Here is a 288,358-nt window from a genome sequence, read left to right as displayed (position 1 = left end):
TCCGATTTCGGATCAGCATTTGCAATATGAGTGACTGTTGTAATTAGAGTAAACCCTGGTTTATCGCGGTCAATAGGTTCCAGACCCAACCGTGATAAGTGAATTTCCACAAAGTAGGATTCCTTATGTATACATAGTCGTAATTAAAGCAAAGAAAACCTGTTTATGACCTTAAAGTTACGGTTTTAAAATTGCTAGAGTGCTCTAGACATGAAATAACTCCGTTACAGTCACCGGTACACTCGTATTACCCAATATTGTAGACATAATAACAGATAATAAGCAATTTAAGACATAAATAAGATTTGTGCTTGTGTGTGTTGATGTAAATGTGTTCCAGTGCTAAGGGAGCTGAGGGAGGAGGTGGACAGGAAGTGACGTCATGTTTGTTTTTTTTTTCATGAATAATAGGCCGCATAGAGTGAAGAAATTTGAAGTGCGAAGTGGCGTGGGATTACTGTACAGTGGTAGCTCTGTTAATGTCCGCCCCTGTTTTTCGGTTAAAGGGATAGTTCGGACTTTTTGACATGAAGTTGTATGACATCCCCATCAGCAGTGTAGTACATCAACCACGACTTTCCCCCCACTTGGTCCCCTAAGTCCAGCTCTGGTCGGATTTCGGTGATGAAGAACGTAGTTCCCGGTAGTCGCTGGGGTAAGGAGTTGGGTTCTCAAAACAATATACTTTCAAAGAGTATATACATTTATACATTTGCATAATAAATCGCTCTGTGTTGTATTTGTCTCCTGGCCTATCCCTGCCGACTGTCGCCTGTCCATTCTTGTGTGAGACGAAGACGCTCGCCTCTCGTTTACGTGTCTGTGATCCACTCTCTTTCGAAGTTGGTTGGACCGCAGAGTGTGGTTCTGTGTGAACAGGGACAGTTTTTCTAAACGTTGTGTGAACATTTCAAAAACAAAACAAAAACTCGTGTCAACAGACCCTCAAATCTTAACCTTAATGACGTGTGACACGCAAGTGTTAACCGCTGTAAAGCAACGAAATACGTTCAAAGAAAAAGCAAAACGGACGTTGCTTAGATATTGTATGTATAGTACTTTATTTATCCCACAGCAGGGAAATTCACTTGTTACAGCAGCAAGCAAGATACGCAAGTAAAGAATGCATAGTGACATAGTGACTACAACATGGTTCAGGTGGTGCAGGTGTTGTAGAGCCTGACAGCGGTCGGTATGAAGGACCTGCGGAACCTCTCCTTCTTACACCGTGGGTGTAACAGTCTGCTGCTGAAGGAGCTGCTAAGGGAACCCACATTGTCATGTAGTAGTAGTAGTCATCATTTGCGTATATGTGTGACTTTAGAGGTGTACTCGTCCCAAAAATCTTGATTGACTTCTGAATTGTGTGTTTGATTTTAGAGGATTTACCATACTTTGAATTGACATTGTGCTTACGCTTGATTACTATTAAAATGGAGGAATTTTCACCACTTATTGAACATGCACACTTTCACATTGTGCATCGATACAATCATTCGTGCATCACACTGATATCATTTTACCATTTTACTAAATCAAATGTGGTACGGTGAATGGAATCTTATTGTCATGTGTAAACACAAACGATCAGGAGAACCAGACCCCAGGCTAATACAGAGAGGGAATTTTCTTAATGGCGGCGCTTGTATATACTGTAGAGCCGTTAAAGACCAACTAGTTTCCCATGGTGTTTCCGGCTGAAATGCTGCCATTTGAGAAGGCAGTAAAAATGAGAAACGTTATTGTCATGCTAATGCATCATCGATGACTGACTGCCTAAGTGCGTGTGCGTGTGTGTGTGTGTGTGTGTGTGTGTGTGTGTGTGTGTTGTAACTGATAAGCGGATCAGTCAGGTTTGAATAGCACGTCAGAGCCACACCATGCCCTCAATTCTGTCTGCAATAACATCATTTCTCTCTGATGGCAGCCCCAATTTGTGCATTCCCTCACTTCACGTCTTCTTTCAGTACTAAGAGGCAAAGCTTCTTCCTTATAGAACCATCTAGAAGACGCAGACACTATTTTTAAAAGCAGACTTTAAACCTTCTCTCTTTGAGAAAGCTTAAAAAAGGTAGGGCTGACTTCGGATTGTCCTGGAACAACCTTTTAGTGCGGTGGAAGCATCCATTCAGGAATAGAATAGAATACATTTTTCCCAAAGAGAACAACGAAAATGTTATAATATGATACAGTACATAAAGTGCCGCATCAACGCCACAACAGAAGATCCACTTATCCATTTGTCTACATTTGTCTTTTTCACAGAACTCAGAAAATGCATTAGCTGCAAGTATCCTAAGTGGGCAGCATCCAGCAGCTATCTACCTCTGCATGCACTTTAAAATGTTATTGTGCTACTACTAGCTAGCTGTATTACATGTGCCGTACTGTTGTTTCCATCCATTCATCTTCAGGCGGCGTACACCCCAGACAGGTTGCCAGTCAGTCGCAGGGCACATATAGACAAACAACCATTCACTCTCACATTCATACCTATGGACAATTTAGAGTCGCCAATTAACCCAACATGCATGTTTTTGGAATGTGGGAGGAAACTGGAGTACCCGGAGAAAACCCACGCATGCACGGGGAGAACAAGCAGACTCCACACAGAAATGCCCAAGTGAGATTCAAACCCAGATCTTCCCGATCTCCTGATTGTGTGGCCAACATGCTAACCACTAGGCCATCGTGCGGCCCCTGTTGTTTACAATGAAATCATTATTGGTATTAATACTAGCTGAGCAGTTTGCGCCTTACTGCTATTACAACATTGGTTCTATTGATGCTGTGTTGTGCAATATACTTGTTAACAAAAGAGAGCTATGGTTTTCCTCTTCACTTTCTCATGCTATCCAAGTCATTTTTAAGTAAAAAAAACAAACCTGAATACTGCCTATTAGTTAAAAAAAAAAGCATATTTAAGCAAATTGTACTTATTCTTGGCCTACATTAAACATTTTCAAGTAGAAAATTGTCTAAAAGAACTAACTAAATCAACTAAAATACAAATGTACAAGGCAGAAGAAGCATTCTAATTGTGAATGTAGTACAGTATTCTACCCTGGCCACTAGGTGTCGTGTTCAGTGAGACAAGGGCCAGAAGTGATCGCCAGGTTGAAAGAATCTCACAACAGGCACAATAATAATAACATAATAATAATAACAACAACCTAAAACTCAACTCTGAACCTCCGACGTCACTTCCTGTCCTCCACATATCTTTCCGACCGCCATTAAGGCCCACTACGGGAAGACATTTAGTGTGACACACATGAACAGGAGTTTTCTTCACATATTACATGGCTTATCTACTCTTATGTCTACTATATTGGGTAATACGAGTGTAAAGCCATTATACTGATGAGACAATATCCAGTAGTACGCTGTCCAGAAAAAAACAAGGAAGTTTGGGTCTGTTATCTTATTTATGTTTAATATGTATTATTATATTTACTATATTGGGTAATACAAATATAAAGGTGATTATATGGGTGTTGTTTCATGTCTAGAGGGCTCTAATAATGTTAAGTAACATATTTAGACGATCGTAAACTATGCTATAACTACAAAAAATGTTTTTTTATTAATATTAAATCCTACTTTGTGGAAATTCACTTATCGCGTTTGAGTCTGGAATCAATTCACCGCGATAAACGAGGAACGGCTGTACATGCTTTTCATCGAATAGTAAGTTCCGATACTATTGAAATACTAATGGTACATTATTATCCTATGGTGAAATCACTCAGTTCAAGGCAGCTTCCCACCACATACCAAGTCTCCTCATGGTGATTGGTTGGCTCTTTCGAACAGGTTTGAGGTCTTAAACCAGCTCCAGGACAACTGTACTTTGAGATAACTGATATTGTGAGTTGGCGCTGTACAAATAAAACTCGACCAAATTGATTGCGTTGCAGTGGGTCGCTCTGTTAGAGCATTCGGCGGAGAATTCAATATGCTGTCTTCCTCAAGCTCCCATCGATGCAAGTGGCAGCCTGGAAGCAACGTGAGACGAAGAGCATTGACGAGTGTGGGTCATTGGCTAGCTGATACAGGGATTGATGGGTGTGTGTGCGCGTGTGCTTGAAGATTATACCGGAAAAGTTAAGATGACCTAATATCGTCAAAGATGTTACAAGATAAAATTACATTGCCAAAATAAGGCTTACAGATTAATTGGATATTGATTTGTTTTAATGCACCACTTGATGTCCTCTTCTGAATCTTTAGCCTGTCAATAACTTGTCCAACTTGTAATTACATATTGATTGATACTTGTTAGTGTAACTTTAAGGCAGTCAAATCCCTGCAACTCTAATATAATCATTGGCGTTACACGTGTAGGAAACCATGTATCTGTTGCATTATCCATTCACGTTAGCATACTTTGGGAACGCGTAAGAGCTGGGAGATATGGGGCGTTTATGCACAAAAACAATGCATGAAATACAGGTGGTGGGGGTGAGTGAGATTTCACGTGCGGCTAAACACGCGCATCCAGCATTCCTGAGCACTTCTCCAACACCTTCCCAGACAAATTAGACACAGCCCAGTGCCGCCGAATGGCTTTCACTCCTGGGAAATTACCACCAGACAGTGGGCTCGCCGTCTTTGTTTTATGTTCTGAAAGATGCGAGAATGGGAAAACAAAAGAAACATTTGTGAGACTTTTGTTTGTCGAAACGGTGAGTCATGTCCTTGCGGGGGTTTGTCAACGAGCGAGATCCGAGAGACTCCGGCAACGGAGTGCCGTCGTCTGTGGGATGATTACATCCTGAAGATGATGGATGTGTGCCGGCTAACGTGGGAGACAGGAGCATGTCCAGGAGGCTTGATGGCTGATGGCTGTCCGCTTGGGAGCCATAACCACAGCCTCATTAAACACACCAGCTCAAGTCCATATCCTGCTGCATGAACTGTATACAACGGATAGTCCTGCTCTATTAGGCAACTCTAGCTACACTTCTTTACTGTACTGTAGGGGTGGTCTGCTTTGAGCATCTTTAAATAAAGGTCTTAGCAGGAAGCAGGAAGAATTAATTTCCCACTTGGGAAATTTCACAGTGATGTAATAGTATGCGGCATAGGCAAATACAGATGATGGACAAGGGCGGGTGTTTTACAGTAAATCATTCCTGGTGTGAGATTAAAAAGATCTTATTTGCATATGATTAGGGAGGCGAGCAGGCGGCATCAAAACCTGTAATCCAGAAGTGCTGACATGTTGTGGAGCAGCTGGCGAGAATAGAAATGCAGCAAATAATGATAGAGTGGATTTTGAAACCTTTTACTCAAAAATTGTGTATGATCTAAGGGGACCTTCAACTCTATAGGTTTCATTGTACAGTTGTGTAGTTTGGCTAAAATCCAGATTTGAAATGTGTGGTGTCAGAATTGGGATGGCAGGTTGTGAGGTTGTGTAGCAAATCCAGTTGGAAGGACCTCAGGGACAGGTTACCACTGTTTACCATGACTACTACACTACGATAAACTGCTACAATGACTATTAACAATTTTTCCACCCAGGTTAAAATCTGGAATAAGGCTACTCCTCAGAATTTTTTGACAGCTGGTGTCAGAAGTGGGATTGTGTTGTACAACCTTTTAGAACAAACTAAGCCCATTTTGTACCGAGAGGCAGTTTGTTCACATTTAGAGTACTTCTGAGTACTATACTTCAAAAAGCAAATAATGGAAATAGTGCCCCACAAGATAGTTTAACATGCCTTTTACATTTAGTGCATAACTGTGATTCAGTAGCAATGTGTGTTCAGCTGTATGACTGCGTACATTAGTTTGATTATACAATATGCAATCATACAATAAGCAATTCCACTCTACTGTTACGTTTCAAAAATGTAATGTAATCAAGGAAACATGCCTGGGAAAGTACATTTCACCAAGAAACCTGACTTTTAGTTAAGATTTATATGAAAGGGAACGTTGGCACCAAGCTTCGTGGCGCCCATCCAATTGCAAGACATTTCACATTACACTGCAAATGTCAATAACAGGACTACTTTGTCCTTCGGGAACTGAGAGCATCTGCACTGAGCCCCTCAATCCCTGAGCAGCCTCTTTTCATGACAATTCAGCATGATTTTGAACACTGGAATGATAATCTGTATATTATATTATTTTCTTGATCTGCTATTATACGTTTGTGTTATTATACAGTACTGTATGTTGTGGTCAAGGGACAGGACATTTTGTGTGTCTCTCTCTTGGGGGAGTTATAATAAATATACCCTTTTAATAAAGTGATATTTTCATACATCTAGTATATACCGACCCAGTGACTACCTCTCTGCTGATTAAATCAAAGAATGCACATAAAAATTCCTGTAGAAAGGCTCTGGAACGGTCTTTCTGTGGGAAACGACCACCTTGGCCATAACCACGCATGGTTTATTAGATGTATTTTTATGTGCTTTGAAAGCTGAGATGGCTCCAGGCACCAGTCTAACCCCTTCTTGTTATTTTTTTGTACTTGTACTATTGTCTCATAGCAGCTGTAATTCAAGGCCTGGTTATATGCTGTCTCAAAACCAATCTCTATGACGTTACCTCAGTGGGGATACCTGTGAGAACTAAGACTGTACTCCCTGACCCTGCATGTTCACTTTTTTAATCATTGTGAAAAATGATTTTCTTCACCCAAAGCTATAGTCTTTCTAAATGCAAGGCACATTACAGATGGGCTTGTGACTAAGCATCCTACTTCTGACGCCATTCGTCACAGAACCTTTGAGGAAGAGTACCCTTAACCCAGATTTGAACTTGGATTGGGTTGAATACCTGTACATTGACCGTGGTAGCTTACAACGATAACCTGCTCTCCTTCATCCAGAACAAGGCTCGTGTCCCACACAGGTGCCTCATTCCAATCCTTGTAGTGCTTCACCCAAATCTAGAGTCAATCGCACAAGGGTCCCTCATCACCCACAACGGGTCTCCTTCCTAGTAGGCACACTTCTAACACTATTTGTTACAGAACTCTTAGGGGTTTTACCTTCAACCTGCATTTGAATTAGGATCTATGATATTGAAAAAACCTTCTGCTTGACCACCCGCCTCCTTGAGTGGTCATGATAGCGTCCACAAAAACAGTGACACCATGTATTTAACCCACAGGGGTCACTCCATTGTCCTTCCAATTTGACCACACTATGGATGGTGATCCTCCTTCTGACACCATTTTCAAAGAACTACCAGAGGCTACCATGATTGCGTGATGACTATGCCGGGTCATGTCCCTTAACTTGAATAGAGTCCACTCCGGATAAGGACATATCATCCATGAGCACAAACATAATGTTCTTTTATATTTACCATTCAATCCATTGTTTCCATGACATGAAACAGACTATTCTTGTGGCGGTTTATCATACCCTCTGATGGATTCAAGACATGTCCCATCTGAGTGAGGGTAATTAACAACTGGTGATAAACCCCTCCACTCACAATATCCTTAATTAAACTGAATCATATAAAAGGGATAAATTGTGACTTGTATCGAGCCGCCTCTGCCTCAACAGTTAATACAGGCACGGTCATCTCCTATAAAGCCTTCATTAAAACAAATGGATCAAGACGGTGCCTGTCACTGGTGTGGGTCTACTGTCCGCCTGCAGGTTGAAGTGTGTGAATGCCTTTGCATCTATTCATGCTAATTGGAGTCTTCTGTCAGTCCACGCTCACCTTTCCTTCCCGGGTCTCATCCAAATCTCTGAAGAAGAACCACAGAGGTCAGGACTTCTGCAGACAGGCTGCTTGGTTTCTGATCTACAGACTTCATTAGCATGCATGTGGGCTGATAAGTATCCTTCGCCGTGGTAAACTAGACTGATGAGTACAAGCTCACATTCTGAAACTACATCATAGAAAGAGGTACATAAGTGTTTTAAGTATTAGTTATAGTTACAGTGGAACCTAAGGTTGTACAGTTCAGAATTCAACCCAAAAACCCTTCTCAAGTCGCACACAACTTCGGATTCCAAACAGCTGCCATGCTCGATGTCACCTGAGACCTCTTTGTACCTTGCACCCAAGGAAAAACTCGGGTTTTTGCTTTTTCTTTGCCGTTTTGGGACAGATGAACAATATTTTCCACATTTGACTATTAACAGAAGTAACTTCTTTTTTCACTTCTATGACAACTAAGAATGGCAACGTTATGAAGATGAAAGTGACCCAGACGCCTTCGCCGAGCGTTGTTTTTACTACGTTTACTGTTGACAAGGTTTACCTTGTTGGAATGTTATTTAAAAATTGGGACTGTTTCATCCTGGAACAGGTTATTTTAATGTTATTTATTTCTTATTGGAAAAAGCAAACACCATTTGCACTCACACGGAAATTACTGTAATATGCAGCAATGTTACTTGGTAATGGTTTAATTTTATTTGAACATGCATACAAGTTACATTGGAATTACAATTCGCAGGTCCACATGTCCAAAAGGGGTAGCAAGAAGTCCAAAAGGGGTAGCAAGAAGCAAAGCTTATTAAATCCTACCCCGTATCTTCTTTTCACATCAATTGCAATACATTTATTCACTTCCTGGATTCCAAATGCAATCTTGATAATCCAAAGGAAAATGATAGGATCATGTAACAATATGCTAATATAATTGTCAAAGTTTTTGTCAGTTAAAACTTTAGCTGTACACTGTTTAAATGCGTTATGGCAAAAATTAGACCTCTGGAATGGTGAAAAAGTATTAAAAATGTGTGGATGTGAATGTATTTATCAGTTCCATGTTACCTTTTACCTTTTAATGAGGAAAAAAAGCTAATTATTGATTTTATATTACTCAACATTTTGCTTTGTTTTGTTTTGTTTGCATTGTAGGCAAATAAAAGTACTACCTTTGTTGTTAATTACCTCTTAGCTCCAATAGTAACACAATTTCTCCTGTATGTTTTTCCTTAAGCGTCCATTCATAACAGTGTGGTGTAAAGAAAGGGGGCAGGGAAAGCCATTAAGTCTTCTAATGGAGAAATGATGCCAGGGAGGCTTTTTGAGCCACTTAGCTGTAGCACGCGGATCAATAGCAAAGAGCTGGGATTATTCACCCCCGTCCACATCTCATTTTTAGGGGTTACGTCTTGTTCGTCGCTCACAGACAGATGCATGTTTTTCCAGCTAAGTGCAGCAGGTCAAGCGAGCCTTTTGATTAACCTGATTGCGGCAGAGTGCGTGTCTATTAGGGTATTGATTTGTGAGTCGTTCTGCTTGAGATCATCCGCCAAGCAGATTGACACGCAGGAGTCAACAGGGGATTTATGGACGAACCATTCATAAAGAGAAGTGGACTTTGTCAAGACTTTTTTTGGACTAGGATTCTTTGAAATAATGCAGCAAGAACAGGAATGTGTACAGAGTTTTAAGAGCAGCGAAAGATAACGTTTAATACAAACGCTGTAATGTATGTGACTGGACACATTAAAACAGTTGTCAAAAACGAGCGTGGGCTGAAGGAAAGGGTCCGAATACGCCTGTCACGATAATCGATGAATCGAACAATAAAAAAAAAAAGAGGTCGATAACTATGACGCCCTCGATAAATTGACACGTGCATGTTTGTGTGTGTTTCATCTGCCCGTCTGTCTGTGCCACACAGGCTGGATGACAGGAGGGTTTACTCTGCATCTGTCTGTGCGCATTGGTTTTATAGTTAAATAAACACTGTTGCTGGCTAGATTGCAAAACCATACATACAGGCTACTTCTGTGTCAAGCTAATGTCTCACACAGGTACGCCGTACACTATACTGGAGTACCATCTAGTGATTCAAATCTGACGTACACCTCTCATTACAATGAATAAATGGTCTTAAAAAAGTTATCGATGAAATCGATTATCGACGATAATTTGTAGCACAATTTGTTACCGTGACAGACCAAGGTCCAAAGTTTTCTCTTTGCAGTTTCTGTTGTGGTGAGAAAATGATCAAACCTCGGTGAGAGCCAACTGGAAAATAAACAAATCGGGTTTGACTCAAAATGCTGTACGCAATTGAAGCCGGTAACGTACCAATTACGTATTTGGTTTAGCGCGTAGCAGCATTTGCTGCCATTTTCTATTTCACTGTGTGGAAAAGATGTTATTAGCGCTGTTTCACAGTTGTTCAAACCTTCTTCCTGTTTACATTCTTGCAACCATTGAGAGAAGAGGACGATCTCAAGTGGTTTGTTGTAACGCATTTGTTGCAACACATTTTTGGTTCACTTCACCATGTAAGTTAAACTGACCAAGTTTGAACATCCGGAACAAAGAAAACAGACTACAGGCGAGAAGTTAAAAAGGTTTGCTTCAGTTAGCTACGTATTTTAGTGGTCCCGAAGGAAACTTTAGTGGTTTTGTGTAAGACCGACAAAGTTGTGAGTTGTGATAGTACGAAACAAAAAGTATTACCAAGGTAAAACGTCACAAAGAAGAATAAAATCAGATTCTTTGATCATTTTATAGAAAAAAAAAAGTATTTTTCTAGATTGTCACTGTCCAGTGAAAAGCATGTATCTCCAAATTTAATTGAACCACTAAACTAGCAGTGACAGATGTAGTACTACTAATGAAAATATATGTGAAACATCAAAGATTGTATGGAAGACGGAAAGCACATATTTTCCTGTAGTGTTGCTGGCCAATGAAAAGCATGTACAGTGGAACCTCGGTTAGCGCCCGCCCGGGTTAGCGTGTTTTTCGGCTAACATCGAAAGTTTACGCCACAATTTTGCCTTGGTTTGCGTGCATTCTCCAGTTGCCGTACAATATAGCACGCGTCTTTGTCGTCTTACTGCACTGCGTGAGTCCACCTGTGTCCTTAATGTATTTTTTATCACAAAACATCCTTCCTTGTTAGCATCCTATTAGCTAGCTAGCAAAATGGCAGCCAGAACCCGTCTATGATATTATCAGCGGTTGACTCACAAAAATGTTAGCACAAACCACATTTTTATAGTTTTACTATTATAGTAACATTTACCTTCATTGAAGACGTGACTGTTCCCAAAGACGCTGGCAGTGAGATCAACCACCAACTTCCTGTTTTGACATGAGCTATTTCTTGAACTGAACAGTGTTTCTCACCTTCTTCTCATATCAAAATGGCATTTGCAACTTTCTTTGGCTCTATTTTGGCTTACTGAGATGAGAAACACTATCGAATTCAAGAAATAACTCATGTCAAAACGGGAATATGCTGGCGGTTGATCCCGCTGCCACATTGTGTCTTTGGGAACAGTTTGTCGTAACTTTGGTTGTGTGACTCCATATGGCATGCTTTTTCCTAAGATGATTACTTTCATGAAATATAAAATTTGTTCCTAGGTCAACCAGACGTCCAAGACAAATTTCCCACTCTTTCGGGTTATGTTTTTACAGCAGTTTTTCGGAGTGGACTTTTCTGTCCTCTAGGGACCTCAACGGGTAGTAAATGAAAGGCACCACAGAGGGCTAAATGTTCATTTACGCCTTTCATTCATCATTTATATGTATTTATTTGCATTTCAAATAGTTTTCTGCTTGTAAAACTATAATTGTAAAACAATAAAAACATGTTTTGTGTTAACATTTTTGACTTTCTAGAACGGATTCATTGGATTTACATTATTTCTAATGGGCAGTGGCGGAGCTACGTGGTGGCCATCATTGGTCACTCTCCGGCCAACCCCAGCTGGGGGACAATTTTGAGAAAGGCGGCTCTGTGGCGCAGAATATTAGTTCCGCCTAATCGCCATTTCCGGCACTCGGACGCATTTCACTGCAGCACACAACTTTCTGCGGGAGGCGAGCAGAGCAGAAGAGAGCTGCCCATTGTGTGGAGGAGCTGTCATTAAAAACACGTCTCGCATGAACTGAAAGCGGCAGGTAAGTTTTCCATGATTACTTTGGTCGGTTCCAGTCAAGTTTTCTCACTTTGTTGACTTTGACGCAAGTTCTGAAGCGTTTCAGACACAGACATTTAGTAGTCTCTCGGTGGTAGCAAAATAGCGCAGAGCCTCCGCCCTCGCTTACATTACATCATGTGCGTGTGTTCCATCATTTTTAAAACGACTCCTCCTGTACAGTTACAAAATTCAACATCTATTTTTCATTGATTGACCAGCAGCAGCAACATGAATCTGTTAATCGTGGAAGCTCCCTGTAGCTGCATGAGTGGGTATGTAAACACTCATCCAGTCATGTGGTTCATGTATTTTGGTGTTCTCTACCTGTCTGGCAAAATGAAAAGAAAAATCACTGCCTACTTCAGCAAGTGTATCAACTGACTGCCATCTCTATGTGAGTAGTGGTCTCACCTTGGCCACCCCAATGAAAAATTCCTGCTAATGGGAAAAATGTGTTCGGTTAGCGTCTGTTTTGGTTAGAGTCAGACCTTCTACAACAAATGAATGACGCTAACTAAGACTCCACTGTGTCTCCATGTTTTTTGTTTTGAATTTTTAAAAAAACACGATTTTTCTTCTGGTTTCTAATACATGCTTTTCATTTGACAGGGACAATACTTTTGTTTACGTGACATTGTTTTCTTTGAAGATCTGGCGATGAACACCGCAAGTTCAACGCTACACATACTCTTCCACGAATACAGTAGCTCTTTTGAGGGTGTCAATAAGAACTGGGCATTGTTATCTAATTCGTGATCTAGATCTTGTGTTGGACACCTCATCAGGTTGGAGGCATTCTTCAAGCTCCGCTGACATCACTGTGACCTCTCTGCAGAGGACCAGGCAGGGTGCAGCTGCACTGCAAAACTCCCATTTTATTTATTTATTTCAACATTTATCAAAACCTTTCAGGCGGCGACGACTGATGCCGTCTTTTTGCTTCCTGAACCTCCTGCCACCGTCCTGCCTGAGCCCCCCCGTTGAGCCTCGCTCATGTGGCCCCCCCCCAACAGACTACCTTTCCCACCCACCACTGATGAGACCGGAATACAAATCAAGCGCTTCCGAAAAGCCCATCCGCCCCTCCTGCCTCCAAGGACAGCCAAAGACGTTCTCCTGATAAGAAGAGCCATCTCGCCTGACACGTGGTGGCGCCGCGCACGCTGCCATCGTCGTTTGCCGCGGGCTGTGAGACTGAGGCTTGCTTTTGACGGGCTGTCAACAACGACCAAAATCGTCCCTGTCGGAGGCTTCTCATCTGCGACTAGACAACGTTGGTGCTTCAACGCATCCGCACAGCTTGTTGTGGAGTAACAATGAAACGCCGCATCAATAAAAGACCAATTGTGAGCTCATGCAGCAGTGGCAATTTAACATCAGGGGCAAGTGAGGCAGTGCCCCACCGGATCTAGCAGATGGCCCTTGGGTGAAGAAGCTTTTTACCTTGTGTCCAGTATCATAATCCCGATCCTAATTTCCTTAGTGTGTACGATGTGCGTCCCTGCCACTTAATCAATATACGGCACCGTACAGTAGTGTGGAAAACATTGATGTTTCTATCTCTATTTACAGATGGGGGCTGACACATGAACCCCATGACCAGAGATTGTGTTCCTGCGTCTGCCTGCACGCCTTATCGGGTGACGTGTGGATTTCACCACCATCCTCTGACATTATTTGGCTCCAGAAGGACAAAGCTGAGAGAGGTGATTAAAACTGCGAATGGAATGTCACACCTAATAGATACAGAGCATGGCAGTGGGGGAGGAAATGGGAAAAGAGAGGCGGTGGACCGGCGGGGAGACAAAATGCAAAGGGAACTGCTTTATTTTAGTGACATGAAGGGCTCGCAGAGAAATAGAGTCTGGCTGGCCTCACCTTCTACAATCTCAGGTGTAATTACCCACACAGAAAATGACGGGTAAGTGGAGGAGACGTCAGCCTTTTGAGGCCCATTCCTTCCCTCACACCAATTCCTCTGGATGACACCAACAGGAAACATTTGCAACAATAAAATGCACACTAACTGCCATTGCGGCTTCGTAGGATGCTGTTAAGCTGCGGCACAAGTGCGTCGTTATTTTACGGAGAGATCACAATGTTGTAAAGTTGGCCCCATTGTGGGACGAGCAGAGGCTGTAAATGTGCAAACAATTAGACAAATAGAGATTAAAGAGACGGGAAATTGACAGCAAATTTACGGTAATACTGTACGGAAAACTGCATTTTGTTTGGAATTTTGCCCATCATCCACAATCCTTATGTGAAACACGGACACATATTTCCTTCCCTTTTCTGTGCGTTCTAACGAGAGGAAACGAGTTAGTATGAGCCAGCTAACACTGCACGTCATGGGAGGTACTTATTTCGACTATGAATCCCTCTTAAAAATCCTCCAACAATGTGTTATTGTTTTGTATACATACTGGGATCATGCATTAACAAGTACATTGATGGGAGCATGTAATACTTACAGCATCTTGTCGTGTTTTGATGATTTAAAACATTACAAAACTTCTTTCCTCGGCGCATTGATTTGACATAGCCCATAGGTTTAGATAAATAGCGTTTTTCATGTTCGCTGCTACAGGAACAATATCGCCGTAGCTTGGCTGATATGCAGGTCAGTTATGTAAATGCAACACTGTTGGCGTGTTTTTTGAGGGTTTTTTTGTTCGGGCTTTAGAGTCAAAATAGGTACCTCCCATGACGTGCATTGTTAGCTGGTTCATGCTAACTTATTTTCTCATGTTAGAACTCACAAAAAAGGGAAAGAAATATGTGTTGATGTTGCACATAAACAAAAAAAAGTGCAGTTTTCCTTCAACTGTGTTAATAAAAGGTAATATTCCAATTAATTTATTTTTTCCATTTTTGCAATTGTTGTTTTTTTATTTTCCAACTATTTCAAATTTCTTCCTGTAAATTTTCTTCTCATAATTATGACTTTATTTCCATATTTTAATTCCATTCTCGTAACATCACTTTTTATGCAACTTAATTTTCTAATTTCTGTTGTTGTTTCTTTTAATGTTACAATTTCAAAAAATAACATCCTTTTTCTATAACATTTTAAGTCAATAAAATGATGCAATTTTTCCCTCATAATATTCCAATATTAATTCCTGTAAAATTGTGAATTTTTACTTTATTCTTGTAAAACTACTGCTGATTTTTACCATTTTTTCTGTTTTTAAATTTTATTTTATTTTTTTTTTATCTATCGTCTTAAATTCTATTTTGAGAACGTAATGTGGCCCAATAAAAAAAAAAAAATAGCCTCGGGCTGCAAATGGCTCCCGTGCCGCACTTTGGACACGCCTGTGCTAGAACATCATTAAAAAGTCAAACACAACTTTTATGTACTTCGACTAGCAAACCAACCAAGCAACAATCTGACTAACATAAAGAACCTGAACGTCACCTTTCACAATTGTTTGAGGTAATGAAGTGAAACTAGAACAAAGCCCGTCATGATAGCTGACTGCCCAGAGAGAGCGTTTTCAAACTGGACTCACCCTTGGGCAAGGTGATGGAGCTAGCAGCTGGTGGAAAGTGCTAACACCGTCAGAATGGCAAACATCATCATTTCCTCTCAAAGAGACACATGGGGCGGGGGCTAAATCTAGCCTAAATATTCCCCCTGCAACTTTAAGAGGGTGAGAGTGATGTGAACATATGTACTATGTACACAGTTTGTGTGTTATTATCCTGTACATGCACGTTTGCAGCTTCTGTATGCAAACGTGCTTCATATTTCCATGCTAAAACCACGTACTGGAACCAGTGTTCCAAATGTCAATCAGCATAAACATACAACAGGCTAAAAGTGCTGTAGTATCAATGATTTACAATAACAAGTGCATGGTTTCCATAGTGCTGGTCTGCTGCCATTTCCACTGAGTGAACACATACACTGTAGAAAGGCCTGACATCATCACTCTCTTGTTAATATCATTTCACTTATGGCATCCATCAGTGTCGCACACATCTAGCTACCGCACACACACACGCACACACACAGTACATATTCAAACTCACAGTGCGTCAGTGTCAGCAGAAAGCACTTTTACGATCAATTTGGATCCACAGAGGAGTGGGTCGACGTTCCTCGCGGCAAAGTAAATCCCGGAGTGAATGTTGGTCATATTGTGCAGCAAGGATATCAGTTTGTCAATCGTGAAAAGGGAATTCAGAGTGAAAAATTTGTAAACAATGTTGAAAAATGCAATGAAATTGAGTCTTTTTCTCAGCAAAATGTTTGTGTTATACGGTCAGCAAACAAAGAACAAGGACATCCTCAGTGGACGTGATAACCTTTTAAAAATAGAGCCGTTGTCCGATAAAGACCATGTATTTCCAAATTTGGTGAGTTTGTGTTTTTATCCATAAAACAACCAAAACATCAATTTTTCTCATTGTTCAATGCAACATCCCCAACCAAATTTGGTTGTTTTTTTATGTTTTTATCCAAAAAAAACCCCAACCAAAACATGTTTCTTGTCACTGTACAATAAAACCATGTATCTCAAAACTTGGCTATTATTCCATTTTAAACATATTTTGTAGAAATTGGTTATTTTTTGAAATGTTAGACCAGCAATTAAACAACAGTCATGTCCCTGGTGGAGGCACTAACACGTTTGCCGACAAAAAGAGAGCCGCCTTTAAAAATACAGTAGTTGTTGGATAAAAAGCATCTATCTCCAAGTTGGGTGAGTTTTTCACATTTATCCCGAAAAAGAACAAAATACATTTTCCCTGCTGCTGTCCAATACAACAAAAAAATCACATTTTTGTTTTTATCCCAAAAATAATATAAATATTTTCCTCTGACTGTCTAATAAAACCATGAATCTCCAGATTTGGTCTTTTTTCCATTTTTATCCCAAAAGCATTTACTTGATATTTCGTTATTTAGTTCATAGATTTTTTTTTTAGAGACCTGCATGGTCCCTAATATTGGAAACGAGTTGACACATGACTTGAATGCGTCGCCACATTTCTGAGAAAGGACTTTAAACAAGATTTGAACAGGATTTGCCGGTTGGACGTAGATTTCCAGAAAAGCCATTTGTATTCCTTTGAGGTTGTGTGATTTTATTGGCAATCTCATAAATGTGATTCTTTGAAACTGTCGGCTGCTCTGACACTGTGTGTGTGTGTGTGTGTGTGTGTGTGTGTGTGTGTGTGTGTGTGTGCACGTGGGTGTGTCTGTGCTGCATCAGATTTTTAATCTGCCTTGAAAGCCCATCAAAAAGCACGAAGCGGTTGACAGCATAAAGAAACATGGAGGACATTGTTGCCTTTTCCTTCTTTCTGAGCTCCTTGTAATGACTTCTTTTATGTTTTATAAAGTTTAACGAGGACGATTCTCTGGAACCTCTTAATTAAAGATTTATCTAATCCACTGAGATGAGGACAAATGTGAGCGTTGGGAAATCAGTCATGACCGCAGCCGAGGATGGATGTGAGCTTGGCTATTTGTTGTTTTTGTGTGTGTTTTTTTAAATATTTTTATTACAATATTATACAATATTATACAATATACAATAATATACAATATTGCATTTTAGAGATACTCCACAAATGATGATACCACAAAAAAGTCTTATTGTTTATAAGGGTTGGAAATGTACAAGAATCATTTGTCAATAATATCCATAACATTTTTTGGCTTCCGATCCAATTTTGTTTGTAGTCTTGCCGAGATAAAATTGGAAAAAAATGGGCGTACAAAATACTTTTAGGGTAGGACTAATCATTTAACATTTGAACAAACTCTCTTCAATGCAGTAGTAATTTATTCCCTAGTATACCCTCGGTCCCTCGTATAAACAACCAGCGGCTAGAGCAGCACTTCCCGTGCGAGCTCCCCGTACCATGACACATCAGTCCGGGCACAGTGAGGGAGAACTACCGCTGTAGCCAACGTCCAACGTGAAACTAACTTCACCACGGTACACCGCGGACATGTCTGCATGGCGGTGTTGCGTTTTGTTCTTCTTACGGGTGTCACGAGTCGAGTGGCAACCAGCTTTGAGGAGCATTACCGCACCTCCCATGTTCAGTGTGGCCCAGAGTTATGACCATAACGTAATCCAAAAATCAGCACTGTAAAATCTCCTTTCTTGAAATTTTACAAACACCTTGGCTTGGCTTTTTCAATTGGTGTCAAAATTTTATATTTTAGTCGTAAATTGGCTCATAGCTTCGCGGTAGATCACAATTGAAGTGGTGGTAGAGCGGTTCGCTTGTTGATTTCACAGGTGACAAATGCTTAAGCCTTGGTGGAGGTCTCTACTCTCTCTGTGACGTCTGCAGTGGGCCACCAAAGAGCTCCAGCTTGGGGAAACTATTACCACAAAGTGCCAATAAGTAGTCTAGTGGATCACCGCCATGTTGGCCACAAGCACCCTACTTGGAGGCCCCCACTAGTCGTTTCCCTCATTTATTAGATTCTCCTGTGTCAGATCCTCGATGGCACCTTTGCTCAGCTGTTTCACAACTGTTCCTGTCCAAACATGCCAGTAAAACCACTGTGCACCTGCTCCAAACTGCTGCTGCTGTGGCCTCAATGTGTTTGCTCACGCCACTCAAGAGGATGAATGTGGCGCTACAGTCTCCTGGCCTTATTTCCTGCAGCCTAATTACCTCCACCAAGGAAGTTAGGGGGTTGTTTGTGTGCATTTTGGACTATAGTCAAATATTTGCATCAACTAATCAGCAGACCTGTAGTCCTTCCTCGTCCAGTATGAACAATAGCGCATTAAGGAGCGGGGGAGGACACAGACGTTAGCAACACTAGCACAGCTACGTCAGCTACAATTCTAATGTTACACTCACATTTTAACAGCAACGGCATGCTAGGTTAGCCTATTTGCAGAAGAAAAACAAAATGATCAAACCTACAGCCCCCACGTCTGGATACTTGGCAGGCTTTAGTTTAAGATGTGTAGCAAAGCCTGTTTTTTTTTTTCCTTCATGGTGTCACGAAAGCTTAAAAAGCGACCACTTCAGAGCTTCTTCTTTCAAAAGTGAAGCAAACAACTGGTGTAGATGATATTTTTCTCATGGTTGGTGCTCCGAAACAGGCTCTAGAGCCACGCAGCACGGTTAGAACAGCATTAAAAAGTCGCTTTTGCATAGTGGGGGGCTTTAATTGAGAACCGCTGATCTGCATAATGTGTCAACATGAAGCTTGCGCTTGCTTTTAATGCTCTTAATAAATAGTCATATTGCATCAGTCTAAAAGGTGGTCCAGTAGTCCACCTCCCCTTGCTTTAATATTATCTCAATTAACTTTCTTTCACTTCACCTGTCGTCGCCTGTTTTTGTGTCACTTTTCTCGCCAGCGTGCCGCCAAGCAGTGCAAAGGCCTCGCTAATGTGAACTGACACGTGAAACATAGCTAATTGGACTGTCTGCCAATTCCCACATCAAGTAAACAAGAGAAAAATGATTGCGGAATACGCAAAAGTAGGAATGAATTGATTTGTTTTTTGGTGAGCAGAATAGCTTTTGGAATTTATGACAAATGGATTGCATCAATTCAGATTTCCCAGACATGGAAGATAAACTCCAAGTGGTACATTTGTTGGATTTTGTGACACTGCCTCAACTTTAAAATGCTATACAACTGTTTTAATAGTCAAATCTGACAACAAAATGTATATGGAACGGATCTTTTTTTTATTTTAGTACTTACTTTAGCAAGTGTCATCACTAATTTGAATGTTTTTGCAATGAACAGACTCTGAAGCAAAGATAAGGGCGATCAGCTGACTTGTTCCTCTTTTTGGTGGGACTTTGGATTTTGGTTCTGCCTGTGGACCAACTATCCTTGGTATTCCCGATCACATTCCAAGTTTTTTAATTGATGGACTTTTCAGGTTCCGGCTATTTGGAGAGAGGTGGTCTGCAAGGTTTTATTTATTGGTTAAGTTGTCCTTCTCAGACAACAGCACCAACATATTTGAAACGGAGCAAAGCGATCAGGGAGACACGTACAGAACTATGCAGGAACTCCAACCATCCCTTCAGCCTATAAGTGTTTACCCTTTAACCTTAACTTTCATGATGAATTCCAAGAGACTGACGGCTTGTAATCAGGACGACAAAGGTGCTCCCGATCTCTTCTTAGCGCGGTCATTTTTCTACGCGCTGTCGTATAATCCCTCTATCTCTGCAGCCGGAACCCGGCATGTGGATTAATATTACTCTCCAAGGGCCGCCGCTCAAGCCTCTCACAAAAATGAGGTCTGGCAAAGTCGGCGCCCCTAATTGTATAAGCATTGCCTCTCTTTGTCCGCTCCCAGGCACATGAGTGGGAGCGTTGCTTGCAAAGAGCTGCCCTTTCTGGCCTTAGTGCTGCTAGCGACCACCCCCCCCCAAAACCCCTCAGCGGGAAATCAAATACACTTAATGGAGAGAGGAAGCATTAGGAGCGTAATGGAAACGGGAACAAGATGCAGTTAAGTGTCACCGACCAATCACCGCCTCCCTTTCCTATCGTTTGCAGTGGCAGAAACCTTTTAGCATAGGTCCGGTGTCAGCGGGCTTCCACATGAATGGAATGATGTTCTACCCTTGGGGTGGACGGAACCTCTGCAATATTTCAACCGACAGAAAATTCTATACATGATCCACGCTGTCCAGGAGACTCGAACCTGAATAGCTCCAGAGCCCAGGATCGCCGTCCACCACATTCCAGCTGTAGTTTGTGTTACACCTCAGAGGGTAGCCTCATTGTGAAAGACATGGATGGATGTGATGGATGTCATGTCCACGATGGCCTTGTGGACACTTTCTGCAGAATCAGAGAACTGAGAGGTTCGAGCCCTTTCACCAGCTTAAGTTGTCGTCCAACGTCAGCGTCATATTGACAACGTGGACGGTGGCTCGGGAATTAGCGTGGTTAAGTTTGATCCTCAGTCTCTTGAAATGGACGACGAAGCACGACGTATAATCTTTGCCTTAGCACTTTCTGCACACAAGTACTGTTAGCATGTTAACGGTGTACATATCACATTGGAATTTAGCACCGGCTCATTAAGGCACGAGAAGTTCCCATTAAAGGGATAGTTCAGATTTTTTGACAAGAAGTTGTAGAAATCCGAACTATCCCTTTAACATAACTCATCGGTGCTGGTTGGAAGCGTGCTAGTTGTTAGCATTGTTAGCATGTCCTTTTAATCCCCAACAAGTCAGGCTTGACGTGAGCAACAGATGTTACGTTGTTGTTTACCTCAACAAGAGGCAGCCAATCACAGGGCCTCAATATGGCTGGTAAAAGGCAACAATGTGTACCTTGTAATCGTGTACTCAAAACATGATTCAAACTTTTCAAACGTTTGTCTAATCCTTCGTTTGATTGCAGGCTCTTGAGCACCGAGAGCCTCATTAATTTAATGCTCAGGTTTTCCCTGCTGGAGTTTGCTAACTGAAAAAAAAAATGACTTCCCAAATCTTTTTGTGTACCGTGTCCTCCTTCTGTCACTGTGGCCTCTCTATTTGTGTCTCACGCACACTCACCTACACACACACACACACACACACACACACACACACTGTGGGAAGGAGATCCACCCTAATTATTCTGCACTCCCCCTCAAGTTGTGTTAATGGCCGAACTTAAGTAGGCTATCTATATGCAAAGTCTCCTCTGATGAGTTTATTCATTATTTATTCTTAATATATTACTGTAGCACCATGAAGGAGAATAAAAAGGAAGAGTGTTGATTCTCCACAATATGGTGTTGCGGGAACGTGACACACAAGACGTTTGACAGTTTGAACAAAGGGGTCGCAAATGATGAGGCGGCGTTTAGACGTTACTTTGTGCTCCCGATTGAAGCTGAGGTTGAAATGCTGCATTGTCAAAGAGAAGTAGCAATGAAACCATATCGTAGTGCAGGATGGAAAAATGGATGTATTTTAAAATGTGTATGGAAGCCTTTTTATGTAGTTTTTACAAAGCTGCCCTCCTGTGAAGTCGTGGGAGTTAAGAAGGCAGGAAAGACACAAACGTCAGCAACACTGGCACAGCTATGTGAGCTACAGTGCTAACATTGTAGTCATATTTAACAAGCTAGGTTAGCCTATCCGCAAGAAAACAAAACAATCACACTTACAGCTCCTACGTCTTTAGCAGACAAACGGATAGGAATTCAGGCTGTATTTTTAGATGTGTAGCGAAGCCTTCCTCCGTGAAGTGGTGGGCGTATATACTGTACATGGGGCAGGCTCGTATAGCTAGGGGGCGGATCAGAGTCATTATGTCCGTGAGGAAGGCGGTTTTCCTCCATGAAGTTAACAAGCGGCTGTCTGAGCGCCAAAAGCGGAGCCAACAAGTGAGGGAGATGATTTAAAGTGAGGCGAATGACATTTTTCCAGGAGAGTGGGTAAAATGCTAACATTCCAACAACTGGCATGTTGACATATGATAGCAGCTAAGTACAGAACGCAAGGCAAGCCCATAACAGTTATACATCATGTATTGTAGGAAGTTACCACTTCATGGATAATGAGCTAAAATGCTAACAGTTACAATGCTAACTAACACACAGCAAAATTGCAGCTTGAGTCAATTGTTAATGTCCCCATTGTCGGAGCAGAGGACAGCTAACATATACCGGTAGATGAATAACAACCAAAGCATTAAAGTAGAGCCATAAGGAAAATGTATCATGGGTTTTGGTTAGGTACCGTATGAAAGGAAAATGGACAAGTATGTGTTATAATGTAAACATGTTCGTTAACAGTTGGTGTCGTGTACAAGTAGAGATATTTTGGACTGTACCAACATTATCTGTGTGGTGTGGGGCTTGTCATTTTAACGTGGCTGATGTGCTTATCCTCTGCATCATCTCCAGTCGCCAGTTGCTCGGTTAATTACACAAACGACTGAGAGCGGGTCATTAAATACAGGATATATTCAATTTAGTCAGAGATTAGACGCCATCCATCAAACACCGCGTCTGCTCGTTGTTCAGCAGGGTGGAACGTGAGGCTCATCAATCAAAACCCAGGCAGAGTCCTGCTGGGCGCCAACTGAAAACATTGACTGTTGTCTCATTAATATCGGCAGCAAGATTCTGATATGCATGAAACTTTTTGCCCAAGGTGAACATAACAACGTTATGCTAACTGCACTTAACCGCTCATAGGACGCCTGCCTCCTATAGGTTGTGGCAGTGGTGCGCAGTCAGGGCCAGCAAAGCCTCCTCTGCTTGGCCTAAACGCTATCAGACGCACTGACCTACATTTACAACATCAGTTACAGTATTTGTTCCATGAAATTTTATTAATTTACTCCCAGCAGTTTATATCTTCATTTTGTAGCATTTTTGGCTGCACTGCTTCCAGAAGTTCATGTGTATGTTAGATATGTTTGTCCAATCATATTTCAGCTTCTGTGTGTCACCATATCAATGTAATGCCCAGGGCCTTCAGAATCAGGAGCGCTGGCCCCTGACACATACACATTATTAGAAATGTGGCTGTTTTGTTTTTGTACCAATTAGACTTCAGATTTGCATCGAGCTGGCCCGCAGTGACATTAGCATTTTTCCATCCTCTGATTGGTTGATCAGAGTAAAACGGTTCGACAAGTCAAGTTAGATTCAAGAGTTTTATTGTCATGTGCACAGTAAAACTGGTGGTTCTGCTATGCAATGAAATTCTTGTTCTGTTCATTCTCCCAAAAGAAAGAAAAACACAAGAAAATGAATAAGAACAGAAGAAACATTAATACCAATAAATTAAGCAACAACAACAGAAGAGACATTAGCTTTTCCAAAATGGGGACTTGGAAGAGCCTTCAAAGCACCTTTCATGTTGCTGTAGACTTGGTACAGGATGCTATTTGCCCTCGTGGGAAAGCCTACATGCTGGTAACATTCGGGGAGAACAGTCCTGAGGCAGGCGGCAAATGTCCCCGACGGGACGGCCGAGTCCGGTATATCCTCCGTCCAGCCAGGCCTCCGCGAGCACACGGCACTCTCCGATCTCACGTAGAGCTGCGATCCTCGCTCGCAGCTCGTCCGTCCTGTCTTCGGGATGTTACGCCCACAATGGCTGACTGAGGAAGAGAAATTGACATCTCTGGTGAGTAGATGCATTTTATTTAATAAGGTTTTATATTTTTGTCATATTGTTAGACAAATATTGATCAAGGTGCTGTTGGCATCGTGGTTACGTTGCTATGTTGTTTTAAAACCTGCCACGGACAATTTTTGGTGTAATTTTTTTAAGATAATGGCCCTCAAAGTCGCCCGAAGTCAGCTGGGATAGGCTCCAGCATGCCCCCGCGACCCTAATGAGGATGAAGCGGTATAGAAAATGGATGGATGGATGGCCCTCAAAGTTTCTGCCAAACAACATCTGGCTGGTTAAGTCCTCACTGAAGGCTCGGGTACCAAATGCACCGCCCACCGCTGGGCTGTGGTCGAAATGCTTTGTTAGCCATGCTAGCATACATGTAATACCGATATCCTCAAAGTGCGAGACTTTTACAATTGGTAGCTACCCATTTTGATTGATGGCGGCCATGTTTTTACATCATCCATCCATCCTCTATGCCGTTTATCCTCACTTGGTCCCAGCTGACTTCGGGCAAGAGGCGGGGTTCACCCTGAACTGGTCGCCAGCCAATCGCAGGGCACATATAGACGAAGAACCATTCACACTCACATTCATACCTACGGACAATTTAGAGTCGCGGAGTACCCGGAGAAAACCCACGCACACACCGGGAGAATATGCAAACTCCACACAGAGATGCCCAACGGACATTCGATGCCCAATCTCCTGACTGTGTGGCCAACATGCTAACCACTAGGCCACCGTGCGGCCCGTTGTACACACGTGCTTGTCAGTCCCCTAAAGGTGTGTGGTATATTTTGTGATGATTCAGCTAAACACTTGTAAAGTTACAGTGGGAGTTTTGCAGGTCAGTCCGAAGTATGGTGTGAAACTTGGCGGCTTTATAACAGTGCCACCATGTGGTGTATTTGTCAGGAAAATAATAGCACACGCAGCACTGGGGCGGTGCATCTTCTAGCAAATTTTCACCATTTTGTGTGCAGCGGTTCAGGAGTAGAAGAGATAGCTTGCACGTGTACAGTAGCTGCACCTTTTCGGTCCTTGAAAGGATACAGTCAGTTACCTTGCAGTCCAGTATTAGGTCCTGTGGGGGTCATTAGTGTTCATTGCATCTTGCGGGACAGATATTAGAACACTATTCATGACAGATATTGTCACAGATGGCTGAACAAAGCGACGCTGGCAAAAACACGGCGTCCTTGAGCGAGATAATTACATCCGGGATGCTTTTATGTCATCCCAGATGTGGCAACTGAAGACAGCATCCAGGCTGTCAAAGAATCTCGGAAATCAATTAGCTTCCTCGGCACGCCGCTGAGGTTCCGCCATTGAGGATTCCTCATTGTCAGGCGGGTCCCTTTAAGAGACTGATAAGACTGCACAGCCTCACCAGAGAGATAAGCATCTTATCGGCCTGTCGTCTGCCTCTTGACCTCTCGTATAACACAGTGTTAGACAAGCGCAGACTTCTACATTTTAAATAAAAATCCCGTTTTAAGGCCAAGTAGGGGTCAATGCTGAGATGTTGCAGAACCACGTCTGGGATCGGTTGCTTCATCGGGTTATCGCCGCTTGTTTTCTTGGCGACATTCGGGTGTCTTCCCTACTAGATTGACATGGATGGGTGCTGTGGCGGGCGGGGTTCATCGTCAATCTCCCACTGCTTTCACTTCTCAAGGTGGCTCCTCTTTCAGTCGATAGACCACAGCTACCGCTCGGACGGGAGCAATTCCATTAAGGAGGCGAGCCACAAAAAGAGAGGAGGTTTATCAGAGTCGAGTAGAGGCGAAGGTCGGGGTGCCGCCATCTATCCTGAAACGTGCTAACAGTGTCAGCACTTTCTCTCCGTGTAGCATTCATGCCCTAATTGGAACTAATATACTAACTAATATACTTACTTATTCATGTCTGGTATTGTTGAAGGGATTGTGACAAGGCAGATCGCCTCGCCTCCGCTCTGTCATTTTCCAGAAGGTTATCATGAGTGCAGTGGTAGCAATGATTTGGACAATCTACAATAGCTACACATCATTTTTATATCCAAATACTGTATCGGTTTTGGATTTTCTTCTGTTTATTTTTGTATATTAAAATTTGATTATTTTGCGTTTTTTTCCCTCTTTTTTTTTTTTTTTTTACACCCGAAAGCAAGTAATTGAGATCTATCAGTCCGGAAAAGGTGATAAAGCCATTTCTAGAGTTTTAGGACTCCAGTGAACCACAGTGAGAGCCGTTACCCACAAATGGCGAAAACATGGAACAGTGGTGAACCTTACCCAGAGTGGCCAACCAACCAAAATGACCCCAAGAGCGCAGCAATGACTCATCCAAGAGGCCACAAAAGAGCCCACAACATCATTCAAAGTACTGCAGGCAGAGTTCCAAGACGAAAACCACTGGGGAACAAAAAGAATGAGCTTTTTGGAAGGTGTGTGTCCGATTACATCTGGCGTAAAAGTAACGCCGCATTTCAGAAAAAGAACATCATACCAACAGTAAAATATGGTGGTGGTAGTGTGATGGTCTGGCGCTGTTTTGCTGCTTCAGGACCTGGAAGACTTGCTGTGATAAATGGAACCATGAATTCTGCTGTCTACCAAAAAATCCTGAAGGAGAATGTCCGGCCATCTGTTCCATGACCTCAAGCTGAAACCAACTTGGGTTCTGAAGCAGAACAATGATCCAAAACACACCAGCAAGTCCACCTCTGAATGGCTGAAGAACAACAAAATGAAGACTTTGGAGTGGCCTAGTCAAAGTCCTGACCTGAATCCTATTGAGATGCTGTGGCATGACCTTCAAAAGTCAGTTCATACTCCAAAACCGTTCAATGTGGCTGAATTACAACAATTCTGCAAAGATGAGTGGGCCAAAATTCCTCCACAGCGCTATAAGAGACTCATTACTAGTTGTCACAAACGCTTGATTGCAGTTGTTGCTGCTAAGGGGGGCCCAACCACTTATTAGGTTTTTATCACTTTTCCACACAGGTTTGGATTTTTTTTCTCCCTTAATGAAAAGTTGCATTTAAAAAAACTGCATTTTGTGTTTGATTGTGCTGTCATTAACAAATATTTAAGTCTGTTTGATGATCTGAAACATTTAAGTGTGACAAAAGTGTAAAAAAATAAGAAATCAGGAAGAGGGCCAACACTCATACAGGCTCGTACTGGTGGATGGTGGGTCTGTACTCATTTTGTGCTTTTAATTTGATGTTGTTCCTGTCATAGTTTTACACAATACCTACTGAATTAGATCGCCATAATGTACGTATGTTTTGCTGATGTGTTGAAAATCTTTCCCGGTGACTAGCTAGTGCGCTGCGAATGCTATTTACATCCATTGTCGTCTTCAGCCATGGTCACGTTTACACAAGCCCCCAAATAGCTGTCCTTGGCTATGCCTGCTGGTAACTAGCAGCTCATAACCCACATTTTGGTTCACAGTTCAAGGCAAAAAAATCATCCGAGAGACGGCTTGCAAAAAAACACTCGTCAGTGGGGACACTCGTATGCCAAGGTACCGCTGTATAAATGACAATAAAAGAAATACCGGCGCTACTCCACCTTCTCACTTCTCTCTGGCAGTCCACGCATTTTTTAATGGACAAAACAGAACTATTTATTATGAAAATGTGTTTTCGTTATCTATTAATTTAATTTTGTGTTGAACTCCCATTGTGATTTAACTGAAAGCAAGTGAGAAGCTATTTAATTATTTCTTTTCCATTTAGGTAGAGGTCACGCTTCTTGTAAACACTGCTATTAATGGTGATTCATTGTGCTTTGCTTCATGGCAATAAAAAAAAAATCTCATTCTGTTAATGCAAGCTTCCCGGTCGTGAAGTCTTCTGTCTTTTCCGCGTTATGAATCCAATTTATCAGCAGTGAGACTAACCTCATGTGTTCATCCGTCACCAGCGTCCTTGCATCTCACCTCCATTGCTGCTACTTGATATCAGGCAGCAGATTGACGAGCAGAAGATCTTCTTAGCCAAGATCCAGGAGGTCCATCATCTTTTCGGTCCTCCCGCCTCTTCTGCCTGCAACATCGTCACCTGATGGAGACATCTGGGGGACACACAGCTCCGACTACAGAAGATGCACGGTGTGCTTCTTGGTGAGAGCATTGGTTAAATATTGATTAGGTTGCAAAGAATGACACAATGTCAATCGGAAAGGTTAAGCATATGGCTAAAGAGTACATTTGTAGCATAAACGGGAAAATACCATATCTTGCATGTATGAAAAAAAACAAAACAGAATTAAATTGTATCTATTTTTAAAAAGATATACAGTAATGCATCTTTTTACGCTTGAATAATTAAGAATGTCAAAAACGACCTTACTCACGTGTTCCGCTTTTTTGATTCATCATCAGTTATGCGTGATTTTTTGTTTTTGCTTTAACAGCAGTGAACTTATTTTTACACTTGCATGACAGTTAGGAACACTACAATAAGAATCTATGAATACCGATTTGTATTTCAGCGATTTTCCAAAACAAAATCTTCTTAAAAATTGTGTATGGAAAAAAAAAAAAAAAGTCTTTACATGGTGTTTAAAATGATGAGTTTTTAAATTCAGAACAGTATTTTAATATCATCAGTGATGGATCCTGTTGAGGGTTAGTGAAGACGTGGCGCGTGGATGAATTGATGAGGATGAATTGGTCTCCACACACATTGCACAAACCTCTTATTTGTAATTATCATTGGCTCATTATTTTCTATGACGATCCCATCGAAGGCTTAATGAGAAAAAAGACAAATGCCTCTCTTTGGATCGATGCTGGGAAAATAAGTGTGCAGTGAGGAGCGGCGTGAGGGAATTGCGCACAGATGGATGATCCATTTCACTGGGATCCATTCCTCTCCTTATTGATCCTCCAGTGTGGGTCCAAGCAGCGTCCGGAGAGACGGCGTGATGAGGTGTATCCATAACGACCTGCCGCCCTGAGCTCCTCCACGTAAACAGATGTTGCAACAATGGCTAAGTGAGGCTAGCCTGCGTGCATCTCAACTGAGCATTTCCATTCCCATTGTGCAGCTGCCTTTATTGCCGAAGAGCAGGAAATATCCGGGGTTGTTCGCAATCTGTCACATTTTTGCCAAAAGAGGTTTTGTCTCTTCAATACAAAGCTCCTCTTGCAACAACCCCCCTTCTGAACACTTGTATTGTGCTTCAGTATAGTGGGGGAACTTTCTGCAACAGTGCCCACACATTATTGAGCAAGCATCTGGAATAAGTCATAGCCCCGCTAATGGAAATCCATTTAGCTTGGGAGCAATGGAAGCGTCTGCGCAGGGGAGCAGAACGCCACACCGGCTTTCTGTAAGCACTGCAAGGGGGGGCAGACCACGTTGAAAGTGAAAACCCCCCGAATGACTTCACAAAAAAAAGGTAAATGCTTTGATCTGACCATCCATTTGCTAGATCCAGCCATCTGTTTTCGATGCCGCTTGCCATTTGCTCGATCACTTATCTTATTCAGAGTTGCTGGTCACCTAAAATCCACAAAAGCGAGGTCAAGGGACTCTAGAAAGTGAACTTGGATATATTTTGGAGTGGTCAGTGTACAGCTTGTATACAACTACAGATTTACTATCCATGGAAAATAACTCAACACACAAACAATATTGTCTACATCAGGGGTCACCAATCCGTCAATCGCGATCAACCAGTCAATCGTCGGCACTTTGCCAGTGCATCGTGAAAATAGTCCCAAAGAGTGACAAACAGGCACGCACTTTGACCACAGTACACCCCCGTATGCCTCTCCGATCAAGAGGCACGCACCCCACCAGCCCTGAGCTCAATCCCCAAAGCATGCCCGGAGGTGCCGGCTCGCGCCACATCAGCACGCCTCACTCCGCAAGCAACAAGAATTGCGTGACGTGCGCTGCGGCTACGCGGATCGTTACGACTGACAGCTGTATCGCATCAATCAACTCCAGCTCCCCCTCTCCTCTCCTCTCCGCCATCATCGCTCGCCCGAAACAGTAAGCCATCAAGCCATATTGAACTGTGGTCACAGAGCTGCCGCCACATGCCCAACCCTGACGACAAGCCACAGTAGGAGAGGTGCCCAAAGTGCGGCCCAGGGGCCATCTGCAGCCTGTGACTCATTTTTCATTGGCCCGACGCACACTGCAGAAACAAAATTAAACAAAAAAAACTGCAAAAATGGTAAAAAATACAGTAAAAGGCGCAATGAGAACAAGCTGAAATGTTGACATCAGCAACCAATAACACAAAGCTTTGTCTTAATATCACACACAACAGATCTTGCCTAGGTTCATGGTCCAGACCAGAGGTCTTGGGCTCAAACAGGTTGGTCAAGCAGCAAGGTGGCAGCAGTGTCATCAAGAACTGTACGAGTGTTGAGGCACTGAGGAAAACTGTGGTTCACTGAGCAAGCTATTTAGACAATAACGGCTTTGTTGAGCCTTTTTAATGCATAGTAAATCCACACTGATGACTCTAACGTACATCCAAGTTTCATTTCTATAACATTGTCCCTTGAGAAGATATAACTGCTGAAATATGAGTGGTGGAGTCACATTTGTGAGATGCTGCATGTGAACCAGTACACCACCAAATGCAAATGCAATGCAGTCCAGACTGGATTGAGATTCTTCTCCGTTTATCGATGCATACGTGGACTGTAGGTGTAGCCGCTACTCCCTTTGCATTACAGTCAAGATCTGTCCTTTGTCAGGCACCTACTCATTTTAATGTCCCTGTCTGGTTGAGAGTAGGGAGGCGCCCCAATCCAAGGGAGATGTGAACTGTTGCTGACCACTAGAACTGTGAAGTCAAAGCTTCTGATGAAGGGGGAAGGTTGGTTATAAGGGGTTGGAGACCTTTGCTATTGGTAGCCAGAGGCTTTGCCCGGACATTGGGTCATTCAGAGTCACTGTGGGAGTTCTGATCCTTCTTCAGCCACGTGGCTTTCAACGCCAGCCATCATTAGAGCAGCTCTGTTGCCTGTGTTTCTAAATTGAACAAGGCTCACACAGGCCACCATAAAACGTGTTGCTTGCCTTTAGTACCACAAACCACCTGCTGATGAAGGGTATCCTGGATGCCATCTGTACGAGCTGGCGACAACAGAACACAATGAAATCAGTCAGTGGTAGTAAGACATGTTTTGCTCTTACTGCTGGAGACCAAAATTTCATGAAAGCATTACCTGATGTCCACGCACACTCATGGATCACATGGATAAAGCATTTTTAGATCATCCATGAACAACAGGTGACACTATAACATCGCCATTTTAGACAATCCGAAGCATTTGCACAACAAAACAGCATCGAATGTTGCATAAAAGGGGAGTCAAGACTGTAAATTTACAATTTGATATAAGATGAAACAAACAATCTTCAAACTCTCTAAAACCCAACAACAGAGCAAACATTAGAGCCTATTAAAAAATAATTGAGTGTTGTTGTGGTCATAACCAATTGTAGGCTCGTCCAGGTGGTTTAAAATGAAAAACACTGATGCTACTGTACATAAAAGTCATGGACAAACATGACATTATCAAATCACATCACTTGTTATCTTACTGAAGGATGGCAAAAGTACCACATATCAAAATCTAATGGACCACTAAGTTGCAGTCTAACAACGACTGACTACAGTCTTTGCTTCAGGCTGTCAATAGAGACTTCATTGTGGACCAAGACACTTTAATCAGAAAAATAGACTGTCTCTTTCCGCAGGAGCCCCTAGAGGCTTTCTGTGTGCTCGACAACAAATGATACACTGAAGTTGGCCCTTAGTGGCCCTTGAAGACTACAAAAGTAAAAAAACACCGCAACAAGACACGTTTTTTGTTTTCCCGTTTATCCACCATCCACCACCAACCTGCTAAGCCAAATTACGTCAGTATTCTCCACTAGGACAGCAAGTGAACTACACACAAGCTTGACAGTGCTTTACTGCCATCTAGTGTTGACTGGACGTAACCGCCAGCAGGAAAGAGAACGCAAATGACATGGGTTGCAAATAATCACTGTTGAAAAAAACAGTGGGTTATCTATGAAAACACATGGTAGGCCAATCGTGTATGGGCCATCCGTGGTGAGCTCACGTAAAAACAATGACCAGAGGTACTGAAGAAGATCAAGCATGTTTCCGTCCAACATTAATCAATATCTTGTTGCAGATGGAGAAACATGTTTTTCATTGGATGGCACTGATGAACACAACTGTTGAGATATTTCATAAAATTCTTTATTCATAAACTTGATGCAAGTTTACAAATTACTTTACACGGTCAAATTCACCCTTGCAATGGAAAATAAAACAAAAATCAGAACTGTAACCAAAGCATGCTAACCAGTGCATAACTTAAGAACCCGGATATTGCGGTTTACTGGAGCAGAATTCGGTAAGTCGTGATGTTTGTTGGAAACATCAGCCTTGGGGGAGCAGTGCACATCAGACTTGGAGGTTAACAATCCTGGGTTAGCTCAGGGGGTACAGATGCTGGGTCAGAACTGTCTAAATGCATCTAACCTGGTGGGTTCAATAAGCAATGCATTGAAGATAAATTGATATGTTAACACAACAAGGTCTCTTTGCCTTCACTAACTGTAGCATCTGAGACCCCCTTGGATATATTATCATGCACAGCCATTATCGAAGAGATGGCGGTCTTTTCAAGCTTGCATGTGATGCAGATATTGACGATCCTTAGCTCGTCCGCAGTATGTATTCCTGAGTTTGTGTCTCCACAGGATGCCGGCGTGAGCGTAGATGGCATCTGTGCCATTTTGAGAGGACATGAAGACCAGCGTACAGACATGACACTTCTGACAAGAACACACCACAGCTTTTGTGGTTGAGGTTTATCTATTTTATGTACGAGTGATGAAGCTACCTACGCTGTTTTTTGATGTTGTACTAAAAATGACCGTATTTCCTCAAATAGTGGATAATTTACTCCATTGCCAGGCGTTTGAAGGAAGGTTGAAGCTCTATTGATGTGGCGACCAAGAGATTTTACTTCAATCATAAACATTTGTGCAGTTTTCCATCAATTTGTGTGTCCTTTTAGTCTTGGTTCGTATAATTTATGTAGTCAAGTTATAGGCGGAACTAATCCTCAACATGGTTCCGACCTGCCTGAACAGTGCAGTGAGTGTTGCATGGCCATAAGACCAAACAAATGTGTATTTTGTTGTTCTTTCATTAAGTGATTTGTTTTTGTGCCCTAGTTTGTCTAAGTATAAACAATTCAGGATGTGGCGTACCGAATTAAAGTGTGCGCAAATGTGGCTTTACTAAATGGCAAAAATGAAAAGTCTTTGCTGAAGGTGATGATCCACGCAGCAACAAATTTGAGATCCGTCCTCTATTAGAGTGAAGGCCACTATGTGAGGAAATACGGTATGCCGGTGTCACCAGAGAACATCCAACGATGGAGTACGGTATTGGAATGAGTTTTTGGAATACAAACCACTTAAGATCACAAATGAGGGAGCTCTGTGGTGTCTAGAATGGGGAAGTAGCATACTGGAGCAAAGTCGAGACTATTGCTGTGATTTGGTGAAAACCTGGCAGAGGAAAGCTAAATGTACAAAATCAAGGATACGTCAAGGTCACGATTCCTCACCTCCAGACTATCATGAAGGAAGAACTGACTTGTGTGAATGGATGACTCACCTAACCTGTTAGTTCAATGCATAGCCTGACTTGAGGTTCGTCCGGTTTCAGGAATGACAAAGAGATTCGCCAAAATGCCAGTCACGGCTCGGACTTAAGAGGTGCCATCAAACAAAGAAAATGGGAATGTCATTGTCACCAATAACACCGTTACAAATTACTATTAAAAGAAAAAAAAAAAATGCAGTAGTCATTAGGCTTACATACGAATATGCCATACTTTAGTTTTCATAATGCAGCTTCTTTTTCTTGTTCTAAGAGGGAAGCTGCTGTTGATAGTTGCGGCCACACAAGTACCAGTCTGTGCCCGGACGAGGCTACATTATAGACAATTTAATCCTCTTGCAGAAATACAAATGTACATGTATACACGTGTGGTGTTAAAAACAACGAGATTACAGTGTGATCTGATACCCTCTGGTTCGGCAGGTTCCACCTGCCCTTTTGCAGGGTTTTTTTGTGCCGGGTCCGCTTCGCAAAAGGTCTCTATCTTCCTTCCATCTCGAAGCTTCGGGCTTTCACATGAAGTCCAAATGCAAGCTAGCGTCACAAACATCCCCTTGGCCCATTTCCCAATTATGGTGTGGTCCAACAGTACGCTTAGACCGGGGTCTGGAGCCAAAAAGGCAAGCATGTGGCATCATTGGGTTAAAAATTAGCCACCAACCTCAGCAACATCCAGATCCAAACAGGAGCGTCAGAGCTATCCACTATTTTTCTTTGATGTATGGGATGCAAGCATTGCTATGGTGGCTCAGACGTACGGAGATAAATATGCGACGACAAGATGAACGTCCACAGGCAGAAGGGAAAGGTTGTGTATGTGCTTGTTTCTGGTTGGTCGGTTGGTTTGTCACTGGAAAAGGAATTTGGCTTCACAAATGTTCAAAATGGTTTGCATGGTTACAAAAAATAAAAATGTTGGTTGCAGGGAAAGAAAATGCCAAAAAACAGCCAAAAGTAAGGTTTAGCCATCCTCCTTTGGGGGTGTGTACCATCCTGGAGGCAAAAGCAACAATTGCAAATTAGATGTGCAGGTTTAGGTCTGATATGACGTCATTTGTCCCTCTAGTGGCGTGTAGGAGGAGTGTTTTTCTACTTACTACAGTTGTTCAGAGTATCATTGAGCTGAATTTATGGCTGAATTTGACATTATAAAGTTAACTTGAATGATCCCTTTGGACCTTAAGGACAGTGGTCAATTGAAGTTGAACGACCCCTGATATTCTTACTAATGATACTAGAGCATAGAGCATATCTATCCATCCACCCATCCATCCATCTTCTATGCCGCTTGTCCTCACTCAGGTCGCAGGGTTATGCTGGATGAATGTTAATAATGCACTGAAATGTTATCGTCAAATATTCTAATACTTTAACAAATGCAGCAAGGAGCTACAGGTTTTGAGCTCCAGCTTTATGAAGATGGCACCTAGTCTTGTTCAGTACCAATCTCTCTGGTGCAGTAACTTCCAACCGGCTGTGCTGTGATTTAGTGGGGGTGGCAACAGCAATGCGCTTTTACACACTCTCTGTTTGAATGTCTACAACCATCATATTATTTCAGCAGTCCACCACAAAGAGTTGACAGGGAAACTGTAAATTAAAAAAATGAAATAAATTAGGAAAACTCACCATTCTTTTCATGGATCTGGACAAGGGATTTGTAGGATTGCTGTGCTCTGGCTAGATTGTACTGGTTCTGCAAGAGAGATAAAGCCCGGTCAACCTTAAGGACTAAAAACAATAGCATGCATGACATAATTTCACACAAAGTGTAAGATGTAGCACAATTTCATCACATCACCCCCATCGGTTCACCGTCACATCTAAAATTCTATTCAAAATACTTCTGTATACCACATTCAAGGCCATCCACAAGCTCGCACCCCCCACCTCTTTCATCTCCTCACCATTGCCACCGCCTCTCACTTCCTCAGATGCCCCTCCTCCATCTACCTCACTGTCCCACCTGCTCGCGTCAGCACCATGGGTTGCAGAGCTTTCAGCCACTCTGCCCCCCAAACTTTGGGACTCTCTCACACCGGACATCCGCAACATACACTCTCTTCCTCTTTTCAAATCCACTTATTCAGGACATCTTACTCCCTATAATTTACCATGACATTTTTATTTTATCTTATTTATTTTTCGATTTGCTCTTATCAAGATTCAAGATTCAAGAGAGTTTTATTGTCATGTGCATGGTAAAACAGCAGTAATACCATGCAATGAAAATCTTATTCTGTTCATTCTCCCATATCTGTGTCTATGTACAGTGTCCTAACCCTATCCCTTCCTTGAAAGGCGTTTTACAAATGATATGCACTATTGTTATTACAATTAAGCTATATCTATATTGAATGACTGTTAATATTGGATCGGGTGTCCCGATCCAATATTGATATCGGGTTTATATCAGCAAAAAATTGGTTTATAATCGGCCTGCATCTAAAATCTCCGATATTGGCACTCCAATTCAAGCAGTCGATTCCAGACTACGCCCCAGCATGTTATCTGTTAGAGCCCGCACGATCACAACAGCGTGTGCTAATGTGTTAAACACAAAGTAGGAGTGACGTTGGCCATGTTCGTTAGAGTCCGAAAAAGACGTTGCATCTGAATGCAACGCTTGTCATGCACAAGTTTCCCGTGGTGGCACAGCACCGGGTACGTTTAATATGACCAAACTCATCGTACATTTGAAGGATTTTCGCAACCCCACGGCTTCCTAAAACATCCACCGCTGATGAAACATTTGCAAAGCGTGAGAAACCACAGGATGACAAGGAAGCCATTACCTGTAACAGAAAAGATGACCAGCCCATCGGTGGTGAGTAAAGTGGGGTTTAAACACTTAAATGAGCATCTGGAACCTCGCTATATTATGCCTAGCTGCCACTACATTGTGGATCCCCCGGGTGCATAAAGAAGTAAATGGGTCTGTTTTTCTAATACATACCGTTGCTGATTATTATAATGATCATAAAATAATGTTGGTACTTTATGGTCAAGTTATGGGTACGCTACTGATCTCTTGGTAAGAAACGCATGCATGCTACACTTGCTGTACTGTTGTTTATAAAAGGTACTCATCAGCCGTGTTAATGCTGGCTGAGCAGCTTGCTTATTGTTATTACAATATTGGTTCTGTTGTGTTGTAATAAAATAGCATGTGGTGAAAGTGTGCTACATTTTCCCTCCCACTTTCTCATGCACTCCAAATCATTATAGAAGTTATTTTTTAAGCATTTACAGCAGTTTTTTTTTAAAGTACTCCAAATAAACACAATAGCGAGAATATACCACCTGTGGCAAAGCCTTACTAAAGCCAAAAACTAACCACTACAATAAGGCTGGCAATATCGTCACATGACTTACTCCAAGGGTCTCTAACTCTACCGGGGGTCGCTGGAGGTAGCGGCTGGGTGAGGCTAGGCCACAGCAGGTATGCTGCCTGGAATCACGTTTCAAACAAGTGACTAACTTATCAACAAACATCGAGATCATTACTCAACATAACAGTCTGACTGTGCCGGAAAAGAAATAACACGAACAACCATCACACAGCAGCTTTACACGTAAGAGGAATGGAGGACAATAAACAACAAGTATAGATAGAAAGATAAGATGGATAGATCTGAACATGTAACTTTAGCAACTTTTTAGAAAAACAAGGGAGTGATGCGGACTCCCAGCATGGTTTGGCAACACTTGTTTTGTAAAAAAAGTTGCTCAAGTTACACGCTTAGTTAACGCAGTCATGGAAAAAATTATTAGACCGCCCTTGTTTGTTCAGTTTGTTGATCCATTTTAATGCCTGGTACAACTAAAAGGTACAAATATAATGATGATAACAAACATAGCTCATAAGAGCTGAATTTAAGAGCTGATATCTAGCAACTTCCATGGTTTTCTTGATAATAACCAAAATCACCTAAGTTCTTACATAAATAGCTATGGCATTGTACTACCAAAAAATTGAACCCCTTATGAGCCACTTTTGTTGTCATTGTTATATTTGTCCAAACAAAAAGGTACCTTCAGTTGTATCAGGCATTAAAATGAACAAGAAACTGAAGAGACAAGGGTGGTCTAATCATGGTTTTCATGATTGTACACTAGTTGTTTATTGTTCGCCATAGTAGTAGTAGTAGTTGCCCTGTGTTTACTTACCTGTTACATGTTCTCACATTCTGGTGTATGCATTGTGATAGTAGTTAGTGTTCTGTGTAGTCCCCCCCCCCCTTCATTTCATCAAAATTTTGTCCCTTGGGCCACTCTGCAAGTTTGAGGCCCTTGATCTAGCCGATACATTTCCTGATTTTCTTACTTTATTGGCTCCAAATTGCACTCTGGCTTTTCCTTTGACTAAAGTGGCGTTGATCTGCATGATGACAGACTCGATGGAATAGGCACTGCTCCAACCCTAAGGACAAAGTGGCCATCATTATGATTTGCAGGTGAACACACATCCAAATTAGCGCCACCGTGACTTTTACTGTAGAATAATCTACCTGTTTGGTGAGAAGTTCCATGCACAGGGCACCTCCTCCAAGAACGTAGCTGAAGCAACAGGAAGAGTTATGGAAACTATGAAAGCTACCATTCCTGTTTTTAAAATTAATCATGTGGCATTATTGGATGGAATGAACTTACCCCCCAGACAGCACAGGCGACACCACCCGCACAAACGGAGGATCAAAAGGAAAATTATCCTAGGAAGGAAAGAAGGAATATACAAAATTTTTGTATGCACTGCAGTGTTTGTCAAAGAAGCGTCCGTTTACTCACTTTATAGGAGAAGTTGAGTAAAATGTAATCCATTCCCTCTTTCTCCTTTAAGACTTGCAGATCGCTATGTAAGGGGCTATCTGGATCCACACTGTGGTTTAACGGAACACGGACCTCATTAGTCGGCGTGCTTTCCAAACGACAGTAAAATACCAAAAGCGGCATTTTTACTTACGTTCGTAGTTTGACGTGCCATTCGTAAAGGCTGTCGTTGACTAGCTCCACTGAATAGATGCCTGAAAATGTTCAACATCGATTTACGTTTGCAAAAGTAGTAGCAGTTCAGTGAAAACTTTACAGAAAGCAAAAATGACAGCACAATCTAATGACACTCAATATAAAAGTTGTCAAACAACGCTGCCTTTACAGAGACAAAAATGCTGTTCTCATCGCTACTAAAAGGAGGTATCATTTGTGTGAATGATGACTCAAGAGACACTATCACACAGCCTGTTAAAGCCAGCATTTTTCCAGCCCTGTCCACGTGTCTGTAATGTACCGTAATAGTGTAATATAAATACTATATACTGTATACACACAGCACAGAATGGGAGAACCAAGTCAACCTAGCAATTCATTTTCCACCTTTGGAGGAAGTATCAATATCCTGGACTGTGTGTGAGGGTATTCCAGTGACTGGACATGGGTGTGAACTGAACACATGACACTGACACGTCTCCCACCCTGTTGTGTTGAAAGCAATTGTTGCTGCCTGCTTAGAGTCTTTTCATTCTTGTATGACAAGTTAAGAATGGGAAAATGTTATTTTCACATTGCGTGCACAGGCAGTAAATGTTTTACAATGGTGACAGTTTGACTCTCTAACTGATTTTTTTGTTGTTACCTCCGCCAAGGAGGTTATGTTTTTGCCGGTGTTTATCTGTGTTCAAAATGTTCAGGAAATTTCGCAAACGGGATATGTAAGAACTGATTACACTTTGGGGCTGATCCAGATAACCGCCTGGATCCAGGAATTCCTTTTTAAAGGATTCTTTAACGTTGCGAGGTAGAACCATAAAAATGGTCAGAGCACTTAGGGGAAAAAAAATACAGGACAAGTTTCCAACAGGTTGTACAAAAATGAAAGACTGATCCAGATAATGGAATAATTCCCGATACTATGATCCAAAATATGAAAAAAATAGGGGTCTTTGGAATTTTGGTCATAGGAAGACAACAAGTGAAGCTTGGAGACATTCAACAACCACCATTATATGGAACCAAGACACTGTGGAATCTGGAGTGTGCCAACGGATTTGTTGTATCAAAAGCCATGGAGCTAGATCCAGAAGAAAACCACCATTACGGAAAATGTGATGTTTGTGAATAACTACTAATAACTAATAACTGATCTTGATGTCATTATGAATCAAACTGCTAACGGTATGTTTTCATGGTCAGGGAATCGAAATATTCAGATCAAATAAATGTAGATGCTTGGCAGAGGTCTGCACTCCCCAAGTGCATCTGTAGTTCCCATTATTTCATATGGGAAAAACTGTTGTGAAATGAGAACAGATTGACCTTGAAAGTTTCCACCGTATTACAACCAGCTCAGTATGATGCAGTGCAGTTCACCGTCACGGCAAACCACAAGCACAACAATAAACAATGTTAACCTCCTACCTCAATCAAAACTGAGCATGCTTATCTTTGAAAAGGCAGACCATTATGATGATGCTCTTGTGTTAGATCTCATTAGGACTGCGGGTGCAAAGCGCCGCACCTGTCTTGTAACTCTGAGACCTGTAGATCTCCCTGAGCTCCTTCATCAGGCGGTCTGAGGCCTGCACGGAGCCAGACACAGCTCCCTGAAAGTCGAACAAAAATCACACAATGAGAAAAGCACTATACAGTACATCACGGGGCTTGGAAACAAGGACTTCCACTTACATTCAAGTGGTCCTGTCTCTGGTTCTTCCGGATCTTCTCTAGGATGGCCAGATTCTCCTTCTCAATGCCGTCATCCTCAGATTTTTTGCCCTCCACCGGCTCCTCCTCTTTCATTTCATAGTGGTCCAGGTCCTCTATGTCCTGCTGGGACAGAATTGAGATGATGAAATGCAATGATTAGAAGTGCTGCGTTCAAATGTTACTCTGGTGATGTCATACCTCCCCCATTTCTTCCTCCTCCTCTTCTTCTGATGTGACTTCCTCTGTTCCATGCTATACACACACACACACACACACACACAACATTAACACAAGGAACGGTTGTGGACGACCAAATGTACGTGAATAAACAGCAACAGATGTGTGTCGCCATCCTTTTACCTTTCGCTCTTGTCCCACAGGACCGGCGGGTAGCGGCTGGTCCAGCATCTCCACATCAGGATGCTGAGGAAGGTTGTAGAGCCGGCAGAGGTCACAAATGAGCTTCTTCAACTGCTGCAACAGCTGTATGGAGAAGAACAAAAACAACCATCATGACAAATACATACAAACATACACACAAACCTCTATTATTTATGGTGGTTACTGGAAGCGTCAGAGCTGTAACACCAGAGCCTGAATTGTGTGCGCCTGTGCCTCTTGCACAGAACAAATAATAATAATAATCAAAGGAGACTGGCAAATGCTTTCAACACAACAGGGTGGGAGACGTGAGTGTCAGGTGTTTTAACGCCACAGCCCCGTCCAAACATTGTGGAACTACCTATGCACACAGGCGGTGGAAAAGGAGAAAAGAAGGCATCGGATTGATATCAGCAGATACACAACACTGCAGTATTGGTGTGAACAAGTTGCATCAAGCCATCCCTACTTTCAAAACAAAAGGGGCGACAAGTGAGCGCCAGGAGGTTTAACCCCACAAGCGAGTCCTAAAGTGACACAAACACTCTTTTGCACACTCTGGTGTTTCTTTCTAAAGGTGAAAATGGCTTCGTGCACCTCTTGCTGCTGTTTCGGTATTGATGACAGCGAAGAGCGACACAAAAACGGCGGCAAAATGACGCATTTTATATGCAAGCAGTGTACAACAAAAACGCATTTTCCCACGGCAATATTTACCAAGGTGCTGCCTTTCCTCACATCTTCCAAACGTTCCAAGACTTGCGCCAAGCTGGGGTCATCAGAGTCCACGAACCAAATAGGCGGCGTAGATGGATAGGACTCCTGTACGCAGCACCAAAAAAACAAGTTTGTCTTAATATGTTGCGTGTTACGATCCTGCGTCGTTAGCTACCAGATAGCATAGCTTGTTAACACAAACTTACGGGTTATTAAACGAACGAACATGGTGTAAAAAAAGACTGTAGCTTCTCTGATGGTCAACAAATCAAACTACGCATGTAGTATTACAACACATTAGCATGGAGTATGCTACTCGGCTAGCAACTTGTCCCGCTAACTTTAGCTTGCTTTGCTAACCCCAACCCCACAAACATGTAAAACTCCGCTCCTTACCGTAATGTTACAGTGGATAATTAACAGCTTCTCCCCTGTTACATTGAACTGACAGCTCAGTTCGTCGGGTTTCCAATCAATAATCCGGAAGCGTTCGTGGTTTGGGTCAAAAATGGACTCCAAAAACTTCAGTTCGGCCTTCAGCCCCGACACCGACATCCTCCACGCATCTCCGGCCGGGCCGCTTGGGGAAAGGAGGGAAGAAGCCGGGACTTAGCTTTTTAGCTTGCTAGCAACCCAAAAAATTGAGGCGTGTTTTGTGGATTTAAAATATGACACGTTGTTATTAAGCCTCCTTGGGTGAATCCAAGTAAGTCATGCTAAGCATCAGCAGCGTCCGGGTGAAGATAAGCACAATTGCATGTTTACCGATGGAGTGGCTAATGCTAGCTAGCACGTTAGCATGCTAGTCCGTTGTTGTCTTTCCGTCCTATTGTTGTTAGCCACCAATGATCACAACATTCTTAAAAAGGCTGCAGCGCTCATCTTGTCCATTCTGTCCCACCGCACAGAACCCAGCTTGCCATTTAACTAAGGGACGAACATTTCACATAATGTGTATATTATCCGTTGAAGGGCCAATGTTTTTCATCCCGCTGATGTCTCTACTGTAGTTGGCCTCTCTAGAGGGGTTTAAAGATGGCGTCCCGCAAGCTCGTCGTTCCCGCAGCATCCCACAATGCAATGCGACACTCCCACCATCATCTACTCCTGTATGGGTTGCTACTGTAAAGTTGTTGTTTTTTTACTAATCTCTTATTCCGTAATATATCTAGCAAGAATAAGTCCAGAAAACACACCTTTGAGGCGTAAATGACCTAAATATGTAGTGACATTTTAGCCCAGTGATGTTTCAGTGATGCTACATACATGTCATTATCTTTGCTTATTAGTATTTCAGATAATAATAATGCAGCAATTACCCATGATCTTGCTATCGTGATTATGAGCTTTATACCTGTAGTAGCACAATGCAGCCAATAGGGGCCACTATTTCCTCATGTTTTACAAACAAGACTACAGTACTGCGATTGAATTCATCTAGTAATGATGAAAACTGGGTTTATGATTAAAATACAGAAGGGATAGGCCCCGTTTGGGGGTGTTTTGTAAATATAACGAATAATACAATTTAAGAAATATATTAGTAATAGTAGTGTATCATAAATATTGTGTGTTGTTTATAGTTATTTATATAATAACCTCTGATTTAACATTTTTTTGGAGGGCATAATATATTTTACAAATATTAAAATGTAACAGATACATAATATTATACACATTTATGTTATTTACATAATAGTTAATAATAGATATTTACGTAATAAACTCGTCACTCTCGTATGATTAAACGGTTTGGTGTGTTTTGAGAGGAAAAAACTAATAATAAAATGTAAGTATATAAATAATAGTACTCCATGAGTGAAATCGACTGATACCGATCACATAAATTAAGTGTACGTTTTTAACTTTACTATTGGCTATATGATATGAAAAAAGGAACCATAAAATCATTTAGACAAAAACATATTTGACTTACTTTTTCAAGAGAACATATATCACTGGTGAAACCTCCAGAGGATGAGATGCCTTCTCTCAGGAGACTTTGGATGCGAGAGCACACAGCTTGAAACCCGGTGTCCTCCACCGCCAACGAAGGCCTGTCATCCAGTCCGACAAATCCAACCACTTTTTGGGCTATCTGCCCTAGACCTCCGGCTGCCACGCACATACGGGCGAGTGTCCAGTGCTAGCCACATTAGCCGCCACCTGACCGATGAGCACATCGCGACTGTACCAAATGCCGCACCAAACGAAAGCTTTTTAAGCTGTCAAGATATTTTTCGTGGCATGTTTTACACGGTGCAAAATTAATGTCCCCCGGCATTGAAAGGCATGTATCGGCATATGCCGATCACGTGCTTTTTCACGGAAATTTTTCACGGACGGTTTTGATCGGTGGCCGATCGATCAGCGCACTCCCACTATATACTGTATATATTGTATATGTATGTTTAAGTGATTTCCACCCTGCTAAAACCTAACTTAACTGTGGTTTATCACACCTGAGTTCAAGTGGAAAATGTTTTAAAACCATTTCTAAAGCTTTGGGAGTCCAACGAACCACAGTGAGAGCCATTATCCACAAATGCGAAAACATGGAACAGTGGTGAACCTTCCCAAGAGTGTCAAGCCAACCAAAATGACCGCAAGAGCGCAGCAACGACTGATCCAAGAGGTCACAAAACACCCCACCACAACATCAAAACTGCACGCCTCATTTGCCTCTGTTAAGGTTAAGTGTAAAACCACTGCTGAGCAAAAAGAACATTAAGGCACATCTCAATTTTGCATGAAAACATCTTGATTATCCCCAAGGCCTTTGGGAAAATACTCTGTGGTCTGACGAGACAAAAGTTTAGCTTTTTGGAAGGTGTGTGTCCCATTACATCTACCGTAAAAGTAACGTCACATTTCAGAAAAAGAACATCATACCAACGGTAAAATATGGTGGTGGTAGTGTGATGGTCTGGGGCTGTTTTGCTGTTTCAGGATCTGGAATACTTGCTGTGATAAATGGAACCATGAATCCTGCTGTCTACCAAAAAATCCTGAAGGCCATCTGTTGGTCACCTCAAGCTGAAACCAACCTGGGTTCTGAAGCAGGACAATGATCCAAAACACACCAGAAAAAAAACAAAATGAAGACTTTGGAGTGGCCTAGTCAAAGTCCAGACCTGAACCCTATTGAGATGCTGTGGCATGGCTTTAAAAAGGTGCTTGATGCTGGAAAACCCTCCAATGTGGCTGAATGACAATTCTGCAAAGATGAGTGGGCCAAAATTCCTCTACAGCGCTGTAAGAGACTCATTATAAGTGATCACAAACGCTTGATGGCAGTTGTTGCTGCTAAGTGTGGCCCAACCAGTTATTAGCTTTAGGGGGCAATCACTACTTCACACAGGGCCATGCAGGTTTGGATTTTTTTCCCTGTTTATAATAAAAAGTTTCATTTATTATTCACATACTGTATACAGTGGTCCTGTTATAAAGTACTCTATTGCTCTTGCCGTTGTATGCTGTCATGCACATTTGAGAAATAAAAAGTCGTGCACAATGTCAATCCTGTGCACAACAACTGAGAGGTTCCTTCATCTAACAGGCTCGGCTAAAAAAGGTCAAGGTTCCAGTCTGGCACACACAGTCATTCATTTTGATGAAGTGGGGTGTTGGAAAGTGTGTGTGGTAATAAGTGTGAAGGCTGCCTATAGGAATGTGTTGTTTGTGCTATAATGATGATATATACTGTATGTCAGGCACAGACAATTATTTATTACCACTGGATAACAAAGATGTGGCCCAATTCCCTGTTAGTTTAACCATTAAAGGAGATTGTGATTTACAAATATACATGATTATCTGTGTCAATTGTGCACAGCAAGGTAACGCTACTGCATATGGAATCCGATTTCCGCATTGTCAACAGTATGCATTTCGACAAGTCAACGACCATTTAAAAAATCCCTTTTCAAACTACTGCAAAATCCTGTCATGTATACGCTGCACTAATAAAGAAAGCAGATTGCTGTTGTCCTCGCTGATTTATCCTGCTCTTCCAGCGCCTTCTACATCAGCGACAGACAAAAAAAATTAATTAAAATGCTGCCTTGCCACCTCATTCTCTCTCACACGGTGCGAGCAAATCACTCCCCGCCATTCATAACCTTTATTATTTTGCTGTGAACTACAGCAGAGCGGAGAGCCAACGTGGGCAATCATTGTAAAACGTACACGGCTATTTGCTAGTACTGCATGTTGTACTGTGTGCCAATCTTGGAACTACAACGAGGCCTACGCCAAAGCCACATTCCTGTATATGCACCTTTATCCAGATCCTCAGCAAAATGTTATGGGTCCTTTCTTGGCCTACTCGCCACCTCTTCACAGAGTTTTGTGGAAATCGAGTATGCACAGACCTCTACAGGTTAGATAACGGCACCCTGACTGCTATTAGGTATCGGGATGAAATCCTTGGACCCATTGTCAGAACCTACGCTGGTGCAGTGGGACCTGGGTTCCTCCTGGTCCACGACAATGCCCGACCTCATGTGGCTAGTGTATGCAGGTAGTTCCTGGAGGATGAAGGAATTGATACCACTGACTGGCCCCCACGTTCACCTGACCTAAACCCAATAGAACACCTCTGGGACATTATGTTTAGGTCCATCCGGCGCCGCCAGGTTGCTCCTCAGACTGTTCAGGAGCTCATGGATGCCCTGGTCCAGATCTGGGAGGAGATCCCCCAGGACACCATCCATAGTCTCATTAGGAGCATGCCCCGACGTTGTCAGGCATGTGTACAAGCACGTGGGGGCCTCACAAACTACTGAGAATCATTTTGAGTTGCTACAATGACATTTTAGCAAAATGGACCAGTGTGCTGCATCATTTTTGGGGTGTCTTTGATTTCCCGCCTCTATAGGGTGATCATTTTTATTTCTATCAAATTATGTGGCAGTTTAGATCTGATGTGTTTTCCAAGTGTTTCTCTAATTTTTTTGAGCAGTATATTTAACAACAGTCAATGAAACCAATATCTGCACCCTCATCCAGATCCACACTAAAGTGTTATGGGCGTGTCCATATAGCGTGCTGACACCTCTACAGATTCTCACAGAAGTCGGTTGTGTAGTTTTGCATAATTAAAAAATGAAAATACTGTAACTAAATTAAAGTTAACTTCAGTAATAAATTGCTTATTAATAATGATATAATATTAACAGCAAAATATGTTTTAGTTTTGAGCAATTACTGTTGTGATTTACTTTTTTTTTTAACTGTATAACCTGTGTGCTGACGCACAGTGGTGACTTTCCTCCCCCCACCTTCGCTGTTTGGTTTTGACATTTGATGACGTCTGAGCAGCATGAGGGGGCGAGTATTCTGCCTGTAGGGGGCGCCTATCTGCCACACATATGCGCTGACTTGACGAGGATGTGAGCACTTAGTATTAGTAAATAGGCTTTCCGCCCCGCGCCGCACCCTAAAGAATGCGGGGACACAAGAGACGGCCACCGCTTTAAGCATAGCATGCTACTGAGCTACATAGTTAGCCTCCAATTTATTTAGTCTAAACTTAAGAAAGAGTTTCAAGCGGAGTGGGGAAGGACAAAGAAAGAAGCCAAATACTTAACCACTTCCACACAGAATGGGAGGAGAACTTTTTTTCCACTATGTCACGTCAGACATGCCATGGCTGACTCCATGCAGTGTTAAGGTAATGTAAGGTAAGGTAAGGTAAGGTAAGGTGATGTCTCATCAGTGTAACATTACTGCCACCTACTGACCAGAATTCTACACGTGAATTGTCTTTCAATATTTGTTGACTAACAATGGACCACAACCAACCACGAAACAATGATCATTTATTAATTCATTCGTTTTTGAAAAAACACGATAGAGTGAGGGAGTGATCATCATCGTGCACACACTGGCTTGCGACACGATCCCAGAATGTTGAAACATTTTCAATTTTTCATCCCTGTCGCCCAGACGAAGACCAATCAGTGGGAGTTTCATTGACGAACCAATGAGCGGACAGGATGCTAATCAGTACGCTCTCGCAGGTGATCATGGAGGAAAAATGATACTTGCCGTATCAGACGTCCCAGAACGAATGAATGAATGTATGAATGAAAAATACTCTGTCAATTGATTCAAAATAATACATTTATATACATTCTATAATAATAGCAAGGTATGACTAATCTCAACATGACAGTTTAGTTGTTTTTAATGCATATTCATCGAATTTTCACAAAATAATTATGTTTAAAAAAAAAAAAAGGGCATTGGCCCATCCTATGTGTCTTAGTCAGTTTAAGTGCTCCTCCAACAAGCCCACCGAGGGCCATTAGGGGAGAAGGCTGAGTAAATGTCACCTTGAATTGCAGCGGCATCACCACCGAGTGTCTCTGTGGTCTATTTACATTGTCACGCACAGAGATAATGGCTCCAACAGCACTGAATATCTGCAGAACGGTTGGTTATTGATGGTTAACGGGCTATTATGCAGCACCTTTCTTAATGTGACTGAAATTTTCGCATTTTACTCACCAACACCAGTACAGTTTGAGAAACCCTGGTAATTATTTGTATTTGTATCATTCGTACGAACTGTAAGCAAGTAGGTTTACTCGCCATATTGTGTGGACGATTTCATCCTGGTGCAAATTTACTTCTGGTAGAAATATTTCTAGAAATAATTGGTAATCATTTCTAGCATGATGGAACATATAAAAAAGTCTAAAGAACCCACAGCGTAAAAGCTATTTCTTTTGCTTAGCTTTTCTTCCCGGTTCTTGGGACTACTATCGGAGGTTTTCCAATTTGATTAAAATATAAGAGCAATATGTTTGTTTACAGAGCTGGACTCTATCGTCAACAAGGAAGATCTATCTAGAGCCCAAAATGATGGGCATAGGGAGCATATGAAGCACTTGTTGTGCCCCTCAAGAAAGAGAAAGTGAAAGTTAAGCTTGTGTGTGAGAGAGAGAAGGTGCCTGTTGTGTGTTTGCCCCTTCTCCCAGTATTTTTCCATAAGTCATATCTATGTGTTGCACAGCTCTGATTGTGCTATGTGAGTGTCTGTGTGTCAAGAAGGCCTTCTATGATAAGTTATTAGACTGAGATAATAGAATGAATCTAAAGGTGTAATAATAATAATATCTAACAGAACATTACTAGTGCGCCAACAAATGGGTTGAAATAAGGGTTTGGATTGAAATAAGATATGAAAATAAATGTTTTTTATGTTTTTTATTAAAAAATGGACACTTAATCTATGTCATCGGTAGCGGTATGGGTATCGGACGATGTCACAGCATCACAGCAAAAACTTGTTTTTTAAGTGTGAGTAGGGGGTACATGACTTCCAGTCACATGTCTGAAGGGGGACGCGACTGTGAAAAGTTTGGGATCCACTGTACTGGACAGATGAGGGACGTCAAGTAACAAAAATTTAGCATTTTCATCGCAGCCTTTGGGCGAAGCATGGCGGCGAAGCTTGGTTGGCGTAAAACTAAGAACTCAGCTCAGGTGGGTAGCGCATATGGCTACAGTCCCAGATTTATATGCCAATTTATGCAATTAGCAAAACAGTGTTCCCTCGTTTATCGCGTGGATAGGTTCCTAAAATAGCCCGCAATAAGTGAAATCTGCGAAGTAGCCGACTTCATTTAAAAAAAAAATGATTATATATGTTTTAAGGCTGTAAAACCACTCACCATACACTTTGTACACTTTTCTCAGACAGACATTAACATTTTCTCTTGTTTAAACAAGCAAAAAAGTTTGAACTTTAATGATCAACGTTAATGATCAAGAAATTATGAAGTCACTCACGCATATTTCACTCCTGTGACCGTGCCTTTTGGTCCTGGCGCCGTTCTGCTGTACTGTAGCGTTTTTGTATCCTTGTTAAAACATATTGCTGCAGACGAGCCGAAGATTCGTTCACAAGCTAGCAAGCTAGCGATGACACAGGAGACATGGCAGGACAGCACGAAGGACGGTGAAGACACGAAGGAGATTGATTGACAATGGTCTACAGCCAATCAGGACGCTTAAAACAATGGGCGGTGCAGCCAGACGAGAGAGGAAAGAGATAGACACTCAACTTCCCACAATGCAGTTCTTCTTAAAGGGCCAGGCTCGGCCTGTAACAGCTTCGTACGCTGTAATAAAAAAAAAAAAGAAGCACTAAAAAAATTCTGCGAAACTGCGAATCGGCAAAAACTGTCGGGTGGTGACAGGAAATGTCTAAAAATGAGGCATCAACATCAACCGACGTCTCGTTTAAGTGATTACTTTTAGATAGCAAAACACGTTGAGAGACAAAACGTGAACGTGTACGTGTAATAACGCCGTTCCGGATGCTGTGATTTCCTTCATACTCTTTGTACCTGCACTGAGTGCTCCTTCAGGTGAACCTATTGATTTTCACGTGCGAGTGTAGCTTTCATTTCTTTCTTACAGGATAACACACGGATCCGAATGACAAAATTCAGGCACAGTCATTCTGGTGTTTTATGATGCCTTCGTAAAAATCAGCACAGTGTGATGCATAAGCAGACATCAAGCATGAAAAGCACAATAAAACCATAGCAGATGGGTTCGTAGAGAGAAAGTAGCAGCCAAAAAATAGACAGAGAGCAACATTCTCCGTGTAAAATCATGTATTTTTCATAAGTCTGCGGGTAATAGATAAATGGACCGAGCTACAGCCAAGCTAATTGGATAAAGGTTATCTGTGCAGCCTCAGTGTTCGAGGGATCTGTTGTTCCTCATGCGACTTAACCAAGTCAACTGCCTGCCTAATCACATTCAAACCAAAGTCTATTTACTTTGCGGGGCACTGCTGTTCTGGCTGGAGGCAAAAAATGGCGCAGGTTGAAGAAGAATCCTGTAAATGAGCGCACCAGTCCCTAATGCAAAAACTGTTTACAACAGGGCCCCGGGGGGGGATGGGGAAGAGCCCTGACAGACTGACAATGGGGAAAGAAGCCTCAGCTTAAACTAATTAGCCGAGAGGACAAATGTCATGTAAATCGAAGCTTGGTCTTCTAAGACTGTGCAAGGGACTTGTGAATGGAGAGTATTTCAAGTACAGTGATTGGCGTGCTGACAGTGAGAATGACAAATAACAAAAACTCAGTAGTTGAAAATGGGTCTGAAAGTGGAAGTTTTGGGGGGGTGGAATCATTGGATTGACACAAAAATGACACAATGAAAGTACTCACTTAAACCGTTGGCTGTGGCGTCACGTCGGTAGACAAAACACAGCCGTGGACGCGCAGCAAAGCAAAGAAAGAGAAATATTCATTCAATAGTAACGCTGTGATGAGTATGATGTAACACACATTAAAAAACACGTATGTTGTTTGACTGGCAGTGATTGACACTGACCTGCAGAGACGGCAAGATACAAGACGAGTGAGCTGCTAAGCTAGCCTTGAAATTTGGCATGAAAACGCATATTATTCCACGATTCGTAGGATATATCTAATAGAAAAAAATGGGTCTTCAACGTCCTCTGGGTTTTGACTTTCTGTTTATTTTCGTCCGCGTCAGTGCTTGTGTTTTCCCCGGTCTAGGTCAAAGAAAGATAGTCGGGACAGCTGATGGTAGAAGCATCGCCCGGTAGTACACATTCAGCCCCAAACGTCCCATTATCCGAGGCGCGGTGTCAAAACAACTGTCCTCAACATGAGTCGAAATATTGTGTTTTCTTTGTTTAGGAGTTGTCGTTTGTCAGTTATCGTCACAATGCTGTGATGCGTGTTACAGCTAAATTGAGTCGACTTGGAAACTTTCTTGTCCTCTGGAGTGTGGAAAGAGAAAAGTTGTGGACATATGGTCCGCTGTGCTGAGAATCAGTGTGTGGGAGATTAACATTTTCCACCAGTGACTGCGATCACAGCAGAGAGGCCGAGAAGAAGAAGGTCTCAAAGGGGAGCGACTCACCATCTGGATCGTCAGGAGCTGTGACACATCCAATTTAGCTCTACCTGTGGACCGCTCGCTAACCTCTCTGAGGTCTCCTTAGGGTCGACATCCTGCAAGATGAGATGAAGTCTGCAGACGCTCTGTTGCAGACTTATGTCTCTAAAAAACAGCACGATAGAAATCCAGCTTATTTTGGGGAACAGCAAAAAGGGGAGAATCGTTGGGCTAACATTTCTGTCTGAGTCAGAAGTCCAAACTAAGTTATCGGACGCCAGTGTTCGAACCATCCGCCATGATAACAACCTGTTTCAGACTTGTTAGCAAGGCCTCACTGACTTCACACCAAACAAATGCTGTAAGTTAGCAAGATACTCCACTGGTTCATGAGCAGTGATGTCCTGCTGCATTCCCACGACAGAGTTTTAAAAAATCTGGGATTTTGGGAATAAAGTCGTAAATTTATGAGAAAAAAAGTTGTCTTTGCCCAAGGCCAAAGGTCAGATATGTCCCCCCTTTTCATAGCTGTCTCAAGCAATGTCTGTTACGACGAGTATTAAAATAATCTGAGATTTGGACAATAAAGTCGTACATTTCCGAGAATAAAGTTGTATATTTACAAGAAAAAACTTGTACATGTATGTTACAGGCATGGCATTTCATATTTTATTCTCGTAAACTTGCAACTTTTTTTCTCTTAAATTTCGGACTTTATTCTCGTAAATTTACAATTATTTTCCTCATAAATTTCTGACTTTATTCTCGTAAATTTTGGCCTTTATACTCGTAAATTTACAACTTTTTTTCTCAAAATTTTCAGACTTTATTCCCATAAATCTACAATTATTTTCTCATAAATTTCGGACTTTGTTAGTAAACTTACCACTTTTTTTTCTCAGAATTTTCGAACATTATTTTCTTGTAAATTTACGACTTTATTCTCGTAAACGTACAACTTTTTTTCTCGAAAATTTACAATATTTTTTGTCATAAATTGACAACTCTATTCTGGAAATTTCAGATTTTTTTTTTTTAATGGGGCACTAATTCTCCGTCGTACATTTCAGACTACTGGGAAGTAGGAATTATCCAACTTGGAACCTTTTTATGAGGTCTGGACTCAAAATTCAAGAAAAAACCCCCAACTAAATAAATGTAGAAATTTCCAACATGTCCATGGTCATTTGTAAAATGGTACAATTAAACAAATGGTGCCATTTTGTTTCGTTAATTGTATTTCTATAGCACCAATTCCACATGGAGGATGCTCCCCAACTGAACCTCGCATGAGCACAAACAACAACTCAGAAAAAAACTATAAACTTCCTCAATTTTCAACTTTGACACCGTGCTGGGCCGACAAGGGCAAGGAAGAACTCCCGCTAAGGAAAAAAACTCAAACACAAACGAGACTCAGTGCCCGCCTGAGAAGGAATGGCCACAACTTCACAAAGTTGAATTGAGTTAATTAAACCGTAGTTTTCGTTTTGCCTTGGCGAAGGCAAGGAAACACTCCGTCTAAGAAAGATACCTGGAACTGAACCAAGACTCAATGGAAATGTCCTCAATCGGTCTCCATGCCCAAAAATCAATGGCCACACCTCAAAAAGTTGCACTGACATCGGTTACGAGTTTATTTGTTTGTTTTCGTAATCCTAGACCTCCAAACGCACCCACAAAAGCGTGATCAAGTGATAAACCTCCTGCTCAACCTATCAGTGCGGTAGACCAGACAGACATCGGATCATCAATCTGCAGTAAGGCACATACGACACCACTAACAAACACGGTTTAGGATATTTGCTTTCAGCTAATTGATGGATGGTGATCCATTTCCATGTGGCAAAACGCAACATCTTGTTCCATCTTTTTTCCTTTACTTCACCCCCCACCTTGACACCGCTTGATTATTTCAGCCTGGTGTCATTAACAGAGGATCCAGACAGACATGCAGCAATCAGTCACTCTGAACCGCTATGACTGCGGTGGTCTCTCGGGAGCCCCTAAGCACCCGAGAAGCTTCAGCCTCCTGTCCATCCCTCTCCTTGGAGATTTTTAACTTGATGACCACACAGACCTCGAATTGAATCAGGGATACATCATAAGCAGTGACGTCATTAAGGCAGGAAGCACAACTAAAAGGATGAGCAAACCACAGTCAGTGAAATGAGCTGTTGATGATGTAATTATGCTAAGACCGTGGCCGGTGACGTGCAGTCAGGGGAGGCAGGTAAGGCAGAGCCTCACCAGTCATGATGAAAAATTTAAAAAAGGAATAATAATAACATAAACCAAATATTTTGTCCATTGAACTGTATTCGCAATGTATTTTCTGTATGATTCCAATCATTTTTAACATTTCCTTAAAGTAAAAGTTGCTGCATTTCCTGATCAAACACAGGGCAGAAACCTAAGATGAGGCCACCGTGAGAGTCGGTTCTTGGCACGTTGAGTGGGACCATGCGCCTGCCAGTTTGTTTGTCAGCATTTGTCTCCAACAATATAACGTTGCAGTACACCATGACTTTCTCCAGCCTGTGTAATGTGTGTAATGTAAGTGTGGCATCATTACTCTTGCTTATAAAATACACAGAAATGTCACACGGGAGGCACTTGCAGTACCAACGCATCCTGAAGGGGTTAGGCTTGAGCTGGAAGGTGTCAATTGTCAATTGCCGTCTTTGCACAGAGGAAAAGCCAGAGTTTTTTTTTTTTTTGCTTCACTGAAATACACCAACGGGCCGCACGGTGGCCTAGTGGTTAGCATGTTGGCCACACAGTCATCTGAGTTCTCCGTTAGGCATCTCTGTGTGGAGTTTGTCTCACAGAAGCGGCCGACAATTTGGAGTCATTGTGGGGTTATGATAAGACTATACATTCAATGATAGCCAATGTTAGAAGCTAAACCTTGCCAAATTGCTATCATCAGCTGACAGCAAACATAAACTAGTGCGTGGGCGTGTGTTTCATCGGCGTACAAAGCAGGAAGAGGCGGGGTGTAATGCTCATAGTACGTTCGAATGTTGCAGCTGGAGCTGTTGCATACGGCCCCTTCGACTGTCAAGTGTAAAAATCAGTTTGTAAACATCTCGGGTGACCTCACGCACGGCGGTGGTCAGTTCGGCAAAAAACACGAAAGAAAAAGCAAAACCTCCACCCAGAATGACTCCGGAATGCATGTCGACAGTTGTTTTGCGCTACATTTGAGACATTTGTCTTGAAAATGTTGGCAAAATTGGGAATGTTAGCGGTTCCACTGTATTTTAGTACAAATACCACATATTGCTCAAGGTTTATGAGAAAGAACTCCTCTTTATTTTCAATGAAAACGACGATATGTACTGTATGTGTGAATCGTATATTTCTGCATAGTCTACAGGAAGCACATAAGGATTAACAGATGAGTTCAATCAGGCTGAGAGAGCATTGGAAACACATTAAGGGCTCAGGGAGGTTACAGAGCATTGATTCAAAAGTCAGGCTGTGTCAGTAAGTAGCCCCGAAAAGGCATTAAACAGCCTCCTGGGTCAAAGATAGTTTGTTCATTGTTGGTTCAATCTAACACGTAGACCGTATGATGGCTTGTGAGGCTTTTGATGCGATATTGCATTTTAACAGGCAAGAAACAGATGGAAGGACAAAGTATGAAATCAGCCATCAGGAGAAGGCTGACCCCTTAAATCAAACCATGGGAAATCAGGGAGGAACCAGACCCATCGATCCCCTGCAGGATTTGTGCTTCTGCCTCTCTTGTCGTGGTTTAGCACCCCCTCTACTCCCCTCCTTTCCTCATCAACAGCATCACAAGAGTTCCTCAAGGAGGTCGCAAGAAGTGCGTCTCATCCTGCCTGCTTGGCGTCACGTCGGAGCATCCATCTTCTTCTATGACACTTTCGATGCCTGTCCTTCCTGTCTACTGCGCAAGTGACACACTCAGGCTATTAATTGGCTAGTCTGCCTTCTCCGGGGACTTTTCATTAGTGACACAACAGATATGGACAAGTGAGATAAGTCGTGGCACCGGCTGAGCCGTCCGCATTCGCCGCCTGTGTCAAATAGGACAGCTCGCAATTAGTTTGCATGTGCGAGAGGTTCCTTGGGATTATCATGCAAGACGCTCTCCTAGCGTCCAGTTAAGCAGACAATGGATATGAAGTGGAACATCCAAATCAGAGCGTGCCGAAAGTTGGAAATTCAACAATTTGAAAGTGACAAAAATCAAATTAAAAAATTTAATTAAAAAAAAAAAAATTAACACAAGTGTTTGGCTTTCTTGTTGCCATTTCTTGGTGAGAGACGGATATGTGATTATAACCATAGAACAGGAAATGCTATGGCATTACGTAGTAATGATACAAAGTGGGTTGTGTTTAGCTTTAATGTGAAGAGACTAACCTCCATTACATTCCAGTGCAGGTAGAAACTGCCTGTAAAAGCTGGAATTTTTCCACTTTTTTACCGTGTTGCTGTTCTGTAAAAACAGCACCAGTACGGAATAGGCAGGAGGAAATTCCCTTTTAAGCTGCCTGTGAAAGCTGGCATTTGTCGGCCTTTTTAGTTAATGTTGCTCTTACGTATTGACGGCACCGACGCAAAACGGCCAACACTAAAACCCCAATTAGCTGCCTGTAAAAGGCCGCTTTTCCACCTTTTTCTGTGTAAACAGCACCAACACAGAATGGTGGGATGACGTCAACGCAGCATTTTTCTACCTGTGTGTAAGGGTAATCCAGAATGGATCTTAGCTGGGTTCTGTATAAAAGGCTCGGACAAATAAACGAACATGATAAGTGTTGTCACACAAATCATGAGATGTTCAAAATTTTAGCAGGAGCCAATCAGACAAGCTGGAGATCGACAGCGTCGATCGATAACTTTGCATGAGGCCCAGCTTGTGAGTAGCGGGAGCGCATGCAGCACTTCAGGTAATGAACTGTCTGTGTGATATATGTCCCTCACCGGAGGGGAGACGGTGATTGGTGGTCGTGGTGCAACATGGTAGTGCGACGGCAGCAATTCTGTGATTAGCCATTTCACCTCCGTCACACACATCACGGGTCTGTCGGCATAGCAACATGTCAACTTGTGGACCATTGACATGACAAAAAGCAAAAAAAAAGAAGTTGATGTTCTTGAAAATGACACCAATATTGTTTCCATGATGCTTTTCTCGCAGACACTGCCATAGCATAGATCCAACATTTCTCCACCTTCTGCCAATACAAAGTACAGTAAAGTGGAGCTGATTTCGCACCTGTTTGATCTTTCACACAGCGACATGGCATGCCGCAACCAGAAAGACGCATCAGAGTCGGCATCGGGTGTGTGCCAGAAAATCCTTGTAAGACAGCAACAATTACTTTCAACACAACAGAGTGGGAGAAATGGGTCTCGGTGGTTAAACTGTCCCGGCATTACGGCATTACCCTTTTCTGTTACAGCTCTGATGCTATTTCTGGAGGCCGAAAATTCCCTGGCTGTCCCTCTAGTCTATGCTGGAACCGTTTGTACAGGACAACGACAGGGGGGAAAAATGGTGAAAATATGCCAGCTTTTGAAGGCAGTGTGAAAGGGGCTTTCGTCTAAGTGGGTGACTCACTTTCAAACACTCGAATGGCAGGTAAGATTGTAAAGAGATTACTTAAAGCTAGGGTTGTCAATCGATTAAAACACCTAATCGCGATTAATCACATTTTTAGTCGACAGTTAACTCATAATTAATCACAGATGCAAATCAATTTTTATCTATAATAAGTAGGGATGTAAATCTCTTTATGGTAAACAATTTGCAACAATAACTACATCAAATTTGATGTAAAGAGATATCAATTTTGGAAATATGGGCTGTTATTGTATTCAAAAAATAATATACGGTAAGAAAGTTAGAAAGCCCACAGTTTTTGCATGTTTAATGCGAACGGTGTTCTGTCCCACTATGTTTGATGATCCTTGAACGCACCTGCACACATAGACTACTATACTGTATTTTTACCCTTTTTCTTTCCCCTCATATTTGGTCCCAAATGCTGATACTATGTGGGAATGCATAAAGGTAAGATTTGATGACTTTATCGAGCGCCAATGTGCATTCTTGTATGGCACACTGTCTGAAAAACAAGCTCCAGGCTCGTACTGGTTGGTGGATTTTGGCTCTGTACTCATTTCGTGCTTTTAATTTGATGCTGTTCCTGTCATAGTTTTACATAATACATAACAAATAAGATAAATTAGTTTCACTGATGTGTTGACAATCTTTCCCGGTGACTAGCTAGTGCGCTGCTAATGCTAATCACATCCATTCTTGTCTGCAGTTACGGTCACATTGACACAAGCCCCCAAATAGCTGTCCTCGGCTATGCCTGCCAAGAAAACGGCAGCTCGTAACCCAAATTTTAGCTCAAAGTTCAAAGCAAGAAATCAGCCGAGAGACAGCTGGCATCTAAAAAAACACTGGTTGGTTGGGACACTCGTATGCCAAGATACCACTGTATAAATTACCATAAAAAATACCGGCAGTGCTCCAGTAACTTGCCCATGGAGTCTGTGACAACTCAAATCACAGCGACAGTGCATACAAATAACTTTGGTCTTGTTGCGAGAGCCTTCTGCCGGGGCTTTGAAGCTGAATTTACCAATTAAAATACCCTTTTCTTTGTCCATTTCTGCGAAATATTTGCTCCTGCTTGTAGCGCCATGGTCACCGCTGCGTTTCCGCTGCGTAGGGCTTCCGTTAACGCATTAGCCCTACTTAAAACATTGCCTGTACACAAAATAAAGCTTTTCCAATGGTGACGATTTAATTGGAAGAGATTATTTTCATTTCCATTATTCCTTGTGAGGAAAGTTGTCACCAAAGCTTCGGTACGTTGGAAATACTACATAAACTGCAAGGTAACTAGCAGAGGAAGCTCATATGTAGTGCTTCATGTGGTCTAACGTATCATTTGAATATGCATAGATTTGATTTGTTGCATGAAATAAGGCTTACAATCATGACGGAGGTAAATCATCCAATTAATGACTGAGGTAGGGAGTCAGCCTGAATTCAACATATAAATCTGTCCCATTTGGTACCTCAGTAAATGGTTTACAGGCCGGATACTGCAATACGTAGCTAATAAAAACAAATTCAATTCAATTTCAGATCCTTTGGGGTCATAAAATAGGGTCAAAACCTAATCAGTCCTTATTGATCATGCCTGAATGAGCCACAAAAGACGTCATGCCTGGGCATCACATTGTCCCCTTTAACTGGCTATTATAATAGGGCTTAAGTGGGTGCAAATCCATCCTTAACTCTCCCATTCACCTCTAAAAAGAAAGATGTGTCCTCTTGTGAGAGCTCACAAAAGTGAGAGCCAGCAAAGGTGGAAAGTGAGAACTGGAAGAGTGCTTGGGTTTATGTCGGAATGTGAGGGAGATATTTCAAGTGGATCATTCTTTATGGGGGTCACCAAGTTCATACACGAGTAAAAGTAAACAATTTAACAAGTGCATGTCTTTTTCTGGCCTGGTTTTAGCAAGTGTGCTGCATGCTGATTCCCTAAACGGATCGTAATGGTGTTGGTGTTAAATAAAATAAAACGATATACATTACTTAAAATTATTTTACAAATAAAATAAGTAATTATATGAGGAGCAGACATGTTTAATTATTTTAATACGCCACTAAGAAACCAGTTTGTGATGTCATTTTTTCTTTTTACTGAACACATCATAAGGTACACCTGCAATACACCAACATCAAACTACAGTACACTATGTTTATTAATGTGCTTGCAGTTTATAGTGGTGTCCAACCACTTTCTACTATTTTGGCTGCCTTATTTAGCTACGTTGGAGAGTAAAAATATTAAGAACATGACAATAAAAATACAATTGAAAGAATAATCAAACATAAATACATTATACCTGTTCAACAATGTTAATCAAAACTAGGAATTACTATCTTTGTTCTGCTTTGGTTTTGGACGTTTAGAGGCACAGTTAGTGTACTGTATTTCTATGAAAACATCAACGACTTCTGCACAGTACAGTGTGCCTACAAATATTTTAACTGTCCAAAAAAAGTTGCTATAAAACTGTAACATTCCGAGTCCAACTATTTATTGGATTTCAACGTGGATGGATGCATGCAGAAGGTGCTTGCTAAGCCAAAGGCTTGACTGTGCAACACTGAGAAATGACTCATGGTGTACATGACATGAGAGCTCCAGCCTAAATAGGAACGGGGCTGGTCTTGTAGCTCACTAGCCGCCTGAGACGCCTCATGCGCGGACATGTCGTCTGAGGAGCGTGCCCCTGCTGGCCGGATGCACGGATGAATGACACCCACTAAAGTACACGTCTCGGCCACTCTTTTATGTTTGTTTTTGCACAGTTATATCACAATGGAGCCACTAGTGTCACTTTTTGGGCCAATGGCATCTCTTGGTGATATCAGCACCATGCTGGCTCCGCACCGGGACGCGTCGTCTCCGGCTTGCCCGGGCAGAGGAGTTCTGCTTTGAGGGTGCACCAGCTCACTAGTCCCGCTGAGCACATCCGTGGTGACGAAAAAATGACGCCTACTCTCTGCATCGTCGCTTGTATGTTGACTTTAATCCACGGTAAGTCACCTCAATTTCACTTTATTCTAAGGTTGACTTATTTATATGCATACATCGGTTATTTGCATAATAAAGCTATCGTGACCAGAAGAATGTATTTAATTCTTTATTAAAAGTGCTCGGATTGTAAGTGTGACATTCTCTAAATCTGAATGTCCTTTGAAACCCCTGTATTTTATTTTGTGAAAAAGAGTTTTACAACAACAAATAGAGCCTTGTGTTTGTCCCAAGGCAATGATATCCAAAGTGCGGCCCGTGGGCCATTGGTAGCACACTACACTTTCCCTTTTATTGGGCCGCAGAGTATTCTAAAAATAAAAGAAAACGCTGCCGAAATAAGAACATTACAGAAGAGGATTAGGATCAACTATGACACAATTTTGAACCATTTTTTTCCTAGCAAAAACACTCTACCGTAACTTTGATATGAAATAGATTCATCATTATCGCCAATTAATGAACGTTCCCTGTTGTTTGGGTTTACCACGGGTGCTTTTTTTATTCACCATGGGTGTTTCCCACTGACAAAGTACTGCCTATCCGATCTGTTGACTTATACTGCAGTCACGATGGCAGATATGTATCCCATTCACATCTTATTCTAAATGAAGGGCTACATACTTTATGACATTTTTTACGGAATTCATTTTTTTCCATGAAACGTTAACCGAGCGACCTTATCAAGGCTGCAGCGTCATATCAACATGCCCGACCTCACTTTCAATGAACGTTCTTGCACATTAGGCCAAGAAACACCCACAGCAGGTCAAATTGCAAGTTCAAGCGGCGGGGGCTTGTTGACTGCGGCTCCATGTGGGCTTTAACAACACGCCATCTGTTTACCAATGCTGCCGTCCTGGGTGGCAAAAAGGACCAGTCTGACCCATTAGACAGACTCCTTCCTCAAGCACCAATAAACTGCAGGAGTGTTTGCCCCTGCTAATGATTTACAGCGCGATTCTGAAGTACAAGAAAACCATTACAAAGTTTGCAAGTCTTAACGCTATTGTGGTCATTGGTGCATCGAGCTATAATTTGTATCCGAAAGGTCAAACCTGATGGCTTTTTAGAAGTTCTACTGTTCACAGAAGCAGTTATACAAGAACAGGACCATCAATTAAGAGTGTTTGTCAATGAAAAATGGGCTACTTTTTGGAAAGAACCTTTTGGCCTTCAGCGTAATCAAAGCATTAAATCTTTCACACAACCTCTAAAAGCTGCTTGTCCACCTTATTTCTGCATGGGTGTTCCATATAAATGGCACCAAGACAGAATGAGAGTTCAAAATCACAGAAATGAGGCACCCTTTGGGGCTCACGGTGCCCAACCAGTTGTGTTGAAAGCAATTGTTGCTATGGTAAAGGCTAGTGCTTCTCTTTAGCCTTTCTTCTTGATTCTTTGGACCCCACTGCTATCAGAGAAGTAATCAATGATGACACAATATAAAAGCTTTTCAAATTGTATTAAAAAATAAGATATATACATTTGGTTAAAGCGCCGTATTCCGGTTTCCTCCCACATTCCAAAAATATGCATGTTGGGTTAACTGGAGACTTTAAATTGCCCACACGTAGGTATGAATGTGAGTGCGAATGGTTCACTAGTCCAGGGTGTACCCTGCCTCTCGCCCAGAGTCAGCTGGGATAGGCTCCAGCATACCCCCGCGAGCCCAGAATGAAAGTACACACAGTCGATGTAGCAGTTGCCGCGCCCCTCTAGAAAGTGAAAGTAAAGTTTGTGTAGTAGTGAGACTTAAGCTTGTGTGAGTGAGAACAATACATCTGTTGTGTGTCTACCAGTATTTTACCATTAGTCACATGTATGTGTTGCGCAACTCTGATTGTGCTGTGTGAGTGTGTGTCAAGAAGGCCTTCCATGAGAAGCTTTTAGACCGAAAATGCACTGAGTTATTGGACATATCAGTATAATAATTATATCTAACACTATCCAACATGTATTTTATGCGTGATGCAAAATATGTGATGACAGGATTCTGCGTCGCTGTGTGAAAGCACACACGGTTATGGCAATATTACGCTTTCAGTGGGATCTGTGCAAAAGGCAAGGGTGTAAGAGGCTTTAGTGCTACAAATGAGTGTTTGGGCCATGATTAATAATGAAAAATAAATAATTTTATGAGAATAAAGTCATAGAATTAGGATAATAAAGTTGTGATATACAGAGAAAAAGCATGGACTGTAATATTATCAGAATTAAATTGCAAATTTGAGAGAAAATAAACTCTAGATTAAAATATAAATGAAAAATTGCAAAAATAAAGTTGTGACAATATGAAAAAAAATTCATAAAGAATAATTTAAAAAATAATTGAAGGAGAATAAAGAATAAAGAAAATCCCAATTACAGTATAATCTTTTTTGTAACATAAAGGTTTTAGCCTTACACCTTTATGTTAATCAAAAGGAAAAAATCTGAATTTATGGGAATAAGGTCTTTTTATCCGCTTTTTATATATAAATGATATACTCATTACAGTACACACACACACATGCATCATACTTACATATACATATCTGTGCACACAGTGAGGCTTTTAAACCACCCTGTGTGTCCAGGTTGTGGTGGTGCCGACTCTGAGGAGCGCCTCATGAACTGGCTGCTGGGCAAGAACCGCTATAATCCGCTCATACGGCCGGCGGTCAACAGGACAGAGAGGGTCACCGTGAAGCTGCAAGTGTCCCTGGCGCAACTCATCAGCGTGGTGTGTACATTACGTTCGGTGGCCATCTATGATCGACACATTTAGTCTAGCTAGCCTACATGTGCGTAAAGACAGAGTTTTGTGAAAATCACATTAGATTGTGATTTTTATTTATTTTTTTGTTGGTGTGGTGAAAAAGATCACAAATGTCTTTCATTGTATTCATTTCCAGAATGAAAGGGAACAGATCATGACCACCAATGTCTGGCTCACTCAGGTAAGTTTGATCATCGTCCTTGAACCTGGATCAAACCATGCCATTGCACTGACATTCACCGATAATGAGGTGCGTCAACTGGGAAAGGAATGTGTGTGTGTGTGTGTGTGCGGAAGTCAGACTTACTTAGTCGCCTTATCCCTGCAGCACTGGGTGGATTACAGGTTATCGTGGGACCCTGCCAAGTACGAAGGTATCGACAAGCTGCGTATCCCCTCCAGACACATCTGGCTCCCTGATATCGTCCTGTACAACAAGTAAGTAGCACTGCCACTCAGGGAAAAGTTCAATGCGCAGAACAAATTTCACTGTACATGTGACAAAGTTTAAGACACTATTTTTTCCCTAAATCAAAGTATGAAAAAGACTTATGTTTTTTATCTTATGTTCAGAAATGTATACATACAAACAACTTGTCCCCAAGCAAGTCAAGAGGTTTTCTTCTTGTCACTCACACACACACACACACACACACACGCGCCAGTAGCCACGACACACAGACCCACTGGCAAAAAGTGTCTCAAATATAGTTATGAAGTTGATATGATGCTAATTTTACAATAACGGTGATCAATGAAGCAGTGCCAATTGAGAGATATGGTTTTTTTTATACATTTGTATTATTCACTGATATTAAAACTAATATTACATTTTAACATATTTTCCCAAAAATGGATCTTGAAAAAGAAGGGTCTCCTTACAGCACATGTGTCAAACTCAGGCACGGGGGGGCAAATCTGACCCACGCTGCAATTTCGTCCGGCTCGCGAACCGTTTGGAAAGTAGCACTGAGTTGGCCCGACTCACGGACCTTGTCAAACAAAAATGCTTAATTACGATCTGCGTAATTATGGCATTTTAACTTTTAAAGTGAAAACAATATTGTGTATAGCACGAAATTCACAACCATTCTTAATAAGGGTGCCAGATTCAGACCATAAGTCCAAATAATTTAAATGTACATGACTATTACACCCTGTCTGAACAAAATAACACCTTCAAGAGGCATTGAGACATTGAGAGAATGACAAAGAGGTGGTCGATCAACAATCACTTCATTGAAATGGAGAACCACAGCAAAACAACCATCATCGTAGATTGGCAGACTATCCGAAAGTATAAACTTCAAGCGGGAATGAACGGACACGAAAAAATGCACATTTCCCCCACTCCGATGTAAAACAAATTATGTAAAACATTCTAAGTATTATTTTTTTTAGCCTGGATAATTGGGGCATGTCCTGTCATGTTTGCAACTTCAAACGAGCATTTGTGTGTGTTTGTGTGTGTTTGTGTGTGCACTGGTGATGCATATGAGTCTGCTTCGTTCACCAATTATGTTGGTTAAAAGAAGGTTTTAAGGTTTTTAATACTTTCAATATGCAGAAATACAAGTGTTGAACATTTCAGGATGAATCATAAGAAAGATACAAAGTTGGGGGGTTGGGTGGGGCGTAATGTCCAGTTCGGCCCACAAGTTAAAGTAGGCTTTGAGTTTGACACCCCTGTCTTACAGTACATTTGGGTCAGGTCTTACTTTCTTTGTCTCCGTTTTCCTACAGTGCCGATGGGACCTATGAGGTGACTGTCTTCACGAACGTCATTGTCCTATTCAATGGCAGCATCAACTGGCTTCCTCCCGCCATCTACAAAAGCGCATGCAAGATCGAGGTCAAGCATTTTCCCTTCGACCAGCAAAACTGCACTCTAAAGTTCCGCTCATGGACCTACGACCACACCGAGATCGACCTGATCTTAAAGTCGGAGATGGCCAGCATGGATGATTTCACCCCCAGCGGAGAGTGGGACATCTTGGCGCTGCCTGGCCGACGAACGGTCAACCCGTTGGATTCCACCTATGTGGACCTCACATATGACTTTATCATCAAGAGGAAGCCTCTTTTCTACACCATCAACCTGATCATCCCGTGTGTCCTGATCACTTCGCTGGCCATCCTGGTATTCTACCTGCCGTCTGACTGTGGTGAGAAGATGACTCTTTGCATTTCCGTCCTCCTGGCCCTCACCGTCTTTCTGCTTTTGATCTCCAAGATCGTTCCTCCGACCTCTCTGGATGTGCCGCTGATCGGCAAGTACCTCATGTTCACCATGGTGCTGGTGACCTTCTCCATCATCACCAGCGTGTGCGTGCTCAACGTCCACCACCGCTCCCCAAGCACGCACACCATGCCCCCCTGGGTCAAGATGGTCTTTCTGGTCAAACTGCCGGCCTTACTTTTCATGAGACGACCTCACAATAACACCTGCCGCCAGAGGTTAAGACAACAGCGGTCCCTACGGGAGAGTAGGACAATTTTGCGCTTGGGTTACCCAGTTGGAAACAAATCTGTTTTTACCAAACCATCTTCTGCCTTGCTGTCTTCAGACTCTGCCTTCTCCATCCCGGGACACAAAAATGTGATCCCTCCCCTGGGCTTTAGTCACCCCGGAAGGAAGGGTGACTTGCGGTCCAACGATTGTCTTCCCAGTGGTTTAGCACCGTCTCAGGACCTCCATCTCAGAAGCAACTCAGACTGGGCGAATGATGTCCAGGAGGCGGTGAACGGAGTGCGCTTTGTCGCTGAGCACATGATGGCAGATGATGATGATGAGAGTGTATGTATAAAGCTTTTTTATCATCACTCTTCAGATATTGACCATTTCCACCAACTGGTTGGGAATGCATTTAATTTCCACTGTAAATGTATCCAAAAGTGCCATTTAAGAAAGTATTTTGAAAAGAAGGCAATTCCACACAGTGGAAACATGGGCTGATTGGGTTTACTGAACTGAAACATACCAGGTGAACTGAACTGAATCGTACTGCTCGGTGGAAACATAGCAATAGATTGAACATTAAGCTTGACTGGAGGTTCTGTATGGATGCTACCTCTCTCCATCTATTTGAACCCAAACAAACTGGATCAAAATCATGTGTATTGGTACAATAGCATGTATTCCGAAATCCTTGACCTTCCTGACATACAGCTAGGAACACCACTAACCTTAAGTAGCATCTGCGACCCAGCAAATTGAAGACAGACGCCGAGTGATCATTCGCTTTCTCTAATAAATCAATACAACAAGGAAGGAATCCAGGATGAGAAATGACCGCTTCCAAAAGCAACCAAGGACACAATGGAAAACAGGGCAAAAGGGTCAATAGCAGTCCAGGTTTCAGCTTTATGGAGGTTACCTATCAGTGGGATAGAACATAAAGCTTTACAGTCAACTGTGATCCAGTCTGTGTGATATACTGCATCATAGCATTAACTCTGATTGACTTCTCACTTGGTTTTCATGTGTTGCAGGTGATTGAGGACTGGAAGTACGTGGCCATGGTGGTGGATCGCATGTTCCTTTGGATCTTTGTCATTGTGTGCGTGGTGGGGACCCTGGGTCTGTTTTTACAGCCACTTTTTCAGAGTCAGGTAGTTCAGAACCAGCAGCCCACGTCGGAGATGCCTCGCATTTGATGGTAAGAGTAGTCTTGGGTTTAGCCCATTCTTTAGCAAAGAATGCTGAATTTGCAGACAAACTGATGAATAGACAAGTCAATTTGGAATTTGAGCGAGATTCATCAGGGAAAATATGTCTTGAAAGCTACACAAAACAAGTCTGAACCACCGTCAGGCATGATGTCCCTGAGCATACCTCACTGGACCATCAAACATTTTATGTCTTTTTATGGCTTGCTTTGCAACACTTATTCCAAACGAAGTAGCAGCCTCAGTTAGCTGACTCATAATCGAAGCAGTAAGACTCCAGCGTTGCCATACGCAGTGACACTTCCTATCAAATTTAACATAAAGCGTGTTGTGTTTTTACATTTGACAGTGGTTAACTTCTTTTTACACTTGTGTGACACATACAAATGTTTTTAATAAATATGACGTGTGAGGCTCAAGTAACGTCTGTAATTTAGCTGTGAATGTTAGTGCGAATGGTTGTTTATGCGTCAGTCCTGTGATTGACAGGTGATCAGTCAGCTGGTGGAGGCTCCACCCCCTTTGAGACTCCGAAAGCATAAGCACTAAAGAGACTGAGTGGATGTATTACAATGTGACGTGTGATTACTGTGTGAATACATGTACCAAACGTTGTTGCTTCAGTTTGATGATACTCCATGTAAAAAAATGATAAATAAAGTCTTAAAATGTCAGTGTGTTTGTATGTTTAATGTTGTTGTACGTCAAAGCTGACGTTGACATTTTGACTTGCTGTACTTCACATCGGTGAGGTTAAAGAAATGGCAGTCAAAACAGCAGTACCTATCGAGACACGAAAACACACCCTTACTGTAATTACTGTGTGGCGTATTTGCGTTTGTATATTCCCAGCCAGCAGCCACTTTCAGCTTAGTTTTTAACCCAGACTGCCTCTAGCAGGTCTCCCGAGGGTTTTTGTGATTTTTTTTTGTTTGTTTGTTTTTAATCCAAAAAAAACAAAAGTAGTTTGCGCTTTGTGTGTTTCAGATCTGAAGAACTTTCACAAAAATGGAAGTTGTGGTTTTCATTGGACAGTGACGATATTATTTCATTTCTATTAACTATTCAACATTCTTTTATTCAAATGAAATAAAAAAAAAAATTACATATTAACATTAACATTATTGTAAAAATGCGGTATAATTTAATATATGGTGAATCATTTTAACTATCCTTTATTTGCATAGTATAGCATGGTATCAATAAATAATATTTTCAATAAAATAATATTATAGATATCATTAATATTGGTGTATACTAATACTAGGATACAAATAGTATTCTTTTATGAAAATGTGTTAAAAAATAAATTCCTCCCCTCTAATTAACATATTATCCAGATATTTTTGATTTTTATTTTAGTCCTGTAGTTCAAGGATAGACACACACACACACACACACACACACGCACACACACACACAAACGAGAAGCGGCAGTTCCCTCACACAACATTTACTGCTCATTAAAATTTGCTGAGATGGCTCGTTAAGAGATTCTGCAGACTGTTGGCCATTTTGCCAAACCTTTATACAGCAATAGCAATCAGCCTCCGTGTTTTTTTTTTTTTTTTTTTAAGATCATTACTAACCTCATCGTCTCTACTTGTTCCTCTTCCTGCAGGATGTTTCATGGCCATCTTTTTTTTTCGGGTCAGGCGAGCTTCATTCAACAGCGGGATGGAATGTGTCATTAATCTCAAGCTGCATGTCAGCACTTTGGTGTCATTAGCTGCCAGGATGAGATGTATTAGAATTTATCTGCCTCATGAGCAAGCACAGACTATTTTTTAACCATCTTGCATGTGATAGATAGGATACCATGACGGTCAGATTACACAACCCTCAACCCTTCCAGATGAGGGTGTGTGGCCTGCACAAAGCAAACACATAACACCAGACCACACAAACCATTTATATTGTGGCCCAATATTTTTCAAGAGCCCAGTGTCAGTAATGGGGCTCATATGGCACACCCCCATTTTATGGCCGTGGATGCCTTTTTAAATTTATATGTCATTTCAGGACTGGAGGCTGACCGCTCATTCATCTAACTGAAGGGCGACAAGAGGGAAATCAAGCGACGGGGGTGCCTGGCTGGGTGCATCGTTCACACCAATAAATAAACGTCTCTCCTCAAATAGACGCCTCCTTTAAAGAAGTGGTCCTAAATTCCTTGACAAAACAATGGTGCATTTTTACCACCGTACTGTGGCCTCTGTTCTACTAAACGCCACGCCTCGATTATTCACCAGGTGCGCGCCCACCTGAGGAAGTAAAGGCCTCTCCTCAAATAGTTTAATTTTTCTCCTTTAAAGACGTCAACCTTTTCAAGAGCGTGGTCTTACCGCCACTACTCCAATAGAAGCCATGCCTCATGTCCGCTGGAACGACAAAAAAGTATTTTTTTTTTTTTTACCCCTCAAAATGTTTTTAAAAATAAAAGAAGTCACCGCCACCGACACCCCCATTTGCCCCCCCCCCCAGGAGCAGCTGTGGTCACTACATCTGTAGCACCTAATTGACTTAATAAAAGCTATTTTTATACTCTTTCAGCCTGAATTTAGATGCATGTTTTGAAATAATGTGAATAAAAAGAGACAAACAAATTGCTCAAGAAAATATTTGTAGTACAAAACAACAAAAACAACTCTGAGGTCTGGTTTCAAACCCACACCCTGTGCCTTAAAAGGCAGCAGCTGTACCATTAAACCACCAAGGATTGACAGGAGAGCAGGTGAATTCTGCCATTTTATTCTCTTCTTCTGCTGCGTGATGTCGATCATTGTCGCAACGAGCACGGCGTGTCTTGTGGCGCTCTATGCCTCACGGCAGTGATGTACATCCTTAGAGCATTCGCACACAGTTGCACAAAATGGGGCCCCCCATTTGTTGAACCCTACGCACACCGCGTGCTCTGCGTGTAGGTAGGGGCGTCTCTGGCTCGATTAATTGCTAGGTGGTAGGGGCTGGTCGTCCATGTAAACAAATACTGTAAATGCTTGCTCCTTAAAGATGGTCTGGAATTGCTTAAAACAACAACAATTATTTAGCCTGGTGACTCGTCCGCTTAATTGAACAAATAAACACCTGACTTCAAATAGGCACATCGATTTTTCCCTTTAAAAGAAGTTGATGTTATGAGTGTGGTCAGTACTTTTTCTTCAGTTGTGCACTTTTTCTTGCATATTTCCGCAACGAGTGGCCTCCGCTCTAATCAACACCAGAGCTCAATTAGTTGCTTGGTGCGTGGTCTTGAAATGCGTGACATATTCCCACAGGAAAACCATTATTTTCCAGGTAGCTGTAATTGTCTCCATATAAATCAACACCTGACACTCTGAAAAAGCCACCGTGGCATATGGATCTTGGCTAGGGGTGACTGAGAAGTACTACTCCTTTGACAGGAGCCATCAAGCAAGCCGTTGAACTGCCCTAATCGCTCCCCCTAGTGGTGGAAGTCCTCGAATGGTCCGTTCACTGATGTGATGGGTTAATTGCAGAGCCTGCCTTTTGTAAAATAAATGTAAATGTATAGTCAGGATAAAGCAGATGTAAAGTACAGATTTTTCTGGCTTTTTTTCGTCCTGGTTGGATCGGATCAGCTTACCATAGGTTGCCGTGGCGATCAGCATCCCGTCAGAGGCTGGCTCAGCCTGCCTCCCTCCCTGCACTTGCTCTCCTTCCCTCTTGGCATCCACAGACGCGCTTTCACTCCACTTTCTCCCGCTCCTCTGGATCCATCACTCGCCAGGAAGATGAAAACCACTTTTTACCTCCTTTTCGTTTCCACCTGTTCCTTCCTTCTGCTGCATCTGGGGGGTGAGTGTGAGAGTTACCGTTACTTAAGATGACTTAGTTAAGTTAAAGGTTAAAGGCAGGCAGTTTACTCCATTTAAGCAGCATGTTTTAACCGTGCAACATAGCAACATGACTTTGCATTACACAGTCATGGCCAAATACTGGCACGCCAAAGACAAATGTTTTGGCCATGGCTGTATGAAATCCAAACAAAGTCAGCCTTATTTATACAGCCATGAACAAAAACACTGCCATCTTTGGCGTGCCAACATTTTTGGCCATGACTGTAGGTAGATTATATTGGTCACACATATAAGTATTATATATATATATCATATAGTACTATTGAATACAATAATACAAGCTATATAAGTACTGCTTCTTCCTACTCCCTTTTGGACATGTTGAATTGTGTAAATGCAATTGTAAATTGTAAATGCATTGTGTGCATGTTCAAAATAAACAGAAAGCATTACCATATTTTTCCACACAGATAAACCTGCATGAAGTACCCTGACATGACAAAAAAAAGAGCAAGTAATTCCAAAATGCCCTTGCTAAAAAAAAATAAAGGAGCATATTGTTGTTATTCAATGAAATGCATGCATTTCAAAAATGTATATTACTTGTTTTATTCATCCATTTATGTATGTATTTTTTTTTTTTGCGATTTATTTTTGAGCCACCCACAATAAAAACATTAAAAACCCATTTTCACACAATTATTATTATTTTGTAAAAGTCAATTTTATTTTTGACTGGAATTTCTGAACAGATGGATTGCGTTGTATGGCAATACTGTAATATGTTTTATTCATCCTGCTATTGAACACCCCGCATCTATCTAACCATCAATCCATGACCCAAACCTGCATTCTGACTTAGGGGGTACATGTTCGGAAGCCGAGCATAAGCTCTTCTCCGTCATCTTCTCCAACTACAACCAGTACATACGACCTGTGGAGAACGTGTCCGACCCGGTCATCGTCCAGTTCGAGGTGTCCATGTCACAGCTGGTGAAAGTGGTGAGTCAGTTGGCCGGCGTCCCGTGGATCAATGTTTCTGTCTTTAGCTGGGCAATTTATGGTTCCTCTCCTTCACCACATTCCTCCAACATACAGTACATGCATCATTCCGCTAAATGAGCCCGTTTGGTCAACAGCACAAAGAGTCGGTGTGACAAGTTGACAACTTTTGGATTTAAACGGTGGAAGGCAGCAGGTGACAGCCAAACAACAGGTAGTGTTATGATGGCAAAGGTCTTTTTTAGCCTGAAGTCATTAGGTGACAAAGTACCGTAATTTCTGGTGTAGCTGTTACTTTTTTCTTAAACTTTGAACGCTGCGGCTTATACAGCAGTGCGGCTTATTTATCGCTAAATTCTAATCTTGTGACATCTCCTTTACTTCAGAACTACTACTAATCATTTAACTAGTTAGTCCGCGAGGAAACGGTAGCGCTTTCTTTGGCAGGAGCCAATCACGAGCAGTGAGTGAACTCACAACAAGCTTGTCCACTCATTGGAAATCGCAGGAATGTAACAGTCTGACTCACAGTGTCATCTTTCAAAGAGCACTAAAATCATCACACAGCAGCTTAACACTCAAAAGGTAGCTAAGAAATATAAATAAGTACCAATAGGAGTTTAAAATATAAAAAACAAAATATTTTAACAGCTTCCCATTATGCATTTCGTCCAAGCAAAAATTTAATTGGACATGGCTGCCTCTATTCACTAAAGGGCGCCAGAGGAGGGTCTTCTGGCTCCCTCTCCCCCAGCAGCCATGTCCAATGAAATGCTTTGCTGGGACGAAATGCATGATGGGAAGACGGTAAAATGTTTTTTTTTTCCATTTTAAACTCATATTGGAAATGTTATATTCCTTAGCTATCTTTTGAGTGTTAAGTTGCTGTGTGATGATTTTAGCGTTTTGTAAGATGATACCGTGAGTCAGCCTGTTACATTGAGTAATGACATCCTGCGATTTCCAATGGGTTGACAAGCTTGTGAGTTTTTTCATAGCTCATAATTGGCTCCTGACAAAGAAGGAGCTACCTGGTCCTCACAGACTCGTGCATGCCACAATATGCCATTTTATGATGTGGACATATGCGGCTTGTAGTCCGGTGTGGCATATACAAATCTGTTTTTCTTTCTAAATTTAGTGGGTGTGGCTTAAACACAGGTGCATCTTATACACTTGAAATTACGGTGGTTGGTGTCCTGCTTGATCTGTGCTACACCTCTCAAGACAGTCAAGTTGTTATTGAAATGTAGCGCTGCAACTATTAATCGATGGATCAAAGATTTATCGATTATTCAATTAATCGGCTATAACTATTTTGGTGCTCGATTAATTGTTTTATTCTTTAAAAAATTTATATATCCTCTGATTTCAGGCTCTCAAATGTGAATGTTTTTTAATTTCCCGAGTCATCCATGAAAGCAGACCCTTTTATCTTTGTGTTTTAGGCAAAACAAGATATTCACACACATCAGATTTGAGTATGGAAAAGAGTGATGGACATTTTTGCCTCTTTTCTGATAAGTTGCGGACCAACCACAAACGGTTTGCGCTTGGTTCATTGATTTGGGCCGTCTAGGGCCTAAGCGATTACTCGACTAATCACAAAACAACGAGCTTCAGTTCAACTAAGAAAAAAATCATTAGTGGCAGCCCTATTGAACAGAAATACTGGAAATGACGTGTTTACAGAGTTTACAAACCCCCTAAAATGCCACTCTCAACCGTAGTGCTGTGGACACACTTGATTCAGCCAGATTGCATACAGATACAAAAGGGAATATTGGAATAAAAGTTCCATTTGCAGAGATAATGACTTTTGCAACATTACCATCTGTTTACATTATGCTACATGGGAGATTTGCGCTTGACAAGAGCAAGCCGTCTCGCTGTCCGTGCTGATGAATGACTTTTATTCCATTCCTGCACCTGCTGCCCCTCACATCCTAATGCAATTGGCGTGGGTGAGCCTTCACCAGCTTCTACAGCAGAGCTCCTTGTGAGTGTCAACAGCTCATCGTACCGGCATGGAACATTCCGGTCAGGCGTCTTTATGACGAACAGTCACGTCTTTATGGGAATGGACTTAATCGCAGTGGTATTGAGTTGTTGTTGGAGAACATTCATAACTTAAAGCTGCTGCCAACAGCCAATTAAATTGGCTTGTTGTGAATCACATCGTTTTTTGATTCATTATAAAACAAAACAGTTTAATTATAATTTTAGCTATCTCTCACCGTAGTTACAGCAACATAGAGCAATGGAATACATTGCAAGAAACAGTCAAATGGTCACATCATGCATTTGCATGGCCTGTTGCTAGGCAGAATTCATCGGACACATTAATTTGTGCCCCATAGGCATAGAATGGGAACGAAAAAATACCAGTCATGCCTGATTGACAGAACCCGAGACAGTAACAGGAAAATCAGAAACAGGAAGGTAGACAGGATTAATATACACATTCATTCTGCGTTTGAATCTCTGCTATGTATTGAGTAAAATAAGTAAATGAAAAAAATACGGTGCCGTCTGCTGGTTTAGGTGGGGCACTACTCACTCTGCCCCGCGGGTTAACATAAGTCGATAAACATTAGAGTCCTAACAGAAGAGCCAGCATTTATCTGCCTGGGCCTTTTTATACAGATTCCAGCAAAATGGGATATTGCTGCAGCTGTGTATGCATTCACACAGCAACAGCAGGATCCTGCAATCGGATAACGACATGCATGTCAATGTCAGTGCTAGCGTCTGGTGAGGTGTATAAAATACTTGTTGGACAGCAGCAACTGCTCCCTAACGCATCAGGGTGGGAGACGAGAGGGTTGGATGTTAAGCGTAACTGTGAAATAACCTTATAGGCAGTGTGAAAGGGGCGATAGTTCAACTGTAGTTGTGGGTGTATGTAATTGTACATGCTCTGGTTTCACCACTGCCAATCCTCCATAGGCCCCTCCTCCACCTGTGTTCACCAGCCTGTGTGGCGGCACTGGGAGCTTTCATTTCCAAGTGAATTCAATGCTTCATGCAAAGAAAGCACTGGATCATGAGATTGATTCCTTCACGGTCTAAGTCACAAACCTCACCCTACACGCCTCCCCCCCTAAAGTTATTTGTCGGAACAGAAGTTAAGGCTGCTGCCAGGCTGCAGGTGTGGAGGACTCAGCTGGAGGACTGATGCAGAGGAACACGCAAGCGGCCAGTCAGATTATGTGATGATGCTAAAATATTCAAAGTTTGTCCTGTCCTAAAATACACTGTGCTCTGTTTTCAGGATGAAGTCAATCAGATCATGGAGACCAATCTGTGGCTGAGACATGTAAGTTCACCACATAAATGGACCTTAAGACAACGGTGTCATGTACTGTATGGATCTGACTCTAGACTGGCAGGGTGAATTATTAATGGAAAAGGAAGAAGGGGGGCTTTTAAGCACATTGATCCTTTTAGAGCAGTTTCTTAAACCACGATACGCGTCACAACAACTCCAGTCCAGGCCCTAATCATGTAAGAATTAAGGTACAAACTGTAAGTAAGACACATTAATGTAGATGGTAGTGGACGAATTTTAAATGAAAAAACAGTGACAGAAGTCTTTCAAATGTACCATCAATGTCTAATCTTGGACCTTTACAGAGGGAGGGATCAATGAATCAGCGACAACGGAACCTCTAAAGTCGCAAAATTCGCAATTCGACCAAAGATTTTGGCAAAGTTGAAACTTCTTTCTCAACCTCAGTTCAGTAAACAACAGGATCAATGCTGTGCGCGTGTTTTGATTTTTCCTTTGGGTTTTTGCAAATTCAAAGGCGACTTTAAAATATTCAGTGCTTGGACATAGTAGCAAAGTCGTAACACGGGCGAGACGCAGGTGTGTTACTACCAATTCCGCACACACATTGATGCTCCAGCGTCATTCATTAAGGTCCCATATGGTTCCTCAGTTGCCATCATGCAGTGAGCCAGTTTTGCAACCAATGAGGCGTCTGGTTTATACGTCACATATTTCACTCTGCATAGTTTCAAAATGGGGGGAGCTGACCGACGGCTCACATCCTACTTCTACTTGACATTTACTGTTTTTTAATTAAGCGAAAGCTTTACAGGACCCACATGCTGCCCCACTATTGTCTCTGTAAGGCTCTTGCGAGGATTGCCAGCTGCAGCGAAGAAAAAACACTAGCAAAAAGGCCCATTAAACACATCGTGGTGCATTTTATTTCCTTCTGCACGAACCGAATTAAGTTGTCTGCTTTTTTCATCTCTATAGGAGGGAAGAGTTGGCGAACACTTTTGAAGCAGAATGAGCTGAAAAGTGTGTGTGAACTATATGTTGTGTTTCATTTTGCATTCCGTTTATGGCCTTTTTTTGTATAAAATTTTATCTCATCCCAGGCACTAAACTTTTTATGTTTTTATCGACCATTGGGCCATCAAATTGGCTCGTCACCCGCTCTGGATGTAAGTTTAAATTAAATGAGCGAGCGGTTTCAAGGCCAGTATGCATAAATAGGGAATCCACACATTGTGTTTTTCTTGTCTGAAAATACTGCACAACTGAATCATATCCAATTCCAGACTTGATCAAAATGTCCGTCTTCAAAAAGACGGATAATTATATCTTACTTTTTTATTTGCTAATGTTGCTATTTTCAATATAATCTTTGTTATGTTTTTTTGTGTGTTAGATCTGGAATGACTACAAACTCAAATGGAATCCAAAAGATTTTGGAGGTGTTGAGTTTATACGCGTGCCCTCCAGCAGGATATGGAAGCCCGACATTGTGCTTTATAACAAGTGAGTGTATTTGTTTTTATGGAAATGCAATGAAAATATTTGTATATATGATTTTGTAAACATTTTACAATCTAATTCGGTGATAGTCGAACTTCCAAGTATGTCAATGTGCTTGTGTTCAATAAAACTTTTCAGGTGAACGAAAATGTGAACAATCAGAAAGGGGTCGAGGTCTACCTTAGGTCTGACGAGGCCTTAGTTCGTACAATTCCAGTCCAAGGCATGGCAAGATGATTTTAGTTCAATGTGGCTCACAGGGATCTGTCAGTTCTGAGCGTTTACACATGCAGAAAACATATGGACTAATTGCTCTGAGTTTGCTTTGAAGGCTGAAAGAGACCAAGTATAATCCGCAATGTAAACACAAAAATACGTGAGAACCAGTGTATGATCAGGCAGTATCAGGTCTCCGTACCGTGGGGTGATCATGCACTAGGTCGAGCAAATCAGTGCTAGGACTGACTACAGTTAATAAAAAAAAAGTCAAATGATGAAACATCTTTGCGAGACTTAGGTGGTTCAACCATCCTGGCGTCTTTCCTCTCCACAGTGCAGTCGGAGACTTCCAGGTTGACGACAAGACGAAGGCCCTGCTCCGATACAACGGCGAAGTCACTTGGATCCCTCCCGCCATATTCAAGAGCTCCTGCAAGATCGATGTCACCTACTTCCCCTTCGACTACCAGAACTGCACCATGAAGTTCGGCTCGTGGACCTACGACAAGGCCAAGATTGACTTGGTGCTGATAGGCTCCACCATCAACCTCAAGGACTTCTGGGAAAGCGGCGAGTGGATGATCATCGACGCCCCAGGCTACAAGCACGACATCAAGTACAACTGCTGCGAGGAGATCTATACGGACATCACATACTCGCTGTACATCCGCCGCCTTCCGCTGTTCTACACCATCAACATGATCATCCCCTGCCTCCTCATCTCCTTCCTGACTGTGCTAGTCTTCTACTTGCCTTCGGACTGTGGCGAAAAGGTCACGCTGTGCATTTCTGTGCTGCTCTCCTTGACCGTATTCCTCCTCGTCATTACTGAGACTATTCCCTCCACATCGCTGGTCATCCCCCTCATTGGCGAGTACCTCCTTTTCACCATGATCTTTGTCACCCTCTCCATAGTGATCACCGTGTTTGTGTTGAACGTCCACTATCGCACCCCAAAGACCCACACAATGCCCCATTGGGTGCGTAGCATCTTCCTGGGGCTGCTGCCCAAAGTCATGTTCATGACCCGACCTGAGAGGGATCCAGAGAAGATCAACAATGCCGTTCAGATGATCCAGTCGAGGCAGTGCGGCGTTCACTCGTCCCTGCAGAAGCAGCATAAGGCTGAGGCTCTGGCATCCAGCGTGGTGTCAAGCCTGACAAACCGCCAGAGGCTTCTCAACAACACAGAGCTCTCTAATCTCAACAACTTGAGTGGAAGCGAGCTGGCCAAGCGCACCGGATCAGGCTCGCTGTGCTGCGAGGGCCGCTGCAACAGCTGCTGGCACCAGAGGTCCGGAAAACTGCCCGCGGATTCCGGGGGTGGAGGCGGCGGAGGCCTCGGCAGCCTTGGAGCCTTGACTGGAGGCGCTGCGCCTGGCGGAGGGAGTCAGTGCTCCAGCTCGGAGTCCCTGGATGTTGGAGCCATGTCTCTGCTGCCGATCTCCGCAGAGGTGAGGGAGGCTATCGAGAGCGTCAAATACATCGCAGAGAATATGAGACTACAGAATGAGGCAAAAGAGGTGAGAGCTCACTAAAGCACTCCAAGGATCTACACACTTCATGATGTACATTTGCACAAGCCAAGGAACCATATTTGGTCATTTGGGTGTGCGCTCAACATGTCCCACTAGGAGGCAGCAGAACCACATGAATGAACCAATCAATAAAGGCACACTAGAATTCAAATATAATTATACAGCTCTTCTATTGGATCACATCAGAACGCGTTAATGTGTCTTACTTACAGTTTGTATCTTTCATTGTTTTGTCATCCTCTCCCAGGTTCAGGATGATTGGAAATACGTTGCTATGGTAATCGACCGCATCTTCCTGTGGGTTTTTGTCCTAGTGTGTATCCTTGGAACCGCTGGGCTTTTCCTCCAACCGCTTCTACTTGGGGAAGACATATAAATATACATACCTGTATATTTTTGTACTTTTACCAAACTACTTCAGACTTTCAAAATGCAGATTTTTCGAGGACCCCTTAAAGGAGAGGACAGGAACACAACATGTGTCAAGTCATAGTCACCAAATGACAGTATAAATGACGATAAAACTGTACATAAAAAATGCACACACGCCTGTAGACTGTTTAACCAATGTTTCCTGAGCATGAAACATTTGACTAACAAGTTAGCTTCAACATGGAAAAAAAACATGATCAAGGAGCGGCACCCTGTGGTGATACAGTGCTACAACAACTGCCGGTAGAAACCATTTTTTAATTGTCCCGAAAAACGATTTGGGAGGTTCTCCAATGATGCCCCAAAAATGACACGATAAATAAAGACTGCACAGACTATTTCCAGACCAGTTCGACTTCCTTGGTGTATTTGTAAATAAATCAGATGTCTACTCGCGCCTCTGGGCTGCAGATCTAATCTATCAGAAGAGGCCTCCGAGGCTCAATTTATCACTCTGTTCCACGTCTCGTGAGCTCCCTCAGAGCAATGTCAGCTGATAGGACAATCAATATCATGAGCAAGTGATAAAGGAGCTCTTTGGACCCCTTGCTTCTCTCTTCTCTTCTCTCCTCTCTGAAACTCATTTCCTTGCCAAAAAGGCGCATTTGCTGCAAGCAGGTGGTGAAAATCTGTCAAACGTAAATGCCAAAATGTCACAGATGAATAATTTATGTCTCGATCATGACAGACTGGATCCAAATTCTGTCTTTACAAGAATGAATGGTATCGGGGACTGCATTTGATGTACATCTGAAATGTAAATGAGTCTCTAAAAATGAACAATTCCCCATTTGCCCTTTTTTTTTAAAGGTTATTCAAAATGAATATATGAATAGCACAGTCCCTTTCTTAGCAAGACTCAACAGCTTTTTTCATCATTTTATTTTGGGAACAGAATGAAATCTGAAAAGCCAAAAGCCCACTTGGGCACATTGTGTTGAGACATACTACAAATGGATTGAAAAACACTGTTGCTCTTTCTTCTGAAATGGTTGACAGATGATTGAAAACTGAAAATGTGTTTTTGTTCAAACACTAAATTCCCAGCCAATTGGATTAAAATGTGTAAAACCTTCCTTATGTTGCTAGCTAGTTCCGAATCTAGATGTCTTCTTTGTGAGTGGGTTGTTCCCAATGGCATAACGCAGAGAGGTAAAGAAAATGTAATAGTAGTAATTATAGAAAAATATAACATCTCGCTTGGTTTTCTCGCTGCCCCATAAGACTCCCTGTTTGTCATAGTCTGCTGTGAGGTCTCCCAAGTCCAGACAAAACTTGTTTTGGCTCAGTTTTCGGTTAGTTCAACATGAACAAGATCTATTCTAGTCTATAAGACCCTAATGTGCCAAAACGCACAATACTGGATTAGTAGGGGAGACTCTGGGAGCAATAAATGAAAGGGTTAGGGGTACAAACATACTTATCCGTTTACAAGGCAGATTCATGTGTCACCAACAATTAGCAAAGAGAATACAAGGTGCTTGGTTGTAATTGCCAAATGAGTTCATTTTCTGTGGGTTTTCAAGACATGTGTCCTGAAAACCACAAGCGGGAGAAGAATCATCACTGCTACAGTTGAAAAGAAAGTAAAGACGATGTCCACAGAATAGTAAGCGTACCAGGGCAGCTTGTAGGACTCCGTCCTCAGGTGAGCTGCACCTTTGTGTCTCATGACAAACTCGATCCAGAAGAGGGCGTTGTCGATTGGTGTGATGGGCTGATCTCTGTGCAGCCGGGAGAGTCTCTGCATGTTTATCCTGTAGGATGGATTTGCAAGAGCTTCCTGTATGGCCTTCAGGAAGTTGTTGTCTTTGTCCAGTGAGGCTAATGTGACCATCACCGCTGCCCCTCTTTCTGTGAGACGCCTCAAGTTATCATACTGGTCGAAAAATATGGGTATTCCCACAATGGGCACTCCGTGATAAATAGCTTCCTGGATGCCGTTTGTCCCGCAATGAGCCACAAAGAGTTTTATCTTGGGATGTCCAAGGAGGTCCTTCTGTGGCATCCAATCCACCAGGAGAGTGTTGTTGCCCAGGGTGGAAGGTTTAGTACCTTGAAACTTCCAGATAACCTTCTGGGGTAGCTTGGCAAAAGCTGCCGCTATGGTATCAGCTAAGTCAGAAGGTAGTTCGTTCACAAAAGTCCCAAGAGACATGACAATGACTCCATATTCTCCAGAACTTTGCACAAACTCCTCCAGGTGGTCGGGTAGAGGTTGTGCAGGTTGACATTGGAATCCTCCTATGTGGATGATGTTGGGCATGATGGGGCGAGGAAACTCAAACACAAAGTCCGCTCTCATGAGCCACAGGTCCGCTGCTTGTACCAGGTCATCGTATTTAATCTTTGGGCCAAAAAATTCTGTGCAAACAGCTTGATATTGGGGTTCGATTATTAATGCATACTCAACTTTCCAAAGGCTGAAGTAGAGAAGATTCTTAACCCTCTCAAAGAAAGTCATTTTATCAGACAGTCCGGAGCCAGTCATGGGAATGTAAGATAATGGAGATGGTGCTACGTACTGATGCCCCTCCCCACTCGTCACCCAGCGTACATTGTAGACTAACGGTAGCTTTAGCGCATGAGCCAAGATGATGCCTGTGCCCCCCGCTGGGTCAGTAAGGAGCAGGTCATACTGATGCTCCTTCAGACGAGCCATTAAATCCCCATCTTTTAGTAACCTACTCGCCATTTTGCTCATGATGGCATGCAAACTAAATGTTGCTCTGAACATTTCGACCTGCAGACTCGCAAACGTCAGAACAGGGTTTTGTCCCCTTTCTATAGCTAAAACATTCACCACGACTGAGTTGACAAAGTCATAGTCAACCCCTTTGATGACCGATACAGTGATGGAGTTGTAGTGCGGCATGTTGTCCTTTATGTACCAGCTAGTGTTGGCACGAATCACGTCAACAGAGTGTCCTTGAGCATGGAGAGCTCGGATCATCACGTCCATATTGATCCAGTGGCTGCCCTCGAAAGGTACTACTAAAATCTTGCCACCACAGCAAGCTCTCCAAGATGACAACAATGCAATGCATGACAGGAAAACTGAACTTCCGTGCATGGGCATTTTTCACCTAGACACAAGTAAAGAAAATTCAACTAGCTCAGTCAAATGCTTGACATGTTCTGTCAGTTTTATTTCCAAAAAACAGATTCATGACATACCTTAATATGGTAAGGCAGCTGCGATCAGACATACAGTATCCTATTCCTTAGGTGAGGTGGGCTGAAATACCGAGCGAACGACACACAACTGCACTTCCCAGGAAAGCTTACATAACTGTGTGTCAACCACGTCGATAAGCTCTTGTTTTTCCTTCTCAGGAACGCAGAACAGCGTGGACTCTTAAACCTTTTTTTCTTCCACTGTGGCTGTTTCAGAGCTGGTTCAAAATTGGCTTTCAAAGCTTTTCTTCAGTTGGTGTGTTTCATGATTCCCTTCTGTTTTCAATTAGGTTTTCATAATGTGTGAATCACTGGCTTCTTGTTTTACTTTGAAGTAATTTCACTGCAGAGCCTCTTTCTCTTTACTTCCTGTTGCATTGATGTTTACTGTCCACCCTGCGAGGTTCCAATAGGTCCCCAAGCCAATCATCTCCCTGCCTTCTCTTGTGTCCGGCCTATCATCTCTCTAGTGTTACTTTTTTTTTTTAGTGCGGTTATACTAGGGACTTGGTTGTTCTTTTGGGGGGTCAGATCTGTTTTTCATTCCACTTCAATTTTTCATCTTCATTAACATTCGTTTCTGTAGTCTTGTTTTTATAACTTATCGCCATCCAACAGTTCCTTCTTTATGAATTTTACATATTCGAGCATGCAGCACTGCGTGACTTATAGCTGTAAGAAAGGTGCATTCCGTCAACAATAAAATGATCAGTTAAACCTGACTGATTAAAGGTCGGGGTTGTTTCAGTGTTATATACCTTGTTTGGATTACAGCGATTTACAGTACAAAGTCCCTTAGTGTGGCTGCTTCATAATTCAGTGTTCCAGTTTCTTCGAAGAACATTGTTCATACTTGTTGCACAATGCACATTTGTGGAGTTTGTGGTCTTCCCGGTAAGCAGATAATCTTAGTGATGAATGGAAATGTGAAACCTCAGGCCTTTTCTTTGAAGACCTCTGGGCTGCATGCATCAAAACATGCTTGTATTATGATTTACCTCTTATCTTAATTATGGGGATAGTCGGGCTTTTGTACTGGCCTGTAATGACCTTTGTTACATTTTGTACTTCTGTTTCTACAGCAATTGTTTGGTTTATGGTGTTCATTGTATCACATTTTATAATATGATCCATTGATATATGTAATGCAGACAACAAATTGTCTATGGGAGTTTGTCTTCAAGAACAACTCATAAAAATGTGGACCTAAACTGCTGATACACCTCACCTCCATATCAGGTAACCTTAGAGGGCACCTTCGACATGCTTAGGGACGATGATGCTAGCCCATTTGTAGATAACCGGGATGAATAGAAGAGCTGAACCCAAGACGGACACCAGCAAGAACGCCCAAAGAAACATTCGATCCAGAACCTGGGCAACAAACTTCCAGTCCTGTACCACCTGTGCAAAAAAAACAAACAAACAAGTAAATCATCATTAATAGTTTGTCAGAGATGTAACGCTAGAGCCGTTTACTCATGTGATTCTGCAACTGTGAGCGTTCACACAACAGCACAACATCCCACACTGGGATAATAAGATGCATGATGACATCAGCGGCAGTGCCTGGGACCGCAACATTGTTTTCAACACAACAGGGTGGGAGAAGTGTGTGATGAGTGTGAGCCTTCACATCCTGCCCCTGGTGTTTTCTTTTCACACGTGCATTTTCCCAGCCCTCATCTGGCTCTTATTCTACCTCTGAAACTAAGCCAGAATGGTTTGTTTAAAACCCGCACATGATGTACGGTATGCAATAAGGATGAAAGGATGTATAATAGGTAACAGACTCACCTCCCTGACCTCATTTTCTTTCACCACATGCATTGTTATATAGCGAATAGACTCCAGCGCAGCTTGGATGTTATGCCTGGTGTGGGAGAGAGAGCTGATCTCAGCTGCAGAGTCTTTCATCATTCCCATTCCCAGTGCTCTTCCCGTCCGGGTTCCTCCCGCCGTGCCGTAGCGGTCCACGTGGCTGCGCATGCACAGCAGCTTGGGCAGCCTATGCAGGAAAATCCTCCTGACCCAGGGTGCCATGTCGTGATGCGTGGACGACGAGCGATGGTGGACGTTTATGGCAAATACGGTGATGACAATGGAGAGCGTGACGAAGATCATGGTGAAGACCAGGTACTCGCCGATGAGCGGAATGGCCTTGGAGGAGGAGGGGATGATTTCCTCGATGACCAGCAGAAAGACGGTAAGCGACACCAGCACAGAGGTGCAGAGAGAGATCTTCTCGCCGCCGTTGGAGGGCAGATAGAAGACGAGGATTGTGAGGAACGACAGGCCAATGCAGGGAATGATGAGGAAGAGGGTGTAGAAAAGAGGCAGCCTGCGGATGATGAAGAAGTAGGTAATGGTGGGATATGAAGCGCTGCCATCCATCCTTACACCACGGCTGCCCGTAGCCTTCACAATCTCCCACTCGCCGTTATCAAAATAGTCCTGCCGATCCACATGGAAGTCCTCCAGAATGATGTCAACCTGCCAAATAAAGAGTGAAGACCATGCTGATGATGTCATGCTGTGCTCATGTATGGTGGACACTGGTGCAATTCCAACAACCTGGGAGCCATCGTAGGTCCACGAGCCGAATTTCATGGAACAGTTCTGGAGGTCAAACGGGAAGAACGTGACGTCAATGGTGCACGCGGATTTGTAATTAGCGGGGGGCGTCCACGTTATGGTTCCGTTGTATTTGACCACTGCTTTGGTGATGGTTCCCTCAAAACGACCATCTGAACTGCACGGAGAAAACCATCAACTGATTACTTTCAAAATAAAAGCTACAAAGATATAGGTCATTGTTGTTTCCTGATGCACACATTTACACAATAAAGAGGTGCACTGTATGTGTTTACACGTACATTAATCAATCAAGTGTAGGGTTGATTCACCACTTACTTATCATACAGCACAACGTCTGGGAGCCAGATCCTGTCAGAGGGTACTCGTATAGCTGTGATGCCCAGATAGTCATCAGGGTCCCATCTTAGCTTCATGTCAATCCACTCCTGCATGACAAAATCACAACATATTCTCGGTCTAATTTTGTGGGTAAAAAAACAAACAGGGATGCTGTGCCAGTTGGAATCTTCTCAAAATCATATCAAACATAAATATCAGTAACTGAGGCTCATCTACCAGAGGCAGTCAACTGATGTTAGGCCGACAACCTGGCACATCTTGAGTAAATATGTGTTATACTGGATTAAAATGACGGCTTATAGATAGTCATACAGTAATATAAGATTATCCATCTCATTGTAGTGGAGGGGGTGACTGTTCGTGTCTTTGTTGCTATGATGCGTGACAACACAGGAGCATGAATGAGGCCGACAGGAGCGAGGAGGAAGGTGGTGTGAGCTGAAGCAGGAATTGTGCCAAGGGGACTCATGTTGATGAGAAGTGTCAGGTAAATGCCACCAGATAATATATAGGGATGCATGGTAGACCACCTATGGCACGCACTTGACAGGAGGTTTCCATGGAGCCTTCCAGAAGATTCCTTTTGAATCAATTATTCAAATTCTTATTCTCAAAATTTGGTCCTATGAAAATGAACACAAAATGATTGAACTTTTAAACACCTTATGCCTTTCATACAATAAAGAAGTGAGGCTAGTAATGACATGTACTGCAGACTAGAAAGTATCTGTATGAAATCACGAGTGCTGTGGGTAATGATTGACATGTATACTGGCCAATGTGTGCTTGAAGGGGGAGTGACACACTGACTAATCACTTGTACAATGTATAATGATTGACATGTAGACTAGCCAAAGTCTACACAGAGTGGGAGTGTCACACTGACCAATCACTGGTAGTATGTATAATGCTATAAGTTACTCATTACCTTTCCCAAAATGGGTTATGCATACCCCCAGGGCACATGTGTCAATGGAGGGCTAAGACACTGCAGGTTTTGTCTCCAACCATTTTCCCCAGCAGGTGATTTAATTGATGAGCTCCTTCCCTCAAATTGAAGGTGTTAAAATCACCTGCTTTAGTGACGGCTGGAAAGAAAACCTGCAGTGTCTCGGCCCTCCACGGCACGAGTAGGACACCCCTGCCCTAGGGGTACGCAGATTGCCGTCGGGGGTACATGAATAAAAATTAAAAACAGCTTGACTACATTAGCGCCGAACACTGAGATTTGCGTAATGCGTTCCAACGCCTCATGTCAACAGCCACAGCAGGTAGCACAGTAGTAAAGAAAAGTGACAAGCATGAAGTTGTTCCCGTGTGCGTTAGATGAACAAGTAAGTGTGTGTGATGATGACGTTGTGCTTTAAAAGTGTTTAATTTTGAAGCTTTTCCAAGATTATTTATATTTTTTGCTAAATGAGAGCTGGTCTTCTTACAGTACATGGTGATGTCATTTCTTTGTTGACTGGATGCACTGAGTATGTTAGGAAGCTCCTAATTTTTCACGTGTAAGTAAATCTATTCTTTCATGAATAACTTTTTCTTCTTCGGGGTTTCGGCGGTCCTTGAACACACCATCGTGACGCCGATTGAGATTTATGTGTATGACTTTCTCCCACGCTGCACAGACAGACGTGTATTTTCTGTGCTTCCTTTCACCTTGTCCTTCTTCACAAATGTTAATGCTGTGCGTAAATGCACAGAGGTGAGATTTAATGATGTTAGCTATGAGCTGCTGTGCATTTTTTCTTGGTGCATAATCTCATGCTAGTACTGCTCGTGTGCCCATTTGGCTCAGTAATAAGTAGGGACGTCCCGATCCACATTTTTTGGCTTCCGATCCGATCTTTTTTTTTTTTAATCATAACCTTTTGTTACAAACATGAATTTGTGGAATTCAGTATGGTTATGAAAATAGCTCTTCTAAGTATTAAAAATAATGCAACCAAAATATTGCTGAATTTACTTTTTTATTACACAGCATGACCAACAATATTGTTTGGCTTTTGTAGCAAACCTCTGTGAGTCAGGTACCTAATCCAGTAAAAAGAACCAATAAAGGTCCATCCAATATTAGACAAAATTGGAAAAAAATGGGCGTGCAAAATACTTTTAGGGTGGTACTCATCATTTCACATGGTTATACATCAATTTGTGGTGTGATTTAATATATGACATTTTTTTTAACAAACTCTCTTTAACGTGATAGTAATTTATTGACGGTCCCGAGTGTATACAACCAGCGGTTAGAGCAGCACTTCCTGTGCAAGCTCCCCACACAATGACACAGCAGTCCGGGCACAGTGAGGGGGAACTCCCGCCGTAGCTACGAAGCCGGATATCCAACGTGAAACTAACTTCACCACGATACACCGCGAACATGTCTGCATGGTGGTGTTGCGTTTTCTTCTTCCGGGTGGCGGAAGTCGAGTGGCAACCAGCTTTGAGGTGCATTACCGCGTCTAACATGTTGGAGTGTGGCCCAGAGTTACGAACGCTACACGGCAGCCGGATTGGCCCGATCTCGTGACGCAAGCCAATATTATCCGATCTTCATAATACAGCCGAGACAGCCGAGACATCTCTAGTAATACATCTCATATTGAATTTTTTTCTTATTGATTTCTGTACATTATGTGCCTTTGTTTTCATCATTATTTATAATTATTATATTTACATGGAACATTAGTTGCATTGGAGGATAGGCGGCATAGAAAATGGATGGATGGATGAGTTGCATTGTACTGATTTTTTCCATGTTGTTGCCGATCAAAGCACAGCAAAATAGCATAAAGATCACAGTTCACCACATCTTACCACGGCTTGTCACCACTTGTTATAAATAAATCCACCCAACAGAAGACAAACCTGCCAGGACATATCTCACCCCTCTAAAACACTCTCCGTTTTAAAGTAGTAGACTATTTGTGCAGTTGAAAAATAAGACACGTGATTTTTTTAATATAATTCGTAATATATAATGTATCAAAGATGTTTCGTTGTGTAGTTTTTGTTTTTTACGTGTGCAGGAGTAGGGGGCACATGACTTCTGAAGGGGGCTGTGACTGAAAAGTTTGGGAACCACTGATCTACATGAATTGCGAGTGACATGCCGACCAATCATGGAGCGATGTGTAAAACCCGGCATGTCGACTGGCCAGTGACAGTATTGAGTCAGCCAAAGGATATAGCCACAAAATAACACACTTCTTCGCCACTTGCCTGTTTCATCCACACATTAGTAGTCATCAGCTGGTTCTTTTCATCCTGAATGGTAGAAGCACAGCACGAGCTACATTTTGAAGAATGCCATTGATGCTATTCAGATGAACACCATTAGAAATCAGTGCATGTTGAGCCTCACCACATCAACTAGCTGGGAGATAGCCAGTCCAAACTTCACGCATATCGTCTGATTCAGAGATTCCACTGGGCGAACCCATTTCTGGTAGTTCCCAAAGAGGTATTTGAACAGCTTGTCTTCGGCTTTTGCATAGGAGGAAAGTTTGGGAACATCTGAAAAAGACAAGAGAGCATGAAATAATGTTCTACTGAAGCTGACCCAGTTCTGCTATCGGCATGGAAACCTGAAAATTTGTCACCATGATAAGAGAAACTGTCACCATGACGACATCCAATACATCTTTGTGCAACATGGCTATATGGTGTCACAGGTTTGGAGGGACCAGCCGTTCCCTGAGGGGAGGCCCACTGTCCCACGACTGTATGTCCCAAAATATAAACTCTTGTTGGCGTAGGAGATTAACCGCATTTTGTATGATGCACATTGTCTTTCAAGCTCGATTTATGGACAGCAACCATGGTTGCGGATACCGACAGGAACGCATTTGCGTTGTCTGGTGTCGATAGATGCGGACAAAACTGCCAAGGGCCCCTCTTCCAATTAATGACTGTGTTATCCAGCTATTCATCATCTTTTCAAGCTCCCCTCCTTATTAGTGCCATTCTGCCTGGCTGAGACTCTGAGAAATCGATGCTGGCGCACAGGCAGCGAGACGGTGATCTCACTGCAGTCCAGCTTAATGGTGACATATTGCTACTGGCAGCCAAAAATACAAAACAGTCTCATTTATGAAGTCTACAAAGCAAAGAACCATAGATGGCCCAAGCGCAAGTAAAAAAATCTAGTGTTGGAAGGTGATCAGGTCTTACAAAACGTTAAGGCCACATTTACAGAAGGTAACAACAAAAAGTGACTGATGACACCGTGAGTTGGTGTTTACCACAAGCAAACGTGGCATTTGTGAAGCTGAACTTTACAGTGGCGTTTCAAGAGAAAATGGAGGTTCTTTATTACGGGAATCTTTAATACTGCAATATTCCCAGTCCCCTTGTAAAAAGTTTGAAAAATATGGCTCGTCTTATACTGTATTTGGGTTCTCCAGATTTACACATGCAAACCAGATGATGCTAATTTTAAGATATTTTGTATTTAAAAATGCTTTTATTATATACCAGGGCAATATGCCTGTACTCTCTGCAGTTGAGTAAATAAACACAGCTTACTTTATGAGGAAATACTATACCATTATTATTGGTCCCCACACCTGTGCTAGATGCTCTGATATCATGTGACTTGAATCAAACCACTGGTGATATCAGTAATGTCTTCACAATGTGGCTGCTTTCTGTATCCGCAAAAAGCCCAGCCGCTATTGGACCATGTCACGTCTGAGCCCCCCGAGGCTGGGCAACTTACGCAGTGAGTGGCACAGGTGGCAGCTGTGCAGCAGCGGCAACAGCAGCAGCAGCGCAAGGGAAGCGGCTGCACGCCCTGCTCTCGGCATCGTATCAGAGGCGGCGCCGCATCAGCGCAGAAGAGGGTCCCTCGGGCATCACCAAGCTGGAAGACAAGTCGTGTTGATGCTGCTTTAGGCTTCATTGAGCTAAATCACCATGTTGAGTCATTAGAGGCTGCCCAGGCAACATAACATGATAACAAACTATTTGAATCCACAACAAAACCTGCGTGCACACGTACCTGCTCGGAGTGTCGTCCATGCAGAGAAGTGATGCTTGCACATATGCTGGCTGGCGTCGCGCTCCCCTCCTGCCTTCGACAAATACCCTCCTCCTCCTCGCCTCTGGAAAGCACTGCCCCGTTTTCCCCACCCCCGCCAAAGCCCCCCATCTCGCGCTCCTCGCTGTTCTTGAGGTCACTGATCACAAGATAGGATCAGCCTCCTCCTCCTTGCACCCAATCAGCCTCCTCCGCTGCAGCATCACAAAAGAAAAAGAGTATCTGTACCAATAATAGTCTCCTCTTCCTCACTAGTTTTACAACAGTATCATGGATGCAGACAGTCTCCTCTTCCTCACTAGTTTTACAACAGTATAATGGATGCAGACATAAATAATATTGAAAAATAGTACTCAAGTGAATGGCATTCTACTTATAGATGGTCTTTACTGCGTTGCTAGAACAACAAATACAATAAATATAATCTGAACAAAGTCTGACGGTGGTCATGTTTTCTGTCATTTGAAAACACCACAATGATAATATTGATTTAATTATGTATAAATATGCTTATTAACTTGAGTAATTCATTCATAACTTGCACTATGATATTACCACCTGACTTTTTTGTTTTTAAATTTTTCAACAGTTTACAGTACAGTACATGGACAAATTACCTTCAAATGGAGCTGAATTTACTAAAAATTAGACAGTCTTTTCCAGTCATATTTCCCAAAACAGACAGGGGTTTGTCTACTAGCTGAAAAACAAAGTTGAAACCCAGGTGCCGCTATACGCAGTGAATGACAACGTACACTCCAGGAAGTAGCCGCATCCCGGTATGCAAAGGAGCGACACCAGGATAGAACTTCTACTACAGTCAGCTAGCTAATGTATCATTTTGAGAAACTGAAACACAAAACTACAACGTGAACCCTAGATCGTAAAACAAAATTAACATTTTTGAAGGCCTAGTCAGCCACCTCGCTATATTTGTGTTGTGTCTTTTCTTTAAACTTCGAGCAATAGTTGCATGTAGCTGTACTGTTTACTGTAACGTAAGTGCACTTTAAAGACTGTCGGACAGGCGAGTAGACGAGTTTACAATAAAACTGCTAAACTTCCATCGAGTGGTAAACAAATGGAGCCAAGATAACAGTAACATGAGCAATCCATTTGTGGGGTTGTAATGATTAACGTACGTGTAAACACACATTCAATTGACCTCTCATACGAATATTAGCTTTAGTATAGCTTCTCCCACACTGCTGCACCGCCCCTGAACGCCACACTCCAGAGGAACTGAGGGGATCCAAAACAAGTCGGCGAGTCGTTTCCAGCAGTCTACGTGAAAAACACCCCAACTCAATCGCACCGTGAGTATGGCACATCGGAGTATCGGAGAAATAGAATTGTTTTTATACCATTAAAAAATACTGGAAACGTGTACTGGTGAATATTGCAAGGTGAAAGAATGTCACCTTTATCTGATCTGTGTAGATTATGCTATTCGAAATAACCTCGAACGGCAAAACATCACAGTTGTTTGTTGTGTAAATGCGGGGAACAGCCGACAGGTTCAAAATGTGTGCATGTCATTTATGATTGTACTTTCGATCTCTATTTGTCTGATAGGGGATTAATCATGGTGTTGGGGATTAATCATGGTGTAGATTTGCTCGAAGTGGCTGCTCTGGAACCATGGCAACATGTGATCCAATCTAGGACTACTAAACATATTGGTTGAAGTATTTCAACATTTTTTCACCGACAGGTATGTGCATTATATTATGCGAGACTAACGAAAAGGCGCCTATCACACTTTGCTGTAAATGCTGTCATTTTTTTCTGCCTTTTCTTCCTCTAGTAGTTGTTCTGTGTAAATAGTCCCAAGGTATATTAGGTAGTATTCGAGCAGTAACAGCGTCAACGTACAGGCATGTGGAATATGTTGTTGCATGATCAGATAATATTAAAAGTTTAGAAGAACTGCATGCAGTACAATTTTCTGTCAAAATGAAATAACCAATTCACTATTGACACAACGTATTCCCAGGTTTTTGCGGGCCACATAAAATGATGTGGCGGGCCTTGAGTTTGACACAAGTGCCCTTTGGGTTGTGCTCACAGTGCTTTGGAACATGCCTTGGTTTCTACTTGGTGGAAATTCACTTATCAGTCAAGTCTGGAACCAGTTAACTGCGATAAATAAGAGATTACTGTATAATAAATTGAAAAATGATGAATTAATTAAGTAAATTAGTCGCTAAGTCCCGACAGGCCCCCAGAAAAGACATTTTGCTGGATGGTGGCCATGTTTTTCAACCAATCTTGCTCCAATTTTACAGACATGTGCGTGTCAGTCCCCTAAAGACGAATGCCAAATTTGGTGTTGATTTGGCTAAACACTTGGAAATTACGATGGGTGTCTTTCATAGTGTGCAATGATCTGTGTGCTTTGGGGTTTAATAACAGTGCCCCCATGAGGCGTATTTGTCACAAAAATAATAGCACAGGCAACACAGTAGGGGTGCATCGTTTGACAAATCTCTGCTCTTTTGTATACGGCGGTTCAGAAATAGAAACTTGAATTTCCTTTTCATATGGGCACCGTTGCACTTGTGTTGCGACTCTGAAGTCAAGATTCGATGGCAGAATATGGGCAGGGTGACTTCACCCTCTCAAAAAACGCTGACCAGTGTGAAAAGAATATGGCCGAATCCCAATTGTACCCCTTACCGCATATCTTAGCTCTTACCCCTAGGTTTTGCGCGGTCACGAGAATCAAGTGGTGTCTCAATTCTCCTTAAATCGAGGGGTAAGTGCGAAGGGGTGCCCAGCCCTAGAAACCAAGTGTGGTCAAAATGAAGGAGTAGGTAGAGTTTATGCGGATACAACACTTCAGCGGCAGAGCAGAGACCAAAAGAAGCATATACTGTAAATGTAAGTAATCATATTGATTTTCACAGTAACGTCACTGGTGTTTTATTAGATACAATTCTCATGGTGAGAACTCTGTAGCTCCTTTCACACTGCCCGTTGCACCTTTTTTTCCGGATCAATCAGTGTGAAAAGCACCGACAAGCAATGGTGCATCAAAGTCCTGGTTTAGGTGGTACGTAGTATCATAGTCATAATAAAGGGGGGGCAGCTTCTCTGTGAAAGGGGATGCAGAGACCAGGGTGTTCAGCATTGAAGCAGTTGTGACTGTCTGACCTATTTTATACATAGCCAGGCTTCTGATTATGTTTGCTGGGTTCTGTATAAAAATAACAGGAGAATACATCCCAGGTCTACTGTTACAATTACGATTTTGTTACAATTTTACGGCATCTCTGTGTGAAAGAGGCTTATCAGAAAACAAAACAAGCTGAGTCTTATGCTGTGTCATTTCAGATGAGGGTGATGAGTCTCTGCAGCGCCTTGCTGCTCATTGTCGTGCTTCCCAGAGGCTGCCAGGGAGGCAATATCCTGGTCTTTCCCATCGAGGGCAGCCATTGGGTGAACATGGACATTTTCATCCAAGAGCTGCACTCACGAGGGCACAATGTGACTATTGTGCATCCCAGAAAGACGTGGTACATCAAGGACAACGCCTCCTATTACCACACCGTCGCCGTTCCAGTGGAAAAAAGCTTGGACAAAGGGTTCATCACCAGCTTGGTTTTTGAGATTATCAAGTTTGAGAGGGGGTCTCTGCCCTTGGTGACTTTTCTCCACCTGAGCGTTGGCATGTTCGGAATGTTCCTGGAAGCTCACAATATGGTGGGTGAATTTACGACGGCGATGCTTGACGACAACAACCTGATGAAGAAATTGAACGACAGTAAGTTTGACCTACTTCTCACTGACCCCTGCTGGGGGGGAGGTGTCATCATAGCCAAATATTTGAACCTTCCCCTGGTGTACAATGTTCGCTGGATAATTGCTACCGAAGGCCATCTCACCATAGCCCCTTCGCCTCTGTCTTACATTCCTATTACGGGAACAGGCAACACCAACAAGATGACCTTTTTTCAAAGAGTCAAAAATGTTATTGTGTTTTTCGTAGGCTACACGCAGCATAACTTGTTGATGAAATACATATACCAGAAAATATGTGACAAATATCTGGGGCCTGATAACGACATGCATCATTTACTCACGTCTGCTCACCTGTGGCTTATGAGAGCGGACTTTGTCTTTGAGTTTCCTCGCCCAACCATGCCCAACGTCATCTACATGGGAGGCTTCCAGTGTAAACCTGCCAAGCCTCTACCCGATCACCTGGAGGAGTTCATGCAAAGTTCTGGAGAGCATGGAGTCATCATCATGTCTCTGGGGACATTTGTGGATGAACTACCTGCCGACTTAGCCGATGAAATAGCGGCAGCTTTTGCCGAGCTACCTCAGAAGGTCATCTGGAGGTATAAAGGTGCTAAGCCTTCCACTCTGGGGAACAACACTCTTCTGGTGGACTGGATGCCACAGAACGACCTCCTTGGACATCCCAAGATCAAACTCTTTGTGGCTCACGGTGGGACAAATGGCGTCCAGGAAGCTATTTATCATGGAGTGCCGGTTGTGGGAATCCCTTTGTTTTTCGACCAGTATGACAACTTGCTCCGTCTCTCAGACAGAGGGGCGGCCATCATCGTCCAGTTAGCATCACTGGATAAAGATAACCTCCTGAAGGCCATGCAGGAAGTTCTGTTGAATCCATCCTACAGGACAAACATAAAGAGAATCTCTCGCCTGCACAGAGATCAGCCCATCGCGCCAATCGACAACGCCCTCTTCTGGATCGAGTTTGTCATGAGACACAAAGGTGCAGCTCACCTGAGGAGCGAGTCCTACAAGCTGCCCTGGTACGCTTACTACTCTGTGGATGTGTATTTGTTCCTAGCTGGTGTTGTCCTAGCGGGATCCATGATGTTTTTCATCACAATCAAGTGTTTGTACTCTGCGTTGTGTCGGAAGAAAGTCAAACGCGAGTAGTCAGTCTGGACGTACGCGTTTTTAAAAGTTTGCATGCACTTGAAAATCACAGTGGTGCTGCATCATCATTGTCCAACAGGGGTCGTCTGAGGGCCATGCTCACCACACAGTATGTGTATGGTATGTTGACCCAAATATAAGACACCTTTTTTGAAAATTATTAAAAGACAAAATATTTTTTTTTGGTGTGTTTTCAAGATAAGTAAAATAACCACTAGCAGATTGCAATAAAAATGACACCGTAAATTCCGGTGTATAAGCCGCACACACTAAATTTAGAGGAAATGCAGATTTGTACATATATAAGCCGTACGTGTCCACTTTATAAAATGGCATATTGTGGTGCGCACGAGTCCATGAGGACCAGGCAGCTGTTTATTTGACAGGAGCCAATTATAAGCTATGAAAAAATTCACAACAAACTTGTCAACCCATTGGATATTGCAGGAGGTCATTTACTCAATATAACAGTCCGACTCACTGTGTCATTTTACAAACAACATTAAGCTCATCACACAGCAACTTAACACTCAAAAAGATACCTAGAAAATATACATTACAAGAACCACTAGATGTTTAAAATAACAAACAGCAGCTATTTTAACATCGACTCATAACGCATTACTGCCAGAAGAGCAGTTCAATGGAAGACAAGCAGCATACAAAATAGTGGATGGTGCTGCAATGCTGCCTCTCTCCACCAGAGGAGGCCAGAGGACCCAGAGTCCAGAAGGAGGCTGACGTCATTGCAGCGTCCAAATGATTGTGTTGCTCAGACGCAATGGATTATGGGAAAACTTTAAAAGTCTCTTTTTTTCATTTTAAACTCTTATCGGTACATGTTTCTATTTGTCAGGTACGCCTTTTGAGTGTTAAGTTGCTGTGTGATGAACTTAGTGTTAGTACAGTACATTTACAATATGCCTTTATCCCTAACCATTTTCAAGCTACAACCATTTGAAATAGTAAAACACAAACACACTCTGGCGCCTAAAGGGTTCATTCAATTGTACAAATTGTTACATTGAAGTATGCTGGAAATTACACTGAAATTACATGTCTTTGAACACAACCCCTCATTCCTCATGAGTTTGAAGTGCGATTCAAATGTTCTATTTGAGACTAGTGTCAGACTAGATTTTTAGACTTGTGTGGTATCTTTTAGCCTGTCCTGTCATTGATCTTTCTCATTAAATACCGTAAAAATGGGTATATTTCACATATTTGTGCTAATGGTGATTAATCTTAATTTAAAAACTGATTAATCTGATTAAAATTTGTAATCATTTGACAGTCCTAATACCAACTGATAAGATGATGCCTATTAATGTGCCTGCAGACTGTAAATGATTGTAAGATGGCTTATAAGTCATTACGCATTGTTAAAGATAAAATGTACACTAGAAAGCAGCTAGTTTTCATATGTCATAGTAACAGCCACTTACTGTTGTATGCGTAGATTCAGTATCACTTTTATTAACTCTAATAAACATGTCTCAATCACTGTGTGCGCCTTACCTCAAATAGACACCTCCCTTTTCCCTCACAGGTGGTGGAACACAATCCATCCTGAGATTCCGTTTGACCTCCACAATGTAGAATCCATTTTTTCCTACAGGAAATTAAGGAAATTGAATTCATCCATGTCGTTGCAGTATTTTCTTTGTCCGCTTAAGCTACATTCAACCCCCCCCCCAAAAAGCCAAAGAAAAATCAAACACACTTGAGTTCATCCTTCAGGGGCTCACTGATCTGAAGTCTTGAGATTTGCTGTATTTTGCGTGACATCGTGCACTATGGTTTGAGCTTCTTTTGTGCAACTTTGGAGTGCATTTTTCTCCCACAAAGTGTGTTGCACAACTAACAGTAAGACTGTGGGCGTGTTCGACTCATGGTCGCCACGCTAACTTCTAACTCTGGAATGTACATCTGCAGGAAGTAAACAATTATGAGGGAATCCTTCAAAAAGGCCAAGATACAGAAATACAAGCGTAAAAGCTGGAGAATAAAAACAAGCACTGACTACCACGAGGCAGAGCAGTCCCTGCAATAAACAGCATTGTTCTTCTTGGAGGGAGTCCAAGGTGGGGCAAGCAAAGCCAGGAAATGTCTCAAGTCCCACTGGAGAGACGTTTTTTGCTCCTCTCTCACACAGACACACACAAGCTTTGCTTTGAATCTCATTCATCTAACAGGAAGCTTTATTGACTGCAGAGGGCGAAAAGTAGAATTGTGCATTCGTAGCATTGAATTAGGGGCACTGATGACAGACGGGGCAGCCATACACTGGGTCTAGGGGGTGCAACACCCCCCCCGATAAAGGGCTTGTCCCCCCCTCCCAAAAATAAAAATTTTAGAGGCGAAAACTCCACCAGAAAAAAAGCACAAGACAGCTTCTCTCAGAGCCCCCATACCCTCATTAAACATCCAATCACTGTTAGCATGCAAATGAGCCAAGAAGCTACTGTGGTGTCAGGTTTCAAGACAGAGCAGACTTTGAGAAACAGAAAGCGACCAGTTAGACAATAATTATCAACTAAAAACAGAGGTTAATATAACGTTTATGTAATATATTTGTTCAATAAACTAGGGGAATAGTTAATAGCTCTTTTCCGCCAGTGGGAGTTTCTCAGCCACACGAGCACAGAGGGTAGACTGCATGTAACTGCATGTAACAAATGAGCTGTGTCCTCAGAGCCTTGTTAGTCTCTTCTTGTAGTCTTAAAATCTGGATGTAGGCTATTTTATTTTACTTTCATTTTTATTTTTCAGTTTCCCCACTGAACAAATGCCACCCTATTGTGGTCAGGGGGGTTGCATGCCTCAGTGACCTTCAGAGCTATAGCAGCAGGAGGTGAGTCTTCAGGTGGGACACCCAAGTTGGACAGGTCTCCCCTGATGAGATAAGAGTGAAGTCAGGCTTGGATTGTGTATTTAAGCTCTTGAATTGTTCTAAGACAGGTTTTGATGCTATAGAACAACCACTGCAAAATGGGCCCGAAAGACAATCTGGAGGTATAAAGGTGGTAAACCGGAGGACAGGATGTCACATAGTGATTTTTTTCTGCAATTGTCGGCATTCGATTTCGCTGACGCAAGATGGAAAGCAAATGCTGTCGCTGAACTATAGCAGGGAAATGCATTAAAATAGCACAGAAGGAAGGCTGACTGATCCCTCCCACAGGACCATCATCAAAAGACTCTCCAGGATGCAGAGATCAGCTGATCAAACAGCTGAAAAACGTCCTCTTCTGGATCAGCATGGTACTCCCAACTAATCTGTGGTCGTCAGTTTCACCTGTTAGATGGGCTCACCTGATAGGCCTCTCGCGACCAGAGCAGACTAATTGCGATAACTATCACCTCGCTCGCGGCTTTGCATTCTTCTATCACAACACTTGGCACATTTAGGACTGACTGGCACCAACCAGCTAAGACCTCTGTGTGATACACATATTGACATAAAGTAGTTTGAAAAAGTGTTTGCCCCCTTCCCGATTTCTTTTTTTTGCATGTGATTGCACCCGTTAAAATATAACTGAAATTGAGATCTATCAGTCTGGAAAAGGTTATAAAGTAATTTCTAAAGCTTTGAGACTGCAGTGAAGCAGTCAGAGCCGTTATCCACAAATGACGAAAACATGGAACAGTGGTGAACCTTCCCAGGAGTGGCCAGCCAACCAAAATGACCCCGAGAGCACAGCGACGACTCATCCAAGAGGTCACAAAAGACTCCACAACATCATCTACAGAACCGCAAGCCTCACTTGCCTCAGTTAAGGTCAGTGTTCATGACACCACCATCAGAAAGAAAAACAGCCTGCATAGTAGAGTTCCAAGACGAAAACCATTGCTGAACAAGAACATTAAGGCTCCTTTTAATTTTGCCAGAAAACATCTTGATGATCCCTAAGACCTATGGGACGCAATGCAACTGAAGTTTTTGGAAGGTGTGTGTCCCATTACAATTAACGCCGCATTTCAGAAAAACAACCTAACAGTAAAATACGGTGGTGGTAGTGTGATGGTCTGGGGCTGTTTTTCTGCTTCAGGACCTGGAACCTGGATCTCTGATAAATAGAACCATTCATTCTGCTGTCTACCAAAAATCCCGAAGGAGAATGTCTGGCCATCTGTCTGTGACCTCAAGCTGAAACCAACGTGGCAGCAGGACAATGATCCAAAACACACCAGTAAGTCCACCTCTGAACGGCTGAAGAAAAACAAAATGAAGCCTTTGGAGTGGCCTCGTCAAAGTCCTGACCTGAATCCTATTGAGATGCTGTGGCATGACGTTTAAAAGGTGCTTCATGCTGGAAAACCTTCCAATGTGGCTGAATTACAACAATTCTGCAAAGATGAGTGGGCCAAAATTCCTCCACAGCACTGTAAGAGACTCATTGCAAGTTATCAGAAACACTTGATTGCAGTTGTTGCTGCTAAGGGTGGCCTGACCTGAAGTGACTCGGACTTGCTCTTGCACCTGAGTAGAAGACGAGTTACATGAGGTTGTATGACATCCCCATCAGCGGTGTAGTCCATCAACAGTGACATACCCCCCAGTTCTGTGAGCCGTGAGTCCAGTTCTGGTCAGAAACCTAGTTTGTTAGTTATTGGGGTTACTTAAGAGTTTGGTTTCTCAAACCAATATGCCTTCGAAAGAGTAAGACATTTGCATGACAAAAATGCCTCCTCAAAAAAAATCAGACCTCACAATGGCTCAGCTCGACTTTCTCTGATGTCGTATTAATGGGCGCTATCGGCTGCCCATTGTTGTGTATGTCATGAAGATGACTGCGACGCTCGCATCTCCATCCACTGTGGAACACGTAAACGCTCGCGGCGGGTGCATAACGGCAATAACTAACCGGAAATATGTTTCTCATCACCGGGTTAGTCACTGTTGATGCACTACAATGCTGACGGGGATATCATACTTCATGTAAAAAAAATCTGATATATTCAGGATGTCTAGCCTTTCAGTCAAAGGAGTTGCTCATTGCACATTCACATAACCCCAGCAGCCTTTTCCACCGTGCTTATAGGTGTGCATATAACAGTTTAACCTAAAGTGAAACTTTGAACTTCCTTATCAGCAGCCGAGCAATTCAGAGCGTGAAACAACAATGCTGAAAGTTAAAGTCCTGCTCCAGTTACAACGGTGAGGACTAAAACGTGTTCTTTAGTAGAAGGTAAATTCTGCCCTGGATGTCAAATGAGGTAATACTGACTTTTTTTTAATCTTGTGTCTCCTGAATTGATAGTTACCGGTACTTGCTTGTGTGTATTACTTGATGTTAACAGTCATACAGTCTGTGGTAGTCTAGTGGAAACGGTGCATTCAGGTGTAAAACGTGTGTTTAACATTCTACAGATTTTGCAGAACCTTTTGAGGTCAAGCAAAATTTATATGGTCGAAATCTGACTTGTTCAAAGCATTTTCCCCAATGGAAATGTAATTAATCTGTTCGAGGGTCTAACTGTCACCACCATAAAACCTTTATTCACTATACATGTATTTTTTCAAGCTTAAGCAAGCTACAAATAAAACCATCCTGCCTGATTTAGACATTGATTTTTTTTTAGTTTCATGTTAGTTCTATGCAAGACAAGCTGCCAGCCACACATTGACCCCAAGGCCACACTTTGGACACCCCCGATCTAATGCCACAAAATATGTGAGGGTGTCTCTAATTGAAGCAGGTTAGGTAAAAAGGCTATGAACACTAGTCTTACCTGTCTCTGATGCAAATACAAGGTCACTCAAAGGTGAGACAGGCTCAACGTCCATCCATTCATTTTCTATACCGCTTCTCCTCATTAGGGTCGCGGGGGCATGCTGGAGCCTATCCCAGCTGACTTTGGTACACGTTTTCAAGTTAATTTTATTTTTTGTTTGCATTGGCATGGTCCAGGGGTGTCCGGAGTGGGGCCCTAGGACCATTTCGGACCGCGGCACATTATAAAAATATACTTTAACATGAAAACTCGAAATAAAGCCGCAAAAATGGAAGTAGCAGTAATTGTACAAGAATAAATGAGGGAAAAATAACGCCATTTTAGTAACAAAATGGCATGTTTTAGTAACATAGGATATCATGAGGCTTGTCGCTCTCTTGTTGAAGCATCCTTTGCAGAGAAGCTCGCACCTCCCCCTCACGTTTCCCCAGCAGAAATAGCCGGATGACTCTCACACCTGGCACCACCCTCTCGTTTGCCCAGGTCTGCCTTATTACGGTCCTCACTTCCGCCTGTGGAGGCGCTGTCATGTCATTATCATGAACACCAGAAACGGGGCAGCTTGACGTTTGTCTGCTTCATTGATGATATAAGGGAAAATGGTTGGTAACTGGTTTGGATGAGGCTCGCTCCACCTTACCAGTGCAGTGAGACGTGGATGCCCAAGGAAGTAAACAAGATCAGCACAGCCACCAGACAGGCCATAGGCACGCCTGGGCAGGCTGAAGCCTATCTTCCCTTGCAGGCATCTGGCAGCACGTAAACTGTTTGGTAATGGGATGACCATCTTGTCGTGTCGTCAGGATTGCCATTTGCAAGATGCAAGCAGTGGGCTTGTCTGTTACATGTCGAGTTGCCACCTAGGAAACAGAGAATGAGATCTGTTGGAGCCTTTTGCTTACACAGCACATCAAATTCAACTTTTGAACCCCAGAAAAAGATTCTCGTACATTACCGGGCTTTATTGACTAGTAAAATTGCACATTACACTTACTACATCTGATAACAAGTAGGCATGATCAACATTGGCTTTTTACCAATACCCCATGTACACTGGAACCTCGGTTAGCGTGCAATTTGGTTTACGTCAAAAATGTACAGTTTGCATACCTTTTCCGGTGAGCACACAATGTGGTGCGCGTCATGTGAGGGTATTACTATCACACAACATCCTTGTTCACAGCGTGTGCACTTGCTAACAAAATGGAAACAGACACCGTAAATCAGCTCAGTCGCCCGTCTGCGATGCCATCATCGCTGGTTGCGTCGTTCTTTGTGTGTAGTTCTTTGCTTACACCCAACAAAGTCTCACAAGTGTTGTCCATGCATAAAACAATTATGTTTTGCTGTGAGTTATTTCTTCAATTCAAGTGTTTCTCACCTCAGTTCTCTGCTTTTCTTTTGATAATGGCTGCAAAATAACCTAAAATGGAGCCAAAGAAAGTGGCAAGCAGGTGGCAGCATTTTGATAAAGGTGAGAAACACTACTGAATTCAAGAAATAACTCATAGCAAAACACGTTGATGTCCTCCCTGATATCAGACATTATAAAGACAAAATAAATAGCTTTACCTCCCGGATTGAGCCCGCAATTCACTCTTCACCGCACGTGGCCTGTAATTATTACACCAGAAGTGAACAAACAAGGGTCTCCACATGCCTGTGTGATACAAACCTGGAATGTGTGTTGTGCAGTGAGAAAAGACTTTGTGATGTAGCATCCCCTTGGCAAAGACAAGGAAGTGGACATTGGAAGATGACATCACGACTACAAGGCAATAAAAGACAATAAAGGACATACAATACACAAAGACTTGACGCAGCAAGTCAACAATTGTCTATACCACTATAGTGATAACACACGATGCCAAATTCAACAACACATTTCATTCATCCATACAAGTTATTCATTTAGATACAGAAATCATTTACAAATCATGTGATTCTGTTTAAAATTTATATATTTATACTCACTTATTATTCTAAATTATTTTCTATTTATTATGAATCATTTATTTCTATTGCAAAGCACAACCAAATGCAGTGGTGCCTCAGTTAACGTCCTTATCCAGTTCTGGGTCACACGTGTGCTGAAGCCTATCCCAGCTGACACCCTGGACTTTGAATGGCGGTCTATATGTGCTGTGTGATTGACTGACGACCAGCCCAGGGTGCTCACAGCCAGCTGGGATAGTCCAGCTCACCTATGACCGTGAGCAAAATCTGGTAAAAATAGATGGATAAGTAAACATTTGCTCTCTTCCGCATTATAGGTTTAAGATGTATTGGGCCTGGATCTGTCTCACTGCCTCCTCTCTATATGTGACTGCTGTCTCTGGTGGCAAGGTGCTTGTTTACCCGATAGATGGGAGCCACTGGGTGAACATGAAAGTCATCATTGAGGAACTACACTCCAGAGGCCACCAGGTCGCCGTCGTGCAAACAAACGACAGCTGGTACATCAAGGAAAAGTCGCTGCTCTACACCTCCATTATACTAGATGTGGAGTCGGGTTTCGGCAAAGATTTTATCACGTCGTTTGTGGAGCAGTTGCTTAAGCTCCAGCGGGAGGGGAACCCTGCCTGGACTCGTTTCAAACTGGAAATGGAGCAAGCGGAAAAAGCCTCGCTGCTGCATGAGAAAACGGGGAAATTGCTGCAGTGGCTGTTTAAAAAGAAAGACTTGGTAGAGTCTCTGATAAGTGCAAAGTATGACCTTGTCCTGACAGATCCTGGTCTACCAGGCGGTGTCATCCTGGCCCATTACCTCAAACTACCTCTGGTCTTCAACGTGAGGTGGACCAGTCACGGCGAGGGCCACTTTGCAATGGCACCGTCCCCTCTGTCCTACGTGCCCATGACAGGAACAGGACTTTCCGATAAAATGAACTTTTTTGAAAGAGTTCTTAACGTTCTGGTTTTTGTCTTTGGAGAATATCAAATGGCCAAGTACATCAAACCACATTACGAAGGCTTGATTCAAAAGTATTTAGGTCCAGACATGAAGTACGACTCATTGTTCCAAGCAGCCGACCTGTGGCTCATGAGAGTGGACTTTGTCTTTGAGTTCCCTCGCCCCACCATGCCCAACGTCATCTACATGGGAGGGTTTCAATGCAAACCTGCCAAGCATCTACCCGACCACCTGGAGGAGTTTGTGCAAAGTTCTGGAGAACATGGAGTCATCATCATGTCTCTGGGGACTTTTGTGGATGAACTACCTACCGACTTAGCCGATATGATAGCGGCAGCATTTGCCAAGATACCTCAGAAGGTCATCTGGAGGTATAAAGGTGCTAAACCGTCCACTCTGGGCAACAACACTCTCCTGGTGGATTGGATGCCACAGAACGACCTCCTTGGACATCCCAAGATAAAACTCTTTGTGGCTCACGGGGGAACAAATGGCGTCCAGGAAGCTATTTATCACGGTGTTCCGATCCTTGGGCTTCCACTCATTTTTGATCAACGAGACAATCTTTTCAGGATTAGTGCGAAAGGAGCAGGGAAGGTCGTTGATATCTTCACAATGGATCAAGATATATTTTCCCAGGGTGTACAGGAGTTGCTGACTGATCCTTCCTACAGGATGAACATGCAGAGACTCTCCAGGTTGCACAGAGATCAGCCCATCGCGCCAATCGACAACGCCCTCTTCTGGATCGAGTTTGTCATGAGACACAAAGGTGCAGCTCACCTGAGGACCGAGTCCTACAAGCTGCCCTGGTACGCTTACTACTCTGTGGATGTGGTTCTCTGCTTAGCTGCTGTGGTACTCATTAGTCTCGTTTGTCTGAGTGCCTTGATTTACTGTCTTTGCTCCAAAGTGTGTCTGAAAAGAAAATGTAAACGTGATTAAAAAGTCGTTTAAACACTGGAAACGTGAATCGACCAATGCATTGCGCAAATTTGATCTGATCAAGACACAAAAATAGACCACTAATTGTAATGTATAATGACCAAGGAAAAGCATTTATCTCTACATTTTGGTCGTTTGCTGATATTATCCCTAACCAAAAGGAGTAGTCATTTTGTTTTTTCAGATATAAATTCATAAGATTTGGAGATACATGCTTCTCATTGGACAGCAACTAAAACATCACCTTGAGTACAACCATCAGAGAAGTGCAAACAAAAGTGAAATAACATTTGCGGTAATTTGTCAAATTTTACTTGATTGTGAATGAGCAAAATACAAAAATAGAATGTCACCCTGCGTGTAGACCTCCACCAAGGCAGAACTGTTAACCAAAGCAAAGGTAAATAATGTTGGCGCCCCCCCAACAACCCATCCTCCCAAGACAAAGTTTTTCTTTACAAAGACTATTTCTTTTAACCACTATATTAAATTACACATTATCCCCAAAAGAATGACATTATATTTGACCAATTACTGCTGTCATTTACTTTAAAAAAACAAAAACAAAAACTTTGCAATTAGCCTGGTGGGTGTTGATCACGTCTGAGCAGCATGAGGGCGCGAGTATCCCTCCTGCAGAGGGCGCCAACCTGCCACGCTGACCGCTACATGGGATTTTTTTTTCTTAGCCCTCAAAGCGCCCCAAAGAGAATGCCACCCAGGGCAACTGCCCATGTGGCCCATAGCTTCAACCGCCACTGAAGACTGATGATATCGTCACTGTCCAACAGAAAGTATGTGTCTCCAAATGATTAATTTTTAAATCACAAACCAATCATTTCTTAGTTATTTTCACTTTTAGAGTTGCATGCGTTTAATTTTTCAGTGACAATATGCAGGTAGAATGTCCTCCACCAAAAAGAAAAATAATATTCATAGTCATAGTTCTCAAATTCACCCAGATTAGAAATGAACAAAAGACTAGAACGGTTACATGTAATACAGTACTGTGCAAAAGTCAGAGGCCACCATTGGACTTGTGGTTTTACCGATGCTACCGTGAGCACATCGTCGCTCTCCAATGCAAAGCACGTACAATATAGTATCTCTAAATTTGGATGGTTTGTCGTTTTTATCTGAAAACAAAACCAAACATGATTTGCTTCGCGTGTGGGTTGAAAGGGGAAAACAGTGGCGATACATGCTTTCCATTTGCCACATGTAACTAGAAGTTCACTCGGACTGCAGACCTTCACCAAGGCAGAACATATGTAGTATATTTGTCAGATTGTACCCGATTGTAAATGAACAAAAGACAACAGTAGCTCAATGGCATGAAAATACATCTGCCATTTCTCCAGATCTTCACCAAAATGTGACAGGTTGCAACACACCTCTGCAATGTTGCGCAAACATTTTTCTTTGTGTATAGTCCTGCAAACTGTATGTGTACGATTATTTACTGTTTTATTGTGTTGAAAAGTGGTGGCCTCAGACTGTTACACGGCTTTGCATTTTAACCCCGTCCGACCTGAGTCGCATGGATGTATTTTTCTACTGTTGTTAGGCACATGCAATATAATAGACAATTGATAGGTTAAGATTTGCACACATAAAATGCAGAGTGAGAGTTAAAAAAGGCATTCTAGTATTGCTCCTCCGTGAAGAGAATAAAAATGACTTCAAATCATATGTAGTGTCTTCCTTTCATTCTTTGAGGCAGTGTTTTTTTTTTCCCATACTCTATAGTAATATACTTTTTGTATGTCAATGTTCTCAGTAATGAGGATGTGTCTCAAAGGGGGATGCTTGGAACCCAATTTGATACAGAGATTGGATCAAAAATGAGCTTCCTCCACATTTTCTCTATGAATCATTTGCTTTCCATATATTTAAATGAAATTCACTGCATGGCAATGTGGATATTTCAATTCTATAACACAGCAAGGGACTTCTTTGGTCAAAATTCAAGGAATATTGCTGCCTAAGGCATTTTTACCACAATTTGTAGTTCCTATGTGGAAAGGTCCTTTGAAAACAGCCTCTAAGTGAGAAAACATGATTTTTTTTTTTTACCACTATAAAGTAGCGGAGTGCAAAATAAATCACATTTTCCTTTGTGTAAAAGAAAATTTCAACAACAGCGGGAGTCCCGGAGCGCAGACAATAAAAATACAAATAAAAATATACACTTTTGTGGTGTAAATGTCTACTTAATACAGAGGACGTAGGAACACCAACTAAATAAATAATATTTCCCTGATTTAAGTCTCGATTTTAAACAGTAGAGGGAGTACTGGGGCACAAAGATAAAAATGCCAATATTAACTTACACTTTCCTGGTGTAAAATGCTGGAGCGCAAAAAAAAAACAACTCCCACTCAGCAACAATAACTAACAACAAATACATCGGAACACGTGCAACACTGAATAGTGACTGCTATCAGGTCTACTGTTTCTGTATACGCGAGTCCTGTTTTGGAAAGCAAAATATGCACAAAATAGTTCAGGGCTGAAAAAAACACATTTAAAAATGCAATTATATCATTAGCTACTGCATGTTTTGGAAGGCAGAATTGTCTTATGTGCTACAGCTCCTGTATTGGATCTTATCAAATGCAGTGCAGGTGTTCTGATTGAAGTGTCCAGTGAGGGGATATTCCCATGAAGGATATGCATTTAACTACATTCCTTGATCGACTACGGAAACAATCATTTTTTTTTTAATTTTAGTTGTTGTAAAGGGATACGAGCATGTCAACACAAACGCAGTCTCGTCAACAGTCATTCCAATTCCACACAATTGACAACAAGTCAGCATTTTTACAATATTTAAAATATATAAAAATATTTATAACCGCATCATACAATTTTTTTAGTATCTGGCCCTTGATGGAAAAAGTTTGGACAACCTTGGTATTGGTTGACTGCTTGGGAGATCCAGGCTTAAGTAAACTGTATGTTAACAACCAGGCAGGCCTCTTTTACACGCAGAGCCATCAAAATATCTGCATTGGAGTCCTGACAACATTTACCTTCCTGTGCTTTCTACACAGAACTCGACAACATGCTTTCACACGCCACAGCATCCAACAAACACCGTCATTACCACTGTCTGGTGTGATGACGAAAATACGTCAGCCACAATTGCGTTCAACAAAACAGGATATGGGAGATGCGTGTTAAACACCCTGATCCAGATATTTGCAGAACATCCTTGCACACAGGTGTCCTCTCGACTCTGTTAAGGCTCTGATGCTGACTTCTAAGGTACAGAATTGCCAGGCTGACTTTGACGTTTCCGTATTCGACATTGGTGCTGTTCATACAGAACTGAGACAGACAAAAAAAAAGCAGGAAAAATGCCAGCTTATACTGGAAAATTTGGTACTGCTTTCAGTTTGTTTCCACATCTTGACAAACTACTGAAAATGCAAGGGTCATTAAGAGTCATTAAGTGAGTTTGTGGGTAGTTACAAAGCGTCCAGGTGTGGTATAGATCATCTCAAGAAGTCCTGGTGCGTACCGAGCTCATCCTGACAACGGTGAGCTCAGCAACGTCGGCGTCCTGCAGCTCCTCCACCTCCTGCTGACAACTTTCTCTGATCACATACACTACGAGACCCACACAGATGACAATGAGCAGCACAATGCCTAGAACCTGCAACACAAGAGGCAGTAGAACAGCTTACTGTCATAGGAAAAGGTTTTGCATGTCCACTCTAAAGACTGCACTCACCTGAGAGAAAACAAAGAGCTGCTGAGAACGCAACATGAGTTCTTGCTGGGGGACACCTCTGTCACTTATTGGTTCGCACCACTTCTGCGGAGCCGCCCTGTCCACCAGCACAAACCTGCCCTCCCAGTCTGTCATCGCGCAGGCAAAGTACTGGCCATCCAGGAAGAGCAAAATGAGCCACACGACGGCCGGCACAAAGCTGGAGAGGGACACGCTTCTCCTGCACCACGTGTCACACCTGCACCCTTGGATGATGAGCATTAAGGTGAAGGCCATGACGGCCGGAATGACAAAGAAGGCGGACGAGAAGACGCCGTTCCACGTTGGGTTGCAAGGACACTCAAACTCAAGCTCCACCAACTTCTCCAGTCCCATGAGGATGAAGCCAAACGCCACGTTGGACACCAGAGGACTGTTGCTAAGTTCATCTTTCAGCCTGGTAAGCCATTGTTGTCGACTTTCCATACTAGATCGGCCCAACAAATGAAGACAGTCGTCGTGAAAAGCCCCAAAGAGGGTCCCGCGTTGTGAACACATTGGCAACGGCTAAGTGATGCGGAATTAACGCAGGCAGTCCTAAGTTCTCCCCTCGGGCAACATGCCACACTTCCACTCTGATTGGTTTTTTGAACAAAGGAGGCTTTGCCGTCCCCGCTGACATCTCAGCGGCTGATTGGTCTGACGGGGCTCTCAGGTGGGGTTACATTTTGAACAAAGTGGAGGGAGGGCTGCAAAGTGGAGGGACGTTTGAGCACAAAGCCAATCGGGGAGCACATGTTGCAAGTCTTGCACAACATACTTTAAAGCAGTAGTAGTAGTAGTGACAAGTTGCTTTTGCTTCATACACTTTATATTCCTACTGTCCGATGAGTAATAGACAAATTCACCGCCAGAAATCTCAGTTTAGATTTTTACAGCATCACTGTTTGTTGCAGTTTAACATTTTGAAATGTTAAAGCAGGATTAGTCCGTATCTGTATACAGTTTACACACATGTTCATCACGGGCATGAATGTTATATTAATTTTGGGCCCTTAGTGATTTATTTGAACCATTCTTTTCTCGACAACAAATATCTGCAGTCAGTTTTAGTAAAAAAAAATAAAAATAAAAATTGGGTGCACAAGTTTGAATTTACTATGGGTTTTCTCTAATTTACACAGTCTCACAATTATCCATACAGGCTGAAATATTTACATACAGTCACCTAAATCATATAAGTTCCAAAATGTCTTCAAACATGACAAGGACAAACCCGAATAACGTAATGATTATGACTACCTTCAGCTGTTAGTTTCTCTTGCTGGATGTAATAATGTCTTCCTATTACGAAACCTTACATAATGTTGTTGTTGTTGTTTTTTTTTTTACATTTAAACGGTTTAGTGACAAATTTAGACACCCAATTTTGTCCTACACGCATCAATCAGACTTGTTTGGGTCATTATCCGAGGATTAAGGTTTTTAGCTCATCTACGTTGAGACAAACAAAGAGAATGGGCGATGAAGTGCGTGTTTCAAAGAACAGTTCCGGTGGTTGCTAAAATCATGGCGTACTAAAACAAGTTTTCATTGGTTCTTTAGCTGCACACTTTTAAATGCAGGAGAATGCAGAAAATTTTGATACGAGGTTTCAATCAGATATCGACCGTGTGATGCAAAAATAGGTGCGTTACCCACGCTTTAGGAAAACTACAGTATTACTGTCACCACCACCACTGACAACAGGTCACTTGTGGCTAGGCAGACTTTACAGGGATCAATCACAACTGCCCCTTAAGCAAATGTAAAAGAAGCTGTTTGCATGGCAAACTATGGGGCACCTTGCCTCAGTTACTGTCTATGTTTTGGGGCTGCAACCCGCTTGTAGCTCAACCTGGTCTACCACCGTCTAGGTTCCTCGTTAAAAGTTTCGCTTCATTTTTCTAAAAGAATCCCTATTTTAGTTTATTCTGAATTGCAGTTCCACTTGACGTTTTGTCACTCTCCAATGAACAGTAAACTGGAAGTCATTGGTTTATTTAGGAATTCAATTTGTTTGTAAACTGAGGACCTTCTGTATATCCAAATGTTGCAGGGTTTTTTGTTGTTGTTTTTATGCAAAAACCAACACATTTGAATTATTTCTTAAAAAGAAATATGCCACACAAATTGGAAATATAGAGTAATAGTCAGATGCCTGTCGTCCAAAGTCAGCTGGGATAGGCTCCAGCATGCCCCCGCGACCCTAATGAGAAGAAGCGCTATAGAAAATGGATGGATGGATGGATGGATAGTCAGATGTTTGGACACACCTTCTCTAACTTGTGAAAGTGTCTCCATTAGTCTATCGATTTATCTGACCGAGTCTAGCCCAAGTGGATGCGTGAATTAAAGGTTTGTGTCAATACTTTTTGTCCATTCACGACTGCTGTGCACAGCTAAAACACAAAGCCACAAAAAGTCACTTCGCAGATCTCACCGCATGAGGGCGCACTCGCAACAGCCCAGATCATAAAACCTGCGAGGTGAGGGGATTAACAAGGCGGCCATGTTGAACTTTCAAGGGGATATGCAACACGCCAGCCCTAGGACACCTTTAGTGATATAACATTTGACACAACCTCAACACAAATATGATCTCTGGAGAAAGAGAGAGCGCGAGCGAGTGAGAGAGAGGCCTGTACAGGCCATCTTGTCGAGTCTTGTGTGCATTAATATTGCAGGAGCTCTTCAAAGAGAGTGGCCATAAGTAGATGAAGTCACGTGGTGCACTTCCTCCAAAATACAACACGGTGATGATGATGATAGACTGCTGGGAGGAGAGGAAGTTGCATGAAATAAGAGCACGGAGTTGTTTGAAAGAATCACATCCCTGCCACACAAACAAAGTGTGACGTGCGCAGCCTGTCATTATCACGTCCTCCTCCTCCTCTGTGCCACTCCGCTATTAAAAATAGATCGCTGCTGATACGAAGTTTTCTGCGCAATTACGCGCGTTAAGTCTGCGTTTTAAAACCCGCCCAACGGCCGTCTCGGGCTCGTCAATGCGCATCGGTGTGCGCATCTTTGAATCTTTCCAACTACGCTGTGGACAATCTCTATGATAACCCCCCTCCCTCCGTCCTCTTCCTCCTGCTAGACCTCTCCTCCTCCGCAATCCGACGAGGCTTCTTCGCCGATGGCCGCACATCATCGGCATCCCTAATAGGGCCGGAGAGAGGGAGAGAGAGAGAGAGAGAGAGAGAGAGAGAGAGCGCAGCCGGCCGCTTCCACCTCCATCGCTCTTTTTTGCACCGAAGAGGCGTTCAGGAACCACCCATTGGCTTTATTTTTTCTTTCTTCTTCTCCACATATCTAGGAATCTGCTGCCATGCTGGGCCCGTCCCTTCATCACTATTATAGTCATTGCTAGAACGACACAAGATCATCTGCCCCCCTCCCCCTCTCATTCGAGCGAGACCGACGGGATGCGTCCTGGTGCAGTGATGCTGGTGGTCCTAGTGGTCCTTCTGGGCAACTTGATGCCGCCCTTCGTCACGGCTCAAAACGGTAAGAAAAAGCCAAGATGTGACCGCGGCGTGACTGCTGCAAACACACACGCACACACACACACACACACACACAAACACATACATTAGAGGAGCAAAGTGACTCGACTTAAAGAGGATTTGGACTCCACTTCTCCAGACCCGTTTAGACACCTAAAATGCAATCAATAGAGGTTAGTATGACTTTAGTGTCTTTCTAGACTGTGCATGCTCTCACAATTAGGTGAATAGGTTGTGGAGGTTTAGCAGGACAGACTTGCTCTAATGACTCGCCCCAGTGTGTTGTTGTACTGTAAATACCCGGCCCTTGTTGCTGCTGGGCCATGCTACCACTAACCCAACTGATTTGCCAGTTCCTTCCTGCCTGACCGGTTTAGCAGGGTGGACTGCAAACTACATTTTTTATTGCTCATTATTAAATATTATAAATCTGACATGACCATATTAACATATTGTTTTGGATCTCGACACAAATGAATAATGGGGAACTACTTTGCTTGGGTTTTGTTTGTTTTTGAAGCATAGTTTATGTGATTCTGATCACATGGACCTGCAAAAATTCTGTAACATCTATGCCAGGTCAGTAGTTGGCGATGGCGCTTCATAAAAGAAACACTACGCACCGCACAAAAGCATATTTTGGTTAATCTTCATCGGAAGCAACGACACTATGCTGGACGCCGTGATGATGTCGTTGAGTAAATGTCTTCGTTGGCCAAACGTTAATATTACATTAAACACAAATGCGACAGCTATCGCTAAATTCCAGCATTATTCATTTGACTGTGACGTAAACAGCATGTCCTTTGTTTTCACTGTTTAGATGAGAACAGTGACACTATTGATTTTGTTTGATTATTGCCAAGGTTGACTTTTTACAGTACAGCAGTACTTTTAGTTTGGAATCATGACAGAAATGATCAACAGGAAGCTACAGTAATTGTACGTCTATAAGACAATAGACTATGATTTTTGTTTGTTTGTTTTAGAAACACAGTTTACGCGGTTCTTTAGAACAAGGACCGGCAAAAATGCTTTAATATGCATGCCAGGCGAGTAGTTTGTCAAGAGACACTATGCCCAGACAAAACCTTCTTTTGGCTATGCTTTGTTGTAAGCAACGCAACTACGCTGGAATAACAGCGGTGTAGTAAATGTGTACTTTGCTGGAGAAGAGTTAATGTAATAAGCATAAATGCTACTACAGTAATCCCTCGTTTATCGCGGTTCATTGGTTCCAGGTTTGACCGCGATAAGTGGGATTCAATATTAATAAATGGAATATTTTCATAGCTTGAGCATTTAAAACCTGTTTATGACTTTCTACAGTAAATACGGATTTTAACATTTTGAGAGCCCTGTAGACAAGAAATAACACCCATATGGACACCTTTACACAACATAGCAGATATAATCAGCCAAAATAAGCCATTTAAGACATAAATAAGACTTATGCTTGTGTGTATCTCCATAAATGTCTTCCAGACGTGGACAGTAAGTGATGTTGGGGATTCAGAGTTCAGTTTTAGGGGTAATAACACCCCTATAGTCACCTTTACACTCATATCACCCAATATAGTAGATATAATTAGAAAAATAAGCCATTTAAGACATAAATAAGACTCATGCTCATGTGTCTTTCAATAAATGTCTTCCGGACGTGTGCACAGGAAGTGACATCGGGGATTCAGAGTTCAGTTTTAGCTGCAGTCGGTGCTATTATGATGATGGTAATGACCATCCATCCATCCATCCATCCATCCATCCATCCATCCATCCATCCATCTTCTATGCCGCTTGTCCTCACTAAGGTAGAGGGGGTATGCTGGAGCCTATCCTCACAGGCTTTGGGCGTGAGGCAGGGTACATCCTGGACTGGTCGGCAGCCAATCACAGGGCACATATAGACAAACAACCATTCACACTCACATTCATACCTATGGGGATGTGGGAGGAAACCGGAGTACCCGGAGAAAACCCACGCATTCACTGGGAGAACATGCAAACTCCACACAGAGATGCCCAAACGGTGATTCGAACCCAGATCTTCCCGATTTTCTGACCGTGTGGCCAGCATATTATGTTATGTTGTGCCTGTTGCAAGATAAATAATTCCAAAATAATAAAAGCCTGTCGTTGGCGATTGTCTGGTGCGTGTTACTAGTGACACTGAGTGACCAGTGTTGACAGCTCATCATTGTATTGTATTGCCTTAAACTGTATTTGTAATTGAGTTCATTTAGAAATTTTTTATGCTTGAAAATGCTTCATTTAGGCCAAGCATTTCTACAGTAATCATTTATTAATCAGTTTTTGAAAAACAGAGTGAGGGAGCGATGTACGAGCTGCGATTGAGCGAGGGACGACTGTACTAGCATAATCTTCCACCGTTGTTGTTTTGACTGTGACGTATACCGCTTGTTATTGCTTTTTTGAAACATAGTTTACGTGATTCTTGATCACACAGACCTGCAAAATTGCTGTACTATGCATGCCAGGCCAGTAGTCGGTCACAGTGGTTTGCACAGAGAAACGACGCACTGGCATATTTCGGTTACACTTCGTCGTAAGCAACAACACTACACCGGACACAGTGATGGTGTCATAAAATACATGTATGTGGTGGACAAGCATTAGTATTATAATAAACACAAATGCGACGACTAGGACTTAATTCAAACCATTGTTCATTTGACTTTGACGTAAAATAGATGTCCTCCATTTTTAGCATTGAAATGTAGAGCAGTATTGGTTTTGTTTTGGTACCGTTAACTTTGACTTTTTAGAATTGACTAGCTTATACAAACAAATCTTGACACAGATGCCTAAATGTAAACTACAGTACAACCTATTAAAAAACAGGAATGCTTTGTTTTATTGTTTTTGAAACATACTGTAGTTGAAAGGCTTGTTGTTCACACAGACCTGCAAAGGTGCTGTAATAAGCATGCCAGGCCAGCAGCTGGTGATGGCGCTTCAAACAACATCTTTAGGCTATGCTTTGTTGTAAGCAACACAATCACATTGGACACAGTAGCGGTGTTGTAAATGCACGCTTTGCTGGAGAAGTGTTAATTTGATAATAACAAGCATGAATGCTACTACTACCGTTGTCGTCCACCATTGTTGTGTAGACTGTGATGTAAAACGCATGTCCACTGTTTTTAGGTTCTAAATGAACACAGTTATGCTATCGTTTTAATTCTATTATTGCTTATGTTGAGTTTTTAGACAAGCTTTTTAAATGTTTGGGTTATTAGACTCCAAAAATGCTGTTGCCACGCTGTACCCAAGACCGCTTTGTCATTTTGGCCATTCATTTATACATCAACGCTTTCCCAGAGGGAGAGGGAGACGCAAACGCAACGTTTTTGACAACGGTGGTGTTACCATTGTAAAGACAAAGACATTCATGTTGTGTCCTGCAAGTGCTTACCCAGGGAAGTGTACATTCACTGTGACTAGCAGACACACTGCTCCCATAACACAAATCCCCTACCCAAAAGTACTGCGTGTACTATGTTTAAATAATACTACTGATAATAAACTGTTACTTTGAGCTGTCACAAAAGCAAATATGTGTGCAAAGTGAAAATTATACTTGAAATGTATCTTTTCACAAAAAGCTGGTTTTCTCCCTTTTCTAGTCGGGAACGGATATTTTCCTGAAACTTACCTATGTTCTACTGCTGATTACTAAAGAATGGAAAAAGGTAGAAACAAACTTTTGTTTTCTGATGAAAGACAGTAGTCTGATCAATTCCATGTTTATATAGTCACAGAACACAATATTCTGTGTGCCTTGAGAGATCAGTCAAAAGCGTCTAAAATGACCGGTACTGAAGGGGTTGTCTTTTGAAAAATGGCTGGGATTGAATGAGTTAAGGACCTTTGTGTCACGTACCTTTTCAAATACGGCAAAAAACACTGTTCTCATGTAAACGGGCTTTGTTTTGTCTCTTGATCGCTTGAAATTTGCTGTTCTCGCCCAACTCCCGAACATTTCTGACCCCAAGATGATATAATATAACTTGCATTTGTTTATTTAAGTCAAGAGTGTTGAGCAAGAACTAATCCTCAAGGAAGAGAAACGCAGGGGAGGGAATTACTCAACATACTTAAATTTAAAGCCTAATACCCCACCCCGTCTTTCCTGCAGGATAATCAAACACCCACCGTGCAATTCTTAATAAATAGTGCATCTATTTTGAAGTGTAGGTTGACTTTCCGTCATTTGGAAGGGGGTGTATTTTGGCCAATTTCAAACACATAGTGTTTGTACAGTCCAAAAAACAGATAGCGTTATGCAAATTGGGGAAAAAACCGAGTTACATAATCAAACTGTTATTGCAGAGATTGCTTTCTTTGGCGTTATTTTCTCTGAGGTGCTTGAAGTGTGACGTGAGGCATTTTTCGATCTTGCTACGTGGAAAATCTCATATCCCATAATCCCCTCTATTGTTGGACATATCTGAAGAAAGGGTTTTTCCGTGGTTGAGTTGGTGCCCACTCGCGGGAAACCAACACAGGGGAGGGGGGATGGAGTGCTGCCATCTTCTTTTATATTTTAGGTAAACCCACGCAATAATACAGTTTAGTTTAGCTTTGATCGTAGTCAATTGGGCCACTGTTATTTTGTATTTGCATCCAAAAAAGCCTTTAAATTCTCCCACACAGTTCAGATTAGGGACACGGTTTCTTATGTAATGCCAGATTTTCCCTGTGATATTACAGCCTTCAGGTAGTGACGCGTGGAGAGTCATAATTGTAAGTGCATGAGATGTAATCATGCTTTTCAAGGAGATTGCGCAGGGGGGAATCCGCGGCTTTTTCCCCTCTTGTCACATTCAGGGAAAAGTGGGTGGCGAGTTGCTGCGACAGATATTGGGTCGAGTGCAAATAGTATGCCCTCCCCACCCACCACCGTCCATTCTGCCTCGTTTCTATTTTTACCGCCACGACGCTGCAATGTGGCTTTAAGGTCCTTTTGTGAAAGTGAATCCATTAACGCTTAATGGATGGCCTCCTTGTGCACAGCTGCAGCGCCTCGCCGAGACCTGCGAGGCGGCCGCGGACGACGCAGTTGTGAGAGACGACAAACAAAAAGCAAAGGCTAGTCGGGATGGCTGTAGGGAGGAGGATGGAGTCACACTGCACTTGCACCATATAGCATACAGCTTGCTGTTACTGTAATAGCATGAATGAGAATGAGTTGATGCTGCTACAGAGCCAAATCCTCCTCTTAAGTTGTACAATTCTGAACTCAGACAAATTTTTTATAGCAAAAATGTAAGAATTTTAAGTCCACGTGTGTTTTACTCTCTCTTTGGCTTTTTTGTGCTAAGGCGCTTGGAAAAATAATTTAAAAAAAGGCTGACGGTAAAGTAGTGACAAAAGTAGTACACGTGATTGGACAATATTAATAACATTTTACGTTAACCACATAAAAATACCGGTAAGTTTAAAGAGGGAAAATGTGACGACAACCATAGAACTGAAAACAGACGTTAGCGGTAGCGTAGTGACAAATGCACTACACATGCCTCTGTCCAGGTCGCCCAGTATGATGAAGATAAATCAACAATATTCATGTCATTTCATTTTTATTTTGATTCTGAATATGAACAAATTAGCAGACTGTTAGCAAACTGTTTTCAGGTTTTAAAAAAACCCAGATTCCTGGCCAGTATTGGCTTCCTGACACTGTCACACAACGACAACTACAGCAAATGTTGATTGGACTATAACATGCAGTATTTTACATTGGAATCATCAAGCAAGGCAAAGGTTGGCCTTTTTCAGACAAGCAAAACTGCATACAAGCTAATCAATAGACACTACAGTATACGATGAAGGAGCAACTAGTCCATTATCATGTTTCTTATCCACGCTCGCGGACAAAAGGTCCATTTGTGAATCTGGAAAAAATGCCGCGGGCTTCCAGCCAGTGCTTCGACAGAGTTGTACTTGTTTGATGTGAAATCTGATACGGACTGCGCTGAATGCAAACACATAACAGCTAGATACTGATACTCAATAGTGGAAGGTGAGCAGACATTTTTGGGGGGATATATACATCCCTTTTTGCATACTCTTTCCTCTTTGTACAAAAAACACCTTTGGAATGATGAAAGGAGGATGGAGGAGGGTGAAGGGACTAAAAATCCCACAAACAGACAAGGTTTTGCAAAAAATTACATTCACAGTCAAATTGAAAAGGATTGTGGTTGTATTGTAAACAGAGGTGTGAAAAAGTCTTCCTTCCTGATTTCTTATTTTTGTTTGTCACACTTAAATGTTTCAGGTCATCAAACAACTTTCAATATTAGTCATTGACAACGCAACTGAACACAAAATTCAGTTTTTAAATTAAACTTTTTATTATTAAGGGAGAAAAAAATCCAAACCTACATTGCCCTGTGTGATTGCTCCCTAAACCTAATAAGTGGTTGGGCCACCCTTAGCAGCAACAACTGCAATCAAGCATTGATATAACTTCTAATGAGTCTCTTACAGCGCTGTGGAGGAATTTTGGCCAACTCATCTTTGCAGAATTGTTGTAATTCAGCCACATTGGAGGGTTTTCCAGCATGAATCACATTTTTAAGGTCATGCCACAGCATCTCAAATAGGATTCAGGTCAGGACTTTGACTAGGCCACTCAGAAGTCTTCATTTTGTTTTTCTTCAGCCATTCAGAGGTGGACTTGCTGGTGTGTTTTGGATCATTGTCCCTCTGCAGAACCCAAATTGGTTTCAGCTTGAGGTCACAAACAGATGGCCAGACATTCTCCTTCAGGATTTTTGGGGAGACAGCTGAATTCATGGTTCCATTTATTACAGCAAGTCTTCCAGGTCCTGAAGCAGCAAAACAGCCCCAGACCATCACACTACCACCACCATATTTTACTATTGGTATGATATTCATTTTCTGAAATGCAGCGTTACTTTTACACCAGATGTAATGGGACACACACCTTCCAAAAAGTTCCACTTTTGTCTTGTCAGACCACAGAGTATTTTCCCAAAGGTCTTGGGGATCATCAAGATGTTTTCATGCAAAATTGGGACGAGCCTTAATGTTCTTTTTGTTCAGCAGTGGTTTTCGCCTTGGAACTCTGCCATGCGGGCAGAGTGTCTTTCTATTGGTGGAGTCATGAACACTGACCTTAAACTGAGGCAAATGAGGCCTGCAGTTCTTTGGATGTTGTTGTAGGGTCTTTTGTGACCTCTCCGATGAGTTGTCGCAGCGCTCTTGGGATAACTTTGGTTGGCCGGCCACTCCTGGGAAGGTTCACCACTGTTCCATGTTTTCGCCATTTGTGGATAATGGCACTCACTGTGGTTTGGGGAGTCCCAGGTCTTTAGAAATGGTTTTATAACCTTTTCCAGACTGATAGATCTCAATTAATTTCAGTTATCTTATGTTTTAACAGGGATGGCAATCACTTTTTCACACAGGACCATGTAGGTTTGGATTTTTTTTCTCCCTTAATAATACAACGTTTCATTTAAAAACTACATTTTGTGTCCAGTTGTGTTGTCACTGACTAATATTTAAATTTGTTCGATGATCTGAAATGTTTAAGTGTGACAAACGTGCAAAGAAATTAGAAATCAGGAAGGGGGCAAACACTTTTTCACAGCACTGTATATACTGTATGTTAGCTGCATATGCATCAATGTTTTTAACATGCTATTAGTGTAATTAGTATCATATGACAGTTCTGTTTTGACCCCTAAAATGAAAACTAGGATATGTTTAATATTAAAACGGCTGGATTACAGCGTTTCCACCCACCAAGGGTTATATAGGATTTAAATCTCATTAATACTGTTGCCATTCTGCTGTGATTTAGATGACAGAATGGAGAAGTATACGGATGGCTGTTAGTCGAATTTGGAAGTAACATCATAACGTTTAAAAACATGCTAAGCCTGGTGCTGCAAAAACGTTAGCTGTGAGCATGCTACAGCTACATGCTAACTGTAGAAACAACTGAGAAAAGGAACGCATAGAATGCATGACAGTTTAATCGTTAGTTGGAGCCCTACTTCCAAACAATCACTCCCATTGGAAATAATTGAAATATAAATAGTTTAATACAGGGTCAAGATCTGTCACCATTATTAAATCCTGCTCTTCTTTCATTCCTAACGTCCATTTATTGTCCCTTCAGCCATGTTGTGCTGAGCAGCCAGGACAGAGATGCACGTTTCACTTCTCGTCTCATCATCACTACGAATGGACATACGATTTTCGAAACAAAACTCCGAAAACAGTCAGCGACACAAATGTCACAGCTCTCGTGTCACACAAATGCCTGGTAGAAGTACACAATCTGTCACAGTGCCATGCAGGTACAGTGCACATGCACCCATTTCCACTCCAACACACACACACCCACCCACACACACACACACACAGCTTTGCATGTGGCCAGTTCAGCGGCCCTTGGGGGGTTTTCCTACTTGCTGCTCTCTCTCTCGCTCTCTCTCTCTGTCTGCCTTGTGGGACCGCAGATGGGGATCCAGGTTGTAGGCAGGCAGCTGACTCACTCTCAGGCTGCATGGCGGTTGTGTGCGGCTTGGTGTCGGCTCTCAGGGGAACTCTCTTTTATACTGACATCAGTGGAGTACCCGCGCTTAAACAACTCTTTTTTTTTCGTGTGGTACTACTGCTGCTTTAACACCCAACAACCAGCCACTCTTGCATAGTGCTCCTTGATCCTTGCTTACATTCCTCACAAGACATAATGGCAACATAACACACTATCTGATCTTAACAAAAAAAAAAAAAATCCTCCGTTACATCATTGAGTAACAGTCGCAGTCCAAGAATTCAATTATAAAAGTCAATTGTGTGCGGAAAATTCTCTGTTTTGGGAATCCGAAACACTGCACTAGAATAACAATACTTTATAAACAAATTTGAAGTTTTTATTTTTTTTATTTAAAGTTTTTAGTTCAATACCGTCCAAGTGAACGTCCCCTTAGGTTACCATAAACTGCCATGTATTTAAGCTTCCATGCCTCCAGGTGATGGGAAATAACTGAAACAAGAGAAGTGCAGAAGTAGAGTCTGCCATTACAGATCAGGATTTTACAAGACCCAAATTACTATTATTATTATCCATAACATACGCGTCTGCCCATACCATAACCCTGCTGACACCATGTGCCCCTCCATCCACAACGCAGGTGCATTTTACTGTAATGGTGGCATTTTGAATGCACAGAGGTACTGTGACGAGAGCCCGAGGCCCATTGTCGTATCATTCATCGACAAGCCTCATCTCATGTTGCAGCATGATAATGCAAGGATCTGTACACAATTCCTGGAAGAAGGAAAACATCCCAGTACTTGCATGGCCAGCACACTCGCCCGTCATGTCACCGTATGCGGTATTGGAGGCAAACGTGGTCACAGCAGATACTGACTGATTTTCGGACCCCTCTGGAGCACCGCAACACGGTTAAACTGCACATTTTGGAGTGGCCTTTTATTGTGGCCACCCTGAGGCACACCTGTGCAATAATCATGCTGTCCCATCAGCATCTTGATATGCCGCACCTGTGAGGTGGATAGTTTATCAGTCATGAATGATGAATGCTCACTAACACAGATTTAGACAGATTTGTGAACAATACTTTAGAATAGGCTTTTTGCGTACATAGAAAATGTTCTCAATCTTTGAATTCAGCTCATGAAAAATGGGAGCAAACAGAAAAGTGTTACATATATTTTTATTGAGTGTAGCTTATATTTAACATATAAATACCACAAAAATTCACGAGTTTGGTTTGTGCAGGTGGCTTGTGGGGGACTTAACTTTTCTGCCAAAATAACCTTTAACATGCACAGTGTTTATTCTTCCACGACTTATTGTCTCGCTTTGAAATGAATGAGCACCAGCTGCTTTGTGCTAAAATCTCCCTGCAAGTGTCAGCACCTTGTTCGAACCGCGCACAAATTGTGCTCGCTTATTTGGTGCGTGTCGTCTGTAGTTTGTTCCATGTGTTTTTCTCTCTCCACAGAGCCTGAATACAAATGATGCCCTGGTTATCTTCTTCCTCACGCTGGTCACCTTGAAACACATTTAATTTAGGCTGTATGCATTAATTTCCTGTTATAATGCTTCCTAATATAACTACTTTTGCCATGAGCTCTAATAAGTCATTTTTGACGCAACTGTACATGCAATGGTAGTAAAGAATGTGTCAAATTACACGTGTAGGCATGTAGACTTGGTTTCACCCTTTGGAAGTACATGGTGAGCTTGATGGAAGCAGATGTTTCCAAAGAAAAGAAACAAATGCTAATTACTCTGCATATCTGGAGGCATCGCGCATAGAAAACTCACATTGTAAGCGCCAAATATCCTCCGACACTTCTCGTAGTGGGATTTTTTTTTTGCGTGCTTTTTTTTCCCCCGCTAAATTTCTGTGTCCCTTTATCCAACTCATTTCCATCTGGCTATGAGTCATGAGCATGCTTTTGGGCAACAGAACCGTTACTATGGTTACCAATTGTAATTTGTGTATTGTTAAGTATGCAAAATATTTTGGCTGGACTTTGACATTCTGTTGCGAGTCAATGAGCCAGATGACAGTGATCACAACTTTGGTCATTCGAATTGACAGCAACCAAATGGCAGTAAAATGGCTACACTGTAGATGAACACACTAGTTCTGTCCTCGGGTTAAGACAGACACATCTAGAGGGGGTTCTATTAGGAAGAAAAGCAGCATCATTGCTCCAATTTCCTCTACCGATTGAGGACAGAGTTAAGTTAAGGTCATTTTCTGTTTTTTACACACCTGACAGGCCTTGGGGGAGGGTTGAGAAGGGTGTCTGTGGTCCAGGTGATTTGTCATTAGATGAGGTTCATTAGTGCTGTCATTGTGTTGTTGGGCTGACTATCGATGTGGAACTACAGCATGAATGAAGCCCAAGCACGCACTTTTACAGATACAGGTCGGGCAATAATTCTATTGGATCACAGTTGATTAGCAATACTGCAGGGTGAGGTAGATTCCAGGGGAATAATAAGTCATAATAAAAAAAATGTTACTTTTAAGTTATTTCTGTGGAAGGTAGTGGCTTAGTTTTCCTTTTTAACGGCATAAGTGGATTTTTCGGGGGTGGGCATGAGCTTGATGTCCAGCTCATCCAAATTGAAGGTTGGTTGACCTTGTTTCTGCTGTCACAGCAATATCTGCTTGGGATTAAAGGAGATTAAGCCTATTCTGTTGCCCCCCCCCGTGTGTAGCATTTTCTGTGAAGTGCTGTTATAATAAGCAGTTGATTTGTAATCTGACTGTGAGGACGAGTTCATGTATTTAAATACACTAAAGCAGGGGTCACCAACGTTTTTCCTTGTGAGAGCTACTTTTACAAAATGAAAATGGCCAAGAGCTACTCATTTTTGTAACATTTATTTTCAGATCTTATTTTAAACCCAAACATAGCGAATATACTTGTTTCCCCAGAACATGAACAAAATGCTGGTGTCCACAACTCACATTTTGTATTTCAGAATGCATTTCTTTCTACTGTTCTTTCATTATTAACTGAAAACCTGAATGAAAAGCAGGCTTGCGGGCACCTCATGTGGTCGTGGGGGGCTACCCACGGGCACCACGTTGGTGACCTCTGCACTAAAGAATGCAGAGAAGTACCTACTTAGTTGTACCAGGACTAATGGAGGAATTTACAGCGAGTCCTCAAAGGTTCTGATTTGTTCGACTTTTAAAGGAACTAGGAAATAATGGAAATAAAAATGACAAAGCTGGTGAAAGGTGATGCATGACATTAAAACGATAAAATAATAATAATAATAATAATAATAATAATAATGATGAATGTGACGCCACTCCAAACCAGATATGAGATGAGCCCTCTTTTGCAAGAAATTAAACATTTTTAAATAAAACGCAAACATTTTACCTTTTTTTTTCTCTCCAAAATAACTGGTAAGGTGCCTTAAAAAAAAGGATATCATATTTCTTCGCTACGTGATGAGATGATGCTACTTCATTAATTAAGAATTAATATTAAAGGAAAATCGCAATTTATTTTTAGTTTTGCCAATCATCCACAATCCTTGAACACATGATCACATGTCTTTCTCTTTTCTGTGCATTATAAAGATATAAAAACAGATAAAAAGACGCAGCTAAGAATGCACAAAATGGGAAACACTTATTCCGTCCGTAAAGCCTTCTGAGAAAAACTCCAAAAAGCGGCAACAACGCCCCATTTACATATAATACATATAATGTGATAATGCTATATGAAATCAAATGCTTAAAAAGGACCAAAATACGGCAAAATACTGTAAGTGTTACATGTTATCATGAATGTACCTGTTACTACATGGTTACAGCATGTATATAACACCATAAAACTTTGTTGGAGGTTTTTGGAGGTGTTTTGGTGGCGGTCTTTGTAGGCGGCATAGGTGTGTCCCATTACATGCATTAATTACTTGTCTCTTTTTGGCTGTTTTTATATGCACATGAATGCACATGAAAGAGAAAGACGTGTGTGTGAGTGACAGGAAGAAAAGCCTGCTTAGGAAAACCCCAAATATAAGAGAGTGTATTTCCTTATAATTGGCTGCAGGATGTTCGGGTTTAAACATTCCCATTTAATTATTGGCTGTAATTAATTAATTAAGCATGTCCTGAAAATGTGGTGGAGGAGCCAATTTTGATAAGACGTTCCAATATACACCGAGTTTGGCATTCGAGCTAAAAAAAAAAAAAAAAACATCCCAAAGTTAACTTTCCAGAAGTTTTCATGTTATTGAGGTCAAGTGAGAGCAGCACTGCCACTGATTGCTGCAGCAACGTGCCAAAAAGAGTTGGGTGATTGTTGACAAGCGTACGTCTACTCAACAAGGGTCTCTGATGAAAAGACTTCAGGGGAACCTGACATGACTGATTAAACTCTGCAAGATTGTCGATACTGCTCCCTTTTTAGCATATACTATTTACAAAGTGAGGTAATATGCACTATAGTAAGTGTGCCTTGACAGAACAGGGGCTGATTGACTCAGACTTTTGACAGTTCTATGGGCTTCTCTTTTAACACCTGTCAATAATTTGGAGCACTTTCTTTTATCTTTGATCAAAATGTACTCTGATTACTTTTCTTTTCCTTCTTCATCCTTTGGCCTTTTCTCACCTTCCTACTCCTCTCAACCTCCTCTACCCTTTCCTTCCCAATACACTCCTCCTCTTCCTCCTCTCAGCTGGGTTTGTGAAGTCGCCGATGTCTGAAACTAAGCTCACGGGGGACACCTTTGAGCTGTACTGCGACGTGGTCGGTAACCCCACCCCGGAGATCCAGTGGTGGTATGCCGAGATCAACAGAGCAGACTCCTTCAAGCAGCTTTGGGACGGAGCCCGCAAGCGGCGAGTGTCCATCAACACGGCCTACGGTGCCAATGGGGTCAGCGTGCTCGGCATCACGCGCCTCACAATGGAGGACTCTGGGACCTACGAGTGTCGGGCGAGCAACGACCCCCGGCGGAATGACCTTCGACAAAACCCCGCCATCACCTGGATTCGGGCCCAGGCCACCATTTCGGTGCTACAGAGTGAGTGACCAATCTTCTTGATCCTACGGTCAACAAACCCCCAACCATCTCTACCTGTAAAACCTCTCAGGGATCTCTCTTCAGATAAAAACTGTTGCTGTCCAGTGACAACCTCATAAAGTCCACTTGATTTTGACATATTCACATATTCCTTTGTAGCTAATAAAAACATTTTTCATTTGGTGAGGTTATTAGCAAATATATCCATTGGCTGCAAGAGCTGTCCCTCAAAACACACGTCTTCTCTTCACTGACTTCGTTTTACGGACAAGCAAAGACGAACTGATGTTCGAGCTGTTCATTTATTTTAATAAACTGAGCGAGTGTCCGTCAATTTTAGATCATCATCACAATGTTTAAAGCAGATGATTTAGAATAAAAGTACTGTACACTGTTGTCAAACTAAATCTGAATCGGGTGGCTACATTAGCTATTTCGGTATGAACTATGCTGATTTCAATGTGGAATATTAGTGCAATGCTTTGAAGACATTGTGAGTGTCATTTTGAACATGACCATTAGTACTTGTTTGTCACAGGAAGCCATTATTACGTGCTATATTCTTGCTCAGACTTAAATGGTTTCATAGGACAGCAATGGTATACAATATCCCCTCTAAATTCCCTGTAAGTGAGGTAATCGATGCCATATTTCACTTACAACAACGTAACATTAAGGAGCGGGATAGGAGTACACAAACGTTAGCATAGCCGCGTGAGTTCCAGTGCTAACATTACAGTCACATTTTAATAGCAACAGCATGCTAGGTTAGCCTATTTGCTGAAGAAAAACAAAATGATCACACTTACAGCTGCCACATAGCTGAGCGGCGAATGGTTGGCAGAGAGCGCCAGGCGTTACTTTAAGATGTGTAGCGAAGCCTGCATTTTTCAAAGCCGTCCTCTGTGAAAGGGGTGGACTCATCGAGCTAGGTAATTATGCCCATGAGGGAGTTTTTAAAAAAAAAATTTTATGACGTCATGAAAACCTGGAACTGCAAAGGTGATCGTCTCAAAAGTGGAGCAATTTGCATTTAATCATCATAAACAGGCTCGAGGCATGTGTATTACTGTAAGCACATCATTAAAAAGTAAATTTTGCATCTAGGAGACCCATTCATTTCATTATTCAGTTAGCCTCTCGCCCATAATCCTTCAAACATCTTGTCATGGAAGACCACAAACCCAGAAACTGCATTGCTGTCTACATCTTTCTAGCCACATTAACCTTGGTTCTTCATGCCTTGTCTGTCTTTCTTGCTAATAATTAGCTTCTCTTCTGAATCCCAATCTCACCCTGTTACTCTTTGTGAATGTGAACTGTGACTGTTATTGTGCTAACCTTACGGTCCGTCTCATGCAGTGCAAACCTGGGGGTGCTTTGAAGTAACAGCATTTTCCTTAGACTTTTTGCACTGCAAGGAGACATTTCAGTTCTAGAAAAATGATATCATATCTTTGCTCTCTAATTTTGCGGTGATTCGATAAAAAAGGTTCCGTGTCTCCTTTCGGATGAGACATATTTTGTTTCCGTGAAACAGTCTCCCTGGACTTGTCTGAGCACGGCGTAACCTTGTGCCTTCTCAGCCATTAAGCGTGTGACTGTGAATCAGTAATGACATTATACCCCTTTAAACCCTCTGCTCAGTGCACACAAACATTCAGAACAAACTGAATTGAGAGTGGACCTTCCTCATCCATGCATGCTTGGTTGCTCTGCCCACTGAAGCACAGGGAGATGTGGAATGTTCTTAGTCATCGTGAGCGTTTCTCCAAGAGAGGCTTAAAAGAGTCAGATCCCTGCTGGCAGATCTTTCTGACAAATATGATGCCTCTATGTGTTAACGCAATTTGATTAGGTGAAGCTTATCTGTGATTAGAATGACAGCGGCTGTCCACTTTTCTCATTTACTTGTTAAACCGTTTTTACACAAAACCCCAACTGAAATCCGACAAACATGACTGAAGAGGACATTTTCTGCTCAGCAAAGTCTCCACATGTATGCAGTGGAACCTGTTTAAGTCGGTCCCACTTTTGTCCACTCGTCAAGTCCGGCGTTCTTTTTATGACTAAAAAGTGCCAACGTCGACACACATGGTTGACCGCTTTTGGCCCAAAGGGGTCATTTTTTATGGCGAATCTGTCTGTCGGCATGTATTGTATAATACTGTTAACTTCCTCACTATGGCAAATCAGCATGAAACGACAGCGACGTAACTACTGTCTAGTTAGCTAGCATTCAAATATGCACACAGTGAATTCCTGTTCAGTGCACAGTAAGCTCCACTATAACAGCATGGCAGCACAGTAATCCCTCACCACTTTGCGTTTCAAATTTCACGGCTTCGCTCAATCACATTTTTTCAAAAATATATTTCATAATTAATTCATGCTGTTTTGTGAGGTTAATTGGAGACTCTAAATTGTCCATAGAGGACACAAGCACCAGACCTGGTTGCCGTAACAACACAGTTGGACACAGTTGGACTCATGCAGTGTATTACAAACACGACAAGACGCGCGCCATATTGTACGCTAACCGGAAAATGTATGCAAACCGAGGCACAAATTTGGCGTTAATTTTTAACCAAAAAAACTTGCTAACCGGGACGTGCGCTAACCAAAAATTTTAATTTAATTTAATTTTGTATTTTTACACCTTATTTTCTTTATCACTAAGCGTTAGAAGGCAAATATGAGAAGAACTACAATTAAACCAGCATAAAGTAGCTGTTAACTCAGCTTGGTGTAATGATTAAACTTTGCAGGCGAGCTTATTTGAAGCACAATTCAATATTTCCTCAAATAGTCACCAGGACGTTAGTTGAGCGTTTGGCGCAAAGCGAATAATATTTACAGGATGCTATTTCAAAGAGAGACATTCAGTATTTGAATTGTCTCCCTTTGTTCAATACGTTTATTTTTGGTATGAAGCCTGGACCAGTCCAATCCAGTGTGATGACCAGAGGGCGAGGTAATGACACAAAACATTTTTTCCCCTCTGTCCTGCAGTCTGTCCTTCCTCCCATTTGTCCTTCTTGTTTCCCCCCCTCCAGCCAGTCAGCTAATATTTGGTCATACAAACCACAAGTCCAGATATGAGACCCAGTCTCGAAATTCTAACACCGTCAATTATCAGATACTGCTCCACGTCTGATTTGTTGACATTCAGAGTAAATGTTTACAATAGACAATAATGGAAATCATATTGAACACAAAATCTTAATTCACTGTGCAGGCAATGTTTTAAGTAACATCTAGTTTGGTTTTTTTCCACATATGCAGAACCCTTTGATGACGTAGCAGCATATGTGGAGTGGTAGGATTGCTGACGGCGAGCTGGCTACTAGCATTGCGCTTTTTACACATCCTGAACTGTCAGACAAGTGTAAAAAGAAGTTAACCACGGTTAGAAGTCAAAGGTTAAAACAATAAATTGTGGACTCACTCTTTGATGATGCATAATGCATGTGCAACTTGTCCTTTGGAGGTGACTTTTCACATTACCACTAAATGCAGCTAGAGTACATTCTGTCCTTCAATTATTAATGTCAACTTCGCCATATTGGCCTGGGCAAGAGCTGCACATGTGGTTCAAACTCCAACTACAGTATATGTTCAACTTAAGCGATATATTATGCCTGAAAATGTTGGTTGATGTCCGAATTGCGCGACCTAAATATGGAAGTTCGGCTGTGGCTCCGCACTGCTTATACAAACCCATTCCGGAATTAGTTAACTATCAACTAGCATACGATGCAGGGCAGAGAATGCCAATGTTACTAAAAACATGTCAAATCCAAGCAATCAGTGCCATGAACAGGTACATTTCACACACCCACCTGGGGGGTTGAATATTTTGGGTGGCGGGACACTTCAATTAAAATCACTAGCAAAAATCACTGTAGGAGCATTTTGTGTGACTTAATAGGGTAACAGATTACGTGATGGGCCTGCTTTTTGTTTTGCACAAAAGCACGGATAAATATTCTAAATTACAAAAAAAAAAAACCACTCCACTATAAGGTACACAGGGTTTGAACAGTTTAGTTCAGTTCAATGTTCAGGAGACTCACTTTCGGTACCAAGCAGTCATTGATCACACTGTAGAATAATGTCATATTTTGGCTTCTATAATGACATCATGTCTGAAGCTTTTTATTAGTTCATTGATTTTGTTTAACAATCATAAGTGGTAAGAGGAGAAGATCTCGTTTCACTGACAGCACATTGAAGGCATACATTTATTTACTTAGCCTCATGCTGATATGGAGGGTCTACAGCATTTAACACATTTTAGATTGACAGGTCGTCCTTAAAACAACCTTCTGTTTGAATTGCCTGCGGACCACTGTGCAGAGTTTGCTAAATGTTAATTTATGTACTTCATGTTGTGTCTGTACGCATGTCTTGAACATGCTATTAATAGAACATGCTTGGTGGGGGAGATGTGAGGGAGTAGGGTGAGGGGGAGTGAAATCCCTGTAGCTACTGCGTATACAGCAGTGCAGGAAGATTGCTGCCATGAATGCTAATACGAGTCACGAGCTAGTCCTTTCGCCTGGCTCAAAGCCTTGCAGGAGCCAGTGGTAATGTCATGAGGCTTGGGCCTCATGGTCGCCGAGGTTGCACCACCCTGGAAGCTGGCTTCCCACTCATATGTTGTAAAGACACAGCAGAGGGCACCTTGCCCTGAACGTCCTTGAGAAACATATCGTGTAGTCACAGGCAATCTCTGTCAGTGCAGCGACAGCCTTGATGTAAAATGTCAATGACGTGTTCGGAGTTATCTGAATTCTTAGTGCAGCTATCTCAACTATGTGGCTCGTGGCTCATTTTGAAGCTACAGTAACATATTCGATGTTTTGGGAATGCTATATTTATCATATGTAACTGGAATTCCAGTCAACAGAACACAAACTTCCAGGAACACAAATGAAACTGTAAACAAAAAAATAAAAACATGCAGAATACTACATTTGTGTTTGTTTGTCAAAGGCATGGGTCTAATATTAATCTCTTCATTTTCTTTATGGCCGCATGGTGGCCAAGTGGTTAGCATGTTGGCCTCACAGTCAGAAGTCATGAGTGTTGGAGTTTGCATGTTCTCCCAGTGTGTGTGGGGTTTTTCTCTAGTTACTCTGGCTTCCGCCCACATCCCAAAAACATGCACGCCCGAGACTCTAAATTTTCCATAGGTGTGAATATGAGTGTTAATAATAAGAGTTAATAAGAGCGGTTTGCCCTGTGATTTACTGACGACCGATAGGATAGGTTTCAGCTCACTTGTGAGGACCAGCGATATAGAAAATGAATGTACAGTCGTCCCTCGCTACATTGCGGTTCGAACATCGCTCCCTCACTTTATCGCTCTTTTTAAAAAATGTATTAATTAATTAATGATCACTGTTGACTATGACCCATTGTTAGTCAAATATTGAAAGACGCGTCAGTACTGGCACAAAACATCGATGAGACATTACATTACATTACCTTCACACTGCATGGAGCCAGCCATGGCGTGTCCGACAGAGTGAAAAAAAAGCTCTCCTCCCATTCCGTGTGGAAGTGGTAAGTTTTTGGCTTGTAAACTTTGTTCTCCTTTCCTAGTCTGTTTGAAACCCTTTCTTAAGTTTAGTTAAATAAGTTGGATGGTAAATGAGTTCGACTCTCCGTTGTGCATCTTTGTGTGGAGTTTGCATGTTCTCCCCGTGCGTACGTGGGTTTTCTCCGGGTACTCTGGTTTCCTCCCACATTCCTAAAATATGCAGGTTAATTAGTGACTCTAAATTGTCAGTAGGTATGAATGTGAGTGTGAATGATTGTTTGTCTATATGTGCCCGGCGATTGGCTGGCGACCAGTCCAGGGTGTACCCCGCATGTCGCCCGAAGTCAGCTGCGATAGGCTCTAGCATACCCCCGCAACCCTAATGAGGAATAGAAAATGGATGGATGGTAAATATTTAGCTCGCTAGCATGATATGCTTAAAGCCGTGGCCGTCTCTTGTGTCCTCGCTGTGATCCCATAGCCTGCGCATTAGCAATGTCGTGTAAACAAAGAATAATAGGACTGGAAAGGTGACTATAGGGGTGTTATTTCATGTCTACATGGCTGTAATGATGGTAAAAAAAATAGTAAAAAGTCAGGTACAGGTTTTCTATGTTCCAACTACGAAAATATTCCATTATTGCGGTCACGTCTGGAACCAATTAACCGTGATCAACAAGGAACGATTGTATATTACATCAAAAGTTCATAGGACATGGGCAGGATACATGTTTTTGTAGTATAGTTTATACATTTAGTTCAATCTACTCTCCAGCTGTCCATAATCTGATTGTTTGGTGCGTTCGATACTTACAATTTCCATCACAGCCAGCCGTACATACATATCTTATTCTAACGGCATACAAAGTTTAATGGCGCTGCTGCAGGAGGTATACTGAGCTCTACATCTGTAATAAGGCTTCACATATCTTTCTTTGCAGAACCAAAGATTAATGCCTCTGATCAGATCATCCTGCCGTTGGAATCCCCTCCCATACCTGTTACCCTGCATTGTAACCTCACCACTGCCCACACGCCCCACACGGAGAGTTTCTGGATGAAGAATGGCCGGGAGATTGCAAACACGCGGACCGAGCATAGGAACACGGCGTACAGGTGAGACGATACCGACTGAAAGTGAATTAAGAGGTCTGAAGTGTTAAACAAAGGCTGCATACAAATTGGCCGTCTGGTATGATGATTAAATGAAATATCTGTGCGAATCTTGCCCATGTTACAAGAAGTGGAAACAACAGCCTCGATTTACAAAACTAATTCTACTAATTCTATTAGTATTGAACCTAATCTATACTAACAGCGAAAAAATATAGCCTTGAGTACCAAGCCGTAACTTGTCACAAAGGATGACCAGTGGAGCACAAAGCTACTGTCGCCCCGGTAGAAATACCGCAGACTCTCCCTCGCCACAAGATAAGACCAATTGGTCACTTCCTTGTCACATTTCATCAGTGATACTCGGAAGATTACAACTAATATGCCCATGGTTCTCCTACCCTGCTGAATCCCATACTGCTGCTCTGTCAGATCACAACGTTATGCCAACGCTTTGTCCGCCATGGGCTCTTTGGTCCTCCGAGTAGTAGTAAGGACTAATAACTGAGTTTAGCTCATATTATTTGCCTTCATTGGCTTGAGTGACTGGTAAATTTAATGCTATGAAATTCTTGTTGCAGAATTGCTAAACCGCGGGCAGATGATTCCGGGGAATACCTGTGTGTCTACACGTTTGCAATGGCGCCAAATGCAAATGCAACAATTGAAGTGAAAGGTAAGATTCTTGTGTTGCATGATTGGACCGTTGATGCAAACAACGGCAGGGTAAAATGGAAAGTGAAAGTCAAACGTTAGTTAACGCTCTGATAGCGCTACAAGGAGTTAAAACATTTTCTGGAAAATATGCCTCTTAAATCAAACAAAAATTGGAGTTCAAAACATCATCATGTGCAACATCATGTGAGACGCCAGCAAACCTTGTTGAGTTCAGCTCACTTAGCATTTAATGTAAATACGACTAATGAATGGCATGAAAATGCGCATAGAAGTTGCTTTCCTTCTTCTTCTAACGTTAAGTAGTTCTACTTTTAGTTTTATTCAACTGTGCTTAACTTTTCTGCATTCCTGTATGACAGTTGCAATGTTAAAAATTAGGATTGTGAACGATAAACCTATGTGACCGGATATCTGCTTTGACAGGTGAGAGATGCGGTAGCCTGCTGGATCGATAAGAATCAGCCATAAATCCTTAGATTAATTGATTGTAGAGACATGCTCCAGGTATCGCAAGACTAGCCTGGGCTGAGAATGGACATAAATAGCATAAGTAGTGCTAGAATTAGCTAGTCACCGGGAAAGATTTTCAACACATCAGCAAAACATATGTACTGTACATTACAGCGATCTAATTTATCTTACATTTTATGTAATGTGTAAAACTAAGACAGGTAAGACATCAAATTACAAGCATTAAATGAATACAGAGCCACCATCCACCAGTACGAGCCTGGAGTTTGTTTTTCCAGAGAGGTACACCAGCAAATATGCACATTAGCACTCAATAAGGTCATCAAATCTTACCTTTATGCATTGCCACATAGTATCAGCATTTTGACTAAATATGAGGTGAAAGAAAAAAGTTTTTTGAATAAAATAATGGCCCATATTTCCAAAATTGATATCCCTTTACATATAATTTGATTATGATATTTACAAATTATTTTTTTTAATCATTGCCCCTGAACATTTCCCACAGCTCGGTGGTTGGGGATCCCTGCCAAGCCTGCTTGAGGATATGCTCTTTTACACATTTGAAACTACTGTAAGAATGCCACTTTTATAGTTATCGTTCCGCTTTTAAAATATAGCGTTTGTGAATCGTATCTTAACCCGTGTATCTAGGTGGTACCTACAACATTTCCTATGGGTCTTACTTTGAGCCTGCTACAAATGAATTCACTTCATGTTATTTCCGAAAGGAAAATGTGTTTTGAACAACTTTGGTCACAGAACGCATTATGCAGGTTCCACTGTAAAATACAATTGAGATCACATCATGTTAAAAAGTACAGATTTTCATTAAATACAAATGGCGACAGCATCACTGTATGGTAATTGACAACCATATAATACACAGCAATATACATAGATATTCTGTCCCACTGTTACTTTCCACTCACTACCTGTTGAAAAAATAAAAACTCCCTGGCTTTGGTTGGAGCTTTTTACAAGGCCATCTTGCTTTAATACTGAGCAATGGATGGATAAAGATGTCTGAGAAAACCTAACCTAAGGCTGCGTGAAACGACTCCTTGTTGACAAAGATGTTTGAAGTCATCCTGTGCAGCGGTGATGACAAGACGCTCTCCCCAGGCTGTTGTCACTCTTGGCTTTCACTGAGACGACACTTTTAACAAAATGGGCAGGCACTGCGAATGTTCAGCGGACATGCAAACACAGGAATCTTTTCTGGAGGGCATTTCTTAGGCCACTTGTCAAGCACGAACTCTCTTGCAAGTGCGTGCTTGAAAACTAGGTGATCGTAGGACAACACGTTATGCAAACAATGTCAATAATGGCCAGGGAAGCTAACCGACCACACTAACTCATGTGTTGTTTCACACAAGCTGACAGCCGAGCCGTCGCCTCGAATAAGGGATCGTCTCTGAGAAAGGGCAAGTGAAAACCCTGTTCAAGAGAAGCTTGCCTGTGTGCGGCCCATAAGCCAATTTGCTGTGGCATGGCTCTGCTGCATACTGAGCATGCCCTGCCTCTTATTCCGTAGTTTGTCTTAGAGCGCTGCCTGATTGCGTAACAGGGGTGATGAGCGTGTGTGTGTTCTGCTTTTACTGGCATGGGAGCTGATGGGACTCATGTCCGTTCAAAGTGAAGCGTCCTGGCCATCACCGGGCTGCAGGCCTGTGACTGTTGAGACTTGCTATGTGTCAGCCTTTTAACCAGAAGCATTGCGCATGGTTTTGTCCTTTAACAACATTAGGATGAGATACCGCTGCTAGATCTGAACACAAAAGCATTTTCTTCACTTTCCCGGTGCTCTTTTCATTTTCTTGAGGTGTTTGCATTCATTTGTGACCTAGGTAGCGGGCCCGCTGTTATGCTAGCCAGCTTTGCACAGCGCTTCTGGCAGCAGTTTTGCTGAGATCCCTCGCCTACAGTGTCCTTGGCACACTCATCCTTGCAGGACTCAGCTCAGAGGCAACAGATGGAGGCTTCTGTGATGTTGTAGGATTAAGGCTCTGAATCCTGTCCCAGCCATCTCTGTGGCAGCACTGGAGTTTATTGTCTGCGATACTAAGCTTACCACAGCTACACATTTGGTACCTCATATTTCCACAAACCTGCTCAGTGATACTGATCAAATATTCTAGTCTCAGGGTTATAGACTACATAAATATCCTAACAATACTAATTAAAAAATACAATACAGTGCAAAGGTCTATATTCTTCTTCAGCAATTCTATATTTATGATATACCACAATGTCAGTCGAGTGCAAACTGTTAACAAAAGTGGCAAAAAAAATAAGTGTTGTTGTTCATCCATCTGTTCGCTAATTAGCACGCTACTTCCTGGTTCACGGAGGACGACAAACAGACGCGCACTGCCATTATGATTCAGAGAGGGGTGGACGGTCCCATATACGATATCTCAGAGTGAGCACACCCCTCACATTTCAGCAAGCATTTTTATTACAGGAATAATAACATAGAAAGTAAACTTGGTTATACATATTCATTATACACCTGATATTCCAGTCTAAATTTAGTTTCCACTGAAAATACTCAACACACAGCCATTATTGTCTAAATAACTGGGAACACACGTGAGCAGAAAGATAAATGTGTCTTGCCTTCAGTCAAGAATGGTGGTGGTAGTGCCATGGTCTGGGGTTGCACGACTGCCGCCCGCACTGAGGAGCTGCGGTTCATTGAGGGGAAACATGTATTCTATCACATACTAAGACTCTTCTGAAGGAGAGCATGGTCCACTCCCTTGGAGAAACTGGGCCATACAGCAGTTTTTCCAACAGGATGACAAGACCAAAGACAGTCATGTGTACTGATTTTCTACAGTATTGCCAATCAAATGGTTTTGGAAATGTAGGGGGTGTACTCACTTTTAAGAGATGCTATCTATTATCCTGTAATTGCACCAAAGTATCACGGGTTCTCACTTGGCTCATGTGCTATCCCTCGATAAAGAAAATCATGCTAACTTTATCTACCCTACTATTTACTATGTTAAAATGACTGACAAGGTCGTTAAACATCAAAGCTCGTGGTGAATTGTGGAGTATTATACAAAGCATACAATGGATCAAACTGAAAGCTGCTCTGAAGCATTTGATTGAACGTCTCTCTGTCAGTCTATCTGATGACGTCCTAATGCATATCCTCCTCTCTGACAGCTATGACCTCGACCCCTCCTCACACATTTGCACGCGGTCTCTCTCTTTATCTCCGCCTGGCACAAACAGTTTAATAATCGCAGGAGTGTGAAATTGAGGTTTCTGCTCGTTTAGCGCCACTCCGATGGTTGTCATTGCGCTGTCACTCACTGATATAATACAGTCACAGGATAAGGCGCAAATGAGCTCGGCCACTCCCCTGCTCAGGTCAGCACGTGTGTGCTCCATAATTAGAGTGTGTGTGTGTGGGGGGGGTGTGATGTCAGTGAAGAGCTTAGATCCCACCCCCTCCCCCTTTTCCTCTCTTGCTCCATTATCCATGTGCAGCTGAAAAATGCTCACTCCGGGCCTCATCCCGCTTAATTGCATGGAAGGAATTATTGTAATTTGGGTGGATTAGTGGAAGAGCGGTTAGCCTCTGATGGCACAAAGTGTCAAATGAAGACTCTCACCTGTTCTATTGGCAGACTGCTGCTGTGCACGGGCATGCACGTCTTCTATGCCTTATTTCTTACCCGAGTGTTAAACAGTCATTATCCTCGTTTTCATTAATCAGTGCCAATTTTAACAATTTCCCTTTTAGCTTGCATTCTCTTTTGTGGAATTTACTTTGGAGTTTTGAATAGAAACATCTGGAGGCTCTAATACTTTACTGATGCCTCCCTTCCATGACCTCAATATGGTTCATTATGAAATGTTTTTTGCGGTGTGATATTACTCATTGCAGGGTCTTGGTTACAGGGATAACTACGTTCACAAAGACAGTGGACACAAAAATATAAAGTTCTTACTGAGAATGTAGTCTTAAACCTCAATTGTCGGATGGACATTTTTTTCATTGACTTTTTTGATAAAAAAAGGAGGCTAATTTAGCCTGTTGTGTCTACAACAGTAGGGTCATTGCGTTTGGGAAAAGAAAACAGAATCCTTATTTTGGAGGACATAAAGCATGGAGGGCTGCACTAGTGGTTAGCATGTTGGCCACACAGTCAGGAGATCTGGAAGATCTGGGTTCGAATCTCCATTGGGCATCTCTGTGTGGAGTTTGCATGTTCTCCCGTGCGTGCGTGGCTCCGGGTACTCTGGTTTCCTCCCACATTCCAAAAAATATGTTAGTTTAATTGGATTGTGTTCAATCCATTCCAAGATACTGGTTGCCTTCCAACATCTTATTTCAAAACAATTATTTTCATACTAATAATGTAAAGTAATTTATTTCAGGCTCAAAGTGTCACCATCATAAACATTTCAATAGTCATACAGGAAGAATATAAGGATATAAGTTAATTGTATAATGTGATAACACTCGGGAAACCTATAAACGCTATAATCTTCGATGAGCTCAACTCAAAGATCAAACACATTGTTTATGTACACAAAGCCCTATTTCTTGCAAATATTGTTCGCAACTCTGTCGAAATCTGTTAGTGAGCATCTGTGTTATCTGCTGTGTCGAGATGGTTAAGCCACCTCACAGGTGTGGTATGTCAAGATGCTGATTAGACAGCATGATTATTGCAAAGTTGTGCCTCAGGCTGGCCACAATAAAAGGCCATCCAAAAATGTGCAGTGTTATCACACAGCTCAATGCCACAGATATATTATGCACAATGTCACAGTGTTGAGTGAGCATGTAGTAGGCATGCTGACTGCAGGAATGTCCACCAGAGTTGTTGCCCATGATTTGAATGTTCAGTTCTGTACCATAAGCCATCTCCAAAGTCACAACTGCAGACTACGTGTAACCACAGCAGCCCAGTACCTCCACACACAGCATCTTCACGTCCAAGATCGTCTGAGATCAGACCTTTTATTGTGGCACACCTGTGCAATAATCATACTGTCTAACCAGCATGTTGATATGCCACACCTGTGAGGTGGATGGACGATCTCCATAAAGGAATATGATTTGTGAACAATATTTGAGAGAAATAGGCCTTTTGTGTATATAAAAAACGTTTTAGTTCAGCTCATGTAATATGGGAGCATGGTAGGTGCAAAGCAATACTGTCACCTGCAGCTGCCCCAATGCTTTCTACTACATGGTGGGGTGGCATGGCTCAGGTGGTAGAGTGGTCATCTCCCAACCTGAAGGTTACTGGTTCGATCCTCCGTCCTCCCATGATCATGTTGAAGTATCCTTGGGCAAAATACTGAACCCTCAGTTGCTCCTGATGCTGCGTCATCAGTAGGTAATTGTGCTAACACTGTTAAAGCGCTTTGATTGCCTGGAAGGTGGAAAAGCAAAAGACCATATACATCCTAGGTTCCCACACCCAGAGTGGGGTGTGTACTCCCGGGAGTACGCCAAATTTTGTGTATGTGAATTACAATTAGTGCCCAACACTCACAATTATGAGTGCGCCTGAATGCTTCACTGTGCAAGGAGAACGGAGCAGAAAGGAGACATTGTTCATTGCTCTGTGTGCATCATATGAACAAATAAGTACGTTTCATGATTATTTTGTGCATTCAGAGTGTTTAATCTTCGCTTATATTGATGTTCCAATCCCTGCACAGCGCAACCTGTCACCCTGAGTGGGGTTTCCCCCAAAAATTAGGCTTTATCATTGGTTGTATGTATTTCTGTACTTCAGATACTGATTTATCGTGATTGTTATACTTTCCCCTTCAATTTGGTATTAAATTAATATGCAGACTTAAACCGTAGCCATCGTGAGTGGACAAAAAAATTGAAGTGCTCACATTCAACCCATTCAAACGGAAGGATGCCAACATCAGACTGGTATAAAAGTTATGTAGGTTGATTACTTATCTATTTAAAAAAATGTAAAAAATGTGTATTTTGCCTGGTCACATTTTGACCCACAATTAATATCCAATTAATTAACCAATTAACTATGTTCAATATTTCAAGTTAACTAATATAAAAGGTTTATGTTTTTTAAGTGTGCAAGAATAGGAGGTACATGGCTTCAGGGGAAATGTCTGAAAAGGTACACGACTGTAAAAAGTTTGCGAACCACTGCACTACATGATATTTAGGTCGGCATCTGCATGGTTAAGTCAGTTTGTGTATGTATATATTTTTTAAAATGTTACTACTGTTCGGGACATTTCATTTGGGAGGTTCAACAGTATCAGGCATCAATTTATGTCCTAATCATAGACCTAATCTTAGCAATGGTGTCTGTACGGGATCCAAAAATAGTCTCTTTTTCACTGCATTTTCTAAACCAGGACACTAATTACATGCTTTGCGCTTCTTCACTGTAATTACTCATGATGCCTTCAGTGTCATACTTCTCCCACCCCAGTGAATTAATTATTTCTCTCTCTCTCCCTCTTTTTTTTAATTTTTTTTTTTTAAATTCTAGCAAAACCTTATATCACAGGTCATAAACGAAGTGAAAATAAAAATGAGGGGGAAAATGCAACGCTTTACTGCAAGTCAGTCGGGTATCCGCACCCAACCTGGACGTGGCGTAAATTGGATGGAACTTCCCCAATGGTAAGTTGTGTTTTTAAGATGAATTTAAATACAGGGTGTATTTAGCAGACTAACTAAGCAATTTAACACTCCCAGGAAATCGATAACTCAACTGGACGCTTCTTCATCACCAGTAGAGAGAACTACACCGAGCTCAACATCATAAACTTGGATATTAACACAGATCCAGGAAAGTACGAGTGCAATGCTACCAACGTCATTGGGACCACTGCTGAGGCCACAATCGTACGGGTGCGGAGCCATCTCGCACCGCTTTGGCCGTTCCTGGGCGTACTCGCGGAAATTATCATCCTAGTAGTCATCATCGTTGTGTACGAGAAACGCAAGAGGCCGGATGACATTATCGATGGTAAGGAAACTGTTACGTACTATAAGCTAGATTTGTTTTGAAGGTTATCTGAAGATAATGCCTTACGATTTTTGTGTTTGCAATAAGAAATGGGGTGGAAATTGCAGACTATCGTGATACAGTATTATAGCACAAATTTATAACCAATAACGTCAATGAAACATTAAACGGTTATTAATATGATAATCTACAATATCACAATATCTTTGCAACTGGCGTGATAATATCACAATAAAGATATGATGTGATAATCAAAAAAATATAAATGGCGATATCTATGCAACTGGATGGGAAAAGTCGACAAAGCAATCTTTCCTCAAAGCGATCTTTTTACACACTAAGTACATAAAAATGTTAAATAAATACATTAGTTTAAAAAAAACACTTTTCACTCATACTTTTTAAAAATGTATTAGCGAAAAATAAACGATTTAATTTGCAACAATTATCACATAAACCATCCATTAGTTTGATTTATTGCCAGACGTTAATGCATGTTACAGTATATGGGTTTACCGTTTTAAAATTTACACAGACTAACGCTTCAGACACCGCACATCGGGGAACAGTCGAGTAAGCCGCAAGTCTATTTACACTACTGGTCAAAAGTTTTAGAACACTCCAATTTCACTGGAGGAAAAAGCTACATTTGTAAGTGTTAAGATGGTCTGTCTCTCTTCCGTTGTTAATTCCCTTTGTTCTTGCCATTTTTATAGCAACATATTACTTTCTCCAGTACAGTGCTGTTCAACTGATGTTCACGAGGCTATAGTACCACAGTGTGTTCCAAACACTGTTTTCTTGCAGACAGAGGAGGTAGTTGTGTTACTCCACAACTTGAAACCATCCATCCATCCATCTTCTTCCGCTTAGCTGAGACAGGGAAGCCCAGACTTCCCTCTCCCCAGCTACTTCGTCCAGCTCCTCCCGGCGGATCTCGAGGCGTTCCCAGGCCAGTTGAGAGACATAGTCTCTCCAACGTGTCCTGGGTCTTCCCCTGAGGCCTCCTACCGGTTGGACGTGCCCTGAACACCTCCCCTGAGAGGCGTCCGGGAGGCATCCTGACCAGATGCCCAAGCCACCTCATCTGACTCCTCTCATTGCGGAGGAGCAGCGGTTCTACTCCGACCTTCTCCCGGATGACAGTGCTTCTCACCTTATCGCTAAGGGAGAGCCCAGCCACCCTACAGAGAAAACTCATTTTGGCCACTTATACCCGCGATCTTGTCCTTTCAGTCACTACATAAAGCTCAGGACTATAGGTGAGGGTTGGAACTCAACCCTTTTCCAAGCGAGAACCATGGACTCTGACTTGGAGGTGCTGATTCTCATCCCAGGCGCTTCACATTCGGCTGCGAACCGATCCAGTGAGAGTTGAAGGTCACGGATCGATGAAGCCAGCAGGACCACATCATCCGCAAAAGGCAGAGACCGAATCCTGCAGCCACCAAACCGGAACCCCTCAACGCCCTGGTTGCGCATAGAAATTCTGTCCATAAAAGTAATGAATGAACAGAATCAGTGACAAAGGGCAGTCCTAGCGGAGTCCAACCCTCACTGGAAACAAGTCCGACTTATTGCCAGCAATGCGAACCAAAATCTGACACCGGTCATACAGGGAACGAACGGCCTGAATTAGGTGGTCCGGTACTTGGTACTTGAAAGACCTGTGGGAATTAGTTGCACCAACTGCCAAGGCTTGATCAACCTCCATTTCTGCAAAACAGCTTTAAATTGACGACCCATTTTGTGGTCCCTGAAAATGGCCTTTTTGTATCGTTCTGAAATACACTTTATTTTTCAGTTTTGGGTAACCTTACCTTTTTTTTTAAGCCACTGGCACCACTTACCTTTGTACCATTTCAAGCTATTCATTGGACTTGAATGACTTGAATTTCTAGAAATAACTGGAAAAATTGGGGTGTTCTAAAACTTTTGACCGGTAGTGTACATTCATCTTGCTTTTTAACAGTAATATAGTGAGGCAAAAATGGCATGTTGACAGACAACTAATTACAGTATGTTACCTTTACTTCAAAATCGAATTATCGTAACTAGCATTTTTACAGTGATCAATGTAAGAAAAAGAACAATTCAGATGTGTGTTCTAGTGATATGTTGTTTAGGAAGGCCATTGGCAGCGATAAAGATATTAGGAGAACTGCGGTTGAAGTGTGGACACAATGTCAATAGTTCTGAACAATATCATGCTAATAAAAATGGTGATCATTTCAGTGTCCATGATCATGACATAAAATTTTCATACCATTTCATCTTTAGTACTCAGCTTTCGTCAAAGCTGTACGTACCATTTACCCACACGATTTTAACCAGCAATAATCAATCAACAAAATTACTGATTCATCATTCAGTGCAACAGTTTTTTACGACTCCTTGCTGTTCATCAAAGCAAAATGAACGCAGTGGCGAGTAGCGGAGAAGACAATAGTTGAAAAAATGTCATATTAAAACATGCTTTTATAGTTATTGTCGATGTGCACTGTTGAGACAGGAAGTTACAAACTTATCTCTATCCATAACTAATGTCGATACTGTACCATGAGAGAAAAGAGACCCTAATATCGGTTGTGGTCAGCTGACAGAACAAAAGACTGATATGACTAAGGGGAAATTTTAACCGCATACATGCAAATATGACCTTTGCGGATTTGCGTTAGGTAAACAACAGGAGTCCTAACCTTCTGAGGAGTCTTTGCCTTTGACTGACAGCAATGGTAACAATGTGTTCATAAATACACTGTACATATCAACAAAAGATATGTCACTGAATTGGTCACTATTCTTTCCCCTCCCCTCACTTTCCAAACGGCGCCATAATCTAAATGGGCGGTAAGTGAGAGATTCTGCATGGTCCTAGAGATTTTGTTCTATCAGTTGTTTTGACAAGCCTACTGTCCATTGCCCCCCCTGCCCCAAACTAAATGTCAATTAAGTTACCCTTTTTAAAATAAAATTTCTCAGTTGGCAATTTCTATTGATAGATTCAATTACTTACAATGCATAATATTAGGTTAGGTGTTTCCAGCATCCACAAGCAAACAAAAAAACAGCTCTGTTTGTGCTTAGCATGACTCCCTTTGCAATAAATTTTAAGCCTTCTGTGTTACACCATCACGCAAGCGTGGGCAGACACACTGTAAACAGAAAGGTAAACAACGCCTGCGAACAAAACTTCATATCAGCACTCTCAGCCCTGCAGGAAAGGGCTTCAGGCAACTATTATGCAGGCTGAGACTCAACATAATGTCTTATTCATCTAAATCAGATTTTAAAAATAATAAAATATGAAGAACAGTTTGGTGCAGTTCTGAATTTATTGAGATTTACTCCCACGTTTGCCAGCTGTCTCATGCTTCTAGTGGAGCCCAAATCCCAACAAGAACGTGACCCGCTGAAAATGTCTCGAAAGCCCATAGGCATCCCCCAGTCAACAAAGGTTTTGTCTAACCTTTACTAATGTGACTTTATCATCTTCCAAATTCACCAAACAACTGCTGCACTATTTTACAAAACACAACCGTGACGGTCCCTGCTGTCATTTTGGATTACAACGGGGCAACCAAACACTCTTAATACAGCCCAAACAAAGCTTCAGGGTACATCTTGCTTTTGTTGCTTTAAACCAAACAAAGAAGATTGACTCATGCAAATGTGTAAGGAATATTAAGTGGCTACATTTAATTTAGACTTGGACCGTTCCCCTCTCTTACTGTGCTTACTTTACTGAAGTTGTCATCATTTCATGAGCTCACACTTGACAAGGGGTGAGTGATGTAGGCTTGAAATTATATAATTTATATACTGTACACTATAAAAATATACTGTGCTAAATACTAATACTGGCCTCAACATGAGTCTTCGATATACAGTGGAACCTCTGTGTTTTTGCATCACTTCTTCCAAAAGACGAGGCTGTGTGAAGTAAGCAGGGCGACTGCAGCGTCGTCATTTACCGTATTATCAAATCTAAGTTAGGGTGTTTTGTTGTTTTTATGTGTTACAGTGGTTAACTTCATTTTACACTTTTATGACAATTAAGAACGAATGATACATTTTTACTTAGGTAATTGGACATATTTCAATTTCCATTATTTTCTATGGGAAATATAATTTTGAAATCTGAACGAATTGGCCTTGTCCCGTCAGATTGTGTTCTTCCTTGGAGGTTCCACTGCATTAGATTGGAAAATGTTTCCCAGACTTAATACGGATCGGATTAGTTTGATTAGTGGTTATTTGACCGGGTCAGGTTGTGCAACTACATTCTCTTAGCAAAACAAGTGTAAAATATTCAAGTATAATATATTTACAAAAATGTAAAAAGTGTAAAATATGTCTATGTACTCTTACAATGAATGTCTTAAAAATAAAAAACTATTTTTAAGTAAAAGTACTTTCTTCTCTGAAGATAATGAGTGGTTAACAACCATCAGTGACCCTCTTGGGACAAGCAACAAAGGAAAAGGTAGTCAATAAAACATTTGCGTGCACCAGTACATGTACAGAGCACAAGTAAACTATGTGCACGGCCTCCTGTTGGTTTCATCCACGGGAAAAATGAAGCGATTAAGGTGGATTATATTTGCCATGTTTATGTCATTCAAATCAGCAATGAGGACTCTCAGCTCACGAGGCACAGCCTCTCTAAAATCTCCTTTTAGCAACGTGGATTCCCGCCGGTTTTGGCCCCCATCTGCGTGCATTATGATTTCCTGTATTTGAACACTTGGTGCTCCACAGCCGAGGGCTCTGAGGCAGAGGCTCACTTTTCTAACCCTGTGTTTCAAATCTAGTCGCTTATATTTCAGACTTTTGCTGTGTGATCATTTTGAAAATATTTTGGAGGCCTTTTAAGCAAATGTGATCAGGTTGTTCCATCAGTCATGTGGGCACAGCAAAAATCTGGTATTTGTCATGTGCTTGCAGAGGCATTATAGCAAACACAGCTTGTGTGGCGTGCGCATAGGAGGTGTGAAAAGAATGGCATATGTAGACAGACGTCCTCCTGCAATCGATCCCAGCACCATGTATCATGACTAACAATATAACTACCATACTCTGCTTCATTTTAACGTCATGGAATGCCGCTAACGCTGACAATCTATTGACATGTAACTGCATGGAAGATATCTGACTCCTACTGGCCATTGACCTGGATGTGCATTTTCATCTTTATGCCAACCACTACACACCTCGTCAAGGGCACCAAATGTAACTCATTCTTATGCCTTGTTTCCACCAAGCTGCACGGGTTAGTTTAGTTCAGTACTTGGCATGGGCATTTGACGAAAATATCGTAGATCCAGGGTTCCCACTCTTTGCCTGAAATTATTTTCCAGGACATTTTCAGCCGCTACAGAGAGAAGTTATCGTGCGATACGGCTCAATACTAGTGACACTTTTAAACTTGCAGTTGCTAGTGTTGTCTCTAGTCCCTAAATCTGAAAGTCGCTAAGCAACAAAGTCAGTTGTAAGCACTGGGTTGCAGAACTGATCTGGCCGGAAATACAAATTTGATTGGCTGGTAGTATCAGATTGGGGAGCTGTGCTGCATGTGCACAATTGTCATTTTCCACATGTTTTCCATGACTGGAAAATTGGTCAATAATTTTTCCAGGGGAAAGTGATCCATTTATCGTTTAACTGTAATTTTTTATTTGTCTTATTTTGCAGGCCGCACGGTGGCCTAGTGGTTAGCATGTTGGCCACACAATCAGAAGATCGGGAAGATCTGGGTTCAAATCTTCATTTGGGCATCTCTTTGTGGGGATTTTGATTTCTCCGGGTACTCCGGTTTCCTCCCACATTCCAAAAACATGCATGTGAGGTTAATTGGTGACTCTAAATTGTCAATAGGTATGAATGGTTGTTTATATGTGCCCTGCGATTGGCTGGCGACTGGGATAGGCTCCAGCATACCCACGACCCTAGTGAGGTTAAGCCTCATGAAAGATGGATGGACGGTTGATTATTTTGCATTTATAGTAGTATTTTTTTAGATGGCAAACTAGTTGAGACTGAATCAACAGTGCCTCTGCTTTTTGCAGCCTAGCAGTATCTGATTACATTACTGCGTGAAAACACACAGTTATGCCAATATCTGGCTTTACATGGTTCTGTATGAAAGGCAAAGGCAAATAAAGGCCAGATGTACTCATACAATGGTAATATTGTTTTTCCCGAACCGCTTGTTGGAAATGTGGCTTTGCTCACCAGTGCCGCTCACCAGTGCCTGTACTTCTCAATGTGATGTTAGAATCTTTTTCTTGTATTCAACATATACGAGCAGCTTTGAGCCATTTAAAAAAAAAAAAAAAAAAAAAAAAGGTGCTGTCTTTGAGCGGTATTACAATAAGCAGCAAATGCAGAGATTCTAAGTGTGCTGCAGGGCAATCATACAACCACAATGATGCTGCGGGAAGCTCAATAATGATCCGTATTTTTATGCCAAATCGGTCACAATATCTCATCTGTCGTGTATTCTATTTTTCTTTTTTGGCTCTTTCAGAAATGACTGTGATATTGCTGGGTGTAATTAAAAGGCAGTTTCAAATGAGCCATCTGCAATCCTCCTGCACGTATGCTCAATCTGAAAATGAATAGTAACCCCATGAGATTCATTTGGCGGATGAGTTCAAATTAGATTTGTGGTAGTTTAAAAGGGCCCAATGCAGTGTTGTCAAACTCCACTATTCAAACAATATGTCTCTGCTGGCCATTTTATAACACTTGTACTTGTGCAGCTCTATTGCCTTCCAAGAAACCTAATTTTTAAATATATCCTTTACAATTGTGGCTGTTAATGTTTTTCAATTTGACACAGTTTGTGCACAGCTGACTTCTATGATGTCAGTGCTTATCACCAGAGCACGCCTGTGTCACACCACCATTCAAAGCAATCTGTTCTCGGCAAACGTTCACGCTTGAAGGATTTTGTGGCCTATATTGAGGAACTCTGGAGTGTCTCGAAGGCTTTTTTTTTTTTTTTTTTTTTTTAAGAAAAATGACTACAGTCAAACTTCCAAAGTCGAACGCTGCAAAAGTAAAATTAGCTTAGTACAATATCAGCAATTCAATTAAACATCCATTACATTCACAAACCTTTTTTAACAAGCGGATGCTAACGTAATAGACAAAAGGCTTTATTAATTCCATGTTCTCCCCGTGCGTGTGTGGGTTTTCTCCAGTACTCCAGTTTCCGCCCACATTCCAAAAATATGCATGTTAGGTTGATTGGAGACTCTAAATTGTCCATAGGTGTGAATGTGAGTGTGAATGGCGTTCGTCTATATGTGCCCTGCGATCCCTCAACTGGGATAAGATCCAGCATACCACCGCAACCTTAGTGAGGATAAAGATAAGTGGCATAGAAAAAGAATGAATGAATAATTCCAGCAGTACCTATAAAATGCCACTAGGTGACAGTATTGCTCCAGTTCATGTTCCCTCTCCATTCCATGTCTGTCAGGCATCTTTAACGGTAATATAAAGTATATACACAGTAGTCCCTCGTTTATCGCAGTTAATTGGTTCCAGACCTGACCGCAAAGTAGAATTCCTTCTTTATAAATGGAATATTTTTGTAGTAAGAGCGTAGAAAACCTGTTTTTCGACCTTCTAAATAAGTTTTTTCACATAATCATAGCCTTCTAGACATGAAATAACACCCATACAGTCACCTTTACACTCCTATTACCCAATATCGTAGACATAATAAGACAAAATGAGCCATTTAAGACATGAATAAAACTTGTGCTCGTGTTTGTCACAGTAAATGTGTTCCGGATGTGTGGAGGATAGGAAGTGACATCGGCGGTTGAGAGTTAATTTTTACCTTGGCACGAGTTACGGTCGCAAGAAAAACGTTTTGCATACGGTAATTAACAGTTTCACGGTGGCGATAGTTTGAGCTAACAACTGTTTGGCGCCAAATGACAAATGACCTAAAATGAGTTAGAGCTTTTCATCCTGTCACTCACACACACCAGTAAGCTAATGGGACTCAATGAAGCATTGTCATCAAACAACTGTCCGAACAGCTAATAAATACGTTTTAGATGTGTTTAGAATCCGTCTTTGATTTTGTCTTGAAAAACATGTTTGTCTTATTTTACATTTAATACAGGGATTCCTTTTATTCTATTTTCTATGGGGAAAATTGTTTTTGAAAGCCCTACAAAGCGGTTTGTGGTTGGACTATGAAGGTTCCACTGTACCTTGAAACTAAAAAGCAATTGTGACAATAGTCTTATGCTAGATTTGTTGTACAGTATATACATTCTTCTTTAACATATGTCTCCCTTATTGTGTTTTTCATCTCCTGCATGTCAAAGATGATGAACCAGTTGGACCAATGTAAGTCAACCGACCTCTACACTGTATATCTATCAAGCTATTTAACCTGCCTCATGTTTCTAAACATGACTCTTCTTTTCCAGGAAAACAAACTCAACAAACAACCACAAAGACAAAAATGTCCGCCAAAGGAACATGAAATAAGCAATCGGCTCAAGTAAGAGAAAGCGTGGGCAGTGATCGGGAGAGGGGGCTAAGTCTAAATATAGAACACATTGCAAGGATTATCCATGGCCTTGCCTTCTCTTCATTTTCTCTTTGCAGATGAGATGGCTAAACTGCAAGTTTTTTTGGCTACATCAAAGGTGGATGGAGCTGCAGGCTATTTTGGGGAAAACAATAAAGCATATCTCGTCTCATTTTATGAGAAACAATATCAGCATAACACTGGCAACAGAGAGGAATCGGAATGGCTGTCTTAAATAAGCATGCCTTGTCGCGTGGCGATGGCAGGATGACGAATAGAGACTATAAATCGCCGCCAAGAGGTGTACACATTTTTTGATGTGATGTTGATGTCTCCTTCATTGATTTAAATCACGGGTCTCAAGCGAGCTGATCCCCTTTTGTATTACATATCATGTAAATGCATGCAAAATAATTACGCAATAGGATACTCAGAATAGACATCTTCTGTTGTTATCCCTCATGTGGCTTTTTGTTTTGCATCCCAAAAGACTTTTTATAGAGTCATCCTTATATATATATATATATATATATATATATATATATATATATATATACATATACATATATATATATATATATATATATATATATATATATATATATATATATATATATATAGAATGTCTTCTTTTGTTCCCCTCTTGAACATTTGTACAGCATATCATGGTCATTTAATGTTTGATTTTGTGACGCAAAGTCCACTTTTAATAGAACTTTTGTTGTGAAGCAAGGGCTTCATTGACAGGCAGTATTTAAAGCTAATGAGAGTGAATACAGAAAACGATTAATGTGTGTTTAACTAACTAAATATCGATGGTATGTGTATTACTTTAATTTATTTTGAGAGTAACTTAGAGTGTCTTGTATATGTTGCAGTATGAGTGTTCAAATGATAGGAAATCTGTAAAAAAAAGAACAATATTTTTTTTAATATTTCCTAATTTAATTGATTGATTTTTATTTTTTATTTTCTTCGACTATATAGCATGGCTATAATCCTATGCAAAATGTATTCTTGAATAGATAAATGGAAGGCAGTTTGTTTTAATCAGTCAAGCTTTAATATTGTGGGATCCCTTGGAAGCTGGCATAGCAAAATTAACTGCTGTAGCTGCATGACTCCTACTTTCAATACAATGTACTGATGTGTGTTGCGGTGGGAATGGATCTGCATTAACGTGGGAGCAGAGGGACCAGAGTATATAGCCACGATCAAACATATGAGTAAGACCAATATTTTTTTTTCTGAATAAAAATTTGAAAAAAATTAACTGTTTTTTTTTGGGGGGGGGGTTAAAGTCGTGTGGATTTAACACCATTTGAAATGTCCAAAGCTCTACCGCACGACCGCGATCCAGTCAACGTTGGCAGTGCGTCAAGTTAACTCCTACGTAGCAAACAGCGTGGAAAAACAAACACAAAAGAACAGCGCTGACTTGACCTCTCTCTGCCTTCAGTTGTCGAGATGATTCACTCTTGAAGTATTTTCCTCAGCTCGCCCTCGACCTGCTCCACCAAAGCATGGAAGCTGGGGTCCAGCAGACAAACACGCAGCAGGGCCTCCAGGTCGCCATGTTCCCAGGAGCCTTGACGGTAGAGTTGAGGCATCGTCAGAGGGATCTCTCCCAAGAGGTTCTGGGTAGGGTCCAACAGATGTATGTCAAATTTACAAGATTTTAAAAGAAACTGCACTTTTGCAAATGCCACAGTAAGAAATCAATTGATGACTACATGTATAACCCTGACCAATATATCACAGTATATCATAGCAATTCTATCTACTGTCCACATATGCCCGACTGGCTGTGAGCAGCACAGGCGATAACATTAAGCAATTATGATCCAACTACACTGATCAGCATAAGTGTTCAGCAAGTTGCCACTCCATTCGACATATATCGATCTAACGTCGTTTAAAGGTAATCAATTGATTGCATCGATACTAGGAAATAAAGCCATGGATTTAAGCACGGCAGGCTTTATATGGATGTGTGTGGGGGTTTTTTTTTAGCACTTATAATGATAAAGACGTTAAACGTTACTCAATTCAGTCTGCCTGTCTGTGACGTCATCGCCACACGGCAGCAGACAAAAGGCGCCATGGGATTTCACACAACGCTGACCATCCGGGCACCTCCTTGCAGCAGCAGCAGGTAGGAATGTTACACTCCCCGTATTTTAGCCATGCATATATCTGACACTGTGCGTGCTTGCTCGATTTGGAGAGTGCATGTGGACGTCTTTAAAAATGTATTTTTTTTCATATGATATCGGGTGTATTATGATTTGCATACATGTTTGCTCGGTAGATGACTTCTTCCTCTTCACTTTCGTATCGGATTTATATATTTATATCGTATCGGCGTGTTGGACCACATCGACGCATACAAGTTTTGAAGGTCGAGTGCAACTTTAAGCCTTTCTAACTCATGGATCGGAACTTCAGCACAAGATAAAAGGTTTGTACGATATAAAGTCACCTTAATATTTATCTGCAGATGAAATTTCGTTCAAATCTGATCTTATGTTAATTTTGGCCTGGAATTACTGTGTACATGCAATTTGTAGCGTGGCGTGGAAACGAATACAGCGTGCTGCTGCACTGCGACTGCTCGGCCTTCATGAAAATTATGACACTTGATTTTCTTCCCTGGACTGGATGTTGACTTTTAAAACAAATGTCACGGGCTAAGTTATTATATATTTTGTGGTTCGGTTGTATTCCGTGGGTCAATCACAACTTTTGTCTTGACTAAATATTAAATCAATGGGAACCAAAGGCACTACTTCCCAGTATAAAGTTTGCTCTAACTTCTTTAATACTTGGGGTAGAGTAGTGAATGAGGTATCAAATTAAAGTTCAAGTCACGCTTTATTTTTTAAATAGAATTATTCAGACTTGGTTTTACATATTTGAAAGTTTTGTAACATTCCTACGTAAGGTATTTACATTGAAAAACAACAGCAAAAGCAGCAAGTAAACCTGCTGTTAATTCAAGCTAAAGAGACGTTGCTTGCACTTTCTTTTGATATTAATATTGTATTACTTTTATGTTGATAAACAAAAGCAGAAGTAGCAGGTAAACTTAAGGTTTTAATGTTGGCTGCACTCACTTTACTTTTATTGAAAATGTAATGAATATTGAAAATGAGAGCAGAAAGAAGGTTAAGAAGGTTACCCTCATTAATTCAAATTGAAGTGTTGGTTGCACTTTATTCAAATAAAATGTGAATGCATTTGCCATTAATCGTTGATTACTTGTTCATTTATATCCATAATTAATTTATACCTGATTGCCTTACAAAAAAACAACGGGAATCTAGGAAACTTCACCTGCACTGTCCTGTATCCGGGTATTTATTTCACAGTCACACTGGTTGAATTTTTGGATAAAAAAAGTTAATGAATCGATTTAAAGTTACTGAATTGTTTCGGATTGGTTTGTTCTAAATGAACTAATAACTAACCAAACGTACATGTTGTTGGACTTGTAGGAGGAAACTGGTGTACTCAGAGAAAACCCACGCACGCACGCGGGGAACATGCAAACTCCACACAGAAATGCCCAACAGAGATTCAAACCCAGACCTTCCAGATCTCCTGACCGTGTGGCCAACACACTAAGCACTTGGCCACCTTTCAGAACCAATGGCCGTTTTCACACTGTCTGTAAAAGTTGGAATTTGACTCCTGTTCTGTTAAAATGTCATGGGCATCATGTGCCTCTGACCTGTCCTTCGCTAGATGATCCCACCCTGTGTGGAGGACAGTTTTGTTATTAAAAAAAAAGGCATTGCAAGGCATTGCAAGGCATTGCAAGGCAAGTATTTTAAATATTCCTGCCAACTATCCAGCCAGGCTTCGCAACATGTCTTAAAGATGACAACATTCGTCAGTCATCTACACATTTTTCTTCAGAAAACAGACTAACCGAACATGATGATGCTGAGTAATGTTATCACCTATGATGCAAAAGTGACATTTTAATGCTATGAAAACGGTAATACAGTATGTGTCTCTCCAGCCTGGTTATGAGCACCAAATGTGATAACAAACATATCATCTTCTTCACTTGTTTGCTCCACTTTTGAAAGAAGACGCACTCAAACTGTTTCTTTTGAAGTTCCCGGTTTTCACGAGGAAAAGGAAGGAAAAACCTCCTTCCTCATGGAGACTATGTGTATACACCCAGTGTACAACAGCTACAATTTCATGCTTCATGGAGGACAGCTTTGTAGACAAGAAATCTAGCATGATATTGCTGTTAAAATGAGATGTAATGTTACCACTGTAGCTCACAAAGCTATGCTAGTGTTGCTAACATTGGTGTCCTCTGGCCCCACTCCTTTATGTTGCATTGTTGTGTTTGATATATAGCATTTATTATGTTAGACAAGTGGAGAGTTAGAGTGTATGTGTGAAAAGAAGATAAAGTGCACAATTCCGCTACATGAAGACACACACTGCCGGGAACTGGCGTGGACAAAAACAGCTCATTCACATTAAAGCGACACAGAAAATGGCTTTTTTGCAGTAGTACAAAAAGCACTTTAACCGTCTAAAGGCTAGAATTTGGACAACACACTTCCAAAACATTACCGTGGGACGACTAAGACTTATTCAAAATAGTTCAAAAAATAGCATGACTTGAGACCTTTAAGAACAGAATGTTGAATGCATTTTCATTGGTTGTTTCGATGTACAGTTGTAACAATGCATAAACATGCAGGTGAATCTCAAGTTAAAAGGTCATAATTGTCATAAAGTGGACATACAGTAGTATGTAGAATGCAATATACTGCACATTTTTTCTAAGGATGAACCACCCTTTAGTTACCTGCGTAAGACGCTGAACTGACAGCGATCCTTCACGAACAACCTGAGGTTCGCCTCCAGCGGCCTCACCCTGCAGACACGGAGCCACAGTAGAAGGAGGGGAGAAAAAAAAAAGATTTGACAAGACGCAGCAGGAAACGCAGAGTCAAGAGTCTAATCAATTGGCTTCATTACTAATTGAAAAATATCCCGCCCCCTCAAAGCCCTTTTATCTTCTCCTGTGAACTCCTTCAGTGTGTCTGTTTGCCAAAAGGTCATATTCCGCCCTGCTGGCACAATCCACACCTTTCCTTCTCACCCCCTTTATGCTGTAAACAATCCGTCATATGCTTAAATACACTTATAATAATGCGAGTACAAAATATTCAGTTACTATTTAGTCATGGTGTTCCAAAACACCACCCATTTTAAGGATGGGCCTGAGAGTGGATGAATTAAGAATGATGTCAATTGTGCAGACTTGGTCTGTCTTTCCTTCTGCTGTTCTGTTTTGTCATCATATTTTTGGTCTGTGACAAATATTCAATTAAGACAATTGTCAAAATGTAAATAACATTCCTCAAATAAAGATGGTATTCTGGCGGGGGGGATGTATTTTCTGCTATCTAAAATTAACTATCTAAAATATTTTCAATATTATTATAGTTTACATACAAAAATACTCAGAAATTGTGCAAATATGAATAGTACTCTTGAAAAAAAGATAAACACATTATCTATATATACAATATCTATGTAGAGGCAGTGTACATACTGTACTGCATCGTTCTGTACGTGCACAGCAGTCTCCTTCAAGCCGCTTGTGTGTGGCAGCAATGCGACCTCTAAGAATGACAATTTGTAAATAGCACCATCTAGTGTCTGATCTACGAAGCTGACCTAGTTGAGACTGATGAAAAATCATCTCTATAGCACATACACTATATTTAATAATAATTACATGGAAATATATGAATTGTCTTCAGTGTTTTCCTTTTTGAATTCATACAGTGTTGTAAAATCACCACATTGAATCTATCAAAAGCAAAGCAATTGTTAGATGTCATGAGTACTTTGTACAAACAGATTTTTTTTTTTTTTTTTTTTCATTTTTGAAAAATATTTACTGAATGGTAAAATGGGCCACCTGTGTCACTGGCGCAGGGTCGTCCACGGGGGGCTGATTATTTGGCAGCAGGGCGTCGTCTTGAGTGCCGACGGGCACATGCTCTCTGAGACTTTCTGCGGCACTCGAGCACTCTTTGATGGCCTGCGCCTTGTTACTTCCATCAAACTGCATCCTGATCAGGCGGCTCGCTCCCTGAGGACACATCTCTCCGCTGTCACTCTAAATCACTTTGTTATTTTGTTTGTCGCCTTTTGAAATCAGCATCTCATTAATGGCAAAAACAAGGTGGCTGCTTTTTGTTCCTTTGAGAACACGGCGAGAAAACACATTTTCTGACAGGCCCTAAAAAACACATCATTACACATTTTTTTCATGGGCGTAAACTGCACCTCACCTTTATTGTATGCCGAATCATCAGGGTGTCTGATTTCTGATGGACTTTGAGAAAATCGCTGGCACCATGCAAAGGAATTGTCTCCTGCAATTTAAAATAAATCATATGTACTCAAAATTATATGACAGACGGAAAATGCATGCCAGAAAACAGAAACAGACCCCATTACATGTCTCAGGTAAAGTGATTATTACTGCATTAAGTCTTTCGGTAGAGGCCTCTATTTTCTCAGTAACTTAAACACTGGGTTTAATATGTTGGGCTGTAAACTGTAGGTTATTTTGTCACATACGATTTTGGAGTGCATTTATTTTTGAAAAGTATTACGGTAGAAAACAGCGGTGCCATCCTGTTTACTCAACATTGTTTTAAATGAATGGGATTTACTTCAGTGTATGCATGTTACCTACAAAATGTCCCTATACATTTCTGTGCTAACTCATGGCTTCAAATTATCAATGAGCTATAGTTACTAGTTACCCAAAAACGTAATTGACTTAGTAACGGAATTACTCCTTCATAAATGTAATTAGTTACAAGAGAAAGCAATTATTGCATTACTTTTTTTTTTGAAAACCCTTCAAATATGTCACAGAATTCAGATTTAACTTTGTAGTGTGACAAGTGTTTCATGAGATCAGGGCTGAGTGTTGAGCTCGTGACTTGCAATTCTCTACCAAAATGCTAGGGGGCGGTGTCTCCCTGAGAGTAGGTAAACCCAACTCTATTTGACAAGCTATTTAGTTTCCTGTGTAGTAATAGCGGTCACTGTTGCTACGGTAATGGCGTGGGAACGTTTCAAATACAGTGGAAATTCAGTTAGCATCCAGCCTGGTTAGCGTGTTTTTTCATTAACATCGAAAATTTACGCAACAATTTTGTCTGGGTTTGCACACATTCTCCCACTACTGTACAACATGGGGCGTGTCTTGTTGTGTTATCAATATAGGGCCCTATGAAATCTGCTTTATTTTTTCCCAAATTCCGTTTAAATTGTTTAGAACTCTGTTTTTTACCTTGTCCACTTAATTTACCAACACAGAGTGTGTGCTATTTGGGTTGGTGAATAAACTGTCCATTAATTACATGCAAAAGTCCTTACATTTATTTATTGCAATACATCATCGGCCCATTTTGTCCAGTAATTCACAAATGGATGTAGCCTAGCTAACTTTTCTAATGGGATGTCAGCCTCAGCACATATTGCTACAAAATCTTCAACAAACTGTAATTCCCGTACTTGTGATGAAGGAAGATGTCGTCACAGATGTAATTAGTTTTTATTTTGATTACACAATTACACAAATGTGACAAAGAGCACTCTTATTTTGAAGGCCGGAAGTGTACTGTGTGTGTTTCGAATGGCAATTGATGGTTAATATGAGCTGGGTGCAAGAATAAACGTGCCTCTAGTCTTTTTTCACTCAGAACCTCCAAGTCATCAGCGGGCATTATAAAATGGCCCTTACATTATAAAATGGTCCTTACATTAAAGCACAACACGGTGAAAATACACCCATCCAGCCTGAGTTTAGTAGTGTTTGTGATGGCATTCTGCCACGATTGAGCGGCCCGCCAGGGAAATACTTCCCCACACGAACCACTCTTCTCATGATGACATCATTTAATTCACATTCACACCACAAGATTCCGCGTTTAACAGTAGATTACGTTTTTATTGGTCAATTCCCCAATTCCGTCCGTGATTCAATTACCATGTAAACCATAGGGCTCTATTAATACACTGCATGAGTCCATCTGTATTCATAATACAGTATTTTTTTTTTGTTGTTTAATCGTCCTTTCTACTTAGCATCCTGATGTCATCAGTGGTTGACTCTCAAAACTGTTTCATCAAATCACATTTTTATAGATTTATAATTAGAGTGTTACATACATAAAACAATTGTATATCCATATAAACGACGAATTAAAGGGCTAAATAGACATTTAGGCTTACTTTTACCGTCATTGAACACTACCGTTCCCAAAGACGTAAAATTATTTCTTGAATTCAATGCTGTTTCTTACCGTTTTTATCAAAACGCTTGCAACTTTCTTTGGCTGCATTTTGCGTTACAGTATTGAGGTGAGGAACACTATTGAATTCAAGAAACAACTCATGTCAAAACATGAAGGTGCTGGTGGTTGATCTCGCTGCCTCATTGTGTCTTTGGGGACAGTCACGTCCAGAAACACATTTTCAATTAAGGTAAAAGTAAACTTAAATGTTCATTTATCCCTGTCCTAATTTATCTGCATTTCAAAGTATTTTCTGCATGTACCCCTATGACTGTAAAACTCTAAAAACGTCCATCCATCCATCTTCTATGACGCTTATCCTCAATAAGGTATGCTGCAGCCTATCCCAGCTGACTTCGAGCGAGAGGCGGGGTACTCTAAAAACGTGTTTTGTGATAACATTTTTGGCTTTCTTAAAGGGATTAATTGGATTTACTGTACATTATTTCTGATGGGAAAAATGGATTTGGTTAACGTCCATTTCGGTTAGAGTCTGACCTTATGGAACAAATTAATAACGCTATCCAAGGTTCCATTGATTACCCGTTATTGGAAAACAGTAATGGTAGTATATCAGTTACTCCCAACACTGCCCATGACCAATTGTCTTGTTCCACAATTTAATTAGGTGCCGGTTTAAAGACTAAATTGTTTGTGGTTTATGAAGGCAGTGGCTCAACTGCCAGACCGAATTTGTAAGTCTGTCTTTGTAGTCTTTGTAAGACTGCCATGATTTCATTCTGCTGACGAGATGTCTAAGTCAGGTCCTCTGAGACCTTCACTAACTATTCTCTCAAATACAGCAAATTCTAGTCTACAACAGGGATTTTTTTTTGCCTCCGACTGCCTTATCGTGTGGCCTGTAGGTCTAAGCTCCCCGCTACTGGAAGTTTCCCTGAGCGTTCACAGCACCAATCTATAATAGACTGGTCTATCATCCTGGTTGAAAGCTCTCTCAGTCTGACCTGGATATCAGGCTGACTGGTGCAGCAATCATATCTGTGTCTACTGACAAAACTCAAGAAACAAGACGTAAAGAGTTATTTACTTCATTTCTGGAGTCTGCTAGGTAATAAGCTTCAACTGTTGACATCTAAACACAAAGGTCAGCAATCTTACAGGTGCCATGTTCTACAATTGTCAACAATTTTACATGAATCTCTGATGTAGTGTATTGGAGGTGTGTTGTCCAAAATGTATTTATTCACATTTTACATAATATATGCTATATATCACATGCAACAATGTTATATTAAGGAGTGGGCCAGGAGGACACCAATGTTGGCAACAGTAGCATAGCTCGGTGAGCTACAGTGTTAACATTACATCACATTTTAACAGCAATATCATGCTCGGTTTGCCTATTAACAGAAGAGAAACAAAATGATCAAACTTACAGCTCCCACGTGTGCAGCTGACTAATGAAGACATGTAGCGAAGCCTGTTTTTCTAATGTCTTTTCTATATAGCTGTATATAGTAAATGGTGGCCACCATAGTATCTTGTGAGTACACAGATACCATTGCTTGTTCGTTCTATAATGCAGTTGTACACATTTCCCCCAAAAGGGTTTGTCATTTGGAAAGCAGCATTACTAATTAATTGAAATGATATTAAATGCTGCAACCTATAATATAGGCAAGCTACAGTATAACAACAAGTGTGACACACTATAAATTGCCAGCATCACAAGCATGACATTCGCAGATGCAGCCTTAAATGATTTCCAGCCACAATAATTTATTTTCTGAATTACAGAGCAGCAAGTGGAGGTATACGGCAAGTAGTTTCATGGATGAACACATTCCACAGTCCAATGTGCGCATGCGGAACATGGGAATTAATTGCTCCATGATCTGCTGCACCCATTTTAATCTGGTGATTTTCGACGTATTCATGAGACTGAGATTAGCGTCCAAGAAGAAGTGACGAGCGGCCTGAAACTTCTCCCCCCCCTCCGTTACCTACGAGTGGAATCTGCCTCATCACTGCTAACTGGCTTTGGGAGATGTCCCTCAAGGCGCAGCAGGGATTTAAGACGTGTCTCTTTTGTCCCTCTTGACACTGCGCCAATCTTAAAACAATTAAACAAACCAAACAAACAAAGCCCATGTGGGACTGGTACCTTGTTAGGCTCTCTAAAACGTGTTATCAAATGGCGATGGTGTGATAAACAAGTAGTTTGAGAAAGCAGATTGATTTGCCCAAAGTCATGGCTCGGGTGGTAGAGTGCTCATCTCCCAACCTGATGGTTGCGGGTTCAATCCTCTGTCCTCCCGCGATTGTGTTGAAGTGTCCTTGGGCAAGATACTGAACCCCCAGTTGCTCCTCTCTCTTTTTTGCTCTCATCTTCTTTTAATTATAGCTTGGATTGCTTTCTCTAACATTTTGTGTAATAAAGAGCATTTAAAAGGATCTACAAATGTTCACGAGTCCACAAGGAGTGATGTACGATACCACTGATTTCGTTTCTAAACCGATACTGAATAAAATTCAGGCTTGTATATGCGATACTGATACTTTCTGCAAATTCACCTAATGTGACTGACAAAATTTAAAAAGGAGCGTATTTCATATAATAGTATAAAGAATACAAGATATTTAATTTATGTAGTAATTTAAATATGTATTAATTTAAATATTACATCTTAAATTAAATGTTAAATATTACATATTTACAATTTTTTACCATTAAAAAAATGCAACGAAATTACTGCTCAATTTACTTTTTTATTACCCAGCATGACCAACATTAATGTTTGGCTTTGGTAACAAACCTCCAATAAAAGATCCAATAAAAGTCCATCTAAAAAAAGATAAAATTGGAAAAAATGGGCGTGCAAAATACTTTTAGTGTAGGACTAATCATTTGACATGGTTATAGATCAATTTGTGGTGTGATTTAGAATATATGATTTTTTGTTTTTTACAAACTCTCTTTAACGCAATAGCAATTTATTGACAGTCCCCAGTATAAACAACCAGCGGTTAGAGCGGTACTTCCGGTGCGAGCTCCCCGCACCATGACACAGCAGTCCGGGCACAGTAAAGGGGAACTAACGCTGTAGCTACAGAGCCGAATATCCACCATCCAACGTGAAACTAACTTCACCACGGTACACCGCGGACATGTCTGCATGTCTTCCTTTTGCAGGTGGCGGGAGTCGCGTGGCAACCAGCTTTGAGGCACATTACCGCACCTACCATGTTGGCGTGTGGCCCGGTGTTATGAACGTTATACGGCAACCGGATCGGCCCCATTTTGTGGCGGAGGCCGACTTTATCGGATATTTAAAACGCAGCGGATCGGCAGCCGATGTCCCGATCCGGTCTTCAGGATCGGGACATCCCTAATTCACACATGGCTCTATTTACGATCGGTCATCGTTTCAACAGACAAACATTGCCTCAAATGACTGAAGTGTCAAAAGTATCAATATTTTGATTTGAGAATCAATTTTAGAGCATGAAGACCTGATATCGTAAATATTTATATTTCAGAACACCAGCATACAAATTAAAAATAATCAATCTTGTTCCCCTTACCAAGCATTCCTGTCCCTGCAAGACCATCAAGTATCCGTAGTCCACGATTGTGACAATAATTTCTGGTTCATTTTCCTTCGCTTCAAATGTCTTGAGAGAGAGGGGGACAAAAGAGGATAATCAGCAACATCAAGTAATAAGCGAGCAACAAACAAGGTAACACTGTGCCGCTCTACGTTTTGCTTTTTCATTGGGTTTTTCACAAGACATGTTGCAAAAGCAGCGCATTCATCATTTCCAGCCTGAGCGATTGCCATCATAAAATCTTTATTAACTTTACAGGTGATGTTTTAAGCAACATACAGATGCATGAGGGAGACTGAAGGACAGTAAAAATGTGCCAACTGCTGGCAACATTCTTGGGTCATTTTCATTCAGGGCAAGAGCCGGTATAATTATTTCACGTATTCTCTTTCTCTTTCGTTTGTCGTAGTAAGTTCAATTTCTGGATCTACGGTTATCATCACACTTTGCCATCACTGATACCCTTCTATGGTACCATCACAAAAACACAAAAAGGCAAGACACTTGTGGAGTTAAACTCACTGAGGCAGTGTTTCATGGTGCCTAGACATCTTCAAGCATTTTTTCCAGTTACTCCAAATAGTACAATTTTTGGGCCTATTGTAAACACGCATTGTCAACTGGGTCCACCTTAATCATTTGAGATTGTTCTCTTTGATGAACCAGCATATCCCCATGTTGATATTTGTTTCTTTCCACAGCAGGGAAAGGGTGTAAGTAAATAATTGAACAAGTAATGGCTAAATTCCACACAACCGTAAACACGCACCGAGGGGAGAAAAATATGTCTACTGTGAAAAAGCAGGACGAAACACAATATATACTCATTTTACATACATGACTAAATTGTCTAAATGAATCCTTCCTACTTTGATGGAAGACAATGCACACTAATGTAACTTTCGTAATGCCATATACTGTATATACAAATCTGGTGTTTTCGACCGTCTTTTTGAACAAGTAATGGCCTAGAAGTCGATTCTGCCCCCTATAATGGCGGCCAAACCCGCCCAGGGCATAACACAGAAGCTGATGCCGAGTCAGCTTCCCTGTTATGTAATCTCCAGCGAAACAGCGAATCCGCCAAAGGTGAACCGCAATAGGGCGAGGGAACACTGTACTCACTGATATAATTTACATGGAACCAATACTGTAAATTACATCAACATGGCAACATTATAAACATTATGCTAGTTAGCGCTGAAGCTGGAAAAACCCATTGAAGACGTCTATCTTGCTTTATAAGTATGCACCCGTATGACGTCACAAACGGCACACCTGATGTTGTGGCAGTTAATTAAGTGCAAATTGTCTTTTTGACTTTTTAAAGTAAAATACAGTAAAGTAAAACACACCAACGATCCACTTTTGCTAACTAATGCGAGGCTAACGACACGCTTGCAAAACAGAGACACTCTTAACTTGCATGTTTAAGCAGTGGTTAACAGATATTTTACCTTCCAGGGTTCCCTTTTAGTGGTCTCACCCGTGCCTGGAATAAAGCGCCCATAACGTTTCAACCTCCATTTCACACTGGTGGCCATTTCTAGTAAGTTATGATTATCACTCGAGTATTACTTTTATCACACGCTGGGGCGGAAAAAGCCGAGGAGTTGCTCGTGACACAGTTGCTGTGTGCACGAGAGTTTGTCTCTGTGCAGTGTTGCCAGATGGGCAATGACAAATTATGTTACCAGAAGCTTAAAATGGTCGTATTCTGTGGGGAATTATCATACATACCCGATTTCACGTTGCTCGGGACCATCTGCTACAGCAAAGCATTACCACAGACCATGTATAGTGTAATTTATAATGCGGTTTTACATTAAATAGACAAATGGCGCTGTTGGAGGGGGAACCTGCACTGGCAGAACAGCACCCCCACCTGGCTGTAAAGAGTCACGTGAGACAATGCACATCAGGGACAGTGCAGGATGTATCCTGGACAATGACGGGCCAGCCAGTTGGAAAAGCGCCCTGATTCTACCATTCAGTAAGTCAGGCAAAGACCCAGCAGATGCAGGAAACTATCAACAGATAGCACTGACATCTCATTTAGCAAAATGGATGGAAAAGTCATTGTAAACAGATTATCATACTACCTAGAGCAGAAAGGATTGCGTAACCCTTGTCAAAGTGGCTTTACAAAAGGTAGGTCAACAACAGATGCACTTGTTAAAGTTAGTAATGAAGCAGAGAAAGCTGTCAACAGTAAACACGCAATGGTAAGAGTTTATTTTGACAAAGAGAAAGCATACGACTCAACGTGGCGGTGATGGGCATTGGGGGCAGGCTGTATAACAGGGGCCTAGATTTCCTGTCAAATCAAACGTTTAGAGTAAAAGTTGGAGATGACATCTCAGAGGAGTACAGCATCTCAAATGGAATTCCACAAGGCAGCTCCATTAGCCCAGTATTATTTAATATGATTAATGACATCTTTGTGAATGTTGGCAGAGGCACTGGATCATCTCTATATGCTGATGATGGGGGCATATGGAAGCGAGGGAGAAACATCAGGCATGTTGTCAGGTCCGTACAGTGAGCTGTTGACAAAGTTAAAGAATGGTTATATAACCGGGGTTTTTAAAGTACAACATGTTACGTGATTATCACAAAGAAACAGAACATATACTTGATGTCAACCTTACAATACATGGACCAAAAATGGAGAAAGTAAAATAATTCAACTATCTTGAACTGTGGCTTGATGAAAAGTGTCTCTGGAAGACAGTAAGTCAGTAAAATGGAAACAAAGTGCAAGAAGGTGCTGAACCTCATGAGGTCAGTCTCAAGCTACGACTAGGGAGTGGATAAGCAGTCACTGTTGGGCCTTCATCAGGGTAAGTATACCGTAGACTATGGGTGTTTTGTATATGGAGTTGTGTCTAACACTGCTCTAGAGAAAATAGAATACAATACAGAGCCAAAAGAATCAGTATTGGAGAAGTTCAAACAAGTCCTACAAATGTATTGTTAGTTGAAGCTGGAGAGTTACCTTTAAGTTTAACGCGAATGAAATCATCTCTGGTGTACTGGTCAGAGTTAAAGGGTTCAGGGGTGGAACAGCCTGCAGCAAGTGTGCTGGGAGATGGATGGGAATTCAGACAAAAACTACAACTCGGAGGCTTCGGATGGACCATTGAAAGTGCAGCTGCTCAGTTTGGATTGAACAATGTGGAATATATATACAGGACTATAGTCCTGCTGTAGTGTGGGGAGAAGTTCCTCCATGGATTCTACCTACACCAAATGTAGACAATGAATTAATAGCGAGAAGGAAAGGGTGGAATGAAGTTGAAAATGCAACCCATGGTTGAGAGAGTTATGTTAACACATGAGAGTTATGTGAAATCCAGATTTTATCCTGAAATATTACAATACAGATTAGGGATGTCCGATAATATCGGCTGATGTAATCAGCCCGATATTGGCATAAAAAATGTGATAACAGGTTTTTCCCCGATAATGAAAGCTGAAAATGGTTTAAAAATCCTGTATAGATGGACATTTTAATGTTCACATTGCCAGGATGACACCACAGTTTGTTCACATACAGTGCAAGCCCACCTCCTTTGCGTTTTCCACAGGCTCTTGTGTTCCTGTCCGTTCTGACTGCCCTGAAGTCGACTAGCTCCATGTTAGCATCTGGGACACTAGCTGTTTGCTGTTCACACATACAGTATAAGATGCAATCCTTGAAGATCTTGCTCGGTAGTGAATTCAGTTTCCCATGATAATAGAAGGCACCGAAGACTTGAACCTCCACTTCCTTGATAGCCGCTTGACTTTCATCTTAGCCCCAGCTCTGACGCCTCGATATCAATGGGTAAACTGGGAATCACACCGATGCAGGACGTCGCTCTCATGGCATGTAAAAATGTGCTTGAGTAAATAAACAGAGGTGCTTGAGAGGCAGCCACTTGTGCGGTGTTAATTCCATGACAGGAGATATGTTACACGCATTGGTAATTGAGAGTTGGACAATATTGGAAAAAAAAGTTGATAGATAAAAGTAGATAAAAATGTCAATAATAAACTCAATCACAAAATAAAACAACCAAGGCAAGCCATAAGATAAGAAAAATAAGAAAATAGAATAGGAATAAATAAATAAATAAATACGGAACAGATCACGTAAAATTTGTAGTGCAATAATACATAATAAATAATAATAATAATAATACATAATAAGGGAATAAGTCCAGTCCAGTCCAGTCCAGTCCTTCCACGACAGGAGACATGTGATGTTACACATATCGGTATTGGTTGATATCGGAATCGGCGGATATCCCTAATACAGACGGTTGAAAGCACCCTGTGACTGGACATGCCGGGACAAGAGTGTATATCCCAGTGTTTAATGTATCAATATGTAAAAGAATTTCCAATAACTTGTCATTTTTCACAGCAGAACTTGTAGCTATCACATTAGCACTGTAATGGATAGAGGAGATACAACCTGTGAGAGCAGTCATTTCCTCTGCTGCAGCTATGAAGAGCTCAAATGCAGCATAAACATGCAGAAATGACGTGTTTAAAGTTCAGTTTTTGCTTCTTAGACTTCAAGGAGCTGGTCTTGTTGTAGATTCTGTATGACAGAGCTGATAACATAGCCAAGAGAGCGCTGAAATTGATGAATGTGCAGCATATGTTGATGGAGTGCAGGAAATACATATCACAGAGCAATGTGTTGAGGGACAAATTGTACAATACACTGTAGGTAGGGGCTGGAATTTAAATAGAATCTTAGGAAAGGCTGCACAACACTAAAGATTGTAACCATGCAGGCTGTAATGCAGGGGTGTCCAAAGTGCAGCCCGGGGGCCATTTGCGGCCCGTGGATGTTTTTTATTTTATTGGCTCGCCCCCACATTCTTCAAATATAATTTAACAAGAAAAAAAACAATAACAGCAAAAAAAAAAAAGAATAATGTCAAAATATTAACAGAAAATCTCAATGTAACAAGAAAAAGCCATAATTTTACGAGAATAATGTTGTAATATTATGAGGAAAAATAATGTCATTTTAGTATATAATATTAAAGAAAGAAGACATGTTTTTTGTTCTTATTTCATGAGAAACAAAACAACAAATTAAGTTGTAATTTTTGGAAAATGAGGTTGTGGAAAAAGTTATAATGTTGCGAGAATGAAAATAGAAAAATGCAAACATTATGGGAATAAATTCCTAATTAGGAAGGGAACATTTACAATGAGAAAGTTGAAATAGCTGGAAAAAAAACTGCTGTAATTTTACGAGAATAAAGTCATAATATTAGGAGAAAAATAAGTATTCTAATGAGAAAAAGTCAATTTTACGAGCATAAACTTGTAATATATTGAGGGGAAAAATAGCATTTTAGCAGTGCAGAGTTGAAATATTAAAGAACAAATACGTTCAAAGTCGTAGTATTATGTGAAACAAACAAAACAAAATCAAGTTGTGATTTTTGGAAAATTATGTTGGGAAAAAAGTTATAATATTAATGAGAATAAAGTGAAAATGTTATGTCAATAAAGTCATAATGTTAGAAAAATAACATTTCTGAAGATTGCAAATCATTTTGCAAATCATATTTGGACATTTTTGGAGCACTCCGAGGTGATCGTATCTGGGGTCTCCTGTGGAGAGGAGCAAAGCGTGCATCCCAACACAAATACAGTATCTCATAATAGGAGCCGCATAGACCCTGTTTATTGATGAGACTGAGGTGGAGAGGGTGAAAACCTTCAAGTTCTTTGGCACACACATCAGCGAGGACCTCACCTGGTCTCACAACACCCAACAAATCATCAAGAAGTCCCAAAGGAGACTGAACTCCTGAGAAGACTGAGGAAATTTGGCATGCCCACCAAAATCCTTAGTTGCTTCTGTAGATGCACTATGGAAAGTGTCCTTACCGCCTCCATCACTGTTTGGTACGGTAACTGTACAACACGTGATAGGAAGGCACTCCAGCGGGTGATCAAGACCTCACAGAACATTGTTGGGGCAGCCCTCCCCTCACTGCAAGACATTTATAAATCTCGCGTCCTACGAAGAACAAACAACCTCATCAAGGACAGCACACATCCACAACACTCATTATTCACACTCCTACCGTCAGGCAGACGCTACAGGAGTTTGAAGTCCAGGACCACAAGACTGGTGAACAGCTTTTACCCACAGGCCATCAGGCTTCTCACCGAAGCACTCACACACGCCGCACGCAACACACGCACACACTCATAGCACTTTATTATTTATTTATTTATTCATTCATTGGTATTCATGTCTCTTCTGCTGTTGTTGATTAATTTATTGGTATTAATGTTTCTTATGTTCTCATTCATTTTCTTGTTTTCTCTCTTTTTGGGAGAATGAACAGAACAAGAATTTCATTGCATAGCAGAACTACCCTGTTTTACTGTGCATAAGACAATAAATATCTTGACTTGAATAATTCCCCCTCACATAACAGTATATCTTCTCAAAGGACAATACTATAGAAGTTCAAGTCGGATATACTTTAGAGTAGTCACGGTACAGCTTCTATATCAGTATAGATTTATTATCCACTGAAAATGACTCAACACAGAGACAATATTGTCTAAATAGCTGCACTCTTTTTATTTTTGGCAACCAGTGAACTTCCTGACGAGTGAATTGTTATTCTTTCATACAATATATTCAAACATCTACATTTATTTGGCAGCTATTGCATGCTTGAATGTATTGTAGTCCCTGCATGCTTGCATGCATGAATGCACTTTTAGCTACTTCACTGCATCTCATATGGATATTTCTTATTTTGTTTTGAGAAAAGATTTGCAGAAATAGAATACCGAAAACACTGTGTCCCACTTTCCCCTTTGGGCATTGTGAATATTCAGCTTCCTGTTGGTGAAGACCCACGACATTCACATTCCCGAGAAATGAATATTTGACCTACATGAGCTACAAGAGCTTTACATGCAACGGAAAAGAAACACACAACAAATAAGAGAAAGGTACAATAAAATGAAATATTGTACAGTGCGCATACTTAGTATGAGTATAAAGACATTCATTGTAAACAGAACGAAGGACTGAACATTGCTAATGTTTTTCAGCATATAGTGAAGATTTATGATTGTGTTGCCCTTCAATTCTTGACATTTTAACACGTTTTGCCTTTTCCTTGTTTTTTTTTTGTGATTCTACAACCCAAGTCTTCCAGTTACAGCAAAGAGGAAAAGTGTGACGACAACCATAGAAGAGAAAATGAAGGCGACTGTGACAAGTGGTACAGTGGAACCTCGGTTAGCATCCGACTCTGACCAAAACATACTCTAACCAAATCCGTTTTTCCCATTCGAAATAACATCAATTCAATTGATCCATTCCAGAAAGCTACAGATGTTAACACAAAATACACTTTAAAATTATTTTACAATTATAGTTTTCCATGCAGAAAACAAATTGAAATCCATGTTAATTATGAATGAAAGGGATAAATGAACATTTAACGTCACTTATATCTTCATTGAAGACTTGATTGTTGACAAAGACGGCAGCTGAGGCAGCGGCGAGCAGAGACCCACACACGGACACCACCTTTGTGTTTTGTGTGTTTCTCATCTTGTCTATTGAAGTACCGGCACTTGCGATATATTGTGATATATTTTGAAGCCATGATCAATAAGAAAAGCAGAGACTTGTAGCGTAACTGTGTAACAGTGTTACGCTACAAGCAAAGAACTACAGAGTCAACTGCGATGACATCCTATACGGGCAACGAAGCTGGGGTCAATGACTTCCAGTTCCGGTTTCCATGCTAACAGTAGCAGGCTGCAAGCAGGGACGTTTTGTGATAGAATTATAGAATTATTTTGTGAAGAAATATATATAATGAACACAGTTGGATTGAGGCAGTGTATTAACAACACAACAACATGCGCGGCATATTGTATGCTAACAGGGAAGTGTACGCAAACTGATGCAAAATCGTCTCATACATTTTAGACGTAACCCCAAAAATACGCTAACCAGGAAATGTGTGCATCCATCCATCCATCCATCCATTTTCTATGCCGCTTATCCTCATTAGGGTCGCGGGGGTATGCTGGAGCCCATCCCAGCTGACTTCGGGCAACAGGCGGGGTACACGGCGGGGAAATGTGTGCAAACCGAGGCACAATTTTTGCATAGATTTTTGACGTAAACCAAAAAATACGGTAACCGGTGTTCCACTATACGCCCATCACATTGCAAAACAAATGTTGTGACTTCACTTTATCACAGTTTTTCAAACATATATTAATTAATGCTGTTTCGTGGTTGAATACGGCCATTTATTAGTAATATTTAATATTTAGAAATATTTTAAGCAAAGTCAACATATTTCTTGCCTAAACTTAGAATTTTCAAGCATGAAAATGGATAAATGAGCTCAAATATAAACATAGTATAAGCAATTATGAAGACGATTCAAATTGTGAATGTAGTATTCTAAATTGGTCACCAGGTGTCAGTAATTGTTCAAGTGAGACAAGTCGGAACAATAAATCTTTTATTGCAGATTTAAATGATCTCACAACAGGCACAATAGTAACATGGGCTACTGTTGCGGCCATAATCCACGACAAGCTAAGACTCATCTCTGAACCCCCGACGTCACTTCCTGTCCGCCACCCATTCTGCTCCCCTACTGGCACACTATCACAGGAACACATTTACAGCGACACACACGGACACAAGTTTTATGCATGTCTTAAACCTTTACATCCAACGATATGAATGACAAGGTGATTATATAGGTGTTAGTTCATGTCTAGAGGGCTCTAATAATATACAAAATGTGCTTAAAGGATTGTAAACAAGTTTTCTATGCCGTAACTATGAAAATATTATATTTATAAATAAGGAATCCTACTAAATTCACTTATCACGAGCGGAACTAATGAACCAATGAAGTGATAAACGAGGGATTACTGTACACGCCTCTCTGTTTTGGCTGCTCAGTACAATATGGCCAACTCAACTACACAGTTAAATTTATTTATATAGCGCCAAATCACAACAACAGTTATCTCATGGCACGTTACGCATGAAGGTCACACTCATAAATGAAAACAGAACCAAGTAAAACTCCACATGTGCAAGCACCTGGCGACGGAGGCAAGGAAAAACTCCCTCTGGGGAAGAAACCTTTAACACAACCCCTGGCTTTGTGGGGCGGCCGTCGAGACAGAAAAGTAGAGTAGAGAGTTCAATGGTAGATCAAGCCAGAAAACAGGAGAGTCTTTATGTTAGGTCGGGGAACACAAAGGGGTGTCTCTGATACATATCAGCATATCACGTGACAGTTCTAACTATATGCTTTAGCAAAAAGGTGGGTTTGGAGTTTACAATGAAACAACAAGAATGTACACAACAGAGTGTGAGCAAGGGTGAGTACGTTGGTGGCGTACACCTGGACTGGTCACAGGGCACGTATGGACAAACAACCGTTCAAACTCACATTTACACGTGGATGATTTCCAATTAACCTAGCATACATGTTGTTGGTCTCGTGGTAGAAAACTGAAGTGCTTGGAGAACCCACCCACTGAAGAACATGCAAACTCCGCACAGAGAGGTCGCACCAAGTAGATATTGCATTGCTCTAGCAGCAGTTTACTTCTTGTTGCACGTGTGTGACAGTTGACGGTATTTAAAAATGTGACTTGGACATTTAATGAGTTAATGATAGACAATCAATGTTATAAAATGGAGACAGTTTGACTCAGGAACAGATGATTTCCAATTCCATTATTTCCTAAATTCTAATTGTGAACATATTGCAGTTCTGTCTGTCTGTGTGTCTGTCTGTGTTTTGCTGTACTTTATATTTCCAATATAACCTTGACCCGCTTGTTATAAGGTTAAGTAGTGAATTATGGATCCATAATAGCACCAAATGATACGAATTACGCTCAATTAGAGCTCCATCCCTTTTCACCATCAATCAATCCTGCTCTCACACAACTAAGAGGACCTGCACTGATCACAGACATGTTGCTTTCCATGATTCAACAATCAGCGCCCCCTACCTGTTTACCCCCCTCCCTCGCCCCCCAGCTTCCCCAACCCCAACTGTGCGGTGCGTTTTAAGAATGGGGAAGAGCATTCCCCTTTAAACAAGGTGGGCTGAGCTTAGACTTGCAGTCCTCGCTCCTATGGCAACCCAACAGATCAGCATCATGAATATTCACGCCTTCACCTAAACGCACCGCCGGTCGCGGATGGATGTGTGATGTCAACGCAGCTCCGTGGAACGTCGCCGTGCGTTTTCTCATCATGATCGTCGCCCTGTTTTTGAGCGGCGTGACGCCTACTTGCAAGACGCCTCCATGAGGAGAGGGGCGAGCCTCTCTCCTCCGTGAGTGACCCTTCTCCTCCCGCCCTCCTCCTCCTCCTCCTCCTCGGCGCGTCCCTCACATGTCAGGCAAAGGTGACTTTCAGGCAGTTTTTTCCACTTTTGCGCACCATGTCGACGAGGCGCAAATATGTGCGTGTAGGTCAGGGACGCGGTGGTCGAGCGGACCGCCCAGACTGTGCGTGAGGAGGAAACAGGTAGTGGAATTTTGCAAGAAGCCAAAAAATGTGCGGTTTATTTCATTGAGAGACACCACCAACAGCAGCGGCATCGGCAGCAGCAAGGAGAGTGTGTGTCATGTGTTGCAAGCTTTCAGGGATTCAGATTAGCTCCACGCTGCTCACAAACAGATAAGAAACGCTTGGGGCTGGTCGTTAACAAAAAATCGTCCCCCCTCTTAAAAAAGGTGGATTGGTTTAATTTTCTCTCAATGTCATAATGGACAGGTTGCACTCGTCCATGCGTAAAAGGCTCTATAGTCTGCCCCAGCACATTGGACACAAACCATCCATCATGGGTGAAGGAGAAGACGGAGACAAGGACACGCGGAGAAAGAGCATCAGGATGAAGCCCCTGCCGTCGCCCACCTCCGGGGGAAGCTGCAAAGGCATCGGGGAGACCAAGAGCGGCGAGTCGGTCATCATGGAGACGGACATCGGGAGACCGATGAAGACCAGCTCCAACGGAGACTGCCGGAGGTTCAGGGGCAGCCTCTCGTCCATTACCAGCCGCCATGTGCACGACTCGGACTCGGCGGAGGAGAGGCGCCTCATCACCGAGGGGGACGTCACCCCGAGTGAGGAGAGCCCACCCGGAGCTATCGGTGAGGTGGCCCCGGAGCAAGGCGCGCAAGGAGGCGGCGGTAGCGGCGGTGGAGGCGCTGGCGGAGGTAGTAGCAGCAGCATCGGTGGCGCGCCTCCAAACGAGTCCCAAGCGGACGCCCAGTCCGGGTTCATAAAGTTGGATGGAATTGATCAAATTCTACCGGACGACGAGCGGTTGTATCAGGCCGGCTTCATGCATCGGCAGTTCGGGGCCATGCTTCAACCTGGGGTCAACAAGTTCTCCCTGAGGATGTTTGGAAGTGAGAAGGCGGTCGAGAGAGAGCAGGAGCGGGTTAAATCCGCCGGATTTTGGATTATTCACCCCTACAGTGATTTCAGGTAAACATGGAGCTGTGTCACCTTGTAGTTTTGATGCCTTTTAAATAGTGCTTCTCTCATGCATAATTGTCTCCACTCACTATTGTATTGAAATCCAATGCAAACTGACACAATGAGAGTATTTCACAAGTGAGATGTTTCCCCCCCACATAGATAGCTTTGCATTTACTATTTTAGGATGCATATATTTCTCAAGAGGCCTGTGGAACAATCCATGGATAACACAGCCTTTTCCCAATATGGGAGTTTTGCTAGATTTAGCACAGTTGCAAATGAAAACACAACTGAAGATGTATGTAGGTCATTTCTACCTTATTGCCTATACCTAATTTGTTCACACCTATTGTCTTGTATTTATACATTAACATAATGATCAATTAGCGACTTAATTGATTCTTAAGACTTCTTATTGAGAAATTACTGAGGAATTTGATTGTAATTAATTGCATCTTGAAGCTACTGAGGCATACTGGAGTGTAATACTTGGCTGCAACCAGCAGGGGCGCTGTTGATTTAAGCTTTGTGGCCTGAAGACGAACATGTCAGCTACAGTATGCTATTTTTTTTAATGTATTTTGTGAAAAATATCACCACGTATGTTTTTGCCATTTAAACCTAATATAAAATATATTAAAAAAAAACAACTTTCTTTTTTGACTTTCAACTTTCCCTTGTTTTGTTCAAGGGAATTTAGTCAAATGACATCGTTTCTTGAACACAACACAAAAGAGACAGAGTAAATCTATATTGTGCTTCTGAGTTTAACACTGCTGTATTGGGATGAAGTACAGATTTTATTCTGCAGATTCCGCTTCCTTATAGTGCCCTTGAGTTTGTTATTGGCCATATGCATCTGATTCATGGCCACATGGAGCCTCAGAACCAGCTAAATCTTTATTCTGTCTTCTGTATTCAGCTTTTGTATACGTGCTTGAATATCACACAAACGATTTAGAGGAGGCGTAAGTGAGATATGTGTTTGTTTATTGGCAAAAACAGCTATGATGTGACTCTGTGAAATCACATAAAAAGAAATGTCCAAAGCTTGATAGGGAGTAATGAAAACTGTTTTTTCTTTCCTTCTACCCTTTCCACGAGCTCATTTCCTGTAACTCGGTAATTAAGGAGAAAAATATTTAATTACAGCCAGTGTCAGATTCAGTTCACCAGTGTATCTATTCACTAGAGCTGGATTGTGATTCTTGTACATTTTCCCTTGAACAGAACGTAGTCTTAGTTGTTAACAACACATGATACAGAATCCATGTGTTTTTCCTCTGCCTGCACAGCATGTATGACTCTGAAATTGTGAGAGGCTGGTGTGAGTTTGGTGAAAAAGACGAAATAAGACGTGTCTCGCAATAGAAAACAAGACAGATTTCTCTTTCATCTCCTCCAGTGGAAGAGGGGAAAGGCTTGGTTTGAATTGATTTGTCACGATGGTCCAGTTTTGAGCTGGGAGTGGGGAAAAAGGACGACTTGTTAATTGAGCTATAGGGTGACTATAGAGACAGAGAGAGGGGCCACACGTGTACAAGTGAAATCAAGTCATCCGTCACCCCCTTGGCTGATTCTATGCTGGGCCACATAGTTTTTAAGAGGGTTGGAACACGCCTGTCCTTAGGCAAGAGGAGGGGCACACCTTGGAAACATTGCCTGTCATTCATAGGGGTGAACAGGGATAGGCCATAACCATTCACACTTACAGGGAATGTAGACGCTCTCCATAATTTCCTTCATTTTGGTTGGTGGCTGGAGCTATCTTTGACAGAAGCCACAGATGCAAATGGAAAACATGCACATTTAAGTCAATTCACAACAGGACCACCTCTCAAGGCACTGTGCACATGGAACATCATACATTAAACAACCAAGCAGGGAAAAACTTGGTCTAAGGAAAAAAATCCAGTCCAGTTCAGTTTGGTACAGATTACTTAATCTAATCAGACTTCTGTTTCCATTGCAATGTGTGTGTACAGGGCTTGTTGGCGGATGTATTAGTTATATCAGCATAAATAGAATGACATCACAGCAAAAAAAGTGAGACAGGACGGACCAATTAGTGGGCTGTAATGTGCATAGCTCCCACCCACACAAGTGTATGAAAACATACCTCTGTGACGTACACCCTACAAAGCGGGATGGTTCCTCCTCGAATCTTCACTTTTCACTTTATCAATTTTAGACAATTCCATGCTTCCAATTTTGTGAGAGTAGTTTTGATGGAAGGTCCTTTTCTGGTCCAACAGCTGTGCCCCAGTAGACTAAGCAGGCTTGGATGAATTTGGAAGCCTGGTGGTTTTCAACACCTTTAAGATGAGTACTGAATAAATATTTGTTGGTGTTGTAGTTCACAGAGTAATAACCGAAAGGACAAGATCATGAGTACAAGCGGCCGAAATGAGTTCTTCGTAGGGTGGCTGCACTCTGAGAGATAAGGTAAGAAGCATTGTCATCCGGGAGAAACTTGATAGTAGAACTGCCGCTTCTTTGCATTGAGAGGAGCCAGATGAGGTGGCTTGGGCATCTGGTCAGGATGCCTCCTGGACGCCTCCCTGGGGAGGTGTTCAGGGCACATCCGACTGGCAGAAGGCCTCTGGGAAGGCTCAGGACATATGTCTCGCAACTGGCCTGGGAACAAGTTGGGAACCGCCGAGAGGAGCTGGGAGGAGCTGGACGAAGCGGCCGGGAAGAGGGAAGTCCCTGCTTAGGCTGCTGCCCCCGCCACGCGACCTCGGATAAGTGGTAGAAGATGGATGGATAGTTCACAGAGCTGACTCTAGTGCAACAGGGTGTGGGATAAATTCCCGTTCAATGTACTCGTCATAATGACTGGAGCCCTATGATTTCCTCATGAACAGAACCACAGTTGGAATCACAGAATTGGCCAATAAAAACGGAAACGCAGTATCTGGCAGAAATTGACAATGTGAATGACATGCTGCCATCATGAGGAGAAAGAAAGTTTGTGTGGGGAAGTAATTCCCCGGCGGACCTCTCAATCGTGGTGGAATGTTGTCACAAACACTAACCCGCTCCCTCCCAAACTAAACATGTCGTAACGACGACCTGAAAAACAGGCAAAAAACTTCGAGTCGCCTCTCTTACAGAGCGTGAATGGAAGCTAACAGGGTTAGTTTAGTTTAGCAGAGCATGCTAGTCTGGCTGTGTATGTGCGACTCAGGTGTATGAGTGTGTTTACACCGTGTTGTGTTTTACCACTTGTTCATGCAAACGAGTGTTTCACAATGCCCGCTGGCGTCGTGCAAGTTCTGAGTGAAATAAGGACTTGCTCCCAGTTTGTCTTAACCGTCCACAGGCATTCTCAACACACACAGCACACTTCCAGCCTTCAAAATAAGAGCGTTGTTTGCCACATCCTGTGTGTGTAATGGTTTGTTGAGGATTTTGTAGCAAAGTGTGCAGAGGCTGACATCCGTTTAGAAAAGTTAGCAAAGCTACGTCTGTTTCTGAAATACTGGGCAAAATTGTCCCATGATGCATTGCATCAATAAATGTAAGGATTTTTGCATTTAATTGACATATATTTTATTTACTGTCACAAAAGGGCACCCTCTATGCTGCTAAAATACATGCAAAAGGCACAAAATGGAATTTTAAAAAAATTAAAAGGGAAAAAATGGAATTTGGAAAAAAATAAAACAGATTTCATAGAGCCCTAAATGACACTATGATGGACAGACTGCCTGTTCAGGTTGTAGTCCGCTTTTCATGCTATATCGACGGACTGGAATAGAGTTACTGGCATAGTGACCCTAAACAGCATCGGCCAGGGGATGTCAGTGTGTGGCACAGTGAGCTTCACCTCAGAGAACGTAATACGTGTGGGTGCCTCCCTTATTCCCCAAAGCACTGATTCTCAAGAGCAAGGATTCTGAATTTCACATTTTTTTAAGTTATGGCGTATTGAATACTTATACTTATGAATTGGATCCACAAGGCCAATAAAAAATATATGAGCAATTAACTCTCACTTACATTAGGGTTAGTGAATTCATAACTGTTATAGCTCACGTTGCTCGGGACACACCGAGTGTGCAACTCCTGCTGCTGATCCAAACAGCACAATGGACAAATATTTAAGTCCATGCACTTCTTCAAGGAATGCCGAGGCGGCTAAGCTCAGCAAATGTAACATGGAGTTTGCTTTTATTGAGAACAATGACGTGAGCCCAAATGTGTCATGTCATCAGATGCTCGCAAATTAATCCGTGAAGCCGAGGCTCAATTAACACTGTTACAATGTTCTGTTTTCTGCCAGTAATTTTAATAAGAGGCAGTAAGTAAAAATAATGTTGTTATCACTATGTTGAACCAATTAAATATGCTTTAAAGTGGTTTTAAAACAAAGTTGTTTCATTAGAACTGTCCCTGTTTTGTTTTACGTAAGCATAAGGATTTATTACCGCACTTGAAAATAATAATAGTAATTGAATTTCTATGAAACATGTCTGAAGTATTTAGCCTGAAATGTCTGAAATATAAATACGTCTGATGGCATCTAGTACAAATGGAAGATTTTTATTTTTCTAATTTTTTTATATCTGCATGATTATTTGCCTTGAAAATGTTCTCTTCTGTAAGGGATCTGTGGTCCCGAAAAGTTTGAGAACCCCCGATCTAGAGCATATTTTGGGGAGTTTTCTGCTCACCCCACTCTGCTTACTCTCTCACCGTATAAACTAAAAATGAGTTCCACCGAAGATAGCTTAAAATAAATTTTTTCTTAATTTTTTTCAGGCTGTTTCACCTCCCCTAACATCTGGCGTAGGTGGGATGGCAAAATGGATGGATGAAATAAAGTCGCATCATCTCTGACCTCACATATAGACAAAAGTTCCCACATACACACTTGAAAATCGTGTACAAAGTCATTCCACAAGACTGGATAGACTCCTCCCATTTTCCCTTACTGTAGGCGCCACGTGTCCTAATATTTTTGTTCTTAGTTTGAACAGGTCAAAGTTACACAGATGGCCATTTCAGTTTGCGTTCGTCCGATCTGCTTTTTGCCGTTGTGGCCACCTATGCTCTCTTACTCAGCGTGTTAAATGTCACAAGAGAGGGTGATTTGGGGCTTGGGGAGAGTGTCCTCATACTGAAAGGTCAGAAGTTTGGCTCCAGCCCTCAGTTTTGAAATGTCTTTGAGCGGGATGCAGAAATAGGCTGTGGTGGTGCTGCTGCTGCTGCTGCTCTCCCCCTTGCATGTATGAAGCACGTGTGAATCTTTTGGCGAGATGGAGAGATTAAATTGCACAGAAAGAGAGAGGATGCTCTAAAAAAAAATAAGGTTATCTAACTTGTTTGAGGTCTGAGGGAGGATACTGTGTTACATTTAGTGTTGCATTCAATATCATAATTGTTTTATTGCTCACTTAAACAATGGAGCCTCTACAGGCGACCACAATCCATGGTGGGACGCTGGTGGACCTCCGATTTGTTCAGATTTAGAATTTTGCCCAAAGGAAATAATGGAAATGGCAAAAAATCTATTCCAACTATTCTCACCATCATGAAATCTTCATGACTGCAGGTAATGTTTTTAGTAACATTTTAACATGCTTAACTGTCTTGAAAGTGTAAAAAGAAGTTAATGGCAGTGGAACCTTGGTTAGCATTATTAATCTGTTCCAGAAGGTCCTTCTCAAACCGAAACATACTCTAACCGAACCCATTTTTCGCATGTGAAAGTCCGTCCTGAACACCCAAAAATGTTAACATGAAACACTTTTTAAAGTTTTACGTGCAGAAAATTCAAAATGCATATAAATGACGAATGAAAGGGATAAATGAACATTTAAGGTCACTTATACCTTGATTGAAGACTTGATTGCTGACAAAGACGGCAGCAGTGGTGGACGAGCAGAGATCCACACACCACCTTGGTGTTTTTCTTTGACTTATTTCTTGAACTCAGTAGTGTTTCTCACCTTCTTCATCAAAATGCTGGCACGTGCAACTTTGCGTGGCTTCATTGTAAGTTACTGTATTTTGCAGCCACAATGAATAAGACGGACACTTGTGGCGTGACTGTGTTAGGTAGCAAACAACTACAGAGTCAACTGCTGATGACATCATAGACGGGGCGGCGAAGCTTTGGAACAATGACTTCGTGTTTTCGGTTTCCAAGCTAACACCCTGCTAACAAAGAGGTTTCGTAATAAAAACACATTATGATCACAGTTGGACACAGGCAGTGTACAGTGACATGCAGTCAGGGGACGTAGGCGAGGCAGAGCCTCACTTGATGACGAAAAAAATAAAATAACAATATGAAAGACATATTATTTGTCCATTGGACTGTATTATAAATGTATTTTCTATATGATTCCAATCGTTTTTAACATTTTCTTTTATGAAAATTGCTGAATTTGCAAATTTCCTGATGAAATTCAAGGAAGAAACATAAGATGAGGACACCGTGAACGTGGCTTCACAGCTTAGTGCGCAAGCCCGCCTACCATCTGAGTGCACACTCAGTGGGAGCATGGCACTTGTCAGTTTGTGTTTGTCTGGATGTTGCCAATAATATATATAATGTTGCAGAAACATTTATTATACACCGTGATGTTTTACAGCCTGTATAATGTCTTTAATGTAAGTGTGACGTCATTATTATTGATAATCAGACAACAAAATAAACAGAAATGTCATATGAGGGGCACTTGCAGGGCTGATGCATTCTGAATGGGTGGGGGCATGCGTGAGCTGGAAGGTGCTTGTCAGCTGTCCTTGCGCAGACAAAACCAGTGTTTTGTTTTTTGTTTTGTTTTTTTTTGATTGAAAAATACACGCAGCAGTGCCGGCTAGAGCTAGATTTACAAACAAGTCAAATGCAGGATATTTTTATGTACTTCTCACTCATGAATGCATGAATTTTACTGCTAAGAAGAGGAGGATTATATACCCAAACCCACCAGCAGGTGATCAGACTTGAACAACAATGTGTCAGAAATTTTCCTGGAGAAGGAGGCTGCATGTACGTAACATACGGATAAAAGGTAAGAAAACAAATGTTTTTCAGTTAATAGAAAATTCAATAAATGGCACTGAGAAGTATCTAAAAACAGTTTGAAAACATTTTTAACCAAAGTGAGTGGTAAGTGGTGGACACCTCGTGAAAACGATTGTTGTCCAAATGCAAGCATATGCCCTCTAATGTAACCTCCTCCGTTATTTTTATTACTATTAGTATTGTCGACTTATTGGCTATAATTTACTGATCAGCCAGAACAGAGGTGTTTACTGCTTTGGTTTCTACCCTACTTCTGCTGCTGTCTTTCTACTATTCTATTTCCGGTTCTATGGCCATCATCACACTTTTCCTTGTTGCCTTCACGGGTGCCCTTCATCAAAACAAACGCACAGAATCACTTCTGGATGATTTGGATGCTGACTGAGCTGAAGACAACTGCTGTCTGTGCAACTACAGAGGCCTAAAATTTCGGTTGAATTCTGAGCTAAGAGACTTCAGCAGAGGTTCCATTGTACAATTAAAACCACAGACGTGTTGCGGCAGAACGGTATCGTGCGCCTCGTCCCCTCCAGTCTAGAAGATCATTGTATGTTTCTCTGTGGCTAACAGGGAGAAGACAAGGAACACCACTTTTAATGCACCATTTCACACGTAAATGAAACTATAATGGCCCATTACTGAGCTACCTCTCAGAGGAAGTCTGTGTTATTAGTCATACATCAGCATTAAAGTGAAAGTTTTTTTGGAAATAATGGCAAAGTTAGGCACCGAGGGAATAGCGTGCCATGTCAGGAAGATGACAGTGCACGTCGAGAAGACTTTCAGCTTGTATTTGAGTTTTAATGCGTTGAAGGGGAAATGCTACTTTGGACACCTACATTCTCCGAAATCAGGATCAGACGGGACAAGATGACTTTAATTAAAGTACACAGTGAGTGTGAGTGGGACCTTTTTAATGGGACCTTTTTAAGAAGAGAAGGGTTGCTGTGACTAAAAGTTTTATTCCCATGTCTGCATCAAAGCCTTAGCGCTATAAGCTCAAATTAGAGTGTCACGAGGAGTCACATAGTCATCACCGCACCAGAATTCGGCAAAAATCTTCCCTTGTCAAGTATTGTATAACGCTAAGAAGTAGGGAGGAGCAATATCTAGCCAGGGAAAAAGACGGGATTAAAAACGGCATCATAATCCAATCTACAGCCTCATTTCCAGCTCCAAAGCCCAGAACAGCCGCCTTCCATTCTGAACAAGCATCTTCCAGAGAGGAGATGCGGCCAGCGACATGGTGACACTGAGCACTCCCCCTTGGAAAAAAAGATATGACTGCTTCTGTGAAGATTCTTTCAAATGAGGCAGCCTTTTAAGCCCACAAGGACCATAAATATCTGTGTAGGGACGGTTGATAGAACTTTGCATGTGCTTGAAGCTGCGGTGACTATACCTGTCAACATTTGCACTAGAAAATATGGGAAAATCCACCCTCTCCTGCCCCATTGTAATATCCTTAAATGTCATCCAGTCTAAAAAAAAAAAGTTGTGCAATAAGATTCAAATTAAAATAAAACAACTTCCCCTTTCATCATGTATGATGAATTAGCTTTAAAGAAAGTGGAGGTTTGCTCAAATTCATGCATTGCACTTTTTAACCTTTTGGAACTGTCATTCAAGTGTAAAACAAAAGTGAATCCCTTTACAATCAAAGTCAAACGAAAAAGTGCCATATTTTCCGAACTGTAAGTCGGACTTTTTGTCATGGTTTGGCTGATCCTGCCACTTATACGCCGGAGCGACTTATATATGCTTTTTTCACACTGACAGCCACGAGAGGGCGCTCTAGGCTTGTGTGCCATGTATCTACTACTACCATGAAAATATTAGTTTTATAAATAAGGAATCCTACCTCGCTGACATTCACTTATCAACGTCGGATTTGGAACCAATTTTGAAAGGTCTTAAACATGTATTAACGTTACTTTTATTGACAGCAAATGCATAAACTTCAGTCCTGCCTTTTGAGGAGACTATAACATAACTACAAAGAGGTTACGCCTCTGATTTCCCTTCATGTCTTCTGTACATTTTTTTCCCTGTTTGGATGTGAAATGGGTCTTAAATTGTGTTCATTATGGGCTTAAAAAGTCTTTATTTGTTGCTTTATCCATATTATACTGAGCAGCCAGGGCAGAGACACATATTTCTGGTTCTGTGGCCATCATCATATTTTCCACACTGCTATTATTACTATTAATTCCAGAAAATTCTGCATTCAGAGGTACGATGCTTATGAACACTACTCGTTTGTTGATTGACAAAATGTGCGCCCACTGACACAATGAATGTCTATCTTTGCCAGATGAAAACCAGATGATTTTTGTCTCGTTGCCTATAGAATCTCCCGGGTGAATTCTATCAACGCGAGAGTATTGTGCCGAGTTGCAGACAAATGATGCAGCGCAATATTAGAATGCAGCCCTCTGATCGTCAAGTGCCTTTTAATTATCTGGTGATTCAGAGCCAAGAGGACACATCTGTTGGAAAGTCTTTCACGTTTCTTCTGAGAGAAAGGAAAGTGTAACACATTTAGAACTTTTTCCCCTTTATTCCCGTTGGATTGAGGGTTCTATTAAGCCATTCCTTTTTTTTTTTTTTGGAGAGTCGTGTTGCCAACACTATCAGAGACGGGGGGGGGGGTAGGCTGTCCTGCAGTTTTCTGTCAATCAGTTAAATCCCTTTGCAACAGTCAGCGAGCGAATCCTTCCATCCTCTCTGCAAAGTCGACTTTCCCAACCAGCCTTTTATTCCGCCTGCACACTCTGGCGCTGTTTCCCAGAAGACACTTACCTAGACAGCAGCAAAGGAATTCTCAGAAAAGACATCACCTGTTTTTTTTTAACTATTGTATTTTGTCACTTTTTTATATAGGCGGGAATACAGTAAGGTGCTGCGCGTAGAGCAGTGGTGGTCACACAATTTGATGCAATTTTCACATCCTCCTCCTGCAGCCAGGTAGCTAAATACCCCTAATGGCAAAGTGGCTGCAGGTGCGCCTCGTGGCACCGCCCTCTCAGGATGTCACAAGGTCTAAGGCAGGGGTGTCCAAACTTTTCCCAGCCAGGGCCACATCTGGTAAAACCAAAGAATACAAGGGCCACTTTGATATTTTACATGTTGTAAACCAATTCATGTAGATATGTTTTGTTTAATATTTTAACTGTAATAACAAATTTGTTTTGTTCTCATAGTATTACGACTTTATGCTTGTAGAATTTTTTTCTGTTAGTATTATGACTTTATTGTCATATTTCGTAAAATTACTGCTCTTTCTTACACTTTTGTTTTTGTTTTTGTAAGTTTTCTAGTTTAATTGTATTTTTTCAATGTGTCGAGGGCCAATAAAAACACAGCTGCAGGCCACAAATGGCCCCCGGGCCGCACTTTGGACACCCCTGGTCTAAGGGAAAACAAAATGGGAAAAGGTCACCAAGGTTAAACAAACCAGAGGCAACACAACAGAACAGAATGGAAAAGTTTGTTGATTTCAGAATATGGTTGAACGTGACATGCGTGTGAGTGCGGGAGGAGAAGATGGGCTCCGTGCAGAAAGGACAGTGGAGTTTGCTGATGTTGTTTTGCCGTGGTTCGGCCGACAGTGTTTTGCTTTTGCAATAAAAAGGTTGTTGATAAACCACGATCCTTACAACGTCCGGGTAGACTTTACAATGCGATCTTTATTCCTAATGATGGCCACAGCAGTCCAGTGTTGAGAGTGGTGTGACTGTGGCCGAGCCGCACATAGTGTATTCTTCCGCTGTAACTACTTTTCGAATCTTGTGTTTACGGGCCAAAATCAAGTTTTTCAAATCTGGTTACGCGCGTACGTAACCAAGAAACGATGAAACTGCGAATGCCGTAAACCGAGGTGGTCCACCTGTATTCACGTAGCTGACACAGCCGTCACCGTCCTGCAGTGGAAACAATGTTTGCCAATCCGAATCGTGTCGTAACAGACAGAACTGAGCTTTACTGCTTGGTGGAAACTTGGAGACGTTGGAACAAAATGGAAAAACAAACATAAAAAAAACAAATTACAATCAGATGTAATTGGACGGCAGTATGAACGTCCTTGAACGGGATTTTCATATTAAATTTCATGTTAAATTTACTGTGGAATGCTCAATCCGGATCAGATCTGGATCAGTTTCTGAACCTTTAGTCATAAGATTTACTGTCATTTCCCCTTTTTTTCAGTATTATTTACAGAATTTCTTTTAATTGACTGTTATTTCTAAAAACGTGTAAGAATTGCTTTGGGGATGTTCTGAGCTTCTGTTTCCATGCCAGTGCTGTATCGAGCAGAATAATGCTGCCTGGAGGACTTGTGCCGTAGCAGCGGTCTGCGTGGATGTCGCTCAACTCCCCACAGCAGATATCAAGACGTCTTTAGATAGCAAAGTGGTTGGGATTAAATCGAGAGCACCTCTGCCGGTTGCATCCAAGTAGTGCACTCCTTTTATTTTGCCTGAATTCACACGATAAAGTATCAAGCTACATCAATTTCTGAATTGCCAACAAAATTTTTATGTGAACATCCTTTGAAGAATATCTACCTTAAAAATCTAAGGTTGATTGAAATCAATAAACAGGAAGTTGCAGACAATCAAATAAACAGACCAACCCATGGCAATAAAGACATTTTTGTCTGCGGTAATGAAACCTTTTGGATTAAGATGCATGAATAGAACCTCCGGCGTGTCAGCTTTTGCCCTTAATGGGGCATGTTTTATAGCGCTAATCTGCATGGGAAGGTTTTGACACTGTCACAGTGCGCGGCTTCAATGTCTGTGTCTTCTTTTTCTGGTTTACGTTGAATAACTCCCCCTTTAATTTAGTGGCGGTTAAACACGGGGATTACAGAGGTTTTCTGGCCATGCCCAAAAGTGGGCTAGTCAAAATAGGCTGCCGCTCTCATCCACAAATATTGAGCCAAGAGATTATTACGGCACAATTTATTTAATGGAGGGAGCCCATGCAGGGGAGGATGTGTTTGGCTGCCGGGTAGAAGGTTGCCTGTCACAGCGGCGGAATGATTGAACGCTACCGTGTGACCTCCCTCGCTAAGTGAAGCAGTGTGAAATCTGCACACGTGATCGCAACTTTAAAAAATGAGATTTCGCATGCCAGGGAGTCAGAGATTTCCGCCACTTCCTCCCCCACCCTGATATGTCATTTAATACTGCTTTATGTATTAGTCAGAGAGTGGAGTTTAACCTTCTGATGGTAATCTGGAGGTGAGATTAGATTGATTGATTGGACATCATATACAATTTGAAAATAGGCAAACCTGCTGGAGTTTTGTTCGCCGCCCTCGTTTAAGCACGTCACCCAGCTAGCACGCTTGATGTATTTCGCTCACCTAAAAAATGTAATGTTGTGTGTCCTTCCCCCCCCCGCTCCAACATCTTTTGCGCTGCCACATCAATTTAGAATCTCCCCAGGTGGATACACAGTCACACTCGCCTGCCAAAACCAGTTTTTAACACCTTCAACACCACATATTTAAGTTTTTCTTTTTCTCTTCACCACCCCCTTCCTCCGCTGGACAGCTGCGATTGTCAATGCTCTGAGCAGAATTTGCCACTTTAATTTCTATCAATGTTTTAGTGGGGCGGTTGAGGCGACGCGTATTTGTCATGCCATGTCAACAACATGCCGCCAGAAAACTCCAATGATTTTTAATTAGGAAATATTGTTTAGACTCAAAGCTATTCTGAACTGATTTGAACTGACCCATTCATCTGATTTGAAATATGTAAATAGTAGGGATGTTCAATCATTTGACATGGTTATAGATCAATTTGTGGCGTGATTTAGAACACATGACATGTTTTTAACAAACCCCCTTCAGCCTAATAGTAATTTATTGACGACCCCTATTATAAACAACCAGCGGTTAGCGTAGCGCTTCCCGTTCGAGCAGTGGCGGAGCCAGAAATTTTTCATTGGGGTGACCAAGGTGAGACCATTACTCACAAAGGGGTGGCACCTGAAATGTCGAGATGGCCACGTAGCTGAATAGAATAAAGTTATTAAATAGCTTCACACTGTGACTCTGTGGGGGCGCTACACTGTACCTCCATCTGCCGTCATGCGTTAATTACGCTTAAAATTATAACATAATTCATGAAATGAATTAGTTACTGCCTTTAACGTGTTATTTTTGACAGCCCTAGTAAAAAGATAACTGTACACTGTTTAGCTGATGAAAAATAGTGGCAAATAATCCTCACACTCGTAACCTCGTTGTCGTGTTCTGCGTGCTGTCTGCTGCCCCCTATCTGCCATGTGTTGCAGCACACTGCTGAGCCACCTGGGAGGGGCTAATTGACACACCTGTGTGCAATTAACCATCCGGCCTTCTTTAGCTGCATTGAGGGCTACACTCATGGCCAGACTGTTACCGGCGCCTCCCAGCATCGTAGTACCCTCGTGCTTAGTTACTTCCTGGTCACCCTTTTCCTTGCTTTTTGTAAATACCTGTTTGTTCCCTGCCAAGCTATTTCCTTGCGGTGGTTTGTGCTAGTATTAGCCAGTGTATCCTGCTTGGTTTTCAGCAGCGTTTTGAGTCAGCATTTTTTCTCTGCTTCCTTTTTCGCAGCTCCTTTAGTTCTTAGTGTTTTTTCCCCTGCTAGTTTCTCCGTGCTCAGCAGCGTTTTTCTAAATAGTTTTGTCCCCGTGACTAGGCCCCGGTTGTTTTCTGTTGTACTTTGTATTTTTGTGTTTCCTGTTTTTTCAACTGTGTGGACACTTTCTGTTAATTCATTTTTGTGACACGGACTGTCTCGACTCCGCAATTGGGATCCAGTACTCGTGGCTTCAGCCAACCGTCGCACTCGTGTTGTAATAATCAAGCAATTTGGTCTCATAACTGGAGCTCGTGTGTTATAAAGCAAAACAGAAGGCGTTCAAGGCCCTTCCCACGCTAATTAACACGCATGGTGGCAGCGGACAGGAAAGGTAACGATTGTTACTTTGTCAGTATTATCTATGTACTAGAAATTGTGCGCGTATTCCGCAAACAGCACGTCAGTAATGACTTCCACTGCAAATCATTGTACAGGACGCAATTACGGTTAATATCAGAGCAAGTCAACGAAACCATGATATTCATGTCAGGTTTTTGTGCCCAGGTTTATGTTTCAGGTCATCAAACAAATGTCAATGACAACACAACTGAGCACAAAATGCAGTTTTTAAATGAAACTTTTTGTTACTAAGGGAGAAAAAACATCCAAACCAGCATGGCCCTATGTGAAAAAGTGATTGCCCCCCCGTGAAAACATAACTTAACTGTGATTAATTGAGATCTGCCAGTCTGGAAAAGGTTATACAGCCATTTGTAAAGCTTTGGGACTCCAACAAACCACAGTGAGAGCCATTATCCATCATAAATGGCGAAAACATGGAACAGTGGTGAACCGTCCCAGGAGTGGCCGACCAACCAAAATGACTCCAAGAGCGCAATGACGACTCACGCCACTGTACATAGAAAAGAGGATCCGTGTAAAGATCTCAGGTTCAGAGAACGTGGCGTATCTTTTGAAGTTGATGCAGAACAGCTACAGCAAAGCCGGAAAATGGCAGCTTTTAGAGACGGTTTGAGAGACAGCTACTGATTTTTAGACTCACTCCCCTCTCGCCATTTGCCAATATTTTATTGTTTTAATGTCTAAAATATTACAGCAGAAAATGTTTTTTTTTCCACGTGTGTTGTTGTTCAGAATGCCAAAATGTTGCTTAAAATTATTATGACAATTTTTATAAAATAATAATTATTTAAAATGTTGTGATAGTGATCGTTCCACCCAGGAACGGACAAATTCAATTTCAATTGTAGCTTTACTGATGTTAAAGTGCATGAATACCTTCACTATTCATTTTTTAATTGCTTTTTTTTTTCTATATTCCTCTAATTACTTGTAATAACAGGCTGTCATCACATGACTAGACCATATTAAATATTCACTTCATAATTATTTGCCAAATCCTGCATATATTGATAGTTTGTCTTTGACCTCCAGTTGTCAATCCTGTGTGTTATAAAGCACAGTTATGTTTTTTGTTAGCAGTGTATCTTACCCTACAGTGTTGACCTCTGCATGCATGCATGCACCCCAGCCTATTCTCCTGCTCGGTCACATTCTGCTATATCTGGCACATACAGGTTAACCTTTTCAGCCTTGCCCGTGTCCCAGGTGGATACTCACACCCCTTGTCTCTCTGAAATTGATTTTTTTTCTCCCCCGCCGACTCCCACCACCACCACTACCACAACTCGATCAGCCCGAGATGAGAAATGGTCAAGATGTGAAAGTGGCACAGATATCTAGCTTCAGAGCGTCTCTACACATGTGGAACACCACATTAAAAAGTACTTACATTTTAAAGTAAGTCACTCCTGGTAGCAGAAGGGTACGTTTAAGCTCAGAGGCAATTAACATGATGTGGCCAAAACAGAATCATCATCTACTAGAGGGCCGGTCGTCTCAATACTCAAACATACACAGAGAACACACTAATATGCACAGCATATATATCGGGATCAGATCTGTCTAAAACTTCACCTTGCAGACATAGGAATTTTATTAAAATTGGACACATTTCTACAGCAATTTGAGAAGAATTGTAACCTTCAGGCGGATATGCGGATTCCAGCCATAAGATAGTTAGTCATTAGAATAACAGCTACCCATTCAAATACCGTATTCACCCGAATATAGACACCTCCTTTTCAAGACCCTTTCTTGGAATAAGAGACAAAGACAAAAAAAAGGAAGAATCTTGAATCATATTTTCAATGTCAGTAAAAAAACAACTGTTCTAATCATAATTTGATGTTTAATGACTTCTTAAATGAATATCATTATTTTAAACCTAGCATCATAACTTAGGGTGACCATATTTTCATCAATGAAAACCAGGGTATTCAGCATTCATTGGTACAATAACACAATAACAATATCAAAATTAATGATTGGATTTATTTAGCGCCTCTCAAGATACTCAAAGCGTTTCACAGTGAAAGCCATTATTCATTCGCGCCACAGGCACACAAGGGTGGTGGTACTCTACATCTGTAGCCACAGCTGCCCTGGGGTAGACTGACTGAAAAGTTGCTGTCTATTCACCCCTACTACCTCTCCGACCACCACCAAACATTCATTCACATTCATACGCCCGTGTGGGCGGCACTCGTGGCAAGATGGGTGAAGTGTCTTGCCCGAGGACTCAACAGCAGTGACTGGGATGGAAGAAGCGAGGTACGAACTGCCAACCTTCCAGTTTCTGGATGACCTGCTCTACCTCCTTAGCCAATGCCGCCAAAAAGTTATATCGCAAAATGCTGTCTATAACCAAAGGCACAAATTCCAAAGGAAGAACGTTGAAAAACTTCCAAAAATAAGAATGACATTAAATTTTGGAATGTAACCAGCATTTCAGAGAAAAATGCGCCCTGTAAAGTTGGAATTTGAGCCACTGTTGTGCATGACTACCTAATTTTAGTAAACTTCAACGCGGCAAGCATCAGAGGATTAACTCTTTGTAGCAACACTAATTGAAAAAGCTGCCCACAAGGCAGCCTCTCTCGGATTACATCACATGCATCGCAGTGCCCTAATGCCGGTCCATTTAATGGCCCAATGAAAACTAGGACATTTTTATCACTTTCTCAAAAAAAAAGAAAAAAGAAACAGGACAGCCTGGACATGACGTGAAGACGGGACGTTTGGTCACGCTGTCATAACTCATCTGTTGTTTACTTACTAACGATCTACACTCTGAAAATAAGACCATCTGTTTTCTAGGGGGGGAAATTCAGTTTATATTTGGTTCAATAAATGAACAAACTCAAAAACAACACACCAAATGATTTGACTGGCTTGGCCTTATAGCGGAAGTCTGCGCTCCACTGTATGCTGTTTGTGTTCTCCTTTGATTGCCATCACTTGTCAAAGTGGCACTCACCAGCCATCCATCAGAGGCTGGCATTCCTTTAGAGAACCTCCAGAAGGGTCACGATGCAAGATTGTATAGCAGAAGCCCTAAGCCCGTTCCAACCAGCAGGGTTTCCACTCAGAGCGGTCCAGAGTCCGGCGTGCTGGATAAAGAAGTCTGTGTGTGTGATTCACAGGAGATACTTCCCTCAATCAATCTGTTTGACTTGGCTGGGGCCACATACTGGCTGTCTGCTAGACTCAAACAAATGGCTGGGATTATGACACACATGCAGTGGTGGGAGACGGCTATTTTTCCTCTCCTCTGTTGTGTGGGCGGACTCCTGATTTATCTTCACCATCATTGTTTGGAACATGTCCTACTTTTCCTTCACACACAGGCACACGCACCGGTTATGCCCATAAGTGAGCCGAAAAAAGTGCATAAAGGATTTTGGCCACCGCTTGCTTTGTTGTTTTCATGACATTTTTTCACAGCAGTCATTTTGACATAGAAAATCAGTGAATCGTATGAAGAAGTAGTAGGGTTCCGTTCCATTTATGATATACATGGTGAGGTAGGTTCTTGCCTTCATACGGTGCTGTGCATTTTATTGTTACGGAGTCTCAATTTTATGATTATCTTGGCATATAATTAGTTTCTTTCACACTGAGATCCCACAAAATAGCTGCATCTGAGCCATAAAAGTAGATCTGACATTTATCCATTTACACAGAACACAGCGATATTGCTGCGGCTGTGACAGCGACACAACATCCTGCCATCAAATAATTAGCTGTGTCAGTGCCGGCGTCTAGTGTGATCTATAATATACCTGTCGGACAGCGACAATTGCTTTCAACACAACCAGGAGGGAAGTAAGTGTAAAGTGTTACAACTCATACCCCTGTCCTGGTGTTGTGGGAGACCCATTTATTCTGTACAAGCGGCATACCGCCTCTGTTATGGCTGGGATGCTACCTCAGAAGCTGGGGGTCACTTACCTCTGAAAGTGGAAAAATGCCAGGTCAACTCTGCCCCTTGCAGTTTGTGATGGTGCCATTCATACAGAGCAGTGACATGGGCAAAAAAAAGCTGTCTTTTCCAGACAGTGTGAAAGAGGCTAATAACTAAGACCCCGGAAAATTCTCGGGACGACTTTGGCCCCCCAATCTGTGTCTGTGCCGTTCACACAGAATAGCGACAAGGGGAAAAGAGGTGACAAAAACCTGGCTTTTCCAGAGCGTTAAGGGAGTTACTCCGTCAAAAGGCGAAAAATTGCCAGCTTGCCATCGTATAGAACGGCGACAAGTGGAAAAGGGCAAAACCGTATGTCTTCTACAGGCAGTGTGAAAGGGGCTATCACCTCGAAAGATGGAAAATTGTCAGCTTGCCTTCATCATCCCATTCTGTGTCGAAGCAATTCTTACAGAACAGCAAGATGGTGGGAAAAAAAGCCAGCTTTTATGGGCAATGTGAAAAGGACCGCGACCTTCGGAAGGCGGTAAATTGCCAACATTTTCATTTTTGTTGTATCTGTTGTGACCTTTGTGACCAGTCATCATGATTTGGTTAGGAACTACATTTCTAATTTGGTGCTGGTATCATCTCAAATGAATGAATCTCAAATTCATTTTGATTTAGTCTGGCATTTTATCAAGTCGTTTCTAGTCATTCTTTAAAGGAACTGAACATTTTTTTAAATTTTGCCCATCGCCCATAATCCTTGAGACATGAACACATGTGTTTTTCTCTTTTCTGTGCGTTCTAAAGATATAAAAACAGATAAAAAGAGAGAGCTAAGAATGCACCTAGTGGGAAACACATATTCCTCTTCTGGAAATAACAATTATATATAAATATATATATATATATATACACCGTATATACATGCAGGTTCACGGCTGAGACCAGGGATCTTGGATTCAAAAAGGTTGGTGACCACTGGCCTAGGGGATGTCAACAGGGGCAACTCAAACTGCCACCGGAATGCACCCATTGACGTGTATTCCTCCTTTGAGTACCCTCCTTTTGTTGTCATTGCCCTTCAGTCTTAGTAGGTCACAGGGAGTCATTTTCTCCAGCCTAAATTTGTGGTCCACCTACTCCTTCTCTCGCCCTTTGACCTCAGATAACCATTTTGGAGATGGATAAGGAAGGCTTTCATTGCGGCTGCTCCATCTGCTGATTGCGGCGCCTGGAGTGGTGAAGATAAATAATGCTGCAGTATGGCACAGCCCCGAACAAGGGCACAAGGTGACAGTGTACAGTGGTCAGCTCCTGCTATTATAGACACTACATTATCTTAGCACAACATTGTTCAGCATCCCTCTCTCCTGGCCGTGCAGTGCTGAGGCGGTGGTATAGTGGGGCTGTTGTTTTTAGGCCCTGGTCAGTGTTTCCTCTGCCACACTCGTCGCAGGCTGACAGTGAACCTTGTGACTTAACCCCAAGGACCTTCCTGGAGATAACAAGGCATCGTGATAAAACACAGGCACAATTACTGGCAGCGTGACAGACCACAAAGCTGGAGAGCAGATACTGGCACATGCTAGTTGGATAAGTGCATGCTGATGGCACCGGCTGGACAGCCTCGTGTCCTTCGCATGTCTGCTGTAGCCCCGCGATGACACACGGTGCCAGTGCACCACGAGTCGCCATTAGTGCTGTTTATCTGGCTATCCTTCCTGCATTTTACATTTATATAGTGGTTATTGGTTTTTGACGTTCCGAGTTTTGCATGCATTATGAATATAAACAAACAAGTAAACAACAATTAATGGCAAATGCATTCACATTTAATTTGAATAAAGTCCAACCAAGACTTCAGGTTGAATGAATTAACAGGTTGAATTAAATCAAGTCTGTCATTAATTCTATCTGATCTACATGACTTGAACTTTAATTTGATACCTCATTCACTTCTCTACCCCAAGTATTAAAGAAGTTAGAGCAAATTTCATACCGGGAAATAGTGCCTTTGGTTGCCATTGCTCTAACGTTCAGTCAAGACAAAAGCTGTGATCGACCTTGGCAAGTACAACCATACTACAAAATATATAATATTTGACATTTTTTTTAAGCATTGAGTAACCATTTACATTTTCTTGATTCTTGAAAAAAGAAAGAAAATAAGAAAATCATTCAGTTCACTTACACACGCCAGATTACAAATTGCATGTACACAGTAATTCCGGGGCAAAATTCACATATTTCGCATCAGATTTTAACAAAATTTCATCTGCAGATAGCTATTAAAGTCAGTTTATCTCCGACATACCTTTTGTCTTGTCCTGAAGCTCTGATCCATAAGTTTGAATGGCTTAAAGTTGGACTTAACTTTCGGCGTGACTTGATGTGGTCCAACACTATTATAAAGTATAAAAGTATAAATCCAGTATGTAATCGAGTTTAGTTTTGTCAATGCAATCAGCTTTCATTGTTTTATTTGCACACACAATTGTCAACAATGCATTTGCCTGGCGTGCCTCACGGTGGCTGAGGGGTTAGCGTACATTGGCCACACAGTCAGGAGGTCTGCAAGAGGTGGGTTCAAATCTCCGCTTGGGCATCTTTACGGGTACTCCGGTTTCCTCCCACACAGTATGACTGTGGGTGTGAATGGTTGTTTGTTTATATGTGCCCAGTCCAGGATGTACCCCGCCTCTCGCTCCAAGTCAACTGGGATAGGCTCCAGCTGAGCTGTAACAGAGATGAGACTGTCAGTGTGTGTGCGTGTAAGGTGATGCCGACAGCGGTGTGAAGTCTAACGTCTGAGACTCACGTCTGCCTAAATGTCGCTTGTCTGACGTCATCACATCTGTGTTACATGCTGATAAATGCCGGGCATTTTGTTACAGCTCTGATGCTGCAATTTTGCGGAGAAGAAAATCCAGAGGGGACATTTGGGCATAGACATTTGGTCAAAACAATGTCCTGCTTCTGCTGTAGCGGCCACTTTTTCTGTCTTGTCAAATGTAGTAACTGTGAAGAAGAACAACACAACAACAGACAGAGGTGCTTAGGTAATGAAGTTAGGTGGATTATAGCTAACATGTAACACCTGGAAGCACGGTGGTGAGAAAGGACCAGCTCTTAACTGATCTTGCAGGACATATTTAGTATATTTCTCAGAGGGCTGAGACGTTCGCTAATGGAAATCCACTTAAGGTAATTAAGGCTAACAGATGAAAACTGCATAGCAAATAGACATGCAACAACAGTCAGCTTTGTGTCAGGAAGTAGAGACTCACCGGTGCCCATCGAAGAGGAAGTCAACTAGGGATTTTTGGGCTTCCGATCCGAGACGACTTTTTTATAGTCTTGCGGATTCGATCCGATCCGGGGCCGATCCCTTTTTCTTTTTTTTTAAATAATAATAAGCTTTTGTTACAAACATGGATTTGTGGAATTGAATACGGTTATGAAAATAGCTCAAAATAGCTTGCTAACATGAAATGAAATTGGAACACAATGGCCGTGCAAAATACTAGGGCAGGACTAATTTTAGAGTAGGACTAATTTAACATTTAACATGTTTATAGATGAAATTGTGATGTGATTTAGAATATATGGCATTTTTTTTAACAAACTCTCTTTAGTAATTTATTGATGGTCCCTAGTATAAACAACCATCGGTTAGAGCAGCACTTCCCGTGCGAGCTCCCCGCACAATGACACAGCAGTCCAGGCACAGTGAGGGAGAACTACCGATGTAGCTACGGAGCCGAATATCCAACGTCCAACGTGAAAGTAACTTCACCGCGGACATGTCTGCATGGTGGTGTCACGTTTTCTTCTTCTTGTGGTGGCGGGTGTCGAGTGGCAACCAGCTGTGAGACGCATTACCACACCTACCATGTTGGGGTGTGGCCCAGCGTTACGAATGTGATATGGCAACCGGATCGGCCCGATATCGTGGCGGAAGATCCTGAAGATTGGATCGGGACATCCCTAAAGTAAACACAAAAATAATTAAATGACATTCCAGGTGGTTGCGAGGCACCTTTAAGGCTTGATAAGTGGTTTGTACTGTAGGTGGTGGGGCCAATATTGGTCATGCTCTGCTTCGTAATATTACAGTAGTCAAAGAATTCATGTTTCCCTCAATGAACCGCAGCTCCCCTGCGCCAGCTGCACTCATACAGCCCCAGACGATCACGCTGCCTTCATCATCACACTAGCAATTTGGTACTCACTTGTGTTGCCAGCTATTTAGACAATAATGGCTGTGGGTAGAGTCATTTTCAGTAGATAGTAAAAAAAAAATAAAACAGCTCACAACATTTTACTATGTCGTGTTTTTTTACATTTGGCTTTCCTGCTATGTCGAAAGCAAAGGCTCCTAACCAGTTGCAGATCCAGGACGTTATTGACTATTTTAAAACTAGAGACCCCCTTTTGTGGGATTTGGGCCCAAAAATTTTTTTTGAACTTCGCTGAACGACCTTGGGGGCCAATCCAAAAGACCAAAGATTTTCCAACTTACCTGTAAAAGGTCCAACCACCATGTTTTTGATATGACTATGTCCTTCTAGCGTGGTCTTTCTCTTGACTCCACTGGCACTCCTAGAAATCGCTTTAGACGGCAGGTAAGAAAATAAATCAATAAATCACCTGGTTGTTGTACAATAGACTACTTGCCGTTGTTTTGATGGAGTTATTTTAGCACCGTTGGCTAAGGTTGATTTTCGCTTTGCTTCTGCACCATGTAGGTTTTTTTTTGTTTTTTTTTAGCAAATCCAACATTTTTTTTCTCTCGCAGCCTCAGGTTGGGGAGATTTGCCTCAACTTCTGATGAAATCTTCTTAGTGTAGGCTTGATAAAACAGTGTGCCTCACCTAAATATAGCCACTTGCAACCGCGCAGCCCCAGTGTCAGTGATGTGCTTGCAGTGTGCCTGCCGGCTGTGCTTAGCAAAGACGCCGGCGTTATGACAGTTCATTGGAGCGGGTGATAACAAAAATAGGATTAACCCTTTTAACCTGTATTTCTTTTCCTCCGAGATGCTTAAATCTTGCTGTGTTTGCCAAATGGCGTGTTTTAAAACCAATGGGCGGCTCTTTTATGGGCAGTGTTTTTGTTGTTCTTGTTACAGATGTTCTCCTTTTTAAGTGTGACAGCCTTTTGATAGATTTACTCTCCCTGCAGCTAAAAGTTAGCGCATGTAAAAATGAAGAGATTTTTTTTCCCTCAGTCTCTCTCCTCACAAAAGCCTCGCATGCTTCATTGTTATTAATTCCTGCTAATTCATTCTTTCAAACATGACCACGGATTTAATGGGGCTGCTGCTCTGTCCGTTTTATTTAACCTCAACTGTAATTAGCCTTTGTAAAAACTGCTGTGTCAGCTCTGTATTGAGACACAGCCACCTTGGAAAGTACAGTGTTCACCTTTCGCGGAATTTTTTTCGTGCTTCTTCTTTTTTTATTACAGCTTATGAACGCTGTTACAGGCCGAGCGTGGCCCTTTAAGAAGAATTGCATTGTGGGAAGCTGAGTGTCTCTCTTCCATCGCTCGTCTGCACCGCCCATTGTTTTCTGCGTCCCGGTTGGCTGTAAACCATTGTCAATCAGTCTCCTTCGTGCCGCCTTGCCTTGTCTCCTGTGTCATCGCTAGCTAGCTTGCTTACTTGCTAGCTTGTAAATGAATCTTCTGTTCGAAGGACTACAGCAGTATGTTTTAACAAGAAAACAAAAATGCTACAGTACAGCGGAAAGGCGCCAGGACGCAAGGCACGGTCACATGAGTGAAATACATGTGAGTGACTTAATAATTTCTTGTGTCCTACCTCTAGGTTGATCATTAAAATTCAAACAAAGGTTTGTACTTTTTTGAGAGTGTTTAAACAAGAGAGAATTGTGATAAAATCTTATTGCCTGTCTGAGAAAAGTGTATAAAGTGTATGGTGAGGGTTTTTACAGTCTTATATATCATGTACAGCCGATATCATCCAAAAAATGAAGTTGGGTACTTCGCGTAGTTCACTTATTGTGGGCTATTTTGGGAACCTATCCCCCGCGAAAAACGAGCACACATAACACTTAAGATTAAAATCACGTCTTTGTTATTTTTTTAATGTTGTTCATCCCAAATTTTAAATAAATATAAAATAAAAATAAAATATTTAAATTAATTTAAAAAATCCATGATTTTTAAATAATTCTTATTTATATATTTTATTTGTTACATTTTTTTATGATTTAACTGTAATAGGGATTTTAAATAAGTATAAACCACTTCAATACCTGAGCCAATTAAGTCATAAAATGAAGTAGTCATGTAATAGTAGTGATTAATAATACATAATACATTTTAAATTAAATCATTAAAAATTGAACCAGGTGTACAGTTGCCTTTTGTCATATAAATTGTTAAAAATGTAAAAAAAAAAAAAAAAAAGCTGAAGCGGAAGACATTAAACCTGAATTGCCGGCTGAACACATGTTTTTAAAGGACATTTCAGTTTTGGCCAAAACACAGAGAAACATCTTACGACAGTGGAATGTTGGCCACAAACATAAAAGTGCCATACAGCATTATTTTGCTGCCATCACAGGTGACCTGCCTTACAGCTCCTCGGGCTTCAAGATTGACGAGTTTCTTGTTCCAACGCTGGTTATTTGTTAACGTCCATCCACAACAACCAAACAACATGATTTCACGTAACAGTTTCTGGCTCTTGAAAATCGGATGTACCCCAATTTCCACAGTTTGTTTGTTGATATTAAACATACCACTGAGCCACATTTATTAGGGTGTCATGCTGGCACGCGCGCACACACACACACACACACACACACGTAAGCAATTCGGGGGAGAGAAAACGCGAGCAAACACACACATTATCAGCACACAAATTAATCATTCATTATGCAAAGTCAGATCGCTTTCAATCACATTTGCAGAGCACACAAGGTTCCCGAGCGCAGCCCATGATAGTGGACTACCAGCTGTTGCTCTACTCCAAAAATATACTGTAGCTTGAAATACATCTATATATTCTACATACTGTATATCTAAAGTGGTGTGAAAAAGTGTTTGCCCCTTTCCTGATTTCTTATTTTTTTGCATGTTTGTCACACTTACACTTTTTCAGATCATCAAGCAAATTTAAATATTAGTCAATGACAACACAATTGGAATCAGCCAATCTTTGGCACACTGCGTGTAATGACTGACATGTAGCTGGACCAATGACAAGTGAGGAACATAACGTACAGTAATCCCTCAATTTAGTAGGATTTCTTATTTAAAAATCAGATATTTTTGTAGTTAGGGCATAGAAAACCTGTTTACGACCTTCTAAATATGGCTTTTAACATTATTACATCCCTCTAGATATCAAATAAGTCACCTTTACACTTGCATTGCCTAATATAGTAGACATAACAACAGAAAATCAGACATTTAAAACATAAGTACGACTCGTGCTCGTGTGTGTTGCTGTGAATGTGTTCCGGTGCTAGGGGAGCGAGTGTAGGGCGGACAGGAAGTGACGTCAAAGGTTCTGAATTGACTTTAGCTTGCCGTGGATTACGGCCGCAGCAGTAGCCCTACCGTGATTATTGTTCCGGTTGTGACTTAATACAAACCGGCAATAAAAATCTGCAAGCAAGTCTGGTGCTTGTGTGTCTCACCAAACATTACAGCCCTAGTGACCATTGTAGAATACGACATATTATTGCTGCGTCTCTGAATGCATCTTCTGAATGTCTTTTATTTCCATTTTAGTTCATGGAGACATTTTCATGCTTGAATATTCTGAAGTTAGGTCAAAATAAATAATCAAATGTGCTTAAATATGCTTTTTTTAGTATTAATAATAGGACGTATTCAACCATGAAACAGCATGATTTATTAATGAATATATTTTGGAAAAACCGTGATAGAGTGAAGCTGTGAAAATCAAAGCAGCAAGGGATCACTGTATACCAGTTTTCACCATGTCATGTGTGGAAAGAAGCGCGTTGATGCACTTTTTGTTTCTCAGATGTCGCATAATAATTGAAATAACTGAATCAATGACTGTGGCCAATTAATTACTGACATGTTGCCTGACCAACGACAAGCGAGTGACATCATTGACCAAATACCAGCACAGAATGAAGTGTAATGCTGATTTGTAGATGACCAATTAGCCATCACCCAAGGAAAAGGATGCTCTGTTTCTATACCGCCCTTCATATTCTATACTAGACTTGGTAGACCCCTTTGCTGTGCGCCCTGTGATGTGTCCATTTGAAATAGGGTGGCCTGAAGCTAAAATGTGCATCCATTTTGGACTGTTTGTGCTGGGCCTCGCCGCTCCTCGCAGGTAAGCGTGACTGTCAGGGTGAGGAGAAGGAGAGAGGCTTATCGTGTAGTCCCAAGCACTCTCAGGGTGACAACATGTTTCTGCCGTCCCCGGCCTTCCCACCGGAGAGCCGATCCGGTCGTTCTCCCGTCCCTCCAGACGGAGAAAAAAATGTCAGGGCTACCTTCACCAGTACGTTGACCTGTCAATACCGTAACAAACAATGCGGATGCTCTATCGACTCAGTTCATGGTTTTGTCTTTGTACTTTCTCCCACCTGATGGCTATCGGTTCATTATTTGGTTTACAATTTGCATTTTACTCGTATTTATTTATTCATTTTTTTTCCAGGATGGGCAGCACACCACCACACGCAAAGATTTAATGCCTTTCAAATGTCCGCATCCCGCCTGTGTTTGTCGGTCCGTATTTATAGAACAATCTTCTTCTATGTCAAGAGTCCTGGTGCATAATAAAACACAGTAAATGGATCTCTGCTAAGTTTAGGTGGCCTGACCTCCATTAGGAGAATACTAGGAGAGTGAAAAGGAGGAGCCACAAGCGTTTATTCTACACACGCAATTCATCGTATGCACACACACACACACACACACACACACACATACACACACACACACACACGATGCCACCGGAGGACACCTTTGTCGAGGAGCCGTCACTGTAGGGGACACCAAGTCTTTGAAGGGGTAGTAAATGTCCTATATATAGGGAACCCTCATTATTGCTATATAAACTAGGATAGGGGTCGGCAACCTTTAGCATCAAAAGAGCCATTTGGGCCTGTTACCACCAAATTAAAACCCACCTGGAGCCACAAAACCGATTTGACCACTAAACTGAAGGAAACACTGCTTATATAGTTTCCTTCAGCGCATTGTCACGTTCCCTGTCTCCGGGAAGAGAGATGAGCCACACGTGATGCCACCTGGCAATTAGTCATGTTTAAAGCCATCTTAAACCTTCTCCACCGATTTTGGATCAACAAGTAGTATAAAGTAGTATAAAGTAGTATAAAGTAAATAAAGACTGACCAATAAAGTGTTGGTCAAAGACAAGTGGGTGCCACTAGGCCTGTCACGATAACAAATGTTGCTGGATGTTAATTGTCCTACAAGTTAATCGACATTATTGACAATATTTGTGAGGCCATTTTTTTTTTTTGCTTAATTATGTGGCAAAATAATGACAGTACATTGTATCAAAAGCAATGAACATCAATTTAACATTGTAACTGGAATGTCAACAGCAAACATTTTTAGAGAGAGGACGAAAACAGACATACATGCAGTTGTCAATTTATGGAGGCAGCAAAATTTGGTTAATCTATTTATCGATTATCGTGACAGGCCTAGGTGCCACAATCAACCAATTCTTGATTACCACAGACAGTGACTAACATGTAGACTGACAAATAATCTGCACAGGTCGTGAGCAACCCATCACTGGTTCTGTGTGTAACAAAGCACCGTGACTTGCTAACCCCACGGCCCTCAAAAAAAGAACTACACATCTTACCAGCCTTACGCATACTAGATGAGTAGATACATTGGGGTTGGTCTTATGCGTGAGACATCGGAGTTGATGCAAATAGCAAAAACAACAACAAAAATGACTACAATTTGTGAGCCGTGTCAGCCGCTCAGCTAGCCAGCACCCACTCATAGACGGTGCAGCTCTAATGAATATTCATGCCCTATAGTACGTGCGCTACAAGTACAAATGCCATTACCTATGTAAGCATTTCTCCTTTTGAAGATTTTTGTGTTCTCTGGGGCTTTCCGTTTCAGCGCGAGCAAACTCAGCGGTGGCAAGGTCTGTCTAAATATAACGCCACTTGACAGCCAGCTGAAACAGTAGATACCCTTTTTACTTTGAAGAATTCCAATTACTGTCACTGGTTCCTCTCTTGTGTTTGTTATACGTGTGTGCGTGTGAGACACAGAGGTGTTTGTGTACACTAGGACTAGGACTCTTGTAAAATGTAATCCTTGTACATTGTAACCGACAGTAACTCGACAGCCTGTGTAGCTTTGAAGGCTTTTTTTTTTTTTTTACTCCGAGGGATACGACATCCACAGATTATGTCTGTATGGGCCAACTGCTTTCCTCTGAATTCCCTTGTTTTGGTGCAGCGCTGAGACAAATTTGCATGCTAAAAGCTAAAACTTCCACTGAATACACAATGTAACTTGAGCGTATGCATGACGTGACCCCACTTGAAAAAGAAAATTGTATAAAACTAGAAGAATAAAATAATTTTTTTTTTTTTTGGTAAAATAGCTTTTCTTAGTTTTATACCTTTTTTGTAATATTATATACATTGTTCATTAAAATGACTATTTCTCAGAATGTCATGACTTTTTTGTAATATTTTGACAATTTACCCTTGAAATTAGGACTTTATTCTAGTAATATTGGGAATTCTTTGAAGTAAAATCATTTTTTTTTTCCAGTGTGGCCCGAATACTCCAATGTACGTTTTCTCAGCAGCCATAAGATTAGACACAAACATGAAAGTGATCCATAACAAGAGCATTCATGTACGTACTACTAGTATACTAATATTATACTATACTATTATTATGCTATTATTGTAATAGTAGTTTCTGCTGGTGTAGCCCTTTAACATTTTTTTTATCCAGCTAAAGCATTCATTTTATAATTTATAATAAAAATAAAAAAAATATTTTTATGGATGTTTTTCCAGATTGAAAATTGATTTATAGTTTTTTTTTTAATCCTTTAAGAGTATTGTCCCTGCAGCAGTAGTTCATCGTAGGTCCTTGTGACATTTACCCCAACACAACATGAATCAACTATGGAATCAATAGACATCAGTGGAAATTGAAAGAGCTGTAATTAATTGCTGTCGTCTTGCTAGCTTGCAGAAAAATGGAGTTCCCTGATTCTTGCTATGTACCCACGGCATACGTACGTAAGGTCCCCGCCTTGGAATTGCTTTTGCGCAGCCACAGACCTTTATGGCCCAGTTAAAGGTGGGTAAATCATCTGATGTCATTGGTCCGGTGAACAATGCAGAACCGCAGAACCGCCCCTCTTCATAGTGCATTCTATGAAGTATCCAGGATATATCACCCTTAACACAAAAGAGCCAATCTGGATTCAATTACTGAGCCGGCAGTAGAGTGCAATTTATACCCAAACTCTCATGCTCGGGAGACGGACAAATTCACGGTGTGCCTTATAATTAGCAGTTAACCCTCGCTGACCTTCAAGTCCAGATTTAGTGTCCGAACAGCAAATAGCTTTCAAGTTGAGCCGCTGTCAAAGCAAGGCAAAGCATGTATTGAATATGCACTTCTGTTTGCTTGCGAACAATGAGGTAAGATTAATCCACATTTATCCACTGCTGGATTAAACGCCATGTAGAGAAGCTAATATAAGCAACAATTGGGATGTAAATAGGGTGTTTCAAACTCATTTAATCCATGCTGGGTGTCAAGGATGCGCTCTAGAGTGTTGCCATTTATGTTGAGTGTAATATGAAGGTAAACCATGCGCCAGTATTGTAAAACCATGTCTTTTTGGTGTGATATTTTAAGAGGCTTTGCTAACTTATCATGCTGAACAACACAATGGACCCTTGGAATCCAAACACAATCCATTCCAGGAGGCTGGCTGATTTGTCTTAAATTTGCTTTCAAAATAATTTTCCCCTTGAGAAATAGCCGCTGGGAGGTGTGGAAACTGATTTTGAGCCGCAGAGGACTTCCAATATGTTTGGGAAATCTGATTTTCAAGTGCTCAAGTTTTCTACTGTCCACATTGTCATTCACGAGTGGTTGTGTCTATACATCAGTGCTCTCTGCTGACCTTTCTGCATGTGTTGCTCTGCTAACCATGGAGGCGTTGCAACGTACTGCATGCAACCAAAGTGTCCGAAATACATTTGTAGAGTTACAGAGTGGATTTGGGGCTCGCATTGTGAACAAGGCCTTTGTTTGTTCTGCTTTCTTTGGCTTTTTGGATTCTTGCTGACGATTTTCTCTGAAGTTTACATTTATTGGTACAACCGGGATCCTCTACACAATCTGTGGCAACAGATGGCTGGATTTTACTTACTGTTTTCGGGACACCGGCAGTGTAGTTGTTCACGTCGCTGACCTTTGTACAATGTCCCCAGTCCAAGGTGTAAACAGTCGTTCTCCCAAAGTGAGCTGGAATGGGCTCTGGCACCTTTTGTGACCCTAAGAAGGATTAGCAGGATTGAAAATAGTCAAATGGATTGAACTTTTGTTATTGTCCCTTTCTCTCTCCCAACTAGGTTTTACTGGGACTTGACCATGCTGCTATTGATGGTGGGCAACCTCATCGTCATCCCTGTAGGCATCACATTCTTCAAGGACGAGCACACGCCCCCCTGGATTGTCTTCAATGTGGTGTCGGACACCTTCTTCCTCATGGACCTGGTGCTCAACTTCAGAACGGGTATTGTCAAGGAGGACAACACGGAGATCATCCTAGACCCGCAGCAGATCAAGATCAAGTACTTGCGGAGCTGGTTCGTAGTGGACTTCATCTCCTCCATTCCGGTGGACTACATCTTCCTTATCGTGGAGACGCGCATCGACTCCGACTTCTACAAGACGGCACGCGCCTTGCGGATCGTGCGCTTCACCAAGATCCTCAGCTTGCTGCGGCTCCTGCGTCTCTCGAGACTCATTCGTTATATTCACCAATGGGAAGAGGTAGGACAACCCTGAGGCATTGTTGGTACACTTGAAAAGTAAGTGCTGTGTTTTGTCTTGAGGGGTACGCTAGCTGCCGCTGGGGTGGTATCCTCCACGGCAATGCTTTTGACAGCTTGGAGATATAACTGCTTCTGGAGAAGGTACACGCTATCACCTTGGAGTGCAGCCATTTTGGGATATGTGATACTGTGTAGAGCAGGGTTCCTGAAAACTTTTCAGCTCAAGACCTAAGTTATTCATATGCTTCCTCCCCGGGACCCACACTTACAAAAAAGGCATTATGTTACTGCCGTAGCATTGACGAAAAACATGATAACAACAAAACAGATAAAAGTACAGTGAGAACACAGATCTCTACCGAGGCTAAACATCTATGATTTGGATCATCACGAGGGCTCAAAGGTCAATCGCAGTTGTAATAAGGTAAAAAAATAACAATTTTATTCTAAAAAGAAGTATTTCCGGATTAAAGGTCCTGCTTATTTTTAGATATAAAAATCTTAAACCTATGATTTTGGTCCTGCTTCTTTCTAGATAAAGACATCTTAGTTTAGGATTTCTTACCAAGTAAAATTGACTTGCTCCATGGACAGATAATTTCACTGAGTATTTTTTTTCCCCAAATCTGGTCTTTTTATCTTATATTTGGCCAGCCCTTTTTTGCAGTGTAATAGTTACTTATCACTGGAAGGTGCTGTAGTTAACAATGTGATAGTTAATACCTTGCATTTGACTTACAATTGGATTTTGACAGTTCCCTGTACGGAAATGAGAATATTTTCACAAAGAGAAAAAGGCAATTCAAACGATGTTATGCCTGGTAATAGTCCAAACTAACAATGCGGCATGTAAGATTAATCCAGTTTCTATATGCAATCACTATCCAAATTGCGTCCCTGTCCTTGGAAGCTGCAAACTGCAGGTATGCTTGCAGAGCACCGTATACGTCCCATTTCCCCCCGGGAGGGAAGTATGGATAGATGCTGCTCATGATTATGCTCAGAGTGAAGTGGCTCCTTTTTTGGCACCCCAGTCACCAATGAGTTGATGAAGCCAGAGTGTTGATTGGCATTTCTCTCAGCGCGCCCATCCAGATAGCGGTGGGACCACAAAGCCTGGAGAGGCTTTTCCGCAAAATAAGCGTGATTATGATTGCAGAATTAATTAGAAAAGTTCCTGTTGCTTTCCGAACCGGTTGGATCTTGTTAGTTTGGTCTCGGATGTAAAAGGCGTGCAAAGGGAAGCGTCAGTGTGGACTGACAGTGGAAGGATACAGAAGGTGTATCATTGTACTGGTTGGCTATTTAAGACAAAACATGAAGCGCTTAGCAAGAGGAAAAACTCGATTGTTTTACAGTGAAATCTCGAAAGTGAACACTGATGACAGATCATTTATTCAGAGCCTGAAACATCTTTTCTCATAGGAAATAATGCAACTAGAAATAATCCGTTCCGGCATTTTTCCCAGTTGTGTTCTGCCGAAACAACATTGACCCGGAATGGGGGCGGCAATATAGCGCTTTTGGATGTAGCACCGGAGGCGCAACTGCGTTTGTGTGTATGGGAATCGCATAATGGAGCTGATGTTGTCGTGCATCTCATTTTGTAAATGCTTCCCTGGGTTTTGTGTAAAAAACACAAATAAAGTGGAAAAGCATCTGTTTTTCACTCTGATGTGGCGTTCACAGATGCACCTGATGAATGCACGTTGGCCTGTCACGATAACAAATTTTGCTGGACGATAATTGTCCTAGAAATTATCGTCGATATTACTAACAGTTTTTGAGACAATTTTTTTCATTAATGATATGGCGTAATAATTAGAGTACATTGTATCAAAAGCAAGACACTTTAATTCCAAGACTATTTCACATTGTAATTGGAATGACAAGAGCTTTGAAATAAAAAATAAAAAAACAACAACATAATAAATTAACCAAAAAAACCAAAAAACTCTCAGTCTCTTTTAGCAAAAATTGCACTTTCATAAAAATCACAATCATAACCAAAAACCCCCAAATAAACCCTGTCTCTGTTAGGAAAAAAACACAATTAACCAGTTCAGGAATTGCTGTTTGTGACATCAAACATTTCTGTTGTCTTTCCAACCGTATTGAAAGGTTGCATTTCATTTGCAATGTAGCGCGCTAGCGTGCACCATTTTGCGCTATTTTGTTTATATTTACTTTGCCGACCAAACGCCTCAGCAAGCGTTGGCTGTCGGGGCGAAGGCTCTGCTGCACCTCCAGTGGTATTTATTTTCCCAGTTGGGAAAATTAAAAAGGACTGTTGTGTTTCTGGTGTGCATACAAGTTGGTCGTGTTCGCCTTCTTCCTCGTCACTATCTTCGAACAAATGTGACATATCGGTTTGTCGGTGTTCATGCGCTCACCTTGTTAAAACTGAAATATTGTTTTGGGAAGCTAAACTCTTTACTGAAACGACCCAGCAACAAAACAGAACCACGCTCCTCGTCATGGAAATCCGACCAGAACTGGACACATGGGACCAAATGGGGGGGTAAGTAACTGTTGATATAGCTCACTGCTGACGGGGATGTCAAATCCAAACTATCCCTTTAACGATTACACTATTTGGCATGTCTTCCAAAGCATTTTGAGCAATGCCTTTAGAGGGCGCCACAAATGTCATTTACAGTCGTGAAAAATTTCAAAACAACTTTTATGTCGCACGGATTGTCACAGCAAGTGCCACGTCTTCAGCTTTCTCGTGAAGTGACTGCAAGATGAGGAAGGTGCTTGTCTCATCAATTGAACTCATTCAGCTTTCCAGCGACTTCATTCATGCCTTCCTCCTTCAGAAACATCCAAATTTCCTCTCGGACATCAAACACTCGCAGCAGTGACATTTACTTCGCAAGCGTCAAGGTGCCTCAGTGTCCAGCTACCAAAGTCGTGCCTTTAAGGGGTCTCGTCTTGATGAAATTGATCATGTATATATATATATATATGTATATATATACAGTGCGTCCCGTGTGCATTGGGTGAGACCTTCTTAATTAGTGCATTCAGTCTGTTGGTTGTTCATGCCATGGGATTTCACCCACAGTTTGGAAAATATTATAAGAATATTATATTATTCGTATTGTTCGCATGACCTCATCTCCTCCAGTCTCATGACTCGTTAGGAAAGCAGGCCTTGTATTACTCCAGCCGCCCTTATGCAAACAACAATAATGACACCGTTGTGACGTCCATCAATGTTTCGTTCCAATTGGACGTGTTGTGCGTGGCAATCGGGGGAAACCTGAATGGCACCTGATTGCCAATCAAACCACATTTTGACCAGACCTGCCCGTCGCCGCCCCTGGTTGCAAATATTCCGACTCTCGTGCGGTGATCAGTGTGTATTTAGTGAGTGTGGTGACATTAATCATGCAGGGCCTCTGTGATGCCATTTCAAAGAGATGAAAAGTTCAGATGAATCACTTGGAGGAGAGTCGCTCTTTTTCCACCATGCATGTTCCTTCACGGCAACGTTCTCCTTGACGAGGGCTGACCCTCAGACGAGGGCCGCAGTCACATGTTAAGTTAGTAGAAGCATTAAGGAGGCAACAGGAAGGAAACAAGCGGACTAGATAATTAAATAAAGATCAATACCTGGCGTACAGCCGGCGGCGGCACACTAGCATGACTCAAGGAAAGCTAACACGGGCACAATCATTCATAAACACAAATTTGTGGGTGCAACAACACCACAAAGAGAGACCGCATGGCACTCACGCTGCCAGCTGCCATTTACATTTTTTATGTCATTGTGGGTGGCGTGCGAGCGTGGCAGGCTCACTGATGAACGCTACTTAGGCAAACAGAGTGAAAGGCCAGCTTTGCCTCAGCGCCAGCCGACCCCCGATGAAACCTCACAGAAATGTCATCTGTCACAGCAGAATAACTTGTCGCCCGCATCTCACCACCTGACTGACTCTTTGACTTTTCCCATCCGTGTTTCCCCATCGCCATTTGAATATGGCGGCCGAGGAACACCTCACGCTGACACTCCAGGCTGACCCCGACTGTTCGTGTTACCTTACCTGAAAATCCATGCATATGTTATCTGCGTGTGGCGTTAAACACACACACATATAACGTAAACATCCGTGTGTCCATTCACATACACACGTAGTGTAAACGTCACAATGTCAACATATGTCTTTCCATTCACATACGCAGACAATGTAGACAACTGTTTGTCCATTTACATATACCGTAGATACAAAGAAAACGTATACGTACACAACTAATGTAAACATCTGCATGTCTATTCACATGCAAACATAACGCAAATGCCGGTTTGTCCGTTCACATACAGACAAAACTGTCCATTCACATACAGTATACAGTACACATGATACAAACATCCATCTGTCAATTTCAACACACGTCTGTCCATTCACACCCATAAATAATGCAAACACTAGTATGTCCATTCACATACAGAAGTCATTAAATATACATACGTATGTGTGTCCATTCACATGTACACGTAATGAAAGCATCTGGTGGTCTATTTACATACAGAAGTAATGTAAACATCAGCCTATCCATTCACATGCATGAATTATGTAAACGTCAGTCTCTCCATTCACATATAGATAATGTAGAAATCTGTGTGCGTTCACATAAACAAGCCATTCAAACATCATTCTTTCCATTCACATAAACACGTCATGTAAATATCCATCTGTCAATTCATATACAAATAATGTAAACATCTGTATGTCTATTCACATACAAAAGCAATGCAAACACCAGTACTGTATGTCCATTCACATACAGACGTCATGAAAGCATCCGATGGTCTAATTACGCACACAATTAAGGCAGTCTGTCCGTTCACATACACAAATTATGTAAACGTCTCTCCATTCACATGCACACAATGCAAACATCTGTGTACATTCACGTACACAAGTAACGTAAAGCTGACTGCCAGTTCATGTACGTCTATGTCAATGTACGTCTATGTTAATGTAAGTCTATGTCCACTGACAGACTTGTAAACATCCGTGTGTCCATTCCCAAACACATAGAGGGGCGCACACTGCCTATCTTCTCTGTACAGGGAAACAGAGTGTATTAAGACAAGTGTAAAAAGGTCATTTTCACGGCGCCGAGTGAGGATCCTTGTGATTCATCACACCGTGCAATATTTAGCTCTCGTAACAAGACTGAATGCCATCCAGCATCGCTTGCCTAAATGAGATAAACTTCACTGACACGGCACAAGCGGCAGACGACCGAGGATGAGCTAATACCTTCAGAAAGGCAAAGCTGAAGAAGGAAAATACTGTATTCCAGCAATGTATGCATGCTACGAATAGTGTTGCATGGACTCATTGGCTTTGTTGCTTGTTTGAGTTTAATTTCCTCCCCAGTAAGGAGTCACGCAAAGGACACTTCTTGCGGGAAGTCTTTGACTTGAGCAGAGCAGAACACTGCACACTGCGTAGCTTAATACTGCAGGGAGCAACATTGTAACATGAAAATATTTTGTTCTGTGAGGTTCACTGCACTGCACTTTTTTAGGGATCTAAGTCAAGGGAAGCAGCATGTAAAATACCCAGAATGGCAAAATGTAGCTAAGCTCATTTTTAAAATGTCTGGATAATGTGAGTAAACCCGTAAATGCCGTAGTCCCCAATACAGGAATACTCCTATTTATGTTCCATCACAGGGCATACAATGCAGACAAGCTAGCTCCTGCTTGGCTCCCCCCGTACAGGGGTTATAATTGCATGTCCTCAGGAGAGCGCACTGTGTTAGTAGCTCAAAGCTCGGACATGTTGGCACATAATCACCAACAGTTGAAGTGTCCTTGCGCATGCTACTTGACCCCCAAACCGCTTTGGCGGGCCATGCCAGAAGATAAAAAAAAGAGGGTCTTCCTGGGTCAGAGCCAAGCCAGACATTTTCACGATGAATTATCTTCACACGTGCCGCAGCGTGTTTGTATTTTAATAGCCAAAACCGCTCACATTCGAATTAAATCAGATTTTAATTGTTCAACAGTGAATTAAATGGATGGCTTCCCCATCAGAAAAAAATGAGAGTCCTAGGATTACGATGATATCAAACAGTTACATAATGTTCATCCCACTGTGAATATTGTTGAAATTGATGTTTACAATGATTACATTTTGTCAGTTGTTTTTAGTGTGGTAATAAAAAGTGCAAGAGAAGATGTCAAGCACGTATCTCCGCATTTTGTGAGCAATAGTTGTCGTGTTTCGGATGAAAATTAGGGCTGCAACTAACGATTATTTTAATAACGGATTAATCGGTCGATTATTTTTTCGATTAATCAATGAATCTTAAAGCTAAAAAAACACATTTTTAATTTCTGCCTCTTTGCAGCAATCCTTTTAAGAATGCATGAATGGACTTTTTCCCTCCCCAAAATCCTAGCAAAGGGGGCGAGGAAGAGGAATTTCTCCGACACCGAAATTGAAGTTGAGAAGTATTAAACAATCAACTGGCAAACATCACAAACACTCGACTGCAAGTCACTGACACCGACTGCTACACGTGCTTCATGAATAAACAAGAAATAACAAATAATCAACTTTAGGGGCAGGCAATGCATTTGGCACCGGCTCGTTTGTTCTAGAGGGAGGGGGCAGTGCCTTGTTTGTTGGTCAAGTTGTGTAGCACGTAGCAAGACGATGTGGCCTGCGCCGGACAGGCACAGCCATAGCTAGTTGTATAGCTAGTCACTGTTCTACTACTAGGTTTTGTGTGTACGCATGGTAGGGTGTGCATAAACGTACGCATTTGCCTTCACACAAGTAGTGTTTCATGGTTGACTACGGCCTATTATTAGTCAATAAGTATCGAAAGACAAGTTAGATGTAGTATTCTGGTCACTAGACGTCAGTAATGCTACATTGATGAGACATGAAATGAGATTAGATTACCTTCCCACTGCACGGAGTCAGCCATGGCCTGTCCGACATGATAGAATGAAAAAAAGTTCTCCTCTCATTCTGTGTGGAAGTGGTATGTTTCTGGTTTCTTACTTTGTCCTTCTTCCCCACTCCGTTTGAAACCCTTTCTTAAGTTTAGAATAAATAAATTGGAGGCTAACTAGTTAGCTTGGTAGCATGCTAATGATTAAAGCAATTTCACTCGAGTCCTGCAGTCGGCAGTGATGCGAGTTTCATTTGGGTAGCATTTGCTAATTAACCGACAAACCAGCTACAAGATGGCCAACAAAAAATAACCCTGCACTTGCTTTTTATGCTTTGTTGAGGAAATTATTGTCCACAATTTTCCCAATTAGCGTACACTGACAAAAATGTACCATGCAAAAATGCATTTTGTAAGGTGAAAGATTCCAAAGACCAACTGCTGTATATCACTGGTCTAAGCAATGATCCTCTAATTCTGTCATGAATGAGCTCTGATTGCGTCCATTTCATACAGATTTAAAGTTGTGTTCCTACAGCCGCCATGCTGACAGAATGCTGTTTGCAAACTCCATGTTTTCGGTCCTGGTGGCTGGATGCCAGTGATTACACAGACGGCCATGCAAACTGGTGTGCAGAGACACGCACTCTGTTTACCAATGTGACTTTTGCCGATATTGCATGGATTTAGAGTCATTTCCAGAGGACTTAGCATCCTTTTGTAACCTCCGCTTTAACCCCTTAGCTCTCACGCACATATGCATCCGTATGACTGGGGACGCAAATTTGAACACGCCATCCCCAATTAACTCAAAATGAAAGCAACGTCACGACTGCACATACACACACAGCAAATAGCTGTTATGGCGTCTCCCTCGTCTCCCCTCCTGTCAGCTTCCTCTTGTCACTTGTCTGCGGGATAAAAATAAGACTGTGACCGGATATTCTCCTCATTGGAGTTGTCTCCTGTTGATGAACCAGTGACTTGGATGGGATTAGTCATCCTGTTAAATCAGATTCAAGGCAGCGCACTAATGACTAAGCTCCGAGGGCGTCCTCCCGTCGTGCCTGATGCCTCCGACATAACCGTTTCGACTGGCCGAGCCCGTAAATGTTTTAGCGTGGATGGAGTTGAGCGTGCGAAGCGGGAGCCACGCTCTTTACCGAGGAGGGGGGCTGGAGAAGAAGGGGAGTTCAAAATATAAAGAAGATATTTAAGGGGATGGGATGGTGAGGCTGAAGGTTCCATTTAAAATTGGCATCTTGGTTCCTTTAAAGGTTTATGCCTCTGCCTGCTACAAAAAAGGCTGGTAGCAGGTATTTATTTGAAAGAGGCATCGATTCAAGAGGAGGCCTGTATCATGTAAAGACACTGCTGTCTACATGTTGTGGATAGAAGGTAAGAACGATAACTGGACTTTCTATAAAACATATAACATATGTAAAATAGAACTGGCTACCTTTTAAATACTATTGTAAATATTAATCATTAGTATTTCACAGTCATAATTCTATTCAATGTGGCAATAAAGATAATTACACATAATTCCTCAAAAGTTGTGTACATAACCTGAGTACTGCTAATATGTCAGTCAAAATAGTTCCATAACGTCCATTGCTAACATCCAGTTAGCATTTGCTGTACAAGAACTGAAAATGATTATGCGGAAGACAATGCAGCCGAAGTCAAGGCAATATATTAAAAAGGTTTCAGCAATGGGCACATTTTCCATTTGATCATGAAATAATATCTCAAGAAGCAGACGTGACCAAAACACCGATTTCTGTAGTGGAGTTCATGACGCAAAGCAAAGCCATCAAACAGTACACTTTTTACATGACAAACTGCAACAAGTGAACAGGTGAATTTTGTTATACATATAAGCATCTCACCGCTGAGTTAGTTTATCCGCAATCGGAATAATAAAGATGAAAGCTGCATCTCCGTGTGTAGCTTGAAACGCCGCTGGGGAGCAAGAGCGAATCAGTAGAGGAGCTTAATGTCAGCTGACTGATATCCTACGACAACTACAAAGTGACGTTTATGTGATTGACCCAAACTACCTTGGCCATCTACCGGTAGCTCGCGATCGACGTAATGGGCACCCCTTGGCTATGTGGTCACTAATAATAAAACAACACAAATTTGAAGCAGTTCAGCACCACGGATAGCGATCGCATCATTTCAACACCCACTTGAGCTATTTCAACTCAATTATCAGGTCAAAACGGCAAAGTATTTTATCCATCTGCGTTTATTCCGTCTGCATGCCTGTTCAGAGCGCCACACTAAGGTGTGCCTTGTGTTCCCGTCTGGATGCAACTATAGACTAATCCGGCACAGTGTGGACGCGACTTTTTCCAACCGACCAAAAAAGAAAATCCCAAGAACGTTCCCGTCTGGACAGGGCCTCAGAGCCTGTAGCATTCTCCAGCTGCCCTGAGCCGTGGTAGAGGCCCAGCTCCCGTAACTCTTACGTCCTAGCAGCCCGGGCCGGGGGCGTGCCGGCCTCTCAGCCCCCCTGAAGCCCCACCGGTGGTCAGTACCTAATAAAAGTGCCTAAAATATACCTATGGTATTCATACCTTGGCAATAAAAGACACAAGAAAATAGCATAAGATTGTAAAATGTCGCCATTTTTTTTGTTTTTACTACATTTCCGACAAGAATCCTAGTTACATTTCAAAGTGGGAATCACAGCAGCTTGAGAAAAATAAAGAAATTAAAGCGGCTAAGCTGACTTCAGTTATGTCAAAGACAAATTTTGTACAATTTTAGTTCCTACGGTAAACAGTCAGCAGAAAAAAAAAACAACAATATGGAGTGTTTTGTACACAAATATTGAAAAATGATATGTATTACCCAGCCATCAAGTAACAATTCCCTTTATCTCATATTTAGAGCAGGATATAAATAATTCTGGGCTTAATTATACATTTGAAGTGCTTGTTTTTAGGGTAGGAGCAGTACGTTGACAAACGTGAGCTGCCGTGAAGGCTTGCGGCACGGCTCTGAGACAATGCATATGTGAATTTGGCTCGAAGAGTCTGAAGTGAATAGCCTGTTTTTGTTTTAACCAAAAAGTACCCGACTTCATAGAATACTTTTGGGACATCAGAGATTGGCAGGGAAACAAAAGCGCCGGTTCGACCATTGGAGGCCCGGCGCATATTTGAATGCAGGCTACTTATTTGAAAAAAGCATGGTGCTTCAGTTTAATGCTCAGGTGCTTTGACGGACACGGCCGCCCCCACGGGTTGCCAAAAGACAGCGAGGCGCCTCTCATTTCCACTCATTAAATCCATCCAAAGTTATTTAAAGAAGGTAAATCAAGGCATCAGCCTCCACTCGCTGACCCGTTCCCTCGGTCAAGGAGTGTTCTTTGAGAGATAAGAAAGGCAGGAAGAAAAGATTTAATGAGCCATTATGGGGCGCACAATGAGGCACCGCCAGCAACCGTGACAGGTCCCCAACATCCTGAATGGACCTCATGTGATATGGATATCCACCGTGGATTCATTTCAAATACTCTTACACATAAACGTGTGATCCTGCACAAACCAAAAGGCGCATCTTGGTAGGAAGCAGATTGCGAGTATTTTTTGTGTTTTTGTGTGTGTGTGTGTGTGTGTGTGTGTGTGTGTGTGTGTGGTCATTGGAGCCCTGCAGGCCTGTTTAGACAGATGATGGAAGGGTGTTCCCTGTGGTCCACTCCCAGGCCTACTTCTCATTCACCACATGTGCTTCATCCAGCATGACAGCATGCATGCACATGACATTTTGGTGAAGGCATTTTACAGTGAGAAATCCTCCTTGCCGAGATCAGCCAGCATGTTAGATGATTAGAAATTAACTCTGAGGCGCACGAGGATTGATTTAATTGATAAACCTCATTAGCCATCACACCAAAATGGTGTGTCAATCAAATGCTGGAGGATGCAGCGTGTCGTAATTACTGCACTTTCCAACGCATTAAATCCGTTTTTCCTGCATGTATAGGATGACAAGATCACTATGTCATTTTAATTGTCTCCGAAAGTATTTTGTTTGATTCCAACTTTAAAAATGACCATTGGTTCACCTGCCGTCTTTGCATCAATACAGTGAGGTATTTTTTTAACTCTACAGTATCAACCACCGCCTATTTATACTAGTCATACGCCGTCTTTTTTACATGAATGTTTTATTTATTCAGGGCTGTCAGAAATAACGCGTTGACGGCGTAACTAATTTATTTCATTAATTACGTGAACTTTTTTAGTGTAATTAACGCATGCGCACCAGAACAAGCACGCCTCTCTGTTGCGACGGCAGACGGAAGAACAGTGGAGCGTTGAAGCGTTCCCACACAGCCTCCGAGTCTGATGCTCTTTTCTAACTTCAATCTGACCTGAACACATCAACACCACATTCTATGTATATGTACCGTATCTCCAACTCACACACGTGTCTACTGCGTTCATCCTAGTGCGTGCGTGCGTGTGTGTGTGTGTGTACATAAACAGGAAGATAAAGAAAAACAAAGTTGATATTCTTATCACTCACTTTGTAACTCTGAATTCGGATGTACAATTTGCTACATTGAAGTATGCTGGAAAATACACTGAAAACAAGTACACTTATCTTAAATTACGTGACGTCTTTGAAAGCAACCCTTCATTGCTCATAACCACACGATTTAAAGTGTGATTCAAATGTTTTTAAAGAAACTTGCGTTTGACAAATAGATTTTTAGACTTGCGTGGTATCTTTTAGCTTAAGTGGCATATTCAGTTCATTTGGAGGTGTTAATGCATACCAATATACAGTATATAATCCTGTCCCATTTATTTTTCTGTTCATTGAATACAGTAAAAATATGCATATTTCAGACAGCGCTGCTAATTGTGATTAATCTTGTTTAATTAGTTTAAAAACAGTGATTAATCTGACTAAATTTTTAAATCATTTGACACGCCTCAATTTATTGATTTGACGTGTACGGGCTTCCACATTTTTGTAAAATGTGAAGAGAAGAAGAAAGAAGAAAAATAATTATACGATAATTATAACAAAACTATAATAATAATAATATACAATGCAACTTATTTTTATTAAAATTAATATTATTCATTATTACATATTATTAAAACACGATAATTTTAAAATAATAAAGTTAGTATTTTATGAGAATAAAATGTATTTTTGTAGAGTAATTTTGAGAATATAATCATACTTTTCTGTGAATAATAATCATAAATATACCGTACATGCATTTTATGTGTTGAGGGTTCTGAAATAATGACATTTTACACACATTACAGAAAAAATTGATAATTCCAGATTTTTTTTTATTATTACTGCTTTATTGTAGTAATATTTGCACTACTTACTGCTGTTTCTTCTTTTCAGTGTGTCTCTAGTACTCCTTCATGGATCTCCCAAGCTCAAAATGAAGTGAGTAAGGTTTGCATTCAAGTTAATGAGACACAGAATCGGTGCATCAATAGTTTGCTTGTTACCGCCACTTGTTCCCAAGATTGATTTTTCTTGAAACATTTAGCGATTATTGTCTTATGATCACTGCTGATTTTGAAAGATGCACAAGATGTGTCAGGTAGCTCGGATCGAAGATCAAATTGATGCGTGTCTCTTTTCAGTTTTCATTGAATATTGAAGGAGTATTTATTTTTGGCGCGTTAGAGAGAAAAACAATGATGTCTGATCAAAAACGGAAAGGGCCTCTGATACAAAATAAGGTGACAGCCCGCTGCCCTAGAGGAAGTTAGATTGGGAATATCGCCTATGAAAGGGAGTTGATGCTAAGGCCACGTGCGAAAACTTTACCAGCGAAAAAGCCAGTACAAAATTTTACAAGCTGTTTGTGTCATCCTCTTTAGCGCGGAGAGTAGCCATGGCGCCTCTGCCCCCTGTGCGCCTCACCCACTGTGTCTGGGCTGCAGCTTCCGCCGTGACGCGTCCATTCTCTCACCTGAGTCACACTCCTCTCACTCACCCCATCTGTTTTCAGAGGACTCGACAGCCGTCCCGCGTCCTCCTGCGTCCTCTCGCCGCCCGACCTCATAAGGACCCAGATCCCTGTCATACGTATTGATTTTTGTTTACGGCTTTTCGTCGCCTCTGGAACACTCGCAGCCTCTGAGTCAGTGTCAGACGGTAATGGAGGTTATTGCTGTATTGCACTGCACAGTTGCAGTCATTCCGACAACAAACTGCTTTTCTCAGCGTTTCATTGACTGACCAATGAACAGACAGGATGCTATTCGGTACTCTCTCGCAGGTAAAGATGGAGGAAAAACACTTGCTGTAACAGATTTCCCGGAGCTATTTGACGTTTCTAAAAATGAACAGATCATGTAAAAGCAATATGCAAATATGTGAAATTTTCTGGCCTGAGGCACCTCACTCCATTCACTTTCCACTGGTTGGTGTTGTAGATGCATTCGGTTGTATAATATTTACCAGAAATAAATCAGTCACAACATTCGAAAGCCTACGACCAAGCTGCAGAGACTCCCCCCCACGACCACCACCCAGTCCCCAACATACCGAACCCCTATGCTTTCCCTTGTGAGTTGTGGGTCATGTATGTTCCCATGTTGCAGACCACCAAGTGCTTGCTCCCACTGTATCCCAATCCTGGCAAGTCTGATCCATCACCCAAGCTCAATTTACCTTGAGGGGGGGGGACCCTACAATGCGCCGCATCACATTTAGCCCCTGATTCCCATGGCGGCTGGTTTAAGCTGGGCATATGAACATTATGTTTTGGCGGTGTCCAAATGAACCTACAGTATTTCTCTCTGTTTGAGTTCCCATCACAGATCAAGGCACAACATATAAGGGAAGCGTGTTGGTGTATTATTGCCATTCCATTAGCATTAGTCCACACACGATGAAACGTCTCCTTCCTGATTTGTGTTGACATTCGGCATTTAATAGCAGTTACAATATGGCGACACTGGCTTCCCTTCGCTGTGATTTAGGTTGTTTTCATGAGGACAACGCAAGGAGATACCAGTAAGGACATCTCCTAATAAGCAGTGCTAGCATCAGGAACTGTTGCGCCTTCATCAATCAAAGCTATCCTTGTTTGTGTGCTTGATGCCGACGCTGCCGGCTTCACTCGGCGTCCCGTCAATTAAAACAAAGTGGTCAGCAATCCATCATCCTTCATGTTAATGTGCCGCCACAAACGCTTTTCTTTTTTTTTAATATGCATGTTGCATTACATGTTCGGGTGTTAAATCACACCGTCCAATTTTTTACAAGCAGTGGCTCGAGGGGAAATGAAGAGGGGGGGGACCAATCTCATTCCTTTGTGTTACAGTAACGATCTTTAACAAAGCTTGAACAAGAACCAATCTCGGGAACAAGAATAGGGGGGCTTAAGTCCTGTTCCTGCCTGGCGTGGATGGATTTGAATTGATTACAGCTGAGAAGGGAGGCACAGGGCCAATCACCTTGCTGCGGTGACAGTGGAGTTCCGGGCTACAATCTGGAGATTTGCATGGTATTACCCCTGACAGCGTTTAGGGTTTTATTCTCGAGTGCAAGAGATCTCGCAAGGGCCCTTTGACAATAAAAATATCGCAGAGGTACAGTATTGTTGGAAGGTAATGACTCACACACCAGACACCGAAAGAAGCTTCCCCTGCTTTAGAACGACGCAGCTAACAGTCAGAAGATATATACAGTATCTCACTAAAGTGCGTACACCTCTCCCATTTCAGCAAACCTTTCATGATACCATGTCAAGGGACAATAGGAGGAGTGAAACTTGGATACACTCAAGAGTGGCAGCAGTAGAGATTTACTAGCAACTGAAAATAAGTCAACACGCAACCATTATTGTGTCGCTAGCAACACAAGTGAGTCCACCTCACAGTGAACATTGTGTCCAAATTGTGTCAGTATGTGAGCACCATTGTTATCTGGCATTGCCTTGACCCTCTTGGGCATGGAATTCACCAGCGCTGCACAGGTTGATACCGGAATCCTCTTCCACTCCCCCGTGATGACATCACTGACGGAACTGGTGGATATGAGACATCTTGCCCTGCTCCGCCTTTCTTCCTTCCACTTGAGGATGCCCGCAGGTGTTTAGTTGGGTTCACGTCTGGAGGGGTCATAGTTGGCCTTCAGCAAGGCACTTGATCATCTTGGAGGTGTGTTTGGGCTCCTTAACGTGTTGGAGAAAGGGAATGTCACGGTACATGGTGGAATTCTTGTTTACTCTCAGTTAGGGATGTTCCGATCTGGGTTCTATGCTGTCGATACTGATCATCCATGAGTGAAATTGGCCGATACCGATACTGATACCGATCACATAGATCAACTGTAAATTTGAACTACGGGATTTTAACTACTGGATATATCAGGGGTCACCAAGGTTTTTTTCTTGTGAGAGCTACTTTTACCCTACTTTTACGAAACGAAAATGGCCAAGAGCTACTCATTTTTATTTCCATAGCTTATTTCAACCCAAACAAACCGAATATGCTTGTTCTACCAGAACATTAACAGCACTTCTTTCTAGTGTTCTCGCATTCATAACTGAAAACCTGAATGAAAAGCAGGCTTGCGGGCGCCTCATGTGGTCGTGGGGGGCTTCCTGGTGCCCGCCGGCACCATGCACGTTGGTCACGCCTGGGCAATAAGATAAGATAAGATAAGATAAGATAAGATAAGATAAGATAAGATAAGATAAGATAAGGTAAGATAAGTCTTTATTAGTCCCACAAATTCCAGAAAGGGGATCCATCAAACTCAAACAAAAACATATTTGACTTACTAAGTGGCCGCCCCCCCCCCTCCAAATGCCGCACCCAACTAAAGCTTTTTAACGCGCCACCCTGGAGAGACTATTTTCGTGGCATGTTTTGCAGGGTGCAAAACTCATATCACGTTCACAGCGACAGGAAGTCCCGCACGGCAGACATGTGAAGGGAAAGTGGGCGGCAGACGGTCGCTATAGGCCGGATGCTGCAATGGGGGCGGAGGAGATCGACGTTATAAAGCAAAAGCTATGAAACTATGAAGCAATACTGTGTGGCTGGTGGACTGGAGCACCCCTACCCTCAGTGAACCTCAGCTCCCCAATGCAAGCAGCTGTCATGCAGCCCCAGATCACCACCATGTTTGACAGTAGGCAAAACATTACCTTGCTACTTACTTGTGTTACCAGCTATTTAGACAACAATGTCTGTGTGCTGACTCATTTTCGGTGGGCGGACAATCAGTCAAACGGCTATACAAGCTATACACTGACTACTCTGAAGTATTTGTATAGTATTGTCCCTTGAGAAGATATACTGTCATGTAATAAAAAGTATTGGCGAAATGTTAGGGGCACTTTTGGCCGAGCGATACAACAATACAGATGTGGCAGTACCAGCAGAACACGCACACTACCTGTTGCTGTCTCCATAAAAAGTAGTTTTTGGAATTATTTCCAATGAGTAAGCTGCTGTGATTTTATTGTTTAAGTCTGTCCAAGCTCCTTCTTCTTGCAGACAGCCTGAGGACACATGTAGCACTACAACAGAATTTATGTCAGACACTCATTAAAAGGATATTTCACAGTGTAAACAATACACTGCACTCATGCGTGCATGTGTGTGTGTGTGTGTGTGTGTGTGTGTGTGTGTCCACCGTGTCTCTTTAAGGCTCTTAATGTACCATTACTTTGCAATTTATTTTTTTTAAACCCAGATTTAAAAGCAGTCATTTCCTATCTGGGAATGTGATTTCACAAATGAAAAATATATCAAGAACGCTGCGGCGAGACGGAAAGGCGTACCTCATGATTTATTCAATCGCCACAGAGTGAATTTAACACTTTAATGTAATGCAAGGCAGGACATTTCACATCACACAACATTGTGAAACTGATTTTTCGCCACATTTAAAGGAAGATTACTCCAAAACAACAACCCAAAAAAACAAGAGCAAGCAAGCAGTGTGAATAAAACAAGGTAGATGGAAAAAGTGCATAGGGCTAAAACATTTGCAGGGAGGAAATGGACAAGAGGAAGGGAGGGGGTTGTGTTGTTTATATGCGGACAGAGCGAATCTGTCATCCACTCTTGAGAAAAGCTGCCTCTTGATTCGCACCCGGGCACATTTTCCCAGGCATACCTCCACGCCAGCACCGCTGATGGAGTTAAAATGATGTGATTTGAAGGCGCAGCCGCTCTCGCGCCGTCCCAGGGAAGCACAGCGCCGGTCCCTGGCAGCATCCTTCTTAGCACACACGCAGATAAACACGCACTGAGCCGGAATCAACAAGCAGAGAAATAAATACGCGCTTGTGCCGCACTTTATTCCATTATATTGTTTATATCCATGGCAGAGCTGCAAAGAACAAGATTCATTTAAATCCATTACAGGCCATATTAAATGAAAATGCACCTATTATGAAAACAGGCTTGCTATTATTACATCTTGCGTACCAGGAAGAAAGATGAGAACAAATCAAGTCAACAATAACGGCTTGTGGCAAAGCATTATGAATATCGTGGAACCTCTGAGGTTGATTAGTTTGGATTTAGAAATAATTGCGCCCGTGAAAAATAAGAAAAGTCCGTCACTGTCATAAAACATTTTAACATTCTTAAGTGTAAAAAGTGTAAAAATAAGTTAAGCGCTCTTAATGATTAAATGTGTGACTTTCTCCTGGAGAGCTATCTAAAAACAACGGGTAACATGAGGTTACCCATGTTTATAAAGGGGTTATTAACATTTTATAAGCCTTAGTAAGCTGTCATAAGTCATTTGGTGAGTATTACCTACAAAACTCAATTAAAATAGTGTGGAATTAGCTAAAGTAGTGAGCCCACATTTTGTAATTTACAGCTGTTTTGAACATATTTATTTCCCTAGTTCTTTATGAATATAAGAGCTCCATATGGGTAACCTTATTGAACAGTGGCAGCAAACAGTAAAACACAACATGGTCGGTTTGCGCTGCTCACATATGTTTTAACAGTCTTCAGTGTCTTACAAGTGTAAAAAGAAGTTCTTCTCCTCATGTTCTTCTTTTTTTTAAAAGACCCCCTGTTGAGGTTGGGCATCGTTTACATATTTCCCGATACCACTGCCAGATTGCTGCTTGAAACGGTGCTTAAACGTTGCCTGAAGAAAAGGAAAACGTACACATTTTGTCCAAAACATGATTTTTTATGGAATTTTGTGACATGCAAGTTGGGCAGAACAGTAATTAAAATAGTAACATAAAACCCATAAATGATAACTGAGTAATAACTTCACCAATATGAAATCATCATCACAGCAAAACTAACAGCAAGAAGACGGACAACACGCCAAAAAACAACCTGCTTGTGTTGATGTTCAGAATTTTGGTGTTTGTCAATGCACCTCGCTCGCCATGAGCGTGAATGGCGGACAATGAGGAAGTGTTGCGATGCTACTGTGGACAGCGACGGTGAAATGTGTGGAAGTGAGCGCTGCTGTTGGTGTGTTTAGGTCGGCGATAAAGTTTAAAAAGCGCGCTAGACTCTGTGTGCGTCTGTCAGGATGCTACGTTACTCGCAAGATACGACATGCACGATATCACCTTCAAGCACTTGTTGCGGGTGGCTGAGTCTGCACTCATTTAGCACCCAAATGATTTTTTCCTGATGCGGTCACTACCATTTACGGTGCCATGACGATACAGCGTTTCCGTACGCATCCCAACTGTTGAAGGATCGCATCCTCTCGTGAAGTATGCCGTTTGCAGACAATCTGTGTGACGTGCTGCATGGCGCTGGGCCCAAATCTTTTTACAAATTATAATATTGTTTTTGCGATAAACAAAAGCTATAGTAGGTTGGCAAAGTATGTGTTGACGGGCCAACGTGAACATAATAAAGGGGGGGATGTTACTGTCATTTTTTGCCCGCTGCTGGAACAGCAAAGATGAAATATGTGGTGTCAGTCACAAGCCCTTAAAAGGCCCTCAGTGGATTTTAATAAGGCGTGGAGCAGTTAGCTGTGGTCTTCTGTGGGATTAAGAGGCTTTGAACGGCCGGGGCCATTAAAATCTACACCAGCCCTCAAGTCCTGCAGTGCCTTTGCGAGTATATTTATCATTAGGATTAACAAAGCCTTCCCATGAACACTCTCGACCCAGGAGCGCAGTCACCTCCGCCCCACTCACCATTATTGTATTTGGCTGAGTGGCTGATGATAACAGTGATTCAGCAAAGCTGCGGTCCCAGTCCTGAACGGAGAGCATCCCCGGTGGACCTTTCTCGGAGCATCTACGTCCACCTGCTCATCTGTGGCCACAATATAAAAGGCTTTCACCTCCTGAAGGATTCAAAAAGTATCGCAGAGTGTAATTCCAGAGGCACAACGCACAGCGCCGTAGTGTAGGATGCCAGCGTTGAAGGCTGAAAGAATCCTGTGCCCCCTTATCTCAACCCCTACAACGAGTATTGATCCTTTCCAGTGGTCGAACTCTGCTAATGTTGACTATGAATATAGAACAGGTAATTTTTTTTCATAGTTATTTGTCATGTAAGTGCAGTAGCAAGTTATATAAGAAGAATTTAGAGAAGAAAAAGAAGAATTATAAGAAGTGAAAGGAATAGGGAAACAACACACAAAAAGCTCAGACTCCAATTTTGTTCAGGTTCAACATTTTTGTTGGACTTTTATACAGGGAAGCTCCGATCAGGGTTTTATGCTGCTGATACCGACCACATGGATTAGTTCTAAGTTTTTAAATGTATTTATAATAAGTACTATTGGCCAGGGGTGCCATATAAAGAGGAAACGTCAGGACAATTTCAAGGTCCCTTGACTGGCAGGGGCGCCAAAAATTAGGTATCTACAAATAAAATTTGTAATTAATGAATAAAGGCGGGGACAGTGTGATTTTTTTCGTGGGCCCCAAAACTCCTGGCTGGACCCCTGCTAGTGGCTATAAGATATGAAAAAAGGAACCATAGAATCACTCTAATTTAGACAAAAACATATTTTACTTACTTTGTGAAGACAACTCGCTGCTGAGAAAAGCTGCTCTCGTCCGATGAATTCAATTGTTTTTCGGGTTATTGGCTTCGCCGTCTGACTGTCACACACATACGGGTGAGTGTTAGCCACATGGCTGCGTTAGCTGCCGTTTGACGTGAGCTGCCGTGAGCCTCACCATACTCAGTCAAGCTTTTTAACGAGCTACCCCCGCAGGATAGTTTTCGTGCCATGTGTTAGCAGTTTTGGTTGCTTTTGTTTTGAAGGCATGTGGGAAGACGACGCTTCCCAAGACGTGAGTTAGAGCAAGACACTACGCTGCACGAAAGGGTCGCTGCGGCCTGCAGTAGTGCTAGCTACAGGTGAACGGCTTTTGTGATTGCCGCTGAAAAGCATTTATGGGCATATACCGAAATCGGCCAATACTTATCGGAGTATACCTACTTTTATACCATATTGTCTGTCAATTTTTAGGTTGAATTATTTCATGTTTGACGGCTCCAAGGCTGTACGAAATTATGTTGTTTTTACAGTATATTAGTACACTCCGAAAAAGTACAATTAGTTAACAAATGTTTATTATTGTTATTCACAATTTATTACGTGTATTATTTTTATTACTTTTTTAAATCACAGTTTTTAATATTCTATTTTATTTATTAGTTTAAATAATTTTTATTTAATAAATAAATAAAATAAATACAAATATGTACATGTTAAATTTGTGTGTTGAACAAAATGCAACATTCTGTCGGTTGTAAAAATAGTGAATCAAATAAATGAAACAAGTTGAGCTTTTGTACGTTACTTTTTTTTTTTTTTTTTTTTTTTAGCATTTACTAGAGAAATTGATATTTTTTTTCCAAAATGGCATTTCACATTTGTGTGGCCTGAACAGACAGCATTTCCTGTGTTCTGTGTTCTGCAAGAACAACATTTCAAGTATGTTTTAATTGTATGTTTTCAGGACTCATTGTTTCAAAATGCCTTGACTTCGATATTCATAGATGGCTTACACAACCAATGCTGTAAATCATGCCGCATTATGGCACACGTTTGCAGGTGCAAGTCCCTCCGCATTATTTCTGCCTCGGTTGGTGTGTGAGATTTCCGAGTTAGCGTTTCTCCGTTTAAAAGAGTCGCTACCTGATGTTCTCAAAGAACCACCACTCAACCGACTGGAACACAGCGTTCTTAGCAATCTAATGTCATTGCAGGGATTTAACAGTCATGGTGTCAAGTCATCTGACCCTAACCCATTTCCTGCTTTCCTTCGCAGATCTTCCACATGACCTACGACCTGGCTAGCGCCATGGTGAGGATCGTCAACCTCATCGGCATGATGCTGCTCCTTTGTCACTGGGATGGCTGCCTCCAGTTCCTGGTGCCCATGCTGCAGGACTTCCCCGCCGATTGCTGGGTGTCCAAAAATAAGATGGTGGTAAGTATTCTTCTTCTTCTTTCCTGCCCGCTGCCTCTCCTGCCTGATCCAATCAGATGATCTTATCTCGTCCATCCGCCTCAGTAATTACTCGACTAAAGCCCTTTAGCATCCTGGGATATAATGTCTGGCCTAGCTGTCATCTTAAAGCCCAAATTAATATATTTGTCAGCGAAATGTGCCCACGTTTAAATAGATATTTCAGGGATGCTGTGCTAATCCTGAGGAACTTCTGGTACTTCTGGTGTGCTTTTTTCATTCATATTTATTTATTATTCATTGTCATCATGTCATCCATTTTCTACAACTTTGAGTCCTGAGCAGTATCACAGGCCCGCTGGGGCAGCTTTGATTTCGATTTCAATACGTATTAAATTCAATTCAATTCTATTGTGTTAGTAGAGGCAGTACTACCGTTCATTTTAATGATTCATGCATTGCCGTTGTTTATTTTATTATTATATTACTGAAATAGTAATAGTAGCCCTAGGTTACATTTTTATTGACTTCATCTTAATTTTTGGTCAATTAATTTGATCAATTAATGAATTAATTTATTACTATACATTTTTCATGAATCAATTATTTATTGGTACTTTTATTATTTTTATGCACCATAAATTATGATGCGGGCCGCCCGGTGGACTCGTGGTTAGCATGTCAGGAGATCGGGAAGACCTGGGTTTGAATCTCCGTCGGACATCTCTGTGTGGAGTTTGCATGTTCTCCCCGTGCGGGCGTGGGTTTTCTCCGGGTACTCCAGTTTCCTCCCACATTCCTAAAACATGCATGTTAGGTTAATTGGCGTCTCTAAATTGTCCAAAGGTGAATGGTTGTTTGTCTATGTGTGCCCTGCGATTGGCTGGCGACCAGTCCAGGGTGTACCCCGCCTCTCGCCCGAAGTCAGCTGGGATAGGCTCCAGCATACCCGCGACCCTAATGAGGATAAGCGGCATAGAAAATGGATGGATAGATAAATGATGATGCTTTATACCGCTTTTCCACTGGAGCGAACTTTGGTGTTGGTGCTGGATTAAGTTCGCCGCCAGGGGTGGAACCGTGTTGCCTGCGAACGAACTCCGACACCAATTTCGTTTTCCATTCTCCTGGGACATTTCAAGTGTTGACCTTTTTTTTTTATCAAAACACGCAACTCACCGTAGTCCTTGTCACTGCACATTATTGACACGTAAAAATATAAATATAAAGGGGCAAATATATAAAAATTAAGGTGTAAAATTCAAAACATTTTAACATAAAGACTGCACGTTGCTGGCTTTGGTTCGTGCACGCGTCCCTTGTAAGAAGGGGAGGGTGAGCCATCTCATCACTACTGTTTTCTGACAGAAAGATAAAAACATTTAAAACCAGAACACAGTTACTTCTTACACGGCTACAGCTTTACAACAAAACTAGTTTGCTCTCGTACGCACAAATGAGAAGGCGAGGGTGGCGATCGCTTGCTATTGTTGAATGAATGAGAGGCTTTCGACAATAGCAAGCTAGCAGGCTAATGTTAACAGCAGGCTAGTATTTACACCCACAACTGTGCTGTGAACTTTAAATTAAATAAATACAACTTACGGGAGTCCAGGCAGGTGTCACGGGTGCCTGAGTCTTCTTTGGTGATGGCCTCACGGATTTCTGTGGAGTTATTTGCCAGCGTTATGTGGCCCAAAACTTTGTCGGGCTCCTCAAAATAAGGCGTTACTCTCCTCCGACCACTGGCACTCCTGCCTAGTTCATTCCTTTGGAATCTGTAGTCCTCCTTTAATTTCTTAAGTTTGTTATTTGTTCAAAATCATGTAGCGGCCAGTCCAGTATTGGCTGAGTTCACATTTCTTCTGCACTTCTTCCGATGTCCAAATAGACAAGAGAGAGCGGGATTCCTCCGGCGCCCATGTTTTCGGAGCGTTTTCCGTTGTTAGAGTTGCAATGCAATGTAATAAAGACGGAGGTCATTTGCGGTTTGCGGCTGAACCAAAAAAGACAGCTTCGTGTCGAACCAATTGTGGAAGCATGACAATGCAAAAGCAGAGCTGTGAGAACCAGCTTCAAAAAAGCTCCGAACCAGTCACCGTGAAAAAGGGTTATTACTCTGTTTCCTATCAGATTGCTTTGTTGTTATCCCCTAAGTTTCTTTTATCCACCAGGGGGCATATTTGAACGCTATCTAGGGATTGTCGTCTTATGCTGTGATCTACCAGCAACCGTTTTATTCATTTCATTTATTTGTGTAGCATTTGGGGCTCAGCAACACCATTTCGTTTCACCATATTGCATGTTCTAGTTCTGATGGCGATGGTGATGAGACTGATATAATGTGTTGGGCCATTTCCCAAATGTGAGAGACGTTTGATGTCTGCGGAGACGCTGCTGATCTAATCGGGTGGACATATTGATATCTTCACTCTCAAGCTGCGTGTTCGTTTAGCTGCATTGTTATGTTGGAGTCCATCTCATATTAGGGGCCAACACGCGTCCCCTTATAGAGGTGGGCCTCGTCTCAGCCCACGTGCGACTAAATCAGCCGTGCAGTCTGTGGCCTCGCATTACCTTAGCATGTCGCCGAGCGCCACGGTAATTTATCGCCCACGCTCCTGAAGCCTGAACCCCCCAACCCGCCCATCCCCATAAATCACCGTATATTTAACCTCTAAAGAACGCCACTGAGGAGAGTGCTTCCCTAACTGATGGCTTATCAATACGCGCGCCGAGGTCGGCGTCAATAGGGCAATGTCGGTGTGATTGTGTGCTGTGTGTTACCCATCACCGGGAATCTAAAAAGGTGCTGGAATAAAGACACACAGATTGAACAGGCTTATTGGTTTCGGCCCTGCAGACGGTCCTTTAAACTGATTGCGTTCACCTCTGCGGCAATCAAATAATGTTAAAAGCTTCTTTTGGGAAACTGCAGTGGGATGTGTTGTTTTGTGCGGGTTTGTGCACCACTTTTCATATATTCATTCATTCATTTTGGTGTTCATTTTCATTTATCTTGTTCAGGGTCAGGTGTGAGCCGGAGCATGTCCCAGCTGACTTTGGGGGACGAGAGGTGGGGCACATCGGTCACTAGTCAATCACAGGGCACACGCGCCATATTACCTGGGCTATAGTCAGGTGTGACTATACAGTATATATATATATATATATATGTATGTGTATATATATATATACGGTCATACGGTTTTCTTGGTGGGTGGAGGCGGGGCCGCTAGCATACACACAGCAAGCCGAAGAGTGTCACGTCATACTAATTAAATTGGTAGCAATATACTGTTGTGTATTTTGTATATTTTTCATTGTCATTTTCATAAAAGTCTCGTCTCGTTCTCGTCGACCCAATCTTGTGTATCATCTTGTCTATTGATCGACGAGTGTCTCATAACACCCGTAGCCACAGATATATTTTTAGTGTAAAAATAGATAGTGTAAAAAAAGCCGCTATTAATAAGGTTGTATGGTCATGTTCACTACTTTGAATGTGAATCTGCTTGCTTCACGTAACTCCCCTAAATACCACTTGTTGACGCTAAAGACAAAGGAAATCTTCTGATGCTTGATTTCTCGTGTGATGTCATACATGATGGTTGCTAACTCCTGGCAGTGGGAATCTTGAGCTGTACTTTTTAGCATAAATCTAAGATTCTGTAGAGGCTGCACACACATTAGATTTTCCACAGCTTCCCACCGTCCTCGATGATAGTCAAACTCCAATAGATTTGGCAGGTGTCAGATATTTGGCTGAGGTCCACCTCCTCTGACTGCACTTGTTCCAGTTTGACTCTAAACACAACAGACGGAATAAGTCAAGTTATCAAAAGGAATTAATACTGTGAAAACATTACAAAGAGCCACACTTTGAGCGGAATGTACAGCTTCCAGTCAGCTATGCGTGCCAGAACAGATGTCACATGAGTAGTTACATCGCTCAAGGTATGATGTATTTGGTTCATCACGCCTCAGTGCCTCGCTGACATGCCGAGCTCTCGCTTGTTCCGTACGCCTCGCCTTCCATCACGAGAAACGACAGATGTTGCAAACCGCCGTCCCTTGAGATGTTTCACAGTTTAGCTAATTTTAGCCTCTGATATACCTGTCTGCGCATGGGGTACGCGCGTGCAGGTGCAGCAGCTCTGGGACCCATCTGGTGAAAGTGGCGGGAATCACACCGGCGGCCTTTTGACTCCGAGACACCTTCTGGTTCAATTTTTTTCTAAAACCCTGACAGAATGACTCCGAAAAATGTATTCAAATGAAGTCAAATGTGACCAACAATGCCTCGCTCTCATCCACTTGTCTCAAAAGATGAATTGCACTAGCAGTTCAATATGTGTCTTGTTAAGTTGCACATAGATTATTGGGAGTCACCTAAGGCGAAGCGAGAGGCGACATCGTGTGAACTGCAGCTCATCATTATTGCATGAATTATGACTGGATGGTTTATAGCTGCAGTTGATAGCTGTCCTCGTGTTTTTGTCTAAAAAGCATATTTTATATTCTAACACAGGGTTTTTCACATTAGGAGGTCAACTTTTAGCGGGTTGCCGGAAAGTAAAATGCTGTAATCATTTTTACTGATCCTGAATCAGCCATTCCATCTTTTTTTTGTACAAAATCCATGTTTCGTTTTCCGGTCTCTACATTCAGTGGTAAGGAGCACATCCAAGTCCACCCCAAAACAAATGATTCAGTTTCTCAGTAAAAAAAAAACCGACTACTTTATTCCTGTAAAATTGCAACGTTATTCTGTTAACATAAAGACTCTTCTCATAAAAGATCAGCACTACTTCTAAATAGATTACAACTTTTCATCAAATTCCGACAGCATGCTCTCTAAAAAAAATACAACCTTATACACGTAAGATTTCTTCCAATGTTATGACTTTGTTCTCCTAAAACCTCCGGAGACCTCATTCTCGTATAACACTACGACTTTCAGTACTGTAAAATTCTGACTTAAACCTTGTAAGATTGACTTTTTTGTTAGAAACATACAACTTTATTCTCGTAAAGTTCTGACAACTAGTATTTTTTTGGACAAACTGGTGAGGAAGGCAGGCTCGGACATCTGTGGCAGAACAAACGACACTGAGGAGGCTCCTTTCCATCTTGGACAACCAGCATCATCTAATGCACAGCATCATCTCCCAACAGAAGAGCAGTTTTAGTGGCAGATTACTATCACTGTCCTGCTCCACCGAAACACTAAGCAGATCATTCCTTTTTTTATGTAGAAAATCCATGTCTTGTTTTCTGGTCTCTACATTCAGTGGTAAGGAGCAGTTCCAAATTAATTTCTTATAAAAAAAATTACAACTTTATTCCTGTAAAATTGCAACTTTATGCTGTTAACATTACGACTCTTCTCAGAAAATTTTCACAAGATTAGCAGTAATTCTCAATAGATTACAAGTTTTTGTAACATTATGACAATATTCTCATAAAACTAAATCTCTAAAAATAAAAATACAACTTTATTGCAAATTTTTTTCTTGCAACGTCATGACTTTATTCTCCAAAATTTGCATTATTGTATAATACAACGACGTTTAGTACTGCAAAATTATGACGTAAATCTTGTAAGATTGACATTTTGGTAGAAACACACAGCTTTATTCTCGTCCAATGCGCAGCATCATCTCCCAACAGGAGAGCAGTTTCAGTGGCAGATTACTATCACTGTCCTGCTCCACTGAAAGACTGAGCAGATCATTCCTCCCCCATGTGATGCAGCTTTTTAACACTGCAGAGGGGGAGCGATAAAAACAGGACTGGACGTATTACCTTATTATGTATTATTATTATTTATTATGTATTTTTGCACTACAAAATATGACGCGTTCTGGTCCTTATTTATTTATATTTATTCTATTTTATTGTTTTTCTTGTCTCTCATGTCTTGCCTTGGTTGCTCTATTTTGTGATTAGGTGATTCAGACTTAAATCTTGCAAGATTATAACATTTTTGACAAAACATCCAATTTACTTCTCATCAGATTGAATCTGTCCTCCTCAACAATACAACTTTATTCTCGTAAGATTATGATTTTCGATATTCTGATGAGAGTACAACTTTTTTGGCGATATTACAACTTTAGTTTTGAGGACTTATACTGGCTGTTTCTAATATTCTGTTTCCAACATTTGTATCTTATTTAGCAACATGAAAAGAAGTTCCGTCAGACGGCCGTGAGCTGAGCTCTGAATACATGCACTTTAAATCCTGTGAGAGAAAACAAAGCCTCTCATCCGGCTGCACTTTGTTTTGTTCCACACACTAAATGCTGTCTAATTAATTGCATTAACTAAAAGAATGCTTCTCACTGTGACGGAATAACAAATATATCTTCCGCTTTTCATTGCAGCCTGTCGCAGGTACTAATGGAGAGCTCCTGGTCTTTTGTCCTCCATTACCTGCCACTTTGCATTAATTGACACATAGTTGGTTCAGTCCTCATTAAATGCCTTTTTTTGGGCTCCTTTTACAGTGGTGGCCACATTATCGCTTTGGGTCATCGCTCCTTACCTTTTTTCAGGAGGCACGCTAATAAAATGGCTATCTTTCAAGCTTTTTTTCCGCTGTGGAAATTAGTTTGAAAGCAATTTGGACATGTCAACCCCCAGGAGAGACTTTCTATTGATTGGCCATGAACTACCACTATGGGATCTAAAGGGGAAAGAAAAAAGAGGTGGGGGCCATTTATCTACAAATGAGAAAACCCGGCGAGAAATCGCATCTTTCTAAATGGCTGACCTACTTTCCTGCTAACGCACGCGAGCCTCTCCCGTGTGTCACGACACATCCGCCTGTTGTCAGGCCTCCATTTTTCGGGCTCGGACTCAAAATGTCTGCTCACTGGCTGTGTTTGCGTACCGAGACCTCAGACCCCGCCAGCTGACTGAAGTGGACATCTGCCATTGCGTTCCTCTCTTAAGGTCCATTGCGATACTTTTTGAACGTGCCGCCTTTGAGAGGAATGAATTCATCTTCTTTTTTTCCCTCCGCAGAACGACACATGGGGACAGCAGTACTCCTACGCGCTGTTCAAAGCCATGAGCCATATGCTGTGCATTGGCTATGGCATGTACCCCCCGGTGGGCATGACCGACGTGTGGCTGACCATCCTCAGCATGATCGTGGGCGCTACCTGCTACGCCATGTTTGTGGGCCACGCCACCGCCCTCATCCAGTCTCTGGACTCCTCACGGCGGCAGTACCAGGAGAAGGTCAGTGTTTATTTTGTTTATGTGCGTTACATGGAAGACGACAAACTTTATTGTGCTTTGTGGCGCTCAATGACTTAATAACAGAGACATTTCGCATGATGGCGGCCATGTTTTTCACCCAATCTTGCTGAAATTTTACAGGCCTGTGCTCGTCAGACTCTTAAAGGTGTCTACCAAATTTCTTGGTGATTCGGCTAAACAGCCTAAAGCTACTGTGGGTGTTTTGCCGTGCTTATTATGAGCTATTTCAAGTCAATCTGACTCACGGGGTCAAACCTTTCCGGTTTAACAACAGTGCCACCATGTGGTGTATTCGTCTGAAAAATAATAGCACATGCAACGCTGTCGGAGTGCAAGTTTTGACAAATTTGTGCAGCGGTTCTGGAGTGGAGATACACAAGACACAAAAATACATTGCGAGAGAATTTTAAAGTCAATTCGACTTATGGGGAGAGACTTTGGGATTTAATCACAGTGCCACCATGTGGTGTATTGGTCTGAAACATAATAACACAGGCAGCACAGTGGGGGTGCATGTTTTGGCAAATTTTTACCCTTTTGTGTGCAGCAGTTCTGCAGTAGAAGAGTTATATTACACACAAAATAATACATAGCCTTAAGAGAAATTTTAAGTCAGTGTAGCTTATGGGGTCACACTTTGGGATTTAATAACAGCGCCACCACGAGGTGTATTTGTCCGAAAAATAGTAGCACAAGAAGCACAGTCTGGGTGCATGTTTTGGCAATTTTTTACTCTTTTGTGTGCAGCGGTTGTGGAGTAGAAGAGTTGTGGTGCACAAACAAAATGCATCGTCGTGAGAGAAATTTAATGTCAATCTGTTTTATGAGGTCAAAGTTTGGGATTTAAAAACCTCGTCACTATGTGATATCTGTGCGGTCTATGTGGTGAAAAATAATAGCACAGGCAGCACAGTGTGGGTGCATGATTTGGCAAATTTTTACCCTTTTTTGTGCAGCGGTTCTGCAGTAGAAGAGTTATATCACACACAGAAATAGCCTTAAGAGAAATTTAAAGTCAGTGCGAGTTATGGGGTCACACTTTGGGATTTAATAACAGCGCCACCATGTGGTGTATTTTTCCAAAAAATAATAGCACAGCCAACACAACGGGGGTCCATGTTTTGGTAAATTTTTACCCTTTTGTGTGCATCATGGAGTCATGGTCATGGAGTGGAAGAATTATATTACACAAAAAAAACGCATTGGCTTGAGAAAAAAAATAAAAAGTCAGTGTGACTTGTGGGGTAAAAATAATAGCCCAGGCAGCAGTCAGGTGCATGTTTGGAAATGTTCACTCTTCTTCTGAGGAAGATTACTTAGTTTGCCCATGTGAAAAAAATACATGGACTTTTAGAACATAACTTATATATACTGGATATATCTACATATATATACAGGGAATGGAATCATTGAATTCCAAGATATAATGGAGGAGTGGAATAAAAAAAACTGTCGAAGCAAGTGTTGAAGCAATCAAGTCAAGGACAATCAAGGGCAATCAGGATGTAAGAAGCAGTGTCACGAGAAAGAAGCTCTTCTAAGCAGCCGTTATCTTTTATTCCGGGCGAGCCCATGCATAGAGGAACCCCAGCCTCCCCACTTGAGGGCAAAGGAAAGCCCCGACAGCTGGCTCACGAAGGCCTGGGCTGGCATCCACAGGCGTCGCCGCCTGTCACCTCTAAGGGCCCAGTGTGGGCGATAATGAGCAGAGCTACCCGAGTGGCACACTGCTGAGCGTGTGTGACACGATGGAGACAGGAGAGGAGTGACCTCCATAGAGTGGAGAGAAGAGAGCATAAAAGAGGGGATGAGAGCAAGCGAAAGAGCTTAGATGATGTAATGTGCCGTATACGTTACTGTGAGGGAGTTCAAAGTGGATAAATGAAACACCTCAACGTGTTGGGCTGAGTAACACCACTGACGCTACAGCGGTGGAATGATAAGTCAGTATTAGTCTTCTTCTGTTTGTTACTTAGCAGGATTCTGCAAAAACTACAAAACTGATTTACATAAGGTGCTAAGGAATGTATTACATTTTGGTGCAGATAGAGAGAGAAGAATCCGACTCACTATTAAATCATTCCTCCCACCCAGACTCCAAATGGGAGTCTACTCCTCTCATCTTACGCCTTTCTCTACAATCACATAGAGAACTCCACCATTGTTTCACTTTTGTTTCTATTTTCTCTTGTCATGTCAAATCCATTCCCCTCCATCAAAATGCAAATCTTCCCGTCTGTCTATCCTTAACAACTAATGTCATTTTCAAAGAACCAGGAAGTAACCTAGTGACAAAACCGGATCAACAAACACAATTATGGAACTCCATGATTTGTTCTATTCCCTTCTCTTATATTTATTTTTGTATTATCAGTTTAGTTAGTCGCTACAAAACCATCACCCCCCATGCCAGAATGCAGATGGTAGCATGCCATTCGTCTACTTTTAGCATCTTACGCCATTGTCCACGGTTTGCGTCTTCTAGTGTAGCCGGAGTAGATAGTAGATAGTGATACCTTCACTCCTGCCCTCCGAAGGCGGTTGCTTATGTCACAGACAGTGCAGGGTCTTTCTGTTATAGTCTACATGAGGGGTCACCAACGTGGTGCTCGCGGGCACCAGGTAGCCCCCCACGACCACATGAGGTGCCCGCAAGCCTGCTTTTCATTCAGGTTTTCAGTTCATAATGAAAGAACAGTAGAAAGAAATGCATTCTGAAATACAAAATGTGAGTTGTGGACACCAGCATTTTGTTCATGTTCTGGTAAAACAAGCATATTCGCTTTGTTTGGGTTTAAAATAAGCTCTGAAAATAAATGTTACAAAAATGAATAGCTCTTGGCCATTTTCATTTTGTAAATGTAGCTCTCACAAGGAAAAACGTTGGTGACCCCTGGTCTACAGAATCCATCATGTCTCAGCACTTGGGGTGCTCTGATCGATCGGCCACCGCCGATTTCCGTGAAAAAGCACGGTATCGGCATATGCTGATACTTACGGTTGGAGGTCTAAGGCAGATGGCCCGAAAAGTGCTTGGATTTGTCGGACTGGCTGGCCGGCCGTCGTCGGCAGTGGAGGACAGTGTGTTTGCCGACTGCTTGGGGTCCTGCTGGGGCGCCATCAAGTTGCTCTCGCATCCAAAGTCTCCTTAAAGAAGGCGCTTGATCTTCTAAGTTGTACCAGTGATTTTGAAAAAGCAAGTCAAATATGTTTTGGCAAAATTTGATGGGTCCCCTTTCATACCATATAGCCCATGGGTCACCAACGGGAGCCCCCCACGACCACATGAGGCGCCTGCAAGCCTGCTTTTCATTCAGGTTTTCAGTTAATAATGTGAGAACATGAGAAAGAAATGCATTTTAAAATGCAAAATATGAGTTGTGGGTACTAGCATTTAGTTCATGTTCTGGTAAAACAAGCATATCCGGTGTGTTTGGTTTGAAACTATGAAAATAAATGTTGCAAAAATGAGTAGCTCTTGGCCATTTTCATTTAGTAAAAGTAGCTCTCACAAGAAAAAAATGTTGGTGATCCCTGATATAGCCAACAGTAAATTTAAAACATTTATCGGTGTGATCGATTTTACTCATGGACGATCGGTATCGGTATCGTCAGCATAAAAACCTTATCGGAGCATCCCTACTCAGCATCCATCCAGCCTACATTACCTGAAGTGCTTCAGGAATCCCCTCACTGACTAAAAACCTCTCCCCTCTCCTCTCTTGGCCTGCAGACAGATTATTTCTGCAAAATGCAATTAAATTTTAAGATGGTGGACTCTCCAATTTGTCTTTTTGTGCGCTCTCCGGGTGCTCCTACTATTTTTTCCACCCACCGTGTAACAAGGAAGTGGCCAGAGTATTCTGCTATTGCACAGGACAGGTGGTTGTTTTGACATGGCTTGAGGGCTGCATAAGGAGGTCACATGTTGCTGTGTTTGTGTGTGGACAAGGCCATCTTGGAGGTGAATACGCCTGCAAGATGCACAAACAACACACAAACTGTAGCATCACAGAGCACGTTGAAAGCTCACAGCGGCACTCTATTGCATCAGCTCGGCTGTGGGAAAACATCAAACTGATGCCTTTCAGCGTTTATACAAATACACACTAAAATACGGCAATAATGAAGATGTTATTATTAAATTGCCGGTGCTTGCTTAACTATGAGCGTTAGTTGACATTAAAATTGCATCAACTAAAGCACTACAGCCAGCATCACACAAAAAAACACTGTTAAAGTAAAAAACAACATTCTTAAGCATCATGGATGCTTCCACTCCTGTAATTTGCATATTATATGGCGGGCGCTTTCCATAATAGGGCGTGAGCCCTTATAAATTTGTCCTGTCAAAGGCTGTTAATGCATGTTAATGAACTCACAAAGTCAGGCTCAGGGTGAGCACAGAGGAGCTCTTAATTCTGCACAACACCGCATAAATGCATCTTTAACGCCATATAAGAGGCAGCAGCGTTAGACGGAGGCGGCGCTTAAGGTGAAGACGCCTTTAACAACCTCGGTGCAAGCAAGGTGGTGAACTCATAGCAGCATGTCGTGATAATGTGAAGGTTTTTATCGGCGGCAATAAACTAAACACATGTTAAAACTGGAAGCGCTCAAATGTTCAGTCAAGGTCAAAAAGATAACAATGTCTATTGGAACATCCACGGTTGAACGCAATCCGGTTGAGGATTCATGTCCAATTTGTTTGGCTTTGGAAGCAAATCTTCTCATAGGAAATAATGGAAAGAGAAATAACCCGTTCCAGAGTTGAACTGTCACAAGTAAGCAACACATTAACATGAACAGTCACACAAGCGTAAAAGTAACTGAGGTGTGAAAATGATATCATGCCAGGTTTGATGCCAATAAAAAACACATATGAATGAAGAATAATGTTAAAATTGTTGACATATTTTATTTCATTGTATTAGCTTACTTAAAAAATACTTTAGGAGAAAGCAGTGGTGTAAACCAGGGGTGCCCATGACGTCAATGGCGAAGGTAGTTTGGGTCGATCGCGCAAATGTCACTTTTTACATGTCATATGACGTCAGTCAGCTGACATTAAGCTCCCCTCCTGGTTGGCTCTTGCTCCCCAGCGGCAATGGTGAACGCCCGTCTCAAACTACACACGGAGATGCAACTTTTATCTTTATTATTCCAATTATGCATAAACAAAGTCGTCGGGAAGATGACTTTCACAATAACAGAAGTTACCCGTTCACTTGTATGTAGAAAAAAAGTGCATTTTTGATGGCTTTGCTTCGCGTCATGAACTCCGCTACAGAAATGCGTGTTTTTCTACACTTTCGTTTCTTAAATTATTATTTCATGACGAATTGGAAAATGTGCCTGTTGCTGAAACCTTTTTAATGCGTTGTCTTGACTTTGGCTGCATTGTCTTTTGCATAATCATTTTCATTTCTTGTATATCGGTAGTGTTTGGTAGCGAACGCTAGCTGGACGCAGTACATGCACTAATGCACGAAGTGTGCCTAAAGAACGCTACGTAGCTATTTTGACGGACATATTACCAGTATTGTTTATGTTATAATATTTATGAAACAAAATTGTGTCGAATTCGGAATTGTACAACCACAAGAGCATTCAAATCTTGAGCTTCTGCTGTAACAGCCAGGCCCTTACTTGACGAAGCAAGTTGATTACCACCGTCGTGGGACCCATGACGGTAAGTCTGATTGCGGATTTTAGGTTATGTGGAGCTGCAGCTTGAGCACAAAGCCTGGGTTGGTTAAGCCGCTTTCGCAGAATACTCCCAAAATGTTGGTGTGCACACCTCACATTTCGTATGGAAACGTCAACAAAGAAATATTTTGTTGATTTATCCATCTGCATCGTGCATTTCTTTCTAGTGAAGGTGCCTCTCAGCTTTCATCACTACAGTATTAAAGCTACTTTGACAAAAAGAAAGGAGAGGTGAGCAATTTGTTTGATTTAAAGGGCAACATTTAAATTGGATTAATGTACAAAGCTGATCTCCACTCAAAGAGTGTGGTTATTGTCTTTATATTTATATTTATATTTTCCTAGTCATTTGTCATTAAATGGAGGCGTAATATCTGAACTGAGCAGTTATAAAAATACTAAGAGTTGAAGCAAATGTTATTCGACCCTTTGGTGAGCTGCTCAAAATCAGCTGGCGAGCAACTTGTTGGAGCCCCCTGCTCTAATTTCAAAATGCACATCCGTTTTACTTTATGCTTCCAACAGTAATGGTGAAGTCTGTGTTTAAACATATGCTAATATCATTGAAATCATATTCAAAGTGAATGCATTTTGTGTTGTCCTGCGTTTTCCCGCGGCGCTGTGGCTGAGAGGCTAGAGTGACCGGTTATTGGAAGATTGCTGGTTCGATACTGAAGCCCAGAGTCAGACCCGACGCTGCATCATTATTGTGAGTTTCCCTACTGTGGGAACGTGAGGGATTATCTTCCTTACTGTCTTTTCATTCAGATTACTTTGGCTTGCTGACTCCAAGCATTCTTCGTGCTTGCAGATGCTCAAGTTTTTTTTGTTTTTTTTGTGGTTTCTTGTGTTGTTGCACTCTTACGTGGGACCCCCTCGGGTTAAAACACTGTCTGATACAAGACGCCTGTTAATTTGATTTGTTCAACTTTGGAAACAGTTGTCCTTATAGGAAGCCGTGGGAATAGAAACTGTCACCCTCATTGCAGTATTTACTATACAGGACATGTTTTCAGGAACATTTTACTGAGGGGGCAGCACGGTGGCCTAGAGGTTCACATGTGGGCCGCACAGTCATGGGATCGAGGATTCCAGTCTCCGTTTGGGCACCTCCCACCTTACAATACGTGCATGTTGGGTTAATTGTGCCGCTGCCGCTGCTGCATCTGCATTTTTCTTTTATGACAAATAGCAATTTTTAATGACTTATTTATTTATTTATTAACTTCCTCCTTTTGTTACCTGAACCATTTAGTCCAATAGTACTATATTACAAAAGTACAACATTTTCAGAAGCCATAAGTAATTAAATGATAACAAGAGAGCAAGATTGTTAAGTCACACTTTAAAACAGCAAGTTGTGATGATGATCGATGATTGATGAACGCAATAGCAGCCACTTGTAGCCAGATTCCGCCAGCCAGCCAGGCATGTCAACAAAAATGCCAGAAAGTCAAATGATACTGAAACGTGAGCGATCGCACACGCTGGCATGGATAGCCTCAGCATGTGACGAGCCGTCGTCAATTCACGGCACATTTTACGAGCTATTGTTCATTCTCCCGATAATAAGAAACAAAGTGAAAGTCAACACAAGACGTGTCGCATATCTGGTCAGACATACGCAAGTGCCAGCAAGGCAGACAGGAGATTACGGTGTGTGCTTATCAAAATAAAGCACAGTGAAACATTTTTATGACATTTTAAATTGTTTTCAAACAAATTGCGGTCAATATGTGCGTAAATAATAAGCTATATATGCATCTATAGCATATATATCCATTCTTGCAATATATTATTTACCTTTTTTTTCCAATTTAAAAAAAGGTGTGTTGGCTTTTATAGTGGCGGGCCGCCACGATCAATAATTACATGTAGCGGAAACCGTGAAAGAGCAGCCATGATGGAATTCTTATGGAAATGACAGTAAAGTGATGGTGAATGGCTCCATCGAATGATCTGCTCCAGGCTCAAACTATGAGCATCATAAAAAGTACCATATACAGTTCCGGTCCAAATCAAACTTCAGGTACTTAAATTGTAGTCAAGTCACGTCGAATTGCCTCAGGAGGAAATCGTGTGGTCCTGTCATGACCTCTATTTAACCTCTGTAAATGAGCTACTACTAAATAAAAACACAGAAAGTCACATTCTCTTTGCAAGATGTGTAAAGGTTAGGCTGAAATTTAGATGAGAAATCATCATTATTCTGAGGGCACACGTGCCAAAAAAAAAGCAGCCTATGAAGGAATCTTTACACTTGGGAAAGAGCAGGAGAGGAGTGAGTGAGTGAGGGTGGAAAAAAAAGCTCTTCTCTCGAAGATGGTGAAAATTATCATCAGAAAGCCGGGGTATAATCTTTCCTGAATAGAATTCTATTACAATATGGCACCATGAGATAAATGCCCGGGCTGTCAGAAGCTAGCAAGCCGGCTTAAATGAGCTCTTAAATGGGAATCAGGCAGCCTGTTAACTGTTACACAAAGTAGAGAGCCCGGCAATCACGCTAAATACTAAAGGGTTGAAGTGTGGCCCCCACTGAGATGAAAAATAGCTTTATTAGCTTCAATTTCACTCGGCTAAAAATACATGCCGCTTGCCAATCCTAGACTGCGTAGGATCGGAAAACACACAACAAAGCTGTTTGTGACACACTTAAAGGTAGATTGAAGACCACTCGCTGCAAATGTACAACTGTCATTTTCTGTAAAGATGTGCTGCAACGGAACCGCCAACATAACATTTTTTGGGATGTTGGCAACTATTTTCCCATTACAAATGATGGGAATAAAAATGATCTGTTCCAGAGTCAAACTGTAGCAGTCATAAAACCTTTTGTGACTGTACAGGACACGTTTAAGTAACATTTCACCCGTTTTTTGCGACATAAGGACAATCTGGTCAAATTCCGACATGAAAAACCTAAACCTCAACCCAACTGTATTGTTGAACAGTTTTAATAATTATTCAAGTATGTAAATAAGTTATGCATAGTTTCCAACCCCAAGCTGAATAAACTTGAATGCCTATTGGGTTTAAGTATACCAGGTGGTGCACATGTGTGTACTGAGGGAGGGCGTGGCCTTAGGAGATCAACACCCTTCATTAGGTGTGCACAATTATTAGGTAGCTTCTTTTCCTCTGGCAAAATGGGCCAGGAAAGAGACGTAACAGACTCTGAAAAGTCAACAACTGCACAACATCTTTCATAGGGATTCAGCACTCTTGACGTTGCAGAAATTGCCAAGATATTCGGACGTGACCACAGACCCATTCGATGTTTTGCTGCAGGTGCACAAAAGGGTCGCGAGACACGTGTTGCAAATTAACTGCCAAATATTTGAGAAAAATCTAAGGTGAAGCTCCCAGGAACCCATTATCCTCCAGTGCTGTCATATTCCAGAACTGTAATCTGCCTGGAGTGTCCAGAAGTACGGTACATGGTGTTCAGTGCTCAGAGACATGGCCAAGGTAAGAAAGGCGGAAACCCGACCACCACTGACCGGGACACACAAGTTGAAAGGCTATGACTTGGCCAACAAATATCTGAGGACAGAAGTTTCATGGACTGGTGAGATAAGAGTGACTCCTGATGGACCAGAGGGTTGGGCCCGAGGCTGCATCAGCAGTGGGCAGAGAGCTCCACTCCAACTCAGACGCCAGCAAGGTGGAGGTGGGGTACTGGTAAGGGCTGGAATTATTAAAAGATGAGCTTGTTGGGCCCCTTCAGGTTGAAGATGGACTCAAACTCAACTCCCAAACCTACCTGTACTTTTTTCACACAGCGGTAGAGGAAAAAGTGTGCATTTTTCAAGAAGACCGTGACTTTTATGCAGGGCAATGCTCCATCTCATGCATCCAAGTACTCCACTCTGTGGCTGGCTAGGAAAGGTCTTAAAAAATAATGACATGACCTCCTTGCTCACCTGACCTAAACCCTACTGAGTACTTGTGGGCCCTCAAACGTAAGGTTTACAGTGAAGAAAAAAGGTCCACCTCTCTGAACAGTGTCTGGGAGGCTTTGGTTGCTGCTGCACAAAATGATCAAGAAACCGACTGACTGACTCCATTGATGGAAGGCTTTTCCGTGTTATTGAAAAGAAGGCTGTCTATATTGGTCACTGATTTATTTTTGGAAATGTCAGAAATATTTATTTGTAAAGTTTGTGTTGTTTGTTTATCATTCTGACTTAAAAAAACAAACAAAAACAAAAATAAAGTAGTGAGATGGGAATATTTTTGTTTTTCTTTGAGTTGCTTAAAAGTATTGCACACTAATAGTCGCCTAATAATTGTGCACACAGAGATATTCTGAACAAAAGCCAAAACCTCATTTTCACTTCCTTAAATATCCAAGTTTGAGATTCATAACATTTTGGATTGACCAACAGCACAGTTTTTGTTAAATAATAAAACTAATAATCAATAATGCAAATTGCATAATAATTGTGGAGGCAGTGTATTTTGGTGATGTTTGGCTTTGGGGGGGCTGTGCGTGGCCAGCGGGCTACCTATTGATGACACCTGCAATATTGTTTCAGCTTATGAAGGAGTCTGTCTATCAGTGCTGTGGACCATGACATCGCAAAATGGATATGCTGTCCCGCCCCTACAAAGATGCTTCATTTGAAAAACAGCACTGCTTCTTCTACATCATCGACCATTATGAGCTAGAAATTGTTTAATAAACGTGTCCAATTCCCCCTCAGAGAAAATCCTGACGCGGGCATTATCGCACAAAAAGAATTATATCTGTGCAGATTGGGGGCACAAGATGGCTGCGCAAGTGACTGCACATTCAGGGTAGCGCCTGCCACTCCAACTTGCCTAAGCCTCCGCTTATCTTCATCTGGGGTCGCCTATGGAAATGGAAATGTACACAGACTGGAAAGATGTGAATGGGGGGGAGACTGCAGAGAGAGAAGATAATCTCCCTCATTTGTGGCTTGTTACTCATGGACGCTCGGTGATGCTTGAACTTTTCGCCCCTCAGTTTTTACGTCAGCTGGACAAGAGCCTGCATTGGACGTTATGGTTAGTTTGACGTCCAAGAGGGACTCCGCTTATGAAGTGGCGTGTTGTGGCATGCCGGTCCCGAGCGGCTTCACAAGAAATTGGACGTTAGCTCCTTCCTCTGCTGCTGCTGCCCCTCTGCTGTTTGAATCTCTAATTAACACTTGGCAATTAAACATGGTTCTTTGGGGAATTGTTAATAAGAGGCCTCAAGCTGAGCATTTGTGGCTGAAGAGGCTCGAGAGAGCTCTTTTTCCCCCTTACATTAATGCCGCAGTAGGGAGCGGACACAACATTATGTACGCCTGCGCCATCGCAGACAAGAGGCAGAACTGAAGCAAACAGCATAAATGCTCAAATTATAGCAGGGGTGTTATTTTGTTCCAGTACAGTAACTTCAATACTGATTAGTATATGCCATATTGACTTTAACTGAAGTGCGTGAGGACGTGGAAAGGAAAACATGCTTGTCTTTGGCCTCATGTTCATTCATTGACACGTACGGTATATTGCACAACACATAATACCGCCAGCTATCTTTCAAAGTGAATAAAAAGTACACCAGGATGATGCCTACAGCCTGTTAATTCCAATGTTTTTGACTTGGCCCTAATTTGAGACCCCGGTGGTTATTTGTTTTGGTAGGCCACACACCCGGTGACTATATGAAACCCAGCGGTTAACTGAAGAGCTCAACGTTTAAACTCGCAATGCTGTGCGACTTTTGCAATTGAACGTGAATGTGATAAAACGATACAATTCATCATTTGAGCACATTTTCCCATAAAAGGCTTCTGAACTTCTGAATTGTCGTCCCTCTTGATTTGGATTGCAGATATCCCGATTGTTTTTATTTAAAGCAAAATTGCGTTAAAATGATTTAAAAACGCTTGCCCGTGATCTACAGAGGATACATCCAACCCAAGAGCGTGGCTGTCAACAAGTTGAAGAGCTTAAGTCTGATTCTGCCTCACAGTAAAAGCCGCTCGCTTCTCATTAGCCCAGACCTGACTGATGGCAGTAATTTAACACGTTTTCCTTTCATTCCTCCGTCTGCCATACAGTGTTTACAGCCCGGTCTCGGCTTCTTAACATGCCCACGAGGACTCTACATCCAGTGCTAACTTTTGAAAAAGGTGAAGAGTTGAATAGTAACTATAAGGACACACACTTACGCACTATCTGAGAGCTTTTTTTGCAACTCATTTTAGAAAGATTTAAAAAGATGATGTGCTAATACAGTTTTTAACTTTATTCAAGACGGCTAGAATGAAATAACACCCCTATAGTCACTTTGACACTCGTATCACCCAATATAGCAGCCATAACAAGAGAAAAATAGACATTAAGGACCTAAAAAAGAAATACTGTAGGCTCACACATGTCAGCCCTTTCATGTAGCATAATGACCCTTATGGGCATTATTTTTTGTGTTCATGTTATTGTGGTCGTGTGTGTTGTTGTAAATGTGTTCCGGTGTCAGCAGAAAAGAAGTGATGTCGGGGCTTCAGAGTTGAGTTTTAGCTTGGCGTGGGTTACGGCCGCAACATTAGCCCGCGTTTGGGATTATTGTGCCTCTTGTGAGATAATTCAAACCTGCGAGAAAAGCCCTTGGTTCCGGTGATCAAGTCTGGTGCTTGTGTGTTTCACCGAATGTTACAGGAACATTACTGATACCTAGTGACCAGTGTGGAATACTACATATCATCACAGCATCTTTGAATGTGTCTTCTGAATGCCTTAAATGTGTATTTCAGTTCATTTAGCCATTTTTATGCTTGAAAATGTTTAATTTCGGCAAAAAAATACATACATTTTGCTTAAATATGCATATATTTTGACTAATAACAGGCTGTATTCAAGCCTGGAACAGCGATGATGTATTAATTAATGTATTTTGTAAAAAACTTAATCGAGTGAAGCCGGAATCCCTCGATGGTGAGGCATTGTGATGATAATCTCTCATGGTCTGTCATTGGCCTGGTTTTATACACTTCATCTGAACAGTATAAGGGGGCAGCGGGCTCTGAGCACAAATAAATATTTTTTTTTTCCTCTTCAACCTTGCGACACCTCCTCAGCCCATATCTAAAACCGCCACTGCTAGCAACCCTTAATGCAGTACTAAAGATAATACACATACGGCACTGACATGTGTGCATCAGCTCAGAACAAAGCCATGCTGACAGCACTTAATCAGGACTTTATTCATGCTTACAACTTTTGACCACGCCGTGCAAGGTTAAAAAGAAGGTGACAGAGCAGTGGAGGAAAATAAATGTTTAGAAAGTATAATCAAGTGCCTGACATCTCTGTTAGGGAATGAATTATTCATATCTTTTTTGGCCAAAAAAAAGGAAAACAAATATGTCTGCGTGGAGATCTACATGAGAGAAAATGGCAACAAAGGAAGAATAGGAAGAGGAGTAAACAATACGGCGTGTACTGTACATGGGCGTACCTAATGTTGAGTGTGCATACTTTGTGTATGTGGTGGACTATGTCGAATGTTCCGATCCCAGCCAAGGATTTGTCCAAGTGGAACAGCAGAGCAGTGTGATGGCAGCTGTGCACCAATAAGATCATTTCCTGTCAGGGAGGAAATGATCAGCCCATCAGTGCCTCAGCTCATAGGTCACTTTCTTTACATCTGTCACCCAGCTTCAGCCCTGCTTATTACACAGCCTCAATGTGCTACAGTTGAATGGAAAAGCAATAAGACATTGTCATGTGTTGGCAGATGAAAGCTCAGAGTAAGTGGCTATATTACATGCCCACAGTAAATGAGGGTGAGGATAAGCGGCATAGAAGATGGACGGATGGATGGATGGTTAGTGTAGGTATGGTACATTATGTGCAAGTGGATAATACAGAAGGTTGAGTCAATATGTAGCAGTTAACGTAGTGGGCAGGGTTTAACACTCTATAGTTACATGTACTAAGGGGTACAGTGGTACCTTACAGTGGTACTTAACATCATAATCCGTTCCAGAAGGTCCGACTCAAACCAAAACAGACTCTAACCGGAGCAAATGTTTCCCATAGAAAATCATGTAAATCCACTTAATCCGTTCCAGACGCACACAAATGTTAACACAAAACACATTTTATAGACAATAATTATCGATTTGTCGCAGAAAATTATGCAAAGATAATTACAAATGACAAATGAATGGACAACTGAACATTTAACATCACTTTTACCGAGTTTTCTTGGAAAAAACCCCCCACAAAACCATCAATTAACAACCGGAGCGGACATTGAGCGAGGTACCACTGTACTCTATGTTGTTGTTGTTAATGTGATGGGAGGTTATATGGACTTAGGGGTTAATATGGTTAATTAACGTAAGGTAGATTCAGTACATGATGGTTTACATAGGAGGCATAGTTTAATACATGTGTTGTAGTGGTTAGTGGTTAATAAAAAGAGCAATAAGAATAATCAGTAGAAAACAATACAGAGACCCAACAAATCCACTATTTCTTCAGTTAAAACTATTGAAATTTTATGAATTTGTAGAATATAATATATTGCAAATTATGCTGAAAGCTTATAAAAAAAAGCTTGCCAATTAATATTCAAAAAAGATTTGAAAAAAGAGAAAGTAAGTATTTGTTAAAAGGTACAGTGATTTTCAAAAAAACAAAATTCAGGACTAAAATGATGGAACGTTGTGTTTCTGTAAAAGGAGTCAGTTTATGGAACAATCTGAATAAGAAAACTAAAGAATCCAAGTCTGATATCATATTTTAAAAAATGGTTAAAACAAGTATGCTGAGGAAATATGAAATATCTTAGCTATGATTGGCTGTCATATTATGGTTATTTTTGTTGTGGGAAATGGTATTGGTTGAGTTGTAATTGAGGAGATGTGTAACCACCTGTGCGGCTGGTTACAATATGTATATTTTTTGTTTATACTGTTGTTGTTAAATAGGACTTTGTTTGTGGCTGAAAAAGGGGCAGAGATAATAAGACTTGTCTTCTTTCTGCTGCCTTTCATTCTGGTTTGAAGAGTGTTTGGTTTTATCTTATATTGTTTTAATATTGTTTGTTTGTTTGTTTGTTTTCTTCTCCCTTGAATGAAATAAATGTTTCAAATCAAATCAAATCAAAATATAGTGGGGGTAACTGTATGTAGTGAGAGGCTGATATAGCTGGTAGGGTCTATGTCGTCAAGGTGATATAGAGGGGAGGGCTATTTGGGGTTAATATAGTGGGTGTCGTAGGGGATGATATAGCAGGTGGAGTTTAACATTGTATGTAGTAGGGGTTGATATAGTGGGTTAACTTTAACATGTCGTGTAGTAGTCGGCGTATATATAGTGGCTAGTGTAGTATTATTGTGTCTGTAAAGTTTTAAGACGGCTCTTGTATTGGGCCTAAAAACACCCTCTTCAAAAAGCACAAGATAAAACCCAGTGTGTCTATCAAAGAGAAAAGGTGTTGTTAGTCTTTATGCTGTTTGTTAAGAATGAAAGTACGACATGCGTATGCGGCAAGCAAAGATGTACATCAAAGCACACAGAGAGCCCCTCAGGAATAATAACAGGTAGCATCCTTGACCCGCAGCCAAAGAATGATAAAAAAAAGAGAGGAAAAAAAGAACTTAAGCATTCATAGGCTGACGCTGGAGCTACGCTTTGATCATCATTTCTGCTGTTTCCAACAATGTCTCCACTGAATGGCTGCATTGACCTCAGGTGCTCCTCCCCCACTACGTTAGCTGACCTCACCAAACTGGCCACCACGTATCTAGGCAGGGATCATCAAGAGGACAACGAATGCAGCACAGTAACGTCGGCCTGTTAGTCCTAAAAATCAGTGGATGCAAAGCAGTTTGGGGAGAACCACACATACTGCATTCATAAGTAAACACAGGGGGAAAAAACGTGGTAACGTCATCGCTCTCACACACACACAGTCACACTTCGCTGTGTTCGTAATCCTCCTTTACACAACGTGTCATCCACCCTGTTCTCCTTTATGCCCTGCACTCCTCCGTGCCAAATGAAGCTGGCTTATTTTGAAGTGACGTCAGTGTTTTAAAAAAAACACACACAGGCGGTGCATGTACGCAAAAGCACAAATATGTAAGACAAATAAATACACAACAGAGCTGAGGGGAAAATCGGATGTTAGAAGAAGTTACTTCACCTCCGTTGTCTAAACCTTAACCACAACATATCGTATCCACCTCCTTTCTCATCCAGTTCTACATATTGAACCAGACCCACTATGTCAGGGGTGTCCGAAGTGCAGCTCGCGGCTGTTTTTCTATTAGCCCGTGGGACATTCTAAAATGATAATTTAACAAGAAAATAAAAATATCAGCAGTAATTTAACAAGAATGAAGAGCCTGGAACACGGAATGAAGTATTGCCTGTACCACATGTTAGATAATGAAGACAGACAACACATGACAATACACACATGTTTGGATTTCAATGGCCATTCACAAAATCTGTTCACAATTCAACGTTGATCATTTTCACAATTCAAGGCATTCAATAAATGTCCAGTTATTGCAGAAAGCACAATAGTTTGAGAGTCCCAAAGCAACGCAACGCAACAGTTCAATGGCCCGAGCAACTGAGTGTCCAGAGGCTTATGAGTGAGTGAAGGAGGGGCCTCTTTCCCCAAGCGTGTCCCACGCAGCTAAAATAATAATGAAAGCGGTAATATAATAATAATAATAATAATAATCACGCGTTTTTCCATCTGGGTTACAATAGCAACCTATAAAACCCATGTATTTTATATTAACCAGTACATATTAACCTGACAAGATATTGACACTTACCCATTCTGTGAACATATATTTAAAAATTCCACTTCTCAATGTTAAGCAATGTAATGCGTCCGGAATGAGCATTTCCTATGTGTGACCACAATTCCATAACTCCATCTGTGGCCCAAGGGGGGGCCTGTTGCTGCCATTGGGCCTTGGGATGACCCAATTGTTGTCTTTGTGTGTCCCCACAGTACAAGCAAGTGGAGCAGTACATGTCATTCCACAAGCTGCCGGCAGACATGAGGCAAAGAATCCACGACTACTATGAGCACCGCTACCAGGGCAAGATGTTCGACGAGGAGAGCATCCTGGGAGAGCTGAACGAGCCGCTCCGAGAGGTAAGGGAATGAGTGTTTCCGGTTGTTTGAATAATGGCGTGCATGCGGCATACTGGGAGAAAAAAAAATGGCCCGCTCGCCGTTTGGCATTCCCCTCGGTTCACTTCACATTGGCTGACATTTTACCTTTACACCAGCAGTGATGGAGGATCTCACGACAGGAAAAAGAAATGCCATTGTTTCCTCTAATATCACTTCCTATGTGGAATCGTGTCAGGTCATTGCGTTTTTGTCAAACGCCGTCTCATTTCTGTTACTTTCTCTTGCAGGAAATCATTAACTTCAACTGTCGGAAACTGGTGGCTTCCATGCCTCTGTTCGCCAACGCCGACCCCAACTTTGTCACCTCCATGCTCACCAAGCTCAAATTCGAGGTGTTCCAGCCCGGGGATTACATCATCAGAGAGGGCACCATCGGCAAGAAAATGTATTTCATCCAGCACGGAGTGGTCAGCGTCCTGACCAAAGGCAGTAAGGAGACCAAGCTGTCAGACGGCTCCTACTTTGGCGGTAAGTCTCTCGCCTTCCAATATTTCTTTGATATTAGCTCCTTTGAGTGGTGCGTTTTGTGCGGTGCTTGTCACCTCCCTTAAAAATTGGCCCTCATGGTTTATGCAAGACTTTTCCCTTAATTCACATCACAAGCTGTCTCTTCAATGTAGGACAAATCCAGATGAATAGAGCGCGTCTCGCTGTGGTGGTGCAAGTTAGGAGTACCCAACTGAAGGTTTGCTAGGTCGGAGTTTCATTATAGTACATGTTTAAAATATGGAGCCCATATACTCTATGATTATTGAAATGTTTTTATTGCACGGGTAGGTCCTGACGCTTTGTTGTAAATGGTAGGACAAATTAAGATGAAGCAGCTGAAATGCTAATCGTACAAAGAATGCTAACAAATAAGCAACGTGTCATCTGAGTTTAGGAAATCTCGTTGTAAACCGCACAAGATTCCTCTTAACGTTTTCCCAGTGGCCAGACATTCTTCTGATCTACTTCCTTTTACAATTACAAATTTGGTCAGCTGACTCAAAATTGCGATACAACCTGGATTGATCGCAACAATATATGCCTGTATTGAAGCTACACACAGTGGAACCTCTGTATTTGTTTTTAGTTCCTTCCAAAGGATTCAAGAAAAACCCAAACGTAAGAAAACTGAGGTTATTTTTCCCGCTGAAAATAATGTAAATCACCATGCACCCAACGTACAACCCCTAAGTGGAACTTGTGTACCACGCATGAGAATCTGAGGCTGCCGACAGCCAAAGCACGTAAGTTGTAAGACCAACGTCCGTCAAACTGGCAATAAAAGTACTGACCTCGCATTCCATGCGGGCTTCGTATGAAGCTTGTAAAAACTGCGCGCGAGCTGTACGTTGTGCGTACTAACAACGCAAGAGCCTCTCCAGAACCATGATTGCTCCTGCACATGCAAGTGACCTACGCCACTTCCTCCACTCACAATTTTTTACATCAGAGCTTCTGGGACGTCACATGCCGTGATATTCATTTTTATTGTTTTCAATTTATGAACATAATTAGTCAATAACCTTGCCGAGTAGGAACTGAATCAGGAAACAGTTTTGGAGGGCCCTAGAGAGAACTTGCTACAAGAGAGGGAGGAAAATAGTCAAATATATGACCCTTAATTGAATCCCATTAAAATGCACAGGCATCAAAACGTATGCTTGATTTGCTACCGAAATTAGATGTTAAACACACAGACAGCAGGCTCAGCGACGTAGCTTTAAGGGTGAATACTTTTACTCTGTATTTAGTGATGTGCGGATCGATACTGAAATATTGATACTTCCGATATCAGCTCTTCATGCATCAGACAATCAATTCTCAAATCAAAATATCGCTACTTTTAGTTTTTTGAGGTAATGTTTGTCTGAAATGTTTGTCTGGAGCCATGTGTGAATTCTGAATAAAGTTTTCATGCTTATGGTCGTTCCAAATAATTAATCATGTGTTTTCACGGTTTTCTTATTTACTTTTTTTCTTTTTTTATTGTTTAAAATATCATTTTCACATACATAACCTAAATTAATTATTCACTTACTCATTTTTTTAAACTAATAATTTATTACATTTACAAAATAATTCAGGTGTCTTGTATTCTTTATGCTATGATATGAAATACACTACTATGTAAACATGATGTGAATTTGTAGTATCCGTATCGGATTGGTATCGCCGATGCCAGCCTGAATTTTACTCAGTATCAGATCAGAAACAAAAAGCTTGGTATCACACATCTGTATCAGCATTAGCTTCATTTAGTTTCAATATACAGTGGCACATTTCTCTTGTCACATGTATGGCAGGTCATAATGTTACAATGTTACTTCAAATATTGCCTGTTTTACGATGGAGACAGTTTAACCCTGGAACAAAACCATTCACTTTCCATGGAAACAATTTCAACTTCATAGTCATTGTTGCCTGGCAGAGGAGGAACTGAAGTGAGAAACATTTTGGAGAACATTTTTGGAGCTTGCTATACATAGCGAGGGAGAAAATATTGTGATTTATTTGTGATGTATTTAATCGTATATTAAGATTGTACAGGTGTACAGGACACGACAGTGTATAGGATTTGTTCATTTTAACATTTTTAAGTGGTGCCGCTTCTGAATAAAGGAAGCAGAGGTCTCCGCCGGAGGAGGATTACCTGGCCTCGCTGACTCACTCGGTGAGGGTGTCCATTTGTCAGCTCTATAACTCTGCTAGTCTACACTGTGCGATGGTGCACTCTGGTATTGAAGGCCTATTAGCTTCCTTACCCTGGACTTCGGGAGAGATTAGGATAGCGGCAGAAAGATGACACAGTCGTGCAGTCACTCCTCCTCCATGCGCCGAGCTGCGACGTGTCACGTCTTACTCTGAAGCAAAAACATCATAGAGGTGCAATCAAAGGCAGCTTTTTGATAAGCACCTCCAACTGGCATCACGCAAGGTCACAGAGCCCCCACCCCCGCAAAGAGTCTCCACAGCCAACACATCAATTACTGCTGCCAACAAAAGGATGAACTAAAACGTCACAACAAGGTTCTCGGGCCGGCCGCCGAGACGGGCAGCGGAGATGCTGTTCAGATAAGTGTGTGCAGAGGAGAGGAGAGGACAAGAGCAGGGGGGAGCAAGGGGATGCATGGGGAGTGGTGTGCATGTTGTCTTCCTGAGCCCAGAGCGGCTATCCAGAGAGCAGGCTTGGCAGCGTTTCATGTGTCCCTCGGCATTAGGACTGCAGTCACATTACATTTCCCCCTCTCGGTGCTCGGATCACTGTGTGCTCAAGCCGACGCTCCCATCCAGGACATGTCGTGTCCACTTTAGACATTAGGGCTCTCTGGCTCAAGCTAATCCAACAGCTAACAAAGTGGAGCAGACTGCTGAGTACATAATTGCGTAAATAATTCAAGTTCTCGATGAATGAATGAGTTACGCTACATGGATTTTGCCGACATGCTGATGCGCATATACACACGGCATTCTCTGTGGCGTAAATAGAGGCCTTCTGACACTGATCGGGCTTGACAAAATAAAACAAAAACGGAAGCTCTTCAACAGCCGGACAGCTTCGGATCCTGATTGACTTGCTCACACGTAAGCCGAGCTAGTCCTTGTGTTCCTAGGAAAGTGTACACTCTGTTTTTCCCTATCCCGGCTTCAGAACTGTACATGTTGGGATGCATTTTTCTCTTAAAGAACCGCAGCTCCCCAATGTTGGTAGCACTCGTGCAGCCTCAGACTAGCTTTGCGTGACTGTAGGCAAGACATGATTATCTTGCTACTCACTTGTGTTGCCTGATATTTGGACAGTAATGGCTGTGTGATGAGTCATTTTTAGTGGCTAGTAAATCTACAGTATATGCTGTACAACTTGTACAACTATTACCGTGTTACCTCGATACATTGCGGTTCACCTTTTGTGGATTCGCTGTTTCGTGGATTTTTTTAAGTGGTGTATTAGAGCGATCTGTCGGTGCTTTGTTGTATGTCTGTTATTGTATTTACTACTGCTACCAGTAGAGGGTACTCATGTACTCATGTTGAAGACGTGTGCAGCTCCAGCTTGTCTCAGTGTGTTTACGTGCCTGTACCAGCATATTAGGAACCTACAGTAGACAATAGCCGCCTAAATATAGAGCCACAACAGTCCTTATTGGCTAAGGGAGAACCCACCCACTGTGTTCTGTGTCCTGATTGGCTGTAGACCATTGTCAGTAAATTTCCTTTGTGAAGCTTCCTGTCATGGTAAATGGTACTAGCAAACTAGCTAACTGTCAGAGCTGCTTGCCAACCGCCAATACGCAATAGAAGAAGAAGAAGCTAACCGGCTAAATGAATCTTCGGTTCAAGGAGCAGGACAAGGAGGAGTAAAACGGCAGTACGACTATGTTTTAACAAGGACACAAAAACACGACAGCCGAACGGCGCCAGGACGAGGCACAGTCAGAGGAGTCAATACGTGTGAGTCACTTAACTTAATTCATTTCTTATGACCAACCTAGTAGGATGATCATTAAAAATGAAACGAAATTTGAAGTTAGAGTGTTTAAAGAAGAGAGAAATGTGAGAGAATGTTAATGCCTGAGAAAAGTGTATTGTGAGGGGTTTTACAACCTTAAAACATACATAATAATTGTAAACAAATAAAGATTTCACTTATTGCAGGCTATTTTGGGAACCTATGGCCCGCGATAAATGAGGGAACACTGTACTACTGTAATTAAAATTGTTGCTGACATGTGTGGGGTGGACTCACTTTTTAGAGATACTTTAGTAGTGCTCTCTAACTTGTACAGTGTGGTGCTGGTCGAAATCAAAGATTTATTCGGCTTGAGCACCACTCTAGTTAGTGTTCAATTCCCGCTTGCTCGTATACTGACAGTCACAGCGAGATCCCGCATGTGCCACATCCTCCCTGCGCTGATCCTGCCAATTAATTTCATGAATGACTAACCCGTGTTTGGTAACAAACTCCCAGTGGCTCTGGGCTTACCTCACTGGCCCCCACCCCTGGTACCCTCACAGGAACGGCACTGCCAGAAATAGTCTCCGAATAATGGAGTCAAACGCATAAAAGTGGACGGGGGTGTTAAGGGGATGGATGATTGCAGATCCAAGATTGGAGATTAAAGCACAGCAAGATAGTTTGTGTTCCAAAGCTGCAGTGCATTTGCACAAATGTACTGTTGTCATCAATGCAGGACTCGTGGACGTGATGCAGAAAAAATGGAGATAGGGAAAAAAGATAAACAGATAGGGAAAAAGATAGGGAAATAGGGCAGTTAGGTCAGGTTCTTCTTCCAAGGCTATGGAGGACTAACTTGTCCTGATTATCCAACTAGATCAGTGCGCTCATGAGATCAATACATTTATCGTACTTCACTCTGACAATCTGCGGTCTAATAAAAAGCGACCCACCCTTGGCCGCGACCCCTCCGATTAGGAAACCCTGACGTAGATGGATTGATACAACGCATTCATCTCAGGTCTCAGTGTCCATGCTGTAACACAAATGGATGCATTACCGAGATTAATGCGCGGAAACTATCAACAACCAAACATTCCCTTGACTTTGAACCATAGCCTCGCTGAAGGGAGAGAACTTTTTTTTTTGTTGTTGTTGGGGCCATGTTTACTGAGAATGTTGATTAGTTTTCTGCATGTCCTCAGTTAGAGCGAGAGTGAGAGAGTCTGCCATCTTTCCATTATTTCCCTGGAACCCCCTAGTGAGGGGGCACAGAGACGGACTCGAGCAGCCAAGGCGTAATTAAACTTCGGCGGTCGGGTCGTGTGCTGTTAAACGCCTTGCCACCATTTCTCATTACTTAACAGTGGAGTCTAAATGATACACCATCACTGGGCGAATTAATTGGTATTTGGTGAGGGCAGCAGGGTCAGCCTCGTCGCCTACACGTGTCACGGGCCTGCGAGAAAGCGGCGTATTATCTGACCCCGATTAAGAACTCAACATGACTTAAGCATATAACAACTGTGGCACACCTCGCAAGCATCCACACTCTCATGGCAAGTGGACATTCTGCATCGGCAGTGGGAGCCACCAGTTCCAGTAGATGCTACTCTTTATCCACGTTTTATATTTAATACAGACTTATATTAAATGTTTCCGTTATCTTCCTCAGCAAGGCATTTTCCATCACAAAAGTGTGTTTGGGCTCGTTTTGTTGTTGGAAAACTGCAACGCAGCCCTAACGCAACGCAACGTCCTAATTTTACAGTGCATGTTGGAATTCATGTTGCCTTCAATTAACCGCAGCTCCTTTGTGCTGACAGCACTTGTGCCGCCCCAGTCCATGATGCTACCAATATTCAGTGCATGAAGATTCCTTAAAGTGATTCAAAGTGATTAAAATTACTGTGTTCCTGCAAAATTGTTATAACATCCTAGTGGGCATGATTGGAATTCTTGCCTGTGTATATTTATCTGTCAAAAAGTTCATCTTTGAGATTAAATCATGTGCGTGTAGTTTCCCCTGAATTTTAGATACTATGCCCTCAACTTTGTGGAAATTCTCAGATTCATAATATTAAAAACAGCTCGCAGTATGAGGCAGACGGCAAAAAAGATATGTACTTGTGTCCCTTGGGATCTTGATGCATGGTTTTCCTGCTAGTGGTAGGCTGTCTGATCATGTGATCCAAGACAGTGTCAATAAAGTTGGGTTTTTGTCCCTTTGGTGGCCAAACCATCTGCTCCTGGACTCTCTGTCTTCTGCTCACCAATGCAGTTCTGTCTAGCAGTTCTGTCTAACTCTATAGCTGTATGTTTGGCCCACAAACGGAATCGATCAAACACCTCCCTGCTGGTATTGTTTGATGTGTCTGCGCTTCCCCAAGCTGCGTTTTTGTAGTAAAGCAGCCTCAAACCAGCCAAGAGCGTCCACTATGCTCAGACGCAGCTTCATATTTGTTGCTCTCCAGCCCTCCAGCCAACAAAGTGCCTTCTGTTAGAGCCAGATATTTCACAATTTGACTCATCGGGTTCAGAGTGCCCATGCTGCTCTTCCCATGTGCCCCGGGTCTTGTGTTTTCTTGCATGGTAGCTTTGCTCTGTTTCTGTGACAGAGACATAACCATATATTAGTCGTCATATTGATTTTACAAGGTCATTGACATCTTCTGATCCTCAAATATTGTCTTAGGGTGTCCCAATTTCAGACACCGAGACGCTGCAAACAAACACACCCCTACTTGAAAGCAAAACAAATGCATATTCTAAGATAATGCTGCAAGGGTGTGCACAATGTATGTCGATTCCGTTTTCCAAATATTGTTGTTTTTTTCAAAGTAAAAGGAGCGTGTCCAGGACCCAGGCTGAGGGTGTAGTGTGGAGGAGGGAGATGACAAGCAGGAGTCAGAGCCCAGGTGAGCGTTTGCCAGACCAGACCAAGCTGCTGGACACGGCCACTTTATCACAGTCCAAGCAGGCCTGCGTAAGCACGCTCGTTAATTCACATCCATGCACGCTGCTGAGCAGAGAAGATGGCTGCGGCACACACACGACAATCAAATGCGCCACCATGTGCAACACCAGCCTGTTTAAAAGCACATCCAAAGGACAGGGTTTTTCTCCGAACGATGCATGTTTTTTTTTAGGTGCCATCATTAGAGAGCTGCATCAAAGATTGTGCCTTTACAAGTAAAATGATACTCAAAAAAATATATGTATACAGTATGTGTGTGTACGTAGTCTAAATATTAAAAGCATGTTTCTCAATATAAATAATTCAAGAAAAAGAAATGTGTTTTTTTGCCTTTGGATAAAAACATTTTTTTGCAAGATAACTATGTTTTTATTCGATAAAAAACAAAAAGAAAAAAAGAATAACAATGTGAATATTAGTATTGTATACACGTGTCCGTTGGTATACAGTGTTCTCTCGTTTATCGCGGGGGATAGTTCCCCAAAATAGCCCGCAATAATGAAATCCGCAAAGTAGCCAACTTTATTTTTTTTTACAATTATTATGTATTAAGGCTGGAAAACTGCTCACCATACATTTTACTCAGACAGGTTTTAACATTTTCTCACATTTCTCTCTTGTGTAAACACTCTCAAAGTTCATTTTTCGTTTGAATTTTAATGATATATTATCACTTAATGATGATGAAGTGACTCACGCCTATTTCTCTCCTCTGACCATGCCTCTTCGTCCTGGTGCCGTTCCGCTGTATCCTTGTTAAAAGACGTTGCTCCTGTCGTCGTATTTCCCTCCTCCTTGTCCTCCTTGAACCGAAGATTCATTTATTACGTACGGGCGCCCTACAGCCACAACTTCCACCTTCCTTCAGCATGTCCAGAAGTCCAGCTTTTTGTGCGATGGTCGGCTTCCTCTGCCTTTTGGGTGCAGAACGTTTCGTCGACATTGTGGGTTTTGTTGGGGAGAAAACTTCAAACATACCGCGTTCAGAATCACACGGTTAGCTTCTTCTTCTTCTATTGTTTACTGGCGGTAAGTAAGCAGCTCATACGGTTAGCTAGTTTGCTCGCAACAAGAAATGGCACGGAGATTGATTGACAATGGTCTACAGCCAATCAGGCTGCAGAAGACAATGGGTGGTGCAGACAGAAGAGAGAGAGACACAGCAACCTGGTGCTAAAGCACAGAACTACAACACTCAACTTCCCACAATGCAATTCTTCTTAAAGGATCGGGCCCGGCTTGTAACAGCGTTCATATGCTGTAAAAATTTGGTTTTAAAAAGTAATAAAATTCCACCAAAAAAAATCTGTGAATCAGCGGGTCCGCAAAAGGTCAACCACGATGGAGCGAGGGAACACTAATACTCATCTAAAGACATTTTAATAAAATTTGGTCATTTTTGTGGTATATACGTTGGACATAAAAAAAAAAACATGTACCTCTGTTTTTTGTTTTTTTTTAGAAGAATAGTAATTATGGTGGTATTTTTTTAGATACATATAAACTCTATATAAAATCAATGCATCATTATTATTATTATTAATATATGATCATACATGATGACAATTTTGCAGGTGCTTTGTCACAAAACTCCAAGATCTTCTGTAGAGATTATTTCTCCTCTTTGTGTGCGACTACGTTACCTCGTAGAAAGACAGCTTTATTGAGCGAATTTTGCCCGACGCTGTGTTTTTTTTTCCCCTCCAGAGAGGATGAAGTCAATAAACAATGACTGAGAGCGTTGTTTGTAGCCCGCCTGTTTGTGTGTGTAGAGCATGTAAACCTGTCATGAATGACACAGTGAGCATTGACTAGGTTGTCATGACTGCATCTCAGGCTGTGACAAATATGACAAAATATGATGTGTTCTCTCACAGTAACATACAAACTGAATGAGGAAATGCAGTTGGATCAGGAATAACCTCCTCTGAACTTTCTCTTCAAGCAGATGGTGCAACGCTCTAGTTTCTTTTTGGCCGCATGACAACAAGGCGTCTTGTGTTCATCTAAGTCACGGTCATCTGACCTCAGTCACTCGCAGGGTCACATGCTGCGTTTTAATTGAAGGCAAAAATGGTTGACCCAATTTATACTTAAAGGGTCACTGACATGATTTTTCAACTTTTCTTCAATATGTTTTATATTCTTTCTAATTATGTTCTACGTTGTTCATTTTTTCAAAGCGAACTTTAAATTAGTAAAACTTACATTTTTGTACGTGGTGGCAGCCATGTCGGCCGGCAGTCTCAGAAAAGGACCGTTTCCCAAGTGACGTCGGCGGAGGCGCAGCTCTCATCTTAGGCAGAGTAAACAAACATGAGAGAATGGACAAGATAGGAGATGTTTACAGTGATTAGAGCAAATATTTGAGCGATGGTGTCAATAGTTTGAGGACTAAGAAACATTTGGAGATAAAAGAGAACTTGCAGAACATGGAATTGAAGGGATAGTTTGGATTTTTTGACATGAAGTTGTATGACATCCCCATCAGCAGTGTAGTCCATTAACAGCGACTTACCCCCCACTTGGTCTTCCTAAGTCCAGTTCTGGCCGGATTTCGGTGATGAAGAACGTAGTTGTGCTTAGTTGCTGGGGACATTTAAGTAAAGCGTTTGGCTGCTCAAAGCAATATGCGTTCAAAAGAGTAATGCGTTTGCATCACAAAAATGCCTTCTCAAAAATCTGATCTCCAAAAATGCCTGGCGTTATATGCTGTATGTCTCTTGCCGTATACCTGCGCACTGTCGCCTGTGCGTTCATGTGTATGTGATGAGGACACTCACACCTTCTTCTGCTGGGGAACAAAGAAGATGGCCACGGCGTTCTGTCGTGGCAGAAGAGTGGTATTACCGCCAGTGTGTTTATCCCATACACATGACTGCACAGGCGACAGTGCGCAGGGATACGGCGGGAGTCATATATAATGTATTACTCTTTTAAACACAAATTGTTTGGAGAAGTCGAACTCTTTACCGTAAAGCACCGTGTATAAACCGCACTTTTTTTCTACTGGTAAGAAGCAAAAAATCGGGGTGCGGTTTATACACGATGACAGGTCTGTGACCAGACACAGAAATTGACGAGAAGTCCATTTTAGAATAGCCGTCTGCGGGTCAGACAGTTGCTTTGACTTTAGCGCCCTCTGCTGTACAGTTGCTGAAAATGCTTGTGTATGCAACTAACTTATCTGACGGCTGTCTGTATTTCCACACAGTGAAACGATCTCTATATACACGGAAGCTAACCTACGCTTCCAATGTAAAATACAATACAACAGAGTTTATTCAAATTCACACTGAAGCAATGCCATAAAATAATAGAGAAAAAGAGAAGCAGTGAAAGATAAGATATCAAAACATCTCTGAAAATTGCAAATTTCTTTATTTTGATTTATTATTATTATTATTATTATTATTATTATTATTATTATTATTATTATTATTATTATGTGTGTGGAGTTTGCATGTTCTCCCCGTGTGCGCGTGGGTTTTCTCCGGGCACTCTGGTTTCCTCCCACATTCCAAAAACATGCAGGTGAGGTTAACTGGCGACTCTAAATTGTCCATAGGTATGACTGTGAGTGTGAATGGTTGTTTGTCTATATGTGCCCTGCGATTGGCTGGCGACCAGTCCAGGGTGTACCTCGCCTGTCGGCCGAAGTCAGCTGGGATAGGCTCCAGCATGCCCCTGCAACCATAATGAAGACAAAGCGGTATAGAAAATGGATGGATGGATTATTATTATTAATCTGTACTTAACCATAATATTAAAGATCTAGATGCCGAAGTTCAGATTTCTCCTTTATTCTTCTTTTTGAAATTGCTTAGTACCTTTACGCATGTTGATTTGAGATGAAAGAGTTGGCAAGGATTTATGTTTTTTCCCCGCCATGAGCCTGAAAATGGGGGTGCGGTTAATACACGGGTGCGGTTTATACACGGTGCTTTACGGTACTTAAATGTCCCCAGCAACTAAGCGGAACTACGTTTTTCATCACCAAAATCTGACCACAAATGCACTTCGGAGACCAATGGACTGTTAATGGACTACACTGCTGATGGGGATGTCATACAACTTCATGTCAAAAAATCCCAACTATCCCTTTAAGCCGTATTTATTCAAACCACCACCAATGGGACTATATGTCTGATGCCGAGGTGTCCTATGACAAACGTATCTGCCATGTTCATTGTAGTCTTAAAGCTTCGTATTTTGGAAAAGAAAACTAACTTACAGAATCGCTGGGACACTGTGGACAGCCAGTGGCAGCACAAAGTTTTGGCATGACTACTGTTTTGATGAAAAATACACCAAACAAGGTCGACGAGCGAGCGTTTGTTTACATGTACAAAAATGTAACTTTGACGAACTTAACATTCACGTTCAAAAAACGAACCACGTAGAACATAATTACAAACAACATAGAACAAAAATGTAATTTTGACGAACTTAACATTCACGTTCAAAAAACGAACCACGTAGAACATAATTACAAACAACATAGAACATATTCAAGCAAAGTTGAAAAATCATGTCAGTGACCCTTTAAGTCACATGTGTCAAACTCGTGCCCTGGAGGGCTGAGACGCTGCAGGTTTTCTCTCCAACCCGTTTCTACAGCAGGTGATTTAATTGATGAGCTCCTTCCCTCAAACTGAAGATGTCGATCATTAAAATCACCTGCTTTAGTGACTGGCTGGAAAGAAAACCTGCAGTGTCTCGGCCCTCCATGGCACGAGTTTGACACCCCTGTTTTAAGTATTTACTGTCTTGATTCCATCACATCCATTTTTTCCCCAATGAGGCCCCTCCAAAGGGGTAACCACTGTGGACCCTCAGAACTCAAACGGTTCTGCCATTGAAGATATTATCTTAAGTTAAAAGGACTTAAACTTTATAAGACAAGACACAACGATCTATAGAGATGAAAAGAGAACAGCTTATGATCCAAAGCACACCACATCATGTGTCAAACATGGTGGCATGTATGGTTACTTGGCGGTACTCGCCCCCCCCACATTAAAAAAAGCACTTATTTCTTTCTTTTTTTTTAATTGCTCGAGCAAGATCCAATTTTCCTTGGTGTCATTTAATTTTGATGAATGCATTGTCTCTCTAGTGTGGGGGGGGGGGGGAAAGATAGGCATCTTGACAAACACGTTGGCAAGCGAACGTCTCTGCCAGGCCAGACATACTCAGCCGTAAGCCTGAGCGAGGAACAGGAACATTTATCTCGCAGTGGAAAATTTCTCTTTTCTCCCGAATGCAGCTTGAACAATATCACCACGGTGTAATGAGATGTTTCATCTTCAGCTGCAGTTATCTTGTATCATGACCGGTGTGATGTTCATTTGAGCGATCACAGCCCAATTATTTTGGGGGGAGCTGATTATGAATCATCTCACTGTTGCTGAAGACTGCACAGAAATGGGTCGTCGTAGATGTGCTGTCGCTTCATTCATGAATATCCTCAATGTAAGTCATGAAAACATTCAACAATCTGCCCAAAGTTGAATAGTGCAGCACTGTTTTGTATTTTTACTAATCTTATGTAACGTGAGCTTGTTGTTCCTCTGGTTCAGTGTAACCCGCCTGGGTCGGGCAGGCTGGCGTTCCGCCCTAGGTTTGAACCTCTCATTCAGGTCCGCAGAATGAGCCTGGACCGTCAACTTGACGTCCAGCATGACTCTTAAAGTGTGAGTGAGTGAAGATTACCAACGTACATTCTCAACGTTACATCAGCACAGACCATATTTTTTTTCCATTCGATTAATCGCAGTCTTCTACACTCGATGGGTCTGTGGTCTACAAAAGCGTATAACGGCCGGTCTCTACAGCTGTGGCTGTAGACAACCTCTTGACGTTGTTTTTGAATAACGTGACAAGATGGCAGTTGTTGCTTTTGAAGTAAGATGAGTGTTCAGCATCCACCAGTTTTATTTGCCTAAGCATTTATTTGCCTTGAATTGCAAACCATCCCAGACTTACGTTTGTTTAAGGCAAAACTTCAGACTCATTTGTTCCAGTATTTTGTATTCTTTTAACACATTTTATTTATTGCTTTATTATATTCTCCTTGTGTTATTTTGTTGTCCAGCACTTTGGTTCAGCTGCCGCTTATATAAGGGGCTATATAAATAAAGTTTGATTGACTGATTGATAAGCATGCGCGTTAAATGCTTTAAAGGCTGGTTGCTCCACTAAACTGTTGGTGTGAAACTCATGCGTGTTACATTTGCCGATTAATGCTAGCTGAGCAGTTTGCTCCTTCCCACTATTACAACATTGGTTCTGTTGCTGCTGTGTTAACAATCAACAACAAAGTTGTTGAACTGTATGTGATGACTTTTCAAATTTTAAGTAAAGTATAAAACAAATAAGATTAAAAAGTAAATAAAAACATAAAATAAACTATTAATATCCAACCATCCATCCATTTTCTATGCCGCTTATCCTATCCAGGGTCGCGGGGGTATGCTGGAGCCTATCCCAGCTGACTTGGGGCGAGAGGCGGGATACACCCTGGACTGGTCGCCAGCCAATTGCAGGGCACATATAGACAAACAACCATTCACACAGGTCTTCCCGATCTCCTGACTGTGTGGCCAACATGCTAACCACTCAGCCACCGTGCAGTCTTAACTGTTAATATAAAAAAGAAAATAAATAAATGCATACATGTATAAACATATAAACAACCTATAATTACAGTATTTATGGTCATTTATGGTCATGGATGGGGGGTAGGATTAAATAAGCTTTGCTTCTTCCTACTCCTTTTGGACATGTGGAACTGTCAAAGAATGATTCACGAGATGTATTCCATTGTAACCCTCATGTTCAAATAAACTAAACCAAACCAAACCAAACCAAACCATTTCATTAGTGGCCATATCTAGAAGTTGAATGCCTTTTACTGCGTTTGCAGTGTTGTTATCCACATTGAGCATGGAGAAAGGTTAAATAAGTACATGGAAGCAACAGAGGTCCGTGGTTCAATTTGTAGTGCTTGTCAAAAAACATATCCGCCCTGGTTTTGATTGTCAGAAGTTGGCAATATGATACATCCGGATGGAGCGTGAGGTGGTTATGAGATGGATGATAAAGGCAGAATGCGAGTGGACAGTGAGTGAAGAACATGAAGTGCATATGAAAAGAGGAGAAGATGGCTGAACAAACCATGTCCAAGCGGAGAAGACAGCTGTGAATGTGCAAGTATAAAAATACCCCCGCTTGTGTGTGTGTGTGTGTGTGTGTGTGTGTGTGCTTTGCTTGCACTGTAAGTGGTTGCTAGTGGGGGCAGCCCTGGCTGTAACGGCACCGGGGGTCCATTTCCCCCCGCAGCAGAGCTCCACAGTAATCCCCTCTGGAGAGGAGCACCGCAGCTCTGTATTAAATCCTCTTGTCCTGTGGCTTTCTGGATGAAGCCAACACGGCCAAGATGAGCTGCTAGGCTGCAGGCAGCCCTCTGGCCTCCCGGACGTGTCTTCGCACAAGTCAAGCACACACACTTAGAGAGGCCATACAAGAGCAGGGAACAATCATCCGTGCTTGAGTTTGGATCCAAAGCAAACTCGCTCAAAGCTAAACAAGAAACTGACGAGCAGGCTGGACAAATTCTAGGCCAAGGGCAAAATTACTGTCTTTCATGTTCTTTATATCATTTATTTACATATACTAATTTCAATTTTTAAGCTTAAAATCAACCGCATAGACCTCACTTTAAGGCAGAACAATGTAATCTCTCCCAGCCTATCAGAAAAAAAAGGCAGTGATAATAATAATGAATGAAATTACATTAATAACACATCAAATACATTAAATAATACATTCATTCTAAAACAAAATAATGATTAAATGGTTGGAACCTTATGAAAGGATGTGGTATGAGCAGTGGTGGTTCGAGCTATGGGCCACATTGGTAATTTCCCGGGACGGCATTCTCTTGGGGGTGCCACGAGGGAGAAAGAAAAAAAACAAACTTTTTATTTGTGCTCAGTGCTCATTTCCTCATCAAGTCAGGATCAGCGTGGCAGATGGGCGCCCTCTACAGGAGGGATACTTGCACCCCCACGCTGCTCAGACGTCATCAAACGTCCATCCATCACGTAGCGTGGTTCATACCAAAAGTGAGCGGGGGAGGTGTTATCATATATTATCATAACAGTGGTTTATTTGGTTTAAAAAAAAATGTTGGCAATAATATCGTTTACAATAGAGACAATAAACGTTTCAAAACGCGCCTGTGTTGATTTGTGGCTCAGTTGCTTTCCTTAAAATGAATGTAAAAATCTCGTCTGGTCTCTTTCTTGTGGGCCCGATCTCACGCATCGTCTTGTCCCGTGGGTTGGGTGTCTCGTGACACCCCTAAAAGTGAGCTTCCACTAAATTGTGAACTTTGCCGGACCTGTCTTGCAAGTTTTCCATGCAATAGTGAAAGGGGCGAGTGGTTCCTTTTAAAGGAAGGCGCTGTGATGTGATCGGCCGTGATTGTTACCAGCCCTTTAACACAGCCGGCTCCATTGTGCGCGTTACACGCTGCCATCATAGCCTCGTAGCCAAATATAAACAACAGCCAGTGCTACAAATGTTTTTATTGATTAAAATAGACGTGGCCTCATGTGCTCTTCGTAGTGACTGTGCATGTGTGTGTGTGTGCACAAAATACGCAATATGAGGGGGAGATAAACGGGAAATGGGTTTTTCACAAAGAGAGAGTAGGATTGCAGGAATTGAATGAATGCAAACACACACACACACACACAACAACCAAAAATATAACACAAAAAGTTTGCATCCTCATAGGTGCAGCCATAGCCACATATGCATATTTATAGAATATATAGCCTCTATTATCACAGCCACTTATAGTGGAAAGAGCTCTCATGAATAAAACACGCTTACAGCGGTGCGATGATGCATGCATGCGTTCGCTGTGCACACACCAGCTCACACACACACACACACACACACGTTACATATGCACACAGTACATGCAGACGCACAGCAGTCATGCAAACTTGTTTAATGGAGCATTAGTTTCCTGAGCTGTGTGGCAGATGAGGCCTGACACACCTCTCAAAAGTGTTGTGAGCATGTACATTAACGGGAGAACAATCGTTAGGACCGTTTGTCATATGATTTTAATGTTTAGCTTGCATTCAATAGGTCTCATTATACAGTATTTGCTGTTGGACACCACTACTTGGTCCACTACTTGGTAAAGCAGAAACTGCAAGTCGCCAACCACCGGCAACAACTACATCAAGTTTGATGTAAAAGCGTATCATTTTGGAAATAAAAGCTATTTTTTTATTGGAAAAATAATAACTGTTAGAATACGCATAATTATTTCTTGCATGCTTATATCGTTTTGTTTCATTATGTCTCATGGAACGTTTATTCTCAGCGGGCCTTGAAGGCACCATAGTTCTGTGCTCCAAGACCAAGTGGAAGTTGCTTCGATGCCGCCACAAATAGACTTTTATATTTTTCCCTTTCTTCTTTCACCTGATCGTTGTTCCCAAATGCTGGCGCTGGGTCTGAATGCATAAAGGTGAGCTTTGATGACGTTATTATGTGGCGTTGAGAGCTCGTGATTGTATTTACTCAATGTCAAGGTGATTCATTCTAGTCCACTGGCTGTCAATCAAAAAACAAAGTGATCATCTTCTGTCTGGAAAACAAACTCCAGGCTCGCACCAATGGGGAGTCAGTGTTCATTTCATGCTTTTAATTAGATGTTGTTTGAAGTAACATTTCTCAGGTTTTTGTTCAGTGTAGTCAGACAAGATGTAACGCACAGTGCTTTTAATGTGAAGGTCGTACGTTGTTGGTAGTCGATCTTCATTCGTGTTAAGATTTCACAGCGGCAGTGATCACCTCATGCAACAAATTAGAGAATTAGAGGTGCATGTATTGCCAAATGTTGCCTCTTTGTGTGCAACAGTTCAATACCAAATTTTTTTACAAAAAAAATACCATATTTTCCGGACTATAAGTCGCACTTTTTTTCATGGTTTGGCTGGTCCTGTGACTTGTACTCCAGAGAGACTTATATATGTTTTTTTCACACTGACAGCCACGAGAGGGCGCTCTAAGCTTGTGTGCCAGGATCTGTTACTCTATCATTCCTGTACCACTGAAAACTTACAATGTAAACATCAACTTATAAAGACAACTGAGGAAGGCGGGACACAAATGCCCCCCCCAAGTATGAGAAAATAGTTATATTAGGATCATTTATGCCAGTGGCACATTCTAGAAATATAATTTAACAAGAAAACCTAAAAAAAAAAAAAAAAAAAAAAAAGAAGCAACAGCAATAAAGGAAAAATCGGCAGTAATTTTACAAGTCAAAATATTAAGAGAAAAAAAAGTCGTAATTTTACGAGAATAACATCGCAATAACATCATATTTGTATATATATATTTATGTATGAAAAACAAAGAAAACAATTAACAAAGTTATCATTTTTGGACAATTGGGTTGCCAAAAAAACATTTAATGTTACAAGAATGAAGTCAAAATATTATGGGAATAAAGTCGTTGCCTAACGAGAAAAAAAATTATTTACACAATTTTGCAGAAATAGACTTGTAATATTATGAGAAAAATAGTGCTGTTTTAGGAGCATAGAGTTGAAATATTTAAAAAAAAAACGATGTTACTTTTAAATCATAATATTATGACAAACAAACAAAATGAAATTAACTTGTAATTTTTTTATTTGGTTGCGGAAGAAGTATACATATATATATATATATATCTATATATCAGGGGTAGAAATTGCCTAAATCCAGTGGAAGCAATTTGTTGCTTGTAGATTTTAACTTTACAAGCAAATTGCTCATCTAAGAAGCAATTTTCAGGCAAAAAAAATCATGCACGTCATGATCATTGATGTATACTGTACACCTATTGCCTGTGATCGAATCCCCTGGTAATCAATCATGGTATGTTGTATTCGTGTAATATGCTGTCAAGAATAATTTGTCCATTTTTTCCAGTGTTTTTTCATCAGCCCTTTTAAAGCCGTCTTCAATTGGAGTTGGTTTCTTGTTTGCTTCCAAATATTTGGCGTGCCTGGTTGCTAACGACCGTTGGTGGAGTGTTGATTTAATGTGTTGCTGTATTGCCTCCTTTTTCACCCTGTTGCTACCAGTCACAAGCGCCGACCCACGATCTGAACCAGTACCATGTTCCTTGCACACCTCACACCAAATTTCGTAATCACAATCGTCGTCCTTGACTTTATAACCAATGTCCGTGTTCAATTCTTTCATCCACTTCCGAACTGTTTTTAACGAGCTGGTTATGGCGACATGAGATGCACCAGGTCTCGGTGGCAGCTGTCGTCTATCACTCACCGTCGGCGTCCAGGAACTGTCACTGGCGCCTGTGGAGGGGCTTGCTGAGGTTGAGGCCAACTGAGAAACCGCGGGCTTATCCAAGTCATCAGCCGTTGTTTTTTGTTTTTTCGGAGGGTTGTTATTGTTGTGCCGCTCCGAGTGACATGAGTCCGCCTTGGCAAAATACTTAATAATCATCGTGTTCAGTCTGCAGATCGCCAGCTAAAACAGCAGCAGGACCACCATATTTGTTTCCAACAGCAAATGACGATCTGCTGCAACACAGATCGTGATTGGATGGGAATATGTCTCACGACCAATCGGAGATCTACTTTCATACGCACCATGGCCGTAATACCGTAATACCGTGCTTCCCAGCGCAATTTGGTTTTCGCAAATTATATTGCGCCCTTATTCCCGTGACCAAACTGACCCGATGAAACGCAAAGTAATTCGTCTTAGATGGAAAATCTGCACGATTTTGACAGTTTTTGCACGCATTTAGCGTCTTGCGTCAGGTTAATTTCGGTCCCTGTATATATATATTTCTTATAACCATTTTCAGTATGTGGCCCTCGGTGGAAAAGGTTTGGAGACCCCCGCCTTATACAGTGTATGGTGATCCCAGTCGTGGATCATGCAGAGCAGTACTGCAAATCACTGTTCATAAAAAGTCCTCAATTTATTTTGGTTAAGTGCTGAACAGTAGAAGCTGATCCAGAACCTGACCAAAATTGAATGTCTTCTTCCTTGACCATACACCACCTCTCTAGATAAAGTTTCATGGAAATCAGTTTTGTATTTGTGGCGTAATCCTGCTAGCTTTGTACTGTACTGAAGCTCGTGGTGGCCCAAGTCTTTTGCACAACACTGTATACACCAAGAGGTAGTTTATTAAATGTCTGGTTGTGGTTTGTGGGTGAAAAATCATACTCTCTTGCTGTTAAATCTGAGTATTTGTGTGTTCGAGTAGATTAAACCGCCCTGCATTTATACATGTGAGAGATTTCAAGCGATTATAGACTCTTTGCTCAGCCCTGGGACCATTCCAGCTCAACTGTGCAAGCATTTAGCCTGTGAAAATGTCACCTGTTGACTGGAAGCAGAGGATTCTGTTAACATTGTCCTTTTTTGTTGTTGTTTTTTTTTTTCACTACAGAGATTTGTTTACTGACTCGAGGCAGAAGGACAGCAAGCGTCCGGGCTGACACGTACTGTCGTCTGTACTCGCTGTCGGTGGACAACTTCAACGAGGTGCTGGAGGAGTATCCCATGATGAGACGGGCCTTTGAGACAGTTGCTCTGGACAGGCTGGACAGGATTGGTAAGAATTCATCCTTTTTCATTTGTCATTAAAGAGTGAATATCTGAGACATGTTTCTACCCAGCAGAATGGTTCGGTTTGGTTCGTCACGGTGCGGGTTGGATCTTGCGTTTCCAACAAGGAATAGATAGATGTATCGGTGTGACATCATAGCAGTGAGACAGAAAGGCAGTAAAGACAACCGCCAACTGTAAAGACAGCAGTTCCATGGTTGGAAATTTTGGTTACAGTCAAAATTGAGTACTATACCAAACCATTGGACTTTTTCAACACAAAAATGATCGATTTTGGCAAGCTGAGGATAGGATATATAATGTTTCTTATAAAATTAATTATTTCATGACTATAGAAAACATAGTCAGTATGAAATATATAATCCATAAGTAATAAAATAAATAAAAGCAATACAAAGATCTACTGCCATTTGTACAGGTGCATAGCCATACTACAATTCTTTTTGTTTTTCTCGATATTTCATGTTATATGTTATATTTTTTTCAGTATATACATGACATTCCTGACCCATTATTAGTAAATGTATTCAATATTTAAATATATACAAGTTGGAGTACCTGGCAGAGATGATACTCGTGATATTAGTAATGATTTATTCATGTATTGAGAACGTTAAAAAAATATATATATAAGAATGCTATGTAGTATAGAAAATGAAACTTTGGGAAAAAATATACGAAAGTAATTTAAAACAATGATTATAAAAAAAAAATATACAAAAAATGCATCCCTAGGCAACTTTTTCGATTTTTGTACTGAAATTTCAGGAGACCACTTGTCACATGCCCTCATAAGAATAGTTAATATATTTTTAAAGAAACATAAGCATTATCTGTATAGTTTTATGTATCTGTTGGCTTTTCTGGGCTACTACTGGACATATTATCACTTAATATAATAGCTGCGTGTAGAATAGGTCAAGGAAAATGGCAAAAAAAAGTGTTTACACTGGCCTTGATGACACGTGCATGGAGGTAGATATCAATTTAATGAGCCCTTCCTTGACGACTTCTTCACCCTTTCACATGCTTCCCTGAAATCTGATTTGTGTTTTTCTTGCGTAACGTGCTTCACGACACCGTATTCGAGTTCCCAAACGACAGTCGAGGGTCGTCAAGACGTTTTTGGTACTCAGTCAGCGCTGTTAAAAGATGCAGACGGGGCTCTGCTGGAGAATTCCCTGTTTGATCTCCAATGCAGACAATTGATATTCTCTCCATATCCATCACTCTTCCCAAGCTCAGCCTGTGCAAATAAAATATTCACAATGAAAGGCACGTCTGTATCATCACTCAACCATCGCTTGCATGCTCTGTTTTATCCTCTGCTATGTTTAGCATGGAAGATAGAGACATTGCTTCGGGGAAACTCTATAGCAAATGGCTGCTTTGAAAAGATATGGTGGGCTGATAGTGATCATTCTGAGGGATGGTCTCCTGTGCACGGCCTTTTCTGCCGAGCTTGATGTTCTGCTTCATCCTAATAAAGTCACTGACGTACTGTAGCCCTGATCCACAAATTAATTACTCTGTTGATGGACTTTGCACAATCTGATTAGCGGTTTGCAAGCGATTAGTGGTCAGGTGGATCAAGGGTCATCCTCTGTGGAGCTGCGCCACCAGTCATAACAAGAAATGGAGAGATTGATCTGCGCCTAATTGCATTTGGAATATCTTTGGGTTTCAGAGCCTCGAATTGAAAATGGCAGGCTGGTGAATTGACCTTGTCACCGCTCGTTCCACCGTTCAACAATGACTAATGGAGTTTGAGCCCAGAGATCTGCACGTTTCTGTAGGTGGTGGAGCGAGCAGAAAGTGTGCATGTCCAAGTGACGCAACTTAACCTTGTGCACCCTTGACAAACTTGACGTAACTTTTAGAGCGCGGACTAAGTGAGAACCCATGCTTTGTGCCTGTGTCCTGATTGGCTAAGGGACTGTAGACCATTGTCGATCAAATTCCTCCGTGCCTTCCTGTGCAGTACAGAATGCCTTTGACTTACCAAATTTACATAAATGGTCGCTAGCAGTGTGACGCTGAAGTGCTGTATGTTTGCAAGTTGTATCCCCGACAACACCCACAATGTCGACAAAACATTCTGCACCGTCAAAGGCACCTGCGGTCGCACTTAAGAGGCAGGTGAGGAAGCCAGCCATCAGGCAGAAAGTTGGACTTCTGGACATGCTGAAGGAAGGCAGAAGTTTCTCGGCTGTAGGTCGCCATTACAGAATATTGTAAATGAATCTTCGGTGACGAGGAGGTGGCTGAAGAGGAACGGTCAAATGAGTGAAATATGCGTGAGTCACTTAATAATTTCTTGTGTCCAACCTAGTAGATTGAGCATTAAAATTCAAATGAAATTTGAACTTTGACAACAAGAGAGAAATGTGAGTAAATGTTAATGTCTGAGAAGAGTGTATAAAGGTTATGGTGAGGGGTTTACCGCCTTAAAACAAAAATAATTATTGTACAAAAATGAAGTTGGCCACTTCGCAGATTTCACTTATTGCGGGCTATTTTGAGAACCTATCCCTCGCGATAAACAAGGGAACACTGTACATTTATGTAATATATATGACACACAAATAACTATTTTGCCTAAAGTAGCAGGGTTTTTTGTTTCAGCAAAATAAATATCAGTCAATCAAATAAATAATTGAAATGGGTATTCAAAAAAGAATAATTAAATTGTAATTGTTGAACTATAAACACATTCATTCATTAATATTTTTAGTTGTCATCCATCATGGATGATCATGGATATTCCACTTCAACCAATCAGGTCATTGACCCCGCCCACCACTTCTTTGATGAGTGACAGTTTCTTCATGTTGCATTTCATGGAGATTTTCAAGTCCATCCATCCATCAGTCTTCTATGCCGCTTGTTTTCACCAGGGCCACAGGGGTATGTTGGAGCCTACCCCTGCTGATTAAGGGGGAAAGCCCGTAACCCTGAACTGGTCGCCAGCCAATCGCAGGGCACATATACTGTAAACAAACAACCATTCACATCTATGGACGATTTAGAGTCTCTAATTAACCTAACATGCATATTTTAGGAATGTGGGAAGAAGCCGGAGTACCCGGAGAAAACCCACACACGCATGGGGAGAACGTGCAAACTCTACACAAAGATGTGCTTTTCAATGGCCTTTAAATAAAAAAATATGTCATGACACAACTAATTTGGTCATTAATAAATAAATCACAAAATACAGTAGCATGCACTAGTCGTGAAATAAATCAACTGGTTTGATATTATTATTATTATTAGTAGTAGTAGTAGTAGTAGTAGTAGTAGTAGTAGTAGTAGTATTAGGGATGAGCCGGATATTTGTTAGAAACAAGTATCTGTTACGGATAATACATTTTTGCCAAACACCAGCATGAAACGAGTACATCTCGTCATTATCCACAATCGTGATGAAAGAAAGTCCTCATTATGTGTTCATTCTTCACGCTCTGTGATTGATTGATTGATTGATTGATTGATTGATTGATTGATTGTGATTGAAATAATATAATTTTAGCAGCATACAGTTTTATCTTTTATTGTGTAGTCGCAATATGAAAAGGAAAACGAAATAAAGTTAATTTTTGGGAAAATTAGGTCGGGAAAAAAACTAACATTATGGGAATAAAGTCATTATACGAAAAGAAAATTTACTAATATTTAAGAAGAAAGATATATTTGGAAAGTTTAAAAAATAACAGCAAAAATGGAAAAACAGCAAAGAGCGATGTTCATACTAATAATATGCTTTTTCACCTATATGACAAAGCTGTTATGCAGTTTTTTTGTAGTATATATAACTTCTTTGCAATCTGTTGTTTTACAAAATATCAAAGTGGACCTTGCATGTTTTCATTTATCAGTATGTGGCCCTCGCTGGAAAAAGTTTGGACACCCCTGATTTAGACGGTTGAACAAATACAGATACAGATACAAATACAATAGTGGTGTACTCCCTCATCCCTAATTTTCATATTTCATCGATATTCATATTTTAATTAAATATGCCATATTTAATCATTTAATTGGCTTTGTATTTATTTAATTTTGGCTCATACAGTATGGTGAATTTCTGTGCAATGCAGCAGCCATGAAACTAAAATCCAGGCATTTTAGGTTATATTCCACATTGTAATTATTAATGGAAACGTTTAATAATAATAATACATGTTACTATAATAACAATAAATTGGAATTATATAGTGCCTTTCAAGTGACCCAATGATGCTTCAATTTAATTAATTAATTCACATTTGAATTCAATATTTAATTGATTTTCTACTATTTGGGCCAACAAAAACACCCTGGCATAAACATCTACCAGTGTAAAGTTTTGTTTGTATTATGTCCCCCATGTTGCCATGGAATCCCACAGTCAGAGCTAGTGAGACATACACCGCTAAATCTTGAGGCTATCATGCTTTCAGAGCGTGTGTCTCTGGGTAGTTGTCTCCCACCTGTCTTTCATTGTTTCTTTCATTGTCTGGACTCTTTTTGTCTTCCTCCACCTCCTGCTGTATTTATATTTTACATCTCTTTCCATTCCAAGCAGTTTCTTTGGATTTGTCTTTACATTTTCCTCTCCCGTGCCTTTTTCAGTGCTCGCTTCCACAAACAAAAGATGCCGTAAAATAAGGCTGTCACTCGAGTACGCCAAAAATGTCAGCTGAGCCCTATCTGCTGACAAGATATGCTCGTTCTCATTTTTTCCCCCCTTTCTTTCTCCCCTGTCACTGCCTGTCTGTGTGTCTGTTTCTCTGTTTGTCGGTATGTGTGTGTATGTGTGTTTACAGGCAAGAAAAACTCCATCCTACAGCATAAGGTGCAGCACGACCTCAGCTCTGGCGTCCTCAACTACCAGGAGAATGAGATCATCCAGCAGATTGTGCAGCACGACAGGGACATGGCCCACTGTGCCCACCTCCTGCAGAACGCCCCTCCCCAGACGCCTCCATCACCTACCCCCGTCATCTGGGCCCCACTGATCCAGGCACCTCTCCAGGCAGCTGCCGCCACCACCTCAGTGGCTATCGCTCTGACACACCATCCCCATCTGCCGCCAACTCTTTTCAGGCCTCAGGTGTCTCTTCTGGGGTCCCTAAAGGACCCTCCCAGTCGACAAAAGAAGTTTCACACATTTGGTCCTTCATCACCAGCTCCTGGTTCTGCTGGAGATTCTCCCGCCAGCACACCCTCAAAAAGACGCACTGGGGTGGACATGTCTTTGCTAGCCTCTTTTCAGGCTCAGCATGTAGCATCAGGTTCAGGGGCAGCTAGCTCCAACCAACAGGGTTCAGGAAACGGAAGCGAGTGTGGACAGAATGGGACAAAGTCAGGATTTGGTGCAAGTGCGACCTCAGCATTTCCTCGCAGACCATACTCATCTTCTGGTTCGCCCTCATCAAGTATGGCCCAGCTACATTCACTACCACAGCATCAACAGCTTTTTCGCTCTACGACCCCACCTCTGTCGAACCTCTTCCACCAAGGATCAACAGGTGGAAGCACAGGGTCGGGAATAAGTGGCAGCGCAGTTGGAGCCTGTGCCAGTGCGTCAGACTGGCCTTCAGGTGGAGCAGTAGGGGGTTCTTTTGAAGGGGAAAGTGGAGGGGACATTGCATGGGCTGGTGAGGATTTTACAACTGCAGCAGCAGAAGCAAGTTCACTGAGTCACTTTAGATTGGGGTCAGCTCCTAGTGGATTAGCTGGGGGTATCTCAGGGGAATCAGTGGGAGGGTCCTCTGAAGGATCAGTGGGTGGTGCTTGTGGCAGATCAGCGGCAGGGGCCACAGGTGGTGTTACCTGTGGATCAGTAGCAGATTCTGCCAAGAGATCTTTGGGAGGGGTCTTGCGTGGATCAACAGGAAGGGCTTCTGGAGAATTACTGATAGGGATGACCACTGGCGGATCATTGGGGAGGTTTTCACTGGAAGGGACAGCAGAAGAATTAAGTGTATCGACGACCACTGCGGGACCATTAGGAAGGGCTTCTGTTGGGTCAGTAGGAGAGACCTCTGGAGAGTTACTGGTCTCAACAACCGCTACAGGATCATTAGGTAGGACTTCTCTCAGGTCAGTGGATGTGACTTCTGGAGAAATATTTGTACCAGTAACCACTGGTGGATCGTTGGGGCGGGCTTCTGGTGGATCAACGGGAATGGTTTCTGAAGGATTAACCGGCGGGGCCATGATGGGACCCCTTATCGGGCTTTGTAGTGACTCTGTAACAGGGAATCCTGGAGGATCTCTAGGAAGGGCTTCCAGCGGATCCGCATCTAGTTACATTAGTTCAAGTTTGCCAGGGGGAGGGACGATTGGATCGCATAAAAGCAAATCCACAGAGGGGGCAGTAGGGGGCCAAGCAGCAAGTGGCCCTGCAGGAGGGACCTCTGGAGCAGTTGCAGAAGGACCTATTTCTTCCGCACACTGTCAGAGCCCTATATCTACTGGCTCCACCAGCTCCATGCCAGCACAGCTTCTCTACAGTCAGCCCCCTCCCAAGCCTCCTCAAGTGACCCCCTTCCAACAATTTGCAGGTGGAGGCAGGACTACCAGTGGCTTAAACCTCTTCCACTCCCCTCCACAAGGCTCTCCATCCTCAAATAGACGACAGAATAGCCAACAGCCGGCTGAGGGTTCCCCATCGTCTCTTGGTCATTTTAGCCTGGCAGGCCTCCAGTCGGGATTCCTTCCTCACCAGATGTCCTTGGAGAGATCTGCCTTGGCTTCTCTTGCCCAGTACGGTTCAGCAAATGTCTCCCCATGCCTTACTCCTGTGGCTCCGAGCCCAACTATTCAAAGCCCTGTGATGAGCAGGACTTTCTACTACAGCGACCCCTCCAGTTCCACAGGATCCCACAGTTCTCCGCTTATGCCTCAATCCTCTCTTCCTACATATCCTCCAGTCCAGACACACACCACAGGTAGAGACTCTCAGCCCAGTCGCTTTTCAGAGGATCTAAAGCTGCTATCCAGCTCTCACCCATCGCTTCCCCAGGAGATGACCCAGGCATTGGGCCACCAAACTACCTGCTCCTCTATGGAAGCAGGTTATTACCCCTCACCCTTTTCCTCACCAACTCTAAAACCCAAACCTTGTAGCTCAGTTCCAGGACATATGACACCTCCAGTCCAGCTTTCTCCAGGGCATCCACATCAGACTCACTCCCCCGGAGCATCCCCTTCTTCATCACTTCGGAGGGGGTCCTCTGCCTACTCATCGGATCTAGAAACTCAAACAGTCCGCTCTAAGCTTCCTTCCAATTTGTGAGGATTGATCACACCCTCCTGCGCTCCACCGAACTGAAACACGAACTATGTCACATGTGGCATTCTTTCCTTTTCTTTATCAGACGTCACTGTGTTCCATTTTCATTTGACCTACAATTTGCTGTGATTGAAAACACACTTTCCCAGGTAACACTGTTTTATGCTCTGTCCTCTTATTATTTATACATCATCTATATAGATAGAGATATATTTCAGTGATACGTTAAATCAAGGAGGGTGTGAAAGTGATCACTATTTATAAGGATAGTCAGTTTCTTTACGCTGTTTGCAGGGGTCAGTTTAGTTGACTGTACACTAATACTCATTTTGTCTGCAGGAACCTATGCACTAATACCTGCATTTAAAGCTTTTTGTGTGTCTCAAACAAAAGTTATCTACATTTTTGCTAAAATGATACCGTGTCATACAGGATCGCATATTGTTGATTCTTAAATGTACAGACTGTGCTTATTTATCATGTGTGTAAACATTTCAAAAACCTGACGACGAAAAAGATTTTAGGAAACCAAAAAAAAGACTTCCAGTGAGGTAATGTTTGACCTCCTCATTTCCTTCTCCTAACACTTATTTTATATCACTTTATTGTAATAATAATAATACTAATAATGTTTTTTGAAGCAGGGCGAAGGAGGGATGCGAACAAGCTACCCTCCATCTCAAGATAGCAGCATGTGAGCGGCCGTGACCGTGTCCCAAACACTTTTGTCTTCCAAACCCATGCCGCTGACGTGTGTAGAACGCGTGTGTCGTTGTTCTTCCTGAATGTGTGCAACTGTTCATGTAGCGAGTGTGCGCGACCCAGTGGAACAGTCGGATGCAAGCCTGGACCGATTTTAAAACGGAATGTTGCCTTTTATTTATAGAACTTCCATTAACCACAGCTTGACTGTGTAGAGCACGGGTGGAGAACCTTTTGTCCGGGGGCCATTTTGTTGTTTATGAAGTCCTCCGAGGGCCATGGTAAATGTTTGAAAATGTATGATGCAATTATGGGTTAATTTTAGGTTTTGGGGCTTTTTACAACAGTTGCGCTGAGATTTTGTTGTAGCATAGCATGACACAAACCATTTCAAGCCATAGGTTCCCAACCCATGGTGTACATTCAGTTATCCAGGTCATGGTATTCCACAACTGTTGACTCAAAGGCACCTGGAACCAAGAAGAAGTCCAGTTGCCTCAGATCCATTTTTTTTTTACTGCATTAATCATAACTTGTGTGTAGCACTTGGACCATTCCTAGCCCAAACATATAGAGAGCCTGATAACAGATTTACAGTTTTTACATACAAACACAAGCTTCAATGCCCCCCCTAAAGTGCTCGGAATGGACATATACAAGTTAATATTTTAATTTGTGCATTATTATCTTCTATGGCTGCTATACCATCAACATAGGCATGTTTCCTCGCTGAAGATTAGCGCTGAGTTTAAGATGTTGAATGTATGTACATTTGTTGTTGCTAAAAGTCAAGTACTGTAGCACCAAACAAGACTGTTCCCTAATTTTACATGGCAGTTTGGTTCCAATATCTTGGGCAGATGTTTTTATCAGCAGACAAAAAGTTACGATACACTCTATAATTTAAAGTTGCATCTTCCCCAATGATATATTGCAATACCGACCGTTTAACTGAGAGCTAGTGTACAAAAATTGTTATATTGTTATAGAGCAGGGAAGCGGTTGTTGATATTGAATTCAACACCTCACGATCAGAGCCTTACCTTATATCAAAACTGAATACATGCTAGTGGAAGCTGACATTAACCCCCCGAGGGGATATGTTTCAACTAGTTGGTCTGTAGCTCATCACCAAGACACACACACACACACATATTCACATCCAGGTTCCACTCCCACAGCTGAGTCCCCCCCAACTCAGTCACAGCAGCCTAATTTAACAAGACATGTCTGTAATCCCTTGACCCTCGCAGAGGTGTGCAGTGACCATCTCCACTCATTACGTTTCCCAGAAGTCCCCGTAATGAGGAGGTAGAGCAAACACACAGGACGTGACACAAACGCACAATTACACTGGCTCACAAATACAAATAGATTTTTTTTAAATACCCTTAAGATTTGATTCGAATGTAACACTGATTAAGTTAAGTTATATAAAGCTGTGAGCTGCAAGTCAGGTTCACATTGTGAAGTTGCAGGAGGAGCTCTGAGTGTCTTCAGTTCTAAGGAAATCAAAGAGTCTCGAGTGGAATTTGTAGATTTTATTCAGTGGGGGGGGGGCACTCAAACAAAATGGCTATGTATGTTCTCTGGCAGATTAGAACATAAACCCACTGTAGGAATTTTGGGCAAGATCTGACCTGATGAGAGTTATGGAAAGAAACCTTCGTACGTCATACTTACTGTAGCTCTTATTTATTTGTAAAACTGATCCACCCACAGTCATATAAAAAAAAAAAAAGACAACTGTGTCAGCCCCTTTTGTTTGTGCTCAAAATGCTTTGTAAAACAAGCTAGCATACATGTAATACAGATATCCTCAAAGTTTTATAATCATCTAACAAATGGTCAATGACTTATGGACAATTAGTTGCTAAGTCTCGCTTGTGTCCCTGCAGTTCCGTGTTTTTCAACCAGTCTTGCTCAAATTTTACCGACATGTGCTTGTCAGTGTAAAAAGTATGTACTAAATGTCGTGATGATTCGGCTAAACACCCTAAAGTTACAGTGAGTGTTTTTGGAGTGCATTGAGCTGTGAGAGAAATTTTAAGTTAATCCGATTTCTGGGGTCAAACTTTGGAGTTTGATAACGGTGCCACCATGTGGTATAATCGTCAGAAAAATGATGCACAACACAGCAGAAGAGTTACACCGTGGAATGTTTTAATTTTTTCACATGACTGTGTTGCATGCTCAAACTGAACCAGGCATACGAGTAAGCAAAACTACACAGTAAAATACATTTCATTGTCAGTTAAAAATGCTGAGGTCAAATGCAAAACTTCCCTTTTCTTTCTATACCGCCTACAAAATCCTAACATTGACATCGGGGGTTTTCAAAGTGTGAGCGCTCCCCTTTGAGAACATAAAACGAGAACCAAACAGTCCTCTTCTACTACATGAAAAACAGATATTCTGGAGAATATGTTTGACTTCTCCGCTGTCTCACTGTCTAAAAAAACTAAACCTCTATCCATTTGCCTTTGACATAACCAAAGTTAAATAAACAGAATTGGGAAGAGAGACATGTTTTTTTCAAGCTGCTGCACCTCCCCTGAAGTCTACTGGTGGCCACACTTTGACAACCCTTGATCCATCCATCTATTTTCTATGCCGCTTATCCTGACAACCCTTGATTTATGTTTTAAATCTAAATTTTGGAACTATGGAAACTTCATTTACCCCTTCCTCACGGCCAAACCGTACTTATTTTTTGAGGTGCCACTGTGGAAACACAAAGGTAGAACACAATCCGTTTTGGGGAACTGGTCAATGCTTGTTTGTTTTGATTAAGAAACAGTTCTGCAACACTATCAAGGTAATTTTTTCTCCAAAATTTTAATCTAATAGTGAATTGTAAGTAGAACAGGTACAATGGTTTGAAAAAGTGTTTGCCCCGTCCTGATTTCTTATTTTTTTTGCATGTTTGTCACACTTACAGTACATGTTTCAGATCATCAAACAAATTTAAATATCAGTCAATGACAACACAACTGAACACAAAATGCAGTTTTTAAGTGAAACTTTTTATTATTAAGGGAGAAAAAAAATCCAAACCTACATGGCCCTGTGTGAAAAAGTGATTTCCTCTAAACCTAATAACTGGTTGGGCTGATAACTCGTCAGACCACAGAGTATTTTCCCGAAGATCTTGGGGAGCATCAATATGTTTTCTGGCAAAATTGAGATGAGCCTTAATGTTCTTTTTGTTCAGTTAAATCATAACTTAACTGAGATCAATAGCTATCTATCAGTATGGAAAAGGTTATAAAGCCACTTCTAAAGCTTTGGGACTCCAGCAAACCACAGCGGGAACCATTATCCACAAATGATGAAAACATGGAACAGTGGTGAACCTTCCCAGGTGTCGCTGGCCATCCAAAATTACCCCAAGAGCGCAGCGACGACTCATCCAAGAAGTTACAAAAGACCCTACAACTAGATCCAAAGAACTCACTTGCCTAACTTAAGGTCAGTGTTCATGACTCCGCCATAAGAAAGACACTGGGCAAAAACAGCCTGCAGAGTTCCAAGACCAAAACCGCTGCTGAACAAAAAGAACATTAAGGCTCGTCTCAATTTTGACAGAAAACATCTTGATGATCCCCACGACCTTCAGGAAAATACTCTGGTCTGACGAGTTATCAGCCCAACCAGTTATCAGGTTTAGGGAGCAATCACTTTTTCACACATGGCCATGTAGGTTTGGATTTTTTTTCTCTCTTAATAATAAAAGGTTTCATTTCAAAACTGCACTTTCTTCAGTTGTGTTGTCATTGACTAATATTTAAATTAGTTTGAAGATCTGAAACATTTAAGTGTGACAAACATGGAAAAAAATAAGAAATCAGGAAGGGGGCTAACACTTTTTCACACCACTGTATTTGGAGTGAAATCTCAACATCAATTTGGTTTCTAAAATTACATCACAAATGGATTAAAAAAAAAGAGCATGGATCAAAAACCAACTAAAAGAAAATATTACTCGTGTCTGCTTGTGACTCACAAATCCCCAGTGTAGAACGTCATGTCAAGAGTCCACTCTACCACCACCAAAGGCGGCAGGAACCGAGCCCTGAGGTGGCATGATGTAGCGAACGCTAAAAATAGTTTCAACTCCAGCAAATCGATTGTTGCAGAGGAGTCTGGGGAGAGAAAAAAGTTACCCCCTCCTCTTCTGCTACGTTAGAGTAGCTGAGACTTAGGAAACAGTTTGATGTCTGCGTGAGGGACAAAGGTGTTCATGTGAGGAGACGTTGAAGCACCGAGGGAAGGCAAAGAGGCTGGCATGCCGCTGGGTCCTCACGCTGATCGGGGGACTTGTTACTGGAGGACATCCTGTAATTGCTGCAGTGTGGAAGCTTGCAGGGGTTTTAGGACGGTGAGACAGAGGGCATTGATATGATCTTTTTTGGAGATTTTTTGATTTGTTATAGTCTGGTCCAATCGTAAATTGCAACTTTTTTCGAGAGATGAAAGAATCTTTCCAAAATCTTCCCTAAAAAGGCTTGAAATTGTTACAAAAATACAAAATAAAGCTGTTTTTTGCCTGATAACCATGCAACTTTGTATTTATGCAATGGAAATAAAAAGAAGGGGACTTTCACAATAATCCTAGGGGTCAAGAACATTCTCCACTCGTGGAAAAGACAGCAGCGTAATCCGTCTTTCCCAGTAAAAACACCAAAATAACCAAAACTGGAGTAACAAGATTTTCACCTGACAGCAATGTTTATACTTGAAGGGGGATTTGCTATTTCCATTCTCCCAAGACTCTTTGCGTAATGTAGTATAGAGAGTGTTTTTAAAAAAAAAAAAAAAAAAAACAAGGAATCAGCTGGGAATTACATGCGGAGGCTTTGAGAGAAGAGAATAAATAAAGAAAGAATAAAACAAGCACTTTCTCAAGCAGCAAACTGTTTTCATTATGTCTCCCTGTCACCCATCGGAAGAAACACGGCAGTTTGAGGGCAACACTGGGGAAAAAAACGAAGAAGCAGTGGAAGGATCCCGACAGCTGCCAGTGTTTCTGTCCAAACGCTCCGAGCCATCTCGTTTGGATTTCTGGCCTTTGTGGACAAGAGCGGAAAAAGCATCTGATCCTGCCTGCCTTTTAACACTGTGTCCTTTCAGTTAATGTCCTCCTGTGGCAGGGCTATTCAACCAGCGACCCGTGGGACAAATCCGACACGTGAAAGACAGCAGACCAGATTTTGAACTGAACTCCTAAAAATTCCTAAAAACGGCAGAGCTCACCTGGTATATAAAGGATCTTTGACTACCATTTGAAATGCTATTGAGAGCATAAAAAAGTTGATTTATTTATCTGTACTGTACAGACTGAACTCGAAACTGAAACCAGCGAGATGCAACAAAATGCATACCTGGTAAGCAGAGAAGCGCATTCATGGGTCAAAGCTAGGGGTGGGAATCTCTGGTCACCTCACAATTTGCTGCGATTACGATTTAAAGGCCTGCAATGCGATGATGAAACGAATATTGATGCATCTCGATGCATCTTTTTTTGTGATCAATAGTTTGTCAGTTTTTTTATGCATAATTTTTTTTTATACATAATGTCTTTTTACTCACTGTGTAGTACTCAAACAAAGCATATTTGAAATGATCCAATATTAAAATAAACATGGTATATATAATAATAATAAACTGAACAGGTTAATTTACTTCCATTATCTTTTAATAATTGGAAGGTTACACCTACCAACATATTTCCCATTGCACAGAACCAGCAGGAAAAGCAAATTGCACCGGTAGCAGCATGTATAAAATTAACAAACGTCAGCATATTCTGAGTAACCATCATAAAAACCTTATTTTTCACAAATAAATTATAGACTTCTGAATTCAAGCCAAGATCCTGAGCAGAGAATCTCTGACAAAATAATATTTTTACTGTATAGCAAAGGGAAAAACAGCTTTGATATAAAATATAGATTTCTGTACCAGTGGCTCTCATACAAGAATGATACTTGCAGACGTCAGTATATTATGAATAACCAAAAAAAACTAGGCTGCCCTTATTCACAGTTGCAGTGTCAGTGAAATAACGTTGCGATGGGACGTTGTATCTGGATTCCAAAGTGCGCAACAAAGCACGAAAGCCCTGCTACTCAACAACCAAATAGAGCCACAAATCCTTTGCAATAAATGTTGCGATTGACTTTGTGATTCGCTTCGCCTTTTCCGAGTTGGGTGGAAAATTAGTTATCACCTGCTCGATGGTTCTCTGGTTGGCAGCAACTTCAGCTGGCTGTTTTTCCTCCTGGTTCGGGTGGAAATGTGCTATGCGGTTTCTCATGTTTGCCGTGTTCCCAAAATATTTTAAGCTTGTATGACAAAGCTCGCATATTGTCTGGCTCTACGTTAAGGCCAAAGTGCTTCCAGATGCTCGCTTTAAATCCAGCGGTTGTGGGTCGGAGTTTACGCTCAGCCATTCTGGTAGCGTCTTACACTTACGGTAGGTACACCCCCATAAAATGTCCGGGCAGCTCTTTCCGGCTTTTTGTTCCGTTTTTTTTGTTCCGTCAGTATCAACATTTATGAATCGATTAATAATCGTCAGTGTCCGCATCGCGATGCATCTAAGAATCGATTATTTCCACCACCCCTAGTCAAAGTGCACGCCAAGTACGAAAAAGGCGTACATGTTGGCCGGTCTGCACTAATATTGAAAGTCCTCCCTGCCTCTCACACTCCCTCCCAACAGCTCACTGTGACCCCCAGGGTGGCCCGTACCACTAGTGGAGAAGCACTGCGGTAGCCACTTACAACCCCGCAAGCGTTTCTGTCATATAGAGGATCTTTGACAAACATTTTTTGCAGGAGATCTTTAAAAACCGCAGAACACCCCTGTCATATACTGTAGATCTTTGATTTGATTTTGCAGTAGGTCAGTGGTTCTCAATTATTTTCTATCATGCAACCTCTAGGGGACACAAATGTTTTCACCCCAATACAGTAATCCTTTCTTTATTGTGATTAATCGGTTCCAGAATTGCCGCAAAGTAGGATTTTGTATTTAGAAATGAAATATTTTTGTATTTAGAGCATAGAAAACCTGTTTGCGACCTTCTAAGTACAGTTTTAACAATACTAGGGTCCTCTAGACATGAATTATTTTATTAATTAATTATTAATTAATTATAGACTCACAAGTCAGGGTTGAACAAAGTTCCTTGTTCCTGTTTTACATTTGGTTTCAGTACAGTGTTTCCTGCGGTGGCTACGGTCTCATCAATGTAACATTACTGACACCTAGTGACCAGTGTAGAATACTACATATCATCACCACGTCTTCAAGTGCGTCTTCTGAATGCCTTATATTTGTATTTTACTTCATTTTCCTATTTTTATGCTTGAATATGCTTAATTTAGGCAAAATAATGCATACAATTTGCTTAAATATGATTATATTTTTACTACTAATAGGCCGTATTGAAGCACAAAACAGCGATGATTTATGAATTACAATCACGTGATAGAATGAAGCTGTGAAAGTCGAAATGCAAAGTGGCGAGGGATTGCTGGACTATTGCGAACCTGAATATTTATTCACCTGTACAAACTACTGTATGAGTTGCTGGCACCAGCATCCCTCCTGATACACACCCCACGATTTGACGAGCACTGCAGTAGACCATCTTTTACAAGGGTGAACATATTGCTTCTGTTTTCATTTATGACTTTAATTATTACTGTGATAATCATTTTGTAAGGTAAAAAGGCAAAACACGAATACAAGTGGAGGAAGAAGTCCGCTAAATGTGGCCGCCCAGAACAACTGAGTTGAATAGCCCTGTTCTACGGTATGCATTCCCTTCTCTTTATGTAGCAAACCCGTAAAATCAGGAATATAGTACAGATATTTTGCATGCAAACCTCACCGGACGAGAATTGCTTGACGTCATCCTTTGTCGATGCTCGGCCACCAATGTGGAAAGCGACTTTCAGAGACAAACTATAGTCAAACATTGCGGGTGTTGTGATCATTACGCAGCGCTAGCCACCACCCACACCACCTGTCCCTTTTATATGTAGTATAGTTTCACTCACTAGTCATCAAAACCTTCTTCCTGTTTGCATTCTTGCGACCAGTAAGAGAAGAGATTGGTTGTAATGGACATTTACAAACCAAACAAGACTCCCTGTCAGATTCTTCCGCTGTTCATTGTTGACTCCACTCGAGCCCTTTTTTGTTTAGCATCGCGTCTAATACGAGCGTCCTCTTTTTGCCGCTCTAGTCAGACGGAATAACATGACTGTAATGTCACTCCGACCACAAAGTGTGTGCATGTGTGTGTGTTGTCGGGCAATTTAACCTGCATATGACCCAGTTTAAGAATAGCGCGCGCCAGTAAAAGGATACGTACGAATTCACTTTTGAGAGCACCGCGGGATCCTTCGGGGGTAATGATATTCCGCTGTCAGGATTGTGGTTCACTTGTCAACGTGACACGTTACTTCTTGCCTACTGCCTGTTGGTAAAAAACACAATGTTGGGGAGAAAATAAGTCAAATGTTGGTGGAAAACGATACAAACTAGAAGCTTGTCTGAAGTTTACATGCTTTTTTCTTTCATCCAATTATGTACTATAATCCCTCTTAATCTGCTGTTAGCTCTATATTTCCATAGGACCTATTTGCTTGTATATTTCTGTATTTATTTCAGACGCTGTTAACTGATGTCACCATAAGAAACAAGCAATGTTCAAGTTTGTACAGTTCTTGACTATGTCCATATGAGTTTGACTTTTTCATAACATGCATAAGACTTTCTACCGGACGGCTCACCTTGTATGTGTGTGTGTGTGTGTGTGTGTGTGTGTGTGTGTGTGTCTCTGCGAGATGCGTTCAAGGACACACAAGCTGAGCAAGTATTCCACAAGCAAGTATTTTGGCCGCCGTGCTCACGACCTAAAGGGATACTAAATGATTTTATTTCCTGCTTTTAACATGGGATAAAGCAATAAGGTACAGCAGGTACGGGACATTGCGGCGACATGTGTGTGGGTGTGTGTTTGTGTGAGTGCGTGCGTGGCGGTGAGAGAAGCGGGATCAATAACTGCATTGTTGATAAGCACACATGCTGGATGACTTAATATGGTATTGAATAAAATATAAAATGAAACTATCTTTTTGTTGTTTTTTCTTACATTCTATCGCTGTATTTCCATGATGACGCATCAGACACTTTATTAGGTACACCTGCATGAAGTCTGATTACACAATAAATACTACTACTGTATTTTCTTTTTTTTTGTCATTGTGACTGAATAATGGCACTGCATCACATACGTGGTCTGGAGTTTTTGCATTAGGTCCTTCAAAACAGCAGCGTCATATAGACAATCTTTGACTAGTGTTTTTTAGTGCAGTAGATCCTAGATCCTTAATAACATTAGGATGCTCCTGTTACAGTATATAGAGGATCTTTGACTAGTGTTTTTGCAGCAGTAAAAACAGCAGTACACCTGTCATATAGAGGCTCTCAGATTTGTTTCTGCTGTAGGTTCTTAAAAACAGAAGAGAGCTCCTGCCATATAGACCATCTTGGACTAGCAGTTTTTTTTTTTGCAGTAGATCCTTAATAGGTCCTTAAAAGAGCTCTAAGGTCATATAAAGGACCTCTGACTAGAGTTTTTGCAGTAAGTCCTTAAATATTCACTCGATATTTCATAACATTAAGAGGCTCCTGTTATGTAGAGGATCTTTGACTCATGTTTTTGCAGTAGGAGCTTAAAACAGCAAAACTCTCCTCTCATATAGAGGATCTTTGACTGGAATTTTCGCAGCAGGTCAATAAAAACAGCATAGCTCTCTTGTCATATAGAGGATCTTTGACTAGAATTTTCACAGTAGATCCTTAATAACTGGAGGCTCTTGTTATATAGAATATACTAGTGTTTTCGTTGTAGGGCCTTAAAAACAGAAGAGCTCTCATGTTATAAAGAAGATTTTTTAAAAATAATTTTTGCAGTAGATCCTTACAAACAGCAGAGCTTTCTTGTCATATAGAGCAGCGGTCCCCAACCTTTTGTGACCCACGAGGGGTCGTATTATAGCGATCCATACACATAGTTATCTAATGTGTCTTATTTATTGTTTTCTTATTGATTATGTATTGTGCAAAACTCAGGCAGTAAAAACATCAAATTAAAAGTACAACGGGAATTAAGACCCACCATTCAGATAGAAGATTATTACGTAGCTGTTTGATGCGTGTGGCAAAAAGCAGTGTGCTAGCATGAATTAACTGGAGGTTGTGCGCCAACAAATATGCACATTAGCACTCAATAACATCACCAAAACTTACCTTTATGCATTCCCACGTCGTATCAGCATTTGAGACCAGTGAGGTGAAACGAAAACAGTAAAAAAAAAATACTGTCCCGTAGTCTGTCTGTCCAGGGTGGGGGAAAGTTAGCGATCGCACGATGGTGCGTTCAAGGACTGTCGAACAAAGTTGGACGGGTCGCCGCTCACAACAAACAACATATACATGCAAACACTATGGGATTTGTAACAGTATATTATTTTTAAAATTAAATTATGGCCCATATTTCCAAAATAGATATGCATTTACATAAAATGTGTTTTAGATCTTTACAAATTTATATTCTAAATTCTATTTTCTTTTATCATTGCATCTGAAAGCTTCCCACGCTCGGTGGTTGGGGACTCCTGATATAGAGGATCTTTGACTAGAATTTTTGCAGTAGGTCCTGAAAAACAGCAGAGTAGCTCTTTAATTTCAAGAATCTTTGACTAGTGCTCTGTTTACAGTAGATCATTTGACTAGTGTTTATGCAGCAGGTCCTTAAAAACAGCAGAACACTCCTGTCATGTAGAGGATCTTTGACTAGCGTTTTTATTTTTTATTTTTTTCATTAATATCATTAGGCCGCTGCTTGTCATATAGGGGATTTTTGCTTAGGTAGTATATACGTATTGCTTCTGTTTTAATTTCTATTTTTCTGGCTGTATTAGCCATTTGGTGGGGTAAAAAAAAGAAAAAACATTCTAATACCAGACGCTGGTTTTAGCTTTCTGAAAATGTGGCCTCCAGAACAATTTAGTTGAGTCACCTTTATTTTTATCATTGTCACCATACAGCTCCATATAACTACATCATATGCCATTTCGAATATTCTGGATAACTTACGCTACAAAAAAAGGACTGAATATTAGAGACCCCTCTCTGTAACTGCAGTGCGGGTATTTGTATCGTCTTTCCAAGACGTGTGATAAGCTACACAAACACGGCAGTGCAGCAGCACACAACAAGCGGTCAAGAGGCAGGTGAAGCTCCTCAGAATGCCGCCTATGTTGGCAGAGTGTAACAAAAAAAAGAGGACAGTGCACGCGTCTGCCCCTGCAAGCACTCAGCCATCTGCTTCATTAGAATTCCCCCTTGAGGTAACCTTCCCATCTCCGAGAGCAACTCATTGAAAGTGAAGGGCTTTGTTTTACATTGTCTATTGTAATTACACATTATTCTAGTCCTCCGATGGCCGCCTGCCTGCCTGCCTGCAGAAAGAGGTGCCGACTCAGAGGCGTCTACTCGCCATGTGACAGTCAAAGCATGTGGGAGTGTGCAGGCCGAAAGGTGTATGCTGCCATGTGGTCTTAATTCACGCCATAGCCGTGAAATAAATTGTAAGACATGGCCGGAAGAAATACTTGACAAGGTGTTACTGTTTTGTCCTTTTACACATTCAGCCGTCAGAATTCTTGTCTTTTGCTAACATCTGTCCATTCACATGCAAATATCTCTTCTTTCACAAACACATAATGTAATCATTTGTCTGTCCATTCACATACGAATATAAATATCATTCTTCCGTCGACACACCGTGTAATCATCTGCCTGTCCATTCATGTACCCATATAACGCAAACACCTGTTTGTCAATTCACATACACATTTGATGCAAATATCTCTTCTTCCATTGACACTCGGGGTGTAACGATTCACTCACTACATCGATGCATCAATTTCTATTCCTAGAATTCCACTACATCGATCTGGGTTCTCAAGTTTCCATTCAGGATGACATATATATCAATCTAACATTGTTTAAAAGGTAAACAATCGAGTGATTCGAT

At 41.7% G+C, this 288,358-nt stretch overlaps 10 protein-coding genes and 2 long non-coding RNA genes across 19 annotated transcripts; 6 read left to right on the top strand and 6 right to left on the bottom strand.

The window, feature by feature from the left end:
* Window positions 1–32,011: 32,011 nt before the first annotated feature.
* On the bottom strand, window positions 32,012–42,537 carry LOC129178899 (ubiquitin-conjugating enzyme E2 Q2-like). 2 transcript variants are annotated; one of them, XM_054771563.1, is made up of 13 exons: window positions 41,882–42,537; window positions 41,486–41,590; window positions 40,748–40,870; window positions 40,586–40,639; window positions 40,367–40,510; window positions 40,200–40,284; window positions 38,649–38,709; window positions 38,474–38,564; window positions 38,339–38,397; window positions 38,197–38,245; window positions 38,013–38,108; window positions 35,315–35,381; window positions 32,012–34,678 (listed from the first exon to the last, which is right to left on the bottom strand). In XM_054771563.1, exons 1-13 carry the CDS (start codon window positions 42,038–42,040, stop codon window positions 34,647–34,649), a joined length of 1,125 nt encoding a protein of 374 aa, XP_054627538.1. In that variant the 5' UTR covers window positions 42,041–42,537; the 3' UTR covers window positions 32,012–34,646. The 2 variants fall into 2 exon arrangements, with proteins under 2 accessions (XP_054627538.1, XP_054627539.1); XM_054771564.1 differs by having other exon boundaries at window positions 32,015–34,678; window positions 40,367–40,507.
* A 17,118-nt stretch (window positions 42,538–59,655) lies between these two features.
* chrnb4 (cholinergic receptor, nicotinic, beta 4 (neuronal)) lies at window positions 59,656–67,033 on the top strand. Of its 3 annotated transcripts, none has more exons than XM_054769722.1 (6): window positions 59,656–59,973; window positions 62,571–62,716; window positions 62,889–62,933; window positions 63,081–63,190; window positions 64,496–65,549; window positions 66,245–67,033. In XM_054769722.1, exons 1-6 carry the CDS (start codon window positions 59,946–59,948, stop codon window positions 66,407–66,409), a joined length of 1,548 nt encoding a protein of 515 aa, XP_054625697.1. In that variant the 5' UTR covers window positions 59,656–59,945; the 3' UTR covers window positions 66,410–67,033. The 3 variants fall into 3 exon arrangements, with proteins under 3 accessions (XP_054625697.1, XP_054625696.1, XP_054625698.1); XM_054769721.1 differs by having other exon boundaries at window positions 59,656–59,994; XM_054769723.1 differs by lacking the exon at window positions 66,245–67,033 and having other exon boundaries at window positions 59,656–59,994; window positions 64,496–65,209; window positions 65,320–65,486.
* A 2,188-nt stretch (window positions 67,034–69,221) lies between these two features.
* Window positions 69,222–78,880, bottom strand: LOC129178043 (uncharacterized). The gene is made up of 3 exons (XR_008569740.1): window positions 78,007–78,880; window positions 70,029–70,233; window positions 69,222–69,928 (listed from the first exon to the last, which is right to left on the bottom strand). It is a non-coding gene; the product is annotated as an uncharacterized LOC129178043 (long non-coding RNA).
* On the top strand, window positions 70,075–78,873 carry chrna3 (cholinergic receptor, nicotinic, alpha 3). Its single transcript, XM_054769716.1, has 6 exons — window positions 70,075–70,240; window positions 71,105–71,244; window positions 74,519–74,563; window positions 75,933–76,042; window positions 76,593–77,781; window positions 78,044–78,873. Exons 1-6 carry the CDS (start codon window positions 70,177–70,179, stop codon window positions 78,170–78,172), a joined length of 1,677 nt encoding a protein of 558 aa, XP_054625691.1. The 5' UTR covers window positions 70,075–70,176; the 3' UTR covers window positions 78,173–78,873.
* Window positions 78,881–79,055: 175 nt separating the features above from the next.
* LOC129178038 (UDP-glucuronosyltransferase 2B1-like) lies at window positions 79,056–81,545 on the bottom strand. Its single transcript, XM_054769720.1, has 2 exons — window positions 81,406–81,545; window positions 79,056–81,314 (listed from the first exon to the last, which is right to left on the bottom strand). The coding sequence occupies exon 2, from the start codon at window positions 81,305–81,307 to the stop codon at window positions 79,733–79,735; it is 1,575 nt and encodes a 524-aa protein (XP_054625695.1). The 5' UTR covers window positions 81,308–81,314; window positions 81,406–81,545; the 3' UTR covers window positions 79,056–79,732.
* A 1,105-nt stretch (window positions 81,546–82,650) lies between these two features.
* Window positions 82,651–89,446, bottom strand: chrna5 (cholinergic receptor, nicotinic, alpha 5). 2 transcript variants are annotated; one of them, XM_054769724.1, is made up of 8 exons: window positions 89,345–89,446; window positions 89,063–89,206; window positions 87,707–87,858; window positions 87,565–87,609; window positions 84,319–84,428; window positions 83,980–84,157; window positions 83,203–83,898; window positions 82,651–82,809 (listed from the first exon to the last, which is right to left on the bottom strand). In XM_054769724.1, the coding sequence occupies exons 2-8, from the start codon at window positions 89,148–89,150 to the stop codon at window positions 82,651–82,653; spliced, it is 1,428 nt and encodes a 475-aa protein (XP_054625699.1). In that variant the 5' UTR covers window positions 89,151–89,206; window positions 89,345–89,446. The 2 variants fall into 2 exon arrangements, with proteins under 2 accessions (XP_054625699.1, XP_054625700.1); XM_054769725.1 differs by lacking the exons at window positions 89,063–89,206; window positions 89,345–89,446 and having other exon boundaries at window positions 87,565–87,634; window positions 87,707–87,854.
* Window positions 89,447–89,459: 13 nt separating this feature from the next.
* On the bottom strand, window positions 89,460–99,024 carry LOC129178041 (uncharacterized). Of its 2 annotated transcripts, none has more exons than XR_008569738.1 (3): window positions 98,565–99,024; window positions 95,819–95,912; window positions 89,460–89,577 (listed from the first exon to the last, which is right to left on the bottom strand). It is a non-coding gene; the product is annotated as an uncharacterized LOC129178041 (long non-coding RNA). The 2 variants fall into 2 exon arrangements; XR_008569739.1 differs by lacking the exon at window positions 98,565–99,024 and adding an exon at window positions 96,024–96,405.
* On the top strand, window positions 90,578–95,816 carry LOC129178037 (UDP-glucuronosyltransferase 2C1-like). 2 transcript variants are annotated; one of them, XM_054769719.1, is made up of 3 exons: window positions 90,607–90,699; window positions 90,959–91,097; window positions 92,720–95,816. In XM_054769719.1, the coding sequence occupies exon 3, from the start codon at window positions 92,720–92,722 to the stop codon at window positions 94,298–94,300; it is 1,581 nt and encodes a 526-aa protein (XP_054625694.1). In that variant the 5' UTR covers window positions 90,607–90,699; window positions 90,959–91,097; the 3' UTR covers window positions 94,301–95,816. The 2 variants fall into 2 exon arrangements, with proteins under 2 accessions (XP_054625692.1, XP_054625694.1); XM_054769717.1 differs by lacking the exon at window positions 90,959–91,097 and having other exon boundaries at window positions 90,578–90,699.
* A 3,295-nt stretch (window positions 99,025–102,319) lies between the features above and the next one.
* LOC129178438 (UDP-glucuronosyltransferase 2C1-like) lies at window positions 102,320–103,897 on the top strand. The gene has a single exon (XM_054770688.1). It carries the CDS (start codon window positions 102,320–102,322, stop codon window positions 103,895–103,897), a length of 1,578 nt encoding a protein of 525 aa, XP_054626663.1.
* Window positions 103,898–110,607: 6,710 nt separating this feature from the next.
* On the top strand, window positions 110,608–148,693 carry nptnb (neuroplastin b). Of its 2 annotated transcripts, XM_054770381.1 has the most exons (9): window positions 110,621–111,167; window positions 124,425–124,772; window positions 131,262–131,436; window positions 132,015–132,109; window positions 139,101–139,234; window positions 139,310–139,583; window positions 147,938–147,959; window positions 148,043–148,116; window positions 148,224–148,688. In XM_054770381.1, the coding sequence occupies exons 1-8, from the start codon at window positions 111,086–111,088 to the stop codon at window positions 148,101–148,103; spliced, it is 1,191 nt and encodes a 396-aa protein (XP_054626356.1). In that variant the 5' UTR covers window positions 110,621–111,085; the 3' UTR covers window positions 148,104–148,116; window positions 148,224–148,688. The 2 variants fall into 2 exon arrangements, with proteins under 2 accessions (XP_054626357.1, XP_054626356.1); XM_054770382.1 differs by lacking the exon at window positions 124,425–124,772 and having other exon boundaries at window positions 110,608–111,167; window positions 148,224–148,693.
* A 376-nt stretch (window positions 148,694–149,069) lies between these two features.
* On the bottom strand, window positions 149,070–161,721 carry rec114 (REC114 meiotic recombination protein). The gene is made up of 6 exons (XM_054770383.1): window positions 161,537–161,721; window positions 160,056–160,145; window positions 154,488–154,571; window positions 154,112–154,285; window positions 152,987–153,055; window positions 149,070–149,783 (listed from the first exon to the last, which is right to left on the bottom strand). Exons 1-6 carry the CDS (start codon window positions 161,621–161,623, stop codon window positions 149,619–149,621), a joined length of 669 nt encoding a protein of 222 aa, XP_054626358.1. The 5' UTR covers window positions 161,624–161,721; the 3' UTR covers window positions 149,070–149,618.
* Window positions 161,722–170,273: 8,552 nt separating this feature from the next.
* Window positions 170,274–279,286, top strand: hcn4 (hyperpolarization activated cyclic nucleotide-gated potassium channel 4). The gene is made up of 8 exons (XM_054771413.1): window positions 170,274–171,624; window positions 202,216–202,639; window positions 223,829–223,990; window positions 231,002–231,220; window positions 247,953–248,099; window positions 248,369–248,609; window positions 268,071–268,235; window positions 273,058–279,286. The coding sequence occupies exons 1-8, from the start codon at window positions 170,900–170,902 to the stop codon at window positions 275,532–275,534; spliced, it is 4,560 nt and encodes a 1,519-aa protein (XP_054627388.1). The 5' UTR covers window positions 170,274–170,899; the 3' UTR covers window positions 275,535–279,286.
* The last annotated feature ends 9,072 nt before the right edge of the window (window positions 279,287–288,358 follow it).

This window comes from Dunckerocampus dactyliophorus, chromosome 3 (assembly GCF_027744805.1).
Source record: "Dunckerocampus dactyliophorus isolate RoL2022-P2 chromosome 3, RoL_Ddac_1.1, whole genome shotgun sequence".
In the NCBI taxonomy this organism is placed as follows: domain Eukaryota; kingdom Metazoa; phylum Chordata; class Actinopteri; order Syngnathiformes; family Syngnathidae; genus Dunckerocampus; species Dunckerocampus dactyliophorus.
Note: the sequence above shows the minus strand (reverse complement) of the source record. Positions and strands in the feature narration are given on the sequence as shown.

Excerpts from the sequence above, each read along its gene's own strand:
- chrnb4 (XM_054769721.1), top strand. The coding sequence starts at position 59,946 with ATGACGCCTACTCTCTGCATCGTCGCTTGTATGTTGACTTTAATCCAC. Across the intron at positions 62,717-62,888 it reads TGGCGCAACTCATCAGCGTG|AATGAAAGGGAACAGATCAT; the intron begins GTGTGTACATTA and ends ATTCATTTCCAG. Across the intron at positions 65,550-66,244 it reads CAGATGATGATGATGAGAGT|GTGATTGAGGACTGGAAGTA; the intron begins GTATGTATAAAG and ends CATGTGTTGCAG.
- nptnb (XM_054770381.1), top strand. The coding sequence starts at position 111,086 with ATGCGTCCTGGTGCAGTGATGCTGGTGGTCCTAGTGGTCCTTCTGGGC. Across the intron at positions 124,773-131,261 it reads CACCATTTCGGTGCTACAGA|AACCAAAGATTAATGCCTCT; the intron begins GTGAGTGACCAA and ends CTTTCTTTGCAG. Across the intron at positions 131,437-132,014 it reads CATAGGAACACGGCGTACAG|AATTGCTAAACCGCGGGCAG; the intron begins GTGAGACGATAC and ends TTCTTGTTGCAG.
- hcn4 (XM_054771413.1), top strand. The coding sequence starts at position 170,900 with ATGGACAGGTTGCACTCGTCCATGCGTAAAAGGCTCTATAGTCTGCCC. Across the intron at positions 223,991-231,001 it reads TGTCCAAAAATAAGATGGTG|AACGACACATGGGGACAGCA; the intron begins GTAAGTATTCTT and ends TTCCCTCCGCAG. Across the intron at positions 231,221-247,952 it reads GGCGGCAGTACCAGGAGAAG|TACAAGCAAGTGGAGCAGTA; the intron begins GTCAGTGTTTAT and ends GTGTCCCCACAG.
- LOC129178037 (XM_054769717.1), top strand. The coding sequence starts at position 92,720 with ATGAGGGTGATGAGTCTCTGCAGCGCCTTGCTGCTCATTGTCGTGCTT.
- LOC129178038 (XM_054769720.1), bottom strand. The coding sequence starts at position 81,307 with ATGCCCATGCACGGAAGTTCAGTTTTCCTGTCATGCATTGCATTGTTG.
- LOC129178438 (XM_054770688.1), top strand. The coding sequence starts at position 102,320 with ATGTATTGGGCCTGGATCTGTCTCACTGCCTCCTCTCTATATGTGACT.
- LOC129178899 (XM_054771563.1), bottom strand. The coding sequence starts at position 42,040 with ATGTCGGTGTCGGGGCTGAAGGCCGAACTGAAGTTTTTGGAGTCCATT. Across the intron at positions 41,591-41,881 it reads TTATCCACTGTAACATTACG|GAGTCCTATCCATCTACGCC; the intron begins GTAAGGAGCGGA and ends TGCTGCGTACAG. Across the intron at positions 38,398-38,473 it reads TACTCAACTTCTCCTATAAA|GATAATTTTCCTTTTGATCC; the intron begins GTGAGTAAACGG and ends TTTCCTTCCTAG.
- rec114 (XM_054770383.1), bottom strand. The coding sequence starts at position 161,623 with ATGGCCACCAGTGTGAAATGGAGGTTGAAACGTTATGGGCGCTTTATT. Across the intron at positions 154,572-160,055 it reads TGCAGGGACAGGAATGCTTG|GAGACAATTCCTTTGCATGG; the intron begins GTAAGGGGAACA and ends TTTAAATTGCAG. Across the intron at positions 154,286-154,487 it reads TGATTCGGCATACAATAAAG|GGAGCGAGCCGCCTGATCAG; the intron begins GTGAGGTGCAGT and ends ATGTGTCCTCAG.
- chrna3 (XM_054769716.1), top strand. The coding sequence starts at position 70,177 with ATGAAAACCACTTTTTACCTCCTTTTCGTTTCCACCTGTTCCTTCCTT. Across the intron at positions 70,241-71,104 it reads CCTTCTGCTGCATCTGGGGG|GGGGTACATGTTCGGAAGCC; the intron begins GTGAGTGTGAGA and ends ATTCTGACTTAG. Across the intron at positions 77,782-78,043 it reads TACAGAATGAGGCAAAAGAG|GTTCAGGATGATTGGAAATA; the intron begins GTGAGAGCTCAC and ends ATCCTCTCCCAG.
- chrna5 (XM_054769724.1), bottom strand. The coding sequence starts at position 89,150 with ATGCCGAGAGCAGGGCGTGCAGCCGCTTCCCTTGCGCTGCTGCTGCTG. Across the intron at positions 84,158-84,318 it reads GACGTTGTGCTGTATGATAA|TTCAGATGGTCGTTTTGAGG; the intron begins GTAAGTGGTGAA and ends TTCTCCGTGCAG. Across the intron at positions 83,899-83,979 it reads GGACCTACGATGGCTCCCAG|GTTGACATCATTCTGGAGGA; the intron begins GTTGTTGGAATT and ends TTTATTTGGCAG.